The sequence below is a fragment of the Camelus dromedarius genome, chromosome 27 (assembly GCF_036321535.1).
Source record: "Camelus dromedarius isolate mCamDro1 chromosome 27, mCamDro1.pat, whole genome shotgun sequence".
Taxonomy (NCBI): domain Eukaryota; kingdom Metazoa; phylum Chordata; class Mammalia; order Artiodactyla; family Camelidae; genus Camelus; species Camelus dromedarius.
This window is the reverse complement of record NC_087462.1, coordinates 23,185,344-23,428,228: the sequence shown is the minus strand read 5'-3', so window position 1 is coordinate 23,428,228 and position 242,885 is coordinate 23,185,344. Positions and strand designations below refer to the sequence as shown.

The 242,885-nt window shown below is 47.7% G+C and overlaps 5 protein-coding genes across 12 annotated transcripts; 2 read left to right on the top strand and 3 right to left on the bottom strand.

The window, feature by feature from the left end:
- Positions 1-5,701: 5,701 nt before the first annotated feature.
- FGFR4 (fibroblast growth factor receptor 4) lies at positions 5,702-16,263 on the bottom strand. The gene is made up of 18 exons (XM_031437858.2): positions 16,130-16,263; positions 13,453-13,596; positions 12,553-12,816; positions 12,384-12,464; positions 12,097-12,263; positions 11,440-11,563; positions 10,733-10,923; positions 10,464-10,602; positions 9,921-10,114; positions 9,670-9,815; positions 9,462-9,583; positions 8,156-8,266; positions 7,879-8,069; positions 7,362-7,484; positions 7,201-7,271; positions 6,854-6,991; positions 6,469-6,574; positions 5,702-6,374 (listed from the first exon to the last, which is right to left on the bottom strand). The coding sequence occupies exons 2-18, from the start codon at positions 13,541-13,543 to the stop codon at positions 6,231-6,233; spliced, it is 2,403 nt and encodes an 800-aa protein (XP_031293718.1). The 5' UTR covers positions 13,544-13,596; positions 16,130-16,263; the 3' UTR covers positions 5,702-6,230.
- Positions 16,264-28,331: 12,068 nt separating this feature from the next.
- ZNF346 (zinc finger protein 346) lies at positions 28,332-51,553 on the bottom strand. Of its 2 annotated transcripts, none has more exons than XM_031437856.2 (7): positions 51,338-51,553; positions 44,013-44,116; positions 43,370-43,462; positions 41,475-41,619; positions 37,465-37,698; positions 34,569-34,662; positions 28,332-32,233 (listed from the first exon to the last, which is right to left on the bottom strand). In XM_031437856.2, the coding sequence occupies exons 1-7, from the start codon at positions 51,510-51,512 to the stop codon at positions 32,146-32,148; spliced, it is 933 nt and encodes a 310-aa protein (XP_031293716.1). In that variant the 5' UTR covers positions 51,513-51,553; the 3' UTR covers positions 28,332-32,145. The 2 variants fall into 2 exon arrangements, with proteins under 2 accessions (XP_031293716.1, XP_031293717.1); XM_031437857.2 differs by having other exon boundaries at positions 37,465-37,650.
- A 123-nt stretch (positions 51,554-51,676) lies between these two features.
- Positions 51,677-146,004, top strand: UIMC1 (ubiquitin interaction motif containing 1). Of its 4 annotated transcripts, none has more exons than XM_064480125.1 (15): positions 51,677-51,787; positions 77,611-77,764; positions 87,045-87,129; positions 98,879-99,003; positions 99,731-99,830; positions 100,136-100,878; positions 106,742-106,803; positions 108,871-108,947; positions 112,369-112,469; positions 116,434-116,596; positions 140,025-140,109; positions 142,215-142,386; positions 143,905-143,968; positions 144,959-145,001; positions 145,525-146,004. In XM_064480125.1, exons 2-15 carry the CDS (start codon positions 77,618-77,620, stop codon positions 145,733-145,735), a joined length of 2,178 nt encoding a protein of 725 aa, XP_064336195.1. In that variant the 5' UTR covers positions 51,677-51,787; positions 77,611-77,617; the 3' UTR covers positions 145,736-146,004. The 4 variants fall into 4 exon arrangements, with proteins under 4 accessions (XP_064336195.1, XP_064336194.1, XP_031293714.1 ...); XM_064480124.1 differs by lacking the exon at positions 51,677-51,787 and adding an exon at positions 73,841-73,994; XM_031437854.2 differs by lacking the exons at positions 51,677-51,787; positions 99,731-99,830; positions 100,136-100,878 and adding an exon at positions 73,841-73,994.
- Positions 146,005-151,166: 5,162 nt separating this feature from the next.
- Positions 151,167-168,554, top strand: HK3 (hexokinase 3). Of its 3 annotated transcripts, XM_064480122.1 has the most exons (20): positions 151,445-151,526; positions 154,319-154,678; positions 154,955-155,076; positions 158,791-158,953; positions 159,148-159,302; positions 159,388-159,507; positions 159,594-159,689; positions 160,492-160,591; positions 160,672-160,855; positions 161,332-161,487; positions 161,641-161,874; positions 162,196-162,491; positions 162,602-162,741; positions 162,824-162,943; positions 165,280-165,375; positions 165,548-165,647; positions 167,278-167,461; positions 167,578-167,733; positions 167,901-168,134; positions 168,221-168,554. In XM_064480122.1, exons 3-20 carry the CDS (start codon positions 154,981-154,983, stop codon positions 168,363-168,365), a joined length of 2,775 nt encoding a protein of 924 aa, XP_064336192.1. In that variant the 5' UTR covers positions 151,445-151,526; positions 154,319-154,678; positions 154,955-154,980; the 3' UTR covers positions 168,366-168,554. The 3 variants fall into 3 exon arrangements, with proteins under 3 accessions (XP_031293706.1, XP_064336193.1, XP_064336192.1); XM_031437846.2 differs by lacking the exon at positions 154,319-154,678 and having other exon boundaries at positions 151,167-151,526; XM_064480123.1 differs by lacking the exons at positions 154,319-154,678; positions 162,824-162,943 and having other exon boundaries at positions 151,374-151,526.
- Positions 168,555-168,561: 7 nt separating this feature from the next.
- On the bottom strand, positions 168,562-227,976 carry UNC5A (unc-5 netrin receptor A). Of its 2 annotated transcripts, XM_031437847.2 has the most exons (16): positions 227,738-227,976; positions 183,359-183,580; positions 178,676-178,819; positions 178,334-178,437; positions 177,995-178,175; positions 177,143-177,310; positions 176,415-176,579; positions 175,250-175,438; positions 174,841-175,143; positions 172,045-172,132; positions 171,628-171,796; positions 171,273-171,506; positions 171,015-171,164; positions 170,766-170,930; positions 169,927-170,105; positions 168,562-169,692 (listed from the first exon to the last, which is right to left on the bottom strand). In XM_031437847.2, the coding sequence occupies exons 1-16, from the start codon at positions 227,805-227,807 to the stop codon at positions 169,527-169,529; spliced, it is 2,697 nt and encodes an 898-aa protein (XP_031293707.1). In that variant the 5' UTR covers positions 227,808-227,976; the 3' UTR covers positions 168,562-169,526. The 2 variants fall into 2 exon arrangements, with proteins under 2 accessions (XP_031293707.1, XP_031293708.1); XM_031437848.2 differs by lacking the exon at positions 177,143-177,310.
- Positions 227,977-242,885: the final 14,909 nt, after the last annotated feature.

The window sequence follows — 242,885 nt, the reverse complement described above, 5'->3', positions numbered from 1 at the left end:
GGAAGCCTCTCTGAGATCAGCTGGCCAGCCTGGAATTTGAATTTTGAATCTGGGACATTGACTTAACATGTATTCAGTTCATGAACGCCTAGGGAGCACTTACCCCATAGTCCACATTCAGGTGCAGCTGTGAACAGGACGGTCCCTAGGCTTCTCGGAGCTTGCCTTCTAGTGAGGGGGTTAGCCAGTAAAGACTGAGCAAATAAGATAATTATAGAAGAAAACAAACAAGGGGCTAAAATATGGAATAACCGAGAGAGGACTTTAGCCAGGGTGGTCAGGAGAGGCCACTCTTAGGGGATGACCTTTGTTCTGACAGCCAGCCAGAAGAACCGGAGGACTAGCACTTCAGGCAGGGACCCACAGGTGCAAAGGCCCTGAGGCTCACATGAGCTTGGGATGGTGGAGAAACAGAAAGAAGGTCACCAAGGCTGGAGACTTCATGGGACAGGGGGTTTGCAAGGAATTTTGGGGAGTGGGCAGGGGTCAGTTCAGGCTTTGTCCGGTGGGCCTGAGGTTAGCCTGGGCTGGTGGGTGAAGTGGGCAGGAGGAGAGTGTGGCCGTGTAGGAGGGGCCTGGGCCCTTGGAGCTCTGAAATTGGCTGGAGGATTGTGCCAGGCAGCCTTAGAAGCTGGTGTGTCCTCAGGGGAATACTTTTCTTTTCTGGTGTTTCAATTTCAGTTTTTGTAAATAAATAATGCACGTATCAGGGACAAAAATCAAAAGAAACAAAGGTCCCCTCCTTCCTTGACCCCAGCCACTGAGTTCCCCTCCCCAGAAACAGCCATGGTGACCACCTGCCCACACTTCCCAAGTGATGGTGTCTGTGGTCCTCAGGTATGTGTTTCACAGGGATGCAGTCTCACTGCTTCACCTCAAATCTTCCCCTCAGCAGTGTAAGTGAAGCAAATTCCCCATCAGGACACTTAAAGCAGCCCCTTTGTGAAGGCTCTAGAGCTGTCCTATGCATACACAGCTCTTTAAGTTTATATTTAAAATAATTAAAATAAAATCATCCATCCCTCAGTTGCACGAGCCACGTTTCAAGTGCTCAGTTAGCCATGTGTGGCCAGTGGCTCCTGTATTCGATAGCACAGGGAATATTTCCATCATTGTGGACAGTTCTCCTGGATTCTCTGGAATTCTCTGGAGAATTCCATGCCATCCATCATTTTTCTCTAGCCTGCCTTCAGGGGTGGCTTGGAAGGGGCCACGCCCACAGGAGCAGAAGCCCAGCTGCATGGGTGAAGCTCTCCTCAGCATGTGCAATGGGTCCCCAGCAATAATAATAATCTCCGTCCCCCAGGACCCCAGAGCTGCCCTTTTTTTGCAAGGTTGTAGAGTTTTGCTGTCTGATATGGGTCTCGTGTCTCAGCCCTGCCAGTCAACCCTCCTCTCCTGGGACCTGATTTCCTAGAGGCCTCAGCTTTTAAATGAAAGGGTTTCCCTGACCAGGAGCTTAATCATCCTCCTTGCCAGGTCATTCAGTCATTTGACAAACCTTTGGGGGCCTGCCCTACACATGCCCTGATGTAGAGGTGGAGTCCTTGAAGCCCCTGACCTGAGTGAGTCAGAGAGAGCCATAAGTGAGTCATTTCAGGCGTGCGTAGAGGCAGAATGCCTAGGCTAGGCTGTGAGATCAGTATGGGCTTCCTGGAGGAGGTGATAGCTAAGCCAAACCCTGAAGGAAACAAGGGAGACCTGGAGGTTTGAGAGCTGTGAGGAGCCCACAGTCATAGGCCGCAGGGCCAGCGGGTGCTGTCAGTAGTGCCCGGTCAGGCTGGGCCGCCAGGTCCAACACAGAAACATGAGGCTGGCCCTGGGGGGCCCGGACGGGGCTGGCGCGGTGGAATGTGAGCAGCGACCGACCGGGGTGGAGAGGATGTGGGGAAAGGCTGGGTGAGTTCAGCTGTTGGCGATTTCACGCCATCTCCTTAGCCACTTCTTGGGGATGGGCCCTGGCCATGGGGCCCAGGTGCCGATGAAGGTCAGATTTCGGTAGCCAGAGAATAAAAGGAGATTTCCTCCGGGGGTGGGGGGGCTCTCTCTCCCAGAGAGAGCTGCAGCTGCCTCACACACATACTCTGGGATTAGGCTAAATCCTACAGCAGGTGGAGGGGTGGGAAGAAGGCTCCCAGTTAGGGTCCCAGAGTGTGGGAAGGGCAGGCAGTGGTGGCGCACACCTGAGTGTGTCTGGACCTGCGAATGAGTCTCCTCTGTCCCTTCATCCAACTCTTTACTGGCCTCAGTTCTGCCCTGGGTGGGAGTTGGCAGGGCAAGGACGGTAACCACTAAAGTGGATCAAGGGCCACAAAATAAGGGAGGTGGGGCAATGCAAGAAGACTCAGAAAATGGGGGCAGTTTCCCTGGGGAGCAGGGAGAGTGGGTACAACCTGAGACCTTTTGTGCCATCGAAGTCTTTGTTTCTGTCATTTCAATCACGAACACAAAATGCCTTTTTGAAACATGGTTTTCAATGTCTGGTCCTAGACCAGCGGCAGCTGCATTCCCCGGGGACTTGTTAGAAATGCAGATTTCCAAGCTTTACTTCAAGCCTACCAAATACAAAATTCTGGGGTGGGACCCAGTGATCCAGGCTGCCTGCCCCCACCAACCCCCAGGGACTCTGAAATATGTGAAAATTTTAGAACTACTGCTTGAAAAACTCAAAGCAGTGCTTGCTTCCCGGGAATCACAGGTTGGGGGCAGGAGACCCTGGACAGCATCCTTCTCCACAGCAAAGAGAGCCTCTGAATAGGGGGGGCTCAGTGTGAACGGGGGACCCCACCGAGGGGAGGCTGCCCTGAGAAGAGAGGTTTGAGTGAGAACTAAAGAGCGGGTGGGGCTTGGCTGGGTTAGGAGGGAAGAGGAGTGACCCCAGGAAGGAACAGCCTGTGTGAGGGACCTGCGGTGCAGGGATGGAGGCCATAGGGCTGGAGCTCAAAATGCTGGGCCCTGCACATCTGTGCTTGAGTGTCATGAATGTCTGTCCTTCCATGGGCGTGGACATTCCATTAACAGATGTCCCCTGCTTCATGGAAACCCAGAGCCTCTCCTGGTCCTGGAAATGGCTGGGCCCCCAGGGCTCTGGGGGGGGACAGGCACCTGGTCCTGAGCCCACCTGCCCTCTGTGTAACCTCGGGCCAGCCACTTCCTCTTTCTGAGCCTCAGTGTCCCCATCTGGGCAATGGGGACAAGAATGCCTTCCTGCGAAGGGCTGCCATGAGGAGGAAATGCGATCATGGCCAGCCGGCCCTGGGGGCCATTCCCCCCTAATCCCTGTGCAGCAACAGGCGATTTTGACTGAGCGTTGACAACCACTCCCGAGGCATGCTGTCATTCCTGTGTTTCTGGCTCACAGGGGTAACCGGTCACAGCCTCCCCTGTCCCCCCATATACAAACACACTGTGGCCAGCGTGCCCCTCCCTCCCAGGCGCTGATTCCCTCCCAGCAGCCTCCTGCCCCTTGGCTCTGGCTTCCCAGACCCGAGTGACTGTATATCTGTTGCTCCCAGCAGAGCCTTGACTGACACAAGTAGCCAGCAAGTGGCAGAGTCTGGAGGGGGCCCGGCGCTTTCCCTACAGGCTCCCGAGGCAGCCGATATCACAGAGGCTCGGAAGCTGCTCAGAACCCAGGCAGCCCAAGGGGGTTCTGGCTCCACGTGCTGCCACACTGCCCAGAGCAGGCTCGGGGGAGGGCAGATGGAGCAGCGAATGAGTCGCATCTGTCTCATTCTGACATGGGATGTCAGGAATGTAGAAGGGCCCCAGTGAGCGCGTGCCTGCCAGGGATGCTGGCAGGGAGGGGGCACAGGCTGGGCAGCTGAGCCCCTCTTGGTCTTCAGGACCTACCAGGCAGCAGCTGCCCTTGTCGCTCTGATGGGTCTCCCTTGTATGCAGGACCTGCCGGGAATCTGGGATCTGGGGCGGGGGTGGAGGTCAACTCAGCTTCTTCCTTAGAGCTGAGTTATCCTTGTGACCCTAGGCCCATCACACCCTCAGCTTCTCTACCATTAAATTGGGGAAACTAACTCTTATCTGGCAGTGGGCTTATGGTGGCCAAGTGGAAACTGTGGGCTTTTATCCGTCACCCTTGCTCCTTGTACACTGTTGTAGCCTCCGAGCCCTTTTGCTCCCCAGCTGGGCTCGGAGGGATCTGCCTCTCCTGTGATTGACTAGGCTGGTGAAGGACACAGTCACTGGCCAGTGACCCCAGTGGGAGACTGGGGCTCCGTCAGAAAGTTTGGGGGGGGTTCCAGGGACCCAGAGGGGGCTCTTGAGTGCAGGAGGAGCAGAAGCCAAGAGCTGCTTTTGGAAGCTGCCTGTGGAGCAGCCTACAAGGGAATGGGAGGGAAGGGGATGGAGAAGACCTTGGGTTGGGAGGGGGACACAAAGACCACACACCAGTCCTCAGGGAAACACTCAGCATCACCCATGTGAACTCCGCAGGAGGCCTTCCCCAAGCATGTGCCCATCCAAGACACATTTCATCCTAAACCCTAAGCCCTGGGAGGTAGGCAAGGCAGGAGCACTCCACTCGAATGGGCAGAGAAGGCGATGAGAGCACTGGTCCTGGGACACTGGCTTTGGACTTTCTGGCTCCAAGTCCAGTGTTCTATCCACCCATAGGGAATAGGGCTCCTGGGGGAAAGGAAGCAGTCAGGGATGACTCCCTGGGTTTTGGCCCCGTGCCTTCTCTAAGATGTGGGGTCCTGGAGGTGCAGTTTTGGGGGAAGATGAGCAGTTCAATTTGGGACATGGTGAATCAGAGAGGGCACATGGTGCGGGTGTGAGGAGACCCGGAGCAGGAAGAGAAGCATGGCCATGAGTGGCTGCTGTCTTGCAGGATGGCCCCCGTCCCAAATCCTCATATCCAGATCCTTCTGACCCTGTACATACTTTCAGCCACCCCCTCAGCAAGGGGACAATCTATGCAGCCTCCACAAAGGGTCTGTCCTGGATGGGGACTCCTATTCCAGGACAGGGCAGGAGACAGCGCCAGGTGCTGGGTCAGGTACCTCCTCCTTGTGGTTTGGGGCTGAAGAGCAGAGTAACCGCTGGGATGGAGTTGGAGAAGATTCCAGGCTCAGAGCCCTGGGAATCTGGTCCCTCCACCCACCCTCCAGAGGGTGCTTGAGAACAGGGCCATGACGGCCTCCCCAGGGGAGGCCCAGGCAGGCAGAGACAGCTGCAGCCCAGCCAGGCGGCAACCAGCTGCTGCCTGGGAGGCTGGCCAGGGTGGGGTGGGGTGGGGCGGGGCGGGCACAGTCCCCGCAAGCCCCCAGCCTGAGCGGCAGAGCGTGGGAGCGGGAGCGGGAGCGGGCAGCAGCCTAGAGGCTGAGTTTCAGGCTTTCACGCTGTGTTAACGGTCAGCTTGGTTAATGCTGAGCAGATGGGGGAGGGGTGCTGCCAGCTCCCTCAGGGATAGTCCCAGGGCAGGCACACACGTACGCATGTGCAGAGGGTGCGGGAGTCCCGCCCAGTGAATGGTGTTGCGTGGACACCTCTGTCCATTAGAGCTCCTTCACACCATCACGTATACAAGATGTGCTAGTGAGACAGACAGACCAAGACAGGGGTGCACGCAGGCTCCTGGGGCCACCCTCAGCAGCTGGAGGCAGACGGAAACCCTGGGAGCCCTCAGCCTGTGTCACCCATTCCCCCTCCATCCGCTGCAGGGAAGATACCAGGCACACAGAGGTTTATTTCAAAAAAATAATTTATAAAAGGCCATTTGCTTCTGTGTTTTGGGCAGGCTTCCAGCCTCACAGCTCGCACAGGGCAAGCGCTCCTCCCACCAAGATGCTGGCACAAGCAGCAGAGGGGAGGCAGGGAGGCCTGGAGAAACGGGTTCAGAGACCCAAGACCTCTCCTGGTGTAGGGAAGCAGGGAGGTTTAGGACAGCCCTGCAGCCGGGTCCAACCGAAGCCCTAGAACAAGGACCCAGCGCCAGGGCCCAGGAGGCCAAGCAGAAGCCATTAGAACCCTGGGGCCATGACTCTAAGGCAAGGGCAGGACCTTGAAACTGGGGCTGAACGCTGGTTTGAAAACCCAAGGCCAGAGCAGAAAGTTTCAACTGGGGACCCCAGGACCAAGGACGGACCTCCCCAAAGCAGAACCAGAGATCTGAGACAGGACCCTTAGGTCAGGGCCTGGGGATGCCAGGTTGTAGCTGAGCCAGGGGGCCCGAGGCTACCAGCTGGCCTGCCCGTACAGGCTTGTGTCCCTGCTCACGTCTGCACCCCAGGAAAGAAGGAGCTGGGCCCCAGTGGCAGGGGGTCGTGGCTGAAGACAGAGTCGTTGGAGGAGCAGGTGCTGCTGGCGTCCCCACCGGCGGGGGAGTAGGGTCCAAAGGTTAGGCGGAGGTCGAGGTACTATGGGGAACAGCGCTCGTCAGTCCTGGGAGCAGCAGGGATAAGGCCCAGAGGGGAGTCGGCAGGGGGTCATGGGACAATAGGGGAGAGGTACCTCCTCAGACACGGCCAGCAGGACCTTGTCCAGCGCCTCCACCAGCTGCTTGAAGGTGGGTCTCTGAGAGGGTGCCGCGTGCCAGCACTCCCGCATCAGCCCGTACCTGGGAGAGGTGGGAGAGGGTCAGAAGGAGCCCGAGGCCTGGGTGAGGGAAGGACCTCACAGCCCTGGGTCGGGGCAGTGATGAAGGGCTGGGGTTTGATTCAGGATAAATGAGGCCATTCAGTGGAACATGCAGAAGCCAGGCCAGGACCTCCCCAATGGGCTGAGGAGGTGGCGACAGGGAATTAGTGCCGACCACTCCCTGTGGCCAGACCCTGAGGCCACGGTCAAGGCAGAGGATGAGGACTGGAAAGTGGAGGAGAGTGGGGTGAGGCCTCACAGCTCTGGGGGGCAGTGTGGGGGCCGGTCCATCCGATGCCCCTCCCGTAGCAGCGAGAACAGCTCCTCCACGGGAATGCCAGGGTACGGGGAGCCCCCGAGGGTGAAGATCTCCCACAGCAGGATCCCAAATGACCACCTGCAGGCAGAGACCAGGCTCAGCAGTGCAGTTTCACTTTCTACCCCTGGGACTAGGCCGGGGGGGCCCCGCAGGCATGATCAACCACGGGGGGTGGGGATTAGGGCTTCTTTTAGAGTCTGGTCCCATTCAGGTCCCCGGGCCGTGTGACCCCAGGCAAGGACAACAATCACTGGCAGACACCCCAAGCCCCAGCTTCTGGAACTCACACATCACTCTGGTGTGTGTAGACTCTGTCAAACAAGGCCTCAGGGGCCATCCACTTGACAGGCAGGCGGCCCTGGAGGGGAGGAGAGGGCACACTGCTGCCGAGACCCACAGGTCCCGGGCCCCTGACCCCACCCAGCTCTGCGCTGCCTCCCTCCCTTACATTGCTGGTTTTCTTGTAGTAGTCAATGTGGTGAATGCCGCGGGCCAGCCCAAAGTCAGCGATCTTCATCACGTTGTCCTCTGTCACCAGCACATTACGGGCAGCCAAGTCCCGGTGGATGCACTGGAGGCAGGGCAGGGGACGAGCAGGGGACTTAGGATTATGAGGACATATAGCTGAGAGCCACCTCACAGTAACCCGGGTGATAGGGATCATCCACCCATTTTACAGATAAGGAAGTCAAGATTCAGAGAGGAGAAACCTAAGCCAGCTAACCTCAGGGCCCACACCCTCTCTTGCATCACCTCTTCCTGCCTAAGGGTTAGGGATTTTGTAAGGAAGGAATGGGGACAGGCAGTGTCAATTGCATATGGATGAGGGGTACAGGAGGGCTTAGGGGCACTTAGGGTTATGAGAAAGCGGAGAAAGGGAGAAGTTGGGGACATTTAAAGCAAGGGCATGAAAGTGTGGAGATGGAGCAGATGGAGCAGTCCAGAGTGCTGCCTGCTGCCCGTACTTTCCGCGACTCCAGGTATTGCATGCCTCGGGCCACCTGGTAGGCGCAGGAGACCAGGGCAGGGAAGGAGAGTGGCCCCTCACTGCTCCGAGGCCCGTCGGGGCTGAGGTCAGGGCCTTGGGGGCGGCGGGCCCGCAGGAATTCCCGCAGGTTTCCCTTGGCAGCACACTCCACAATTACGTACAGGGGCCCTACAGGGGGTGGGGGGACAGGGAAGCTGCTGGAGCTGTGGCTCCATGCCCCAACCGTCCTCACCCCTAGCCCTGCCCCGCCCCACCTTCCTGGGTGCAGACACCCAGCAGGTTGATAATGTTCTTGTGTCGGCCAATCAGCTTCATCACCTCCATCTCAGAGACCAGGTCTGCCAGGTCCTTGTCGGAGGCGTTGTCTGCAAGGATGACAGCCAGGGTGACTACGCAAGGGAGGCTTCACGTTGGGGACGGGACACGGAGCCCTGGCCCCGGAGTCAGGAAGGTCTGAGCCTGAATCTCCACTAGGCTATGTGGCCTTGAAAGTCTCTTAACCTCTCTGAACCTCAGGATCCTCGTGTATGAAATTGGACCATGGCTCATGCCCTAACTCTCCTAGCAGTTGCAAGGATGCAACAAGATTAAGGATCTAGAAGAAGTAGGCCTGGCAGTGAGTGGGACCAGGAAACACAAGAGAGGGGGAAGAGCTCTGAACAGGAAGGAAGCTCTGTCTGCAGGGCCTGGTGTTAGTCCCTGAATGGAGTGAGAGCTCCTGGGGGCGGGAAGCGGGCTGGCGCCCCGAGGTCTGTCTGACCAGGGCCTGGCGTCCATCTGGCCTGGGAATTCAGGGAGCTGTCAGTGGGGCACAGCTAGGGGAGGCCAGGAAGAAACTGCTTCAGCTTCTCTTGAGAAGACTAAGGACCAGGGGCTGCCTCCGGGCTGACCCGTGGCCCTGGGCCAATGACTGCCCTCCCCACCAGACCTCACAATGCACATTTCTCAATCCCTGCCTCCCAGAAAGTGCCAGGTGGCCCCAGCTGTGCAGAAAGGAGGGGCCTGGGGGGAGCATAACAGTAGTTTGGGCCGTTCTTCTAGACGGGGCTGGGGGACAGCAGTGAGAGGCCCCGACAGTGGGTCCCAGGTGTGTTCTGAGTACCTTGGGGCTGCTGCATGGGCTGTTCTCCGACAGTAGTGGACACAGGGGGACAGACCCGGGAAGGGCCCAGAGGGAGGCTGAGGCTGTGACTTGGGAGGGGAGTTATGGGGGAATGAGGTGAGGCCTTCGAGGCTGATATGGCTATTTGAGGCCAAGGCTGACAGGTGTATCAAACCCATCACCCCAAATCCCTGAACTCCCCCTCATCCCAAAGGTTAAGACTAGGCACTAGGCACTTTCCAGGAACCTTGGGCTGGGAGGTTGGGACTATTATTTACCCCATGTGACACGTGAGGAAACTGAAGCTCAGAAGTGACTTTCCAGGGTCAGTAGCAGAGTTAGTCCTCCCCTATGGGATTCTGCAGCCTCTCCTGGCCCTCAGTGCTCACCTGGCAGCACCATGAGCCCCTTCTGTTAGACCCAAGGCCACAGTGCCTCCCCCAGGCCGCCACACTCACCCTTAAGCATCTTGACGGCCACAGTGCTGGCTTGGTCAGGACGACTGGGGTCCATGCCGAAGGCCTCTGCACACACCACCTGCCCGAAGCAGCCCTCGCCCAGGGGCTTCCCGAGCACCAGCCTGAAGATGAGAGACGAGGCCTCAGCCATCCTCCGCCATCATTCCCGCCCAGAGTCTGAGCCCCACCCTCACTCTGCATCGCATACCTGTCCCGGGGAAACTCCCACAGTGGGTCGAGGGGTAGGTCTAGACTCACGAGGCCAGCGAGCAAGGGGGGACCGCTGGAGGAGAGACGGACACCCCGCACCAGCGACAGGCTTGATTTGGCCGAGGAGCCCGACTCCAGGGAGAACTGCAGAGTGACAGATTTGAGGCTGCTGAGGCCAAGCTGGGACGGGAATGCAGGCCCAGAGCCTCACTATGGGGACACGGAGGTGGGGGACAGCACGGTTGGTACCTGTCGGGCCAGAGGGAAGCGGGACAATTTCTGCACAGTGGCGGGCTGCCGGGGGTGCCGGCTGTGGAGCACCTGCCTGCGATACAGGCCGACCAGCAGCAGGAGCACAAGCAAAGCCAGAGAGCCCGACGTGTACAGGATGATGTCCGTGTACCTGGCCTCGGGCACGGTTGCTGTCCATGCGAGGTCCTCCTCTGCCCACAGACGGGTACACAGATGACTGACCAGTCAGTGGTCAGATGGCTGGCCCCACCCCCTCTAACTGAGGCCCTCAGAGCTCCCGACACACACAGGGACACATACCAAGAAAGCTTCAGTTAGACCCACCCCAGTCCTGCATACACACACCCCGGGGGAAGCACAGTCACATGTGGACGTGCATAGAGGGGCTGCTACACGCAGAATCAAACACACAAATCCACATGCCACATCCCAAACCCAGACTCCACGGGCAAGGAAGACTGTCTTTTACTCAGCAGAGCACAGTCCACTGCTGGACCACAGCAGAATCCTGCAGCCTCCCCTGACCCCTCAGGAGCTCACCTGGTAGCACCGTGAGCCAAGCCGACTGGTAAGAGAGGCCGATGGAGTTGCCGGCCAGGCAGGTGTACTCGCCAGCGTCCTCAGCTGACACGTTCCGAAGGTACAGGACCTCCACCTCTGAGCTATTAATGTCTGCTGTCTGGGGATGGGGGACACACTCATGGGTCACAGCTGGGCCTGGGGCCACACTGTGGCCGGGAAGGGAGCTGGGGGCCACCCCATAACCCCACAGGAGAATGGTAGGGCTCAGATGCTGGCGGGGACGGGACCTTGAGGACTTGCACATAGGGGAAGCCGTCGGCACCGAAGCTGCTGCCGTTGATGACGATGTGTTTCAGCCACTGGATGTGGGGCTGGGCGTCACTGTACACCTTGCATAGCAGCTCCACATCGCTGCCCACTACAGCTGTGGTGTTGGCTGGGAGCCCCGCCTGCAGGATGGGCCGGTGCGGGGACCGCTCTGGGGGCCGAGCCGGGCCGTCAACCCTGACCAGTGGCACCCACAGAAGCACCCTGGTCACCTTCCTCCAGCCTCCCCACAGCTCAAGGGAGGAACCTTCCTGATACTCAGCTCAGACCTTGTTCATCCCCTGCTTACCCCATTCAAACCTTCCATGGCTCCCCGCTGCCTTTGGGGACAACTTCTCAGCCTAGCATTCAAACACCCTCTGGGCCTGGCTCCCTGCTTAAACGCCACACCCCAGGCATATACCTCCACCACAAATGCATTGTATTCTTTATACATAGAGACTTCACTCAGCCTGTGCCTCTGCCTGGATGTCTTTCCCACTTTTCCTCTCAGCTGCCCCTGCTCCTCCAGGCCCACATTACTCCTGTGCTTCCCTCAGACCCACCTGGATACTTTGAGTAGCTTGACTGAGTCATCTAAGTCCATCTTGGCTGCCAGACTGGGTCCCAGCTGAAGGAAGAATCAAGGTTCCCACCCCCACACTGCCTCACCCGCCCATGCGCTCACCCAGCACGTCCAGCAGGTAACTGTAGCGGATGCTGCCCAAAGAGTTCTCCACGAGGCAGGTGTATGTGCCGCGGTCTGAGGGCACCACGCTTTCCATCACCAGGCTCCAGTGCTGGTGGCGGAGCTGGAGGCAGGGGATGTGTCCACAAGGGGCCACCAAAGCATACCCATCCAGGGGACCAGGGCATGAGGAGGCTAAATCCCACCCACAGGGAGGCCAGGGACCTTGGGACAATGGGGAAGGCTCCAAGAAGTATCTGAGCCTCGGGTTTGAGTCTCAGTTTTAGCTCTACTTCTTCCTTGCTGTGCCACCTTGAACTAGTCTTCGCCCTGAGTCTCAGCTTCCTCTGAGCCTACAGCCTGGAGCTGACCCTGCAGGGTCTCAACATGAGAATAAACTGCTAAAACAAATATTGATACCTGCCGGTCAGTGATCCTTCCCACTTAATAAATGGAGTTGCTCAGGTTGAGAGGTTAAGTCACTTGCCAGAGAGTGACAGAGTGGGCACTTGAACCAGAGCTGCTCAAGTCCAAGGTCTAGTGCTCCTTCGGGGCCCCGCAGCTGTCTTCCTCATTAGGGAAAGAACTGTGTGATTTGAGGGGATCGATGCAGGATGAAAATGGAGGAACACATGGTCTTGGAACCCAGACACTCACCCGAATGCCTCCAATGCGATGCTCCCCATGGAAGTCCTGTCCGTCCTTGAGCCAGTGGATGGTGGGTGTGGGGTTGCCTGCAGCTGGGCAGCGGAACTTGACGGTGTTCCCAGCAGGCACTGCGTGCAGTTTCTTCTCCATGCGCTGGGGGTGTGTCCAGTAAGGTGCTGGAGGGGAGGAGAAGGGATAACTCAGTGTCCCCAGGAGGGTCACCTGTTTCCACACGGGTGTTTTCTCCGTGACCAGCTGGGAAATAGGGAAATGAGTCCTTGAGGTCTCACACTGACCTTGCTGGGGGTAAATGTGCCCATTTGAGGGGTCCCTGTGGGTCTTGGGATCCTCATCACCATTGCTGGAGGTCATGGAGTCTATGTTAGGGACAGAGGGAGGTGTTTAAGGTCTGAGACAGAGAGTTTCTTTCCCCAGGCACCCTTAGCTCCTGCCAGACCCCCTTACCATCCACAACCAAGGTGACATTGTGTAGGACAAACATGGAGCTTCGTGCCAGGCAGAGGTATCGGCCAGCATCCTCGGGTAGGAAGCTGGCGATCTCCAAGCGGCCTCTCCAGCCTCGCACTCGGCCAGCAGGTGCCAGGCGACTGCCCTCCTTGTACCAGTGGCCACTACGCTCGGCCCGCCCACAGCATAACCGCACAGGCTGCCCAAGGGCCACGGTCAGCTCCTGCTCTTGCTGCTCCGGGCTGGGGGCCAGGCAGGGCTCTGTGGACCGAGGGCAGAGGTCAGTGAGCCCTGCAGCCCTGGCTAAGTCGGCCCCTTGCACACAGAGAACACGCTGCACAAACAGGGCACGAGCACCCCTTGACGCATGCTGGACACCCATACAACCACATGCTACAGACGCTACCGTGCAGGGCAAATGCCTCGCCTCTGGTGCGCATCATACACATGGTGCCTAGCACACATGCTGGGCAGGACATGCCACTGCCCAAGACACACACACACACACACGGCACATGCTATAGGTGCCACATATAGGGCACAGGCCACACCACTGGGGTGCATCACACTCATGGTGCATACACCACACGTGCTGCCTGGGCATCCCAAGCCATACACACATACACACGCACACACACACAGTCAGGGGGCTCACCACCAGCTCTGCAGCCCAGGTCAGGGCCCTGCACCCTGCAAGGCCAGTCCTCTCTTGTGGACACAGAGATAGGCGGACCCTTGCTGGGAGCCAGACACTGAGTCTCAAGGGTCGGGTCCTGCCCTGCTGCCACCTCCTCAGGGCTGGGGCCAGGATCCTCTCCAGCTTTGCTCCGCCAGCAGTCCCCTCCTGTTGCCCATTCTTCCCACCCCTGCCACCCTCTCCCTTCTCCGAGGCCATACCCGGCTCCATTTCCTCAGAGGCCTCAAAGGACAAAGCTGGAGCCCCGGGTGCCCCCAGGAGGACCCCCAACAGGGCCAACAGCAGCCGCATCTCCTTCCTGCTACTCACAGGGAGCCAGGCTGGGCTTCCCACCGACTGCCTTCCTGAAACAGAGAGTGAAGAACTCCTGCTAGTTGTGCACCTTGGCCGGCGAGATCCCCTCATCTTGCAGATGAGGAAACTGAGACAGGAAATGGTCGGCAGACTTGTCCAAGCCCCTGCCAGGCTGCAGCAGGGCAGAGACTAGAACCAGCTCTGCTGTTGTCAGAGCCCAAGGCCTCCCAACCGTAGGTTGTGTGGGGGGTGGGCTGGGCTTCCTGCTCTCCTTGGGTCCTGCTGAGACCCTGGCACAAGTTCACAGAAAGGGCAGTTTTCAGATTCTTTCCTTGGAGGGAAGCAGAGAACGGAGACATATCTTCTGCTGGCTCTCAGCACACATAATTTATTTTTTGCTGAATAAATGAATTTATTACTGAAGAGCCAGTAAAAAAAAAAATCTGAAATATAATACAAGACCAAACTCCAGCATCTGGATGTTATCTGATCTGCCCCCACTCCTGATGGCATTGCTGACATTTCCATGAGCAGCTTTGGCTACCTCCAGGGGCAGGGCGCTCACTACTAACACGGTAGCACATTCTATGGCAAGCAAAAGTTCTTCCTCATTCTAAACCAGAATTGCATTCTGGGGATACCTCTGTTTTTTGTGCTCCCACAGCTCCATCTGAGGCCACGCAAGCTCTTGTAAAGAATGTAGACTCCAGTGTCTGACAGAGCCAACTTCAAACCCTGACTCTTACCAACTTGTGAGTCCCTGTCCCTCTCTGGGCCCACTGTCCTCACGAACTGCTTTGAGGATAAAAGAGAATGTACGGGAGTTGGGGGGAGGGTATAGCTCAGTGGTAGAGTCTGTGCTTAGCATGAAGGATGTCCTGGGTTCAATCCCTAGTACTTGCATTTACAAAAATTAAAATAAATACATAAATAAACTTAATTACCTCCCCCTATCCCAAACAAACAAAAAAGTGAATTTACGAAGGGACTGGGCACACAGAATGTTGGAACGTTCTCCTCTCCCTCCCCTTCCCCATGACTGTCACCCTCGGTCTGCCCTCAGCCAGTCACCTCCGTTTCTGGTGCTGTTCCTGTCAGGTGTGATGTACGCATGCTCCCCATCTAGTTACCATCCTCCCAATGCCACCAGTCTCTATCCCCTAAAAGGAACATTCAAAACTGAGCCTCAGCTCGGGGAGGGGAAGGTGATCTCTGGAGTCCCAGGAGAACTAACTGGCTCTCACCTGGAGCTGGGTGACAGTCAGGTGGCACTGGTGTCTCTGGACCTACCTTGCCTGGGAATCCCTCTGCACCCTGTCCAGCTCTGGTTCCAAGGCAGGGGGCACTTAGCTTGTTCTGGCCAAAGCCATTATCTCTCCCTTCAAACTGCTCCTTCCCCGAGTTGCCCCCACAGCTGGGGCATCACCTTTCCAGCTCCTATCCTCACCTCTCTTCCACTTTCAACCCATACTTTAGTCCATTGCTTTAGTCCCTTTCCAGTCCGTCCTGCCTTCGCTGCCTGGTCATCTCTAGGTTGGACTTTTGCAAACATCTCCCTGGGCTCTCCAGCTGGGTATTAGAAATTACACATCTGCCATGTCGTACCCCACTCCAGCCCCTGCCCCAGCTTACAAGCCCTTAATGGCTGCCTGTGTGCAGCAGGATCCAGTCCACACTGTTCAGCCAGCATCCTAGGCCTCCATCCCTGCCCTTGTCAATCTCTTTGCCCTGACAGTCTGCTTCTTCAGCGCTGTGAAGCCTCTGGCTTTCAAGGCCAGACATGTCTTTTCTCTTGGCCGCACCTCTGTACCTCCACTTCTCTTCTCCACCCGGCTTGGATGCCACTGTCTCTGTGCCCACTCCCGGTTTGGCCCCTCCTCTGTGAAATCCCCTCACCCTGCTCTGCTCTGCATGGAGGGCAGCTCTCTGGGTTGGGAGGGGAGTGGGGAGGCCCAGGGATTTTATTTCCATCCCCTGGCAACCCTGATCTCAGAACCTCAGAACCTTAGTCGGGTCATACGTGGCCGCTGACGGACCGACCGCCCTGCACGTGGGGCCAAAGGGCTTGACTCTGGCATCGGGTAGCCCAGTGTTCTCCAGCCTTCCGCAGTGAAGCTCTGGGGGACCCTGGGCAAATGACCACACCCCTCGGAGCCTCATCGTCCTCGGGGCGCACAGACGGTCCAGCAGCCGAGGGACCAGCGCCCTCTTTCTCCTCCTCCCCTACCCGGCCACCCTGGGGGGAAGTGCCAGTCGGCGGGTCCCGAAGGGGAGCTGCAGAGACAGCCGGCCCGCCCCCGCCTCGGTGGGCAATGAGTAACCAGCTCCGCGGCCAGGGTGCTCTTTGGACGGAGCGGGACAAAAGGCCCTGTGTGCGCTGCGGGTTACTGATTTACCGTCCCCTTTACCCCCCTCCCTGCCCGCCGAGCGGACGCCCAGGTCCCCAGTGCTGGGAGGGGTGAGCTCCCGGAGCCCCGCCGCCGCTCGCCCCCTGGCGGCTGGGAGCGCAGCCTGGGCCCGCGCGGGGTCCCGGCTCACCTCGAACCTCCGCGGCCCCGCTCCCGGCTCAGGGTCCCGACTCACCTGGGTCCTCCACGGCCTGGCTCCTAGCTCCCGGCAGCCCGGACCCCCGCGCCCACGGTGACAGCCGACTCAGCCCGGGAGCTGCTCAGCCCCGGGCCGGAGAGCCAGGAATGCCCCCGCGACAGCGGCGTGGCCGCGGGCAGCCCAGCGCCCCGCCCACCTCGGGTTCGCCTATTTCAGGCCCCGCCCCTCCTGGACCAGCTCTATCCTGACAGCGGCTTGGCCGCGAGCAGCCCAGAGCCTCACCCACCCCGGGTCCCGCCCCGCCTGGGCTAGCTCTGGACAGCGGACAGCACAGCGTCCAGCCCACCTGGAAACCAGTTCTTGAACCCAACAGCACGGATCGGCCTGCGGGGCTAGCCCCATCCTGGGGCTCGGCCCCAGCGTAGTGCACACCCCTTCACACCCGTCTCTTTTGCCCCACCCAGGCCAGGCTTCCAAGTTCTAGTCCATTGCTCCATCCTCTGCTTGTCACCCCTCAGGGAACAAGACCCAGCAGTCCTGACCCGCCGCTTACGCAGACCTTGGCCTAGCCTGGCTCCTCTGTCTTCCGCACAGTCGTCATACAGTGGTTAGCAGACTCCATCTACCCACATCCTCATTATTTCTTTGCATAACCTTCAGAGTAATATTTAAAATACAGCTCGCTCTGTACCAAGCACAACCACCCCTTTAAAACTTTCCAGTAGCTTCCTATAGAGATTCTAGGCATGACCTGCACCACCCCCCACCCCCACCTCTAGCACACGTCTCCAGATGAAGCCTTCAATCACTTCTTTGCTCCCACCCTACCTCTGGGCCTTTGCACATGTGTTCTACTTCCTGGAATGATCTTTCCCCTCTAGGTCTGGTTAGTTCCTTCCCATTCTTAGTCTTAGCTCAGAGAAGCCCTCTGAACTTGCCAGGTTCCTCTTCGGTGTCTTCTTTCCCGTGAGTATGGAGAAAGAAGCAGGGAGTGAAGTGCACAGATCGCAGAACTCAGATCTCAGCACATCACACATGGCCTTGTCAAGTTACTCCATCCCTGTGTCTTCATTTTCTCATCAGTAAGACTGGTATAATGATAGTACCATCCTCCAGAAATGGTTGCAGAAAGTAGACACTTTCTCCTCATACACTGTTGGTGGGAATGTAAACTGGTGCAACCACTGCGGAAAATAGTATGGAGGTTTCTCAAAACACTAAAAATAGAACTACCATATAACCCAGCAATTCTACTTCTGGGTATATATCCAAAACCCCGGAAAATATTAATTCAAAAAGATACATGTATCCCAATGTTCATAGCAGCATGATTTACAATTGTCAAGATATGGAAGCAACCTAAGTGTTCATCAATATATGAATGGATAAAGAAGATGTGGTGTGGGGGGAGGGTATAGCTCAGTGGTAGAGTGCAGTGCTTAGCATGCACGAGGTCCTGGGTTCAAGCCCTGGTACCTCCATTAAAAAATAATAATAAATAAATAAACCTAATTACCCCCCCACAAAGGAGATGTGGTATATAAATACACACACACAGTGGAATACTATTCAACCATGAAAAAGAATAAAGTTGCCATTTACAAAAACATGGATGGACTTGGAGGGTATCATGCTAAGTGAAGTAAGTCAGACAGAGAAAGACAAATACCACATGGTATCACTTACATGTGGAATCAAGAAAATGAAATAAACTAGTGAATATAACAAAGTGAAACAGACTCAGAGATATAGGGAACAAACTAGTGGTTACCAGTGGGGAGAGAGGGGAGGGGCAAGATAAGGGTAGGGGGTTAAGAGGTACAAACTATTATGTGTAAAATAAATAAGGTACAAAGATATGTTGTACAGCACAGGAAACATAGCCAACATTCTATAATAATGATACATGGAGTATAATATTTAAAAATTGAGAATCATTATGTTGCACACCTGCAACTTATATAATATTGTATATATTACCAACTATACCTCAATAAAAAGAAAAAACAGTAGACATGTTGCTACCTGTAAGCCTTTATAAAGCTGCCTGACATACAGCACTTGCTTTGCAATGTTAACTGTGATTATTCAGGACCCGTTATTTCCTCATCACACATTCCAGAATTGTAACTAAACAGTTAATTCTGTAAATAGAAGGCAGGAACTGCCTGCAGACCACACCATTGTATCACAAGTGCCTGGCACCCAGTAGGTGCGCCCCAAATAGCTATACCGCCCCCCTCCTGACTCAGGTCTGCCTCACCTGCGAGCACTTCTCTCTTGGGGAAGACGACCGTGGCCACATAGGAGGTCAGCTTTGACTTCTGCCCAACCCTCACCTAAGTCCAAGCCCTGTGCTCCTCTGAAGGCTTCTGGAAGGAGAAAGGAGACCCTTCAACTGGGGTCTCAGGCTCACCTCCCGGTTAGCCCTTGGGCTGGCGGAGACCTGCCCTCAGGCATACAGCTTCCTTTCCCATTGTTATGTGGAGAAGTTGAGCTCTCTCCACCCTTGTTCCTCATAGATAGAGGCTTTTCCTTTGCATAACTAAAAGGCCCATTAAAGTGATTTTTTCCCTTTTCCTTCTCAAACAAAAGAATGGTCTCCTCCCAAAGATAAATCGGAAAATAATGGGTTATTTTGAAAAACCATTTGTCCTGATTCCCCTCCTCCAGGGTCCATTCTTGCTGGAGTACCCAGGAAAGTTGAGGCTCCTGGCACTGGGGGTGCCCAGCGAATGGGAGCTTCCTGCCCAGAGAGGCCCTCACCAGACCTCCTGGACTCCCAGGGAGATGCAGCTCTCTGCCTCTGGTCCTCTTCTGGCTCCTCAGCAAGTGTGGTTGTTGGGGGACGGGGTCAGTTGCCTGCAGGAGCTGGACCCCACACAGCTTTCATTCAACTTCCAGGCACTTCGCAGGTTTACCTGAGCCAAAGGCAAAATAAGGCTTTCATAGTCCAGGTTGTGCAATCTCCCCATCCCTGGAGATGCCCAAGTCCTTCAGACTGACAACCCTGCCCCCCCCTTTGCCTCTGCAACCCCTTGTCCGGCCCTCCTCCCACACTTACGACCTCTCACACTGACCCTCTGCGGAGTCTGACACTCTTTCACAGGGTCATCGCTCATTCATTCACTCATTCATTTGCCAAGCGTTTATTGACGGTTCCCTACGTGGCATGCACTGTTCTAAATCCTAGGGATAAAGCTGCTGACCTTGGAGTGGGAGAGATAGATAAGTAAACAGAGCACAGGAGGAGACATGCTGGGGGAGGCTGGGAGAGGCATCCAAGCCTGTCTCCCCTTCACGGTCTTGTTCTCTTGCTAACAATCTGTCACCAGTCACACTTGCAATCTCTCTCAAAGATTTTCAAACACACACACACACACACACACACACACACATGCACACCCCTAGCAGGGGCTCAGGAGGCAGCCATCCTACCATCTTGCCTTTAGCCTGCCTCTTCCTCAGTTTCTCCATCTAGAAAATGGGCACACTCCTGCTTCCTTTATCTCAGGGGTGTCAGAGGAAATGAATGAGTTCAGCGATGTGGCTGGGTGGGTTTCACCAGAACAGGAAGCAGGCAAGAAGTCTTCATCTTGGCTGAGCTCCCAGTGTGCCAGGCACCGTGCTAAGCTGGGTGTTATACATCCATTATATCCTTTGATCCTTCCCCCAAGCCAGAGGGGAGTAGGCAGCCTTGGCTCCCTTTTGCCAGTGAGGAAACAGAAGCTCTGGCGAATGGAATGACTGGTCTGAAGTCACATAGCAAGTGAAGAACAGAAGTGAGACTTGAGCCCTAATCTTTTGGGACAAAAAGGGGAGGGAGAGCTCAGGATGATTCTCCACAGAGCTGGGAGAGTTGGTGCTAACCCATCAGCTCGCTTCTGCCCCCATCCTTAACTGTGGCCCGGAAAGGGGGAGATTCACTTGAAGGGGTGTGTGTGTGTGTGTGTGTGTGTGTGTGTGTGTGTGTGTGTGAGCTGGGGCTGGGCATTGCTCTCCTGGCCAGTACTGATGGGGCACCTATGAAGCACTAGGCCCCAGGCAGGGGGTGGGGGTGGCAGGCTCTGGGATCCTGGAGTGCAAGGCTGGGCCGGGAGGGACTCCTGAGGCCAGGCCCCACCTCCCACCTGCCTGGGAGCAGAGTTGGAGGAAGGGGGCAGACATCGCCTGGTGCCAACCATGTTGTTCTTGGATGGCAGCCGGGCCCAGGGAACACTGGGGCTCTTGTGCAGAAGGGCTGCCCTGAGCCCCTGCCCAGGCCCCACTCCAGCACAGGCCTGGCCCCATCCTCTGACCCAGTCCTGTGTTTTCTGGTCTTCTTTCGTTCATTTCTTTCTTTTAAAACAATTTTTATTTTGAGGAAGTTTTATAGTATAGAAAGAGTATGCAGGGCCTTAGCATACGGTTGCTACTCAGAATCGACAGGCATTATTACACCGTTTTTTTTTTCCCAACACTTTTCTCTTCTGGTTTCTCCCACAGCCTCCCAGGAGGTCTGGCTTGGCTTGTCAAAATGGAGGTGAAAGTGACAGCAACAGCAACTGAGTGGTGAAAGGGTGTTAGAGCCAGGCAGGTGAGGGTCTGAATGCTGAAAACTTTGTGACCTTAGGTAGGTCACCTAACATTACACCTCAGTTTCATCTTCCATAAAATGGAAACAACGGCTCTCCTGTGAGGACTCAGTGAGACGCTGATGTGCCTGAAGTCTAATGCACACAGCCCACGCTCAGGACAGCGTAGCCCATACTAACACTAGCAACTATGGGCCTGGTAGCACCCAATCCAAGTTATGGGAAATACACTCCTATGACCAAGAAGGAGGGGCCGTGAGGGTCATCCCTCCGCCAGTCCTTGTATCTCCTCATTCCTCACCCATTGGGCACATCTGCATTCAATTTCTACTCTGGGGACAGCAAAGCCATGAATTGCAGGCAGCCCAGGGCACAGTGGTGGAGGCAGGGAGCCTGGCACTGATGTAGGCAGTCTGGGAGTGCTCTCCCCGGAGGACCCTAGGACCAAGCACGATGGAAGGGATAGACTAGGAGGGGTCTCAGACCACTCTCTAGGCTAGTTCTGGTACTTTTCAGAGCCTCAGCATCACCTCTGGTCCCCTTGGCCCTGGTCTCAGATGCCGTGGGCCTGTGTCCTGGCTTGTTAGGATGGGGGTGTCTGGGGCTTTCATGGTTTGCCAGACTCAGGTCTCTCTAGACTTGGGTGTACACCCACTGGGTCTTGGTATGAACATTTGTTTGGGGAAGGGAGGGGGCCTGGACAGCTGGAAAGTGGCAGAGGCTAGGCGGGAAGGGTTAGAGGGTTGGTGGTCTGAAGGGGATCAGGAAACTAGCCCCAGAGGGACCCTCACCATTTCCTACCTTACCTGATGCCCATCTGGACCATGTTTAGGTTTTGTTTAGGCATAAATAATAGAAAACTTAAATGATCAGGGCTTAAAGAAAATGAGGGTTTATTCAACCTTCACTGAGTCACAAGTCTGGAGGTGGGTGAGGGTGGGTCTGAAGTCATCAGTTACAGTCTCTTCAATTCTGTAGACTTTTCCCTCATGGTTGCAAGATAGTAGCTTCAGCTCCTGCCATCACATTTGTGTTCAGGCAGAAAGAAGGAAGAAACCACATAGAGTTATATCTGCACTCAGCAACTGATTTTCTCTCTTTGGCCAGACTGTGACACGTGGCCATGCCTTGCTACAAAGGAGGCTGGGAAGTAAAAATACTCATTCGGGTGGACACATCGTCTCCCCTAACAAAACTGGGATCAACTGAAAAGAAGGGGTGCCTGAGCACCCTGAGCGCTGGGCAAGCACCTACCAGCCTCTACATCATGAGTCTCCTCGTCAGCCCCGCAGTGACTTCTTTAAAACAATCACTGCTTGGCTTCGACTACTCTCTCCCCACCACCCATTGGCATCCCCAGCTCCTCAGCCTGGCGTTCACAGCCCTTCAAGATTGGCCTCTGCTGCTCTCTCCTGTCTCCTCTCCCTAGGGACGCTGGCTCTGTTTTCCAGCTGCACTGAGCTCCAGGCAGGGCCTCCTGAACAGGCCTGATCTGTCACACTTCGGTGCCTTTGCACTCGCTGTTCCAGTTGCTGGGAGTGTCCTTTCTGGGTCCTGCCCTCCCCTCCTCCTCTCCCTCCAGCCATCCCACCAGACGCTTGCCACCCAGCTTTCTGGACTCCTCTCAGGCATTCCTTCTTCTCTGAGACCCTTCCTGACCACCCTGAATGGAACATGTAAACCCCTTTCCTCTCTTTGGAATCAGCCCCTTAATTTTTTTTGAGGTCCTAGCCCTCTCCTACTCCAAATCCACAAAAAGTCTGCGAGAAGCCAAAACTTTTCCCTGGCTCCTGTGGTGGGCATGTGCCCCTAGACCTGGACAACGAGAATATTCCATCCCTAGCCTATCGTGACTGGGTGAGGGATGAGTATGTGACCCAAGCAGGGCCAGGGAGAGCCAGGCAGGGCCTTTTATTGAAACTAATGAGAAACTAACATTCTCAGGGGTTACTAAGGTATGACTTTGGAAGCCTAGAGCTGCTTGAGAAAATCTGCCTGTGAAGGAAGCATAGGAAACACAGGAAACAAGAGGGCTAAGAGATGGAGCCTGGATTGAGCCATACCTGAAGTCAATTACCTCTTTGAACATTTCATTTCTGTGAGCCAAATACTTTTTTTCTTAAGTTAATTTGACTTAAAAAAAAACTCTTTATAAATAAAAGGCTCCTAATAAATATCCTCCCCAGGAGAAATTGCTCCTCCTTCCTCGGTTTCCACCATCCTCTTGGGCCAGACTACTCATCTGTTAGCAAATTCAGCATGTCATTACTCTTATTTGTTTAAAATCTTTCAATAACTTCCCATTGTTTTTAGAATAAAGACCTGTACTGGTTATCTATTACTGCATAACAAATTACCCCAAATTTTAGTGGCTTAAAATAACAAACACTTGGCTGGCTGTTGGCAGGAGACCTCCACCTCTCTCCACCTGAGCCTTTCCACGGGGCTGTTTGAGTATCTTCAGGACATGTCAGGTGGTTTTCTTCAGAGCTGCTGATCCAAGAAAGACTGACTACATGTCTTTTATGATTTACTCTCAGAGTCACACTCCATCATTTCTACCTTACACTAGATTTTTTTTTTTTTTTTTTTGTGGGGGAAGTAATTAGGTTTATTTATTTATTTTTAGAGGGGGTACTGAGGATTGAACCCAGGACTTTGTTAATGCTAAGCATGCGCTTAGCAACTTGAGCTCTACCCTTTCCCCTTCTACCTTATTCTAATTGTCAGAAGTGAGTCACTAATTACAGCCCAGACAGGGTGGAGAGTACGGTAGGGGGAGAGAAAATTAAACTTGACTTTTAAAAAAAATATTTAATTTATTTCTTATTATGTTATTTAATTATTTTATTCTGGAGAGGAAGGGGAAGTAATTAGGTTTATTTATTTTTAGAGGAGGTACTGGGGATTGAACCCAGGACCTCATGCATGCTAAGCATGCGCTCTACCACTTGAGCTATACTCTCCCTCCTTGACTTCTTGAAGAAAGGACTATATAAAAAAAAATGCATAGATGTATTTTAGAACCACCGTAAGACCAGATCTTACACTGGTGTTTGCCATCTGAACCCTTTCCTAAGGTTTGCGAAACACCCCACTTTCTGTGGCAGAGTTCATTCACCTCTTATGATAGAAGCTGAAAAGCTGTTCCCTAGTTTTGTCTTCCAGCTGTGACCTAAGTTCTGCCATTTCATGCCATCCGCTCCAGAGACCCAGGAGGAATGCTCCCTGCTGGGGGCTGTGGTGACAAGACTGAGCTCCTGGGCACAAGGCAGTGAAATCTTGTCCAGTGTCCGGGCCGGCTGGGCTAGTGGCTCAGGCAGCAGTGTCCAGTGCTTAGTGTTGGTGGGGACAATGGTGTCCTTTCTGGGCCTGTTCTGCGATGTGATATGGGCAGGATGCTGGTTATGTAGTCCAAGCCCAGTTCTTTAGTGCTCTTGGCAGTTTTGTGAAATTAAACTAGCTAGAGTTTTTTCCTGTTCCTTTCAGCTGAAAATCTGGAGGGACCTGGCTCCTGCCAGTCTCCCTGCTTATCTGGGGTGACACACTCTCCCTCCTTCAAGGTGCCAAGCATCTTCTTGCCTCGGGGCCTGGCACGTGCTGCTCCCTCAGCCTGGAACATCACCTCCCCTTCCCTCTTCACCCGCAGCCTAATTCCTACTCAAGCGTCAAGTCTCAGCTTGGATGTCAATTCCTCAGGGAGACTTTCCTGCCCCACCCCCAGCCTAGCCTCAGTCCTCCTATTATATGTCCTGGCTGGCATCTTCCTTCCCAGTGCTGGATGACAATTGTAATGAGTCATTTGTCCCCATGAAGTCCTCTAGGACAGAGATGTGTCTCATTCCAAGGTCCTGGCACACTGTAGGCACTGAGGAAAAACAAATTCCCTTTCCCCCACGCTCCAGGGATCTCTCTCCTACTCTGTCATCCCTCTGCCAGGAACTGCTCAGCCTCTATCAAACTTCCTGGCCCTCAGGGAACATTCTCATTCAGGTGCAAGTAACAGATATCCCAACTCCAAATGGGCTTAAGCAAAATAGTGAATTGATGGGCTTTTGCATTTTAAAGACCAAGGGCGGATAGTCTTCAGGAAGAGCTGGGTCATGTCTCATTCCCTTTTCTGCTTTCTTCTCTAGGGCTCGATTCTCCAGCAAATGACCCCAAGAGGGGACAAAGAAAGCTAGCAATGGCTCTGGGCTCAAGACCCTCCCATTTAGCGATTCCTTCCCCAAATTTCTAGCTGAAGCCTGTAGGGTAGAGGTCCCTGACACATGTACTGAGGGTGGGGCTCCTCCAGGAAAATCCTATGGTAGGAAGAAAGGTAAATAGACACCAGGAGGCCAGAAGAGGGTATGGTTACTCAACTTGGTGATTCTGTGATTCTTTACTGCACAATGAACCATTCTCAAACTTAGTGATTTAAAGCATTAATATTCCTCGTGATTCTGTGGATCACCTGGGCTCAGCTTGGCAGTTCTTCTGCTGGTACTTGCTGAGATCACCCATGCGGTGGCTCCACCTAAACCGGAGGGTCTAAGATGGTCTCCTTCATATTTACGGAGCTGGCTGCTGGCTTCTCCCTCCATGTGGTCTCTCAGTTCCGTGCGATCTAGCCCAGATTTCTTTTCATGGGGGCAGGAGTGGAAGCTTCAGAGCTGAAGTCCTAGCCTTGAAAGTTGCGCAGTGTCACATTACTGCATTCTCTGATCGAAACAAATCTCGAGTCCAGCCCAGATTCAGGGGGTTGGGAAGTGGACGCCCCATCTGGATGCCTAGAGTGACCAAGTCACATTGCAAAAAGGCACAGACCCAGGGAGGCAAAGAATCAGGCGAGGCCATTGTTGAAACAATCTACTATACCCCTTAACCCGCAACCGACCTCTTCTATGTCCCTTTGCTCTCTCCCCACCCAGAACCTGGTTCCTTTGATCTTGGTAACCACTTGAGGCCCAGCTCCTTTAAGGAGCCTTTGTGTAAATTCCCAGCAATGGTCCCTACCAGCCCATACCCACTTTTATTCACTTATCTATCAATGCGCTCAATCACCAAGCAGTCATTAAGACAATCACAGTCCTACACTGAGCACCAGGGACTAGGGTGATGAAGAAGATCCAGTCCCTGCCCTCAAAGAGTTTCTAGTCTAAAGAGGAGACAGGGAATTCAACAGATCATTACACAGAATATAAAGAGTAATGCCAGAGGGGGCTCAGGGCACCTGGGAGCACAGGAGGGCGGCCAACTCAGCCTTGGGGTCAGCGACTTTCTCAGGATGAAGAGAGATCTCCAGGTTGATAAGGGAAGCTGGAGCTGTCCTTATGTGTGGGCAAAGACGGCTACTAACAGCTCCAGACTTATGATTCTGATTGCCCTTATCTGGGCCACAGGGTCACTCCTGGAACCAGGGAGCGGGGTCAGTCTCTCTGAGCCACAGGGTCTAAAAATGGAACAGAGATATTACCCAAGGGAAGAGAGTAAAAGAAAGGCTGATGAGCAGTCTGGACACCAGGTGTGCTCCCAGGCAGGTGACTAAATTTCAGCCTTCAGAGTTGTCCCCCAGAGGGATGCCTGGTGAGGTAAGCGAAGACTTGAGAGCATGGGGTCATATCTCTTTATGGCTATGTTTAGTTGTGTAAGCTTTGCAAGATTTTGCCTCTGAGTTTCTCCTGTGAAACTGAGCCTTTTCAAGTTCTTTTGAGGGCTAAATGAAATATGAAATACAGAGGCTTAGGAAAAGTCAGCCTATTCTCTTTGGCATTAAATCAAACAGGGGGTAGGGTATATCCCAGTGGTAGAGTGCATGCCTAGCATGCGTGAGGTCCTGGGTTCAATCCGCAGTACCTCCATTAAAAACAAATAAATAAACCTAATTACCTTCCCCCACCAAAACAAACAAGGAAATCAAACCGGAAGGGCCGGGGCCTGGCTGACTTTGCCCTGCAGAAAAGGAGCTTCCTCCACCTAGTGGCCAGTGGGGCCACTGCGCTATGGAGTTGACCCACTTACAGAACCGTCAGGTTTCTTACAGGTTTTGAGGCTCCGGGACAGCTGACACAGCATTTGTGGAGGGCAGCCAGCCCAGGAGAGCCGGCACGGGGCCGGCTCTGCCCTCTCTGTGGTGCGGGCTTGGCACAGGGCAGGGCAGGTGAGGTTGTTGGGTGGACAGATGGTGAGAGGGAGAAATTGTTTTTCCTTTTGTATTTGACACCGTGGACTGCCTGTCAGAGGCCTGGTTAGGGGCTGGAACGGCTCACCTGTGAGGGAAGGGCTTTCTTCTTTACCATTTTTGGGACGAGCCTCTAACTGCCCATCACTACCTTTTCAGGACTCTGGCTGGGGACTTTGACTTCTTCTAATTTCTACTTCACAGAAAACTTCAAGGCCTCGGGTCCATGAAGCTGGTGGCAGGGCTCAGGCCAATGCCCAGGGACCCAGGATCCTAGACCAATGGCCTCCACGACATGCCTCCTGGCAGCTATATGGGTACAGACAGAGTTTCCGGTCGGCACTGAGGGGCTGTCACATGTCAGCACTTGATTTGCATACAGCTCTGGGCTAAGAGCTTTACACGCACGAATCCATTTCATCCTCTCCTCGTGTCGTTGACTGCAAAGCCTGGGGAGCCTGGGGTGGGCCGAGGCTCTGTAGCAGTGGAAGGCGACTTCTTGTCTTGCTGGAGCCCAGGGAAGATCCACCTTCGGCCAACACGTTTCCTCCCCTCACCCCCACCCCAATCAGATTGAATTAGGTCTCTAGTATTTCATAAATCACTGAGTCTTTTTATTTTTTTTCTAAGTAGGTGGAAATATGGCTTTTATTTTATTTTGGGGGTGGGTGGGAAGTAATTAAGTTTTTTTTTTAAGAAGAGGTACTGATATTGAACCCAGGACCTCGTGCATGCTAAGCACGTGCTCTACCACTTGAGCTGTACCCTCCCCTCTAAATCACTGAGTCTTAACACAGGGGGCTGAGCCGGATGCCATCTGCCTGTAGACTCCCCTCCGTGGGGAGAACCAGAGCTTACTCCAGGCCAGTAATACAAGCAGTAGTCATTATTTACACAGCACCTCTCACGTGTCAGTCACTGTAATTGCTTCCTGTGTATCGATTCTTTTAATTCCCACAATAACCCTCTAAGGGAGGTACTAATGTTTCACCCTGAGGGACAGAGCAACTAACCAAGACCACATAGCCTGGCTGCCCGATTGCAGTGCTTGAGTTCTTTGCCTGCCTCTCCAGAGCTGACGCCTCTCCTGTGAGAACCTCCTTGGCCACAAAAGCCATGGGCTGTGATGTTTCTTTGCTGGATTGTGTGTTGTGGGTCCAGGGCACTGACACTGGAGACCATTCCAGGCTGGACAAAGTCAAACCTGATGTCAGAGGTGCTCCGAGTGAGAGGGGCCCTGATAGGAAGAGAAGATCCTTGGGTTCAACTTCCTGGGCGCCACCAGAATGGTCAAAATTAGAAAGGCCAACAATACCAGGTGCTGACAACGATATGGAGCAGCTGGAACGCTCCCATGTGGCAGGTGGGAATGTAAGCTGGTAGACCCCTTTGGAAAACCGCTTGGCAGTATGTAGTCAAGCTAAACATGCGTCTACCCTGCGGTGCAACAATTCCACTCCTGGGTGTATGCAGGCAAAAGTGCACCAGATGACACACAGGAAACTTTTTTATAATAGCTTTATTTATAATAGTTCAAAACCAGAAACAACCCAGTTGCCCATTAACAATAGAATGGCCAAATTGTGGTTTATTCACACACGGACTACTACACAGCATGAAAAAAAAGAACATTAAAAAAATGGTCTTCTGATACACACACTAACATGGATGAATCTCACAGACGTAATTTTGAGCAAAAGTGGATGTATGTGTGAGTCCCTTTTCATGAAATTCAAGAGCAAGCAAAACCAGTCTGTGAAGTCAAGATAGTGTTCGCTTCTGTGGGTTACTGACTAGGAGGGCAACAAGGGAACTTTTTGGGGAAACTGGCCATGTTTTGTATCTTGACCTGCAGAGTGATTGCCCAGAAGTATACATTATACTCATCAAACTGTATGCTAAAAATTGGCTCATATTACTAAATGTATGCTGTATCTCAAAAAGTTAAAAAAAAAGAAAAGAGATGGTCAAATAAAGGCAGTCTCTGGGTATGGCTGAGTTATTTTTGCCCACCCACATCCATTCTTCAACCAAACTATGAAAGGAGAGCCAAACTTTTTTCTTTTAGGGGTGCACGTCTCTCCCTTTTTCAGTCCATATATTTTAGGTGGAGTTCACTCCTTCCCAGGCCCCAAAGCAGAGCACCATCTCCCCTAGCCGCAGCAACTGGCTTAGGGGTGGGAACAGATCCAAGGGGCTAAGGAGTCAATCCCAGAATTTTTTGTTTGAACCAAGAAAAAGATGCAGTGGCCAGTCTATCAGGATATAAACCTGCAGCTGCCAGGGGCCGTCTTACTACCTTCTGGAGAAAGTCGGCCAGGGCAAGAGGCCACACAGGGGACAAGACAGCAGACTGAGATTAAACTCTTCCTGATGGCACTGCATCCTGAATCCAGCCATCCTCGTACAAGGATTTTTCATTAGGTGAATCAGTAAATTTTCTTTTTTAGATAACCACTTTAAGTTTATTATAGTTATAACTAGTCTAATATACCAGGAATCTTGGGTAATATTATGAGAGGTATGGGGGTGCTTGGAACAGACAATAACCATTGAGCTTTGTTCAGTCTGTTTTGTGGGTGCTGTTGCTGCCCCGGCCGAGTGGCTACCTGCTCTGTGAGACCATGGCCCTGCCAGAAGATGAGCGAGGCAAGACCAGAGGTCACATGGAATGGACTCCTGTCCCTCTGTATAAAGGGTTCTTGACTTGGAATCCAGAGAACCAGATTCTACTCTCTACTTTGCTGCTTTGTAGCAGCAAGACCTTGGGCAAATCACTATACCCCTTTAAGCCTTGTTCCTTCCCCATAAAATGGAGTACCATCACCCAGCTCAAAAGGTTGTTACGCAGATCAAACATTAGTTTCCCAGTTTTTCCAGTTTCTTCCTACCCCCGGGTAAGTTAGTGCCTACATCTTATGTGTTCCCACAGCACCCTGCATAACCCTCTGATCATGGCCATAATGATCTTTAACAGTGTGTGAGCTCCCCAGGGGCAAAACAGTGTTCATTTCTGCATCCCCACACCAACAGGGCTGGGCACACAGCTGGTAGGGACTTCTGAATCCAGACTAAGAGGTCCTGCAGGCCAAGGGCTCATAGTATGGCAGCCCACTCACCTCTCTGCCCTTCACTCCTTTGCCTGATAGGTGGGGCTGATTCTGACACCTTAGGTGGGGTAGAAGGACTCTGGGAAAATTGAGAGGCAGTCTAGGCTTTGAAAGCTGAGAGCTGTGTATGGCCTTTCCCAGGTGGCAAAGAGCAGGTGCCCAAGACAGTTTGCTGAGTGAAGAATGGGAGCTGAGGCTGCCTGGGCACCTTCCCCAGATCTCGCTGTCTGAAACAAAGGTTGGACGGAGGGCTCCTGATGCCATCACGTACACTCCTTTCCCAGCTCATTTCTGGGTCATGGAAAAGATTCTTCCAAAAATCACCAGGCCTATAATAAGCCCCAGGGAGCAAACCTACTGCTATGTAAGGGCTGAGCGGAAAGAGGCCATCTTTCCTTATGCATCCTCAATCATTCATTCAACAAACACTGCAGGACATACAATTCTGTACATTAGGGAAGTGGAGATGGACGAGGCCAGGCCCCTGCCCTGAGGGCGTTAGCCCGGAGAGGGCCATACTGCAGACAGCTTTCGTCCTGGCCTCGCTGGATGTCTCCTTTCCTGCTCCTCTGCGTTCCTTCTCCACAGAGTAGCCACATCATCCTCGCAAACAAAGTAGATTCCCAGCTTGAACTTTCTAAAGACTCCATGAGGCCCTCCATGACAGAGGGGCTGGGTGAGCAGAGGAGCTTGGACTGAATTCAGGGCACCTGGAAGACGCCTACAGAGTTGGCAGGCAATTTGGTGTCTGTCTCTGTCTCAAATCCCAAAGTCAGTACTTAGGGTGCTGGAAGTCTGAGCGGGGTGAGGGTGAGGGGTAAAGACACACACACTAGATCCAAATCCCAGGTCTGTTCAGTTGCAATCTGGCTCATGGGAGAAATTCTTTATTTAGGTGCTTCAGTGACCAAGAGAGAGCATGAGTGCACACACACATATCCACACACAATACGTAAAGGCATTCACAGGCCAAGGGATAGGGAGCGTGGGGAGGAGGCCACGAGAGCAGCTGGGGACTCCTTTGCCCCACTGAAGAGGAACCTCAGATGGTGAACCTCCCTGGAATTCCTGTTTGAAAGCTCCGAGGTAAAGTCCACTCCCAGGGACATCCCAGGCCGTACAACATAGCCGTGTTAGAGAAATCTAGGTGTGGGGCCAGGGAAACGTCTGTTTCCTCACTCACCGCAGAAACTTACACTAGCTCTCTTCTTCTCCTGGGGACCCATCCTGCTCCTTGGTACCCAGCATCTCCTGGTGGATGATGGGGGAGGACTAGCACCATAGCAACCTGGGCAGGTGGTCTGCTGCACAAGGGGAAGGAGAGGGCCAGTAGGGCCGAAGGGCAGCAATTAGCCTCTAAGCTGCTGGCAGGAGGCAGGTTGCCTTTGAGGGCGCAGAACCATCAAGGATATTTGCAGGCAGAGACTTCCCCATGTGACCCTGGGTCAGAGCACCTCTGATGGAGGAGGGGAAAGGCCCCTGCTGGAGCTTTCGATGATCCCACTGGGTACTGAGGCCTCCGTCAGCTCTAGCGTGTCCCCAGTTGCTGCAGATCCTTAGCACCATTCAGGAACTGTGGAGGACGAGGACGAGGGGGACAGCAATGCTCGGCCAGGACCGTGTGACTGCTCCAGGAAGAGACTTCACGGTGGGCAGAAATCTGTGTAACTGGCCAGCATCTGATCCCAGGCTCAGCAAAAGGAAACTTTTTTGGGGGAGGGGGAGTGTCACATTAACTCTAAGCTTCCGTGTGGCAGCCACTTCCATCTGCCCTCTCCTGCCCAGGCCAAGGTCTGGCGTGGAAGCTCCAGGTTTCACTGGAGACGCCTAGAGCCCAGGGAGAGCTCAGCTCTTTAGCTGCAGAGACTGGTCCAAAACTGACTTGCAGAGGAAAAGATAGGCCTGGGGCCTCATGACATATGGCCCAGAAGGGCTGGGGACGGGGAAAGGCCAAACTCCAAACTACAACCCACGTCCTGTCAAGATCTCTTCTTCCCTTATCCTGACCTACAGGGCCCATTCCAAAGGGGAGGGGCAGGGGCGGATTTGCCTGGACCAGTCAGAGGCTGTCTGTGGTCCACTCCTGCCTCAGGCCTACATATTCTCCAGGTGTAAGAAAGGAGGAAGAAGGAGCCAAGGGCTGACCATAGTTACAGGAAGCTGGCTCATGGCTGGCTCAACCTGGGGTGTTGTACAGAAACACCTCTAGCCTTCCAAGGTGGCTGAGTCTTTCTGAATGGGCTGCCTTTGCACGGGAATCTGGCCCAGAGGTGATGCCATTGTTTTTGGTGACCTGTAATTTGAGAAGGAATAAAGGCACAGGGTTAGCTGGTGGCGGTAGTGATGCTCCTCCCCGTAGCTTATTCTGATGGTAGTACAGCTCTTCCAGGCCCTCGGAGCAGTAAGCAGGGCAGCTCTCCTTCACCGAGGGCCGCCGCGTGCGGGGCACAGGGCTGGGTGTTTGCTTCCAGTATTCCATCTCATCCTCATGTCAGTTCTGCAAGGGTGGGGCTAGCACCCCCATTTTACATATGAGGAAACTAAAGTTCAGAAAGTATAAGTGACCTGCCCACAGTAGGACTGCAGTCCGTATCTTTCCTCTATACCAAACCATCTACTCTGCCTGCAGGGCCCTGCATGACCTGGATGACAGAGAATGACCATTCTCGCCCTCACATGGAATGTTAAGTGGCTCTCCCCTCCCTGTCTCACCCGGCACCACCTGATATTGTCCTATTTGTTTATGGATTTGTTTAGGCTCTGCTTCTACCACCAGAGGGGGATCCAGAGGATCAGGGAACAGCACTGGTCTTGGTTCCTATGGTAGCCCCACGTTCAAAGCAGGGCTTGGGTCATAAAAGGTACTCAGTATACATTTGCTGAATGAATGAAAGCTTATCTCTAACAGCTCCCTTTATCAGTACTACAACCCCACGTACATTACCTCTAACTATCACATTGTCCCATTAAGGAGCACCACTTGGAAGCGGCAGAGCAAAACGAACGGGCTTTGCAGTCAAAGAGGTTTGAATCCCAGGTTTAACTCCCAGCAACCACGTAATCTGGGGCAGGTCACTCAATCTACTTGACATTAGATTTCCTTGGGTTGTAAAGGGGAAGAGGTCCTAATTCAGAGCCACTGTTGCAAATTCCATGAGACTGAATTAGGTGTTCAACAAATTGTACTATAATCTTACAGAAAGGAACTGGAAGCTCAACGAGCTTTACTGACTCACCTAAGGTCACACAGCTGGAAAGTGTAGAAAGAAAACAGTAAACACCACCAGCATTTTCAAGTCAGAGAGCACCAGGGCAGGGCTCTGGCTGGCCCCAAGGTGGCTGCCAAGTTGCCACCAGTCATGCTACAAGGGAGGTCTGCTGGAGCAGGAGCGGGACCAGGCTGGGCCGCCAGGGCTTGTCTCAAGTCCACATCTAAGAGGAGCCTCCAGAGTTCTCCCAATTAAACACATGTCAACCAATAAAGTGGAAGATCTGCCGCAGGGTGGGAGGAGATGTCAGGCAGAGCAGAGAGGACCAAGGAAGTTCTGACCTCAACACTCTGTATTTCTACCACCTTTCATTCATTCGGCTCTGTAAGCAACGCAGAACCAATCACCAAAGTCAAAGCAATCATTTCAGCAGACTTGCTGACCTGAAACTGTTTCCTCACCTGTAAAATGGGGATAATCAATCTCAGAAGGTTATGCTGTGGCACACTGTCCACACCACACAGTTCCCTTCAGAGAGGAAGGGACAGAACCGCAAGCGCCCTCACCTGTTCATATCACATGGTGCCACAACCTCATCAGCAGGACGCCCTGGAGGAGCACGCTGAGTCAGACGAGCCTCAGTGTGAACTATGGCTCTGCCTCATAATACCACTTTGTTTTTTATTTTATTTTATTTCTCACAATACCACTTTGAATGGTGGTTGCCTATATATTTAATATTAGAATAACAATCCCTTATTCCCAGGATTGTTATGAGGATCACCTGAGAGAATCTGCTTAGTATACGGCCTGCAACAGACCAGGAGTTCAAAGAATGTCAGTCATTTTCAAGATTATCATGAACAGATGACTCTGTTCATCTCTTCCTTTCAAAGCACTTATCACAATTTGTAATTACTGGTTGTTTACGTACTTATTGTTTGTCTCCTCCCATCAGAATGTAACATTATGAGAGTAGGGACTGGGTCTGTCTTGGCCAGAGGGTGTTCAGTAAGTATTTGATCAATGAAACAATCTGGTCATATTCGGTAATAACCTGTAGAGGGAGCTCTTGCCACAGAATTGCTGGCAGTGAAGACTAGGGTACTCAGTCCACTGGGGGTAAAGTTTCTCTAGTTAAGACTGCTAACAGCCAGAAAATCTAAGTACTCTTAGGAGACCACCAAGGAAATCGTTTATGTTCCTCTACTAAAACCTTCAGCCTAGCAGGTCTAAAGGCTGGGGAGACGGTGATGGGAGAAGAACTTAGAGGAGACACTGCTTTCTGCTAAGTGATTGAGCTGTTGACGGAGAAGACTGCCAGGATTCCATTTCAGCCAGGGAGTATGGGGCTTTGTTCTAAACCAGAAGCCCTGGCTCCTGCTGCAGACCCTTGAATTTCGAAGTACGATTACTCACTGGTTCTTGTGTTTGAAGCCGCTGACGTGCGCCTGGTACTGCTCTATGGAGTTCAGCACTATCTTACACGTCTTGCAGGGATAGCCCTTCCCGCCTGCAACACACATCAAAGGCAAGATGCTTAGTCTTCCAGTAAGAAGGGGGCTGGGGGCTGCTGCTTTTGACAGCATGCGCAAATGCCCTTCTAAGGATGGATGGGTGGGATGCGGTCAGGTGAGTGGCCCTGGCAAGAACCCCTGAAGCCTCAATGCTCAGGGGGCACATGGGTGCCTGTGTGTTCCTTGGGGCTGGGAACCTCCTCGTTCCCCTCTGAACCCTCATTCCCAGCACTGAACCTGGCCCAGAATAGCTGTCTGTTCAGTATATAAAACACTGACAGAACAAAGAGGTGACATCTAATGTAACTGTCTTTCCCGCTTGACTGTGCTAAGTGGCCTCATAAAGGATGCCCTTTGCTGAGATCTCTGGGAAGGTGGCACACTCCTCGGGCTTGCAATAACAGTAATTAATGAGAAGGCCTGCTATGAAACTTAATCTAAACCATGAGGTTCACAGAGACCCTGTCTCACTACCAGGGATGCTCCAGTGACAAAGTGGCCTCTCTTCCCACGGTCTGGCAGAGAGCATGGGGCAGGAGTCAAGATATGGGGCTGGACTCCTGACTCTGCCTTCATGTGACCCTGGCTAAATCCCTTTCCTTTTCTGATCCTCAGCTTTTCCCATCTATGAACCGATTATACCACAACCATAATACCTACAATAAAAAGTAGCTATTTACCAAGTGCCTGGTATAGGCTGTGAACTACATAAAATTTTGACTGGCCCTCATAATGATCCTGTGGAAGCCAGTATCATTATTCTCTTATAGATGAGGAAAATCAGGCATGGCCACACGCCCAAGAACGCAGAGGAAGTGGCAATCTCAGGCTGCCCTGCCTCCGAAGGCTGCAGTTGCTCAGCAGGCCGGCTGCTAGCTGTGCAAGACGCACTGCACCAGGACTTTAGGAGTCCCTTTGACACCTTTTGAATTATCTGTCATCCTAAAGTCTCACAGCTCTGGAGTGAGTTCATCGAGGTTCAAATCCCAGCTCTATCATTTCTTACCTGTAGGACCACAGGCCAGTTATTTAAGCTCTCTGGGATCTGGTGTCCTCATTTATAAAGGTGGGGCTTCTCTAAGACTAAGGTTCCTTACCTATAAAGTGAGGTTACTATTAGTATTAACCTCAAAGGTTATTGTAATGATTCAAATAAAAGCCAACTGGCACGTAGTAAGTGTTCAACAAATGCGAGCTTTTATATTATTATTTCACTCCTATGGGTTCCATGAGCCAAGCTGGCAAAGAGATGGAGAGTGTCTTCTAACCAGTCTTTCACAGCAGCTGCAGCTACTGGGAACACCCACAAGCTCCCCTAGTCCAGTAAGCTGTCCAGTGTTCCCTGCTACGTTTGCTTCTCTTGTATCTTCAGGTACTTCCTGGAAGACACATCCCTTTAAAGCATTTAAGGGCAAAATTACTGCAATCAGAGTTCAGGCCTTTTTGACACACTGAAGGCCAGAATTCATGGTTCAACACGAACAGGGAAAACACGCACAATGGACTAGCCGAACCACTCTCCCCGCAAGGATGTGGAGTGGGACCTGGGGCTGGTGTGCGGGTGACAACCACCAATGGTGAAGAGTCACTGATGCCCAGATTACAACAGCCCACTCTTGTTACCTATTAAGCACCAGCCACCATGACAAAATTTTGGCTATTTATGCCCTTTGATTCTTACAACAGTGCTGCAAGATAGGTCATTATCTCTATTTTTCAGAGCAGGAAACAGGCTCAGGGAGGTTAAGTGGTTGAGCTTGGATTTGCGCTCTGGTCTGTGAGGTCCCTGTTCTTCCCTGGGCACCACAGGTCTCTGGACTCTCGCACGCGAGGTACATCTCAGCACACGAAGTGCTAACCCGGAAGCTAGATTCAAATGGTCATCTGGGGCAAGTGAGGAATTCACTGGTGCTTCGAAAAAAGCACGTTTGTCCAGTACCCACACTCATACACTTTCATCTGCTTTTCATTTTATATGTCTGATGTTCTAGTTTACCCCTGTGATTTTATGAAGTGTAAATTACTAGAGCTGATTTTTAAACATCTGGTTTATTTAGAAAAGCACCTGTAGCTCCCCCCTTTTACTGCCAAGACTTCTGAAAGACCTGTCTACAATTGCTTCTCCATTTCCTTGTCTCTCAATTACTTTGCAACCTATCCCGCTATACAACACACACACACACTCTCTCCCACTCTTTCTCTCTCTCCAAGGCCAATGCTGGCTTCCCGGTATCTAAATGTAATGGACAAAACGGACGCTTATGAGACCTCACTATACGTGACCTCTCAACAGCATCTGGCAGAACTGGTGACCCCTCCCTTCTTCTCAGTCTCTGCGCCCTTAGCTTTCCGCATGCCCGCGGTCTTGCTTTTTCTCCTCTGGGGGCTCCTTCTCAGTTTCTTCTGCTGTCTCTAATCTGACCTCACCATTTAGTACTGACATTCCAAGGGCTAAATCTTGATGAGTGGTCCCCTTCACCACGCTATCCCGGGGGTACATCCCAGGGAGCCTCAGCTGCTGGGAGAGGAAGGATCCTGAGGACAGTATAAAATCTGGCAGAGGCTGCTGAGGCCTTCAGACAAGAAATGTGCATGACAGGGAATTTAAATCAGATGTTGCAAACTGGTGGCCTTTGTCCCAAATCTGGCTTGCCGATAGGTTTGACTCACAGAGGGTTTAAATGTTTAAATATTTAGTTGCACAATCAGAATTCTTATTCAAATCTGGAGGAGGAGCAGCGTGACCGTGGCGGCCAGGGGAGCGGGGTGGGAGTGGGGTGGGAGCGGGGCCCCCTTACCCGATGAGTCGGCGACAGCGGGGTCTGCCAGCCGCCCGTAGTGCGCCATAAGTTTGAGCTTGGTCTCCTGTTTCCTGTGTTTCTTGCCCACATAATGTTGTTGAGCCATGACGGGGTCATTGAAAGTCGCGTGGCACAGGCTGCAGAACTTGTCTGGATCTATCGCCTCTCTATTCTGGTGCAAGGCTAAGGTGGAGGCCACAAGGAAAGGGTTTGTAAGGCGTTTCGACAGAGCTGCGGTGAGAGAGTTCAAACAGACATGATGAAAAAACCCAGAAGGTGCCAGGCTTTCGAGTACGCTGAACGCAAAGAAAGGCTGGGTCACTAGCTAGCCACACTTGCAGGCGTGGCGCTGCCTGTGTGAATCACAGCCGTCTCTAATTGGGAAAACTGAGAGGATGTGGGGGAGCCCGAAGACCAGCTACTCTGTGTGGCAGCTTTAACTACTTTAGGCTCGTGGGTCCTGATCTTCTCCTGTTCTGAGGAGGCTCTGCTCTTCTGCCATCAAGTTGCCAAATGACAACAGATTAGAGATGCACATGCTTGCAGTCTTCCCATCCCTCAGAATCCCCCAGAACTTCACAGCAAATAGGACAAGAAGTTTGGGTGTCTATTCCCATCCTCAACGTATCCCCGTTCCAGATCTGGAAGCCAATGCACAGATACAGAACCTGAGGGCCTGGAGGGTCATCTAGGAAAGGCACCATACTAAGGGGGGCCTTTTAGGCTACACTGCCTTTTAGGCCAAGTTGGGGAGAGGAGCATGACACTGACATTTAGTTATGAGCTTTGTATATATATTTTCTCTTTTGGTCCTCAGAACTCTGCCATGAGGTAGGTAGGTATCGTTTTGCCACAATACAGATAAAAACTGAGGCTCTGATGGGTGAAATGACTTACTCAAGATCACCTGGCTAATGAGTGAATCCAGGTCTGTGTGATCCTAAATACCAAGCCCTCTTTGCTATGCCAGGCTGCCAGGGTGTGGCAGGGAGACCTGAAGGATACAGCTCATGCTTCAGAAAGCATCCCTGGCTCTGGCCCGTGAATTCAGTTAATCAGAGCCGGGTATGGGCACATGTGTAAGCCTCCTGTGGGCCAGCAAACGTCCTGATGCTGACCGCAGGCTGCGCTGTGGCCTTGTAAAGTGGACGCCATGACTCACTAATGAGTCCACACAGCTGGAATGTTTGTCAACCTAGAAACCACTACTTTAGACATGCGGCCTAAACCCCCCATCGGTGGAGGAGGGGCAGGGCTCGGCAGCTCTCACAGACAGATGCCCTTTCGCCCCTTTGCCACTTCAGCGGAGGAAGTTTTGAGGGTTTTCAGCAAGCCAGAAGAAACCTGCCGGCTTTTCCCACAGTGGCTTTCCAGTTTAGGGAATCTCAATTTCCCTGGCCACGGATTTCTCCCTGGGCATTGTTTCAGAAAGTAATAAATTGAAAAGTAATGTACATGTTGTAGAATATTTAATAATATGAGAAAATATTCAGTATTTGGTACTGAGTGAAAAAAAACAAACGGGTGATGTACAGAAAAAAGGCCAAAACTATTGACTAGAAGGGTGCTTTTGTATTTTCCAAATTTTCTACAATGAATGTAGATTTCTGATATTAGAAAAGAGATAATAATGGTCATTAAAACATAAAGGTCATTCTTTAAAAGAAAAGAAGCATCAGAGATGAATGGTTAAGTAAAATTGGAGGAACCACTTAATGGACATTTAATAAAAAGGAGAGCCATGGAGTCTTCTCTCAGGAAACAATCTGAAACATGGAAAGAGTATTCTACAGGGATGTTTGCTGTAGTGTTACTTATAAATATAAATAAGGGGAGGGGGGAAAATGTAAATGTTCACCATTCAGAGGAACTGTTAAATAAATGTGGTGTGATGGGATATTACAGTCATTAAAAATGCTTATGAAAAAGTTTTTAATAATGTGAAGAAATATAAATGTTATATTAAATGAAAGGAGTATAAAAAATTATATGACCATATCATTATTAAAAGATACATGTGCAATCTATATGTGTACTTGTATTTCTAAAAAATTGTACTGGTATTTTGAAATGTTACCAACATAGTAATAGTGTTTCTCTCTTGGTGGTAGGATTTGGGTGATATTTCACTTTCCTCTGTACTTTTTGCATTGTTTGAATGGATCAAACAATAATGAGCATGCACTGTTTTTATAAAAACAATAAGGTTAAAGTATTCTATGCTCATATACGTAATCTAGGTATACATAAAACAAACATACACACAGATATACACACGTACATATAACAAAAGATTACAGGAGGAAGAGTACTCCAAATGCTAACAGTGGTTATCTTTGAATGATAAAATTATGGGTAATTTTCTTTCCATTTATCTATATTTTCCATATTTTCTACAACATGCTTGTATTACTTTTACATTAGAAAAATGTTTAATCTCAGAAATACAGTTATAAACTTATATAATAACATGGAAATGTGCCTAAACTACTAACTTAAAAGTAAAAGCAGGATATGAATATTACATGCACTATAATTATAACTATCAAAAAACATACCCTTTATGTGGCAAGGGGTGAAAGTAAAGATGAAAAATAAACTTTTGAATGTGGAATCATCGGTCCAGGCATATTCCAGGGGATTTTCCCATTTATGGAAAGATAAGTGACTTTGTAAAGTTCTGTTCTTAAGCTAGTTTCCCTTGGCCTAGCGTTTAATCTTTTGAGTACTATAAATGGTACGAACAGTGACTTTAAACAAAAACAATTAGAGCTAGTATAACTTAGTGATGAACAAGCCATAAGCAAGGCCAGTGACGTGCTCCAGGCGGTGGATGCCTGATCAGCCACTGCGCTTCATGTGGGGTTCCATCCCTGGCTGTCGTGACGACGGTGACACTACTAACAACAGGAACTGTCATTTACTGAGCGTCTGTTATGTCCTAGGCTCTTTATACGCATTATTTTATCCTCACAACCTATGAAGTAGGCAGTATTAGCGACATTTTACAGGTGAGAAAACTCAGTCATGAAGAAGTTAAGTCATACAGATGGTAAATAGCAGGGCCAGAATTTAAACTTTGGCATCTGTGGCTTCAAAGTCCGTATTCTGTTGTTTTATAACAGGAATGCTAGATTTGGGTGTGTTAAGAGGGTGTAATTTTGAGTGGCTTTTTACCCTATTTTCAAAGCTTTCCAAAACATCCTTGTCTTGTTTTTATAACACAACAATACAAAAAAGGACAAGTACTATGGATAGTATAGTCTTTTTGGTTCAAAATAGAGAAGCAAAAATTACCACGAAGAAAATGAAATAAAGATCAAAGAACTTTTAGTCTTGGCTAACTGTAGTTAGCAGAGGTCAAAAATCCAGAGAGTCAGGAGTTAATGAGACGAAAGTGAAGGCTGAGCCCAGTGGTGACAAGATAAAGGGGGCTATTTCAGAAGTCACTGCACTGGGAGTGAATTGGTGACAGCTGCAGACACAGCTCGCTGGGCAGCAGTGGCAGCACCGAAGCCCTCAGCTTTGAAAGGCAAGTCCCTGTCTTGAGAACAGGCAGCTCTGAGGATTAAAGGGAGCAGGGCATAACCTAAAGCACACGAAAAAGACAAGGACTTAGCTTTTAACTTGGAATACTGATATGGGCAGGTGGATGCCGGGAGGGAAAAACTAAGTGAGAGAGGTAGCAGGTAGCAAGCTCTCACGGTGTGAGTCCTGGAGGACTTTGGCGCTCCTGACTCATAATTATTTGTCAGGACAAAAGTCCAGGGCTAAGACGCTTTTATAGAGAAAAACTGATGTAACCAAAGAAAGGGCGGCTAAATGACTACCACTCTGAGGCTGCATTTTCGTGAAACTGGGTTTACTTTTGATATTTTTAAGGGCTCTCAAAAGCAGTTCAACCTCTCCAAGTCTGTGGCCTCAGTGAGCATTTCTGGGAGCACCTGGCATTGGTGCCTTGAGGCCGGGAGGGGTCCCGATATAGCACCACTCAGGAAAACCAGTACCTTCCACCTTAGTGGATTGCTGCTTCAGCTTTAAGTTCTTTGCGTGGGTCTTCCCCAGGTAGTGCGACTGGGCCACGACAGGGGAGGAAAAGGTCATGTTACAGATGGGGCAGCACTGGTTCTTGTCTTTGCTTCTGCTGCTCTTCTGGTTAGGAGAAAGAACACAGGTCTGATCACGCCACTGCCCGGCCGGAAAATCTTCAATGGTTCCCCACGGCCCAAAGGAGAATGGGCACTAAAGGCCCCCTTCACACGCTAACCCCAACCTACCTTTCCGGATTCTTCTCCAGCTACTTCAGCCAACACTCTACTCACCATTCCCCATTTTGTTCTCTGTTGCTTCCTTGTTTTACGTGGGCCGTTCCTGCTGCCTAGAACGATTTCCTTTCCTTCCTGCCTGGCGTATGTCTGCTTAGCCTTCAAGGCTCATTTTAAATATCTCTTCTGAGAGAACTCTATCCAAGAAAACTACTCAGTGAACAATCATCAAGCCGCTTTGTGTGATTATTCCAGGAAGATTCAATCTTGCTCCTCCTCTGTATTCCTGGAGTGCATTAAATAGACCTCTGTCTTACCCCTTGTCACCCTAAACTGACAGTGGCATTGAACTCAAGTGCAATGCTTGGGTGCGGACTGCTGGACTCACCTGTTTCCTATCCTTAGCGCCCTGCTGGTGTCGGGCACACAGCAGGTGCTCAGTGTGTGCTGAACAAGCAGGTCACTGGGTTTTATTTGATGATTATGATTAGGCTAGAAAACAATGTATTTCAAGCCTGTATTAAGGGCTCCCAGCCTCTCTCTCAGGTCTGATCTCTGAATAACGTATTCATTCTAAGATAGCATTTTTCAGCCTTGGCACTATTGACATTTCGGGCTGGGTACTTCTTTGTTGGAGGGGGAAGGGCCCATGCTCTCATCTGAACTACTGGGCTACCCCAAGAGTTAAGGAACAGAGATATAGTGGGGAAGTGACTTGCCCAGGGTCACAGAGTTGACCCTGTCTCTCTGAATTCCACATCATAAGAAAAGCAACTAGGGGATGAGCCTAGTGAATGTCAAAAAGGGATGAGCAAGGGCCTTCCAGACCTGGTGTCACTGTAATAGGGAGGCACAGTTTGTAGAGGCAACTTTTACTCACTGAGCATCCACTAAAAATTGGCATTTTACCTCACAATACCCTTAAGACGTAGGAACTACTATGTCCATTTTAGTGAAGTACAGAGAGGTTAAGTGACTTGTCCAAAGGCACCAAGCCAGTAAGTTGCACAGCTAGCACTGTGACCCAGTCTGCTGGCTTTTCATCCCATGTCTGCACAGCCTGCCGTGGAACAAAAATAATGGTACACTTGAGGGACTGGGGTTGTTTTGGCCTAATTCTCACAGCACTTCTAAAGCAAAAAGCAAATGCATTTACATCTTGATCAGAGCAGATATTTGGAAAAAAGTTCCTTCCACTTGTTTATTTCAACGTCAAGTGCTTCAGCTCTTTCGCCTGGGTCTCAAGAAAGCAAGCAGCCTGACTTTTCCTCCACTTTCTCTTCTGGAGTAGGGAATGGACAGCTGTCCCACTCTATCAAACCACTGGGTGTAACACAGAACAACGGCTCCATTCACTGAGCCCCTCCTATGTGCCAGGTCCTGTGTTGAGTGCTTTTTATAAACATTCCCTAATTTCAGTTTGGAAAAATCCTAAAAGGTAGTTGATACTAGCATCCTCATTTTATAGAGGAAGAAATCAAGGCTCGGAGAAGTCAGAAGACTTGCCCAAGTCACACGATGCGGCTGGGATTTGAAGCCACGTCAGTCTGACTCAAAGCCCACGCTCTTTCCACCACACCAACCTGCCTGCTGGCTTCATCAGGAAGTGAGCGGTCTCAACATGGCAGCTGGATTACCTGATCTGAGTCTAGCTTCTTCGTTTCCCCCTTTAATGTCTCCATTCCATGGATTGCTAGGTATCTCTTCACTTTGTTGGCATGTTTTTTGCTCTGTAAGAACCCAGGAAAAAGATCAAAGATAGCCAAATGCCATTTCACAGTTCAGGCACTCAAAAACACTAGATTTTCATCTGATTCATCCTCACGAAAACATCAGAGGAGGACAGGGTCAGGGGAGAAACCTAGTTTACTTTGTTCCTACTCTGTACAAGGCACTTACATCTAATTTCACAACAATTTATGAAAAAAATTATCATCATCTCTATCTTATAGAAAAGGAAACTGAGGCTGAATACAGTGAGGTTTCCTGCCCAAGATGAGTAGCAGAGTTGTGATTCGAACACAGGTCTATTTAAAGCCAAAGCATATACTTTCTGTTACACCAAACAGCAAGGGAACGTGTAAGTATCATGATCCTGATTTGGGTGGGAGAGATGAGACTCTGAAAAATTAAGTCAATCTTCAAGTCACAGCCAACATGCATGGAGGCAACATCTGGATGGCTAGGAAGTAATTTCATTTCACCATGCAAGCCAGGGAGAAGTGTGGGCTTGGCACTGGGTCTGGAAAATGAAGCCATTCTAAAGGTAGGAGGGCATACCTGGTAGTGGGCCAGCTTCTGGGACTCAGAAATGAGCAAGGCGCAGCAAACCTTACACTGGGTGTTGGTGAAGAGACACTGGTTCTTCTGGATCATGTGTTCCACTACAGAGAGGAAAACAAAAAATCTCTGAGTTAGAAACCTTCCTCAGCAGCACTGTCTTTGAACCCTGCCTCAAATGCAGGCACCGAGTAAGGGAATGCCATGCTGTTCGATCAGTGAACCTCAGTCACCCCTCCCCTGATGCTTTTCATGACTCGTGCTAGAGTCCAATGCCACCTAACCTATTACTTACTTTATAATTTTATGTAAGCCAACTTTCTTTACTAAGTGAATTCTTTTAAAAAGGAATCTTTAAATTATAAAAAGTAAATGCCAATAAAAATAAATACAATTAAAATGAAACAACTGTAGCCTGATACTGGTGTGAGAAGCTTGCAGCTCTCCCTAAAAAGAACAAGAGAGTGGCTGCTTAGCATGCGTGAGGTCCTGGGTTCAATCCCCAGTACCTCCTCTAAAAATAAGTAAACAAGTAAACCTAACTACCCACCCCCCCAAAAAATTAAAAACAAACAAACAAACAAAAAACCGAGAGGGGCAACTGTGAGGAGAGGTGTTAAGACATGGCAGCAGCCAACCGATGTCTCCCCAGACAGAATCAGAAGGATTGAAAGCACCGAAAAGGGAGTAATTTTCTCACTGCTCTTGATCTGATTTCAAAACATCTAAAATTATCTAACATGCCACAGAAGCTCCACACTGCAGGAAACCATGGCATTGTCCTGGGCTTAATCGTTGGGCCTAGAAAACAAAGCCTTGTTTTTTGAGGAGGGAGTGAAATCTCGCTCAAGGCGTGAGTTCTATCACGACATCGGTCATCTACGCAGGGGCAGAGCCCAGAGGACCGGAAGCGGACAGCAGGCTCGTGTTTTTTATCTTCTACTCTGGACCAAAAAGTGGTCAAGACTCCCTGGAGGAAGGTTCTCGGTGGGAACTTTTAAGGTGCCTCTCCCTACACCACAAGATCTAAAGCTCGTTCATGCCAGCCCTTTTGGGAAGAAGGGCTGTTGTCTGGCTGTACTTCTGCCCTTTAGGGTCTCTTGTTTATTTTCCCATTTTTCTCCTACAGTGTTTGGTAAATTTTTGTGACAGACTTTGGCTGCCCCAGCTGTGCTCAGAGAAACCAAGGGAAGTGAGTCTGTGAACACATGTGGGCCAGAGCTTTTTAAAGGGAAGGTAAGAGGCCCCTCAGAATGCAAAGCCCACGAGGGGAAAGTGTTACCCAGGAGTCAGATTCCAGCCTTCCTCTCTTTGCCTAGAGATGCTAGAATTTTGTTTTACTGGGTTCCCTTTGAAGGATATTCAGAATCTGACTCCCAAAGTCTAAACAGGGCAAGGATCATGTCATTTTTGACCTTGTGTCTCCAGCATCTAATAAAATGCCTGACCCACAGGAGGGGCTTGGTAAATACCTGCTGAATGAATGAAATGTACTTCTTTGGCCTCAAAAAATACACTCACACAGTTCACAAACATGGATTCAGAATGCCTTCTAGGTGCCACTCTGGGCTTAGTGCTGGGGCCATGTCAACAAATAAGACAGAGTACAAAGTAAATAAATGAGCAAGATAGTGACAGAGGGTGAGGAAAGCTATGAAAACTAAGCAAGTGGAGACAGCAATGGGGGCAGGATAGACAGTGAAGACCATGCTAGGGAGGTGTCAGCCACCAGGTCTGGGAGAAACACTGCTCCAGTGCTGACAGCGTCTCCAGCCTGAGATGGCGTCAAGTCTCTGAGGCAGGGACGAGTTTGGCATAAGCAAGGAATGAGGGGGAGGACAGCTGGGAACAGAGTATGATGAAGAGAGAAGAGTGGCAGAAAATAAAGTTGGAGAGACAGCTTGAGGCCTACCAGATCGTGCTGAACGACTGTAAGGTCTCCTAAGCCATGGCATGAACTGTGTATTTTCTTCTCAGCACAATGAGAGGTGGCCAGATATGGCTTATATGATTTGAAAAAATTAGCCTGGTGGTTGTGTCAGCAGACTATGGGAACAGGAATGGAAGCAGAGAGAGCAGGGAGGAGGTGGCTGCAGTCCTCCAGGCAACAGATGATGGAAATCTGGATTAGGCAGGTTGGCAATGGAGATGAGAAAAGTGGATGACAGGACAGATAGTCATGGAGCCTGGCTTGTTAATATTCATGGGAATGATGGGGCCTGAAGTAGCAAGGCCAGGTGGCTCCACTTAGCTGTCAGATGCAATTATCACAGGGTTGGCAAGGTCAAAGGGGCAGTCAAGGGGCTTCAACTGCAGGAAGTTGTGGAGAGAGTCGATAGACCATAGCATCCCAAGGTGTCCCTAAGAAATGTCTATAAAACTACTAACCTCCTCAGGACCATCTGCAAACATAGCTTCTGAAAGTCACGTGCACCTTGCCAGACTCTAGGTCTACAGGTTCTGATCATTGCCAACATGGCCTAAGATAACTCTTCACCTGAATTTTCCTTTAAATGGAGTCCAAATTATTCCTTGATAATAGTTTTCAGTCTAATTTCAGCCTTCAAATGTGAGTCAGAGATGTTCTTATGAACAATCACAAGATCCCACACTGTGCCTTACAATAGGAAGTATTTTCTGTAGGAGATGCCAGGGAGATGCAGTCTTCAAGAGTTGTCAGAGAAGCTTGAGAAAGAAAATTGTTTAAAACCTGAAAAAGTTTATATGAGGTAAACTTTTTGTGCGTGTGTGTGACATCATGTATAATCTCTTCTGGGGAGCACATAGACATTTCTGATAAAATATGTTTACAACATTTTGATAGTGATTGGTAAGATTAAGAGCCCTTCATGGGAAGGCAGACTTAATCACTCAGCTGATCACCAGAATTATGATAAGTAAAATCATTTTTAATCAGACAGTTCTGTTTTATATGTACTCTAAAGGTATTATTTTCCTAATTTGCCTTCTTTATTAAGAGATATCTAATAGGAAAAAAAATCTGAACTTCTTTGAATACCTCTCTCTTGCTGGCAGTTTTGAAACTAAATTTCCACATGTGATCACAGTTTAGCAGAGAAATAACTTTAACAAAAGGAGATATCAGAAGCTCAAATTATCATTGGGACTAACTTCATGAATCATTCAGAATTTCCATTGGTTTTGAGGCTATTAAAATGAATAAATATGCCCTATTTTTCTGCCCCCCCCCCAAGTGGATGGATTAGGAATTATGTTCTGGAAGTTGATATGATATCCAATTTCTTCAATTGGTTGTAGTGGGTGAAGGAGAGGAGTCAAGGACAACGCCTAGGTTTTGAACTTGAGCACTGAACAGATGAGAACTGGAAGTCAGCCTTGGAGGAGAAATGAAAGACTTTTCCTTTGGCCATATTAAACATGAGTGGTCTGTCACACATATGGACAGAGATATCAAGCAGTCAGTTGGAGATTCAGGCCTGGAGCTTGAGGGAAAGGTCAGAGCTGGAGATACAAATTGAGAATCATCAGTGTATCAATCATATTTAAAGCTGTGGACTGGAAGAGAATGCCTAATGTAGATGCAAAAGGAAAGAGTTCCTGGGACTGAGTCTTGGACCTTCCAAATTTAGAAGTCAGGCAGAGAAAGTGAAGTTGAATATAAAATGAACATAGGGTGGGACCTCCAGCTATAGCAGAGTGAGGAGACCCTCTTTCCCCACAGCAACTGTAAGACTGGAATAAACTGGCAAAAAAGACCACTTGAGTACTCTGGAAATTGACCAAAGGCACTTAAAAAGCTGGGAAGCATTTATGCTTGTAGACCTGCAGAAATTTGGCTAAGAACAGCAGGAATCTGGGACTGCTCTCGTCCCTTCCCACACTCAGTTAGCACAGAGGTTCTACCAGGAAGAGATAGGATATGAGACCCAACAGCTTCCCCGTGGAAGTGGTGGGCAACACTCCGATCTAGTTACAATGTTGGTGGAAGTGATGGTCTCAGAGGCAGGTGAGCAGGACAGGCCAGAGGATCTATTATAGCCCGAGGCTGTGGTCATGTTTGCAGCTGAAACCGTGTGGCCATGGGGACCTAAGAGGCCCCAAGTTAGCCACATGCTCCTGGCTAACTCTGAGGCTGCACACATGCACAGAGGAGATGCAAAAAGCGCCTGACAGTAAAAGCCAGGGATGATTTTTTAAAAGGCCTGAACTTTGAATGTGTTTTCCTACCGAACCACAGATCCAACAGCAGAGGACTGAACCTCACTGGCTCCAGGTATTTACTGACTCACTGGCTAACCACTAAGCAACATAGAGCCACACAGGAGACAGAAATTATAAACGTCCACCAAATTGGGAATATTTGCTCTTAAAGTCTGCAGTCACCATGTAAGCAGTTTTCTCCCAAGCTGCGAGGAAGTTCTAATTATTCCATGCATGAAATCACATGGAGAGACCCTGAGACCACATGGAAAAAGAGATGCCTGGCCAGCCTCCAGAAGTCCCATCTCACTGCTATTCCAGCTCCAGCCACCATCTGATTGCAAGTGCATAAGAAACCTCGAGTCAGAACTGTCCAGCCAACCCTTTCCTAAATTCTGGACTCACAAAATCTGAGAGGTTCACGAGGCTGGAGGAAGCGAAGGTCCACAGAGGGAAAAAGAACTTCCATGAATTATCAGAATTCCGAGAAGGTAGCCTGAATGTGCATTCCTGTTGCCCAGATATCTACATACAACTCTAATCCAACTACCAATTACCTGAGGGGACAGGTTTGATTGGGGAAATTAGGCACTTAGAAAATTATTGGAAAGGCTGAAGGTACCAGGTTGGGCCTTCCAGAAATGTCTCTAGGAAAAATGTATAACTGTTCCAATAGGTGAGCTCCAGTCTCTGAGGCCTCCATCACAGCCTTGCTGAAATAAGAAGCTTCCATTGTCCCTGAAACTGCCTCTTAACCTATGAAGCTGGAGGATGGACGCTGCAGCACTGATGTAGGAAGATCTCATAGTTCCATGACTTTTCTTGATAGCAACAATAGCCAATAGCCATAGGAATATGGTCCTCACTGCATTTCTGCCTTTCAAATCTTATAAAGCATCTGACTGGCAGGATTCAGTCCGTACCCATATTGTAGACCATCAGAAGATATCTGGGGTAGAAGCTGAGAGATCTAGAGCATGAACGACAAGGCTGATTTTCACAGGGTGAGAGAAGTAGTGACAGTAAATCTAGACGTAGATAACTAAATTAAATGTGAATAGTCTAAACAGCCCACTCAAGAGGCAAAGATTATCAGAGGATAAAAAAGCAAGAGCCATACAATGGAATTCTTTTCAGCAATAAAAAGGAATGAAGGATTAATACATGCCACAATTTGGCTGAACCTCAAAAACATGCAGAGGAAAGCCAAATGAAAAGACTACATATGATATGACTTCATTTATACAAAAGGTCCAGAAGAGGCAAATTTATAGAGACAGAACACAGATTAGCGGTTGCCTAGCGCAGGAGGTGAGAGTGGGGATTTCATGTAAAGGAGCACAAAGGAACTCACTGGAGTGATGGAGATGTTCTAAATCGCAATAGGGTTATGCGACTTCATACTTTTATTAAAAATCATTAAATTGTACAGTTACGTTGGGTGAATTTTACGGTTTGTACATTATAACTCAATAAAAGTGCTAAGAAAAAACAAAAAACCAAGGTGAGCAGAACTTCATGTTACAGGTGTCTACCCAGACCTCATATAAATTTTTGGACAGAGTGAGGAGAGTAGGGAAATAAACCGGGCTCTAAGTGACAGTGTGCATTCATAGACACATAGACAGTTAGCTTTTCAAAGCACAGGTGCTGTGTTCTCTGCTTCAGTGTCCAGGACATGCTTTCCCTGCTCCCTGAGGACAAAGGTCACTTCCTCTTTGTGCACCCCCCAATTCTTAGACATTCCTCTTTATTGCACCCACTACATTATACTGCAATTTCTTTGGTGTCCGCTTCCTGGACTAGACTACAAGCCCCTCCAGCGAAAGGACTGTTTTTTCCTTATTTCTGTAGCTCTGACGCCCAGCCAGTCCTGGGAACAGAACAGTTGTCAGTTAATGTCAGATTAATGAAAGGAAAACTGCCAGGGGTGGGAGGTGGACAAGAGGCAACTTTGTGCCAAACAAGTTTGAAAGTAAAAGGATGAAAGGGACAGGAGCCCCATATTAACTTAGGAGTCAGACTAGACGAGTTTTCAAGCTGGAGAAGTATATACCAGAGTACAGGTCCATGTACCACCCCAAATTTAAACAAATTTAATCTTCCTTGGGTGCGGTCAAAAATTCCATTTTATCCAAGGGCAATCAGTTCACAAGCAACATATTAATTTTCCAAGATTAGTCTGCTCAGCAAGCAATCAAACCTTTAGAGAAATCTGATTTCCCAGCAGACTGCAGGACAGGATTAGCACAGAAGCCCAGTGTGTAGACCTCAGTTAGACGTAAGCAGCTAGCACTGCTAAGGATTGTGAAGGGGGTCACACAGCGGGGTCAGGGCAGCTCTTCCCATCCTCCTCTTTCTATCTCCACCTTACCCAGCGCCATGTCAAGTGCAGAGCAAGCTGGGAAGCTTCAGCCCAGAAGTGCCCCGTGTATCCTGTCCTCCACAACTTTGGGTCAGGCGTAGGATACAAGAAAACTGGAGCCAAAGTATGCCCTGGCCAGGTTTTCAGGCTCCTGGTCCCCATCTTAGAAAAGGGACCCAGCTGGTGGAGACAAGAGACACCAAGAAACAGGGGTAAGCCAGGGCTCAGTTACCAAATCCAGGAGGAGCCCTGGGGTAAGCAGAAAGCCTTCTAGAGCCCTCGGAAGTGTGGGGCATGAGAGAAGGGAGACAAGAGACACTAGGGGTCGGGGAACCTGGACACTAGGACGAGGGAGAGTCAGGGAGAAACGAAGGGGCTACGAGTCAGGCGGGAAAGGTTCTATGGCTCTCCGAGACGTCTTGAATGACATGCCTCGAGGACTCCAGTCCCCGAGTTTACGAAGAGCTCTGGTGGATAAGGAAGGCGAGGGAAAGGACCCCGAGGCCCGGGCGTGAGAAAGCCCTTGACCATCTGCGCGCGATTCCTGGAGTGCTGTGGCCTCAGTTTTCAGGGGCGCTGGCCAACGGAGCCCGCCCTCGGCGGGGTGCACGAGACTGGGAGTCCCGGGGCGCGTCACGCAAGGGGGCGGGCCGAGCGCCAGGGGGTGTGACCGTGGACCCGGGGGCTGGTCCGCGTTCCCGCGCCGCGCGTTCGCCACTTCCCGCGAACCGAGCAGGCAGGAGAGGGGCTTCCCGCCTCGGAAGACCCCCGGACTCACCTTCCTCCCTCCCCACCGGCTGGGCCCCGGACACTGCTTCCCAGAGGCGGCGCGCCCTCTCGCGGTCGAAGCGCGGCCCGTCCGGTTCCCGGCCGTCCCGCTCCTCCAGGCTGCTGTAGGGCCGGGCCCCGCCGCTGTCCGCGGCCTGCACCGTGCCCAGCGCGGGATGCTCCATCTTCCCTGCAAGCCCTAGCCGGCCGATAGCCGCTCATGCACCCCGGTCTCGCGAGATGTGGGTGGGAGGGTGACTTTGCCTGGCCAGCAAATCTCGCGAGGTTTGGGCACCGCAGACTGCGTTGCGGTGTCGGCCTTGGAGCTTCTTTTTGGTCACTGCTGGGACCTCGGAGCGTGTGCCTTGGTTTCGAAAGTCGGTCGCCGGCTTGACGGCAGCCTCCTCCCTCTGGGACAGGCTCGTGCAGTCCTTGGGTCAGGGTTCTCACCTTGCTTACGGTCAGCCTTTGACGCTTCTTACTCGTTTTCGTGAAGGCCCTGTTAATGTGGGAGTATTTTCCTCATTTTACTAGTAGGGAAACTGAGGCTCAGACCCTAGAAATGATTGACTCGAGTTCGCTGCTAGTAAGTGATAGAGGTGTGACTCCATCTCCAGGATTCGATTGCTGTTAATATTAGATACCATTTGAGTTCCAGATGCAACCCCCTAGCCCAAACCTCCCCCTAAGCAACAGTCAAAGGCGAAATTTAATCTCCCAACTCTACACCTGCTCCTCCCCCAGTCTTTCTGAAACACTGTTTCTTGTTACAGTTATTGTAGCGCTCTTACTGGTCCTTTCTCTTTTCAGGTATTCCCAAAGAAGTAGCCCCAGCGATCCTCTAATAACGACATATCATGACACCCCGGTGCTTAAATTCTCCGAAATCTTACCATCTTGCTCTTGTAAAAGCCAAAGCCCTTGGTTTAGCCAACAGGACCTATGCATTCTGGCTTCTCTTAACCTCCCTGATCTCATCTTCTATTGTGTTAGCTTCCAGCCTCTTCATTCCTGTCCCGGTTTCCCTGGCCTCGTGAAATGCATTTCCCCTATATATCCTCATGGCTCAGTCTGTCAGTTTCTCTGGCTACCTTATCTAAAATTGTGCCCCTCCACACACACTTCATATCCTCCTTTGCTGCTTTATTTATTTATTTTCCCTAACATTTATCATTATCAGATATAGTATGTATTTTACTTTCTATCTTGTTTATTGTTTCCCCCCTAGAACGCAAGCCCCAAGAAAGCAGGGATTTTTGTCTATTTTGTTCTCAGCCAAATCCCCCCAGCACCTTGAAATAGAGCCTGAATCCTCATAGGTGCATACAAAATATTTGTTGAATGAATGAAACTTTTGATATAAAAGTTCAACCTCATTTATTCAAATGCTTATCAAGAGTTTACTATGAGGTGGATGTTGTTTTGGATATTAGAATAGGGGTGAACAAGACGGACAGGGAAGCTCTGGTGGAGTGTTTTTTATTCTAGTGAAGGAGAGGGCAATAAACAAATCAGCAGATAGTAATAAGTGCTAAGGAGAAAATAAAATGGGAATACATACTGGGTGAATGATATCGGAGGAATATTAGACAGGGTGGTCAGATAAAGCCTTTGAAGAAATGACATTTGACCTAAGGCCTGACTGATAAGAAGGGGATGGCCATGCAAAGACCTGGGGAAAAGTGTTCCAGGCAGAGGAAACAGCAGGTGCAAAGGCCCTGAGAGTGAGAGAGAGAGAGAGAGAGGGAGATTTTTCTTGCCTGAGACCACACAGGTCGTCAGTGGTATTTACTCATTTATACTACAAATACTGAGCACCAGCTCTGTGTCAGGCCTCATGCCAGAATCTGGAGCTTCCAGTATGATAGATGACTGATGTTTGCACAGTGCTTTACAGTTTATGTAGCACCTTTAACATACATCACAACATTTAATCCTCGGGGTGGTTCTCTTATGATAGAGCATTGCCAAGAGCCTTTATTGTGGTTTCTGCAGGAAGGAATGGGTGAAATTAGGTAAGAGGTTGGGTTGGCTAATTTGAATAATCTCAGTAGGACTCTGGGCTATAGGGGTGGTCCCTAGTTTTCTGGTACCTGACCCTGGGATGATTTAGGACGGTGGGAATATTGGCTTGGTGTATGAGAGTAGATGAAGGAGGTAGTGAGGGATGTTGGTTTGGGTTGGTTGGTTGAAGGCAAGTTGTTTGCTATCTCTAGGAATTAGCTAACCCTGAGAGGAGCAGCTCCATCCTGGTCTGCAAGGCTCCCCGATACCAAAGCATCATAAAATACAGGGGGAAAAATGAGTAATACAGCAACCAAGGCTAGTGTGGATGGGATGGGACAATGAAGCCACAGTTATGGGGATCACGATGGTTTCTGGGTTACCCCATATTGTTGCGGAAAAATGTGTTACAGCTCAGTTGTGACAGCACCCTGGATCCTGGGTAAGAGACCAAGCAGCACTCTGAGAGTTGGAGAACTCATGTTTATTACGCTAGCAGGCCCAGAAGAGTTAACACTCCAAGCTCTGGACCCCATCTATAGGTTTACACTGGCTTTTATAGGCTGCCAGTGTACACTTTGCAATATCACATGCAAATGAGGTATAACGAATGTTGACTAATTAGGAACAAGCTTTGTAGAAATAGACCAATCAGGAGGGAGAGGAATAACCAACCAGGAGTGAGCTCAGGGAACCAATAGAATTTTAGGGGTAACTAAGTGTTTCAGAGGCAAAAAGTGAGATAGAGCCTCTGGGCCAGGGAACCAGATGGGTCTGGCAGGAGAGTAGTGGCCCTGCCTGGGGGTCCTGCCTGTCTTTTTATGGGGCTTCCCGACTCAATATGAGGCTTTCTACTTTGCAGTTCTGTAAACACATCTCCATATATTAGAATTGGCTGTAGATTAGGTTTTACTAACAGGGTAAGAACAAGTGTTATTTGACTCAGAAGCTGAGATTGATAAAAAAAAAAAACAACAAAACAGCATGGATGCTCCTGAGGGAAACTCTGGAAAAGCCACACTTTGGCAGGCATTTCTTTGCCGCAATCCTAGTCTACTTCTCAGCCTGGATCATTTTATTACAGTATCTTCAGAGCTGCATGCAGGGAAGCAGTATCCTCAGGGGATGCCAAGTTTTAATTTGGCGACTTTCCAAGGACACATTAAGGCTATAGTGGAATTTGCTGATCAAAGACTGGGCTTTCCAGAGGATTTTTGAGAAGGAAGAGGATTAGACTAGATTCAAGTAGAGCTTCCCAACTTTTTCCATGTCACAGCCCGCCTAGAAAATGAGCATATCTGTCTGGCAAGTTAGAGTAAATAGGTAAGACTGCTTCTTCTCATCAACCCAGTGGAGGTCCAGGGACTCTGACCATTCTAGGCCCTGCCAAGCCATCCTTGGGGCAGGAAGGGTGGATTTTCAGAGCCATTTGAGGTACAAGGGATGGCCATAGTGTTCTGGACCCAGATGAGGCAAGCAGGATGGGTATTAACCCCGGTGATCTCTGAGAAAAAAATAGGTGGTCAGATCGAACTGTGAGGTCCTCAGCTTAACATCACCTGCTCCATCCTGCATCCATGACCTATGCCACATTTGGTAAATTATTTAACATTTGTGAGTCTGCTTCTTCATCTGTAAGCGAGAAAATGATACCCATCTCAAATGGTGGTTGTGAAGATTAACCAAAAATAATCTCGATACTTAGCACATTGCCTGGCACATAATAATTGATAGCTGTTACCAGTTTATTCTGAAAGCTACATTTTTTTCTGGTAATTTAACAAATTGATACTAGGTTCTAGTCTCTATCTTGGTGAAAACCTAAATCCTCAATCCCGCTTTTCTAGAACCGGTTTTAGATGCTGTAATTCCTAGAACCAGCTTCAGTGAATAGTCTGTGCATTTGATTATGGATCAAGGTGACTTAGTCTAGTTTGATGTGTCCAACGAAGTCCAGAGTGGCCTGAAATGATCAATGAAACTCTGTCATTGCTACTGAAGGATTGCGAAGAAATCCGTGTAGATTTTGAACTGGTATAGTAGTTTGAGTCACAGCAAATCAATAGCCTTTATTTAGGGCCTGCTATATTATGTGCCAGTGTCTTAGTCCATCTGGGCTGCTGTAACAAAATACCATAGATTGAGTGGCTTAAATTACAAACATTTATTTCTTGTAGTTCTGGAGGCTGGAAAGTCCAAGATCAGAGTGCTGGCAGATCTGGCGTCCGGTGGGGGCTTTCTTCCTGGTCCACAGGCAGCCATCCTCTCCCTCGTCCTCACACGGCAGAGAGGGTGAGGGAGCCCTCTAGGGTCTCTTTTATAAGGGCACTAATCCCATTAATGGGGATAACCACCCTCATTACCCATTCACCTCCAATTCAATTTCACTTCTAGTGATTGGTCTGTTCAAATCTCTTTCTTTTTGATTCAGTTTTGGTGGGCTGTATGTTACTAGAAATTTGTGTGTTTCTTCTAGATGGTCCAATTTTTTGGCATATAGTTGTTCATGGTATTCTCTTATGGTTTTTGGTATTTTTAACTCTTTACTTTTAATTACAAAGTTTTAAGTAAGAACTTCTTTAAACATCTACTTTGAATGGGCACAAATGAGTTTTTTCTGGTTTTTAAAAATGTTATGAAATAATTGATTCTTTTCATTGCTTCAGGGTGTTCTAATCTTTAATTAACTGAATCCTTGAGGTAATTCTTGCCCCTTCTCTTCTGAAACAATCTGATGTGTGTAGAAAAGTTGTAAGTATGGTACAGAGAACTTTGTTGAACCATTGAGAGGAGTTGCTGACCTGATGTCCCATTGTCCTCAAAACCTTGGTAGGTATTTCATACAAACAAGGATATTCTCCCAAACAGTTAAAATACAACCATCAGAATCAGGAAATTAACTGTCTGAATTTTGCCAAATGTCCTCATACCTCCTTTGTAGCAAAAGGATCCAGTTTAGATTCATGTGTTGCTTTTGGTTGTCAAATGCTTTAGTTTCCTTCCCTCTGAAACAGTTCCTTAGACTCTCCTTATCTTTTATGACCCCAACATTTTTGAAGATTACAGGGCAGTTATTTTGTAGGATGTCCTTCTGTTTGAGTTTGGTATTTCTTCAGATTATGCATCTTTGGTAGAAATAATTAGAGAAGTGATGCTGTGTTCTCACTGAATACTTTCAGATAGTATACAACCTTGATATGTCTTCTTACTGATGATGCAAAATTACTCTTATAATTTATAATAAAGAAGTATATTGCTTATAATCAATAAGTATATTGTGGGAAATGACTTTGAAGCCTTGTAAATATCCTGTTCTTCATCAAACTTTCCATTTATTCATTTATATACAGATGGGCTCATGGTTTCCTATTTTATTCAGTGAGTTGTAATCAGTTACTATTATTTATTTTCATGTTCAGATTATCCCAGATTTGGACAGCTGGAGTCCCTTTGGGCTGACTCCTTTGTCCTTTGATAGGTTCCTCATCATTCTTTGCACACTTCATTACTTGCTGGCATAACTAGATGCTCCAGGCTCATCTCATATTTTACCTGCCACAGCCATGGAATGGAATGGAATCAGCCATTTCTCCAAAGAATCCCAGATCATTTTAGTGGATAAAGGTATTTGCCGTTGGGATGTTGATGCTCCTTGACCTTCTCAGTAAACAGAGCTAGGGCAACAGTACACCCCAAAGTGTTGTATCGCTTTTTCTTACCCTGCTCAGACTCTCACTCCAGTCAGGCTCTGACTTCTCAAGCTGGGCTGGCTCCCTGTGTGGACAAACTCCTTACTCTGGTCAGGCTCTGATACTCTGTACTAGGCTGCTGCTCTGCCGGGATGTTCTTTTTACCATGTTTGGGTTCTACTCTTCATACTTGGCAGCTCTCCCACATGGATGCTCTCCTTACCCCTTCAGGTTCCATCATTACATTCTTGGCCGCTGTAGCTCTTCCCATCCCAGGTACAAGTGCCTGCCTTGTTTTGCACACTTTTGTGTCACTCCCCTTTCCCATTCCCAGCTCTAGACCATTACTCATCTATTTTGTGTCTCTGTTGATTTGCATTTTGTCTTTTTTACTTAGCAGTATATCCTGGGAGATCCCTATATATATCTGTTTTAAAAAAATATAAACCTGTTTTACTTATTTAAGTAAAATTTTATCAAAGTATGACACATATATAGAAAAGTACACAAATCTTAAGTGGCTTGATTAATTTTCACAGAGTGAACACTGTCATGTAACCAGAACCCAGATCAAGAAACAGAACACTGCTAGCGTGAAAGTAGCCCTTCTTGTGTCACCTTCTCATTAGGTCCCCCACCACCCTAGGGTGATGACCATCGTGATTTCTTAACACCATAGATTAATTTTGCCTGTTTTGAATTTTATATATATGGAATCATACAGTAGGTGTATGTGGGTGTCTGCTTTTTCTTTCCCAGTATTATATCTGTGAGAATAATCAATATTATTGCATCCAGTTGTAGTTTTTTCATTCTCATTACCCTATGGGATTTTTTGTTTGTTTGTTTTTTGGAGGGGGGAGGTAAGTAGGTTTATTTATTTACTGGAGGTACTGGGGATTGAACCCAGGACCTTGTGCATGCTAAGCATGTGCTCTACCACTTGAACTACATCCTCCGCTCCTTGTAGGTATCCTTTTGATGAACTTTTGTGCTCATTCCCCTAGGAGTGGAATCCCTGGATCATATTGTATGCATAAGCTCAACTTCAGGATAGAAACTGCTAAACGGTTTCCCAAAGTAGTTCTTCCAGTTTGTACTCTTAACCAGCAATTGGCCTACATCCCTATTAACACTTGATGTTTTCTGTCTCTTTCATTTTAGTCATGATGTTGAGTATGTAATGAAATTACCAGTGGTAGACTATTTGCATACATAGTGACTAATGCAGCTGACTACCCTTTCATAGGTTTATTTGCCATTTAGTATCCTCTTTTGTGAATTACATGCTTAACATTTAATTCTTTTGTTCATTTTTCCATTGGATTATCTGCCTTTTTCTTCCTCCTGAGGAAAAGGACACTGGATACAAATACTTTGTGGCTGAATATATATGTATATTTTTTTCCCACACTAAAATATCTTTTCCCACTCTGCTGCTTTATTTTTCACTGTTCCATTATGTATTTTGATGAACAGAAGATTTTTGTTCTTCCAGTTTTATTGAGATATAATTGACATACAGCACTGTAAGTTTAAGGTATGCAGCATAATGATTTGAGTTAGGTACATCAACATAATTAGCATGGTAAATTTAGTGAACATCTATTATCTCATATAGATATAAAATCAAAGAAATAGAAAAAAATGTTTTTTTCCTTGTGATGAAAACTCTTAGGATTTACTCTCTTAACAACTTTCATATATAACATATAGCAGTGTTAGTTATATTTATCATTTTGTACATTATATCCTAGTATTTATTTATCTTGTAACTGGAAGTTTGTACCTTTTGACTACCTTCATCCGATTCCCTCCTCCCCCAGCCCCTGCCTCTGGTAAGCACAAATCTGATCTCTTATTCTATGCGTTTGTTTGTGAGGTATAACTGACCTACAGAACAGAAGTTCTTAATTTTAGTATACCCCACTTTCTGTTTTTTTTTTTATGATTAATGCTTTGTGTCCTATTTAAAAAATGTTTTCCTACCCTGAAGTTTTGAAGATATGCTCCTGTGTTTTCTTGCATTGTTTTACCTTTCCCAGATTCAAAGCCATTTGGAATTGATTTTTGGTCATGTAGGAGGTGGGGTGATGATTCACTTTTTTATCCCACGTGGACATTAATCTGATCCTGTACCATTTATCGAAAAGGCTATCCTTTCCCCACTGCATATATCAGATGTCCATAAATGTGTGGGTTCGTTTCTGGATTCTCTGTTCTGTACCAATATTCTGCTTGTCTATCATTGTGCCAAAACCACGCTGTCTTAATTATTATAGCTTTATAATACATCTTAAGGTCAGTAGTGTATTTCCTGAAGCTTTGTTTTTCTTCTTCAAGATTGCCTTGGCAATTACATTCCATATAAAGTTGGAATCAGCTTGACAGTAAAGGCCTTGTGTATTATTCATATTTTATTCTTACCACTTGACATAGTGCCCGACAGGGTATGCTCAATAGATATTTGTTAAGTAAATGAATGGAGGAACTAGAATGTAATCACTGGAATATAAGCTGTTAGGAAGATACGGGAATTTTGATTCTTGTTCCGTGATATAGCCAAAGCACCTAAGGAAATAGCTGGCCCACAGCAGACACTCAATATAATTAGTTGGGTAAATGAGAATGAGTAAACACTGATCTTTGGCTCCAGGCTCCTACTTGTCTTTCAGCTTCAAGCTTGAATATATCTTCTTGGGGAAACCTTCCCTAATAGCTTCTGACAAAGTTCTCTGGTTATATTCCATAGTTTCCCATAATCTGCCTTTATAAAATTCATCACACTTGTAATTGTTTGTATATTATTTTTTATTCCCTGCTAGACTGTTAGGGCCTGGGTCTGTCTTGTTTACTGTATCCTTAGTACCTTGTATTAGGGCACATAGTTGGCTTTCAATTATTGTTGACAGATTAATGCAAGAAGCAACCAAATGTCTTAGAATGGAGATTGTTTTATAAGAGGAGGAGATGTTGGTTCTGAGCTTTGGAGGATGATTAAGAATTCTTTATACGGAGAAGGAGAGAAAGTTAATTTTAGATAATGGGAAAACTGTGTAGCAGATGGTAAGGCATCAGTGTATGTGACACTAGGGAATGGCAGCTCCCCTAGTGTGGGGAGTGGTAGGAGCTAAACCTGGAAAGTTATGCTGAACACGCTGTGAGAGAGCTGTGCTTATTCTGTCGGCAGTGATGAGTTATTAAAGGTTCTTATGTAGAAAAGTGGTAGGATCAGTGTATAAAAGATAATGCTGGTGCTAACACATAAGCTATTGCAATAATCCAGGTGTGACATGAGAGGGGCCTGAACCAAGGCAGAGGCAAAGGAGGGAGTGGATCCAAGTGTCCTTCTGAAGTCAGGATTCCATGATCCATGGAATGTGCCCTGGGTGGTGCAGGAGACTCACAGCTTGAGGGAGTGGGTGGATAGTACATAATGCCCTTAACAGAGAGAAGGAACATAACAGGTATGCAGGTATAGAGGAGAATACAGTGAATTTGTGAATTTTTCCAACTTTTTTTTCATTGCAGTAGAATATACATAACATGAAATTTACTATCTTAACCATTTTTATTTTTCCTTTTAAAATGTTATTTTTATTATTTTTTAATCTGAACCATTTTAAGTGTCCAGTTCAGTGGTATTGAGTACATTCATACTGTGTAACCATTACCACCATTACTTCTAGATTCTTTTTCATCTTGTAAAATTGAAATGCTATATCCTTTAAAAAATAGCCCCCTATTTTCCCCTTCCCCTAGCCCCTGGCAGTCACCATTATACTTTCTGTCTCTGTGATTTTAACTACTTTAAGTACCTCATATAAGTGGAATCTGATAGAGATGGTGTTGAATTTGTAGATCAATTTGGGAGTATTGCCATATTAAGTGTGAAGTCTTCTGATCATGAACATGGGATATTTTTCTAATTATTTAGATCTGTAAGTTCTGATTTCTGTAAGGTTAATAGTAATGTCCCTCTTTCATTTCTGATTCTGGTTATTTATGTCATCTCTGTTTTTATCTTGGTTAATATTGCTAAGTGTTTTTCAATTGTATAGATCTTTTCAAAGAACCAGCATTTGGTTTCAGTGCTTTTCAATGTGTTTATATCCTCTGTTTTATTAATTTCTGCCCTTTTCTTTGTTATTTCCTTCCTTCTGCTTGCTTTAGGCTTAGCGTACTCTTCTTTTTCCAGTGTGTTGAGGTGGAAGGTTAGGTTATTGACTTGTGATCTCCTTTCATCATAGCAGCATTGCAGCTATAAATTTCCCTCTAAGCACTGCTTTATTTGCATTAAGTTTTGGTTGTCATATGATATCACTCATATGTGGTATCTGAAAAAAAAAGGACACTATGAACTCATCCACAAAACAGAAACAGACTCGAAGACATAGTAAACAATCTTACAGTTACCAGGCAAAGGGAGTGGGAAGGGATAAATTTGGGAATTTGAGATTTGCAAATGTTAGTCACTATATATAAAAATAGATTAAAAAGCAAGTTTCTTCTGTATAGCACAGGGAACTGTATTCAATATCTTGTAATAACCTTTAATGAAAAAGAATATGAAAACGACAACAGCAACACAAGAAAATATATGCCATTTTAGGGGTAGGCAGAGATTTTTCAGAGGGACGCACAAGGCACTGGCCATAACACATAGATACATTCTTCAAAATTAAATTTTTTCAATCAAATTGTACTTTAAGAAATGAAAAAGTAAGCCACAGAACAGAAGAGTAGAAGAAAATGTTTGATTATAAATTATATATACAATTGGCCCTTGAACAACACACAACTGAAAATCTATAACTTTTGACTCCCTAAAACTTAACTACTAATAGCCCAAGGTTGACTGCAGGCCTTACCAATAACATAAATAGTTTATTAATATATATTTTGTGTTATATGTATTGTATACTATATTCTCACAATAAAGTAAACTAGAGAAAAGAAATGTTATTAAGAAAATCATGAGGAAGACAAAACAATAAGTTTTGGTTGTATCTTGATTTTCATTCATCTCAAATTACATGTGCAGTTTTACTCTTTGTTGTCTATGTGTGTTGTATATTTTTTGTTCCTTTATTCTTCCTTTGCTGCTTTTTTTTTTTTTGCTTATAAGTGAGTCTTTCTTTATGTAGCATTTTAATTTCTTTACTGGCTTTCCATTTTATTAAATTTTTTCAGTGATTGCATCATATACATCTCACCAGAATCAGCTTTAGATTCTGGTGCTAGCTTATTCTAATTGGTGTACAGAAGCGTTATTCCTATATAGCTCTATTCCCTTTCCCTCCTTTCTGTGGTGTTATTGTTATACGTATTGCACGATCAGTATTGTAGACCCAACAACATGTTGTTACTTTACCATCTCTAGTCACTTCCTTAGCCTAGTACAGCTTCCTTCCCACTCATTTTTCATGCCCTTATTAGCAAATGTATAGCGTATATATTACATTTCTGTATGTTATAATATATTATACAGTGTTTTTATATCACTTAAGAAGAGAAAGGAGAAAAATTATACATTTACAGGCTTACCTTGGAGACACTGCAGGTTTGGTTCCAGACCACCACAATAAAGTGAATATTGCAATAAAGCGAGTCATATGAATTTTTTGATTCCCCAGTGCTTACAGAAGTTACGTTTACACTATACTGTAGTCTATTAAGTGTGCAAATAGCATTATGTCTAAAAAAAACAATGTATATACCTTAATTAAATACTTTATTGCTAAAAAATGCTAACCTTCATTTGAGCCTTAAGCAAGCCATAATCTTTTTGCTTGTGGAGGGTCTTGCCTCTGTGTTGACGGCTGCTGACTGATCAGGGTGATGGTTGCTGAAGGTTGAGGTGGCTGTGGCAATTTCTTAAAATGTAACATTAATGAAATTTGCTGCATCAGTTGACTCTTCCTTTCACTTGAACGCTGAGAGGCCATTGTAGGGTTATTAACTGGCCTAATTTCCGTATGGTTGTGTCTCAGGGACTGGGGAGGAGAGGGAGAGAGGAGGGGGTGGCCAGTAGGTGGAGCAGTCAGAACATACACATCATTTATTGATTAAGTTTGCTGTCTTATATGGGTGTGGTTTGTGGCGCCCCAAAACAATTACAATATTTGGAAAAAAAAAACCCAAAACAAAACAAAACAAACAATTACAGTAGTAACATCAGAGATCACTGATCACAGACCACTATAAAAATATAATAATGAAAAGTCTGAAATATTGTAAAAATGACCAAATGTGAAACACGAGGCAAGCAAATGCTTTTGGGGAAATGGCACCAAAAGACTTGCTTGACGTAGTGTTGCCACAGACTTACAATTTGTAAAAAATGCAGTATCTGTGTAGTGCAGTAGAGCAAAGCCCAGTAAAATGAGGTATGCCTGTATACTGTCAAATAATTATAATTGCCTTTACCGGTTCTTTTTTCATGTAGTCTCATATTGCCATCTGGAGTCATTTACTTTCAGCCTGAATAGCTTCCTTTAATATTTCCTGTAAGGTGGGTCTATTAGCAACCGTTCTCTGTATGTATGTATGTATATATGTATGTATTTTTAAATTGAAGTATAATCGATTTACAATGTTGTGTTAGTTTCTGGTGTACAGCATAGTGATTCAGTTATACATATATATGTTCCTTTTCATATTCTTTTTCATTATAGGTTATTACAAGATATTGAATATAGTTCCCTGTGCTATATAGTATGACCTTGTTGTTTATCTATTTTTTAAAATTAATTTTAATTTTATTTATTTATTTTATTTTGTTGGGGGGAAGGTAATTAAGCTTATTTATTTATTTTTTAATGGAAGTACTGGGGATTGAACCCAGGACCTCGTGCATGCTAAGTGTGTGGTCTACCACTGAACTATTACCCTCCCCCTGTGACGGAAAAACCGGGCTGGTCTAACAAGATAACTCACAAGTCTAGGAATGTGAAGGAGAGGCTGGGCTGGGCTAACAAGATAACTCACAAATCTAAGTATTGGAATACTGGTCTGAGTTCTGCTAGACTAACTTGTAAATCTAGGTTAATTAGTGTTGGTTTGCTGTTCATGTTTTTTGCTAGCCAGCTGGGTTTTCAAAGATACATATGTGGGTTTTGAATGTTGGTTTGCTGCCTCCCCGCCTCCACTTTTGTGACGATAATGCTGCTAAAGCTGTTCCATGCCTTTTGGCCTAATACCCCAAGCTTGTACTTTACCCTGTAAAACCTCATGCGCACGTCTTGGAGGTGCTCAGAGCTTCGGAGCAGAAGCCCCTCTGAGCACGCCGGCGTAATACATCTGAGTACTCCAACCCTCCGAGTGGTGCTTGTTTCTTGACTGGCCTGTCGTTTCCGTAACACCCCCTCTAGTTTATATATAGTAGTTGATAGTTTTTTTCTTTTTAATCTGGGCTGTTCGTTATTTTACCTTCTTTTTTGAAAGATAGCTTTGCTGGATATAAGATTTTTGGTTAACAGTTTTTTTTCTTTGTGTGCTTTGAGTATGTTATCCTGATGCCTTCTGGCCTCTGTTGTTTCTGCTGAGAAGATATTTGTTAATATTACTAAAGGTCCCTTGTGTGTAAAGCCCCATTTTCTCTAGCTGTTTTCAAGACTGTCTCCTTGTCTATGACTTTCAGCATTTTTGCTATGAACTGTTTGTGGATCTCTTTGTGTTTATCCTACTTAGAGTTTGTTATACTTCCTGGATGTATAGATTATTGTTTTTAAAAATAAATTTGAGATATTTTCAGGCATTAATTTCTTCAAATACTTGTTCCTTTCTTTCCCCTCTCTCCTCCCTTCTGGAACTCTAATTATATGTTTGTTATATATCGTGTGCTTAATGGTGTCCCACATTTCTCTCATGTTCTGTTTATTTTTCTTCATTCTTTTCTGTTTTCCAGTTTGCAGAATTTCTATTGATCTGTCTTCAAGTTTGCTCATTCTTTCTTCTCATGATTCATAACTATTCTTGTGTCCCTCTAGTGAATTTTTTTGTTACTGTATTTTTCAAATCCAGAATTTCCAGTTGGTTTTTATTTTATAATTTCTATCTTTTTAGTGATGTTCTCTGTTTGGTGGGACATTGGCATAATACCTTCCTGATTTTACTCTTTAATCAATATTTCCTTTAATTCTGAGGGTATGTACGTAATGGCTACTTTAAAGTGTTTTTTCTCTCTTTTTTTTTTGATATATATCTGACATCTGGTTGCTCTCATAGTTTCTGTTGCCAATTTTTACCAGTTGTATAAATCATACTTTCCTATTTCTTTGCATGCTTTGTAAACTTTTGTTGGCAACTGGATATTTTAGATAATTTATTATAACAATTGTTATGGTTAATTTTATGTGTCAACTTGACTGGGCCATGGAATGTCCAGATATTTGGTCAAACATTATTCTGGGTGTTTCTGTGAGGGTGTTTTTATTTGATACTAATATTTATATTGGTAGACTGAGTAAAGCAGATTGCTGTCCCCAAGGTAGTTTGACCTCATACAGTCAGTTGAAGACCTGAGTAGAACAAAAAGGCTGACCCTCCCTGAGTAAGAGAGAATTCTTCCTATATGACTGCCATCAAACTGGGACATTGGCTTTTTTCCTGCCTTCAAACTCAAACCAAAACATTGGCTCTTCCTGGATCTCAAGCCTGCTGGTCTTTGGTTGAGAACTATGTCATTGATTCTCCTGGTTCTCAGGTCTTTGGGCTTGAATTGGAACTAAGCCATCAACTCTCCTAGTTCTCCAGGTTGCTGACTCACCCTTAAGATCTTAGGACTTCTCTGCCTTCATAATTGTGTGAGCCACTTCCTTAAAATAAATGTCTGTCTATCTATCTATCTATCTATCTATCTATCTATCTATCTATCTATCTATCTACCTATCTATCATCTATTATCTATATATCCATCTATTATCTATTTATCTATTTATCTGTCTGTCTATTATCTATCTTTGTCTATATCCTATTGGTTCTGTTTCTCTGGAGAACCTTGACTAATACAACAGCTCTGAGTACTGGTCCTCCCAACCCTCCAGGACTTACTATTATTTGCTTGTTTATTTGTCTAGTGATAGACTGGATTATTTTAGTGAAAGTCTACTTCCCACTCCCACCCATTTCAGTGTTAAGCCTCTGCTGTTCCTCCTTAGGGAGTTGTAGCTTTGTATATGTCCATCTTCACCCTGGGATGATAGTGATTTTGGTAGGATTTGCTCCCCCCCACCCCAGTCTTTAAGCTTCTCTGATTGCTGTGTTGTTCTCAACAATGCCCTGGGGCATAAATTGCTATGCAGACTAATCCAATTAAATTCTGGCTCCTTTGAAAGAATAGTTTCTGAGGTCAATGTGTGATATTCTTCTTTTCCCAGCTGTGTTGTTCTCTGGCTTTCCCCCTACACTAGCTGGCCTATAACTTACCCTACATCTAGATTCTTTTCCCAGTTGACTTTAACCAACCAGCAGTGTTCTTGTGAGCACCCTTAGGCTTGAATTTCAGTTACTTTGAGAAGAGCTCTCTCCTTTTCCCTTCTATCTCCCCACCTGCTTTGCTCCCCAGGCAAAATCTCTAAGCCAGGGGTCTGGAGCTGAAGGTAGAAACAATAGCAAGCTTCCCTCTGAGGGACACCCCGACCCCAGGGTCTAGGACTTGATATTGGGTGAGAACAGCAGCCCGAGGGCCTTTTGGGTTGTCTATCCTGCCGTGTAATTACGTGCCTGATCACGGTGGTACAGGTATCAGGGTCTTCGTATTCTCAGTGTGACGTACCCAAGTCAGAGCCTCCGTTCCAAGAGCAGGGGCTGGGTGGGAGAAGTTGGCTGCTCCAGCTTCTCGGCTTTATTTGCCTGGAACTTAGCCTCAGCAAAAAGGGCAGAAAGAGAAAACACGGATGTCCTTCTCCTCGCGGGAGGAAAGCTCTTCGAATGGGAGATGTGTTCTTGGCTGTAGCAGATTGGAGGGGGGTCTACCTCACTGAGCTGGGAGGGTGAAGAGAGGGAGCAGTTGCCGTTCATATACCATAGACTCTCACTTTTCTTACCTAATTTTTATAGGGTTTTTTTTTTTTTTTGAGTAGATATTTCTCCCTTTATTCTTTGCCCTTAGGACTCTTCCCTGAGGCTTGGAATGGTTGCTTTTTAAATAATTTTCACCAGTTTTGGTGGCTGTGCAGGTCGGTGGAGCTCTTTACACTGTCATACTGTAAGTTGAATTGAAGCTGTTAATTACATCTCAACGAAGTTGTTTTAAAAAAGGAAAGAGAGAACCTAACACATCGTTCTGTCAGGATCGAGGGGTTGTAGGCACTGGCTTCTAGCCGTGATCACTCCTCCCGCTTCTCTCGTACATGGATTTCATTATATAATAAAAGTCATATTTAAAAAAAAAGATTCCAACTTCAAATCATCTACTAATTATAAACTCTGTTTCTGTGATACCCACACACAAATTTCCCATTAGTTGTCAGCGCTGTGTGTTGGTTCCTTCAGATTCTGCTGCTTTTAGCCTAACTTCCTTACTTGTTAGGGTTTTGGCCACATTTCTACGAGCTCCTGCTGTTGCTGTTCCCGGTGGTAATGTCATAATCTGTCATTGTGTTGCTCTACCATGGCCGGTTTCTAGTTAGCCTTTGTCCCACAGGTGAGCATTTGTATAGCTTCTAGTTTTTAGCTATAACACACTGATTGGGTATAATCATCTTTGTTCAAATCTCTTCTCTCTTTTGAATTGTCTCCCTGAGATATATTTCCCAATGAGGTATTATTCAGGTTGAGAGTATGACCATTTTTATGATTCTTGACAGCAATTGCCAAATTTCTCTCTGGAAAGATTACACTTGTTTATGGTGCATTCCCAATGCAGAAATATACTTATTTTCTCACAATCTTGTTAGCATTGAGTTTTGTCTGTTTTATTTGTTTTTGCTAATTTAGCAGATGTGCTGTGGGACTTTTATTTTGTATTTCTTTAATTATTAGTAATGCTGTACATTTTTCCTAGTGCTTGTTTATTGCTAACATTTTCTTATGGTTAACTCTGTGTGTCTGATGGTCCCAACATTGTTTATAACTGTGTGCTTTGGCCAGTTACTAGTCACCTTTCCTCCTTGTGATTCAGTTTCTCAAACAGTAAATTGGAAAAGTTTTTAGATCAGCATTTACTTTGCTTAGTAGTAGAACTATTTTCCAAACATGAGCTCTATAGATTTGTAATGTTTGAAAGGGCTGAAGTGGCAATGTATTAGTATACACTTATTTTATAAGTTCAAGATGAGAGCAATTATGTATGAAATCAGTAAGAACAATGAAGTAGTCTAGATCAAGACAGAATTTTGAAGTTGGGTATTACAGGTGGCAAATGAAGTATTCTTATCAGAATAATTATGCAGTTTACTCTTATTCTTTAAATTATTTATTTTGGCATAATTTCAGACTCATAGAAAAGTTGACCGAATGGTACAAAGAACTCCTGTATATTCTTCATCCGGATTTCCCGAATTTTAGCAGTTTACTGCTTTAGTTCTGTCCTTCTCTCTACATTTGCTTTGTAGATATTATTTTTTTGAACTATTTGAGATCAAATTGCAGACATGATGCCATTTTACTCTAAATACTTCAGTGTAAAAACAAGGACGTTTTCATACTGAATCACAGTGCAGTTATCAAGATTTAAACAATTACTTTGATATAATGGTATTATCTAATCTTATTAGACCTTACTAACCTTATTAGACCTTATTAAGATGTCACTAAAAAAAAAGGTGTCACTAATAGTCCCAATGATTTCTTTTATAGTGAAAGAAAATTCCAGATCATAAGTTCCATTCAGTTATCATGTCTCTTTGATTGCCTTTAGTCTGGAAGAATTCCTCAGCTTTTGTCTTTCATGCCATTGATATATTGAAAGAATACAGACCAGTTATTTTGTAGAATGTCCCTCAGTTTGGGTTTGTCTCTGTTTATCCATGGTTAGCTTCAAGTTTATGCATTTCTGGCAGTGAGTGATGCCAGAGGCATCATATCAAGTTGTACAGGATGTTGATATGTGTTACTACGAGTGATAATATCTCTGATCACTTGGTTAAGGTGGTACCCACTAGTTTTCTCCACTGTGAAGTTACTGTTTTTCCCTTTGCAATTAAGAAATAACTTGTGAGGAAATTCTTTGAGATTATATAGATATCCTGCTAGTCATCAACCTTACATTCCCTAGTTTTAGCATTTATTGATGACACTTGCCTTAATTATTACTCTGGTGGTTGCCAATTGGTGGTTTTTTAAAATTTCATCATTCCTTCTACGTTTTTATTAGTTAACATTCTACCTAATGGAAGAGCTGTTCCTTCTTATTTATTTATTTATATCAATGTAGACTCAATAATTATTATTTTATTTAATGTGTTATAATCCACGCCTGTCATTTTTTATTTTGATGTTTATCTTGTCCCAAATTTGACCCTTCAAGTTGGCTCCTCTGTATGTTTGACATGTCCTCATCCTTCTTTGAACATTTCTTTACTTTCCTGCATAATCAGATGCCCCAGGCTCATCTTGTACTTTCCCAGGAGTCAGCCGGTTCTCTGAGGACCCCTAGTTCTATGTAGTAGGAAATACTTTTTAAAAACCAAGATCTGGGGCTAAGTGCTCTCATTGCTGTTGAGGTGTCATTGCGTCTTGGCTCTCTCAGTGCACAGACCTAGGACACATACATTTGTGTGCGTGTGTATATGTATGTATGCATGCATTCAGTTTTATCCCTTCTTGAAGTGTGCATTGTGTCCCTGCTCCTTCAGTGTGGTTATGTTATTCATTTGGGGTACAGTTTGGTTTACTTGTTTTAGATTATATTTCCTTTAGTTTTCTCCCCATTCTTGTTGATTTTATTTTTTAGTGTGTGAAACATTAACATGGTTCCAAAACTAGAACTGTACAAAAAGGTATTAACATAGACTATCTTCCCCCAACATTTCTATCCCATTCCAACGGTTACTTCCCCTATCATTCTTTCCCCTTTGAGTCTACCCACTCCCAGTAGATGACTGGTTTCTAGTTTGTAAGTTATCCTTTGTTGCATGTGTGTGTGTGTGTGTGTGTGTGTGTGTGTGGTTTTTGTTTGTTTTGCTACTGCATATTACTCCCTTAATTGGATGTTTCATTCTCCTATGAATGGACAGTTCTTTCCAGTATTTTTTAATACTGAATAATTTAATGAATAAACATATGTATATGTATTTTATATTACTGAAGGCATATGTCTCTTTTATTTTGGCTTACAATATCTAAAAAAATTCAGATTCACATAGATGAGTATTAGTTAATTATAACAGCTTTAAAATAGCTTGCTTGCAATCTCAAGCTGTTCTTCAGTTAAACTGAGATGGGAGATTTAAAAAAGCGAAGGAAATTTTTGTTTCAAAATGGAATCAAGAACACTATCTAATGGCATGTATTCTTTATAAATATAAATTTAAAAGCACCCAAAATGTACACTAAATGCTAAGACCAAAAAAAGGAAAAAAAAAAGAAAAGAAAAGAAAAAGAAAAAGAAACGATTATAACGTGGCTAACCAAGTGCTGTGCACATGTACCTGAAACTCTCCTAGCATTTTCTTGGATCCTATGCACGTGTACTTCAGTAGTGTTCTCTTTTGTTACAGTTTTACATGAGTAGATAATTATATAGCCTTATATATATTTTTAAAAATAAAGAACTACCAGTTCCCTTATTATTATTATGGTTTGAGGAGGTTAATAAATAACATTCCTGTCCCCTGCCCAAGATTGGAACCAATTGAAAGATTAGTGTGTTAACCAAGTAACCTTGCTTATATTATACATCAATTTTGAATTGGATGGACTTGCTCTGTTATAGCTACACCTAAACAGTTTTGCTTTCCTTGATGGATATAGGAGAGGTGAGGGATGATGTGATGTGTCAAAAAAGTTAGAGCAGAGAATGTGAGCTTCATACAGGCAGGCAGATCTGAGAGGGAGTGAGGAAAGGGCTGGGCAAAGCATGTGCAGTTCCTTCTCTGAAACCTACCAGTCATATAAGTCAGTCCTACTCTGGGAGGAGTGAGTGAGGAGGTAGAGAGGGGCCAGGCTTATTACACTAACTGTAGTGCTCCCACATGGAACATGAAGAGTTATAAATAAATGATTTTCCCAGTAGTAACAAATAACCCACTTTAAAAATGACAGGAAGTTCTGTGCAGGAATGGCAAGAGAAGCTTTAGAAAAAAAGAGATCAGCACAGAAACGTGGTCTCCAGTGATTAACTTGTTTGCTTTATAATACGTAGTTTATCCATTTTTAATTACACAGTAATTCTAACAATAAAATGAGGACATTACAGATATATTAAGATCCCTTTTTCCCAATTTTGGACCTCTAGCTCCCTTTCCAGAAGTATTCTCTATTTTCTGCTTATTATGTATCCATGTATCCTCCCAGGCCTATGAAAATACTTTTACACATATCTATTACCTTAAAAAACCTATAATATTATTTGTGTAAGAGTGTGTGTTCATATAAATGGAATCATTCTAAGCATATCATTCATTCTTCTCAACTATGTGCTAGGACTGTTCTAAGTACTGGTGATACAATAATGCACAAAATAAATTCCCTGTTCTCATGGAGCTTGCATCATCCTGCAACTTGCTTTTTAAAGTTAATATCATCTTTTGAGATATATCCGTGATGACATATGAGATCTAGTTTATTTCTTTTAATTGTTCTGTGTTATTCTATTATGTGAATATACTGTACTATATATCATTCAGACTTCTATCAGCCAGGATGTTGTCTGCTGCAAGTAACAGAAAACATGACTCATAGTGACATAAATATTAATGAAACTTATTACCTGATATTTCAAAGCCCAGAAGTGGAATGTCTCCACGTATATATGCCCAGGGCCCTCAGTCTACTATTTTGTTTTTCCCTCTTCTAAGATGTGTATTAGTTATCTGTTGTTATGTAACAAATTACCCCAAAACTTAGTGGCTTAAAACATAAACATAGTTTCTGTGGGTTGAGTATTAAAGTATGGTTTAGCCCAGTGGTGTCTTTGACTTAACCTCTCTTATGAGGTTGTGGTCGAACTGTCAGCTTGAGGGTCAGGTAGGAATCCTCTCTCACAAGTGGGTCTCTCCACATGATTGCCTCATGACATGGCATTTGGATTCCCCCAAAGTGAGCAAATCAAGAGGGTGAGAATGCCCAGGAAGGAAGCCACAGTCTTTTTATAACTTAGTCTTGGAAATGACATCCTATCTGCCATATTATATATTTTTGAAGGTGAGTCATTAAGTGTAGCCCACACTCAAGGTGAAGGAGGAGATTACACAAGAATGTGAATGCCAGGAGGCAGGATGACTGGGGGCCGTCTTAGAGGCTGCCTGCCATAGGCTGACTCTCCTCAGGGTTTCAAGATTGCCGCTAACAACAATTGCATCAACATTCTTCTCTGAAGTAAGATGCTTCAAAAGGACATTTCTGGCTGTACATTGAAACATTTTCTTATCTCCCCCATCCAATTCAATTCAATCAACATGGATGTTTATTTTTAGCCAGGCTCTTTACTACTTGCTAGGGTTATATGGACCATGTCTTCAGAAAGTCCACAGGTCTTACAGAAGCTATGGGTGCATATATCAAATAATTACAGTATTCCCTGGGTGATCGAATGCAAGGGGGAGAAATGAAGTGGGGTTAGAGGAGGCAGAGGAAGAAATGGTTGAGCTGGTGTTTGGAGGATCAGTTGGAGGTAGGTGACTTGAGGGGATAAGAAAAGGGCATTCCAGAATTAAATGTTACCAAAAAAAAGTACTAAGAATAATGTACCTATAGTTACACTATCCAGCTGTTAACAGTATGTTTAGGCTTCTTTTTTTTTTTTTTTAAAAGAAACATTACAGGTCTGTCAGAAGTCCTATTATTTCTCCTTCCCATTCATCCTGGCTTCCACCCCTCTCCCATTTCCTGCCCTCATATTATCACAGTGAGTATCCATATATTCATCTAGTTCATTATCTATACTTTACACACATATATTTTCTATAATCAGTATATGCTGTCATTTTATGTATTTTTAAATTTACAGAAATCATTTCACGTGTACATCTTTGTTGGCATGTTGCTATTTCAGCAACTCCTATGAGCTGTCAAATGTTGATAAGTATAGGACTCATTTATTAGTTTTATTTGTTGTAATATTTTATTGTAGGAACGTATCACGTTTTGTTCCTCCATGTCTTACTGTACGTTTCCGCTGTTTACATTTTTTCGCAAGGAATCGGGCTTGAATATGAACATTGCTTCTGCACACCTGTAGACATGAAATCGCTGGGCCAAGAAATGCATATTTTTAATTTCACCAATAATGTCTGTTCTAATTTTACACTTCCACCTGGCAGCTCTAGGAGTTTCCATTTCCCAGATTCCCTTCTTCCCTCGAAATGATCAGACTTTAACAACTACCTTGGGAGATAATTTTCAAGTGGTCATATAAACAGATAATTTCAGTATAGCTTTAGATACATGCGAAGAAAGGGCCAGAGGAGGCTTAATGTGGCCGAGAAGGCTTTGAAGGTTTCATTGTAGGGTTTTGGGACCCTGTTGCTACTCTTTGGTTTCCCTCAAAGTGTTAGTAAATGATAAAGCAAACGAACGCACTGCTAGAGCGCGGGGAGGCGCCCTGCCTGTGTTTGGAGACCCCGCCTGGGCTGACAGCGCCCCCGCCTCGCACAGTTGGTACGTCCTGGCAGCGGCCTCCCCCGCGCGCGTTGTGGTTGCGTCCCCGGACGCCCGCGCATGCGCCTTCCCCTCCCGCCCGAGCGCGTCTGCTCGCTGTGGTGCCTCAGCTTCGCGCTCCCGCCGGCCTCCGGTTCCTGACGTGCGGAGGACGCTCGCGAGCCGCAGCACCCGGGAGGAGGGGCTCAGCGGCGCGGCGCGGGCCGGTCGGTGAGTACCTGCCGCCTCCGCGCACCTCCAGGCAGCCTTCTTCCCGCCTCCTTCTCTCCGTTGCGGGGGCCGCGGCCCACTCCTCAGCTGGGGGGGGCGCCTCGAACGCGGGGATAGGCCGTCTCGACGCTGAGGCAGGTCTCTCCGGACGCCGAGGTGGGCGCCTCCCGACGCCGGGGCGGCTCCTCAGGACTCTGGGTGGGCCCTTCGGGACGCCCGGGATGGCCCCTCAAGATGCTGGATGAGCGCCTCCCGACGCCGGGGCGGCCCCTCGGGACTCCGGTTGGGCGTCCGCCCTCGGGTGCCGGGCCGGGCCCCCTCACGCTGGGGGGTGCGGCCTTCACCCTCCCCTGGGGCGCCCTCGGCACGTGTGGCTCGCCCGCCGAGGACTCTAGTCCCCGCCCGCCCCTCGAAGGCGTCTTCCTCACACAGCACCCCAGGAGGGGCTCGGCCCTTGCCGCCGTCTCCTGCGGGGCCCCACAGCCGGGACCTTTCCCGGAGTCAAGGCGACTGGGCCCCGCCGCCCATTTCTCCTCTCGCCCCCTCCCTTCTCCAGGCTACCGTTGGTGAGTGAGGTAGTTTTTTGCCCAGAAATATCTTCCCTGGAAGTAGTTATCACCATTTACCACTTTCCATCGCTGCTGGTCTGTTTCCGCCCTGCCCGTGACGGTGTTTCAGGCCTTTTACGTATGCGCATTTATTGGATTTTCATTTATGAGATGGGTACTCTTATCCTCCTCAATTTACAGGTTAGATAATTGAGGGTCGAAGACACATCTCCTAAGTGGTTGAGCTGGTTTTGAATCCAGCCAGTCTGACTCCAGTGTTCTTGTATTTAGTCACTGTCATATTGAGTATAAATAACACCCAGGAAAAAGCGGAAGTTTATATTTGTCTCTTTACCTTTTCCTGACAGAGGCAGTGCCTTTTAGTTGAATCAGAAAATGTGTCTTTTTGGAATCAAGACACATCGAGCTTCGGTTCTCAACATAGCCATTTACCAACTTAGCAAATTACCAAATATTTGATTTTAAATGTTTCCTAACGTGTAAAATCGTGATAAAAATAATGTAAATGTATGGTAGTGATGCCTACCATACAGAGCTGTTGTGAGTAATAATCTCTATAATGCATATGAGGTACCTAAAATAGTCCAAGGACTCCGTAAATAACTATAATAATTACTCAGAGTATGTTTGAATTCTGTTTGTACACATTTGTCCTCACCTGAGGCTGCGTATAACTGGGAAATAGAGCATCAGGTGTGTATGTCTATAGGTGTGTTTACTTTTTTTAAATTGGAGAAACAGTCCAGCTCATGTGATCAGTTGATAAAGAGCTTGGTACCAGATTTCTTGAATTGTGGCTATTTAGGGGTAAGAGTCAATCATTCATAGAGGACTGTTGTTAAGGATCCTGTGCCCCCAAGCTTTCAAAGCAGTTTTGACAGATTTGGTTAGTAGAACGTCAAGATTTTAAATTATCTTGTCAGTGATTGTTCTTCAGATAGATCAGGATGATGGATGTGCTGAACAAAAAAAGACAATATCTCCCAAATTGGAGATTTTCAAGGACACTATCAAAAACACTACCCATGAGGTAACAAGTCTCATTATTGGGTCACCTTTCCTGCTTGTACATTCTTTTAGAGACATTCTATTTCTGATGTGATTAAGAAGAGACTATTGGCATCTAGACGCTACCCTTTTTTTCTCACACTTAGTGGTAATGCATTCTGTAGCCTCTGTTTAAGTAATTGAAGATAAGCCATTATTTTATTACTGGTCTTTTTTTTTTTAATTTGAAAGGGTAGCAAACTAAGTAGTAGTTGAACTATATGCTAGATTGCTTGTTTAAATTGGCTGAGCAGTGACTTTTGTTTACTCTTAGAATTTCTGTGGAAATAGTGTGGCTAAATGTCATGACACACTGAAATTTTGGAATCTGTATCTGTGGGGTGCCTGTACTTAATGCTTCTTCTTGATCTTGATTCTGCTATGATTCTTCGAAAACCCACTTCAATCCTGTAGGTGATTCTGTGCTAGGGAGAAGAGTTTTTATTTATTTGCATATCTTTGAAAATTACATGTATTTGGTGGTATAGCTACCATTGCTGTCAAATTTGAACATATTGGTTTAAATAACTAAATGTACAGGAAGCATTTCATGAGATGAAAACTTCCATACAAGATGTTTTCCTAGGGCACTATGAACCCTCCAGTCTTATCCCATGCTTAACCCTTTCCATGTTCTATTCATGATATTCAAGGATGAATACATCAAGGATCACCTTAAGTCATATTATTCTTCATATAGCTTTCTTCAACCTATAGTAATTTTATCCTTCTGTGCCTTTATATAGTGTTTAATAATTTAAATATATACTTTATGCTATTCATTAATTCATCTAGTATTTATGTGTGCTTACCATACATCAAGCAGCAGTTCTAGTTGGAAGAAGTGTAAGTATATTGAGTCATGGAGTATTGGTTTTGGAATCGAGAAGCAGAAGTGCAAGTGCCTCCTTTGTGACTTTGGGAAGTTATTTTTCTGAACCTATGTTTACATACAAGATCATGTCATCTACAGATGGCAATAGTTTTATGTCTTCTTTTCCTACTTGGATGTCTTTTATTTCTTCTTCCTCTTTCATAATTGACCTGTCTAGAACCTCCAGTGTAATGTTCAGTAGAAGTGATGAAAGCAGACATTCTCGTGTTGTTCCTGTCTTAAGAAGAAAGCATTCAGTCTTTCACCTTTAAGTATGATGTTAGCATTGGGTTTTTTAAAGATGTCCTTTATCAGGTTGAAGCATTAGTATTTAAAAAAAAATCTTTTAGATAAATAATAAAATATAGTCAAGAGAACCAATTATTTAAGTTAATATTTAAGTTAATGTTGTATTATTCCTATTGAAATTTCACTAAAGAGATGAGATTTATAAATTTATATATATTTTCCTCTATAAAAAAGTACAGATTTTAAAGAGTAGTGGAAAAGTGTAGAAATCCAGCTTTACTTCTGTTAGATGGATATTTTTCTTTTATTTGACTAAATTATAAATAGCATCTAGAAAATATATACTTTATTTTTTATTTATTTAAAAGAATTAAAAAAATTTTAATTGACGTATAGTCAGTTTACAATGTCAATTTCTGGTATACAGCATAATGTTTCAGGCATGCACATACATACATGTATTTGTTTTCATATTCTTTTTCATTATAGGTTACTACAAGATATTGAATATAATTCTCTGTGCTATACAGTATAAACTTGTTTATCTATTTTATGTCTAGTAGTTGGTATCTGTAAATCTTGAGCTTCCAATTTATCCCTTCCCATCTCCTTCCCCACTGGTAACCATACGTTTGTTTCCTATGTCTGTGAGTCTGTTTCTGTTTTGAAAAGAAGTTCATTTGTGTCTTTTTTTTAGATTCCACATATAAGTGGTATCATATGGTATTTTTCTTTCTCTTTCTGGCTTCACTTAGAACGATAATCTCCAGGTCCATCCATGTTGCTGCAAATGGCATTATTTTATCCTTTTTTATGGCTGAGTAGTAGTCCATAGAAAACTTACACTTTAAATAAATTATTTTTCCTTGTACTTCAGACAAAGAATGCCACGGAGAAAAAAAAAGGTTAAAGAAGCCTCTGAAGTTCAGAACCTGGAGAAGAAAGATGCAGAAACTTCCAATTCTGTCAATGTGAAGAAGAAGCGTAGACTTGAGGATGCATTCATTGTGATATCTGATAGTGATGGAGAGGTCAGTATTCTGAGGAGTGGAGCTCTAGGTTTCAAACTAGTCCTCCTTATTTATGACTGGTTTGTTTTGTGAGGCTGTACCTTAATGCCAGACCATGCCAGACCATGCCTCTTTTACTTGGCTTCACTGTGATTTATAAATGGAGTTAAGAATCACTTAAAAGAACGTAATCGTACTGGTTGAGGATGGATCATAGTTCCTCAGTCTTGTAATATATTAACCCAAGGGGATATTTTAAAACTTCTTTGAATAAATCGTATGTGAATCTTAATTTTTGCATGTCTGGAAAGTGAGAGAAAGAGAATGGAAATGCTTTTTTTTTTTCAAGGATAAATTCTCATCTTTTATTTCTACTTTTATTGGGGGGAGAGGGAGATAATTAGGTTTATCTATTTATTTATTTATTTTTATTCATTTTTTTAAATAGACTTTATTCTTTTAGAGCAGTTTCAGGTTTACAACAGAATTGGGCAGAAAATACAGAGAGTTCGCACGTAGCCCTCCCCACCTACACATGTATACTCCCCTACCCGCAACATCTTATTTATTTATTTTTAATGGAGGTACTGGAGATTGAATCCAGGACCTCATGCATGCTAAGCAGATTCTTTACCACTGAGCTATACCTTCTCCCTGGAAATAACTGCTTTTTAAGTCCCTAGATACACTCTGTCCAAGGTGATAGAGACTAGCCACCTGTAGCTATTTAAATTTAAATTAATTAAAATTAAGTAGAAGGAAAAATCAGTTCCTCTTTTGCACTAGTCAAAGCTAGTGTCTACTGTATTAGACAGCACAGGTATAGAACATTTTCTTCATTGTAGAAAGCTTTATAGTGCTGTTCTAGCTCTTAACATTTTTCCTTTGTTCCCTATTTCCATTTGTTGGAGATTTCCACCTGTCTGTAGGTCACATCCAGTAAGGCAATGAACTAAAATAAGTCTTTGTTTTTTTCATCCAAGTTTACCTGCCACTTATCTTTATCTTTTATCTTATTTCATGATAGAACCACACATTTGCCTCAAGTTATAAAGCTCAGAATTATCTTTAACTCTTTCCTCTATTTCATGTTTTACACCTAATCATTCACCACATCCTTTAGTTTTTACCTCTTACACTCAGATCTGTTCTTCCTCTTCCATTTCTTTTCTTGATCACTTGGGTTTTGTTTTAAATACGTTTTTTCATTCTTTTTTTTTTTAAATGGAGGTACTAGGGATTAAATCCCTGGACCTCATGCATACTAAGCATGCCTCTACCACTGAGCTGTTCCCCTTACCCGCTGATCATTTGTTATTTGAGTTTTTGTAGCAGACTCTAAACTTGCTTCTCTGCCTTCAGTTTTTTCCTCCCCACATTTCACTTATCTTACTCTAACTTTCTTTTAAGAACCAAAATTTTATTTTTTTAATGGAGGTACTGGGAATTGAACCCAGGACCATGTGCGTGCTAGGCATGAACTCTATCACTGAGCTATACCCACCTCCAAGAATTAAAATTTTAGGTCTTTGTACTTGCTTGCTTAAAAATCTTTGACTCCAAAATCCCCACAAGGTCAGTTTAGAATTTTAAAATGGTATACTCTATCAGAACCTTGGCATTCTAAACAGTCTTATTTATATTACCGTCAGTGAGTTAGTTTCCTTGTCTCTTGCGAAGACTTACCACTTTTTTTATTTTCCCCAACTTGATAATCAGAAGTATGTTTTTAGTAATCAGCAAGATTGAACATTTTTTCATATTTCTGTTGGATATTTATTTTTTTGAATTTCCTTGCAGTCTAGTTTTTAATTAGGATTTTGTCTAAAGAGTTCTTTTTTAAAGTGTTAAAGTATAAAGAAGAAAACAAAACAATACATTGATTCTACCACTTGGATAACTCATCTTAATATTAAAATAGTTATACATACAAATACATTACAAAGTTGTGTATGCATACATGTATATACAAAAAATCAGAAACAGAATAAAAACAAGTTTAAAACTGTTTGAAAATAAAACAGTAAAGAAAGATATAAAATGAGGATGTACACCTTTGTCAGTGTACATTTAATGAAAGGTAATTTCTTCTGTATTCTTCCAGAAAAAAAAATCTTCATACATATACCATCAATAAAAACTTTTACAGGAAAGGAATCATGCTACACATAATGTTTTGCTTTTTCACTTAATATTATGTGGAGATTTTTCTATAACAGCACATGCAGATCTATCTTATTAAATTTAAAGAAACTGTCAGATATGTTCTATGCACAGGAGTGCATAAAATATTAATGCATAGTTAAAAAAATCTGAACACTTGTATTTACCAACTTTGAAGCTCTCTTGACTTAATGTGCCCTTCCCCAGATGCATCGCTTTCCACCCATCTGAAGATAACCACTGTATTTATTTTTATCTTTTCCATGCTCTTCTTTGTGGTTCTACCATATTTATGTGTATCTCTAAGCAATGTATGTATATATTAAAAACCTGAGTCTCAGTGGTTAGGCACTTCTAACAGTGTTTTTCTTTTTTTTTCTTTCTTTTTTTTCTGGTGGGGGAGGTAATTAGGTTTGAACCAGCACCTCATGCATGCTAAGCATGTGCTCTCCCACTTAAGCTATACACTCCCCACAACAGTCTTTTTCAATAATCTATCCTTTCTCCAAAGATTTGAAATTTCACCTTTGTTGTAAACTAAAATCTTACCTAGGGTAGTTTTTGGATTTTCTGTTTTGTTGCATTGATGTATTGTATACTTTTGAAATATTCAGTTGATTATTTTTGGGTTTTTTTAGGTAGGGATATCTGCTAATATTGATCATTTTCTGTCTTCCTTATTAAATTTTGAGGTGGGGTGGGGTTTGGGTTTTTTTGGTTCTTTTTTGTTTCTATAGAATTCTTCACTTGCCCAGTTTTTCTTTTCCTTTACCTCCCAGTGGCCACAGGGTCTCTTTTCTTTTCATCTACCTCTTTCCTCCTCCTCCTCTGTGAATGATGCCGCTTTGATGTAAGCTTAGTGACTATCCCCTATTCGTGCTGCATATGTTAGGTCTTAGGATGGGACTTTCTCTTTCTGGGAGTAATTTTGTCTGTTCAAAATTGGTGTTTATTTCTTCACTACAAGTAATATGAAATTCAAAGGTATGCTGAGCCAGGGAGGGTATAGCTCAAGTGGTAGAGCACATGCTTAACATGTGTGAGGTCCTGGATTCAATCCCCAGTACCTCCTCTAAAAATAAATAAACCTAATTACCTCCCCCCACCAAAATAAAATAATTAAATGATACAATTAAAAAGCCATACAAAACAAAGGTATGCTGAGAATGAGGTTTATATGCAATTTTAATTGCTTTCTTTATTTTTCTGAAATTTTTTTTGTAGGTTGTGTAGAGAGGATGGAACCATACTGTCTTACTATTTTGCATCCTGATTTGCTTTAATCACATATATTGGAAATTTTTTTATGAATGTTTGTAAATGAAACTTATTCTTTTAGAAGGAAGCATGGTATTCTGAAAGGACCATAATTTATTTTACATGTCGTTTTTCATCATTATTTAAGTTCATTCTTTTCACATAGTCAGTATGCAAGACCAGCTTTTTAAAAAAATTTCCCATCTGTCACAGACTGATATTTAAAAAAATACAATAAAAATGGGTTACTAGAAAAATGAAATTAAAAAAACAATATGAACCTATATCTTTCATTGTTAGATACAACAGATAAAAGGTTTCACTTCAGTAAATATGATCAGAACCAACATAACATAGGTAAAATAGAAAAAAGTGGTACATGGCTCTTGGAATTGTGTTTAACAGCAATTTAACATACAGAATGGCTATTATACTCAGAACTTTTCTTTCCACAAAGTTGTATGTGTAATAGTGAACCCCGTTTTAAACATCTATCTCAGTGAACACTTTCAGTGGACACTTAGGTTTATCAGTGAAGTTCTTATTTTGACAAATGAGCTTTCTTCTTGTTAACTTATTCTAGTTTGGGTTGATAATGCTAATATCACAGGAGATACTGTGTATCTAAAATCAATGTTTAAAAGAAAATTCAAAGTAGAGGAATCATTCTGACAGTAAGGAATGGGAAGAATTTTTAAAGCAGTTTCAATAAGATGTATTTAAAGTTTTTATTCAAAATGAGCTAGAAAATGCTGTATTTCAAAATTCATTTTTGATCATTGGTAGCAAGTTCTAGCAAATTTCCTATAAAGTTATAATTACATTGCAGTTATCTTTTGATGAAAGAAATGTAGTTCAGATCCATGAATTTCCTCTGGGTTAATCTTTTTTGAAATAACATAAAATTCAAAAGGTTCTATCAAATTTGTATGGTCTTGGATGCTAACTTTTTGCAGATAATATGAAGATTACCACCTATTTCATTGATGTTTGTTGTAAAATTATAGGACACATCACAATCTGTAGAATCTTTATTCTTCCAGTAATCCTTCCTTTCTGTCCTTTGGTGTTACCAGCTGGTAAAATTCCTTCCTTGTATGGAAGCATTAAGTTCATTGAAAATACTGAGGGTAATTAGACAAGTGAGTCTTGGTTTTCACTCTACATCTTAAAAAGTTGCAGAAACACTAAGCACTCATTTTGTAGTTTAGAAATCTCCATAGAACTTTTCCCTTTTATCAGTCTTGTGTCAGTAATTAATAACATTTGTTTATAACCCATTTATATATAATCACATGATAAAGAGAATTTTCTTGAATGCATTAATCTTAGTCTATGTAATTTACAGTTTCTGCTATGCACAGTGTTTAGTTTGATTTTTTTTTTTCAGTAATGGAAACAATGTATTGATTCTGTCACATTCTGGCACAAACTGCTTAGTCTAGGATGTTTTCCCATTGTTACTATTGACTACATAAAATTTAAAAGTTGAATGCTGTATGGTTTTATATAGTTCAAGATATTTGTTAACAATGAAGCTGATTTTTTGTACCATTGAGTTCATTATACATTTCTTAGAAGGACTGCTGTGTTGCAATTATCTGTGCATTTATGAAGTTGCAATGAAAAGTGTGTTGCTTGTTTTGTTAATTAGTTTTCCATATCATGGTCTACTTCCTGAATATGTTGAACTATGCTGTCATTGGAATATGGTAGTTGAGCTACCTTCTTTGTTTGATTCATCCAGCATTTCCAAGCACACAGTTTTACAGTCTTTTGCTAATTTTTTGACAGTTTTGTATAGTTTTTTAGTCTTTAGCACATCTAGTATTTATAAGAAATATATAAACTGCTAATATTTATATATGAAATATTAAGCATCTGTATCAGCTTGTTATTTCAGTGCTCTTTCAAAGAATTCTTTTGATTTTGAACTTACTCTTTATGTTTATATATGAGTTTTTTTATTGAAGTATATAGTTGATTTATAATGTGTTAATTTCTGGTGTACAGCATGGTGATTCAGTTATACATATGTATTCTTTTTCATAATAGGTTATTGCATAAATGTTGTTTGTTTTCATAGTTTCATTACTCAGTAAATATTTAGAAATAATACACTCCTATTGTTATACTTCACCATCAGTTGTAGGTACAAAACCAAAACTTAGTATGTGTGAATACTACTCAGCAATAAAAAAGAATAAAATAATGCCATTTGCAGCAACATAAATGGTCCTGGAGATCATCTATTCTAAGTGAAATAAGCCAGAAAGAGAAAGAAAAATACCGTATGATATCACTCATATGTGGAGTCTAAAAAAAAAAAAGAAAAAAGAGGGCACTAATGCTAATGAACTCATCTGCAAAACAAAGACTCAACATAGTAAACAATCTTATGGTTACTGGGGGAAAGGGGACAGGAATGGATACATTTGGGAGTTTGAGATTTGCAAACGTTAACCACTGTATTTAAAAATAGATAAAAACCAAATTTCTTCTTTATAGCACAGGGAACTATATTTCAATATCTTGTAATAACCTTTAATGAAAAAGAGTATGAAAATGAATATATATATATGTATATGCATGACAGATATTGTTCTGTACACCTGAAATTGACACATTGTAACTGACTGTACTTGAATTAAAAAAAAACCCTTAGTGTATGAAGGATCATACTTCTGAATAAAACTAGAATAAAACTTCTGCCCTTCATTTCTTTACAAACATTTGGATCATCATTTGTTTTACTACTACTGCTTCATTCAGAAAGATTTGTCTTTTGAGACGGAAGTTCATTGAAGCTTGTTTTGAAATCTATAAGTAAGGATTAAAGTCAATAATAGGAGCTTTACTTCTTTTGTTTAGCTAATAGTATTAAAGTATAATTTAACAAATAGACTTGATTAAAAATTAAAATGGTAATTGAAACAATGGGTTATAAAATAAATAGATGCCTACATTTTCTCAGAAATTTATATATTTTGGATTTTAATGAGTAATTAAAATAGAAAGATCACATATAGTAATTTGGTCTTTCTGCAAATGACTGGTCTGTAGCTTTCTCCATGGATGTCCACTTATGTGCATTGATGTGGTAGCAGTGTCAAATTGCTGTGAAAGTTTTTGAAAGCTTATTTTCAGTTTCTGTGCTTATTTTGTTACAGATCAGTAACAAGCAGTATGCTGATTATCACCCATCTATAGATCATACTTTGAGTAACATTGATTGAGGTTGTTTTTACAGTCTTTTATAATGACAAAACATTCTATTCTGAACATTATTGTGTATATGTCTTTGTGCTTATGTGTGCATATATTTGTAGAATGAATTCCTAGAGGTATGTTACTGGACAAAGAGTGTATATGATTTTAGAAGTTATTGCCAATTTGCCCTCTAAACATACTGCATCCATTTTATCCCATCATTGATATGAGAGTACCTGTTCCCCCACAATAAGTATTTTCTTTTAACTGAAGTAAGGTGATTTACAATATTGTGTTAGTTTCAGGTGTACAGCAAAGAGATTTAGTTTATATATTCTTTTTCAGATTCTTTTCTGTAATAGGTTTATTATAGGATATTGCATATAGTTCCCTGTGCTATACAGTAGGTCCTTGTTGTTTATCTATTTTATATATAGTAATGTGTATCTGTTAATCCCAAACTCCTAATTTATCCCCCCCCCCCTTCTGTCTTTGGTAACCATGTTTGTTTTCTATGTCTGTAAGTCTATTTCTGTTTTGTAAATAAGTTCATTTGTGTCATTGTTTTTTAGATTCCATATATAAGTGATATGCTATTTGTCTTTCTCTGTCTTAGTATGATCATCTCTGGGTCCATCCCTGTTGCTGCAAATGGCATTATTTATTATTGATTATTATTTTTATGGCTGAGTAATATTCCTCTCTGTGTGTGTGTGTGTGTGTGTGTGTGTGTGTGTGTGTGTGTGTGTGTGTGTATGTGTGTACACCACGTCTTCTTTATCCATTCATCTATTGATGGGCATTTAGGTTACTTTCATATCTTGGCTATTGTAAATAGTGCTTCTGTATTTGGGGTGCAGGTATGTTTTCGAATTAGCATTTTCTCCAGATACATGCCCAGGAGTGGGATTGCTGGATAATATGGTAGCTCTCCTTTTAGTTTTTTAAGGAACCTCCGTACTGTTTTCCATGGTGGCTGCACAAACTTGCATTCGCACCAACAGTGTAATAGGGGGTTCCCTTTTCTTCACACTCTCTCCAGCATTTATTATTTGTAGACCTTTTGATGATGGCCGTTCTGACTGGAGTGAGGTGATACCTCATTGTGGTTTTGATTTGTATTTCTCTGATAGTTAGCGATGTTGAGCATCTTTTCATGTGCTTGTTGATCATCTGTATGTCGTATTTGGAGAAATATCTACTTAGGTTTGCTGCCCATTTTTTTAATTTCAGTTTTTTATTTTTATATTGCACTGTGTGAGCTGTTTGTGTATTTTAGAAATTAAGCTCTGTCGGTCACATTGCAGATATTTTCTCCTATTCCGTAGTTTGTCTTTTTGTTTTGTTTATGGTTTCTTTTGCTGTGCAGAAGCTTTTAAGTTTAATTAGGTCCCATTTGTTTGTTTTTATTTTTCTTTCCATTACTCTGGGAGACGGAGCCAAAAAATATTGCTACAATTTATGTCAAAGAGTGTTCTGTGTATGTTTTCCTCTAGGAGTTTTATAATGTCTGGTCTTACATTTAGGTCTTTAATCCATTTTGAGTTTATTTTTATTTATGGTATTAGAGAATGTTCTAATTTCATTCTCTTATATGTAGCTGTCCACTTTTCCCAGCAGCACTTACTGAAGAGACTGTCTTTTCTCCATTGTATATTCTTGCCTCCTTTGTTGTAGGTTAATTGACCATATTTATTTATATTGATATGGGCTTATTTCTGGGCTTTCTATCCTGTTCCGTTGATCTATATGTCTGTTTTTGTGAACGTTTACAACAACTACTGATTATTCAGGGGCTCAGTGGCATCTGTTAGCTGTATAGCAGACGGAGTACTACTTTTGTTTTTTTTGCGCATTCTTTTTTAATTGATGTATAGGCAGTTTATAATGTGTCAATTTCTGGTGTACAACATAATGTTTCAGTCATACATATACATACGTATATTTATTTTCATTTTTTTCATTATAGTTTATTAGAAGGTATTGAATATAGTTTCCTGTGCTATACAGTATAAAGTTGTTGTTTATCTATTTTATATTAAGTAGTTAGTACCTGCAGATTTCAAACTCCCGATTTATCCCTTTCTACCCCCTTTCTCCCTGGTAACCATAAGTTTGTTTTCTATGTTTCTGAGTCTGTTTCTGTTTTATAAATAAGTTCTTTTGTGTCTTTTTTTTTTAGATTCCACATATAAGTGAAATCATATGGTATTTTCCTTTCTCTTTCTGGTTTACTTCACTTAGAATGAATGACATCTCCAGTTCCATCCATGTTTCTTCAAATGGCATTATTCTTTTTTTATGGCTGAATAGTATTTCATTGTATATATATTTCTTTTTTTTTCCTTTTTTAAAAAAATTGAAGTATAGTCTGTTAGTGCGTCAACTTCTGGTGTACAGCACAATGTCCCAGTCATGCATATATACACATATATTCATTTTCATATTTTTTCATTAAAGATTATTATAAGATGTTGAATATAGTTCCCTGTGCTATACAGCCATTGTGTGTGTATGTGTGTGTGTATGTGTGTGTGTGTGTGTGTATGTGTGTGTGTATACCACAGTTTCTTTATTCAGTCATTTGTCAATGGACATCTAAGGTTGTTTCCATGTAAGAGTACTACTTTTAATGGCAGCCACCCTGATCATGTTTCTTGTTTTGTAACAGGAACCGAAGGAGGAGAATGGATTGCAGAAAACGAAGACAAAAGTGTCGAATAGAGCAAAGTGTTTGGCTAAAAGAAAAATTGCACGTATGTTTTTATTTTTGTGTTGAGAATGGTTTGGAAATTACAGCAGTCATAGAATTGATACTTGTTTTTTTATTAGGAAGAGATTTCTCTGAGTAAGGGTGTGTGTACTTCTTGTTAATTCTAGAGTCTGTTAAAATTTATAGGGATCATGTTACCTATAGCTTATACAACTGAGTTATGAAAGGCATAGTGTTGAAATTAAAAACGTGACCTTCAGAGTTAGATACACTTGCATTTGAATCTTTGTTTCAGCTTACTGTAAATACCTTAGGAAGCCACTACTTTGAGCCTGCTTCTGTTTCTTCATCAATAAAATTCAGATAATAACACTTAAAAAGTCACTTAATGGCTCCAGTAATGGGGCCTATTACTATTTTGGCCATTAAAATTGTATGCGAAAAACTCTTGTCTGTCTCCTCTACTCTCAACACTTCATTCTGGTCATCAAATGTGTGGGGTTTTTTCCCTGCCACACCAAGCAATTCTCCAGCTCTCTGGCAGACACTGAGTGTCCTACAGTTTAAGGAAAGCCGACACTCAGTGTCAGATCCCAAAAGTTAAGGGCTTGGTTCCGCAGGACTCTCTCTCCTTTTAGATGCCAGTTGCAAAGTCTAGATAGGTTGTTACCTGTGCCTCTGACCGTCTGGCTATAAATCAGATGCTCCCATGACCCCTTCCTTGGGTTCAATTAAATTACTAGAATGGCTCACAGAACTCAGGGAAACAGTTTGCTTACCAGTTGACTGGTTTATTATAAAGGATATAACTCAGGAACAGCCAGATGGAAGAGATGCATAGGCCAAGATATGGAGGAAGGGGTGTGAATCTCCATGCCCTCTCCAGGTTTGTCACTCTCCTAGTACCCAACATACTCTCCAGTCTGGAAGCTTACTATACCTTGTAGTTCAGGTATTTTTATGGAGGCTTCACTATGCAGGCATGATTGATTAAATCATTTGTCATTGGTGATTGGGTCGGCCTCCAGCTAGCTTCTCTCCTTTTCTTGAAGGTTGTGGGGTGAGAATGAAAGTTCCAATCCTCTTGTACCTTGATTGATTCCCCTGGCACTCAGCCCTCATCCTTAGGGTCTTTCCAGAAGTATGTTCATTAACATAATCTCTAGTGTGCCTGAAAGGAGATTGTTAGACACCTTTATTACTCTTTTCACTTAGGAAATTACAAGTGTTTTAGGAGCTATGTGCCAGGGGCAAAGACCAAGTATATATTTATTACTATAAATCACAATGTCGCAAAAATCATTTGTTGGAATTTTTTTCTCTTCTGCCTTAGTTACTCAATTGTGAAGTTATTTAATGATAATAATATTTTTGCATTGTAATGTCATGTGAGATGTTTAAGTATTTTGGTGAACTTTTCAAAAACTATGATAACCAATTGAAATTATTATAACAGTTGATTGAAGATAAAGAAGGAGTTTTTTCAGTGTTAATTTGAATTTCAGTGATTTAAGGTATAATTCTCAGCCTTATAAAATTAACCATAGCTGTTTGTTGCTAAATCATTGTATTATATCTAGAGGTGGCTGTCACTGTTTAGATCTGTTGAAGGTACTCAGGTTACTTTCAGTCTTGAGAATTACTGATAATAGTTACTTTTTGAGATGCAATAATCTTTATCAGTTGATAGGTTTTTGTCACCATTAGTAGACTGTTGATAGTTGTCTGCTTGGTTATTCTTTATCTTTATAGTCAAACTGTGTTTTACTTTTCATTTAATTGTCATTCTTTTTTATCCAGTCTAACAGTCTTTTTATTTTTTTATTCAGTGTGACAATTTCAGTCTTTTAAATTGTCTTACACTTACATTTAATGTAATTATTGATATGATTGGATCAAAATCTATCATTTTGAAAGCTGTGTATTTTAATTGTTTTCTTCTCTTTCTGTCCATTTTTGTGTTTGTTGAGTATTTTGATTCCATTTAATTTCTACTGTTGACTTATATATCTCTTTTTAAAAATATTTAGTGGTTGCTCTGCAGCTTACAATATACATATTTAATTAATCACAGTCACCTTTAAATAATGTCATACTGTTTCACATAGACTCCCTGTTCCTTTCTACTTTCCTTTGTGTTATTTTTGTCATGCATTTACTTTTGCATAGATTATATCACAGAATACATGATATTATTTTGCTTTAGATAGTTTATTGACTTTTAGAGCAATGGAAATAAGAAATAAAGAATTCTGTGTTTTCCTTTATTTGTGCCGTCTCAAGGGCTGTTAATTTTTTTGTGTAGCTCCCAATTTGTCCAGCATCATATTTTTTTCTGTTGAAGGAACTTCCTTTATCAGTTCTTTTAATGTAGACCTGTTGCCAATTAATTGTCTGTTTTTGTTTGTCTGAAAAAGTATTTCTCTATTTTTATGGTAAATGCTTTATTGAGATATAACTCACATACTATACAATTCATTCATTGTGTAGTACTTTCATCATTTAAAGTGTACAGCAAATAGGTTTTAGTATATTAACTGTGTTGTGCAACCTTCACCACAGTTTAATTCTAGAACTTTTCATCACTGTGAAAAGAAACCCTATACACTTACTAGTAATCCAAAGCCCTCATCTCACTCAGCCCTAAGCAACTTTTAGTTTACTTTCTGTCTCTAGATTTGCCTATTCTGGACATTCCATATAAATGGAATTATGTAATACGCAGTCTTTTGTGAATGGCTTTTTTCACTCTGCGTAATGCTTTCAGGTTCATCTGTGTTCTGGCATTAGTACTTCATTCCTTTGTTACCAGATATTATTCCCCTGTATTGTACCAATTGTGTTTATCTGTTCATCATTTAATGGACATTGGGGTTGTATCTCCTCTTTGGCTATTGTGAATAAATTTGCTATGAACATTAAAGGACAAGTTTTTGTGTGGACATACATTTTTATTTCTCTTGAGTAACATACCTAGGAGTGGATTATTGGGTAATATGCTAACTCAATATTTAATTGTTTGAGAAACTGCCAGACTGTTTTGTTATATTGTTTCTAGATTTGGTATCCTAACATTATGTTGAGAAGTTTTGCATTTACAAGAGATACTGATCTGTAGCTTTCTTGTGATGTCTTTGTCTGGATTTGGTACCAGGCTAATACTCCCTCATAGAATGAGTTGAACATTTTCCCTTCCTGTTTTGTTTTTGGTAGAGATTGTGAAGACTTAGTATTAATTTTTCTTCAATTGTTGGACAGAATTCACCAATGAGAGCATCTGGGCCTAGGCTTTTCTTGGTGGATAGTTTTTGATTACTAATTCAGTGTCTTATTGTAGTTCTATTTAGGTTTTTTATTTCTTGTTGAGTCACCTGTGATAGTTTGTGTCTTACTTTTGTAAGTTTGGTAGTAATGTCTCCGCTGCCATTCTGTTCTTGGTTATTTGAGGTTTCTCTTTTTTTCCTCTGCTAATTGTCAGTTTTGTTAGTTTTGTTAGTTCTGTCATTTGTCAGTTTTGTTAGTTTTCAAAAGACCAACTTTTTCATCTTGTTGATTTTCTTGTTTTTCTGTTTTCTAATAGTTTCTCCTATATTCTTTATTACTTTCTTTCTTCTGCTTTCTTTAGATTTAGTTTGCTCTTTTTTCTGTGTCTTAAGGTAGAAGTTTAGGTTATTGATTAGAGATCTTTCTCTTAATACAGGCGTTAGATAGATGTAAATTTCCATTTTAAGTACTGCTTTAGCTTAATCCTTTATGTTTTCAAGATATATTTTCCTTTTCATTCATCTCAAGGTATTTTTATTTTCTCTTGTGATTTTTCTTTGACACTTTGGTTATTTAGGAGTGTTTTGTTTAATTTCCATGTATTTGTCAATTCTCCAAATTTCTTCTTTCTGTTATTTCTAATTTCACTCATTATGATTGGAAAACATACTTTGTATATTAAAAAAATCTTTTTATGTATATTGAAGCTTGTTTTATTGCCATCATATGATATCCTGGAGAATATTTTATGTGCACTTGAGGAAAATGTGTATTCTGCTCTTGTGGGATAGAGTGTTTTCTAGATGTATTTGGTCTTGTTGGATTATAGTGTTGTTTGTCTTCTGTTTACTTGTTGATATTCTGCCTAGTTCTCCCATTTACTGAAAATGGTATATTGAATCTTCTTCATTTTTGAAAAATATTTCCCTTGGTTATAGAATTCTGATTTGATGGTTTTTTCTTTCAGCATTTTCAAGATGTCACTGTATCATTTTCTGGGTACTGAGTTTTTGATGAGAAGTTGGTTTTAATCCTTATCTTTGTTCTTTTGAATGTTACATATCTTTCTCTGCTATCCTTCAATATAGTCTATATCTTTTTTTAACAGTTTGAATATGGTGTTTAGATATTTTTTTTTATGAGGCCATGGAATATATTTTTCTTGATACTGCTTTTGAATCTGTGATTTGAGGTCTGATTTGAGATCTTTCATTAACTTTGGAAAATTCTCAGCTTGTGTGTGTGTGTGTATGTGTGTGTGTGTAACTTTCTTTTATTAAGACTTTATATTTTTAGAGTAGTTTAAGGTTCACAGCAAAATTGAGGACAGGATACAGAGATTTCTCATATACCCCCTGACCTCACACATACCTAGCCTCCTCCAAATTGAAAGTGATAGATTTGTTACAATTGATGTGTCTGCATTGACCTAATCACCCTAAGTCCATAGTTTTCATTAGGGTTCATTCTTGGTGTTGTACATTTGACGGGATTTGACAAATAAGTAATGACATGTATCCATCATTATGGTATCAAACAGTATTTTCACTGCCCTAAAAATTTTCTGTACTCCACCTGTTCATCACTGCCCTACTTCCCCTGCCATTCTCTAACAACCACTGGTCTTTTTACTATCTTCATCATTTTGCCTTTTCCAGAATGTCACATAGTTGGAGTCATACAGTATGTAGCTTTTTCAGATTGGCTTCTTTCATTTAGTAATACGTATTTGAGGTTCCTCTGTGTCCTTTCATGTTTTGATTTGTTTTTTAGCACTGAGTAATATTCCATTTTATGGATGTAACATAGTTTATTTATCCATTCACCTACTGAAGAACATTTGGTTGCTTCCAAGTTTTGGCAATTAAGAGTAAAGCTGGAATAAACATCTGTGTGCTGGTTTTTGTATGGACATGAGTTTTCAACTCCTTTGGGTAAATATCAAGGAGCGTGATTGCTGAGTATGCTAAGAGTATATTTAGTTTTGTAAGAAACCGCCAAACTCTCTTACAAAGTGGGTGTAACATTTTGCGTTCCCACCAGCAATAAATATAGTTCCTTTGCTCCATACCCTCACCAGCATTTGGTGTTGTCAGTGTTCCAGAATTTGGCCATCTTAATAGGTGTGCAGTGGTATCTCCTTGTTTTAATTTGCATTTCTCTGATGATATATGATGTAGAATATTTTTTCATATGCTTATTTGCTGTCTCTATGATCTTGGTGTGGTGCCTGTTAAAAGTCTTTGGCCCACTCTTTAGCTGGGTTGTTTGTTTTCTTACAGTTGAGTTTTAAAAATTCTTCGTATACTTTGGGTAACAGTCCTTTATTAGATATGTCTTTTGAAAATGTTTTCTCCCATTTTGTGGCTTGTCTTCTCATTTTCACAACATTGTCTGCTGCAGAGCAGGATTAAATTCTAATGACATCTAGCTTATCATTTACTTCTTTTATAGATCATACCTTTGATGTTATATCTAAAAAGTCATTGCTATACCTAATGCTGTCTATGTTTTTCTTATATTATCTTCTAGATATTTCACATATAAGTTTATGATCCATTGAGTTAATTTTGGGAATGGTGATAGGTCTGTGTCTAGATTCATTTTTTTGGATATGAATATCCATTTGTTCTAGCAACATTTGTTGAAAATAATCCCTTTGCTTCATTGTATTGCCTTTGCTACTTGGTCAAAAATCAGGTGACTGTATTTATGCGTGTCTATTTCTGGGCTCTCTTTTCTGTTCCATTGATCTATTTGTCTGTTCTTTCACCAATACCATAGTTTTGCTTACTGGCTTTATGAGTAGTTTTTAAAGTCAGGTAGCATCAGCCCTCCAGCTTTGTTCTTTTTCTTCAATACTGTATTGACTATTCTGGATCTATTGCCCTCTCCATTTAAACTTTAGAATGAGTTTGTTCATATCCACAAAATTACTTGCTGGGATTTTGATTTTGATTCCACTGACAGATCAAGTTGGGAAAAACTGATATCTCTGCAATATTTAGTCTTTCTGTCCGTGGAATATCCCTTCATTTAGTTTAGTTAGTTCTTTGATTTTGTTCAGAGTTTTGTAGTTTTCCTTATATAGATCTTATACATTATTTCATTTTTGGAGTGCTAATGTAAATGGTATTTTGTTTGAAATTTCAAATTACACTTGTTCATTGCTGGTAAACGGACTGTGATTGACTATTTTATTAGTTTCAGGAGTTGTTTTGTCGATTATTTTGGACTTTATATGTAGATGAATGTAGTATAATTTGTGAACAAAAAGAGTTTTATTTCTTCCTTCCTAGTCTGTATACCATGTATTTCCTTTTCTTGTCTTACTGCATTAGCTGGTATGTCCAGTACAGTGTCAAAAATGGAGCAGTGAGAGGGGACATCCTAGCCCTTTTCCTTTTCTTAGTGGGAGAGCTTTGAGTTTTCACCAGGTAGTATGATATTAGCTATAGGTTTTTTGTAGATATTCTTTATCAAGTTGAAAAAGTTCTCCTTTGTTCCTAGTTCATTGAGTTTTTACCATGAATGTTTGATTTGTCCAGTACTTTTCCTGAGTCTGTTGAATGTGATCCTATGGTTTTTCTTTTTCATTTTGATATGTTGCATTATATTAATTTTTGAATGTTGAACTAGCATTGCATATCTGGGATAAATCCCACTTGGTCATGGTATATTATTCTTTTTAAACATTGTTGGATTCGATTTGCTATTTTGTTGGAGATTTTTGCATCTGTGTTTATGAGAGATATTCGTCTGTAGTTTTCTTACAATGTTTTTGTCTAGTTTTGGTGTTAGGTTTTAATGGTTGTCACATAGAATGAGTTAGGAAGTATTCCCTCTGCTTCTTTCCTGAAAGAGATTGTAGAGAATTTGTAGAATTTCTTCCTTAAATGTTTGGTAGAATTCATTAGTGAATCCATCTGGGCCTGATGCTTTTTGTTGTGAAAGATTAATTACGGATTCTATTTCTTTAATAGATTTTGGCATATTCAGATGATCTATTTCTTATGTGAGTGTTGGCAGATTGTGCCTTTCAAAGGATTGCTCTTTTTCATCTAGATTATCAGATTTCTGGGCATAGAATTGTTCATAGTATTCTTTTATTATTCTTTTAATGTACATGAGGTCTCTAGTGATGTTTCTGCTTTCATTTCTGATCCTAGTAATTTGTGTCCTCTCTCTTTTTAGTCAGCCTACCTAGTGGCTTTTTTTTTTTTTTTTTTTGCAAATCATATATATATTCTTTGTCTTCTGGTTTTTATTTGATTTTGGTAATGAAAAATCATTAGGAAATTAGGAAAATCATGCTGAATAAAAACTTAAAAGTGTCTCCTGAAAAGGTCTAGCCCTACTGGGATTATTATTATTATTATTATTTTATTGAAGTATAGTCAATTTACAATGTTGTATCAATTTTTGGTGTACAGGATGATGTTTCAGTCATGCATAACATACATATATTCCTTTTCATATTCTTTTTCATTATAGGTTACTATAAGATATTGAATATAGTTCCCTGTGCTACACAGAAGAAACTTGTTTATCTATTTTATGTACAGTAGTTAGTATCTACAAATCTCTAACTCCCAATTTATCCCTTCCCACCTCCCTCCCCCACCTGGTAATCATAGTTTGTTTTCTATGTCTGTGAGTGTGTTTCTGCTTTGTAAATAAGTTCCTTTGTGTCCTTTTTTGTTTTTGTTTTTAGGTTCTGCATATGAGTGATATCATATGGTATTTTTCTTTCCCTTTCTGGCTTATTTCACTTAGAATGACAATCTCCAGTTCCATCCATGTTGCTGCAAATGGCATTGTTTTGTTTTTTATGACTGAGTAGTGTTCCATTGTATAAATATACCACAACTTCTTTATCCAGTCATCTGTCGATGGACATTTAGGTTGTTTCAATGTCTTGGCTATTGTAAATAGTGCTGCTATGAGCATTGGGGTGCTTGTATCTCTTTGAATTAAGGTTCCCTCTGGATATATGTCCAGGAGTGGGTTTGCTGAATCATATGGTAAGTCTAATTTTAGTTTTTTGAGGAATCTCCATACTGTTTTCCCTAATGGTTGCACCAAACTACATTCCCACCAGCAAATTTATATGGAATCACAAAAGACCCAGAATTACCAAAGCAATATTGAAGAAAAAGAATGAAGCTGGAGGAGTAACCCTCCCAGACTTAAGACAATATTACAGAGCTACAGTAATCAAAACAGCATGGTATTGGCATAAAAACAGTCATATGGATCAATGGAACAGAATAGAGAACCCAGAAATAAATCCACAGACCTATGGTCAGTTAATCTTCAACAAAGGAGGCAAGCATATACAATGGAGAAAAGACAGTCTCTTCAGCAAGTGATGTTGGGAAAGCTGGATAGCAGCATGTAAATCAATGAAGTTAAAACACTCCTTCACTCCATACACAAAAATAAACTCAAAATGGCTTAAAGACTTAAATATAAGGCAAGACATGATAAATCTCCTAGAAGAAAACATAGGCAAAACATTCTCTTGACACATAATCTTAGCAATATTCTCGTAGGGCTGACTGACAAAAGGTTAACTTCCAGAATATATAAACAATTCATACAACTTAATAAGAAAAAAACAAACAACCCAATCCAAAAATAAGCAGAAGACCCAAACAAGCAATTCTCCAATGAAGACATACAAATGGCCAATAGGCATATGAAAAAATGCTCAGTATCACTAATTATCAGAGAAATGTGAATCAAAACTATGTGGTATCATTTATCCTTCTTGTGTCACTGTTTGCAAAAATTAACAGGTATATGTATACTTTGTTTTGTTTTTTTTTTTTAATTGAAGTATAATTGGTTTACAATGTTGTGTTAGTTTCTGGTGTACAGGATAGTGATTTGGTTTTATATATGTATTTTTCATATTCTGTTTCATTATAGGTTATTATAATCTACTAAATATAATTCCCTGTGCTATATAGTAGGACCTTGTTGTTTATCTATTTTTATATATAGTAGTTTATATATGCTAATCCCAAACTCCTAATTTATCCTCCCCCCCCCTTTCCCTTTTGGTAACCATAAGTTTGTTTTCCATGTCTGTGAGTCTGTTTCTGTTTTATAAATAAGTTCATTTGTGTCATTTTTTAAGATTCTACATATATGTGATATCATGATGTGTGTCTTTTCTTTCTCTGACTTACTTCACTTAGTATGATAATCTCTAGGTCCATCCAAGTTGCTGCAACTTTTTTATGGCTGAGTAGTATTCCATTGTGTATGTTTGTATGTGTGTATATACTTGTTTATCCAGTCATTTGTTGATGGATGTTTAGGTTGCTTCCACATCCTGGCTATTGTAAATAGTGCTGCTATGAACATTGGGGTACAGGTATCTTTTCGAATTAGACTTTTCTCTGGATATATGCCCAGGAGTGGGATTGCTGGGTCATGTGGTAAATCTATTTTTAGTTTTTTGAGGAATATCCATACTATTTTCCATAGCAGCAGCATCAAATTACATTCCCACCAACAATATAAGAGGGTTCCCTTTTCTCCACACCCTCTCCAGCATTTATCATTTGTGGGCTTTTTAATGATGGCCATTCTCACCAGTGTGAGGTGATACCTCATTATAGTTTTTTGATTTGCATTTCTCTGATAATTAGCGATATTGAGCATCTTTTCCTGTGCCTATCGTCCATCTCTTCATTGGAGAAATGTCTGTTTAGATCTTCTGCCCATTTTTGGATTGGTTTTTTTTTTTCTTGTTATTGAGTTGTATAAGCTGTTTGTATATTCTGGAAGTTAAACCCTTATCAGTCACATCACTTGTAGATATTTTTTCTCAGTTCTTAGGTTGTCTTCTTGTTTTGTGTATGGTTTCCTTTGCTATACAAAAGCTTTTATGTTTAATTAGATCCCATTTGTTTATTTTTGCCCTTATTTCTATTGCCTTGGTAGACTAACCTAGGAAAACATTGCTATGATTTATGTCAAAGAATGTTTTGCCTATATTCTTTTCTAGGAAGTGTATGGTGTTCTGTCTTATGTTTCAAGTCTTTAAGCCATTTTGAGTTTATTTTTGTGTATGGTGTGAAGGAGTGTTCTAACTTCATTGGTTTACGTACAATGTCCAGCTTTTTCAAAACCACTTGCTAAAGAAGCTGTCTTTTCCTCATTGTATACGCTTGCCTCCTTTGTCAAATATGTGTATTTTCTTATTTCTCCTTTCTTAGACAAAAAGTAGCATATTATATTTATACTTTTTTGTAAGTGTTTTCCTTTTTTTTTTTTTTAACTTAGTATTATACCGTTGAAATCCTTCAATTTCATAGATACTTTCCTTATTCTTCTTTAGAGTTGCATGTATGTATAGCAGAGTTTATTCAAGCAATGTCCTCTGGTGGTCATTATGTCGATTCCAGTGTTTTGCAAACTCAGACAATGCCACAATGAAAAATGTAGTGCATATTTACTTTTTTAAAATTGGAAATACATCTTTAGAGTAAATTGCTAGAATTGAGATTACTGGGTCATATACGTAGTTTGTTAGACATTGCTAAAATCCTTTCCATAGTCATTATACAAAATGACAATATTCTAGTTCTATCATTTCTTTTACATTTATTATTCTTTAAAGAGAAACTTCTCTTCATCTATTTGGTTAACCAGTAGTATATTGGAAGAGTAGGACAGAAGCTTAATTCTCTGTCCTTTTATTTACCAGTTTTCAAAATAATTTATTCACTAATAGTCTTCAACAATGACCAGTTGTGTTATTAAAGTGCTATTATAAACTCGTAGATTTAAACATATTTAATGTGTTTTAATTCATTGTGCTCATTATCCTTATTGATGTTCTAGTTGTCCCACTTTGGGCCAGTGAGAATCTTTTTAAGTTGGCTCCTAAGTTCTTTTGATATGACTCTGGTAATGTCTGATAGATTCCTTGGTCACAGATATGTCAGATATTCTAGCTCATTTTCTACATTTCATGCTCCAGACTTGGAATCGGCCATTTCTCCAAGGTGCTCCAGTTACTTTTAATGGGAAATGGTGTTTGGAGGTGACGTTCTGGGTCATTAGGGATGTTCTTTCTACTGGGTAAATCAGAGGATTCTGAAGAGCAAAATAATTTGGGGTAATGTTGAACATATAAAGCAGTGTGAAATGTAGCAAAAAGCCCTGGAGTGGGAGTCAGCTCTTATTTATTCACTCACCTTATATTTATTGAGTATCTACCAGGTGCCAGGCACTCTCTTCTGTTCTAGGAATACAACAGTGAATAAAATAGAAAGAACTCTGCCTTCACAGGGGTTCACATCTAGTTAACCAAGGATTCTTGTAACTGTTGCTGCTGATCCTTGCCAGCATCTTACCTTTTGGGGCTTTTCTCATTTATAAAATTATAAAATTGTGCTAGATGGTCTGTGGTGTCTTCACTTGAAAAATGTAATAATTCTGTTTCTTGTCTACATGCTTATTCAATGTTTGTGATGTCCCCCTCTCTTTTTCCCCTTATCTTCTTACAGAAATGACAGAAGAAGAACAGTTTGCTCTGGCTCTCAAAATGAGCGAGCAGGAAGCTAGGGAGGTGAACAGCCAGGAGGAGGAAGAAGAGGAGCTCTTGAGGAAAGCCATTGCAGAAAGCCTGAATGTAAATATGCTGTGTTGAAAAAGTGTTTGAGGATTGATCGCCAGTATTTATTTCTGCAGTATTATGGCTGCATTAGAAACTAGCTGTGGTAGTTCATAGGGATTTCAACTAACAGATATTTCCCATAATAATTTTTGAAGTTTGTGTTGAGTTGTTGGTGAACCCAGTTTGAAGTATTGTGCTAATTTTGCGTGAAAGAATTTTCTTCCACACCACAAACTTTCAGTGCGTGGCTTAAGAGAACCATAGTAGTTGGCAGCTTCTGAAAACAGTGACTGAGTACCAAGGAACCAGAAAGGAGCAAGATAAGGTGTTTACTGCCCCTGTTTTGTGGGGAAAGCAAAGGGAGCAAGAATCAGGTGGGTTATGAGGAGAAAGAATGGGCAGTTTTAAAAGTTTTCAAGTAATAATTAAATTGTGATTTGAATTTGTGTAGTTGAAATTATTTTACATGTGAAGGATATTTGCCAATGGCAGGTCCTGAGCCATCCTTTATGCCACTTACCTCTCTATATTAGAAAAGGGTTTAGTACAGTGATCTGGTACAGCACTTTGCACATAGTAGACATGCAGTACACGTTGTGGAATTCATTTGAATTGAGCACCTGCGTTTTGGAGAGGAGAATCTCTTAGGGACAGTGGCCTCCCTTTTTTGTCCCTCCTGTGACCCTTCATGTATACCTGTCTTAATAATAAACCTGGTCTGGTATGGGATCACTTGTTTCAGAGTTGCCGGCCTTCTGATGCTTCTGCTACCAGATCTCGACCTCTGGCCACTGGACCATCTTCACAGTCCCATCAGGAGAAAACCACAGACTCTGGGATCACTGAAGGCATGTCTCCCTGTTCTGGCTTCTGCTCATCAAGTGTAACCATGTCACAGGGACATCATGCTGAGAGTAGTTGTACAGAAATGCCCAAATCCCTTTGGTGGTAGTAAAGAGGTTCAATCAGAAAAGTAGTTGAAATCTCACTAATATCCAGCATACTTTTATCGCCCAGGAAAAGCCAACATTTGGTTAAACCCAAAGAAGAGCCTTTTTTACCTACATTATGTAATCTTGGTAAGTGATAACTTACCAAGCCCTCTTAATTAAAAAGTTTGTCCTTAGCCCTACTTTTTCTCAAATACCTACAGGCATATGGCAGCTGGTACCTCCACCACTGTTTAAAGGCTCACATATCAGTCAGGGAAACGAGTCTGAGGAAAGAAAGGAGCCTTGGGACCACACTGAAAACACTGAAGAGGAGCCGGTCTCTGGCAGCTCAGGAAGCTGGGACCAGTCAAGCCAGCCAGTGTTTGAGAATGAGAACGTTAAATGTTTTGACAGATGTACTGGCCGCTTGGCTGAGCACACACAGTGTGGGAAGCCACAGGAAAGTACTGGGAGGGGTTGTGCCTTTCACAAAGCTGCCCAGGGTAGGGGGGACACATCTAGGCACTGTCTGCCTACCCCAGCAGATGCCAGAGGTCTCCAGGACATTGGGGGCACTGTGCACTACTTCTGGGGTATTCCATTTTGCCCTGCTGGTGTAGACCCTAACCAATATACCAAGGTCATTCTCTGCCAGTTGGAGGTTTATCAAAAGAGCCTGAAAATGGCTCAGAGGCAGCTCTTAAAAAAGAAAGTGTTTGGGGAACCAGTGTTACCTAGACCTCCTTCTCTGATCCAGAATGAATGTGGCCAAGGAGATCAGGCTAGTGAAAAAAATGAAGGCACCTCAGAAGAAATGGGAGATGAAGACAAAGAGGAGAGGCAGGAATCTAGGGCATCTGTCTGGCACTCAAAAACCAAGGATTTCCAAGAAAGCCCAGTTAAAAGCTTGAAAGAGAAACTTTTGTTGGAGGAAGAACCAACAACCAGTCATGGTCAGGTAAGGGTCAGTGATGCTGTGATTAAGGATGATTTATTCACAGATTAAACAAGGATTATTTTAGCTATCTGTTCTTTTTGTGTTTTTATCCCCCCTGATTTTTAGAGTAACATATACTCACTGTGGAAAATTAGGGAAGTACAGAAGAATATAAAGAAAAAAAATTGCCCATAATCTCAGCACCAAGAGGCAATCATCATTATTTCTATGCATATAAAAATGCTTTTCTTTTTAATTTTTCAACAAAATGAAGACTCCTTTATATAAACTTTGTTCATTTCTCCTACTTAATAGCTTCTCTTAGATTTTTTTCCTATTTATTAAGTATACTTGAAAGCATTACTGTATCATAATGGATGTTTCATAGTTAATTTTTTGCTTTAAAATATGTATTTATGAAAAGTTAAGTTTTTGAATAGGTAATAGTGTTTACATGACTCAAAATTCAAAGCCCTCACCTTCTTTTGCACAGATGATAGCATACTCCACATTATTCTGCACCTTGCTTTTTTCATTTAATACTATGGGATTATGCCATAACAGTACATGAAAAATTACTTCTTTTTTTTTTTTTTTTTGGTGTGTAATACACCATATATGGATGAGTTTATTTTATCTAGTGCCCTTATTGGTGGATATTTAGGTTGTTTCCAAAATACTATTACAGATACTACTGCAGTGATTATTATTCTTGAACAGAAGATGTTTCATTTACATGGGAAATACTTATAGGATAACTTCTTGCTGATGTAATTGGTGGATCAGAGTATGTATGTATTTATAGTTTTGTTAGCTATTCCTAAGTTGCCTTCATAGAAGTTGTATGAGTACCATCTTTCCAGTACATATACCAGTACGGTATTATCAGGACTTCCTGATCTTTTGCAAATCTGAGAGATGAAACACAGTATCTCATTGCAGTTTGCATTTTTCTTACTGTGTAGTTGAGACTTATGTGTACATCCTTTTCTATTTAGATCTTATGGGCATTTTTCTTTTTCAACAATCTTTTTGTTAGTTGTTTGTAGGCACCCTTTATGTATTAGGGGAAGTGGTACTTTGTGATAGGAAGTGCAGTTACTTTTTTGCCCCCACATAATGGTGTATTTCTGATTTTGCTTGTGACTTAATTTGTGATTTTAACTTACTGGAAACAGTCTCCTGTTTTGGGATATTTAGATAGCCTTTTAAGTCTTTTTCTCAGATATTTAGATTATATTATATAGATATATACATTGTACATAGAATAAGCTTGTATTCTATTTTTCTCTGATATTATAAAAGCAATCATATAATTACAAATTCTTTATAAATTGTAATTTTCAAGGATATTGTTTTATTAAAAACGAATATTATTTTATTACCATACTGTTTTTTGTTGCTATTTCTGTTATTCGACTCAGTTTTTGGTTTTGTTTGCTGTTACTCTGTTCTGTCTCTTTTATGATAAGGGTTCAAGACATGGTAGCTGTGAGAAATTTCATAGCATAGTGTAGAGGGCATGGATTTGGAGTTTGAATTTTGACTTCAGTGTTCTGGTAACCATGCCTTTGAGCAAGTCATTTAACCTCTGAATCTTAGTTTAAAGACATCTGTGAACATCTGTAAAATGGGAGTAGCAATTCATATCTTTCAATAATTTTAATAATAAAAGCAAATTATGTAAAATGTCTAATATAATGCTTAGGAGATTATAGCTACTCAATAAATGGTAATTTTCTCTAAGGAACGAGAAGGTTAATCATTGAGAGTATGTATGGGACTTATTCTTCCCTAGCAGCCTTCTTCATTTGCATTCTAGAAAGACTGCTGTGTGGGAAGAGAAAGCATTTTTCTTCACTGTTCTGCAAGGAAGGTTAGGTTATGCTTATGAGAACGTGTTTTATTTGTTCATTCCTATTCTGAGGTGCTTCCTTTTAAAAGAGTAAGTTAACTCCACGGTTACTGCAGAACACTTAATGATTTACTGTAATTCAAGTTGTTAGCTTGAAAGATCCCAGGGGCCAGAGTTCTGGAGCATAGACTTGTGTCAAGTTCTGAGGTTTGAAAGCAGTACCTTTGGAATAGGCTGGAAGTGGTTAGAACCTATTGGCTGGCTGTAGTAGGTTGAGGTTCTCTAACTTCATCAACAGGCCACCAAATGTTACACATAGTACTATTAATTGGTAGTATTTGGCTATAGCAAACCAAATCAAGCTAGCTTAATTAAAAAGATGGCTTTATCATAAGGAACTAGGGTGCCTCATAAATTCCAAAATAGGTTGGTAAACCAAGCCTGGATCATGTACTAAGCCTAGAAAATCATCTGTAATTTTTCTGTGTCTCACCCCACTATGTTGTATCTGCTTCATTCTTCTCCCTGCAAACTTGCTTCCTTTGCTTCTCTGTTTCACATGGTGGGTGGAAGACACTGATCCTACAGTTCCCAAAGGTAAAAACAATTTACAGGAGATTTATTTGTCTCCCAATATCAACATTAAACTTCTAGGAAATAACTTATGGCCCGTTTGGGGTTCGTAGCCCTCACCAGCCCAGTTGGCTGTGGCCTGAAGGGGGTGTGTTCCAAATTGTACAAATGGCTATGGACCCACTGCTGTACTGCAGTGAGAGGGGTGAGGAACAGCCCCTAGTAAAAGGATACCAGGCAGACAACCTAGTAATTCAGTTTAGTCATTAACATTAATTTTAGGAATCACTTAGAACTATTGAAAAATACCAAAAAATATAAAGAACAAAATCGAAAAAGTATCCACAGTCCTACCATCCAGTGATGTATTCCTTCATCTTTTTTTCTATACCTGTTTTTGGTATGGTTAGATTATATTACTATATTTTTATATATATATATATATTTTTTGTGGGGGGAAGTCATTAGTATGTTTTTATATTTTTAAGTTAATATTATATAAACATTTTCTTATGATGTTAAAATTATTTATAGATTTCACTTTTAATGATTATATAATATTTTGGCCTTATGCGTTTACCATAATATATAAACTGTTTTCCTATTGCCAGATATTTCAGTTGTGATAAACGTTTTTCTAAATAAAACTTTTATTTATTTATTTAAAATCAGTGTCTTTAGGGATAAGGGGCCAGAAATATACTGGATTAAAGGGTTATGAACATTAAAAAAAAAAAAGACTTGATATTTATTGCTAAATTGCTTTTTAGAAAGGTTGTTCAAATTTGAACTGTTTCCTTCCAGCAATGTATGAGAATGCCTGGTTCACTGCAGCCTTGCCAACTAGAATGGTGTCTTTAAAAAAGGAAACAAAGAGAAATCAACTTACTAATTTTATGGCAAATAAATGAAAGGCTTGTGATTGTATTTTCACATCTTATGTTGATCTTTTGCTTTCAGGAACCCTGGGTAGAAAGCGTTTATATGTTAAAATGTTTTCTGTTGATTATGTCTTTGCTGGAACTGCCCACATTTGAGACTCCTTGGTTGGTAGAGATAGTAAGAGAGTCCCATAAATAGGGGCTCAGAAAAACATTCACTGTGGGGCAGATTGCTTAGTCTTTACCTAGGTTGTAAAGCCTTTAGGATTAGATGATAACTGGTTTCTGGCATCACTGCAATTATAGGGAATTATGGGACAGTCATCTTGATGGCTGTCCAGCAGGGAGGTGAGGGGTAGTATATTGATGTGGTCACTACTTTTCAGGGTCTGATCCTTAATTTTCAGTTTCAGTAACTGAGATTTCTTACCCAGAAATGACCAGATTATGTGGAGCTTTGAGAACTGACTTTGAGTAACCAAATTTCAAGCTGATATGTACACCAAATGTCAGTTTGTTAATTTATTATGAAAGAGAGACATTTTCAGTGACCAGAATACTCAGGTCTACCATCTCCTATACCTTTTTCTAGGATGAAGGAATCTGGAAGGCTGAAATAACAATTAGAAAATAGAAATTTTAAGGGATGATTCAACTAGTCTGTGGAAAGACCTGATAAACTACTGGTACCTGAGAATGGAGGACGTTTCTGTGATGACCAGATGATTTATCTATTCACTTGCATTTCTAGGCCGTGGATTGAGCTGTTGCAAACTGTCCCTTTTCCATTAACATATTATTTGTTCAGGCAGACTGCAATGTCTTCATTAGGCCATAGCTTCCTTAGTGAAAGTTACATTCCTGTCATGCTTCTCTGTTTACCTTGATTAGATTTGGATATTCTAATCACATTTTGTTTACTTGGTTTGCTCTGTTATTTTCATATTCTGAAAGAACCTTACTTTACCCCTGTGTTTAGATTATTGCCATGGAGGTGTACGTTTAGAAATTAGAAAATGATTTGGGGAAATGAAGACATTCTCGGGAATTCTGTGTTGAAATGGTTAGGAAGATCATTTCTGTAAACAATGTAACTAGTGGTTAGAACATGGATTTTGGAGTCAGAAAGGTCCAGGCTCCACTTTGAACAACTCTGTGATTTTGGGTGGATTATTTAACCTGTCAAAGTCTCACTTTCCTCATTTCTAAAATAATACCTTATGCTTCAGAAGATTCTTGTGAGGATTAAAGGAGATAACACATGTGAAGTGATTAGCATAGGCTTGGCGCGTTATAGGTGTGTAATAATTTAAAAAAAATTACATTGGGAAATGTGGAGATATGTTTAGCATTGGGTAGAGATGGAGGTATCTTATAGCTTATTGGTACCTTGATTGCTTCTGAAGCCAGTGGCTTAGTTGACCGTCATTCCAACAAGGTAAAATTCTGTTAAATGGACACCAGGTGTCAGTATTTACCTTTTTTTTTTTTTTTTTGAGACATCAGGAATAAAACAGTGTTTTGTCACCACTGAGTTCAAACCAATAGTCAGGTGAAGTATTTATTGCTGTTGTATTTTAGTCCTTTTGACAGTCTTTTTCAACTCTCATTTTTCATAATGACTACATTCCCAGTCATTGTACAGCTTTATCTTCCCTTTGACTGAAGGCTCATCTAGGCTGTTCCTGTATTTTAGTATATTTCATCATTTACCTGAGTGGTGGAGAGGTGCCTAACTTGCTTATTAGGTTATTTATATCCTGCTAGGAGACCCTGAAAACTTCAGCCAGTAGCTTTACATCTATTGGAAGAAGCCTCACAGTCAAGGCACTTCCTCAGAAGTACCCCTAAGGCAGCAGTAGCTGATTTTTCCACACTGTCCTGTGCATCTACATTTAATGAGTTAACATTTGTACCAACTCTACTATTAATCAAAGAAAATAATCTTTTTCTTATCCAGTCTCTATCTGTTATGTTTTTTAAAAGATATCTCTGTAGCCAGATATTAAACTCATAGTGCAGATTTGTAACAAAAGGAATCTTTATAATCATTTCTTTTGAATATCCTGTTATGGCTTGGTTATGCCATGAGAACTTCTTTCATGTTGCAGTTTTTCCCAACTCAGTATTTTCATTGAGAACTGGACTTTCCTCTATATTTCCTCCTTCTACAACAAAAGCTTCATAATTGCTTTTCTGAAGTCATAATTTGTTTGACTTACCAATTAATATTTGTATGTCATATTTTACACAGTACATCATATATATTATCTTAATTCTCAACAGTAACACTCTGTGAAGCAATTGTTAGTACCATTTTAAGATGAGCAAACATTCAAATATGACTTTCCCAGGATTACAAAATTAATAGGTAATTTACCTGTGATTTAAATCCCAGTGTTCTGACTCAACAGGATATACTCTTTTTACTTAAACTTAGTGACTTATGTAAAATGATTTATTCTTATTTCTAATTGTTGAGTGATAATGTTGAAAAATTAAATTGTTTTTAGAAAGGAAGAGAAACTAGTTCATCTGTGCCTATATATTTAGGATATTACATATTTCTTTGCAGTCTTCCCAAGGGCTATTTGTCGAAACTTCTGAAGAAGGAAACCCTGTACCTGCCTCACAAAGGTAAGATTATATGTTGTTATAGGTCTGAATTCTCCTCTGATAGTACCAGAATAAAAGAGATGAGCCACATGAGTGAGACTGTACAGGAACAGCTTGCCAGGAATCTTTCAGCTCTTTTATATGCACAGACTGGGAGAAATCATCATCTCCTAGTTCTCAAATATGCATCTCATAGAAGCCTAGAATATTAAGGTGGAGAATATCTTAGAGTTTACTTGTCTAGTCCCGCCATCTAGGCACAAATCCCATCTACACTATTCCTGAAAAGTGGTTATATCCTGCTACTCTCCTAACCAACTACACTAGCTCCCTATGCCAATTTGAAGACTCTAGACTGATTTCTTTATGGTCCTTCTGGTCCTTTCTCTGCTTTCTCTTTTTGTTCCCTCTGCTTATACTTATTTTATCTGCATATCCAAACTGTATGAATCTTTTAAGCCTGCTCTTAAGATTTACATCCTCTCTGAAGCCTTTATATTATTGAGGCCACATGGAACCTGTTATCACCCTGACTCCGTGTCCTTTGCCACTTTTAATCTGGTTGTATCTCATCTTTTCCTTAAATGATTGTATTTGTATTATCTCCTCAGTTATTCTTGTTGATTGGTGGTGTTACTTTAGTTTTCTGACTTTAATAGAGGTTGATTGGTTACAAACCGTACTATTAACTGGATCAGGCCTCCAATTACTTTTCCCTTTTACGGGCAGTTTACCACTGGGGATTACTCAAGAGCCTAATTTTGTGTTAACTGGCCTTCATCTCCCAAACGGAAGTTGAGGCCCAATTGCTATTTGCTGTAATTTAGTTGGTGGTTTTTGGTTAAGTTGTTAGTACTAGGTAGTTCTTCCTGAGCTAAAGAACATGGCTTTGGTTTGATTCTCCTGCTGTTAAGACAGTTTTGAAAGTGGTTTTAACTGGAGTAGGCCTTCTGCTTCCTATAGGCCTCTCTGCTTTGTTGTGGTGAGCCTTGTGCAGAGCAGATGTAGGTTTTAATAAATGATTATATGCTTTGTCACCAGGAGAGAGTTGGAATTGCAGGCAATGTGGTTTGACTTCAAATTGATTAGCCCATTTTATAAATGTCAGCAAATTGTTTTGTGATAGACTCTTTGAATAGAGCCCTAATGTTACATGCAGAGTAAACTGTATCTGGCTTGGGTTATAACAAATGCTATGAGGTGTTTTATTTAGAGGGAGAAATCACTTGTGGTTTCTTAGCAGGATTTAGTTATTTATCATGAATCAGTGGTGGTTATTCTCTCTTCTTTGTTGTTCTTGGTTGATGTGAGGATTTGTGTTTTTAAGCGTCCTCTTGCATACTTGATCAAACTAATTGTAAAGCTCTGTGAAGCATGAGGAAGCTAGCTCAGATGCTCAGCTCTCTTAGCCATGTGTTTCTGTGTCAGGAAGAGATTGTACGCTATGAACAGGCAGGGTAAACCAGAAGGTTGGATGAGGGGAGCCATTCATAATTATGTTTTTCTCAGAAGAGATACTCAGCTGGGTTGGGCAGATTTTTGCTGTAGGCAGTTTGGATTTGTATCTTATTTTTGTTGCTGGGAGAGCAACATCTTGAAATAAAGAGGAAATTTAACTGCAAGGTGAGGGGAGAGCTATTGTGTTGTCAGGAGAGTCTCCATGTCTTCTCTTATGAGTTTACAAACGTCTAGCTTTCAGAAGGCTGAGATGGAGGCTATAAAACACTTTTGACATCCTTATATTGGAGTGGATTTTTTGTCTTCTGTTGTGTTCATAGATAGTCCTTACCCTTCAACCTTCCTTTCTGAAAACTCCAGAAGGGGGTTCTTTTCATTCAGTGATTTCACTGGGACTAAAGTTGTAAGCATGTTTATTTTCCCTATTTCTGGCCTGAAGTTTTCACTGCTGATTCCTTGCTTCCCTGTTGTGCTTTTGTGTATTGGACAGCAGGTATTAGATTACCTGTGGCTTTGTGAATGACTCACCATTGCTTTTGGCCCTGTGTTCTGATTTATTTTACTGGGAATTCACTTGGGTTTTTTTGTTTTTTTTTTGTTTCTTGGTTTTGTTTGTTTGTTTGTTTTTAGCATTCCTACTTTGACCTGTAAAAGAAGCTCGGTCCTTAGGCCAGAGAGTTCTGCAGAGGAAATCATTGTGTGTCCTGGTAAGTAGCCCATTGAGATTTTACTGAGTTTGTAATCCCTAGCTGTCTACCTTTTTGTGCCTATTAATTTTGCTGACTTTGTCAACCACTCTCAGGAGGTTTATGTGTGACTGATGTGTATGTATGTGTTCACACACATACGTATATACATACACACACTTTTTAAATGGACATTGGCTCTGCTTCTCACATTTTCTCTTCTTGGAGATATTTTAGTTTGAAATTAACATGGCCTTTTGTCTGCTTGTTTGCTTACCAGCCTCATCAGAGATGGCAGCAAAACATTATGAATAGCAGAGGACTTTATGTTTTGGTTTATGGGTTTTCAAAGTTGAATTGTCCTCAAATCTACCTGTTATTAAGCAGTTTTTTCCCTGAGGCTTTTACTAGTTAGTTTTACATTACCATTCATGGGGTCTATTGCATAGAGAGTCCAGAAATTAATTGAATTTTGTGCATAAATTTCTGTCATTGACTTATTTTTAATCTCAGAAAATATACTTAACCTGGTTAAGTACCTTACTTCATTTTTTGTTAATAATAGAGATGAAAAGACATGGGTGCTTTGCTTAAGGTATGAGAGAACTTCACATGAAAGTTGCACATGAATAGGTTTGCTACACAAAATAATTCAAAATGAGCTAAGTACCCACTAAGGGAACTCTTGAATTGAATCATTGTATAATATGAAGAATTATTTTATGATATTAATCACTGCTTTCTAAGGAATCTATTTTAGCTTAAATTTTCCTATTTTGGCTTTTCTTAAAAGTGGGGCCTATTATCAGTAACCTCATTCATGTGAAATTGAGGGACTTCCTCTTAATGTTTGAATGTTTGGACAGCAGGTGTGGGACAAATGTTACCATAAGTCACATCTCATTTTCCCTTAGGTGGCATATAACCTGTCAGGATCAGAGAGACTCGTAGTTTTCTTATTTTGGTTTCTTTCATGTTTTGCCAGAGATACATACTTAATTACAGGGTTTTCCTAGACTAATTTGTAAACTATTTTTAAACATTTGGCAGCATACTGTAAAGGTCTTTCTTTACTTACTTTTAAAGTTTAACTATGTTTTTTTTTAATTGAAAGTGGTTTCTTAATTCATCTGAAATTTATTTGGATTACTGCCTAATGATACCCACTAAGAGACCTCACTGCCAAGTGCTCTGATTTTGGCAGGAGCACTCAGGAATGCTGTGTGTTATCTTTGTGAAAATATAGCGTTACTCCCTCTCCATATGAGACAACTGACATGCTATCCTGCTGGGAAGTCACTCAGTAAGTTTAGAATGATGACATGTGATGTCACCCTGGGATCTTGCAGGAGGAACCTGCAAATACATAATATTGAAATCTCGAATGTGAGGAAAGTTAACGAAAGAGGAAAAATCAAGCCTTTCATGACTGAGGTTAGATAACTTTTATGATCATGACTTACTGTCATTAGTCTGCTAATTAAGTCCAACTGTGTGCGGATATAAACCACTTCTAAATGAGATTGTAAAAGGTTTTCCTAACATTACTGTTCCTTTTGCTAAGAAAGTATAACTACTTCTCCATGGAGCCAGACTCCTGAGTGTCTTTTTAACTATATAATTTAGAAGCTATGTATAAAAATTTGTCCTAAATGGTGAAACACAGATTAAGTATAGTAGTCCATCTTACGTATTTTGTTTTGTCTCATATTTCTGACAGTTCCAGGGGTCTGATAGTCAAACTTAGAATATCATCTTAGTGAAGAAGCAGGATTACAGCCTTATGCCCACATTGTGCATAGTACTAGCATTATTTATTTCTGCAGAGCTAATACCCTCTTAATTTGTCTCTATAGTTGAACATTTCAGCCATTCACAAAAAGCTTAATTAAAGACTTTATTGTTACAGTATTACAAGCAGTGAGCAACTCTTACTTTCTAATAGACTGAATGTCTTTTTTGGTAATATCTCTCAGGGGACTTTGATAAAGAAGATTTTGAAGTTATGCACTGTAAGCCTTTTTCCAACAAGGGTGGTATAAAATCTGTGTGTTTGTGTATCCAGTTTTCAAAGAATTGTGATGTATTAAAATATGGTTAACACTAGAAATGGATTTCATCATTCTTGGATGACTGAGAAGATACCTCAGTATCTTTCAGCTACATTATTTGCTGAGCATTGGCCACTCATTGTATTTGGGAAGCTCAGAAATACCAGTTAGATATATAGTGCATATAGTGTAGATAACAGGTAACTTACTGGATTGTGTTCACAGATAAATTTCTTTTCCAGATTTATTGTCCTTCTTTGAAATATAGTTACTATTCTTATATTAAGTGAAAGGTTTCTAGACCAGAGGTTGGCAGACTTTTTCTGTAAAAGACGAGATGGTAAGTATCTTAGGCTTTGTGGACCATACAGTCTGTGGAAACTACTCAGCTCTGCTATTTTAACTCAAAAGCAACCACAGACTGTATAAAGAATGAATGTGGTTCTGTTCCAATGAAACTGTATTTTCAAAAACAGGCAACTAGCTGGATTTGGCCCATGAACTATAGTTTGCTGATACCTGAACTAGACTGTGAGGGATCCCATCTTACATCTCCATATTGCTAGTAGCCTGTACAGTGTCTGGAACTTCTTCCATAAATATTTGCTGCATTAATTTTGAATGAGTAGATGGTGCTTAAAGAATAATTAAAGAAAGGCCTATTTTTGTTGAGCATGTATTTTTATTAATGCTTTCAATTTTTGTCTTCTCTAATCATCACTTTAACCTCAGAATTAGCACTGACAGTGTTTTGTTTTCTATCAGAATAAATATACTTTAAAACTAGAACCATGCTGGAAAGAAGCCAAGTGGATTAACTGATGAATGAATAAACAAATTGTGATATATCTTAACAGTGGAATACTACTCAGCAGTAAAAAGGAATGAACTACTGATATATCTAATAACATGGATGCTTCTCAAACACATTATACTAAGTGAAAGAAATCAGACACAAAGATGACACAGTGTACTATTTCATTTTCATTTATATGACATTCTAGGAAAGGCAAAACTTTGGGAACATAAAGTAGATTGGTCATTGCAGGGAGCCAAGTGGGAGGGAGAATTAATTGTGGGGGGTATATGAGAACTTTTGGGGATGCAAGAAATGTTTTTTATTTTGACTGTGGTGATTGTTACGTGGTATAATTGATACCATGTATAGATTGTACACATTTGTCAAAACTCACCATACTGTAAATTGAAAATTGGTGAACTCTGTTGCATAAAAATTATGCTTCAGTAAAGCTTTAAGAAGAAAGAAGCTAGATCTATATTCCCACTGCAGTATTCTCATACCGTAAGTTTTAGGGGAGATAGGTGTTTGTTTTTTAAATTATGAAAATACAAAAGGAAACTTAATGAAGTTTTAATTTTTTAAATTACAGAAACACAGCTAAGTTCCCCTGAAACTTTTGACCTTGAAAAAGAAGACTTTCCAGGCAGCAGAGAGACCCCAGGTGAAGTAAGAATAATGGCAGATAAGGAGGTGAATATTATTTATAACCTTCCTCAGTGTTTTCTTTCTACTGGTAGTCCTCTCTCTGATGCAATATTGACCTTGGATGAAAAGATGTAGGTGACAGAGGCTTAGGCTTCTTTTTGATGCTGCTGTTCGCTGATATTTGTGGATGCTCTAAATAGTCTTAGAAATTTCCATTAAAAGAAGTTAGAGATACTGTTGTTTTTAAGTTGTTGAGCAATCACTTGTTGTAAGTCACCTATTAGAAAGATAGAATCTGGGCATTTTATGTGCACAGTGATAGTATCATAATGGGTTTGGACTTTTGCCCTTGGAATTTGTGTATAGGGTCATTTGTTCTAAAATTTGTTTATTGGAAGTCGGAAGGTTGTGCAAGGAGCTTGAGCATTGGAATTAGAAGACATGGCTTTGAAATCCCAACCCCACCAATTAACTTTGTGATCTTGGGCAAATTAATTAATTGTTTTATACATTTATTTGGCAAATATTATAATTTGTATACTGTGTGCTGGTCATTGTTTTAGAGTCTTAAGATATAAGGTAAATAAGAAAAAAACCAATCCCTGCCCTCAAAGGGAAACATAAACAGGTAGTTATAATGTGATCTGACAGATGTAATGTTAAAGAGATGCCTGGAGCATTGAGGGAGCATAGGAAAGGAATTTCAGTTTTCTGAATTTCAGTTCTTTATATCTAAAATAGAGACAAAAATAGCTTGTTTTGCTGGGTTTCTCTGAAGATTAAATTAGAGAATATAAAACACATAGGAGGGATTTGGCACAAGTAGAAGAATGCACGTGGAATTGCTTTGTAATATGTTGTGGCTGTTCAGTGATGTTAACTTACTAATGACAGAGAGTTGCTTGACAGTGTTTGAGGAATTGGGAATACCCTTGCCAGAATTGTAGTTTTTCTTGATTTGATTTCCTGCCATGGTCAGGTTCCTTTGGAAATAATGTTTTTGGAATATCTTGCCTAAGAGTTTCTCTTAGTTGGAGTCTCAGATATTCTGTACTCAGAAGAGTTAATAGCCCTTATTCGGAATGAAATACAGTTGACCCTTGAACAACAGGAGGGTTAGGGGTTCTGACTCTGTGCAGTTGAAAATCCTCATATAACTTATAGCAAGCCCTGTGGTTCCTCTCTATCTGCGGTTCCACGTCCTCGGATTCAGCCAGCCGCAGATCATTTAGTACTGTAGTCATTACTATTGAAAAACATTTATGTGTAAGTGGACCTGCACAGTTGTAGTCAGTTTTATCAGTTGATTTTTAAGTAACTGTGTTGAGAGTTGTACGATAAGAGGGGAACAAGCTAAATGCTTTTCTAAACTGCACATAAACCAGGTTGCAGACTGGTGGCAGAGTTGGTGATTGTAGGACATACTTTTATTTTCATTAGATCCATTTCTTGAGATGAAGTTTCTTTTCAGGCCAGAAGGTAAAGGCCAGCTTTTAAGGGATCATGATTTGGTGTCCAGGTATCTCTTTTGAGAAATACTTGTATAGTATTTTAAAAGAAGTAGAAGTAACTCTGCAGAGACCCAATCCCTAACTGCATAGTCCTCATAAAAGCTTCTTTGCTTGTATTTTTTCCTTTGTAGTTAATATTTAAATAGACCTTTTTTTATGGTGCTGGGAAAAAAAACTTAGTTAATATAGAAATGTTCAGAAACCTGGGTTGCCTATGAATGTGATTGGAAGTGGTCTTGTATTCACAATAAAACAATAATAGACAGACTGCTCCCTCTTGAATACTACGTTATTAGTTGAAGGTATCTTCTTTGCATTTTATAGAGTAACTCAAGACTACTTGCAAATTACAGGATATATTGATTTTTTTCCCCCTCTGCTCAAATGGCTTTACATTCACAAGACAACTTTTCCTTGTAAAATTTATGAACAGAGGAACCTGGGTTTGTGAGAAGGTCAGTGACAAAGCTTGGATTAAAAAATACCTAGAACTCCCAGACCCACTTGATTTTCCCCACATTCTGGAGAAGATTAATAGAAGCTGAGAGTCTCCGAATATCTGAAGAGTCAGCCTCCAGAAGCAAAGTGGAGTATTGCCACCACATGGTGGAATACTGAGAATTTTGATGCCACATAGGCCTGGGTTTCAGGCTAGACTGTCCATTTACTCACTTTGTGATCAGCAGGTTACTTTGCCTTTCCAAGCCTCAATTTCCTTTTCTGTAACGCTGGAGCTAGTGTTACCTCTGCCAGTTGGGTCCTTGTGAGGGATGTATATAGAAAATGCTTGGCCAAGCCTGGCATAGTATAGGAACTCAGCCATTCTTAGTTCCTTTCTCATCTTTCTTTTTTTTTCCATTTCTTTTTAAGTAAAAGGCGGGCATGTGTTGAAAACAACATTTTCGGCAGTTGAAGAAATTGTTTTACTTGGTATTTATTTAGATGGCCTGTTTCCCTCTCTGCTGGATTACATTCACAGGCAGTAAATTTTAGGGATGGCCTAAACTTAGAAACCAAAAGAAAAACAAACAAACAAAAGAAACACCCCAGTTGGCTCTGAGTTCATATTATCTACCAACTGCAGTTTTGGTCCTATTCTGTTCTTGTGCCAGAGGAGGGTTTATTTTTTCCTGTAGTAAGGCATAATGACAGCCAGGTGCTCCTTGCTCTTAAATGGAAGTGGTGGCTATGCAGGACAGCTTCGCATTGATTGGGTAGGACATGCTGTCCTTTGAAGCAAGTGTTAGGCGGTAGTGCTGCAGTGCTCATGCATGCTGTTGAATTAATCACTGCAGAATTCTCGGCTTCAACCTGTAGAGGTAAAATAAAACTGCCTCTGAGAGGCACTGGCAAGTGTAGGAAAAATGATGACTACAAAACACTGAGAAAGGGAGTGAGAGAGAGAGAGTCTAAGAATGGCTTTGTCAGAATTGTCTTAATGGTTTTCTTTAGGCCTTCTTAAATATTTGAGTCTTATTTGTGTTTCCTCTTTCAACACAAAAATGACAAATAAAACACAAGAGGTGGTTTGTCTCAGTGGTGTAAGTTGAGGACTTTGTTACTGAGTTCTAGTTGTGTTGCTTTTGTTTAGGGGTCTTTTTTGCCCCCCTAACTCCTGAGGTCTGAAATCACTTACAGTGACCACAGTTCTTTTTGTATGTGTCGTGGAATTCGTTTTTTCTTCCAGTTGTATTGTGATATAATTGACACCAGCAATGTATAAGTTTAAGATGTGCAGCATAATGATTTGACTTACATATATCATGAAATGATTATCACAGTAAGTTTAGTGAACATCTGTAATCTCATATGATACAAAATTAAAGAAAAAGAAAAAAATTTTTCCTTGTGATGAGAACTCCTAGAATTTACTCTTAATGACTTTCTAATATATAACATACAGCAGTGTTAATTATATTTATCATTTGTACATTATACCTCTAGTACTTATTTATCTTACAACTGGGAGCTTGTACCTTTTGAATGCCTTCACAGTTCTTTTGTGAGATTGAAAAAATGTCCTTAAGATGCTGTTAATGTACAGACTGAAACACAGCAGACACAGCATACGGACCCAACGAAGATAGTGCCTTGCAACGTGATAGAGACGAATGCTGTCAGGTTTTGGAGCCAGATAATTCTTGGTTTGAATTTCAGCTTTGCCACTTATCCTGTAACTTTGGGCAAGTTGCTTTGCTGTTTTGGACAATGCTTTTCTCATGTAAAAAGAATGTGTTAATTAATACCTTTGTAAGATTACCATGAGGTTTAAATGAGTATTACAGACAGAGTGCTTATTAGCACATAGTAAGCAGGCTCTGAATAGGTATTAACTTTATTAGTGTATATCCAAATCTGCTGTCCTGAATTTGGCAAACTGATTGGTATCATCTCTGAAAGTAAGTGAAATAATGGGATGGAGTCTTTTCCAGTGTTTTGGAGGGAAAAGATATCTTATAAACTAAAGCTGTTACATTGCTGTTTGTCATGATCTTCAGGGTCTTCAGGTTGATTACAAGGAAGATGCTGAGAAGGAGATACCTACTTCTGCCTTCTCATCCAGTACCCGCATATCCTGCCCACTTTGTGACCAAGGCTTCCCACCCACAAAGATTGAGCGACATGCCATGTACTGCAACGGGCTGATGGGTCAAGATACAGGTAAAGCCAGACTTTGACTGCCTGATGGTTTTGTAATCCTATTCAGTACAGTGCAACAGACAGCTCTTCTTCAAAGTTAAAGTTGTTGGGTTTTTTAGTCTACCTGATTCTCTAGTGCTTTTCATGGTCTTTATTACTTTTGGTGGGTATGCTGTTTTGTTGTACATAACCTCAGGAGAAGGGGAAGGGAAAAATCTTTCATCTTTTTGTGTTTCAAACTTACTCTTTGCTTTAGGCAGGCCAGAGATCAATGTGATGCCAAGGACCTTGCGTCTCAACTTACATATTCAGATATGGAAACTCCTATGGAACTTGAGGAACTAAGTTCTAGAGTTGCCCATTTTTCATTCAAAATAAGTCTGTTATTTGTGTGTGTGTGAAAATTCTACCTAAAGACGGTTAACAGGTGAAAAATATCCCTAATTTCCATTCATATCCTACATGTCTCTGCTGTATCACCCTGGAGCTATTGGTTATCTCTCAGAGAGTGCACCAAAGGCTTTGGTTTTGGTGGAGTGTGAGATACTGGCCAAGAGAATCTGCTTGTTTATCACAGCCCTTGAAATACCATCCCTGATCTTGCCTTTCTGTCTATGACTTTAAACTCTAAATATAAAATAACCAGCACAACTCACTGTGGTCTTACATGCTGGACGTGATCATACGTTAGATGTTTGGAAGTGTGACAGCCTTTTTCTCAGTGCTACTTGGTTCCCATAATTTAGAGATATTTAATCCGAAATTGTATAATTGTGAGGAAGGTTTCCAAGAAAGAAAGACACGTGTTATTTAATTTTTCTGAAGTAACATTCTTCTTACTAATTAAATAAGTACCTAAACTTATAATTTAAGTACATTTGTTGATTTTTCTGATTCTAAAGTATTACATGTTCCTTATAGTAAGAATAATAATAATGGCTTACATTTACTGAATACTTAAAATGAGTCAGGCACTATTTACATAAATCTGACCATGCCACATATGTATAATTTTTCAAGTCACCTTTTTTTATTCAGTAGTAAGTTTAGATCTTTCTATTTGTAGATATATTTTTTTACATACTTGAGATCTGACTGTATGTAAAATTCTGTTTTGCTTTTTCTACTTAGAGCATGAAAATTTCCCTCATATCACTAAAAGTTATGTGTAAAAATATTTTAATGCCTATATCATTCTGTAATCGAAATTGCCTTCATTTACTTAATGGTTGTGTGTTTATTTTAGAATGCTTCAAGTTGCCATGTTATACTTAGATGACACTGAGCTTTTTATGCCTAAAATGGTTGCTGTATTTTAGGGTTATTTTCTGAGGATATATTTAGTTTGGGTGGTAGTTTAAAAACATAGGCCTGGAGTCCATTCAGTCTGAGATTGAGGTCTGCCTCTGCCACCTGTGTTAGTTTCCAGTCTTCCCTTTATGCATCTGTCACACAGTAGTACCTTATTTGGTTTTTGCAAGGTTAAATGAGATATTTTAAGTAAAGTGCTTAGTGCAGTGCCTAGCACGTAGTAAGTACTTAACATTCAGCTGCTGTTATCATTCCCAGTAGTGGAATTACTAGGTCAAAGATTTTTGTCATCATTTTTAAGGGTTTTTATGAACAGCATTGTAGTCTTTCAAATATAATGCAAGTTGAAGACCTAAATCTGGTCAACTCCTTTAACAGAAGAGCACTGTAGGACTAGGATTCTAAATACAGTTTTACTTTGACATAGCTCTTCAGTTTGATTTTTAGTGAAGAATTCCAGTAACTGAAAAAATTCTGGGGCTGGGCATTAGGTAACCAATGAAAGGAGAGACTATTCTGTCTATCTCACCAAACGTGCATACCCAGCTGATAGTAGTTACTTAGCACTGAGGTCCAAAAATAAGTGAGTTTGAGAAGCTGAATCCCCTTGACTTCCTGGACCTCCTTCCAGTAAGAATTAAAAGAGAAGGAGAAGTATAGAGTAGCCCCTGTTGAATCTCCTAGGCTGAACTCTGTGCCTCAACTGGAAGCTTTGGTATTCACTTCTGTCAGACGTCTTCTAGCTGTATGATGTTTGCTCTTAAGTTTGTTCTTCCTTACTGGGGTGTGATGGGGCAACTCACAGCCCCACATAACTTGATTCAGGCTTGTTTCTGAGTTTTCTCAAACCACATGCAGACTTATATCATCAGAACTGGGTTGTTCTTATTCTTGTTGAGAAGCTGACACCATCAAGTGGGCAAAGTAAACTGAAACTTGCACTGCTGTCCATTCAGGAAGAGCCTTTCAAGTTCTCTTAATTCATTGGGCCAAGGGTCAGTGATCCTGTCTAATGCTGCTCAGTTGGATTTACACTCTGGGTCTTGAGGATTCCTTCAGACATTATAGACGTGTGTTTTCTGGTATTTTGGAAGCCCTTATTTTTTGGCACTGTCTTGTAGCTCTGATCCAAGTGTCTCAGACCTGCATCCAAAGATGTCTGCTGAATCTGGAATGACAGTCACACTTTCTTTTATAAGGAAATTTGTTTTTTAAATTAGTTTGGAAGTATGAGAAAGATAAGTCTAGAATACTGCAAACTTCTTTTCAACACCAACTTGTCTACCTAGAAACAAATTTGATTCCTTTCTGCCACCTATTGCCTACCCACTTAACTTTAATTCATCCAAATACTAATGGGACACTTTTTTTTAATGGTGCTGGACCTTGTGTGGGTTACTAAAGAAGTTTAAGACAAGGTTTCTGCCATTAAGAAGCTTGCAGTCTCATTGGGGAGATAAGCATTAACCTAAGAAATTAATTGCAGGATGACACAAAGTGAATGGTTGTGTACCCAAATGAATGTCCCTGACCACTTAAGTGTAATAGGAAAAAGGAGAGCTGCAGTGGGCAGGGATAATGTCCCCAGAGAGGGCACACTTAGCCTAGGCTGGATAGGTTTGGATAAACCCAAGGAAAGTAGGGGGCCCTTTATCCTTCTATGGATTGGATAAGATAGGAAGCAAGGGAAACAGCCGCTAAACAACAGCCTCCTCTGTTTTTGTGGGGGAGGGCAGGTAATTGGGTTTATTTATTTTATTAATAGAGGTCCTGGGGATTGAACCCAGGACCTCATGCATGCTAGGCAGCACTCTACCACCGAGCTGTGCCCTCCCCCCTTAATCTTCTTAGTAGTGTTAGCTTGCTAATCTAAATGGCCCTTTCTGGTGACATTTTAGCCCTGTGAGAGAATTTGGAAGAGGGAGTCCTCTCTGGAGCTGTCCCACTCCCTGCTTACTCCTCTGCTTTCCTGGGAAAAGAGCTTGGAGCTCTAGGTGGAGTGCGGAAGTAGTCAGAGGAATTCTGTGAAGCACCTACTAGTGTGGCTGGCATATAGCAGGTCTTCAGTAAATCTGCAGTATTTGGTTTCTTCACCAGCTTCTCTGCCCCATCTTCCTTACCAGAGACAGCAGTGATTGTTCTGGTTCCTCTCAGCTTTATGACTGAAGACAGAAGGCAGTCCTCAGCCTAATTTTTTAATCTTTGGTGAAAGGAAGCCTCTCCTACAATGGAGGGGAAAGAGTTACTTATATAACCCAGGCTGGGAGACCATTAGCCCAATGCCTAAGGGGATGGAATTCTGAGAGAAGTCTTCCCTCCTAAAGCTACGTGTCTAGCTTTCCCCTCCTTCCTGTTTTTCCCTGAATCTGATCCTAGACATGCTTGGTTTGGCTGTGTAAAAGAAAGACTAATTAGAGTCATTTACATGAAGTGTCTACCATTTATGCCTAGTTACTGTGCAGCACAATAACAATTATGCATATCATTAAATATGTGTCTTATTAACTTTGCCATAAGTTTTATTTGATTATAATACTACACTCTGGTTAAGTTGGCTCAGTCTGTTCAGTTTGTTGCTCAGTGACATGATTATCTATTCACAGGTATGGAAAAATTAGAGGGAGTATACTTTAAAGGCATTGTTTGAAGGGAGAGGTTTACTAAATCTAGACTGTGACAAAAGCAGGTTGCCTTTGCATTTGCTTTCCGGAACATGTCTTTGAGACCATTTTTATTTAAACACCTAGGAAGAATGAAGATCTTCATTTACTCATCCAGTAAGTATTTATTAAATGCCTACTCTATTGCCAGGTACAGTGAACAGAATATACAAAGTCCATGTTCTCAGGAAGCTTATATTCCAGTAGTGGGATAGTACAATAAACAACTAAACATATAATATGTCAAATGTTGATAAGTATTTTAGAAAACAAAAAGAAATCAGAGGAAGCAGGGAATAGGGAGTACTGAGGTCAGGAGGTGGCAATTTAAAATACGTGGTATGAAAGGTCTCATTGAGAAGGTGACATGTGAGCAGAGACCTAAAGGAAGTGAGGGAATAAGCTGAGAGAACTTCAAGTGGAGAAGAAAGAGTGTTAATAGGCAGAGGAACAGTCAATGCAAAGACCCTGAGGTGTGAACAGGCTTGGTGTGTATGGGGAATGACAAGGAAGCCATTGTGGCTGGTGTAGAGTAAGTGAAGGAGAGATTAACAATGAGACCAGAGAAGTAACAGGGGAGGGGGACAGGTGGACTGATTACCTGGGGCTGGCTCTTAGGCCATAGTGAGACTTTAGCTTTTAAAGGAGGAAACATTGGAGGGATTTGAGCATAAAGAATGAATTAATATTTGGGTAAAGGATCACTGTGGCTGCTGTGTGAATTGATTGTTGGGTTGGGAGACAAGGGTGGAAGCTGGGAAATGCCTTCAGCTTTCGTACCTCTGCTGTCATCTACTTCTCACTAACTTTTTCTTAGCACTTTGACTCTCATGCCTTTTCGTGCCTTCCATCTTTCCCTTAGCTCTACCTGGCTGGCGGCTCATCCTTCATGTATTAGCACACAGAAATACAGACCTCAGAAATACTACACACGCAAGAATATTCAACAATAACCACAGCTGCCATTTACTGAAAATCTAAAACAATCTAGACACAGTGCTAGGCACTTTATAAATTCTCATGATAATCCTAATTATGTCAGTCAACACTTTATTTTTGGTAATATGATAGAGTGGGAGAAACATGGGCTTTGGAACTAAGTAGATCTGAACTTAACTTTCAGCCTAATGCTTGTCAGCTGTAATATTTGACAGTAATATTTGACAAATTATCTTACTCTCTGAGGATCAGGTGCCTCATTTGCAAAATTAGTCTGACATAATTAGGATTATCATGAGAATTTATAAAGTGCCTAGCACTGTGTCTAGATTGTTTTAGATTTTCAGTAAATGGCAGCTGTGGTTATTGTTGAATATTCTTGCGTGTGTAGTCTTTCTGAGGTCTGTATTTCTGTGTGCTAATACATGAAGGATGAGCCACCAGCCAGGTAGAGCTAAGGGAAAGATGGAAGGCACGAAAAGGCATGAGAGTCAAAGTGCTAAGAAAAAGTTAGTGAGAAGTAGATCATAGCAGAGGTACGAAAGCTGAAGGCATTAACTGTATACACTTTGGGCCTAGATACAGGGGTGTGGATTCTGCCAGGAGTGGATTTTCTCTCCATGGATGTTTCCTGAAAAAATAATGGTGGGTAAGTGGGTGGGTGGAGGTAAGAGTTCTTGATAGAGATTTGCCTGAGAGCTGTCAGAGAAGGACTGAGACCTAGAAAAATAGGCTTGACTTGGGTGAGTCAGCCAAAAATCCCAAGACCTGAACATCTCTAAGTGAAACGTTTCTTAAATTAGACAGAGTTGACTTTTTTCCTGTTTCATGTATCTGTTTTTGCCTACCTGAATATAATTTATACCCCATTCAGTCTTCTCACTTGTATTAATGTGGCTTTTGTGTGGTACCCAGGAGGATTAGATTGAGTATATCACTACTGACACCTAACTACTGAGGTGTTAACAATTGGCAAAGTAGCATAGGCTTAGTAGAAATAACATGGATTATGGCCACAGACTGACCTGTGGGGAGATACACAAATCCAAACAAAGTGAGATTACAGTGCAGTTGGGTAGATAAGACATACACGTGAATAACTGTAATACAAGTCAGAACTACTAAGGGGCATAAAGAAAATCCTGTGGTGTTTCAGAGGAAATGTGATTAGAGATTTAGAGGGAATGGCACTAATGTAAAAGAACAGTCGGCAAAAATCACATAAATAGAAAAACATGAGGGGTATACAAGAAACAGCATGAGATTCAGTGTGGTTATAGTATGGGCGTTAATGAAAGTAAATAGTAGGCAGTTGGAGAATGACAAACATAATGAGTTATATGGGTTAATATAGGGCAAAGTTTTTTTCAGCCTGTGAAAGAATTGCTTATGTGTTTACCCCAGTGTAGTATATAGGACTGTTTGGAGTGCAAGTGTCAAAATATAATTCAAGTACTCTTAAGCAAAAAAGAGAAGTTAGTTGGCACAAAAATTGGGAAGCCTGGGATACGCTTCAGGCAGAGCCAGATCTTGGAGCTCAGATGATGTCTCTCTCCATCTTTTGAGTCTACTTGTCTCTATTCAACAGATGTGCTTTTTTTAAGGGGCAAGCAAAATGTCTGCCAGTAGCCATAGATTTTTAGCCTTTAATGGAAAGAAGGAATTCTTTCTCCTGAGACCATAAGTTAGTCTAGTGAAAGATTCTGATTGGTTTTATTCGTGTCCACCCCTGCTTTAGCCAAGCGGGTGGATACATATCATTTATTAATACAGAACAAGTAATGGAAAACCCTATTTAGTATCTGTAAGAAAATTCTGTCAATCACAATAAAAGAGAACACCGTTAATAATGGGTTTAACATGTAGGGTTCTTTTTCTCACGTAACAAAAGCTTTTCTCTTTTGGCTCTACAGTTCTTGACTTGTAGCTTCTTTACTTATGGTTTCAAGATGGCTGTTATATCTCTAGACCTCAAATCTGTGTTCCAGGCAGGCAGGAGAAAGGCTTAAAGGGGATGACTGCAGATTGTGACTACTGTAATCTAATAACTCATTCCTGTAATCTCATGGAATTGAATTTATTCCAAATTGTGGTAGAATTAGGTCAGTTATAAATTTAGCATTTGTTCATGTCCTTTATGTGTGTTTATATGTCATTATGTGTATAAGGTTATATTGTCTCTGAAGTCATTGATTAATTTGCTTTGTACAATAATTCAACTTAAAAATTTTCATGTCCTGCTACTAGTGAAGTATTGTGTTAGGTTCTAGGGGTACTCACAAGGTGATAAGGCAGTGATACAGAGCTGAATGGGACCTCACATTTATATTAAGGGAATTTACAGTCCAGCAAGGCAAACAGACTTGGGCATGACTAAGGATGATTCGGATCAGTTTGAAGTGCTAAAATAGAGAGGCAGTAAGCACTCACAGAGGTAGAAGGGATTTTTTTCCTTGTTGTTTATGTTTTTATTTGTTTTAGATATTTTACTCTTAATTTGATTGAGTACAGGATTATTTCTGATTGGTGAGAAAAAGGACAGATCCTTAAGTGTTCCTCTAGTATCAGGTATGGGTTTTTTACCCTTTTCCCCCCTCTGTTGAAGACATGCATCTAAAATAGCAACAAGACTTGTATAAATTGTCTGAATCTCTCATTTTTCCTTTAAACTGGATTACAAAAAGTGGTATTGCTGGATTATATGTATACAGTTTTAAGATTGCTTTCTGAAAAAGTTATACTCATTTAAAATTTCACTAGTAGCATATGAAAGTGTTCCTTTCATCATACCATTACAAATACTGACGAATATATATTTTTAAATCATGGCATATTTGATAGATAATCGGTAACTTTTCATTATATTTTATATTTCTTTGATTAGTAAAGTTGAATTTTTTTCTTTTTTTTTAAAAAAAATCCAGTTTGTATTTCTTCTTTGAAGAATTGCTTCATTTCTGAACTTGCCCAAGTATCTCTTGGGTTCTTTGTTTTTTTCGTATCAGTTCGTATAAATTCTTTATAAATGATTTGCCCTTTGCTTCAAAGGTGCTTTCCAGTTTTTTTCTACCCATCCATGAGTTCTCACCAAGTTTCCAAATGTATGTAGCCTGGCATGGCAACCTCCTTGTTGTGTTTAAACACTGTCAAAGCTTTTATTTCTTAAAGCAGAAGCAGTGCTGATCCTGCAGAAGGATCTAATCAGTGTGAAAAGAAGTGGCGCTGATATGGGGAAATGAGTACTGGAATCCACGCAGAATTGGAGAGGGGAGGAGGAAGGGTGGGCAGCACGGAGAAAGGGTAAAGAATTCATTGCTGTTGATAATGGGAGGAGGAAGCTAAGAGGTAGGAGGAGGTGGTTGCCTGACACAGTAGTCAGCAGGAGCTAGATGCCCAAAGTGAAATATCTAAAGTAGGTTCTTCTTTAATAGGCTTGACCCCAAAACTGTTTGGTGTTTCTGTAGAGGCCACCATCGTATTTTGAGTGCCTACTGACAAAGAAGTACATCATAACTCTTAGCCGCTGTGGATGAACTTAGACCAAGTACCTCCACTCCAGACTTGTTATGTCCTACTGCATGTAACTCTCTCTCCTTGTATTAATAATGTGGCAGAATTATATGGTCCTCTCCCCTCCCCTCTACCTCCCATCATCTCAGTTGTCTTCTGATAATTTTTGTTCAACCTTTCTGTGGAACATTTAATTATATCAACTCCACTATGATGCATTAGTAAGGCCACTGTATGATGTGGCATGTGAAATGGCAGTCTGACTGCAATCCATGTCTTCTTAAGTTCTCAGTGTCTTCACTCTTCTTATTTTGTTCCTCTTGACCTTGACTTTGTCTTTGTTTCAGTTACCCCTACTCATTGTGCCTTGCCGCTAAAGGGCCAGGCCTCGGGATTTCTTATAGCGGTTTTTTCCCTACTATATGTGCTTATTCCTTCCTTGAAAAATAAAATAGCTCTTATTAACACCTGAGTTAATACCCATAGCATTATGTGTTGAAGGAATATTAACAGCTAAAAACCACTTTAGAGAAGTTCTCTCACCTCATGATCTAGTCACACGTTTTAATTCAGGCATCTAGAGCATTTTAAGAAAGAAGAAAGTTCAACGAATTAATGTTAGATCAGTCATTTTCATTATAACTATTACAGAGCCACAGCCAGGACTATAATTATCTTAGAGGATAAGTGTTATTGTTATCTCCATTTTACCCATGAGGAATCTGGTATCTGAGACGTTTAGTACTTGTCCAACATCAGATAGTTAATAAGCAGCAGAGCCAGGGCCCAAGCCCAAGTCTGCCTGACTCCAGAGCTAGCATTTTTCATTGCTGTATTTTATCTCCTTTCCCATGTGTAGAGGTGGGGACGAACACAAGGGAAAGTATGAGGAGACCATAGAAGCCTCAGTCAGTTTTAGGAAGGCAGAGTATTAGAATCTTTCACCCCTGAATGTGTACATGAAGTCTGATCTCATCAGAATTGATCTTGTCAGATTTTCAATTACCTAAGAGAAACAGTTTGATCGATCCAGACTGTTTCCTGGTGAACAGAGTTGATGTGACATAAGTCATCTGTGTGAAAACATGTGTGAAGTCAAAATATCAGATGAACTATCAGAATTACTTCTGGTGGTAGCTGTGGAGATCTTTAACATGTTCTGTTCTGGACTATAATTTCTGGAAACTTCTAGTTTTATTTGAGGCTTGATTAGATTCAGCTTAGATTTTTTTTTTTTACAAGAATACTTCATGGGTGGTATTATATGCTTCATATTACATCAGACTGTGAGACACATACTGTCTGGTTATCTTTCTTTTGTGATGTTAAGATTGATAAGTGGGATCAGCCTAATCCATCCATTTAGAGAGCCCAACTTTCAGCTAATGGTCATTGATGATGATTGCTCAGATCTGTTATTTCATTGAGGGTGTCTCTTGATATTTAAACAATTTTTAAATTATAAAAGTGGTATATACTCATTGAAACAAAATTGTTAACAGAAAAATAATAATCCCCAAATAATCACCCCCAGATCCAGTTTCCCCCCAGAATGACGGTTAATATTTTAGTTTATTTCCTTTCAGTCTTAATTTTGAATCCCTGCATAGTATTTCATCCTGTATTTGAACACTGGGTTGTTTAACTTTTTTCGTTGTTAAAATAATGCTTTGATAAAATATCTTTGTCTTATAATCGTGTCTAAATTCAGGTGATTTCCTCAGAGTAGATTCCCAAAATTTAATTCATGGGTCAGAAAATATTAATTATTTAAAAATTCTAGACATAAAATTTCAAACTGCTTAAATAAAAATTCTAGCTTTTAAAGAAAAAGATTGTGCTATAAATATTATACACAAGAACTAGTAAGAACTAGACAAGTGACTGTTTCCTTAAGACCTCTAAATTATTCATTACTTCATAGATTGAGGAGTTTTGTACATAAAAATATAATGGTTGTAGGCCCTTTATTTCTGTATCCTAAGTAAGGATTGTTAATTTAAAGATTTTTCTCAGTATTGATTCTTTGCTTTAAGTCTCAAGGTGGTGGAGGCACTGCCAAGAATATTTTTATATGAGTACTTTTGTCTTTGTCTGGAAAAGTGTTGAGGAAGCCATGCTGTCACTTCAGATGCAGGGGTTAACTACAGCAGCACTGAATACTAAGGTCAGGAGCTCAACATGCAAGTGTACCTTCTTGAGAAAGCAAACTTACCTCTGTAAACTTGAAAGGAAATTACTACAACTTGAGTAGGGTAGGGACAGGGGGCTTCTGTGGCTTCTCTACGACAAAGAGGGCAGTTTGGTATTATGGTGCTGGCTTTGGAGTCTGACAGATTTGGAATCATATCTTATTCCAGGTATTTACAGGATTGAGGACTCTGAGCCTTTATTTGTTCATCTGTAAATTGGACCCAGTGATGCCTGCCTTTTTAGGGTTGTTTATACTTAGGAAGTATCAGCATAATCTATTAGGATTTTTTAGTTAGAAGCTATCACTAGTAGAATAACATTATCAAGTCTTGTACCTGAGAGAACAAGAATTTATTTATTGAATAGAATGAGGCAGAGAGGATCTTTTTATTTCAAGAGTTATTTCAAATCAAGCTCTAGAGACATTTTCATCATAAAAATATTCTTTTTTGTTGTTCTTAAAGCCAAGAAAACACTCCACCAAACTTGTGAATAAGAAATTACCTTGCCAAATTGATTCATTAAATATATATATTTTTAAACTTTTATTAAGTAATAGTCATTTTACAATGTTATGTCAAATTCTAGTGTAGAGCACAATTTTTCAGTTATATATGAACATATATATATTCAGTCACATTTTCTTTTTTCACTATGAGCTACCACAAGATCTTGTTTATATTTCCCTGTGCTATACAGTATAATCTTGTTTATCTATTCTGCATTTTAAAATCCCAGTCTGTCCCTTCCCACCCACCGCCCCCGTGGCAACCACAAGTTTGTATTCTATGTCTGTGAGTCTGTTTCTGTTTTGTATTTATGTTTTGTTTTGTTTTTGGATTCCTCATATGAGTGATCTCATATGGTATTTTTCTTTCTCTTTCTGGCTTACTTCACTTAGAATGACATTCTCCAGGAACATCCATGTTGCTGCTAATGGCGGTATATTGTCAGTTTTTAGGGCTGAGTAGTATTCCATTGTATAAATATACCATGTCTTCTTTACTCAGTCATCTGTTGATGGACATTTAAGCTGTTTCCATGTCTTGGCTATTGTAAATAGTGCTGCTATGAACATTGGGGTGCAGGTGTCATTTTGAAGTAGGGTCCCTTCTGGATATATGCCCAGGAGCGGGATTCCTGGGTCATATGGTAAGTCTATTCCTAGTCTTTTGAGGAGTCTCCATACTGTTTTCCACAATGGCTTTCCTTGCTTCCCTCTCCCACTCTTAATGATTTAGATGTCTTCTTTTACAATTTTGTGTTTATTCTTTTTGTAATTCATGGCAGTTATCTCCTTTCCAGTTATGAGTTTCTCATTTTTGTAGCATCCTTCTTTTCTATTTATAGTAGACCTGTCAATATTTCTTTTAGCATGGGTTTAGCGTTGCTAAACTCTTTTAGTTTTTGCTTGCCTGTGAAGTTCTTTATCTCTCCTTCTATTCTAAAGGATAGCCTTGCTGGATAGAGTATCCTAGGCTGCATCTTTTTTTCATTCAGGACTTTGAATATATCTTGCCACTCCCTTCTGGCCTGTAGTGTTTGTGTAGAGAAATCAGTTGAGAGCCTTATGGGGGTTCCCTTGTAACTCACTCTTTGTTTTTCTCTTGCTGCCTTTAGGATCATTTCTTTATCCTTGGCTCTGGCCATCTTGATTATAATATGTCTTGGTGTGGGTCTGTTTGGGTTCTTCCTGTTTGGGACCCTCTGAGCCTCCTGTACTTGGATATCTGATTTCTTTAGGTTTGGGAAGTTTTCAGTCATGATTTCTTCAAAGACCTTTTCAGTTCCCTTTGTTCTTTCTTCCCCTTCTGGAACCCCTATTATGTGTAGATTGGCACGCTTTATATTATCTCATAGGTCCCATATTGTTTTCATTGTTTTTTATTTGTTTTTTTTTTTTTTTTTTTCATCTGTTCTGGTTGGGTGCTTTCTGTTGTCCTGTCTTCTAGGTCACTTACTTGTTCCTCTGCATTATCTAGCCTGCTTTGTACAGCCTTTAGATCAGATCTCATGTCAGCAAATGAGTTTACTAATTCTACTTGGTTCTTCTTTATAGCTTCTATTTCATTTTTGACATTTTATATCTCTAAACCCTATTTCTTTTAGTTCCTTCAGTACTTTGCTCACTCCTTTTTTGAAATCTTGATCTAGTAGGCCATCAATGTCTATTTCTTTGATCGTGCTTTCAGGGGATTTCTCTTGATCTTTTAATTGGGAGTGGTTCCTCTGCTTCTTCATAGTGCTCGTATCTCTCTGGCACTGGGGCTTAAGGAGTATCAGTTATCTAGTTCTGGAGACGCTGTGCTCTTAATGATTTTATTGAGAGGTCTTTGTGTCTTCGCCCTGTTTTGCAAACTCAGCTTGCTGTTTCCAGAGGCCCTCTGTTGGCGCCCTCTTCTGTGCTGCTCCTAGTGGCTGTCGGCTAGCAGATCGCGCCCCCTCCCAACACTGGGTCAGGTGCTGCGTTCCTGCCAGGAAAGCGGGTTGCCGCCCGCCCTTTCCCAGCGCCGGTTGCTCCGCTGCTCTGTGCAGCTGCCCACTCCACCCGAAGGTGGGTTCAGGGAAGACCACTGAACGGCCCTGCCTCTGCTCCGTGCCAAATCTCAGCTCCTTGTTTATCTTGGCTGTGCAAGTTCTCTGAGGGGCCAGGGCAGGAAGATCTTATCTGCCTCCAGCTGTAAACAAGTCTCAGTCATGTCTAGGAGGTTGCGGAGCCCCTGGGTGCCGATTCAGGTCTTGGCCCCACCCCCGCTTGGGCGCTGTGCACAGGAGGAGATGGCGGCTGTGGCTGAGTCCCTCATCTCTTCTTGCGAGAAGTGCTAGTAATGGTGGCGCAGGTCTGAGGAGACAAAGGCTATGGCGCCCCTCCCCCCAGGGCACACCAGCCATGTTGCTTTGCTTTTTTTTTTTGCAATTTATGGGGGACCGAGGTGGTTCTGCTCCGTATCCCCTCCCAGCCACGGCACACAGCACCCTGCAGTCCCCCCGGGGCTGCCTTAGTGCAGCCGCCCCAGTCCTCTGCCCGGCTCGGGCTGCCTGCCCCAGCCCCAGCTGCCGGCTCGCGTCTCAGGCTGGGTGTTGCGGGGACCCTTTGTGCCCATTTAACTCAGTTCTGTCGGTCAAGGGGTGCTCGGGGCAGATTTGAGCCTCGGAGTTTCCCCTTCCGTCCCACTGGCCTCTCCGTTGGAGAGGGGAGACCCAGAGAATGAGCGCTTGTCCTCTTTAGCCACTCCCTCCCCGTGGGATCAGTCGTGCACTGTTTTGCTTTTTCTTCTTTCTTTTTTCCTTTTTTCCTACCAGATTTTTGGCATCTTTGTCTTTCGAAGAGGGCAATGTTCTGTCGGAGTTCCGCAGGTGCTCTGGTTGTCTTAGTGGGTCCGTAGATGTGAGTTTTGGTGTATTTGTGGGAGACGGTGAGCTACAAGCGTCCTTCTACTACGGCATCTTGCTTCTCTCCACCCATTAAATATACATGTATATTGAGCGTCAATTTTATGCCAGGAATGTAGAATACTGATGTGATTAAGAGGTAGTCTGCTGGGGGAAGTAAATAGGTAAAGCAATGATTAGAATGTTGTGTGAGAAATGCTGTGATAGATATGAACATAGGGTCCTGTTCACGTGTAGAGATTGTTGCCTTCTTGGGTCAGAGAAGGCTTCCTAGGTACTGCCAACTGGTAATGCTGGGCCTGAGTTATTCTTGGAGCAGTATGGAAAATTGACTAGAGAGATTGAAATTAGAAACAACAAGACAACTAATGAAGCAGTGTCATGAGAGTGGACAGATTTTAGAATCTTTTCTTGAGAGAATCAGTCAAACTTTGTGACTGAGGGTCAAGATGATCCAAGACATCTCTCACTTAGGTTTCTGACTAAGCCTACTGTAGGATGCTCAACTTTAGAGAGTCCCTGAGTAATTCAGAAGACTGTGTTGTTTATCATGTTGTTATTTAGGCTCCTTTACTGATGGCCCCCAGTCGATACTTATTTAGCACCTACTGTGACCCAGATACTGTTATGCAAGGTAAGGATACAGCACTGAACAAAAGAAATCCGTGGTCTCACGAAGCTTACATTCTCATGGGGGAAACAGATGATAAATAAAATTTAAGAAACATAAAATGAGAAAAGAGGAAAGAGAATGACCAGGGCATGGAGGGGCAGGGCTCTTAAATAAAAAGATCAAGGAAGGCTTCTTAAGGTGTTATTTGAATAGAGTCATTCTACATAAAGGGATTAAGTATATAAGACTCTAAAGCAAGAGTGTGTTTGGCATGTTTGTTAGAGCAGTAAGGAAGTCACAGTGACTGAAGTGTGGGATGAGCCACAGGGGAAAGAGGAGAGAGAAGCCATGGGGTTTTTGCACTTTTTTCTGAATATGATGAAAAGCCATAGAAGGATTGAGAGCAAGGGAGTGATGTAATCTAACTCTGGCTACTATGTGGAAAACAGTCCGTAAGAGGGACAGGAACGAAAGTAGAAGCAAAACAGACCAAACAGGAGGCTATTGCAGTGTTCCAGGCAAGGTCTAATGTTTACTTGGATCACAGTGATATATGCAAGGTGAAGAAGTTGTCAAATTTGGGGTGTATTTTGAAGGTTGAACCTACAGGATTTGTTGGAGTATGAGAGAAAGTGTAAACTCAGAGGTGACACCAAGGTTTTGCTCCAAGCAACTAGGTTGATTGTGACTCCATTTTTTGAGGTTGGGAAATACAGGGGATCCAAAATAGCCAAAATAGCCTTAAAAAAGAACATAGTTGAGGGTTCACAGTTTTGGATTTTACAACTTACAAATCAAGACTGGCCTAAGAATAGATAAGTCAATCTATTTATCTATCTGTCTCTGGAATAGAATTGAGAGTCCAGAATTAAAACCATACATTTATGGGCTGTCCATTTTTGACAAGGCCATAGGACAATTCAGTGGGGAGGAAAAATATCTTTTCAAGAAATGGTGCTGGGACAAATTAATATCCACATGCAAAAGAAGTTGAACCCCTACCTCACACCATATTTAAAAAAATGGATTGAAGACCTAAATGTAAGTGTTGAAACTATAAAAATCTCTTAGGAGTAAGTGTTTATGACCTTAAATTTGGCAATGGATTCTTAGATATGACACCAAAAGCACAAACAACAAAAGAAAAAAATAGATAATTGGACTTAATCAAAATTTAAACTATTGTGCATCAAAGAACACTATCCAGAAAGTGAAAAGAAAACCTACAGAGTGGGATAAAATAATTATAAATTACATATCTGATAAGGGTCTAGATTACAGAATCTATAAAGAACTCTTACCACTCAACAACAAAAAAGAACCCAATTAAACCACCATATATAAAAATAGATTAAAAAAAGTTTCTTCTATGTAGCACTGGGAACTATATTCAATAGCTTGTAATAACCTATAATGAGGAAAAATATGAAAATGAATATGTGTGTGTGTATGCATGGCTGGGGCATTGTGCTGTACACCAGAAATTGACACATTGTAACTAACTGTACAATTTAAAAAATTTTTTTTAAAAAGAACCCAATTAAAACAAGGTTTACATAGACATTTTCCCAAAGAATATATACAAATGGCCAGCAAGCACATACAAAGATGATCAACATAATTAGTCATTATGGAAATGCAAGTCAAAACCACAAGATACCACTTCATACCTACTAGAATGGCTATTGAAAAAAAAAGTGAAAATAACAAGTGTTGGTAAAAATGTGGAGAAGTTGGAACCCTAGTACATTGTTGGTGGGAATGTAAAATGGTGCAGCTGTTCTGGGAAAAAAAGGAAATGAAGTTCTGTTACATGCTACAGTATGGATGAACCTTGAAAATACAGGTTAAATGAAAGAAGTCAGTCACAAAAGCCTATGTATTATGTGATTCCATTTATAAGACATGCCCAGAATAAGCAAATTCATAGAAAAGGAAAGATTAGTGGTTGCCTAGGTCTGGGAGTTTGGAGGGAAAAGGAGAATGACTGTTAATGGGAACTGGTTTCTTTTTTAGTTAATGGAAATTAATGTTATGAAATTGACACTGGTGATAGTTGCACAACTCTGAATATACTAAGAACCATGAACTATATACTTTAGTGAATTTTATAATATGTAACTTTATCTCAATAAAGTTACTATATTGGAACAAAAAAGAATGGTGACAGCAGAGGCAGGATGGATATTGAAAGTCTGAGGAAAGCAGAGATGTGAAGTAGTCTCAGCAGAATAAACTGACTGTGGAAACATTAGGACTGCTAGGCAATCACTGTCAGCCTAGCAAGGGGGCACTTGAGGCTTGTGGTCTTAAATATTAACGTGAGCACAGTCAGCACCATTGTGTTGCACAGGTAGGGGAACATAATAGGTGGAGAACTGGATTTAACCAAAATTGGGTTTTGCCGGGAGTACAACAGAAATTAGAATAAATTGAGAGGATATTCAAGGGAATTGTTAGTATGATAACCGAGAAATCCAAGTTAGGTAAGAAGGAAAATGAGGACGTGATAGGGTGACGAACAACGAAACGGTGATAGACTGGAATTTGGCGTCCTAGTGGGGCTGGAGGATTATTAGAGTGAGGGAATTAGAGGGAGTGAGTTGGAAAAGAGAGGTGGTGATCTTGGAAGTGGCATGATTATTATTGACAGGCTCAATCAGGGTTCGTCACTGGAACCACAGAGCACAGAAACGGAATCAACTGTTTTCCTTACTTGTCCCCAGGATGGTACATAACCGGTACTGTTCTAGATGCAGAGGACAGAGGTTAATGTATTATATACGATGGTATTAGGCTGACTTCTCTCTCAGAACCCTGCTTGAGAAAGGCTGAGATGGTATGATCCATGGGAGTTGATAGCCAAAATGTCAAGGAAGTGAGAGGACAGATACTGAGTGAGTCATACCTTAGGTTGAGCTACAAAAACTGCAGCTTCATATTCTTCAGACTAATACATAAATATTAAAATCACCAAGACTGATGGCAGAAGTGGTGAAAAGGAAGACAGTAAATGACATGTTAAAATTTTCAGTGAATGGCTAGGAAGGTGGGTGGGGTGGGTGACCAGGAGGATCGTAGATGACTACTTTAGGATAGAGTAGCAGGGGTAGCAGAATGGTTCGTGCTTCATACTAGGTTTTTCCAGTAGTCTGGAAGCAGCAATTTGGTGTGAGAGGATATTTATCCCACTTCCTGGTCAGTGGTACTGTGTTTGTAAGGAAGACGAAACAGCCAGTACTTGAGAAGGTACAAAGAGAAGAAGTACCCTCAGAGGACAGCCATCTTTCAGTTATGGTAAGAAGATGAAGGGGACACTCATACAGAGGAGGCTGAGAATATTGGGGATTTTTTTTGATCACTGACCCAAATTCCAGAGGGCAGAGTCATTTTGAGAGCAGGAGTGGGAGACTGAATCATATTAGAAAAGTCTCCCCAGAAGAGAGATTAGAGTCATGTGGGGATGAGAATCTAGGTAATGAGAGATGCTATGGGAAGCTTGACTTTCTTGGGGTATCCAAGGTAAACAGATTTAAGGCAAAACAGGATTACTCCTGGTTATCTCTTAAAGGAGCAGTGCTAGTCAGTGGAACTGTCTGAAATGACAGAAATGTTCTGTATCGGTAGGATCAAACATGGTAGCCACTAATCACATGTGGCTGTTGAGCACTTGAAATGTGGCTCATGGGACTGAGGAGCTGAATTTTAAATTATATTTAATTCTCATTAAGATTTAAATTTAAATAACTACATGTCTTAAAATGGTAGATAATGGTTAGTTCTACTGATAGCCTTTTTGTTGGGACTAGTCTGTAGGGGAAGGCTGCAGCATTGAGGCAGGCAACATGCAAGTGGAGCAGGCCTTCCCTTTTTCCTCTTAGGTCCCAGTGAGAAAATGGTAGGCTGGAGTGTGGGCAGCCTTAGCAGGAACATAAACAACTCAGTTATTTCCTGCTGAGGTGGTTTTGAAGTTGAGGAAGACAAACAGACTATCCACTGTCATTTTGCCAAATCTCTCTTTTTTGTACATATAAGTTTCACTTTCCTCAAGGAGCCATTGTCTTTACTATTTACAGTTCAAGGCTATATGTTTTAGTTTTTGATTGCTTATTCATTTTAGGTTTAAACAAATGTGCTGATGTTTACATAGTATTGGAAATTGTTCTGTAATGTTTTAGTTGTTTGTCCATTCTGTTTGTACAAATCAGAATGGCAACCATTTAAGACTAAGACCTCACCCAAATTATAGACAGACTGGTAAGTATTGGTTCTAAGGATGGGCTTAAATCTTTGGATAAGTCTAAGAAATAAATATGGAACACTAATAATGAGAATTATGCAATAATAAACAACTAACGTTTTCTGAGTTCTTTCTGTGGGCTGAACACTCATACAACTTATTTGAATTACAAGATGTGATCCTTACCAAAACCCATGAGGGTAGATGTTATCATCTCATTTTGTGAGTAAGTCAGCTGATACTCAGAGAACTTAAGTAATTTGCCAAAGGCAACACAGCTAGTAGAGTCCCAGCTTGGAGACCATTTCTTCTGACTCTAAAGTTGGTGCACTTTATTCTGCTGTGTGCCACTGCTTCTTTGTATCTTAACAGTGTCAAGCCAAGTCCCAAGCACGGTTCCAGAGGGTATTTTCCATCCAGTGGTATCTAAAGGCCTAAGTTAATGGTCATAGGTTTATAGGTGGCTCTCTCAGCTTTCAGTGATGTCCCTCCTCTCTGTTTTGCTTACATTGCCCTGGTAGTTGTCCTCAGACTCCATTATTTCCTTTTGAAATCTTTGGCTGTTGTCACCAGCAGCTAAGTTTTTGGACTCAAGTTTCATACTGAATTCTCTGCCTGCAGCTAGTTGAAATGGTTCTCTCAGTACTCGTAAACCAGAGTAGGAGGTTCCTTTAGAGCAACTTACACCTTTCTGCTCCTTTGGAGGGGCAGTAGTTTTCAAAGGGAAAATGCAGCTGCAAGACCCAGTCCAGTGTGCTCTGATCATAATGTTTAATAATAGAATTAGCATATAGTTCTTAGTCATCTACCAAGTCTTTTTTCCACCTGCCCACTTAACCACTTTTTCTCTTCCCATCCTTTAACCCTCCTATTTCCCAGGAGAGGTAGCTTGCTCTTGTAGAAGAATATATGCTTCTTTAAAGTCAAGCTCATGTTGCATTCCTGGTGCCATATTTCTTTGTTGTTGTTTTAGCTTTGTGATCTTGATCAGTTTATTGCATCATCTATAAAATACCGATAGTGATACATGCCTTGCAGGATTGTTGTAAGAAGTAGAAATTATGTTTATTAAGTCCCTGGCACAGAGAAGGTCTTCATAAAACAAGAGCCCCCTTTTCCCTTGAATCCATTGCTATGATTTAATTGGCAAATATTTATTAGTGTCTATTGTGTTGCTAGACTCTGCTAGGGATGGTGAAGAGATCAAAACAAAACCCGGAATCTCTGGATTCTGAGAGTGGTATGATGTAGAAAGGAGACTGACATATAAACAAATACCCGAAATGTGCTAGGTGCAGTAGAGATATATATATATAAAGTGCTAGAAGTGATTAATTCTTTTTCCAGCCCTGTCTTCAGAGTGGTTTCCAAGTATTTCTTTTGGAAAAATACTTGGTACTCAAGATGGGGGTGCAAATAGAAAGAGAAGAAGGGGGAAACAACCCTTAAAGTTTTCTGTAATCTGAGATGCCAACCTTTTAAGAATTGATTTCTGCAAGGCACTTGATAAAATCTCTCATGAAGTCCTTGTATATAAGATGGAGAAAAAAATGTGGGCTGGCTGATAGAATAGGAGGTGGATTTTGAAGGTGATTATACTTCTGTGTCCAGGGTTTTTTTCTCCTGCAGTACTTTATTTTTACTTATAAAATCTCTGGGTTGGAAGAAACCTTAGAAATAGATCATCTTCTCTAAGCTGCTGTGCGCCTAAGACCTCGCTATAACCTAGTCTCTTCTTCTCCCTTTGAATTTTTTTTTTCGTACCTGTGACTCATTTATTTTGTAATTAGAAGTTTGTACTTCTTAATCTCCCTCACCTATTTCTCTCCTCCCTCCACCCTCCTCTCTCCCACAACCACCTGTATCTGTGCCTCTGTTTCGATTTTGTTACATTTGTTCATTTATTTTCTAGATTCCACATATAAGTGAAATCATATAGTATTTGTCTTTCTCTGTCTGACTTATTTCACATAGCATAATACCCTCTAGGTCTATTCCATGTTGTCATAGATGACAAGGTTTCTTTCTTTTTTTTTTAATAGCTGAGTAATATTCTGTGTGTCTGTGTACCTCACATCTTTATCCGTTCATCTATTCATAGGCACTTATGTTACTTCCATATCTTAGCTATTGTAAACAATCCTGTAGTGAACATAGGGGTACGTATTTTAGAATTAGTGTTTTCATTTTCTTTGGGTAAATACTTAGCCCTTTTAATTTTTAATTCAACAGTACAGAAAACTATATAGTGAAAAATATGCCTCCCTCCTATTTCAGTCCTCAGGTGTTCCTTTCATCCTTCTCAGAGACAGAAATACTGTTCATAGTTGCTTCTGTGTGTGATCATGTTTTTTTACACATATCTCTTTACACCTTGTATTATAGTTAATTGAGTTTATGTGCTGTCTTTCATAGTAAGTTGTAAACTCCTTAAGAGCAAAGGCCATGCCTTATAATTTCCTATATCTCCCCAAATTACTTGCACATTGAAGATTCTCAATAAATATTTGCTTAAGTATTTAAAGGAAATTTAAGACAGGTTTCCCTGGTAACAGGCCAGAGTTTTCTATGTCCTTGGCCATATCATTTACAGCTATTTTCCCCCAGTGACTTGGATGAAGATGTAGAAAGCATGCTTGTCATATATGCAGACGACACAAAGCTGGGAGAGGTGATAACATCAGATGACAGAATCAAGTCTGTAGGTGATTTCAACAGACAGGAATAAATACAAAGTTCTGTTAAAGAGGGGACAGCTTAGATACCCAAGTATAGAATTAGGAGACCTTTCTTGATAACAGTTTTAAAGATGATTTGGGAGGGTAGGGTATAGGTCTTAATTGTCTTTAAGCTCAGTTTAAACCAGTAATGTACCAGGATTGTCAATAAAATAAACACAGCCTTGGCTGAATTAGTAGAACATGAGTCCAGATGGGGTAGCTTGTGGTTCTTGTGTTCTTTTTACTGGTCAGACTGTTGGAATATTGAGTCCGTTTTGGGGTGTCACACATATAAGGAGAGACTGACAAATTGGGGTATATGTAGAAGAGGTTAACTATGAAGGTAAAACATGGGTAAAGGAATCAAACGGATTTATAGTCTATCCTAGGTTCTTCTCACCAGTTGTGATAGCTTGGCAAAGTCAGTTCCTTTGAGTTTGTTTTCATACTTTTAATATAGGGCAGAATAATAACACCAGTCTCTAGAGGATCATTAAAAGGATTAGAGCTAGGCCTTCAAAAAGTTCTGCATTCCAAATCTTATTAGTACTTATTTTGAAGGTGGTTACATTTTAACAGGTCAGGCAGTTAAGTAAAACCAAAATTATAATTCAGATTGTTAAGTATTCATAGAGTTTACTTGTGGGAAAAGGGGTAAACTTATATTCATACAGCCCCCAGTAAATGCAGATTGAGCCAGATTGTTGTGTAATAGTAGAATGGATTTTCCTGGGAGGAAGTGAATTCTCCTCAGTGAATGGATATAGTCAAGTTGAGATTGTAAAATCCCTTGTCAGGAATGCTTATAGAAGGGATTTTTATGAATAGGAGGTTGGAATAGAAGGGTAGGTAAACTCTGGCCAGCCAGGGCCAAATTTAACCAGACACCTGTTTTTGTAAATAAAGTTTTACTGTAACATACCACACTCAGTTATTTATATGTTATCTGTGGCTGCCTTCCTGCTACAATGCACAGTTGAGAAGTTGTAACAGAGACCATATGGCCTGCCATGCCTAAAATATTTACTTTCTGGTCTTTTACAGAAAAATTTTGCTGATCCCTGACCTAGATAAATGTTTCATAACCTAAATTATTTTGTGAACTGATAACCTTCCTAAATTCTCTGTCATGGGGATTTCAAGTGTCAGGAGAGAAGAAGGCAAGATTTGACGTGAGATGGTCACAGTTTTCCTTGTTAATGGCAAGGAATGAAGACTGGAAAACAGTTGGTTAATTAATATTCCAAGATTCTTTAAGAGAGTATGATTTTATTAACAGACACCTTTTGGTGTGAGACAAAGTATTTGTATGCCACTTGGGCTAAAGCTGTCCATACCTTCTGGAATAAAGAGATGGTCCTGCTGTGTGGTGGAAAAGACTGGTTGTGTTAACTGTTTTGAGCTCTGGCTTCCTCACTTGTAGATGGAACGCTTCCAGTGTTTTGTGAGATTGGAGCTGATGTGGGCACTCAGATGGAGCTATCATTGCTATATCCCATAAAGCACCTGTTGGAGTGTTTTCATTGAGAAAGTATAAATCCTTCCCCTGAGTGCTGCAAGTTGGAGTAGTACACAAAAACTTTTCTTGGGGTGGACTAATCTTTAGATCTCATGGAAAAGAGGGGAAAAAAATAGATCTCATTACCAAATATGGGAATATCTTGTGGCTGGCAGTTTCAGTCCATGTTATACAAGTAATATTCTCTAAACTAGAAAGGCAGAGGTTTCTGGACAGTGCACTTCTCCCAGTGGAATAGGATTTTAAACTGTTCTTCTTCCTATACATTCTGTCTTTTATATTCAGAGTTTACTGCCCACTAACAGTTTTTCTTTTTTTGTTTTGTTTCTTCTCTTCTTTTTTTGTTGAAAGTGTTGACTCGGAGACAAAAAGAGGCCAAGAGCAAGAGCAAGAGCAGCAGTGGGACAGCTGCCCAGACTTCCCTAGACATTGACAAGTAAGTAGGTATGCTGTGTTTATGGAGCTCTTGCTTAACATACCATTGCTTAGACTGAATAAGAGACCAGTTCCTCGCTTATCCTGGCTTTCTTTGGCCTGGCAATCACTTTGTTGCTTTAATGCCCGAATTTCTTTTTTGTGTTCCAGTGTAGATGCTCTCTGTATCCCTCTTTTGTTACCCTGAAAAGATCCTGCCACCTATTCCACTTCCACATTGCTCTTAGCTTTCTGTTTTCTTTGAATTTGCATATTGGTGTTTGGTGCTTTAGGGAAGCAATGAACTATTTTGCAATGTAATGGTTGAGTTGCAAAAAGTTAGGCAATATTGACGACTTCCTTGGGTTGTGGGTTGCAGCTTGACAAAGGAAGTGCATTCTAAAGTGGGGACCGTTGGGAAGGTCAAGTATAAATGCTGCTTCCTGAAAGTAAGGACATCACCGCAGTACATTAGAGCAGTTAGTCACTGCTCTAATCAGACAGAAATGTTTGTCTTTGAAACATAGGTCTTATCTTTGACTCTAAATTTTAGTGCTGCCTTCCCTAATCCAGTTGAGCAGAGGCTGATCCACTTAATTCCTTTTGAAATTCTCCTGTCATGCACTCATTCTTCTAGGACTGTATTCATCACACTATTGCAGTAATATTTTTTCTTTCATTTTTTGACATTTCTGTCTCCCTGGCTAGGCTGTGAGCTATTTGAAGGCAGATACTTACCTTCATTTTATATCCTCAGTATCTGATAAAATGTGTGTGAACAGCAATACCGGTAATAGCTATTTGTTGAGCACCTAATATTATGTTCCAGCCACCGTGCTGGGTGCTTTATTTACTTTGTAACTGTCACAATAGTTGGTAAGGTAATTACTCTTTCTTTTTTAAAAATAGATATAGAAACTGAAGAGAAATTCTAAGTAACTGGTTAAGATCATGTGGCCAGAACTGGCAAAGCCTACCTGACTTTGAAACTCATGCTTCTTTTACAGTGCTTCTGTCTCTAATGTAGTAGGGGGTTAATAAATGCTTTTTACATTAATTGATAAACCTTGAAAGGTACACTAATCTAGCTTTTCTCATAAAGCAGAGTTTTACTTGTATTCTCTCCAGTGATTATTTACTTGAGAGACGGACTTCTCCTATTTTAAAAACCTCCTAAGAAACTTCTCGTTAGAGACAATGTAAATCTTCCTTGCTGTAGTAGCTGAATAGCAATGGCCAGAAGAAGTCTACGATAGCAAGCTTTGGAAAGTTTTCTTTAACTTCTTAAAACTAAAATGATCTTATGAGTCAGGCAGACCTGTCTTCTGACAATTATTAGCTATAAAACGTTGGGGAGAATAATACCTTCCTAATAGGCCAAAATTAATTGAGAAATTGTGTTTAAAGGGCCTTACACCAGTTCTCACCACAGAGAAAATACCTAGTAAATGTTCATTTTCTTCCTTTGTCTCCAATGATTCCATTTTTAACGATGTCCAGTAAACCTTACCTCAAGGACACAATTCCCTCTCTTTCCACAAACTCTGCTGTTATAAAAATATAAAAATAACTATGTATATTAAGTTATGCAGAAGCCTCTGGTAGAACCACATGGTTTTGGTAACTTCTAGTTGATGTTGAAGATTGTAGAATTAAGGAAATCAGCATATAGACAGACTTGATTTTACTAATCAGACAAGTTCATTCACCCTGGTGAAAATGTCATTTTGATTTGATGGTCTTGGTGTTCCCTTTTCTGTCTGAGTTTTTAACTTCCCTTTGAAAAAACGATTACACTTAATTTGAGGAGTTTGACAGAATATTTTATGTCTGAAGAGCAATCAGCATTGTTTGAAATAGTTAGAAGAGCTGTTTCATTATTACCCCACTGCTGCAACAGCAGGGTACAGAGAAACAGCCAGGGGAAACCACTAATCACTCAGTCCTTTTGATTGGCATTGGGTTAGTTTTACTGGTGTTCCTGCTGAGCGAATCTACTTTCGTTGACATGTCTTCTCCACAGAATAACTTTGAAGACATAAAAACACAATTTGAGACGTATCTAGGAGCCCAGAGGCAAAAGCAAATCTTAAAACTGCTTTTTCTCCCTTTCTTCTGATTGGCTAGGAATGAGAAGTGTTATCTCTGTAAATCCCTAGTCCCGTTCAGAGAGTACCAGTGTCATGTAGAGTCCTGTCTCCAGCTTGCAAGACGTGATCAAGAAGATGAGCCTGAAGAGAGTAGGAGAGTATGCTCAGCTGTGCGAAGGAAGCGTCCACAGTGGCTGCGGAACCCAAAGGTATGTGTGGAGTGTTTTAGGAAAGGCTACCTAACTCTGCACAGTTCTGTTCTGGGCTTTTTTTCTCTCTATCCTCTCTCCTTCCTTTATTCTTTTATTTTTATTTTAAAACAATTTTTTTTGGGGGGAGGTAATATTTATTTATTTTATTTATTATCATTATTATTTTTTAATTTAATGGAGGTACTGGCGATCGAACCTAGGACCTGGTGCATGCTAAGCATGCGCTTTACCACTAAGCTATACCCTCCCCTCCTTCCTTTTATTCTGTTTATCTTGAAATAAGATTTGCACTTTGTAAAATTATTTTTTCTTTTAATTAAAAAGTAATATATGCTCATCGTAGAAAATACGAGAAGTTCAAAAGAAGTATGAAGAATTGGGGGAAATTATCACCCATAATTTAGCTACTCAAGATAACATCTTTTAGTATTTTGGCCTATTTTTCTCCAATCTTTTTTTCTATGCATTGTTAATGTAGTTGACACCATACTATATATATGTACATATATGTGTGTGTATATATACACATATGTGTGTATATTGTATACATTTAACATTGTAACATAAGTACCTTCTTGAATTTATTTTTAAATTGTTTTTTAAAATACTCTTAATGTTTCTATCACACAGAGGCAATTAACTATTCTTATATTATTGGACATTCAGATTCTTTCCACTTCTGCTGTATTATAAGGCTGTGTTTAAAACATTAATCAGTCTTTGTACCACTGATTATTTCTTTAGAATAGATTTCCTGAAGTGGAACTCTTAGGGAAATGGATTTAAATATTTTAAAAATCTCTTGTAACATGCTGCCAAATTACTTTCCAGAAAAGATATCCAGTCATACCCCATTGTTAGGAACATACTCACTATCAACTCTGTTGAACACCTTGTGTGCTCAGTCTTAGGGTCTGTCCCTGGTCACTGGGAAGATGGATGTGCTTTCTGGGCTTTGTGATTAGAGATCAAGCAGAGCAAGTCTTGGCTTAGAAATCAGAGATCAAGCAGCAACCCCATGTTCCAGGCTTCCTGACACAGCAGTCACTGCACATGAGATGGAGAAGCCATTATCTGTCATGACAGAAGAAGAGGGGCCCCTGTGGGAATGGGGTGATTTTGAGATGATAATTTGGAATTGGAGCTTACAGGTTTGTGCTTATACCATAGAGCCAGTTTATCCTCTGGCATCACTGCCTCTAGAAGCTACCTTGAAATTTGTTTTCCATTTTAAATCTCTCACAGGTCAAAGGCTACTGTTCTCTAATACGATCTTGGTGGAATAATTTGTCTTGACTCTGGTATCCATTCTTGGATATATTCTTGGCATAAAGATGTACTCTATTTATCACAGTTTGCTTTTTTACTATTTACCCTTATTTATTAGAAAGCAGAAGACTTTCCTACAGCTGTGCCCCCACACCTCTTCTCTCCTGGAGACAGGTGTGATCTGGGCTAAGGAAGCTGTATTTTAGACTCTTTGGTGTAACGCTTTCATCTGTTTTCCTGTCACAGGAAAAAGGTCACAGTGAAGGCCGACTCCTCAGTCTCTTGGAACAGTCTGAGTACAAGGCTGCAGGTGAGGATCCCAGCACCAGTTTTCTGGGCATCTGCCTAAGGCCTTCCAGTAAGAATAACCACTACCAACTCCCCTAACTTCTTGCTGGAGTTATTTGGGTGCACATTTGACCCAGTTAGCCAGCCTTTGAGACTTGGTCTAGGTCATCTCTCCCTAAGGAAGATGGGAAAATACCCTGTTCATCATGTGTTTTGTTTTGGGCTTTATAAACATTGAAATTTGGACTGGCTATTGATCTAGGGAGAAAACATTTCCAAATCACAGGGGAATGGCACAAGCCCCAAGTTATCTTCTAAAGGAATAGGCATTGAAAACCAGGCAGTACTACCGTCTCTGAATGTTTTGTGCTTCATTCATGTTACCTTTAGCTTAGTGTTTCAACCTATGCTCCTGAGGGAGTGTAGGAAGTAGCTCTTGTCTCTGTGCCTAATATTTAAGGGGAAGAGTGGACTGTTTAAGAACATTGCATAGTTAGTAACACCAGCCTCCTAAGTAGGCTTTCAGTACATGTTAGCTGCTACTGTTACTGTTGTTGTTGTTAATAGTTGCTGTTGTTAAAATTTACTAGGTGTACAAGGGAAAGGAACTTTTGCTTATCATCTAGTTCTAGTAGTTCATTCCCATCAAGCAAATCTGTTGTGCCTTCTGATGACTAAAAGGCAGCATCTCTGAGCTGCATAGCCTGCTGCCTCTAGATCAGCAGGCTGTGAATCTCTGCAGGTAGCAGATTTCCCGTGGCAAGTCCTTGTTCCTCGAGTCCAGATTGGGAGTAGGTTTATTCAGTGGTTATTCATTCACAAGGGTTCACCTCAGTACTTCAGCAGCTGAGCCTGTTGGAGGCTAATGCTCCCATTCCGTTGGTCTGGGGACTGGGGATGTGAGCTACCTGGGTCAGCCTGAGGAAGAGCAGTGCCTAAAAGTATATTACCGGTGAGAAGTGTTATGATTACAGCACTACTAACAACATTATTACTTTTTCTCTCATCACAGATGCAGAGATAAAGACCAAGTTTTCAGAAACAGGAGCCTTCGGGTAAATTGGAGTGTGCACTTAAGTGTGACTGTCAGCCATTCTAGAAAAGCAGAGGCCCAGTCCTCTGTTCTGTGTACAGTTTGGTATTTAAACTATTAAAGTAGAAAACTGTGCAACCGTGTGACCTCTCTCTATATAACTCTGTGACCCCCGTAAACCTGGGCGAAGAATTGGACAGCTCCCTCACTTCACTCTCGTGTTGAAACAAGCAGAGGAAAAGCTGTCTTACTCCTCCCTGCCTTTCTGTCCCTACCCCGCCCTGGTATTCAGACTGAGAATTCAAACAGCTTGGAAATTTGAGTCTGAATCCTCATTTTCTCACTGCCTGTGTGGCTTTGGGTATATGGTTTCCCCAATGTCCTCATCTGTGAAAGGGGAATGATAGTACTTACCTGGCTGGATTATTCCAAAGATTACGTGAACTGATAGTATATGTAAAAGCCGCTGGTACAACGCGTGACACATACTCAGTGCTTATTAGCAGGTGTGTATTGCGTTCTGATTTTTTTCTCCTTCTCTCTAGGGCGCCTTCACCAGGGGTAGAAGAGGCAGGCTGCAGCAAAGAAATGCAGAGTTCCCTTGCACATCTTGACTTAAATGAGTCTCCCATCAAGTCTTTTGTTTCTATTTCAGAAGCCACAGATTGCTTAGTGGACTTCAAGAAGCAACTTACTGTCCGGCCAGGTAGTCGGACACGGACCAAAGCCGGCAGAGGAAAAAGGAGGAAATCCTAAATTTCTAGGGTCTGAAGGTTGACAAAACCATTAGCCATAGGGGTGGGCCAAGTTCATTAAGCCTTAGTGGCCTCCAGTTCATTGTCGAGCAAGTTCTGACCCTGCAGTTTTTACCACCAGCACACACTCAGCATTCTGGTTTTTATGTTTTCTATGAGCTATACAGACAACTGTGTATAGTATTCTGTTTTATTATAACAGTCTGTTTGAATTAACTTATAGTTAAAAGAAAATTTAAATATATTTATCTATGTTTGTATGAAATCTTATTTCAGTAAGATGGAGATGCTGCTTTTTGTCTCTGTGTTGTGGGGCTTGAGGGAGGGATATTTTAATTTTGGAGCTAGTTCTCAGACTCATAAATTACATGTTTCGGAATGAATTCCATTACTGGTCTTTGACACACTACCTGTATTCACTGAAAGTATAGTGCACAATTCTGAACACTGTGTGGTTACTCCCTTGACTTTTTCTGACATCATTCTGGAAGATGACAGGGCATTGAGTTCTACTTCTGTTCTGTTATCCCTACCACTCAGTGACCTGTCATTTCATCTTGCTGCCTCACCCAGTTAAGAATTCTCAGGCAGAGCATAGGACCTTTAAGGGATATGTCCTACCATTCTTGTCAGGAATTGGTAAGTGAACACTCAGTTGTTAGTTCCTATAGAATTATTTTTTCTTCCTGGATTAACCAATGAGCATGCCTTGCATATTCATCTGCTAAAACCGAGATTGGTTCTCTTGTCAGAGGGCATAGCAGCAACAGGAAATAGCTTCTAGTTCAGTACATTAGTAGAAGGGTGCTCATTCTTGACCACATCGCCCAGGAGCTTCCAGTGCAGTACAGAGATGTAGTCTTTCCTCAGCGCACAGGCATACTCCAAAGATGAGAGCATATTGAATGGCAGAAGCAACTACCTGAGGGGAGATGACCAAACAAAGATGTTAAGGAAGCTAGCTTTGGCCCAAGCTGATTTGAAGATGTCGTGGAAGGTGGTATGAGGTGGCTGCCGACCAGGAAAGGATCCTGGGACAAAGTAAACAGAACACCTTTCAGACTCTCCTAACTTCTGGTTTACCAAGTCCAAAGTTTTCTTTTCCTTTGTTGTAAAACAAACGTGAGGTGTGTGTAGAGTAGGGAGTTCAGAGAGAGCTAGATGTAAGGCACAGCACAGGCCTTTAACATGCTGTTTCCTGCCTAATGTCTTTGCACACAAGCTCTTTGAGTTAGAAGAAGGCAGGATGGCAGGCTCGTGCTGCTCCTTCATGTCTTGGTGCTGGATCATGCTGACATTGTGACCAGCATCGCATGAACAATTGCTGTTTTTTTTGTTTTTTTTTTTTGAGCAATTGTTATGATTCAGGCAATGTGTGTACTTCATTTAATCCTTACAGCAACCCTATGAGGTAGGAGTTATCCTCCCTAATTTTCAGATGAGGAAGCAAAGGCTCAGAGTAACAAATAAAACCACTTTTTGTCCATGGCAGTGAGACTACAGTGCCCTGCTTCTTCGGTCCTAAAGAAAATGCTGTATTTTGACTCAAGTATTGATTATTTTCCTGTTTTCCTTCTAATGAAAAGTAGTTTATCAGTTATGTTCCATCAGCTTAACTCTCACAAGTTTTCTCTCTCATTAAATGGCAGTTTATTGGAGGTTAAGCTCTGTAAACAGAGGATAGAATGTTTATCTCTCTGCCTGAAGATAAGAAAAGGGAAAGGGCTGATTCTAGAAAGTGAATTATTTAACTTAAAATTGAGCAGTCTCCTTAGAACATTGGTCAGTGGCAAATTGTTGGAGGAGGGTGTGGATCAGCAGGACCAGGACTGATAGGCTTATTTGTTAGCTGATGTGGAGTTGGGGGAGACAGCCGTCTCCCCAGGCCCTCCCCACTTTGTCTTTGGCAAAGGCTGCTTATTTGCCTTATTCTCTCCATGCCAGTTGGCCTTTGGGAGGGGCCTTAGTGAGACAGTAAAGAGACAAAGTCAATGGAAAGAGTATGCCGTTAACCTGAGTCTGAACCCCTACTTCTGATAGAAGTTAACCTTTCTGAGACCTGGTTTCCTTGTGTATAAAATGTGAAAAATCTTACAGGGTTCTAAGGAGTAAGATAATGTGTAAAAGCACAGTGTCTATCTCATGTGAATGGCAGCAGTTGTTACTCAATGTGATGCTAGTTTTGTATGCCATAAATAGTGTTACAGTGGCAGGTGGAAAAGCCAGAGAGAGGTGAAGTGCAGGTGTGAGAAGAGGCAATTCGACTACCTTAGTTCTACCAGGCCCCAGCCTTCCACAGCAAGCTGGGGTATTTAGAGCTCTCCTAGGGCCCTTGGGTTTTTGTGGGGTTTTTTTGTTTTTGTTTTGCTGCTTTTGAAAGATGAGAAGCAGCTGTTCCACTGCTATTGCCAACTCATGAAGAGGTGGGAAGCGCCATGAACTCCACAAGCTATTGTGATAAATTGGGAAGGGGAAGGTGATTTCTGCGTTAGGCACTGTGGTGGTGTTATTTCATCTCACTCTTGCAACAGCCCTCTAGTGGAGGCTGTGCCTTGCCCATTTTCCCTGGACACTTCACTGTTCCATCATACAGGGTATGAAATAGAGCCTGTGACCCTCCTTAGCACTTCTCTAGGCTTCTGTGTGGCAAAGACTGGGAGTGCAGGGGAATGAGGTCCCCTGGGGCAGCCCTCAGCCAGTGAAATGCAGGAGTTGGAGGATAAATTCCCAACTTTCTCACCTCAGATGGGTGCATTCCGCCTGCCTCCCAGAGTTCCTCTGGGGGAGTGAGCCTCAGTAGCTCCCTGCAGCAACTTACTTATGTATGCTCTGCTAGCTTCCTTCCCTTCCTGTCTTGCTTCCAACTCTTGATAGTGCTTCCTGGATTAGGGCTGGGGCCCTCATTCTTGCGTTTCATGTAAGGGCAGGGTTGGCACTTGTGTGAACTGAAGAGAGATTCTCTACATTTTGTAGCTCAGCTCCTCATGTGTGTCACCCTAATCCTAGCCCTGCCTGGATTGCTCCCCAGTTAAACTATTTGCACTCAAATTAGGTCTGCTTCTGGGGGAACCCAGATGAGAACTGGGGTGGGGGAAGGCAGGTAGTAAGTGGGTGGTAGTACCGGTGAGAAGATGGAAGAGTGTGTAAACCCCAGGTGGAATGGCTGCTGCTGATGCCGTATGTACAAGGAAGTCAGGAATATGTACTCTTCAGTTTCAAAAGCCCTGCACGATTGAGGTTGTGGGAGGGCTCTTCAACTTAATGAAAATTAACTGATACCTATTTCATGTTAGATCTAGAACTAGGCCCTGGGGCTCCAAAGATGAATATGGGCTTCTTGGGGGGCCATAGTATAGTGGGGGAAAACAAATACACAAGCAGATAAAGCCTTTAATAGACTTGTAGTCAATGCTATGATACAAGGAAATCAAGGCACTATGGGATCAATAGTTTTGCTACTGCTGGGCTGGTATCAGGGCCAGGAGGAGCTTGTCAGGGAAGGCTCCCAGCATTGATGGCTGAGGTATAATTTAAAGGATGAGGAAAAGTTAGGTGAAAAGACTGGAGAGGACAAAGGGGGAGCCATACCAGACAAATCAGCACAAACGAAAACCTAACAGTAAGAAGCAGTGTGATGGGTGTAGAAGGAGCTACAAGGCTCATCGGAGTAGAAGGGCATAAAGGGAATGATGGGACGCTTCCTGGGGCCTGAGGGCCTGTATGCCTGGCTGTGGGGCACTGTGAGCTGTGAGAAGCAAACTTGTGAGCAGCTCCAAGCAGGGAGGGCCTGACTCCCAACCTAGCCACAGTACCAGGCTACAGCACACTTTTTCTCCAGCTGAGCACCTCTCCCCGTCCCGTAGTTCCTGCTGGACAGCTGGAGATAGGCACTGAGGGCCAAGGGGGAGCATGGTCAGGACTCGTCCTTCCCCTTGTTAGTCAGTGGCCATCAGGTGTCTGAGGAGAACTGCTGACCCCTGCTGTGCCTCTGCTGCAGTTAGGGCTGTCATAGCGGTTCACAGACCTCTTCCCTCAGCGGGCCCTGATCCAGACCTTCCCTGACATGGCCAAGGATGCCGGGACCCATTCTCCTGGGGAACTGGACACAGGAGTTCAGAAACATGGATGAAGAGACCTAGCATTGCTTGTCAGGAGGGTATCCTCACCCTTGTTCAGGAGGCTGCAAACTGTCAGCATGAATCACAGCGGGGCCTTTCAGTTCCATAATATCTCCCAGCTGAACAGTTGAGAGAGAGGAGCCCCAGGCCAGGCAGGACACTATGCTGTAGATGATGGCTACTCTGTCCTGCCCACCCCACTCCCAACTTCCCTGCCTTTCAGAGCCTATATGCCTGATTGGTAACCAGTGAACTGTGCAGCAGGGCTGATGCCTGGCATATTTCCAGACCCAGTCATGCCAAAACTGAAAGTAGCCATCGTCCCTGGTCTCAATCCTGGTGTCATGTGGAGGCCAAGTACTGTTTATGGTTAATGGTAGGGTTACTGCTGATGAGGTAGCCTCAAGTTTTAGAGTGCTCACCAATTTCCCTGAAATGGAAATTGGTGAAGTATGTCTAGTCTCCTACCATGGTGGGTATCAGACCATTTGGGCTGCTATTTAAAAAAAAATGCCACAGACTGAGTGGCTTATAAACAACAGAAGCGTGTTTCTCACTGTTCTGGAGGCTGGATGGTCGGGGTGCCAGCATGGTCAGATGAAGTCTCTCTTCTAGGCTGCAGCCTGCCAACTTGTGTTCCCATGTGGCAGAAGAGGCAAGGGAACTCTGGAGCCGTTCATTAGGGCTCTGCTCTTGTGACCTGATCACTGCTGAAGGACCCCACTTCTCAACACTGTCACCTTGGGCATTAGGTTTTCAACATAAGGATTAGATGGGGAAGGACAACACAAATATTTAGACCACAGCAGTGGGCAGTGATACCCCAAGGTTCTGTGCATCTAAGAAGACTAGTTCAGGGAAAACCAGCTTGGTGGCCAACAGTTCCACTGCAGCCTGAGACTCCTCTTCCCCTTCCGGTAGAGAAGCCCCATGTTGTGAACCTACCCCCGAACCTTGGCCTGCAGACTAAAGGCCAGGCTCCGCAGTCTGGCTGCTGCCCCTCCCGCCATATAGTCTCCCCTACACGTATCCTCTGGAGGCCCCTTGGGGTCGCCACCCATTCCATGAAGGTGCCTTGTGCTCCATGATTCTCTACATGCTCTTTTCTTTGTCAAGGACCGCTCTGCCGGCATACCGTCACCCTTCCTTCAGGGCTCAGCTTCCTCAGCTTTCCCTGCCCACTTGAGGGCAGAGTGAATCCTTTCCTCTTGTGCTCCCATGCTACCTCTTGTTCATTTAGTAAGTCCTTCTGCATTTTGGGAAATTGTCCATTGGACTGCATATTTCTCAGGCTAGGCTCTTCCCTTCTTTCTAAGGGTGAGCCATCATCTCAAAACTCAAGACTGAGTGTTTGTAAAATGGACAATGCTCCCAGCATTGCAGAGGAGATATCCCAGGGTCCTTGACCCAGTTCAGAACTCCCAACTTCCTGCAGTCATCTTGCTTAAGTTTGCATCACGGCCCTGCCTAACCCGGCCTCCTCTTAGGGCAGACTCAGAGGGAAGTGCATCTTCCTGAATTAGCTGATGCCCAGTAAGAGGGTGGGGCTTGGGGACAGTATAACTCAGATCACTTGTGAGTTTCAGTTTTGAGTGCAAACCAGGTCAGTGGGATGCCTTATATTTAGAGAAGAGCCCAGGTCTGAAGAGAGTGACCAGCTGCTGCTTCTCCCAGGTAAGAACCTCATCTAATCCCTGCCTCAGGTCCAGCCCCTCGCCCTCATCTCTCCTGTTTAGTCCAACGTAGATGAGTTGAGCCTGGAAAGACTAAGCTGGCTGGACCTCAAAGGTGGTTCCCATCGTCAGCAGAGGCCCCTGGGATACCTTCCAGAAGGAAGGCTCGTTCTGTGTAGCTGGTTCAGCTGAATTAAGCCAAGAGGCCCACAGTTATTCAAACATGTATAGATCCTGGGCCGCATTCTGGGGATTTAGTGATATGGGAGACAGGTCCCCCTCTACAGGGATTCTCAGCTGGAAGAGACAGACATAAATACTGGAGCTACCTGGGGAAGTTTCACGGTCTCTGGCATGTTGGAAGTGCTGAATAAATGTCAGAACAGAAGAGGGAATGAGTAAGAGAGTGAGTGAGTGAATGAGCCAGCAGGGCCTCGAAAGGAGAGTGAAATCTCACCACATAAGCAGCCCTTGGCCCTTTTCAAAGGTAACTGCCTTGGTTACCCCATTTTATCCTCAAAGCAGACCTGTAACACATGGAACATATGTTTGACAGATTTGGAAACTGAGTGTAGGTATTATGTGACATTGGGGAGATTTATCGGAAACTGATTCCTTGGTTCTCTGAATAAGAAAAAACTCTCCATAACCCCTACATACGCCAAGCCCTGTGCTGGGCATTGAAGAAGCAGTGATGACTCAGACATGACAGTTCCGGGGAAGGCTGTGAGCAAAGGCTGGCCAGCAGGGCGAAGCTCATAGTCAGTGTGGCTGGAGTATGAAGGAGGGTAGCAAGAGGGGAAGCGTGTGTTGAGGACAGTGTGAGGGGCCTGCAATGCCACAATAAAGAATTTTGGACTTTTTTTTTTCTGCAGTAGGAGCTATCACAATGTGAAGGTTTACTTCCTTTCTTAGTGGAGATGGAGCTGGGGAATGACATGATAAAATCTATTTTTGCACAGTCACTCTGGTAACGTGTTGGGCATTGGTGGGATGGGAAGGTGGACAGAAGGGAGCAAGAGTATTAATTAGGAAGGGATTGAACCCAGGACCTCTCACATGCTGAGCACTTAGTCTACCACTGAGCTATACCCTCCCCCCAGTCATAGTCTTTTAAAAAGTTTCAGAATCTCATCTTTCAACCAAAGGCATGAAAGAGAGTAACTTCCAGTGCAGACCGGCTTCTCAAGATCACTTTGTGATCAATGGATTCTGACAATGGGATGGGGGGTGTTGGCTCTGAACTCCACAGATGCATGTCCTTTGTCTTTTGTCTTTTTGCCTTTGGGCGAAAAGGCAGCCGGAGAAGTGGGGAAGTGATACCCGGAGCTTGTGTCAGGAAGGTGGCGTATAAACTCTGATGTTTCCTACCAAACATAAACATCTCTTGTGGGATATGTATTGTTTGATTGAAGTATTACTCACGAAACCAACAAACAACAGAGTATCAAGTAAGAGACTGTTGGAACGATCAGATGAGTGGAAGGCCCAGGGCAGGGGCTGTGGGAACCGGGAGGAGGGACACACCGGAGGGCTCGTCCCGCTCTCTGCTCTTTCAGCCTGAGAGCAGATTGCACAGAGGCGTTGAGGGTCATGGATGTGCACAAGCAGCATGAATGTCTCCAGGAAAAGAGTTTCATGGGGAAAAGTGAAGGAGGAAAATGAACGTGGCTTTGACCATTGAGTCTGAGGAGCCCTTTCCAGCATCCAGAGATGCTAACAGACCATAGGACTTTGGGATTTGGCTCAGGACGGGTAGATTTGGGAGCCTTCGCACAGGTTTTAATCAAACTTTGGGGATGAGTGAGATTAAGAGGGAGTTTGGAGAAGGTAACTATTTTCTGAAACTTGGGGGCCCCACTGTTTAAGAGGAGAGGAGAGGAGTTATTGATGAAGACTGTGAGAGACTCAGGAAGGAGGCCCAGGAGAGACTGACTCTCAAAGCCAAGGGACGAGAATTTTGCAGTGTAGAGAATACGCATGGCTTTGCATGCCTGAGAGAGGGCAGTAAGGGTGGGGACTGAGGAAAAGGCTAGTATTGGGCAGCTAGGAGATCACAGATGACCACGGGGAGGGCAAATTCATGGGCATGGTGGGAGTAGGAGGTGGGGAGAGGTTGCATAAGCGGGAAGGTAACTTTCTCAAAGTTTTGCTGCAGTAGGAGGAGAGGGGGTATAATTCAGTAGCCAGTTGCCTTCCACCCATCTTGGGCCTGTGACTGCATTTCCCTTTTCTTCCACCCCTGAAGGGCACCTGAATCATCTAAGGCTCTCCTGGGAATTTCCTGGAGCAGCAATACCACCTCTAGCTTGAGTGAGCAAAATCCCTGACATTTCTACAGTCCTTTACAGTGTGCGGAGGACTTTCAGAACCATTAACTTCCTTAATTTGCACAACTGAACTTTTGTCCTGTTACAGAAGAGGAAATTGAGGCTCCTAGAATTTCAGTTCAGAACCAGCTACATAAATCTGAAGGCGCATTCTGAGCGAGGGTCTTTGCTCTCATTATCTCATTTGCTCCACACAGCCCTTTGACATATGTGTGTCCCCATCTTGCAAATGAAAAAACGTAAGCCTGAGATTGAGAGGCCTGGTATGGTTCCTTCGTGGGGAGCTGGGTCCTCAACGCTGAGCACAGGGTTCTTTCAGCCCAGCATCACCTCACTTTCCAAAACCCACCCAGATGTTTGTGTTGCACATTACAGTTCCCAAGGCATTTTCCTTGGTGTGGCTCCATTTAATTCTCATGACAACCTTGTGAAAGTAGGCATTATTTTCTCCTGCTTTTTGCAGATGAAGAAACTGAAATGCAAAGAAGTCATAAATGATTTGCCCAAAGTCATGGCACCACTGAAACCTTTTCTGAAGCACAGATCCACTCCTGTCCACATCTCTCTTCAGCATGAAATTCACACACCTTAACTTGGCATAAGTGTGCCAAGCCAGCCTGCCTGCTTCTCCAGGAGGTCTTTGGTTCCTCCTTACCTCACACCCTTTGCTCCAAACCTCTAGCACATTCCCGAACCCGCAAGTGCAGCAGCAAGTCCATCTCTTATCACTGCCTGTGTCAACCATACTATGATCACTGGTAAAGCTGTGAGGTGTCTGAGGTGGGGCCCAGTCTGCTTCGTCTGTACCCCAGCATCTGGCACGGTAGGGATCAGGGACTGGTAAATGGGAGTGAGCAACAGGATGAATGAATGGCATTGGGATTAGAGATCAGTCTTCCCCGTGCTCTCTTGTCCATGCTCTGGAAAATGAGGGCCTTCTGGTTGTTTACTAAAGGGTCTTTGATGTCAGAGATCCTGAGCTCTGCCCACATCTTCCTGGTCCCCTTCAGAAGCGAGAAAGCTAAGGGTCTGCATCACGGCCTCCAGGAGCCTGCCTGCAGAGTATCGGTTCACCCAGGCTATCCCTTTCCTCCCATAGGTGGCCACCCCACACCGTGGAACCACATGGACTCCGTGGGGCCTCTAGGGTTGCAGCAAGGGGATGGAGCTCCCGGCTGCCCCCAGGAAGCCTTGCCCTGCCCCTCAAACAGCCCTGAGCTGGTAAGTTCAGCACTGGGTTCCCGTTCTCATGCCTATTCAAGGCTGTCAAGAGCAGGAGCTGCTGAAGGTGCCGTAGGGCCATGGGCTCCCACCCAGGCAGCCCTTTCCAGCTTACTGAGTCTTTCACATTTGACCTAGTAGCTTTATCTTCCAGGCTCCGCACCACTGCAAGGTGGGGGTTATCTCCTCATTTTACAGCTGAGGAAGAGGGGGCTTAGGCAGGAGTCATGCCTTGAGTTTAAGGCATGGCAGGAGCTTGAGCCGAGGTGTTTCAGGTCCAAATGTTTTTTGCTGCCTTGCCACACAGGCACCGGTCCTGCCCAGGATGGGTTGTCTCAGTCTAGAAAGGACCCTCCTGGGGTTTTCTGGCAGAAAGCTGGGTTAAGGCCCTTCCCGTCCCCACTTCTCTAGTCACTCCCGCACGTCTCCCTCGCCACAACACGGCCACTGTGGTCAGGCACGCAGAGAGGATTTTAGTGCAGAACTCAACTTGGAGGTTATTGTGCAGTAGGTCCATGTGCCTCAGGGTGAGTTTCTCTTTTTTTCTGTTATCTTGACCAAGATTTAGATGCCCTTGCCTACCACACCCTTTAGCAGGAAACACTTGGGTAAGTCATTTCGTATCTCTGTTTCCTCATCAGTGAAATGGCGGAAAATAAAGTCTAATCCTTCCACCCCCAGCAGGGTTAAGGGAGCTAATGGGGACCCTGCGCAAAGGAGGCATCCATGGAAGGGTCCTCAGATTGTTCCCTGCAGTTTCTTTACTTTCCAGTCCATTCTGACATCTGCTGGACTTGGCTTGTTGCCCAAACCGGGGGGGGGGGGCATCGCCCCCGCTGCATGTCGTGCTTCCACTTTACACTTGTGTAACCCCTGCGCCAGACCCTGCTGGAAACGCGTCCTCTGTGCACGGCCTCCAGCCGGGCCACGGAAGGGAGCAACGGCTGGGCCGTGGGGCTGGCCCTGCCAGGGCTTGCTCTGGGGCCTGCCACCATCTCCTCTCTCACTTTGCTTCCTCCCTCCTGAGACTCCCATGAGGGTCCCACACCCACCCTGTTAGCTCCATTGAACACCCCTGCCATTTAAAGACAATTCCCTTTGGCTTTGGGGGAACTTCACGGGAACATCAGATTTCCTGTGCCCTCAGCACTGTTGGCCTCACCCTTAGCTCCCTTTCCCACGATGATCTGAGGAGAAGGTTAGTTAACCACGAGTGGTCAGAGCCCAGACCTGTCTGAGTCCCGGCCCGATCCTTTCCCGCAGGACTGTTTTTGTCACCAGGGTGGGGCATGGAATCCGGCTCTCTAGGCTGCTAGTGCACTTGTGCGCTGAGGAAAGGGGACCCACGTTCCCCTGAGCAAGCCCACACTGAGCATGGCCACTGAGCATGGCCAGCCACAGTCCCACCCCTTCACATCTGCTGTCTTCTCGGTCCTTACAACAGTTCTGAGAAGTGGGTGCTGATTTTGTTCTGGTGGACAGAGGACAAACCCTGTTCAGAGAGGTGAGGGGATGGGCCCAGACCAACCCACACAGCAGGGTCGTCCTCCTGTCTTTCCTGAGGCTTCTGCCACCTTCTAGTCACTCCTCATGCACCTCTCACTGCACCCAGGATGAAAAGGAGGAACATTGATCTGCTCTAGCCATTGACTTCTCCATACCTCTGTGGTTGTCATTGAGCAATAATAAAGTATCCCTCACATCTGAACAGCACTCTACCCTTTCACATACATTATCTCCTTTAATTCTTGAGCCACAGCAGCCACTCAATCAGCATATCCTTCCTGCGTGCTTGCCGCAAGCCAGCCACTCCCTGAGATACAAGACTTGGCCCCTGCGGCCTTTTGAGTATTATTATCTCTTGGTGTTGCATAGGGGGTGATATTATCATGTCAAAAAGAAGTTTAACTTGCCCAGGGCCACATAGCCAAGAAGTGGCAAGGCAGTATCTCAGATGTAAATGTTCTCATCCCAAGTCCTGTGGGGTTTCTTTGCTGCAGCCCTCATCAGAGCTTTGGGTTCCTTTCAGGTGAAATTGCTAATTTTTGTAAGGCTTCACGTTTATGTGGAAACAACTTTGCAGTCGGACAGATCTGGTTCCAGGTCCCACCCTGCCCTTAATAGCTGCTTGGATTAGGCAGATGACTGTCCCTCTCTGAGCCTCGGTTTCCTCATTTGTGACATAGGAATAACCCCTCCTAGCGTGCATGGCTACTGGGAGCCACCTGCTGTAACGGGGATATGGAATGGAACATCTGGCACTCCACTTAGGATCATTTGCCTCCTTAGGGGTCTGTTTCCCATCCTCTTCCTAAAGCAGGGGTGGGACTGAGTCACCCCCATCTCCCCCAGTTGGCAGCCCCTCCTCCCTGGCTCTCCTTGCCTTGTTATCTCGGTGCCTGAGTGATTACAAATATGGGCCCAGTGTAGGACAGTGGGTTATAGGAATGGAATTCCTTTGAGACAGGCAGTGGGGGCCTGGGAAAGGCTAAGTCTGGGAGAATGGGGTCCGGGGTGGGACCTTCCAACGAACCCAGGGAGGCTGCTGGGGCCTCTTTGAAGGATAGGCCAGAGGGTTGAACAGGGGAGATTTCCCCATAGACATGAGATCTTGGAGCTTTTCTTAAGCTTCCCAACAATAGGCTTCTGGTGGAGAAGAACCTGGGGTGTCCCATCTGCTGCTTTCCGTGCCTGCCCCCTTCTCCCTTCACTCTGAGCCAACCCTGGCCCAGCCTTTCCCCAAATCCATCCGCTCTGAAGAAAATCCCTTTGTGCTTTTCCCCCAGATCTTCAAATGGCTCGTTCTCGTCCTTCATTTAGGTTACCTCTGCAGGGAGACCTTCCCCAACCAACATCCCAAAATACTTCTCCCTCCCCGGTCATCCCCGAACTTCTATTTCTGCTTTTCCTCCCTTCCGTTACTCCCAGAGCCATATTACATATTTCTGTGCTTATTTCCTGCCTCCCCCTCCACCCCAGCTGGAATCTCAGCTCCACAGGAGCAGACTTGGCTGGTTGTGCAGGTATGGTGCTTAGAGTAGTGCTGGGTGCATATTAGGGGCTCACTCAATGCCTATGGCAAGGATGGCTGACTGGTGGGAGGACTGTCCTCCATGGTGTGGCTCCCCCAAGCTCTCCTGGGCTGGGCTTGCTCAGGCTCCATAGTTGACTGGACTGAGAGAGGGACACACCTGAACTTGAAGTTCATCCATGCATTTGTCCGTTCATTTGCTCATCCAACAATAATTCACTGAGCAGCTCGGCCCTGGGTTCTGGGAAGCCAGAGCAAATCAGTCATGGGGTGACAAGGGAGAGGCCTTGCCAATCCTGAATTCAAAGTAGTGGAAGGGACAGGGGACCTACGGAGCTGAGAAGCCATGAGGGAATGGAGCAGGAGGAAGGGGGTGGGTCTTCCCTCCAGAACAAAGCCTTCTGAGGATGTAGGAGCTGGTGCAAGCTGTGAGCAGCAAGAGAGCCAGGATGTGTGAAGAGGCGAGGAATGGGGATGAGCAGGTGCGGGGGAGATCAGCAAGGCTCACAGAGGGCTCAAGCAGGGCTCAGGCCAGCCCCTAGGGAAGCTGCGGGAGAGGTGCTTGTTTGGACTGGGGAAGGGAGGTCTGAGCCGGGCCAGGCTGGCCTCTGTCCTGGTTGGAGTTGGGGGACTTGGCTAGGCCAGCAGGGCTCCCACTCAGCTGTTGGCTTATTTCTCCTCAGGTGCAGGAGTGCCTGCGGCAGTTCAAGGTGACAGGGGCACAGCTGCGGCAGATCCAAGCCAGCCTCCTGGGCTCCATGGAGCAGGCGCTGAGCGGGCAGGCCAACCCTGCCCCTACTGTCCGGATGCTGCCCACATATGTGGGGTCTGTCCCGCATGGCACTGGTGGGTGGCATAGACGGAGACGAGTGGCCAGGCCTGCAGAGAGGGCTCTGATCTGGGGGAGGGGGAAGCTCCTCATCCCTGTCCCCATCTCTGTGGTCCCTTGACGAGATTTTATGGGCCTTGGGAATATTTCTGGGAGGCAGAGAGCTTGGTCTCATCAGCTTCATGCCTTTCTGTTACCTGCCTGCCCCCAGAGCAAGGAGACTTCGTGGTGCTGGAGCTGGGGGCCATAGGAGCCTCACTGCGTGTTCTATGGGTGACCCTGATGGGCACTAAAGGGCACAGGATGGAGCCCCAGAGCCGGGAGTTTGTGATCCCCCAAGAGGTGATGGTGGGTCCTGGTCAGCAGGTGAGCGCTCACTACCCAGACTTTGGGCTTTGCTGGGCAGCCTGAGCTCCAGTGGGCAGAGCTAAGCCCCTCACTGGTCCCACAGCTTTTTGACTTTGCCGCCCGCTGCCTGTCTGAGTTCCTGGATGCGTTCCCTGTGGGCAATCAGGGTCTGCAGCTTGGGTTCAGCTTCTCCTTCCCTTGTCACCAGACAGGCCTGGACAAGGTGAGGTGGAGTGGTTGCAGGGACAGTGGGTGGGCTGCAGCCCCATGAAGGCCGTTGGAGGATTGACCTGACTTTTCTGCCCCCAGAGCACACTCATTTCCTGGACCAAAGGTTTTAGGTGCAGTGGTGTGGAAGGTCAGGATGTGGTCCAGCTGCTGCGAGATGCTATCCAGAGGCAGGGGGTGAGTGGAGGCAGGGGCGTTGGGAGGGCTGCCCATGTGGCCTGGACCTGGACCCAGCACATGTAGACTGTGCTGTGCTTCTGGGGGGCCTGCTTTCCTTTCCTGTTTGTATCCTTTATCCAGTTTAACCCTCGGGTAAATGCTGCTACCATTCTCATTTTATAGGTAAGGAGACTGAGGCTAAGAAAGGTCAAATAAATGTTCAGGACCATGGAGGGAAACAAAGACGAAAAGACTTGATCCTGTCCTCAAGGAACTCACAGTCTAGTGGGGAAAGCATTCCAATAAAATGTTGTCCCTGTTGAGAAGGTGGTTCTGATGACTCTGGGAGAACAGGGAAGGGTTCACCACGACTTGAGAGGAGACTTGAAGGAAGAGGTTGCCAGGTGCATGAGCTGAGGCTGGGAAGGAAGGTCTAATTTCATAGAAGGGAACATGCAAAAGTCTGGATGCCTGAGAAAGGCCGATCTGGATCTGCTGTGTGAGTGGCTGGAAGTCAGCGCTGAGAGGAGCAGGCTTGGGGAGCCAGGCAAGGACCAGGGAAAGCGAGCAAGTTGCCTACAACACAGCCTATAATCCTGTGGGGAGTACTGGTGTTCTGGAAGTCATGGCTGAGGCTGGGAACCCTGAGACCTCCAGGGCCTGAGTTAGGGGCCGAGGAGCCAAGAGGCAGGGGCGGGATGGGTGGGAGGGCTTAGAGCATATGTGACACGGATGTGTGGGCCATGAGAACACGCATTTCATGGGCTCTGGGCGTGTCGCTCAAAACCAGGCCCCAGCCGCTGCCCTCTCCATTGTCTAGGCCTACAGCATTGACGTGGTTGCCGTGGTGAATGACGCAGTGGGCACCATGATGGGCTGTGAGCCGGGGGCTGGGCCCTGTGAAGTCGGGCTGGTTGTAGGTGAGCCACGGGCATTTGTGATGGTGAGTGGGGCACCTGGCTGCCGGGTCTGCAGGCCCTGATGGTGTTGTCCCTTATAGACACTGGCACCAATGCGTGTTACATGGAGGAGGCCCGGCATGTGGCTGTGCTGGATGAGGACCGGGGCCGCGTCTGCATCAGCGTTGAGTGGGGCTCCTTCAGTGATGACGGGGCCCTGGGGCCAGTGCTGACCACTTTTGACCACGCCCTGGACCACGAGTCCCTGAATCCGGGTGCCCAGAGGTGGCCTGTCACTGCTTTGTTCCTTCCCTCTCCACTGTCCCTGTACTCCAGCCCTTAGGCCCCACCCTCTTGCTTGCCTCTGGGGTCTCTGGGTTGCATCCTGGGGGCCCCAGCCAGACTCAAAGAAGGAATGGCTCAAGGTTCTAGAATGCAGAGTTTTCAACCCTTGGCCCTCCCTTATTCCTGACTCTGCCAGCTCCGACAGGGGTTAGGGGTTGGGAGTAGCCAAGCAAAATGTCTCCTGCCCTAATTTCGGTCCTGCCACCCTCCAGGAACCCCCTTGAACCTAACCTAAGCCAGAGAGGACAGCGGAGTCTGGGTAAACAGCCACCTGTCTCCTAGGAGGCCATTTGCTTCTGGAACTTTCAGTCAGGGGCCCCAAAGAAAATCACCCCTCTTTGAGAGTTCCTGGAAGTGGGGCCAGGTGGGCTGAGGGCTTAGGAAAGTCTCTGTCCAGCCACACTTCTTGCCTGTAGGTTTGAGAAGATGATTGGGGGACTGTACCTGGGTGAGCTGGTGCGGCTGGTGCTGGCTCACCTGGCCCAGCGCGGGGTCCTCTTCGGTGGCTGCACTTCCCCTGCTCTGCTAAGCAGAGGTGGCATCCTCCCGGAACATGTGGCTGAGATGGAGGAGTAAGTGCGGGAGGCAAGGGGCTGCGACAAAGGGAGTCTCAGCTTGGGGTGGGGGGCGGAATCCTCTCTCCCCGAAGTAGCCGTAGAGCTCTGGTGGGGGGCAGGGAGCTTTTGGGCTACTTGAGCCCCAAAGCAGCACCCTGTCCCCCCTAGTCCCTCTGCTGGGGCAGCCCGTGTGCACACTATCCTGCAGGACTTAGGCCTGCGTCCAAGGGCCTCAGATACTGAGCTCGTGCGGCATGTGTGTGCGGCTGTGTGCACGCGGGCTGCCCAGCTCTGTGCAGCTGCTCTGGCCGCCGTCCTCTCCCGCCTCCAGCGCAGCCGCGAGCAGGAGACACTTCAGATTGCTGTGGCCACTGGAGGCCGAGTGTTTGAGCGACACCCCAGGTATTGGGAATACAAATGACCTTGTGTGAGCAGATAGCAGGAACGTGTGTGTGTCTGTGATACACACCTGGAAGGCACTCTGGTACCATGGGTGCAAGGCAGTGGGTACAAATGGCACCCAAGCAGAGTGAGGACAGATGGGGGTCAGGGGAGGCCAGAAGAGGTCAGAGGAGGGGGTCACTGGGGGCACTGTATGTATGGTTGGTGCACAGATGGATTTAGAATTGAATTGGCTTGAAGTGAGGGAGCCCAGGGCTTCAACAAGCCGTGGGGGTCGGTCCAGGTACCAAGCCAGGGTGAACTTGCCATGTGTCTGTGCAGGTTCCTCAGCATTCTGCAGGAGACAGTGATGCTCCTGGCCCCTAGATGTGATGTCTCCTTCATCCCCTCTGTGGATGGGGGCGGCCGGGGCGTGGCAATGGTGACTGCTGTGGCTGCCCGCCTGGCTGCCCACCGGCGCCTGCTGGAGGAGACCCTGGCCCCATTCCGGTTGACCCGTGAGCAGCTGGCAGCGGTGCAGGCACAGATGCGAGAGGCCATGGCCAGGGGGCTCCGTGGAGAGGCCTCCTCCCTCCGCATGCTGCCCACTTACGTCCGGGCCACACCTGATGGCAGCGGTAGGGACCTGGCCTGACTGTGGGGCTGGGTCACGGGCTCCTGCGGTCACAGCATATGCTAGGGTAGGGCCACCAGCTCTGTCTTGGCACTGAGGGCCTCTGCTCCATAGAACGTGGGGACTTCCTGGCCCTGGACCTGGGGGGCACCAACTTCCGGGTCCTCCTGGTGCGTGTGGCCACGGGAGGTGTGCAGATCTCCAGCCAGATCTACTCTATCCCGGAGTGTGTGGCCCAGGGCTCTGGACAGCAGGTACTCACTCACAGCCTGGGGTTGATGTCTGGGTAGGGGGAAGGGCCAGGTGTCCTGTTCCCTGACTCGCCCCACCCCTCAGCTCTTTGACCACATTGTGGACTGCATCGTGGACTTCCAGCAGAAGCAGGGCCTAAGTGGGCAGAGTCTCCCCCTGGGTTTCACCTTCTCCTTCCCATGCAGGCAGCTCGGCCTGGACCAGGTGAGAGACGGAAGGCTGGGGGAAGCCATCCTCCAGGGCTTTCCACCAAACACACTCTTCGTGGAGTGGGCAGGAGGCCCGGAGAGGGCTTCCAGGGCTGGTGAGAGGGGTGGGCGAAGGCACTGCTGGGCTGGGCCTGCACCCAGTCTCGGTTTCCCCAGACTGGGTACAGGCCCTGTGGTGTGCCCAGGTGGCCAGGGTGTGGTGAAGTGGCCCGGCATCCAGGGCCGTGAAAAGGTGTGGGATGGAGACAGACATGAATAAGCCTGGGGGCTGCCACTGGGCAGGAGGGTGGAGCCAGGGTTAGGTCTGCGCACTTGGGAGCAGCACGGGCTGAGATCGGGGCTGACCAGAGGACAGACTGCCTGTCTCCTTGAAGCACCTGTGGCCTGGCTGAGGGAACCTGCGGGGAGCAGCATTTGCTCTCTTTCTCGAAAAGGCTTGTGACTGCTTGGTTTCTTTGCCCTCCCCCTCCCGGCCTGGCTGGTGCCCCTCCTGGCTCGGGTTGGAGCAGCAGGCACAGGTCTAGGCACGGTACCCACTCTGCACTCACCTCCGCGTGCTTCAACAGGGATGCCAGACTCTCCACACACACCCCTAAGGCCTGTCGTGGAGACGGCTCCTCCCAGGCCTCGTCTAAGCTCCCAGGAGTCTCCTCCCCAATGCCCCCCAACTTGTGCCGAAAAGCTGCTGTGATGAGGCGCTCGCGGGCCCTGAAGGCGCCCACCAGGTCTTTCTACACCTGTGCTCCCTGAAGAGCCCTGCCTCCTCCACTCCCGCCAGCCTTGCTGTGGTTTTCATCCGCGCTCTGCTCCCACTCTGCCCTCTCGGACACGGGCCTTTGTGCTCTGCTTTCCTTCGCATCGTGCATCTGGCGGTGTCTCTCTGCTGGTCTCCTCCCTCCAGGCTGAGCATTCTGGCACCTTTTGACTATTCCTTGTAAGGTGGGAGAAGCAGGTGGGACTCTGTGTGCAAAATCAGGCATGCAGGAAACATGATCCTATTAGTTTTCTGTGACTGGACTCAGTTTCTATGTTGAGCCCACATTCTTTTCAGGGGTGAAAACTTAATCAATTCAGGGAGCCTCTTCATTAGGTAGGGGCCCCTCCTTCGCTGTATAGAATGTGCATGCAAGTTGCGACATTGGGGAATTGTCCAGGCCCAGCTGTCTGGACTCTGTCTCTTCCTCTCTGTGTCTCAACACCTCCCTTGACACCTTAGCTTCTCCACAGAGGGGAAGGATGGCAGAGGCCACCACTGTTCTCAGATTACCCAAACCCCTTCGGTTTCCTCCCCTCCCCAACAGGGGCATGTCCAGGGTGGAGGGCCTAGGACACCCTTCTTGGGAAGCCATCTGGAGCCTGGTTCTGACTTCCCCCAGCCTCACCTGTCTCTTGTCTGGGAGTGGGGAAGCTTTGCTGTTGCTCGTGATCCGGTGCCCCCCTAACCGGCTCCCTCTCACTTGCTCTCACTCTATCTGGTTTCTGTTTTTGAGACAAAGAGCACAGAATACTCCAGCTGTGGTTACATGGAAAAAGGGATAAAAGGAAATATTCGTGGAGGAAATGTCAGTTAATATTTCTAAAGCCTCCTGCCCCAGAGATCCCCAGTCCTCCTCTCTATGTTTCTGGTTTGGGCAGAGCAGTTATTTTCTCCCAAGAGCAGTGGAATAGTTCCCCCTGCCCCCTCCCTTAGAGGAAACACAGTAAGAAAAGAGCAGTCCAGCCAGTCCCTTGTCACTAAGTTCACAATTTAAGGTCCGCTTCTCACAGTAAACTGCCTTGTCCCCTCCTGTCCTGCCCAGGTGCCTGGATTCTGGTTTTTCCGTTCGTTCTTCACTTGTATCTGGAACACGCGAGTGAACCTCCCATTGACACAGCTCTGTCCCAACTCCAAGAATTCCTTCCTCTCACGTAACTCTTGCTCATTTTTTCTGGAAGAGCAGACTCTGCTGTCATTTGGACCACTGAGACTGCTCTGTCCTTTCCTTTCTCACACACAGCACTCATCTCACCAGCTCTGTTCATTTCTAATCCAATTATGAAGGGCCAGTCCTTCTGGGCAGATGTCTTAAAATGGCCAGACCCTCAGACCATCTGAGCATTTTGACACTAAAAATAGAAGATGTAGGCTGAAAGGTTATTAATAGGTTTCTTTACTCTGGAAGCCTCTGGGGACTTGGGAGGGGACAGAGGGAAAGGCCTTATCCAGGTGGCACAGGATCCTCCTTGTGGAGGGAATCACATACTGCCTTCCAATGGGATGCAGGCTTTGGGGAGGCACAGTGAGATTCCAAGGGCCCTCTAGCTTCCTGCCTCCCCTTGGTCCCATCCCAGGGCATCCTCCTGACCTGGACAAAGGGTTTCAATGCATCTGACTGTGAGGGTCAAGACGTCGTGTGCCTGCTGCGGGAAGCCATCAGACGCAGACAGGTGAGGAGTCTGCTTCCAGGGATGTTTTGGGGCTGCAACAGGTCTTGAGGGGAGCAAAGGGTCTCCCGCTTCCTGACAGGGGGCGCGCTCTTTAGCAGAGACCTCTGGGTCCAGCCCCGGTTGCTGTGACGACCACGTTGCCCAGCAACTGGCAGCATCCTTTTGTGCACAGGCAACGGAGCTGAATGTGGTTGCCATTGTCAATGACACGGTGGGGACCATGATGTCCTGTGGCTATGAGGACCCGCGCTGCGAAGTCGGCCTCATCGTTGGTGAGAAGGGCGCTGCTAGTTTGTGCTAATTCACTGCCTCCTATTGATTCCCCAAGTTGGACCATTCCCCTGTCCTTGGGGATTGGCCTCATTCCTACCTGACCCAGCAGGGCCCTGGAACACTCTGTTGGACCGGGAATCTGCAACTTGGGTGTCTAGCCCAGCTAGCTGCTGACTCATGGTCATTTAAGCTCTCTGAACCTCAATCTGTTAGACGGACGTGAGCTTTGGAGTCACACAGATTTGGGTGGGAACATGCGCTCTGCCCGTTCCCACCTGTATGACCTTGGACGAATCACCAGAGCCTCGGCTTATGTCCAAGATGGAGATAATAATGATGCCTGTCTTAAGGGGTTTTGTGGGTGAAACGAGATGGGACAAAGTGTAGCACAACCCCTGACTCATGGTGCACACTCAGTGCTTGGAACCGGGTGGGACCCCAGCGAGGGTGGCAGGAGGGATGTGCCGAGAGTGAGCTGAGACAGTCCTTTGAGTAGTCTTTATTAAGCACCTATCCTGTGGCCGATTCGGGGCTGGATGAGGGGTCAGGAAGACACATAAGGGAGGGGGAAATACCTGCCTTCTTGGGACTGACTGCTTGGTGGGGACTGGGCCCAGAAAAGCAGTGGTCATCAGAGAGAGTTGAATCTGACTAAACGCCAGGGTGAAAAGGCTGATTCAGAAAGAAAGGGGCCCCCACATGAGTGAGACTTGAAAAGGAAGTCTTGAAAGAAGGGATTTGGCTAGGCGGGGGGGCGGCGGGGGGCAGGGCTCCCATAGCTCCTTAGACATCAGTCTCTTAGAGCAGGAGGTACGCGGCAGCCTCGCATGAGACTGGGAGCTTCTTGAACGGAGAGACCTCAGCACTGGAGGTGCTCAGGGGGAGGTGGGCCCAGATTGCTGTGTGAATAAAAGCTGGATGGAGGAATTCTAGGTGGAGCAGATGAGGAGCCCGCCTGCTTAGAGCCGAGTGTGTTGGGGAGAGGAAGGGAATGCCTATACCCAGGGCATGCCCTCTGCCTGGAAGTTTCTTGGCTTCAAGGTCAAATCAAAACAGCACTTCCTCTCTGCAGCTTTTCCTGGCCTTCTAGGCAGGAAGACTCCCCTGGGCTTGGAGATCTCATGGTGCTCTTCTTTGTGCTTCTCTCTGGGCACACAAAGGCAGTATTGGAGTTGCTGCACACTGCCCGAGCTCTGGCTACCGTGGGGCTCCTTATGTCTCATTTCTGTTCTTGGTTCCTGGCCCAGCACCTGCTATTTGACTAAAGACCTGGGAAGCCAGTCCAGGAAGGCTTGGGCCTGTCACCTGTGTGACAGTTGGGGCTGTCACACATCTCCCAGGGGGATGACATGACTGATGGGCACTTTGGGAGCACCCTGGGGTAGCAGGGGAAGTGCACTGATGGTGGTGCTGAGAAGGGAGGTAGTGGAGGCCCGGGGGCTTGATGGTGGCAGGGCCTGAAGAAGGGATATAAGAAAGGAAGGAGGACCAGGTCCTGGGACAGGTCATGAGCATGGAGAGATGGAGAGGTAGGAAATGAGCCCAGATTTTGCCGTCTCAGTGGGAAGGGCTCAGACAGATCGTGTCTGCACCAGCAAATGGCTCCCACGCCATCTGGCCTCTCTGCAGGAACCGGCACCAATGCCTGCTACATGGAGGAGCTCCGGAATGTGGCGAGTGTGGCCGGGGACTCAGGCCACATGTGCATCAACATGGAGTGGGGTGCCTTTGGGGATGATGGTTCTCTCGGCATGCTCAGCACCAACTTTGATGCAAGTGTGGACCAGGCATCCATCAATCCTGGCAAGCAGAGGTGTGGGTTGGGCCAGGAGGGGTGCCTGCTGATGGCTGGCACTGGTGATGTGGCTGGTGGCTGGTGGCAGCACAGGGCTGGGATCGCCTGCCCTGTGCACACACACTTTCGTGCAGGTTTGAGAAGATGATCAGCGGCATGTACCTGGGGGAGATCGTCCGCCACGTCCTCTTGCATTTGACCAGCCTTGGAGTTCTCTTCCGGGGCCAGCCGACCCAGCGCCTTCAGACCAGGGACATCTTCAAGACCAAGTTTCTCTCTGAGATTGAAAGGTGCTGAGCCCTGCACTACCTCCCTCCACCTCCAAAAGGACCTCATCTATCCACGTGGGCGGAACGCTGGCTGGAGGGAGGTCCACCCTAGAGGGCGGAGAAGGCATGAGGCTGGGGAGCTAATGCAGGATCCTGCCTCTCTGTGCTCTGTTCCTTCCTGTCCCCAGTGACAGCCTGGCCCTGAGGCAGGTCCGAGCCATCCTGGAGGCTCTGGGGCTGCCCTTGACCTCAGATGATGCCCTGATGGTCCTGGAGGTGTGTCAGGCCGTGTCCCAGCGGGCCGCCCAGCTTTGTGGGGCAGGTGTGGCTGCCGTGGTGGAGAAGATCCGTGAGAACCGGGGCCTGGAAGAGCTGACCGTGTCCGTAGGGGTGGATGGGACCCTCTACAAGATGCACCCCCAGTGAGTCTGGGTGCCAGACTGGGCAGGGAGGCATGGCCACAGGGGGCCTGTCTGACCTGGGCTCACCTCATCTCTCTCCCTCACAGCTTCTCCAGTCTGGTGGCAGCCACGGTGCAAGAGCTGGCTCCTCGCTGTGCAGTCACTTTCCTGCAGTCGGAGGATGGGTCTGGCAAAGGTGCTGCCCTGGTCACTGCTGTTGCCTGTCGCCTGGCCCAGATGACCCATGTCTGAAGAAGTCTCTAGCAACCAGCTTTGCTGGACCAGGGCTGGGACCCCACCTGTTCCCCAGCCAGGCTGACACCCAGGACTTCCAGGACAGCCATGTGTGACCCTTTATGGCCATTAGCCTCGACGCCTAGCTTTCCCCGAGAGAAGTAGCACTTGGGTTAGGAATATATATATATAATTTATTTACATTCACGTCCGCTAAAATCCCTACGCGCCCCGGCGGCCGGGCAAGGCTGTGTACATAAGGCCAAGTGTAAGTGCACGAATGCACTTAAGACAGAGTCAGGGCACGAGCTTCACAAGACAGGCCCCTCACGGGGGCGCCGGCCAGCCCCAGGAGCGGGCACGCCACAGCACGCACACTTGCCATTGTCCAGCCCGGGACTCCCATTGCATATTCACACGCCCCGTTGGGCAGGGCTCCTCTCGGCTGGGGGGCAGGGGGAGGATCAGGGAGGAGCCGTCGGGTGTCCCTGGGTGGGTGGGAGAAGGGCAGCATGTGAGAGGCAGGTGTGGACTGACACCGGGCGTGAGAGACGTGAGCGGCCTCCAGGTGTACAGCATGAGATGTGTGTGTCGGGGGATGTGTGTGACAGAGCACACGGGACATGCGTGGGCACATGCCCCTGTGGTGGTTGTGTGCCTGAATCCAGGGGCTGCCCCCTGTTCAGCTGTGGCCCTCAGTCCTGCAGGCTTGGAGCCGGGCCCCTCGGATGTGCCCCTACCCAGCAGGCACAGAAGTGTTTGCATAAGGTCCAGCTCAGGCAGGAGCTCTGGGGCCACGTCCCGAGCCCATCGTGTGCATGCGTGCCCGTGTGTGCGCGGCCCCCTGGCTGGGGCAGGAGGAGAGGTAGCATCACACACACACACACACACACACAGATGGGCTGGGCCCAGCCCGGGCTCCAGGCAACGTCCACCCTGGGCCCCGGGGGCCAGGGCAGAGTCGGAGCAGGTGGCAGTGCCAGCCTGGCCAGGCAGGCCATGGAGGGGAGGGAGTGCGGGCAGGGTCTGAAGGGCCAGTGTCAGGGGACAGCCTCCGCCAGGAGGGGGCCTGTCCACGCAGCTCACCCCGCTGTGGGGGGAGGGCCCTGTCTGGCTGCTGCCTGTCCCTGGCGGGTACCAAAGCTGGTGAGAGTGTAGGCGTTGTGGGCCTGGCCGGCCTCAGCACTCGGCCTCTGACACTGTGAAGAGGCCTGCGTCCGGCTGGCCCAGTCCGGCCACTGCTGCAGCCAGCTGGCTGAGGTTGCCGTTGGGGAAGTGCCGTGCCTCCCACAGGTTGAGGATCATGGCTGTGGGGCTGGGCTTGGAGGCAAAGAAGCTGAGATGGCTGTGGAAGGGAGGGGAGACCGTCAGGGGCCTGGCTTCACCCAGCTGCCGCCTCCTCCCTCCCAGACCACCCAAGGGCAGGGCCTCCCCTCAGCCAAGTGCACTGGATGCCCCAGCTGCTGGTGGCTGGGGCACAGGCTCCACGGTGCACCCTGTCCACACGCCCCGCCACATCCTACCTCCCCAGGCTGGACTGCAGGTAGATTTAGCCCCTCCCTGCCCATCACCCACCCACCTGTCCAGGTGGAGTTTCTGGGCCAGAGTCCGCCAGTCAGCACCCCGGCTACAGGGTGGGTCCAGGCTGGTAATGATCTTCTGCCGAATGAGGAAGGGGATCTTGAAGGCACTGGGGCCCACTAGGGCTGGGACCCCCCCTTCACTCTCCAGGGCCAGCAGCTCAGCAAATCTTGTGTCCTGGGGGCAGGGAACGGTGGAGGTACCTGTTAGAACTTTCCCAGCCCAGGCCCACTGCCACCTCCTGTGGGGGAGTACTCAAAAACCACCCCAGGGCATGGGGACAGCATGGGCACTGGTGCTTCCTGGGCAGCCCCAGTGCCAGGGCCCTGCCCGCCGGAGCGCAGGAGTGCAGCCACCTGCCTCACAGACACACAGCCCACGAGCAGAGGAGCCTTCTGACGACATTCTCCTTCTCCTCCCATCACTCCTCCCTAGGTCACCTCTGCCCGCCTCTGCTGACTGGCAGAACTCTGCTGACTACTGAGAACTCACTGCTCTCTTCCCCCTGCCTCTGTCCTCCACACTCAGTTCCCTTATTGCCGCCTGCCTAATTCTTGCTTATCCTTCCAGGCCCAGTACAAGTCCCTCCTCAGGGATGCCGTCTAGGGCCCCCAGGCCAGCTCCATCTCCTCTCCCCTTCCTGCTGCTCCCACACCCTCCACAAGCCCCTCCCCAAGTCCCACAGCATCTCTCTGCATCTGCCTACACGTGCATCTGCGCCTCCCTCCCCAGGAGACGAAGGAAGCTGCCAAGAGGCTTTGAGGAGGTGGGTTTGGAGGCAGGATAGGCCCCGCGGGGAAGCACGTCATAGCGGTGCTGACACGCCCTCCTGCCCACCTTGGTGATGTTGAAGTTGACGTTGAAGCTCTGCCCGTCGCCCTCCACCTGCCATACCCACACCTTGCAGGCCAGGTCGCTGGTGCTGGGGCTGATGCGCTCCAAGGTGAAGGTGCAGTGCAGGTACTGCTGCGTGCCGTTCCAGATGTGGTAAAAGGGGACCTCCTGGGGAGGGAGGGGTGCAGAGATGCGGCGTTAGGCAGGCCCGTGTCAGCTGTGCCCGGCTCCAGGCACCCTGAGTGCCCTCACCTGGTAGCTGACGAGGAGCTTGCTCTTCCACAGGGAGCTGGGCACGTCGTGGATGGACAGGCGCAGGTTGTGGTAACTGTCCTTGAAGTGCAGGATGCGAGGCTCCTGGATCAGCTGTCCGCCCAGCTGCTTCTCCAGCTGCACCACCTCCTGCAGGGCCCCAGCGTCAGCCAAGCCTGGGGGCCAGGAGGGTCCCGCCCTCCCGCCCCCCTCCCGGGGCCAGGGCGGTCGTCGCTCGCGGGCGGCCTCCCCGGGTACCTTGAGTGCGTCATGGGTGTCGTGCAGGCAGTAGACCCGGATGTTGTACTCGAGGGAGGTGCAGGCCACGGGGGCAAACAGAAGCAGCTTGAGGCGCTTGGCCGCGGCCACACTGAGGGCCTCTCCCACCAGGGCGAAGCGGCCCAGCTGCTCGGTGAAGACGTAGCAGGCGCCGGCCTCCAGCTGGCAGTAGTAGAGGTGGGAGGGCGCCTCCTCGCCCAGGTGCAGCACGTCCTGCGGGCAGGGCCTAATGGGTCAGCTTGCAGCCAGTCGTGGGGGGCGTGGCTCAAGGGCCAGGCAGGAAGCCAGACTCCTCTCCGAGCCCCTGGCTGGGGTGGGGAGGCTTGGGGCTCACCTCCCAGCTGCCCTCGCAGGACTGCTTTTTGAGGCGTAGGCTCCAGCTCTCGGGACTGGGCTCCCCGCAGTGGTCCATGGCGAGGATGACAGGCCGGGTGAGCAGGACTCCAGGGGGCCCGCAGCTAACGATGGGACTCAGCAGGGTCTGACAGCCGGCTAGGGGCAACCTCAAGTGGGGAAATATGGGTGGGGAGGGAAAGGCGTCAGTGGGCCATCCTGGGAACCGGCTCCGGGCAGGGCAGCAGACCCTGGGGTTGGGGGCTGCAGAGCTGGGTGCAGCTTAGGAGCGGCTCTTCCCCCGCCCTCCCTTGGGCCAGGCCAGACCAGGCCTGACAGTGGGTGGGCAGGGGCGTCATGGTGACAGCAGGCAGGAGCAGAACCCGCCCAGTCCCAGCAGCAGGGCCCACGCCCACACCTCACGTCCTCTGGCTTGTGCAGCGTGAGGTAGACCTCGTAGATCTTCCCTCGGGGTATGGCGTCTGGGGGGATGAGGAGGCTGATGCCTGCGACAGAGCAGGAGCGGGGCTGGGGCTTACCACAGCTGCAAAGACACCCAGCACCCCACCCCACCAGCCCCTTCCTGAGCCTCCCTCTGAGGACTGACTGATGCCAGCCTGGCCTGGGAGCAGAGGTGCCACCGGGAGTGCCAGGCTGGCCAACCACCCACATGGGCATGAAGCTGACTCAGGGTGACCCCAGGAGTGACTGAAGGAGCTCAGGTGAGAGATGCATGTCTAGTTAGCCTGGGCACAGAAAACTCTGGAACCTCCCGGTATGCGGTATGCTGTACTTACCTCCTCTGTCACCCACTTAAAACCTTCCCTGCCTCCAGGATAAAGTACGGCCCCTTGGCCTGACATTTAAGGCCCCTGGCCTCTGGGTCTAACCTGTGAGGCAGACTTGCTGTTCTGAGTGCCCCACCCTCCTGGCCTGCTCGAGCTCCCCTCCTCAGCTTGGCCACCTCTGGGTGGGCCCCTCCCTTCTGGTGACTTTGCTCCCGGCTGGGCAGTGGCCCTCTGCAGGTGGGGCTGGGGCCGTTAACGACCTTGCCCACTTTAAGGCGACCTTGCCCTCTCTGGTCTGGGTGCCCCTGCACACACGACCTCCTGTCTGATTGATTCACCTTTTGCCCCAGTGTCTTTCAGGCGCAGAATCAGAAAGTGTCTGCTGAGGGAGGGGTGGCTGCCGGGAAGAGGCGGAGGTGGGACACAGTGAGGCCGGGGGCTGGGGAGTTACTCTGGGGATGGCAAGAAGAGGCCCTGCCCTACCTCCTGTGCTTTTAGGGCAGGGAGCCCCTACAACAGGAGGGGGCTCCGAGGCTCGCGATGGGGAGAGGCAAAGACATTCTATGGCTATCCCAGCAAGTCTGAAAACATACTCATGCTCTCCAGAGTGGGCAACTCTGAGGTGGGGTGCAGTTCCTGGCGACTGCAGCCCGGGAGAGAGAGGGAAGCCGGTGGTGGTGTGTTTGCAGCTGCTGCTCCCTTCGCTAGCCTGCGCTGCCTCCTGGTACTGGCTGTCAGTGCTGGTGACAGTCCCGGAGATGCACGCATGAGTGCTCTCTGGCAGAGGTGCACTCACTCGAATACTCATTCAGGCAATGCTAATGCTGAATACTCAGGTGAGGGAAAACCACGAGCCCTGCTCTCACGAAGCACTCAGCCCCACGGGGAGGCAGACAAGTGGACGGCAGCAAAGGATGCTGGGCGCCGGGGGAGAGCTGGGAGGAGCGGCAGCCCACCGGCCACCCGCCCTGCCGAGGCAGTGAAGGGCAACTGGCCACCGAGGACCCACTGTGCACCTGCCCTTTCTAAGAGCTTGCCACGCACCATCTCACCTCATCTTCCTAGCAGCTCCGCCAAGGGGATGTGAGGCACAGAGAGGGAGAGCTGCCAGACCCGACGGAGAAGCAGCAGCTAAGGTGGACGGGGGCAGAGAGACCGTGTGTGCAAAGGGCAGCACAGTGTATCTGGGGTGACAGGAGCCCACTGTGGTTGCCACATGCAGGAGAAGTGTGCATGGGAGGGGAGGCCACTATAGCTGGCCAGCAGGGGAGGAGTCTTTGTGACTCTGCCACGTGGGCTTTGAAGGGGGAAGCAGAAGCCCCAGAAAGGGACATGATCAAGTCTGGCTTCAGTGAGTGAATTCTTGGGGCCACGAACCAGAGGAGAGGTAGGTGTGGTGGCCTGGGCCGGGAGAGGTGGTGGGAAAGGCAAGAAGCAGGAGGATGCAGGAACATTTGAGGAGAAAGAATGATGGGATTGGTGTCTAAATGAAGCTGGCGTGGAGGTGAGGGGGCTAAGTGAAGAAGAGCAGGAGGTCAAGGTGACCCCCAGTTTCTGATCTGAGCAACTCAACTCTGCTGTCCCTAAGTTAGGGCGAGCTGGGAAGCGGGAGGTTCTGGGGGAGGGTGGGAGACAGTGTTGTTTTAGGCACGAGGGATCTGAGGTGCTGTGAGACATCCCAGGAGGCAGCTGGGTGTATAATTCTGTCATCCAGGAGAACTGCAGCTGGGGATGGAGGTGTGGGAGTGATCCGCACAGACATGGCGATTAAAGCCACAGAGTGGGCGAGATCGCCTGGGGAGAGGGCGCTGGGAGGGAGCTCTGAGGGATCCCTACATTTAGGGAGCAGGCACCAAGGGCAGCTGGAAAAGGACAAGAAAGTCAGGGCCATGTGGGGTCATCTAAGTAAAGGGAATCGAGGATTTCAAGGCAGGAATAGGCAGCCACAGGAGTTTGTGGCTGTTTCTCAAAAGACGACCGTGGAAAGATCTATGGATTCTCTGTGAAGGTATCTCTGAGATCCTGTCCCAGGGGTTTCTGGAAGTGTTAGGTAGAAGAACCCCTGTTTAGGCATTTTTTCCCTCTGCTATTTCTCCTCTAGCTCCCCAGCTCCTTGGGGCCCAGGGCCCTGCACAGAGCCCGGCACACACAGGCTGACTGGCTGTGTAAGTGAATGGACAGTAGTTCTGTGCCTTTGGGCAGCAGAAAGAAGACAGCTCCAGCCATGGCCTCAGTGCCGCCCCATTGCCAGCCACAACTGAATTCTCCCCAGAACTCTATCCCTTTTCCCTGCTGGGCTGGTTTTCGCCTTTGGAGTGAGGCTCAGAGGCACAGAAGGAACATCGGTCTGTCCTGTCCTCCTCCAGGAGGGACACAGGCGGGTCTTGCCTCTTAGAGCACCCCAAGCATGCTGGGGTCCTTCCCACCTGTATTAGGGATCATCAGCCGGCCCCCGAGGAAGTTGAAGGTCCCATAGGCCATGTTGCTGGTGCCACGGGGCAGGGAACGGAAGTAGTTCTGGGTGGAGAGGCGGGAGACGAAGTCCTCGGCCTCGGAGGTGGGGGAGCTGTGGTGCAGCGTGTGGCGGCCACCACCCAGAGGGCTGAGCAGGTGCCCGTTGGTAAGCTGGAACTTGGGGCTGGGCCCGTCCTGCCGGGGACACAGACTGCCCTGGTAGGTGGTGGTGGTGGTGCTGAGGTCTGGCTGGATGGTGAGCAGATGAGGATTATCTGCAAGGATCGAGACATACTCAGAGAGTGACACTGGGGTCAGCCCTGTCTGGGCAGCCCTTGGGTTGGGGGCCCGGCCTGAGTACTGGCGACAGGAGCATCCTACCTGCTTTGCTGGGCTTGATGCTGACGGGCTGGAAGCCTGAGGTGAGGATGGATGAGTCAGCCACGTCCGAGTCCAGTCCCTCCTTCTTGCGGCAGTACACCAGGATGAGGACGAGCAGCAGCAGCAGGAGGCACACGGCCACGGCTATGAGGCCCACGTAGAGGGCCACGTCCTCTGGGCCAGAAGCAGCTGCAGGAGAGAGCGCGGCCTTGGGAGGGGCAGGGGGCTGGGAAGGAGAGGTCAGCGGTCTACACCCCAGGAGGATGAGGCCTCTACTCTTTGGGCGTCAGCACCAGCTGGGCAGGGGATGCTGGCAGGAGGGAGCATGGAGTCGGCATGTGTGTATCCCAGCCTTGCAATCTGCCACCACCTTGCTGTGTCACTGAGCAGACTGCATCCCTTAGGGGCTCAGTTCAGGTTGAAGTTGCTGCTGACGAAGAGTGGAGGAGAGGAAGAGCGCCTCCTCGGGTGCCCTGGTGCCGGGCTGCTAGGCTAAGGCTGCTCTTCTGGGGCAGCTGGGGCTGAGGGTGAGCTCCTAGGCTCCCCAGAGTGGAGGACCTGCTTCCTGGGAGAGTGGTCTGCCAGTCTGGTTCCTGGCGAGTCCCTGGGCCAGGAGCAGGGGTCTTAGGGCTCTTCCCCTTGTCTGCCTCCCCCAGGCCTGGGGCAGAGCTGGGGAGAGAGTGATTGACTGCCTGGAGGAAGCTATATTGATTTTAGAAGGGCTTTGCATAATGGAAGAAATGTCCATCAGAAAGGAATTGACACAGATAATTAGGTTTTTAATTGAAAGAATGGGGGAGGGTGTGTTCTAGAGAAAAAAGTCCAACAGAGATCTTTAATTGTTAGTTATGGCCTTATAATTAACAGGCCTCACAAGCCCGGTGTCCCCACAGGACTCGTGTGTGCACTTGGGGGACAGGGCAAAGGTAAAACTGCAGGAGAGGACGGGGAGGGGTTTGCGAGCTGATCCCGGGGTGGCTAGGCGTGCACAGTAAACCTCCAAATGAATGTATGTCTCAGGGCAGGTGGGCACATGTTGGGTATGTTAGGGATGGGGGGCCCCTGAGGGTCCTGAGCGTTGAAGAGGGGGTTGCACCCCCTTCCTGGGGCAGGGCAGGGCCAATCCTGGCAAACTCGAGAGGACTCCAGGCTGGAGAGGACTCACTGTGCACGCAGAGGTCGTTGGTACAGTTGCGGGTGTCCAGGTCGGCACCATGGCACTCCTCGCCTCCATTGCGGGGCGCAGGGTCAGAGCACTCGCGGCTCCGCCAGTGGGTGCAGTCGAGCCCGCAGGCCGACCACTTGCTCCACGGGCTCCAGCTGCCGTCCACTAGACGCAGGGCAGACACGGACAGAGAAGACACGGCGTGGTCAGCCCGGGGAGCCAGCCCAGGCCATTCTGCCGCTGCAGCCCTGCCGGGCATCCGGACCTGGTGCAATGCCAGGGCCAGGGCCAGGCCTGCCAGTCTGCAAGCCCTCTGCTGTCCAGCTGGCCTGGATGACGCATGCTAATGACAGGAGGCACGATGACGCTGGGCCTGCTTGGCTCTACCCACACAGGGGGCCGTCCAGGCCCTGGGGCAGTGAGGGCACTTGGTCGCACGATGACCCTCTGATCCCAGGCACAGGTGGTTCTGCAGCCTTAGGCCGGGCCTGACCCACATTGACTGCACCCGTCCTGACTGCACCTCAGACCCTGTGACTCAGCCCCTCGGCCAAGGCCGAGCCTGGACACAGACCGAGCCCTGCCTCCGATCACACTGAACCCCTTCCTGGCCTCCGACTGAGCCTGGCCCTGCACGTGGGCGGGTGGGATGGAGCCATGGGGAGCAGGCTGGTGGGCACGGAGATGGCGTGGTGAAGAGCGATGCGGGAGGCGGCGGCCGCTGGTACCTGGGCACAGGGTGGCGCAGGCTGTTTTCTGGACATTCTGCCCCTCACAGAAGGCGCCCCCGTTGAGAGGTGCCGGGTTGGTGCAGCTCCGGCTCCTTTTCTGCCAGCCGCGCCCACAGCTGGCGCTGCAGACGGACCACTCGGTCCACGTCGACCACCCACCGTTCACTGGCCGGACAGAGAAGGACTGGGGTCAGGGAGCGGGGGCTTCCTCGGACACACTGGCCCAGGAGCTGGGCAGGAGGGCAGAGGGGCTGTGAGCTGGAAACAGGCAGGCTGCAGCTGTGCTAAGAAAGTAGCCCTGGAGGGGAGGCCCTGCTTGTGCCCACGGCCCCCAGGACTTGGCTGCACCCGCTCCACAGCCCCGTCTCCCCGTGGGTGCTGCAGGTGCTCAGGGCAGCCAGCCCGAGCTGCAGCACCCACGCTCCTCCAGCCCAGACCCAGCCTTTCATGGGGTTGCTCCCGTACCCCCTCCCTCTCTGCTCCTGGGCGTGCCCGGGACACGCTACTTCCCACCCCACAGGGGACACAGGGGCATGGGCCGTCTGGTGCTTTCCTAGTCTCCCATCCTATCCATTCATCTCCTTCTGCACAATGCCCCCTGCCCACAAGTAAGCCAAGGGATGGTCCAGCCACAGATATCACCAGCCTGCCCCCCTCTTCCGCCCAGACATGCCCCTCGGCTCCCCGACAGCCACCGCAGCCCCCTCCCTGTCCTTCGTAGCCAGGCCACGGTCTGGTCTGCCTGGTCCTGGCTCCACAGGGAGCCAGCCACACGTGGCTCCCCTGAAGGCACCCCCAGTGCCTCGGCCGTGCCCGGAGCCCCCCCGCCCCGCCAGCGCTGGGGCCCACCGTAGACGATGACGGCCGCCGAGGCACTGCGGCGACGCGCTACAATGTTCTTGGCCACGCAGGTGTAGTTGGCCGTGTCGGCCAGGCGGGCCTGTCGCACCACCAGGCTGTGCTCCCTCGTGATGTACACGTTGGGGTCCAGGGATGGGTCCACCAGGTCCTCGTTCCTGAGCCACTCCACCTGGGGGAGGGAGCCATGCCACTGCACTGCCTGCCCGCACTGGCCCTGCCCGGAGCAAAAGTAGCCCCTGGAGGGGGTCGGCCTAGAGGGCTGGGCCGGCAGGACCGGGGACCTGGGAGCACTGCCCACCTGTGGAGTGGCACTGGAGCCCCTCTCACCTCGGCTGGGGGGATGCCCTCTGGTGGGCGGCAGGGGAGCACGATGCCCTGTTCCAGGGACACCTCCTTGGCCAGCGGCTCCTGCTCAAAATTCTTGCGTAAATCTGGGGGAAGAACAAGAGTGCTTGCCAGCCGGAGTACCTCATGTTAGGTCAGTCTGGCTGACCTTGTCCCCTGGTCCCCTGGGGCCCATGGTACATGGCAGGAGGAAGCACCAAGTGCCCAGAGGGGCATCGGGGTGGCTGGGCAGCGTCCATAGGCACTCCCTCTACCCATCAAGGCAGGACCTGAGGATTTCTGATGGGACCTCCTCCCCGGGTGACAGCCCAGCCCTGGACTCACAGGCAATGCGGATGTAGGCCTTCTGACTCTTGGTGGTGCCTGAGGAGCTCCACGCCACACACTGGCACCAGTACTCCTCCAGCCCAAACACCTTCTCCACCTGCTGCCTTGAGACATTGATGCGGACCTCCATGGCGGGCAGTCCTGAGGGCAGAGGGGTGGATAGCCAGGGCTGGGGTCATGCTTAGCACACAGAACCTCGCTGTCCAGTGCCCTTCGGGTTCCTGCACCACCCACAGCCACTCCCTCTGCTCAGCAGGGGAGCAGTCAGGCGCTAGGGGCAACCCTCCAGCCTGGAGGGAACCCGGAGGGGTTCCCATTGTATCTCCTGAAGGTCAGGAGTGGGTCCTTAGCACTTCCATTCATTATGCTTTGTTACCCAAGGCCTGCCTCCCTGGAGTCACCTACAGAAATGTCGATAAAGGGGCTTCCAGCTCTTTCAGAGACCAGGGCACAGAGGAGCTTCAAGCAAAAGGGCTGGCCTCTAAGGACCCCCATGCGGAAGGAGTGGGGCAGACAGGCCAGCCCTGGGGCCTCTGGGGGTAAAAAAGAGTGAGGCGGGATCTGGCTCACCTCCTGGGGTTAGTAGGTAGGTCCTGACAAGTGATAATATAATAACAGCTATTAACCAGGTAATTACAGCGATTATGTAGCACGATAATAGACCCCCGGGGCTTAGCGAGGGCTTCCCATGTGCGGCTTGTCTTCTCCAGTCTACTTGCTGGGTTGGTACCGCTCCCACTCCACGGATGAGGAAACCGAGACCCAGAGAGGCAGGGACTTGCGCAGGGCTGTCTGAGTCCAGAGTGCGTTCAGGGCGCTCAGAATCCAAAGTGTGCTCAGGGTTCACGGGGTGGGGGTTGCCGTGGGTGCCCACCCCCACTGGGAGAAACTTTGGCAAGGGTGAGGGGACAGCCCCTAGAGGGGAAGCTGGCCTGTGACGAGTCTCCGGAAACTCTCTCTACCTGAATGGACTGTGTTTGGGGGGAATCCCTCTCAAGGATGGACTCAGCGCCCCCCGCACCGCCTTCTCCCAAACCTAGGTTAGGGGCATTTGGGGAGGGCTTAGACCTCTGAGGACCCAGAATGGGGCGGGGGATACCAGCCCTCCTCCAGCACCCTGGCCTTCGGCCAAAACCAGGGTCCCCAGGAGTGAGAAAAGACTGTTTGTTTCCAATTTCTCCTCCTCCTGACCCCAATTTCCCTCGGGTCATTGGCTTATCAGAAAGAGGGAGAGAGGCTGGTGTTTCCATTGTTAACAGAGAAATTCAATTAGGCCTGCAATGCAGGCGGAGCAGCGGGCCGGCTGAGCAGGCCGGCCAGGATGCTGTTTTCTGTCTTAATTTCTCTAAATTGTCTTTCCCTGACCCCCACCCAGACCCCTCGCCACGAGTCTCTCCGGCTCCCACACTTCTGCCTTTGTGGCTACCCCCTCCCCCTAGTAAGTTGTTGCAGGAGACAGTGGGGTGTCACCTCTGGCTGAGGTCACTAACAGTGGGCTAGATCACTTCATTCTGGGCACTGCCTGGCCCTACTCTCCAAGGTGCTGGAAGGGCACGTTCTCGGGGCGGGGTGGGGGGATCGGGGCTGAGAAGCGAGGAGGTCCCTCACAGGCTTTGTGTATAGGAGAGCGGCCGCCAGCTCCAGCCACCTGTCAAACACATCGAGTCTTGGGGCATCTGAGAAGGAGCCGTGCATACACCAGGGGATGGAGAGCAAGTCTTCCCTCAGCCTCTGGGCTGAGCAGTGGGAGACTTGCAGGACATTCTAAACTGGGTACTTTTTCTCTCTTAGGTGGACAGGTCTATGGGTGGACTGCTCCATCCCCATGGTGGTGGTGGGGGGCTCACACACCACCCAGGCAGCTTAGCTGGGGGCGAACAGTACTAAATTTAAGTGCTCCTAATTCTCTCTCCCTGTCTCCTCCCCACTTCTGTCCTGCCACCTCCTCATCTTCCTGCTGCCAGGAATGAGGGCCAAGTTGGTCCATGAGGTCTAGATTCAGGGAGTGCCCTTGACCCCTACAAGCTCTAAGTAGGCGGTGGACCGAGGAGGAGACCCAGACCCTGCCCTGTAGTTCCTTGAAGTGAGGGGCTGTGCCCTACCCACCGCAGGTCACTGAGCAGCCTGGCTCTGGGCACGGCTGTGTCTGCACCTGCCTGGTAAATGTGAGCAGATGCCAGCCTTGGGGAGGGATGGGAGGAAGGAGGGGGTCCCTGCCGGCCCAGGACTGTGTCGGATGTGTGCGGGCGTGTGAATGCCGTGGGGAGGTCCAAGTGTGTGTGTGTGCTGAGTATTTCTGGGACGTGGAGGGTGAGGGGTGGGGGGTTCTGAGGACAAGAAGGGGTTTAGGGTCTTACCTACTCAACAATCTGCTTCTAATAACCAGTTTGTTTAACACACAATAAATTACACTCCCAGACTAGACTCCAACAATTGGTTTTGCAAATTTCCAGCTTTTACAGTATCAGCAGGTTTGGGGTCAAGAGTTTTCACGCTTTGGTCCCTTCCCCCTGGCCTTCTGGATGGGGAATGGGGGCAAGTCACAAGGAGACCGCGTACTTCTTCCTGGGGGGTCCACCCAGCCACCCGCAACCCCACACAGGAATGGGAGGGAGATCTCACAGCTTCTGCCACCAACCCGAAAGGGGGCCCTCCTCATCCCCATTTTACAGATAAGGAAACTGAGGCCCAGGGAGGGGAGAGGACTTGCCACAGAGAGCACCAACCCCAACCATTCCTCTCCTGAGGGTGGGAGGCAGAGGTGGATCACCTGCCCAAGAGCCTCGGGGGCTAAATTCCTAGCACCTCACCCAGGCCTGGCACAGAGCAGGTGCTCGGTTAACACCAGAGGCCAGCAGGGACAATGCTGCCGTCGGCTGGCACGTGTGAGGCCAGGACATGTAGGGCTCAAGGACTTGGGCAGGAATCACCACCTGGGGGCGGACGCTTAGTGGGGAGAAGACCAGCCCCTGGGAGGGGAGGGTCGGGCGTGACTTCTGTAGGCCAGAACACCTGGTTGGCGCCCCTCTGGAGCCCTGGATGAATGAGAGCCACTTGTAACACGACAGGCGGGTGCCCAGACTAGATCTCACGCTGCCCAAACTCAGCCCTGGTGTGCGCACATCTGGGTTACTGTGGGCCTCCTTCTCTGGGCTCTCTCTCTGCCCGGCACCACTCCCCACAGTGCAAGTGTGGCTGCAGCCTCCTCCTCCTGTTGACCACAGGCTCCACCCCCACTTCTGCCGCCCGAAGCTTAGCTGCTGGCCGGCCTGCCTTTCCCTGTATTTGTCCTTTGGCTTGAAAAATGGTTGTTTCAGGTGCTTCTAAGACTGAGGTCACCCACCCTCAGGGAATCCCTCCTGGGCTGCCCACTCCCTCCTTCATGGAGCATGGGCCACCCCTCTGGGCCTGTGGTCCCCTGCCCGACCTTGGTGTCAGTGTGAGTTGTCCTGGTCACCACCTGCCTGTTCCTGTGACTTGGGCCTCATGCCAGTGGCCGTAACCCACACAGAATCTGTGTGCTGTGTGTCTCAGGCTGGCTTAACCTCCATGGGAAGGGGCTCAGGACTTAACCTGAGGGCTTATCACGTCTGGGGGCTCCACAAAGCATCAAGGCAAAGGGAGAGGTAATGAGCTTAACTGGGGTCCAGTTAGTGAGGAGGAGAGGCTGCTGTGAGCTCTGCTGGGCCTGCACTCGGGAAGCAGGGAACCCGGACAACAGCTCTCTGCCCCTGCAGCCTAAGGCTGGGGGTGGGGAGTGAGGTGTCCCACAGAAGGGGCACTTCTTGGGTCTGCCCTCCTGTCAGTCCCCCACACTGGCCCTGAGTGTCACCCATAGCTCTGGCCATGTCACTTGGCAGCTCGAAATCCCACAGGACAGTGCCCTGACTCCAGAGCCCAATGGGTGGGGCTCCTGGATGGCACCATTGCACACCCGCACACTCACAGCCTCCTTGCAGACCCCTGACCTGCAAGCCAGCCTATCTGCCTCCAGGCCTTTGCACATGCTGTGTCCCTTCCCTGGAGTGCCTGGGACACCCTTCCCCTGTTCTCTCCTGGACTAGCCCCCTTGGTTTACGTGTTGCCTTCTCTGAGGGGCCTCCCTGGGCAGCCACAGCCCCCAGGACTCACTGAGAGGTCACCATGCTGCCCCCATCTCTGCAGGGTTCCCCAGCTCGGGAGTGGGGTGCTCAGGGAACGTGCGAATGAATGAATGAACAAACGGATGCATAAAGAAAAATCACAGAATGTGACATCCATGAGCCCTTCCATCATCTGGGACCCACTCCCTCCAAACCCCCTTTCTCTCCAGCACCACTCACCAGGCTGCCTGTGGGCCTGCCTGGGCTCAGACGCAGCAGCAGGGACCTGCGCCTCCATCCACAGCTCCCGGGGGCATTTTGGGGGGGCTTTCCTCTTACTCCCCTACCAAGTGGTGAGGTCTAGGGGGGCAGGCCTCCCAGGGAAGGCCTTGGTGTATACACGGGGGTGCTAGGTGTGGGAGTCCTGCCTCTCCTGGGGACCTGGGCTGGTGAGCACGGGGCTGGCTACTTACACCCTGGCCTCCCGCTCACAGGCATGCAGCCGGGGCAGTGGCCCCTCTCTGGGCCTCCACTGCCTCCAAGGCAGAGACCGCTTCCCCTTCAAGGGGCCCCACCCGGTGCCCCAGCCCGGCCTCACCACTGCTCCCGTCCGTGCTGCGCTCGATCGCGTGGTCCACCTGGCGCACCCACTCCCCGTTGCACTTGAAGAAGATCTGTGTGGCAGGCGTGGCCTTGCACACCAGCAGCACCGGCTTGTTCTTGACGATGTACACGTCCTCGGGCTCCACCAGGAAGTGGGGAAGCAGGTCTGGGTTGGAGCCGGGCACCGGGTTGGCCACCGTGGCACCTTGCTGGGCACCTGCAGCGGGGGCAAAAGGGGCAGGTGAGCCAAGACCAGACTTTTGGGGCCCTCCCAGGGCTCCCTGCCTGTTCAGGGGCCAAGGCCAGGCCACGGGGAGGCCGCCAGTGGGCTGATGGGAGGAGAGTGAGGCCAGGGTCTGCCACTTCCAGCCCGGCAACCTGGGCTGCTGAATGCCCCCTACGCCTCAGTGCCCCCCTCTGTAAAATCGGGGAAGAAGCAGGCCATCCACTTGTGAAGACTGTGGAGACGGAGTGAGACAGAAGTGGAAGTCCCAGCACACGGCAGCGGTCAGGGCTCACTGCTACCCTGGTAGAAGCGCAGGGGTCTGGTGAGGCAGCCCACCGCCCTGGGAGGCCCGGGGGAGAGCTGGAGGGAGGCAGGGGATCCTGAGAGGGCAGGAGTCCCTTCCTCTGGTGCCCTGGCTGCCTCGGGGGTTGCTTCCGGGTTGCTCCCCATTTCTGGCCCCTGCATGTAGTGGGTGCTGGGAAAATACCAAGTGAATGAAGGAGGGGAGGAAGCTGTGGCGGGTTCAGATGAGACGGGTGCCGGAGGCAGTGCCATAGGAGAGGCCCCTGGGAGAGGTGGGTTGGGGTGAGCCTGGGCTGCTGGGTGGGCAGGGTGGGAGCCAGGGGAGTGTGCCTGGGAGCCCAAGGGACCTGAGCCACGTCCCACCTTTCAAGGAGACCTGAATATGGGTTTCCTTCTAATTTTAACTGAAATCCACAACCATCCCACAAGTCATTTGTTGCTAATTACACAGGTAATTGGCTCTGAGGCTTTGGTGGAGGTAAACCCTCACAGCAGTCTGACCGTCTGCTCAACCAACGGGACCCGGAGGGGGTGGAAGGGAGGGGAGGGGAGGGAGGCACTCTCAGCCTCCACACCCCGCTGTCCACCAGACAGGCTCCCCACAGCCTGGCCTCTGCCAGGGCTGCGGTGATTTCCCCCAACCCACACTGACAGCCAACAGGGGCCTCTGGGGATAACGAGAGAAAAGCTTGGGCTTCGGAGATCCATCTGCTCCCTGCTACTGGTGACCTTGGGCGCGTTACCTGCTTCGTCATCTGTGACACCTGTGGAGGCCTCGTCTGCCCCGTGGGGGAGTCTCGGGATGCCTCACGCAGTTGGCCTCCTGGCTCCAGGGCCCTCCCCGTGGGCAGCCCAAAACCACGGAGGGCTGGCTCCTTGGGCACAGGGGGCATCCACGCTGCCCCTTCTCTCCTGATTGCACAGGGACCCTCTCTTTCCAAGGTGGGAGCCTGCCCCTTCCACCTGAAGACCGTGATTCTGGGGAGACCTGTGCCTGGTCCTGCAGGTGAACAGGGAATGTCCGCAGAGGCCAAGAAACCTGGTGTGACTTCAGGTAACCACTCCCCCTACCCCATTCCCACAGCCAGCTCCTGGCCTGTTTCCTTGCCTACAAAATGGGGTACCCAAGTCTTAGGGCTGACGTGAGAATGAAATGCAAAAAGGCACAGTGCTCAGTAAATGCTGGCTGCTACCCGTACGCCGTGGTTTTGCACCGACAATGACAAACGGCTCCGTCTCTCTCAGTAACCTCCCCCCGGCCATCTCCTCAGGGGTGAGGGCTGATGGGGAAACAGGCACAGAGCCAGTAGGTGCCCTGCCCTCGGGCTGGGGGAGTCGTGCTCTCGTGTGGCAGGGACGCGGGGCGGTCTCTAGCTGTGGGCTCACCCACCCCTCCCCCGGCCTCTCCCCAGCCTGTCTCTGCCTTTTGTGACCTCCTTTTGACAGCCGTCCCCATCTCCTGCACTTCCTGCTGCTCTGTGATGAAGGCTAAGCCCCCGGGAACCACACCCACAGCTGGGAAGATGCAACTCACCTTGTTCCGCCACCTGTTTTAGGTTAGGAAGGTGGGGATGCAGGCAGAGGGGAGGAGCCACCTGGATGCCTTACAGATGGGGAATCCAAGGCCTGAGGGAGAAGTCCCTTACCCAGGCCCCCAGCTCCAGCCCTGGACTCCTGGGGGCCGCCTCCTGGCCCTTTGTTGTGACATTTGCTTCTTCACTGTCACTGGTAGCCACTTGCCAGTCCCTGACCCAGGCGGCAGGCTCAGCCAGAGCAGGGCTGAGTGGGGCTCAGGCCTCCCAAGGTCGGGAGAGTGAGTGGGAGGGCAGGCTCCTTAGTGTGGGTCCGGAGTTGGGAGCTTGAAAGTCCAGGGGCCTCTCTGGACACTTACTGGGGACATCATGGCAACAGTGCAGACCCCAGGGCCGCCCAGAGGGAGACGAAGCCTGACCCCTGAGCAGGGCCCACAGCGGGCTGGGGAAGGTGTCACAGGCTCCAGAAGGGCACGGGAGACCCCTGGGGCAGCTTCCCGGCCTGCCCACGCCTCACCTGGCTGAGTCTCAATGTGACGGCTGGGGGCTGGGTGGGCAGGGGTCCCGGCTTGGGGTGTGGGCCTGGGAGTGGGCACGTGGCCCCCAGCTTCCCTATCGATCACTGCGCCAAGCACTGCTCGCGTCAGCCGCCCGCTGAACCCAGCCCAATCCCTCATGTCTGCGTTTAACTGCTAATGAAAAATAAATGTACTGTGACCAATAAGGGACATAGCTCACTTCTCCCAGGCCTCCGCCACGCCATGCTGGGGAGGTCTCCCCTCCTCCACCCCTGGGGTGGGGGATTTATCCGGTGGCCCAAGGGGCCGCCTCCAGGCTGCAGTGATGCCCTCCAGCAAGGTCACTCTAAGGCCATGGGTGGGGGTAGGTTCAGCCCCTCTTAGGGCTGCTGGAAGCTTCCTGGGTGGCCAGAGCTGGCTTCCGCTCCCTCTCGCCCCGAGTCCACTATGTGACCTCCACCCTCCACCTTGCAATTGCGATCTGCCCACCCCTCTCCCCGTCCCAGTTAGGCCTCTCACCTGGACTAAAGCACAGTAACAGCCTTGGGTCTCCCCTGCTCCACACCGCAGGCCACTGGAGTAAGTGGTCTTGCCCTTGGATATGAATCATGTTCTTGTCTATCAAAGATAACACCAAGCAGTGCATGCTCGGTGCCAAGAGACATATGAGCCTTTCAAAAGGGCATGGACTCTAGTTCACTGCAGTCCCCACCACTCCCTATTGCCTCACCCCGGGCCTGCTTCTTCTGTTACCATTGCCTGCCTGGCTCCTGTGGGTGTTTCAGGATGGAACCAAGTGCCTTTGACTGGTAGCCTTGAGTCTTCCATTCTGGCCTAGTCCCTCCTCCCAGAAACACTCACTGATCCCTCCTAGGCGCTGCCTCCCACCTCCAGGTCTCTGTCCAAGCTCTGCTCTCTGGCCGAGCCACCCTTCCCTCTCTGCTGTCACTTCTGGACAGAGGGCTGCCCCACCTCACTCTCCCAGGAAACCACACACAGCATTTTACCCCCTCTGCATCTAGGACCCGTCCTCACTCGTGCTGTAGCTCATATGACAGGAGAAGCAAGTGTGTGGCCGAGGCCTCTGTCCCCACCACCAGTCTACCCTTCCTGGCTGCCAAGCTCCAGGCGGCCTAGGGCCAGTGTTGGCGAGTGGGGACTCAGACTGGGGTGCCTATTGCTCCCCCCTTCTGGCTGCGAGGTGATAAATACAGAAGGAAGGCTTGGCCAAAGCAGATGCACTGGGGCTGGGAGAGCAGGCACTGCCACATCCTGGACTCCGCCCCCTAGCTCCCCAGAAGCTCTGTCTGCCACACCCTGGCCAAGTCTCTCCGACCTGCCCAGCCACCCTCTTGGAATTCAGTTGGAAGACTTCTTTCACTGACTAGAGAATCCCTGATGGGCTCTTGGTCACTGAGAACTGCAGATGGGGCTGTACAAATGCTCAGGCCCTAAAGTGGGAACCCCACTTCCAGCGAGTCCTGGGGCAAGCCAGCCGGCCCCCACCTGTCTCAGGAGGGCACTGGCTGCTCAGTCAGCCGCAGCTGGCACCCATGCTCGAGTCCGTGCCACACTCAGGACTGGAGTGAATTTGTTTGCATGCTGCCTCCTCCACTAGAGCATGAATTCACTTGGGGCAGGAGGCCAGGTCTGGCCTCGATACTGATGGAATGTTTGTTGAGTGACTAACTGACCACCTCTTGTTTTCCCTTGAACTTCTTAAGATTTGCCCAAGGATGGCCCCCTTCACTCATGTCCTGCAGGGAGACCCAGAGAGAGCCCAGGGTGGCCCACAGGCAGAGCTGCGGGCAGGGAGAGGGCTCTGCGCTGCGGGCCGCCCCCCGCCACACATGCTGCTGCTCTGAGGTTGAGCTCCCCTTTCTCACTTGCAGTATGGGTTGATAAGACCTCCTCGTGTAACTCTGAGGCCCAGGGTGGGTGTGAAAGTGCTTTCAAATGTTTTATTTTTAAAAGCACCACGAAAATACGAGGTGTGATTAATCCAGCTATTAATGAACTCGTATTTACCGAGTGAGGCCTTGGTCCCTGGGAGCAGGGTAGGAGGGGTGGGGGCAGGGTGTCACCAGGCCTCACCCACCCGGGAGATGTGAGGACTGCTTCCCAAGAGCAGCCCTGCCCAGCCCTGCCTGCAACTTGCTCCTTTCACCCTCCCAACAGCCCCGGCGTAGGTGTCCAGGGACTTGGCGGGGTGTGTGTGTGTGTGTGTGTGTGTGTGTGTGTGTGTGTGTGTGGCAGCGAGCCCTTGCTTCTGCCACTTCCCTGAGAAATGTTCTGGATTTGCGGTGGCGGGGGGCGGTGGGGGCCTGGCAGCCTCCGTCTCTTTTCCTGGCTGTACCCCCGGCACTACACCCCGTCACCCCTGGGCACCTTTGCTCCCAGCCTTTCTGGCCTGGAGGTGTGCATTTGGTAGGTCTGTTTGGGGCCAGGGCGTCCTGCTCCACCGGCCCAGGCAGGAGAGGAGAGTCCACAGGACGCCCTTCACCTGGCGTTCCAGGCTCTGCTGGCCCAGGGCCTGAGCTGCCACCTGGCCTCACCTCCAGGCCCTCCCTTCACAGGCGCCCTGTGGGGCTGCATCTTGACTATCTGCAGTTCTGCAAAGGCTTGTGCACATTCCATCCTGGGCCCTGTGTCCCTCCCCTATTTGGCTAACAGAGCCCGATATTCTGCAGAGGATCTCTCACCCTCGCTCCACTCAGTCCATATGGTCATTCGGTCCAGGTGGGCCGACCCCATCTCTGGCCTCAGAGACACTGACTGGTTCCCAGACAAGCAGGTCACCCCATCTCAGTACACGGGATTTCGGGATTTGGGTTCGGCTGCCAGGAAGAGACACCTCTCTTTTTTGCTGGGCCAGTCCTGCAGGCCTTGCAGGCCACAGAAGGCCAAGCGAAAGGGGAGGCCGTCCGCGGGTCTGAAGCAGGGGCTCGGAGAATGACGACAACCAGGGAAGAGATTTGAGGCCTGGGGTCCCAAGAAGCCGGAAGGCAGAGCCACCCCTGGATTCTTTTCTTTGCTTCAAGCCAGTTGGAGGGAGGATCTTTTCATCGCATTGACCCATCCATCCTCTGCTCCCTGCCTGAGTGACTTCTACTTGTCCTTCGAGGACTGCTCAAACACCCTCTCCTCCAGGTGACACGCCACCTCTGAGCTCTCACATCCCTTGGCTGAACTTGTCTCAGTGCCTCACACGTCATACAGTCACCAGAAAAATGTCAGTGCCTTGACGGCAGGAACGGAATGGTGACATCCCCCGACCCCTCGAGCACCCCCAGAGCCTGGCCAGGCTCTGGCACATGGTGCATAGTGAATGCCCAGCAAGTGTTTGTTGAGTGAATGTTGAACATCATTCCCTTGACCAGGACCAGAGCCCAGAAAGGAGGTTTGAAATTGGACACACAGATGGGCTGGGAGCCAGCTCACCTTCCAATCCACCAGTCAGTCAACTGATTCTTAGAAACACCCATGCTGGCCCTTGAGGGGGCAGAGGCTGGTGTGCAGGGCCAGGGGAGACAGAGGGGGTGGGGAGACGTGACCACAGTGGTGGGGGCTGGGCCTACAGAGGAAGGGGGATTTGTGCTCTCCTGACCAGCTACACCCCTGTGGCCTGAGACAGCTTTGTGAGTTACGATTTTTTAAATGTGGGTAATTTTATGATGAGGGCGCTTCACTAGGAGACTCTGATAAGCAGGGTTGGAATCCACACTTGCTGTCGGGGACAGAAGCGGGGTGGAGGGAGTGGAGGAATGGTGGGCGGGAGGCCCTGAGACGACAGGTCTGAGGGCCACACGAAGAACCCTGAGGTTCCAGGTGGCAAATTAGAGGTGTGGCCCTACCTGGCGGGGATGACGGGGTGCCACGGGGCCAGAGCAGGCTTTGGGGGGCGCCCCAGAATTCTTCCAAATCCAATGTGTGAAAAACCTCTGTGCTGCCCACCAGCTGCTTCTGGGCACACTGACTGCTACAAATCCCCAGGCCGACCCCTGTTTCCTGAGCCTCAGTTTTCTTGTTTGGGGCAAACAGCAGTGACCCAGCACCAGGACGAGGTGGGTCAGGGGTGCCACCCCGCCCAGGGGCTCCACCAATACTTCTCTTCTTTCCCTTTCCTCCTTTCCTGGTCCCTTGGTCCATCCCTCAATCAGCTGTCTCCCTGGCTGTCCCTCCACATGGCACAGGACTTCCCAGAGGGCAGGGCCGGGTCAGAGCCCAGGCTCCTCACCCTAGTCGTCAGGGAGCAGGCAGGGGATGGAAGGGGCAGGTGGGGTGACAGCTCCTCGTAGTGACCCTCGGAAGGGAGGGCTGCTCCCCAAACCCATGCTCACACACATACACACGAGTGTGCGGCGCTCCGGTTTCCATGGTAACGCTTGTGTGAAAGTGTCACAGAAGCACCAGCTACCTCAACAAGATTGGAAGAAAGTCACCCTCTTCCCCACTGGGCTCTAGGGACCTGGTCACCAGGACAGACAAAGGCGCCGGGAGGAGGACGTGCAGACAGGCTCAACTGCAGAGAACAAAGTGGTCAGGGACAGTGCCACTTCAGCAGCTCAGAGGATGGTCACACCATGTGGGGCGCGTGGCTGGACCAGCCTGCCCACCAGCTGCTGCAGACCAGGCTTGTCCTCTGGCAGCTGCACTCAGGTGCCCTCTAGCCGCCCCTTGTCCTTGTCACAGACAAGGAGCATGAAGCTCAGGGCTTCCCTAAGGTCACACGGCTACAGAGGGCAGGTGGGCTTCCGGGCAGTTTCTGGACCAGGACCTGGCCCCTGCTCACTCTGCTTACCCTCGACTTCTCTGCCTCTCAAACCTTCCAAGCTCATCCCACCCCAGGACCTTTGCACTTGCTGCCTCCTTTGCCTGCAACACGCTGCCCCCTGTTCTTCCACAGCTGACTCCCTTGGATCCCTCAGATCTCAGCTCTACCTTCCTCCGAGAGGCCCTCCCTGACTGCCATGTCTGAAGTAGGCCCTTCTAACCACCCCCTTCCCGGTTTGTTTTCCCCGTAGGGCTCACCCCTACCTGAAGTCATCTTGTTTGTGTGTTTGTTGTCTGGTTACTGTCTATGCCCCTTTCCCCTTAAATGTGTCACGATGGCGGGGATCACACCTTCTTGTTCACTGCTATAGTCCCAGGCCTGGCACCCAGTAGGTGTTTGATAAACGTGCTGAATGCACGAATGAACAAACTCAGGTCTTCTAACTCCATGCCCGGAGCCCACACTGGGCATCACACTCCTGCCATTGCTAAGAGCCCCCAAAGTCACCAGTGAAGGGGACCTAGAACCTACCAGGATGCCCAGGGAGAGTGTGCTTGATGGGAGGCAGGCCTCCAGGGAACCCTTCCCACGGCCCCTTCTGGCCACAGGGCCTCGCTTCAGGCCAGAGAAATAGTTAATAAAGCTGAGGCCTAAATAAGCATTTGATTAACAAACGATAAAATAGCTATTGTGTCCCCGAATTAAGCTGTAATTGTGGCTGATAATTGGCTGGTTAGAATTTAATAAGCTGCAATTAAATAGAATGGAATCCAGGGTAATTATGTGGTCGCACAGCCCAGAGAGAATCGGGGAAGGAAGGCTTTCTCCTGCTTTGGAATCTTCTGCTGGTGCAGTGCGTGTTGCCGTGGGCGTGTTTCTGGTTCTGATGGTGGTGGTGTGTGTGTGTGTTTGCACGGCAGGCCCCCCTCCACCTTCACCGGGCAGAGGCGGGCAGGTGGGCGCTGGCCCCTCCGCGTCACCACTGCTTAGCAGGAGGTCGGCGCGCAGGCTCTGAGCCCTGCCAGGGCCTGTGGCAGCTCTGGCTGAAGGAGACATAAAAGGATCCCCGGCATAGTTCCCTGCAGGGTGGGAGGCCGCGGGAGGGTGGCCAGGAGGTCAAAGGGAACACGAGGGAGGCAGGCAGGCAGGGAGGGGTCCGCCAGTCTTCCTGATGATGAAACTGGGGCTCAGAGAGGGGAAGAACCTGCTCAAGGTCACACAGTGATGAGCGGCTGGCCGGGCTGGGCCAGATTCTCAGGTTGCTTGTGGATTAACGGTAATTCCTACTGGTCAGGAGGCTGGAGAACACTCCCCTCTCGCCCCCACCCCTGCCAGCTCCCGAGGCACCCCTCCCCATTTCCATCTGCGTCCTTCACCAGGGAAACATACAGGCTAAGTAAGGATGGTGTGACTATTCCACACGTGCACCCGTAAGACAAGGTGCCCCCCGCCACCCCCGAGTCCATGCTCCCATCTCCCTCCCCCATGGCACGCCCACCCCTGCCCTCAGCCCAGGTGTGCCCCCTGCAAGTCCGAGGGGATGATGAACGGCATCGCTGAGGTGCCGTTTATGACCCCATCAGCATTTTTACAATGTTGCCGGCAATTAATTTAATTAAAGACCCTGTCCTGGATATGGTGGCATTTCATATCTCACTGGTTTAATGTGAGTCTGGCCCGAGCGGGGGCCGGGGGTGGGGCAGACGCACTGCTCCCCAGCCAGGCTCGGCTCAGCGTGCACGGGGCAGGGCAGTCGAGGCCCCTGGACGGAGCCCAGAGACAAGAGAGGCCGCCCAGTGCTGTGCCCTGGGCTAGAGGGAGACTCTGCTCACAATCACAGCCAGCACGAGCACACCCACAGGCTCTCGTGCACACGTGGCTGCGTGCACACACGCTCACTCACACGCACACGGTCATACCATCACAATAATAACATGCATGTTCTTACTTAACCCTCCTGACAATTCTAAGAGCCAAAGAACCATTTTATATCTCCAACTTCCAGGCGAGGACACTGATGCAGGGACAGGAGAAGTAAGGAGTGAGGGATGGATTCCTGCCAGGCAGTCTGCAGTGTCCCAAGACCTTAACCAGGTCGCATGGGTTCAGCAAACGTGCACGAGCCACACTGTAGCACAGCCCCAGCCGGACTCATATCCTTGCCCCACGGGGCGCCGTGGCCACAGCCCTCCCGCTGGAAGTGCTGGGCACAGAGCATCCCAGAATCACACTCACCATGCCAGTGCTCTGGCATCTGTGGGCACACTCACCAAGCCCTGGGCACACACGTGTGCGCACCAGCACTGTCCACTGTCCTCCAGGTTAAATCTAGCCAGGGCGGCCGATGCCCTCACTAGGATGGTGACCCCTTAGCCACAGATCACCAGCCACCCTCTGACCCCCTCTCTCAGCAGCTGAGCCCACCTGGACCCCTCCTCCTCCTACCAGGACCTACAGGAAAAGCAGTCACAGCCCCAGCTCCTCCTCTGTGCCTCAGCGGTGCGGCTGCCTGGCTGTGCTCTGCCCTCTGCTGGGGCCCCTGTTTGCATAACTCCCCTTCCCCCACAGCCTCCTGCCCTCCAACTCCCCTTCACAGCCGAGCCCTACCCCTTTCCCTGCCTCTCGATGCCCATGCCCCGATGCCCCCGAGAACCTCACATCGGCATGTCCCAAGTTGGGCTCGGTGGCTCCCCCAAACCTCCTGCTCCCAGAGTTCGCTCTCATCAGCAGGGCCGCGCCCCCACCCCCAGAAGCCTCGGCAGGCGTCTCAGAGCTGCTGGGCTTCCTGCACCCTCACTGTCCACTGTTCCAGCCACCCTGCCTCTCTCCCACCCACCCCTCCTCTCCTCTGGCCAAAGTACCAGAAATACCATCACCCATGCCGCCACAGGGCTACTTCCAGAAAGGAGATCTGACCCCACCCTTCAGAGCCCTGCAACGGTTCCTTTTACCGCAGGGTAAATGTCGGTCCCCCACGTGCCCCCACGTTCCCCTGCACACCCCAAGTACCAGCCTCATCCCTTGGCACCAACCCACACCCTGCAGCCAGCTCAGCGCATCCGCTCATCTCCCTCCCTGCATGCCCAGAGCCCGCCCCTCATCTCAACTTTCCCCTGCATCTGCAGGGCACCCCACCCGCTCCCAATGCCCCCCAGCCCTGGTAATTCGTAATTCAAGGTGTCGCCTCCTCCGATCCCCTTCCCAGCTCCTCTCTGCACAGGGGATGCACGGTCCCCTCCCCCGACTCCCTGGCTAAGAGAGCATTACCCACTGACTTAGGCTGTTGTGCGGAGGCTGCCGCCTCCATCAGACTGTGCACCCTCAAGTGTGTGCAACGGGCCTGAGCCACCTCTCCTCAGCAGCGTCCAACTCAGGGACTGGCAAGTTCGGGGTTAGGGACTGGTTGAGTTGAAGGCTCCCCCCTCACTTGCAAACTCTGGGGCTGTGCACCGGGGTGTGCCCACCAGTGACAGGTCCAGGGCATGGACTCACTGAGGGCAGGAGCGGAGCCTTCAGGTGGGCATCAGGAGACTGGGTCTCCAGTCCCCACCTTCCTCCACCTGGCTGTGTGGCCTTGGGCAGGTTACTGCCCTCTCTGGGCCTCAGAAGAGGTGGGACTGGGTCAGGGGTGGCAAACTCAGGTGCCTTCAAGGGCTGGTGGGGCCCAGGAGACGTAGAGGGTGAAGATGCCTGTCTGAGGGGCCAGCACAGCTAGGCTGACTGCTGCCACATGACAGAGCGGCCAAGAGATGCCGGAGTTTTTTTCTTTCAAGAGCAGCTAGAAATCATTTTTATGTGAAATTTCCTGTTTTAAAATGTTGACAACTGATTCAAACATTTAAACACCATGCGGGCCAAATAAGTTGGCAGGCCAAAGCCAGAACAGGACAAGGTCCAAGGTTTCCTCCGACCGTACAGATCTAAGGATGGGGGTCACAGCAGGGTGGGCAGGAGCCTGCCTCCGTCACTGCTCCGCCCTCCTGGTTTCCTCCCCCTCCCTTACTCTTCCCAGCCTCCCTCGCCAGCATCCCATCATCCTGTCTTCTCCTTGGGACCCCTCTTTTTTTTTTTTTTGAAATGGGGGTAGGCAGTTAGGCTTATTTATTTATTTATTTAATGGAGGTACTGGGGATTGAATCCAGGACCTCGTTCATGCTAAGTGTGCTCTGCCACTTGAGCTGTGCCCTCCCCTGGGACCCCTCTTCATCATGGCCTCCTGAAGGAGGTCCCCTGGGGCCTGGCAGAGGCTGGAGGGGCCATCTGTCCATCACCCCAAGTGGCTGGGATTTAACGATCAGCTCAAGTGTCCACCCTCAGCTGAGCCTGAGGGCATGGCCCCTTTCCCAGAGGCTGAGGGTCTGAGCACCAGCAGTGAGCCGCTCCCTGCTCCGGACAGTGGTGGGGGCAGACGACAGGCTGGGGGTTGCCCTTCTTGCCGGCCTTTGCTCTGGGTCTCAGATCCTGAGCTGGGGGAGCAGGGAGAAGGCTGCTGGCAATGGGGACACAGGCATGTCGGGGGTGGGCACTCCACAGAGGAAACCCCCAGCTACAGTCCTCCCAAATCTGGGCGGGCCGGAGCTCAGGCCCGGTTGTGGCTGCGATCGCTGGGAAGAGGGTGTCTGACCACGCCCATCGAATTCCAACAAGACAGTAATGAGCCCTCACCCCATTTTAATTACTTGCTGTCCAAATAATTACCAGCTTGTTTATTTCACTTAATGGCAGCCGTACTTTTTTCTCCTGATATTGATTTCATGTTTTCCTGGTTTGTTCATTATCTTTCTTGCCCCTTTAATGGGCTCAGAGGTCTTGCGGGTGGAGGAGAGGGGACTGGAGGAAGCAGGGGTGTGAGAGAACATGGAGGAAGGAGAGGTGGCCTGGGCCTTGCTGTGCAGCCTGGGGTAAGCCACTGCCCTCTCTGGGCCTTGAGTCCTGGAATCCCAGATCTCAGCACAACCTCTGTCATTAACATATCAGGGTGGAACGTTTTAAAATGAGGAGGGAGAGGGCAGCAGGGAGAGAGAAGCTGGTGTACTCCCTCCCAAGTGCCCTTAATGGGGTGGGCAGAGACTCAGACGAATGTGAGGGTATGAGGGATAGGAGGGATACGGGAAAGGGGAGGGGTGGGTGGAGGGATGCAAATGCAAGAAGGAGGTGGGGAGGGGGTGCTCCTGGAGGCCAGCCTGGAGGAGACTGCAGTGTGGAGGCCACTGGCCAGTAAGGAATGGTGGGGACAGAGGGTGGCTTCCATGTCCTGTGTCCCCCAGGTCTGACGGGGGAGGGAGCAGCAGCTGCCACCCTCAAGAAACCCAGCCCCTCCCTGGGCCTGACCTCCATCCTTGGCCTCCGCCTCACCTGCCTGCCATCACCATGGAAATGTGAGCGATGCCATGATGTCATCCAGGCTGTGAACGAGCAGCTCATTTCTCTGATTTTGGGGGGGCAGTAAGGAGAGAGGGGGCCGAGGGGAAGGCCAGGGCTTCTTTGGGTGAAGATTTAGAGCCTCTTCAAGGGGTCATTAGCTCTTAATAAATCACTCATAATTGCATGAATATTTAAATCTTAATAAAAAAATACAGTAGGCCCAGTGCGGCTCCCTGTGTGGGTATTTATTGCTATCAGGTTGGAATATATAAAAGTTGGTATCGGTCTGATTGAACTGCTGTTATCACCACAGCTAAATGGGTAATTGGGAGTGAGAGACGCTATCAGCGGATATAAATTACATACAGTAAACCGAGGGCATTAACTGAGGGTTTATTATCAATTATCTCTGCGCTTGTTCCCCTTAAAACGAACTTTAAGTACATTAATGAGAAAACCTACAGGTCTTAATGAATTGAGGGAAGGGAGAGGCTGCCGAGGGCCCTCCATGTCGGTCCCTGCACAGTGTTCTTTCAGGGACACTCGGGGGCCTGCTCCTAGGAGGGGACCCCACCCAAGGCAGGGAGGGCTCACGGGTCAGCAAACCGGCCACAGCTGCCTGGACCAGCATGGACAGCTGGTCAGTCCCTGAGGCCCTGCCTCTCTCCAAACCCCCATCCCAGAGAGGGGCGCTGGGTGGGAATGGGGCGGGTTCATCCAGGCAGCATTTCATCTAAGAAAGACCCCGCCAGGGCCCGGGTCTGGCTGTTGGGTGCAGAGAATCAGCTGGGGCCTGATTTCAGCTGGACGGGGACGAGGCAGACCTTCAGAATGTGGGCACTGCCATTAGAGCAACACAAATGGAGTGTGAGGGGGCGGGAAGCCAAGAAGGGATGCGAGTCTGGGTGGGGCTGGGGGTGCCCTTGCGGAAGTTCCGGCGGGCAGAGCGTTGGTGTAGCATCGGTGTCCACCCTGTTCCGGAGCACGTCCGCCTCCTGCTGAAATGCTCCCCAGCTGCTTGCTTGCTCAATCGGAGCAGCCCACAGGCGCGCTCACTGCAAGGTCGGCACGACCTCCTTCTGGGCCAGTTCACCACCCAGCCGCCTCCCTGCCAGGACTGTGCCTGTCCTCCCTAGCGTCCTCGGCCTCTCCTGCCAGTCCTTAGGTAACGACCTGGATCTACCACAAAGGGCAGAACCCAGGCCCCTCTCTCAGGGGCTTCCCCACTCATGGAAGACACACATTGGCAGGTGTCAGGGCAGTAGGTCCAAGGTTACAACCTGTAGTCAGAGTTCCATCAGAGACACACTGGTGGCGTGAGAGCACATAACTGGGGGGCCTGATCTGAGGTCTCCAAGAGGGCTTCCTGGAGGCGGTGTCACTGAGCTATATAAAATGCCTTGATGACCCAAGGGTGTCCATCTTCTCCATCAAGGACAGGAAAACCATTTCTTTAACTCCTTTTCCCCTTTCCAGCCTCGGTCCCTACTCTCTTTTCCCCTCTAGTTCTGCCCTCCTTTGTCCTGGTCCTGACACAGGCCCCTCAGTCGGACTTTCACTGCCACATCACCACTGAAACCCCTTCTCCCTTCTGCCAGGGAACCCATCTGTCTGACTCAAAAGCTCCTCCTGGCCTCCACCCTTGAGGGCTCTGCCCAGGCTCCTCCCCCCATCCTGTTCCCCCCATCTGCCTTCTCCTTTCTCCTGGAGAACCGCAGGCTTCAGCGAGGACATCAGAGCAGAGGACTCCGAAATCCCCCCTGCAGGACCGCCAGGCCCAGATTCGCACAGCGTTTCCTCTCAGCCATCCTGCGTGGCCCCTGCAAACGGTTAGCTCCCCAGGCAAACAGCCCTGTCACTGCCCTGCCCAGGAACCTGCTGGCTCTGCCTCTTCCGTCTCTTTTTCTCCTGTCCCTTCAGATGTCATGGGCCAAAACCCTCTCAACTCACCATCTAACACCCGGCCTTTCATCTGTTCTTCTGCAGCTCTGAGCTCTGCCTTGCCTCAGAGCCATCGTACCCGCTGTTCCCTCTGCCCCAGGCACTGTCATTCACTCTTCATTGTCCAGCTCTTGGCTCGTGCACCTCCTCCGAGAGGCTCCATCCAAAGTAGCATCGTTGTCATTCTCTAGTGCCCACCCCCTCTGATTTGACTTGTTCCTTTATTGTCTGTTTGCTTGGAACCAGAGGCCCTGTCACTAGACATTTCTGAGTGAAGGATGGGTTATGTTTCTGGAGAAGCTGCTCCTGTGCCAGGCCCCAAGCTCCAGGCTGCACAGGGCCTTTGGGGGCGCACACCAACTGGTCAGGGCAGGCACAGATGCAGTGTGTCTGCCCTGCTGCAGGGCCGGGGCTGGAGGGGAAGAGAGGGGATGTTTTCAGCTTTGGGGAGAAGGCAGGGGCCAGGAGGGGCAGTAGAGAAAGGCATTCTAGGCTGGGGGAACAGCAGGACTGAGGAATTTGAGGCAGAACAAATCTGGTGGCAGCATGAACTGAGTTAGAAAGGGTCGGACTCTGTGCCAGGACACTGAGCATGGGAAAGCAGGGAAGGTTCGGGAGCAGGGCCGATGGGATGAGAGAGTGGTAGAGAGCTCTGCTTGGGGAGGGGATACTCCCCATCACCACAGCACAGGAGGGAGCTACCGGCCCTGGAACAGGCTGCTGGAGAGGAGAAACGGACATGAAAAGCACCTCCCGGGGCAGGGTAGGGAGAGTCATCGTCCTGGCTGGGAGAGAGGCAGGCAGGGAGCAGAAGATGACTCTGTCATTTCCTGCCCGGCTAAGTGGGTAGATGGCGACGCAGCCAGGCGTAAATAACTGGAAAAACCTTGGCCCACTGCTCGCGCTTAGGGGAGGGCAAGATCGGTGACTTCTGGAAAGGTGGGGCTCCTCCGGCAAGCTGAGAGGGCCACACACCCGCCCTACCGCAGACCCACGTGTTTGACGACTGCTGTCTGTTGCGGGGCACGGGGCGGGGGTCCATGGCCCAATTGAGCTCCGGTTGCTGTGGCTCAGTGCAAGCAGGGCCGGTTGAGGGCTGAGCTGCAGAGCCTCAGTCCTGCTTGGGCCTCTGTCTTCCAGCTGGAACAACAGGAGGCCAGGCTGGCTCTCAGAGGCTGCAAACTGCTGGTCCACGGACCCCTTGGTGTCTCGTAGGTTTCAAACCACCTTTTGCAGACTAGTAAATTTCACACCGACATTGGTATACACCCCCATTGAAGAATCAAAAGCTGGGGCCACACCAGCCATAACTGGTGACATTCTTCAGGCATGGCACAGTCCACCTATGTCCCCTCTGGGCACTTCCCTCCATGGCCTCCTGGAACCAGTGGGCACCCACCTTCGGCTCAGGTCATCCCCAGTAGCCCTTCCAGCTCAGTCTGGACCCCGCTCCCACCTCACACACACCTGTCCCAGAGAAGTCTGGTGGCCTGTGGGATCCCAGGCCATATCAAGGACATGACAAGGCCTGGGGCCTTTGATCTGCCTGCTGAGACACTCCCATCACTTGGACCTGCGTTCAGTTACAGCTTTTATTAAAAAAGTGCTTTTACTCCCTTCCAAACACAGGCCTGTTTGCTTCACTCTCTCCAGCCCTCCACCCTGTTTCCACGCCTCTGGGCCCCTCTCCCTCCCTGCTGCCTCCTGCCTCTGTAAATAATCGTCTCCTCTGTGCCTATAATTAGCCCAAAGTAGAATAATTCATAACAAACTTTATTTCTTGTGGCATCTTTCTTGCTAACATGTCGCTGAGCACCTCGCAGGATCAGCAGGAGGGAAATCAGACTCGAGAAACAGCTGAGCACCCTCCCTCCATGCTCCCGCCCCGCTGTCTGCGCCCACAGGAGCTGGTGGGGCAGGGACGACCCAGCATGTCCTCCTCTGCCAACCAGAGCAGGAGGGTGGGCGCTGGGGCACAGCAGGGTGGATCCAGGGTGTGGACAACCAATCCAGACACTCTTCCCCAGGTAATAATTGTAACAGTAATAATAATAATACCAGCTAATAGTTACAAACTGTTTACTATGAACCCCTGGCTCTGCTTTTTAAAAATTGAGGTTGCCTTCTTTTTTTTTTTTTTTTTTTTTTTTGACATATAAAGTAAAATTCAGCCTCTTTAAATCTACAGTCTGGGGAGTTCTGACAAATGTATCCACCACCACAATCAAGACAGAGAGCAGTTTCATCCCCTCCAAAATGTTCCCTGAGCCCCTTTGTTATCAATCCCTCTGCCAACCCCAGCAACCACTGATCTGCTTTCTGTCACTACAGTTTTGCTTTTTCTAGAATCTCATAGAAATGGAATTATACAGTACGCAGTCTTTTGTGCCCAGCTTCTTTCACTGAACACAATGCCCGTGAGGTTCATCCATGTTGTCGCCTAAATTGGCAGTTGGTTCCTTTTGATGGCCGAGCAGTATTCCATTGTATGAATGGACTGTGGCTTGTTTATCCATTCACTGGTGCTGCTTCTAGATTTTGATGATCACACAACAGCCTTGGTGGGCACGTCCTCATTTCTCATGGGAATAAGATTGCGAAGGCAAACAGGAAGCATGTGTTTAACTTGAAAAGAAATTCTTTGTTTCATATACTATACATATTTATGTAGAACATCTCAGTTAATTCTCTCAACTTTATGAGTTAGGTACTATCATTATCCCCATTTTACAGGTGACAAACTGAGGCTCAGAGAGGCAACGTAACTTGCCCAAGGTCACATTGCTAGACATGGCAGAGCCAGATATCTGGCTCCAAAGCCTTTGCCCTAAGGTCCTGGCTATACTGCCACTCACAGGTTTCCTGGGCTCAGCCCTAGGCAAGGCCTGGGGTGGTGGGCAGAGCTCTGACCTGGGAGCTGAAGGCCTGAGTCTGAGTCCCAGTCCGCCTGGCTAGCAGTGTGCCCACATGAGTCCCTCTGACTCTGGTGCATAACTGGCTGCAAAGGGCACCCACAACTGCCTGCGTCACCAAGAACTCTGTGGTTAGAAGGAAATAAATTGAAGCAGACATTTGGTGCCCCCTATAACTTCAGCTCTGTGATCACTACCATGCTGTCCTGACCCCAAGTTTAGCAGAAGAGACAAGAAGGGTTCCTGACACTCCCACTGCCTGCCATGGCTTTCAACACATGACCAAGTCACACTGCATCCATTCAATGCCTGGTCGTTCACCCCCCTCTGCTATAGACGGAAAGTTTGTGTCCTTCCCAAATCTTTATGTTGAAATCCTAACCCCAATGTGGTGGTATTAGTAGGTAGGCCTTTGGGATGTGATGATGTCACGTGGGTGAAGCCCTCATGAATGGGATTAGTGCCCTTGTAAAAGAGACCCCACAGAGCTCCCTCGACCTTACCACCACGTAAGGACACAGAAAGAAGATGATGTCTACGAACCAGGAAGCAGGCCCTCACCAGACACCAAATCTGCCAGTGCCTTGAGCTTGGACAGATCTCACAGCCTCCAGGACTAAAAGAAATAAATTTCTGTTTACAAGACACCCAGTCTGAAGTATTGTTGTTTCAGCCACCCAAATGGACTGCGACGCCCTCTGGTGGATGGAGTTTTCCAGTGAGGAAATGAATGCCCAGACACACAGAGTAAGGGAATCAGAGAGAAACACCTCTCCCCTCCACGGCCCTCAAGGCCAGTGGGGGAGCCCAGGAAGAGGACAAAAGTGGGGGGGGGCAGGAAGCTCTCCCCAGCCCACCCCCACCTGCCTTGCACAGCTGCCCATGTGGGATGACCTGGGCAGGTCTCTGTCATCAAGTCCTGTTTGTCCCACTGAAGAATGAGATTTCTCTGAAGTTGACCTGGATGTGATAAATCCCTTTGGTTAGTGATTTAGAAGATGATTGGCAGGGAGGCCTGGGACAAGAAGCCTCCCTCTTGTCCTGCCCACGAGCTGCATCTAGGAAGTGCTCACAGGGCTCACGGGGGACAGAGAATCCCCACTAGTCACTCATATGAGCCCTTGGCCACCCTGAGCTCTGCTCCGGGCCTGCAGCAGGGTGAGGGTCCCCGTGAAATGGAGAAAGAGATCAGGACGGAGATGTGGCCACCCCCTTGCTGAGCCCAACTTGTAATTAAAACAAGAGCATGGAAGGGAAAAGTGCTGATGGGAATGTTACCTCATTGAGGGAAGCTGTAAGGCTCCGTGGTGGGGATGAATAATGGCTCTGGCCCCTCCTCAGACTCACAGCCCAGCCCCTGTCACTGCACCCCCTCGCAATTGCACCCCAACCCCTCAACCCTGTGCCTCTGAGTTTCTTCCCTCCTCCCTCTGATACTCAGCTCCAGTCTCCCTTCTCTTAAATCAGCAGGCTCCTTACAAGTCCTTCTCTCCCCACCATCTCCCCCACCCCTGGCCAATGCCAGAGTTACCCAAAGAAGGTTAACACTGAGTAGAAGGAGGAGGTAGTGAAGCCACAGTGGAGATGCAGGGTGCTGTCTGCTTCCCAGCATGTCTCCTGGGACTCCCACTGACAGTCCCCCAAGTGCCTCTACTCTCAGGCTGAGCCACCTTTGGCACATCCTCTGCCTTCCTGTCACATTTGGACTGGCTCTGCCAGGGAAGCTTTAGGGGCTAAGACACTCTACCCACAGACCGGGCAAGACCAAGCTTTCACTGGGGGTGACGGCAGGGGACAGCCCAGGCTGTGTAGACCTGGGCATCAGGGACAGTCCTGGGCCTGCCCAGCCAGCCGGCCCTCCCAGCCTGCCTGCGGCTCAGCGATGCTGTTATCTCACCCCACCGAGCCGGTGTGACAGCAGCCATCCATCACCCAGCTCCAGCACACGTGCCCTGGGATGCATGTCCACTCCCCTCACTGCCAGCAGATCAGGGAATGGTGAGCAGACAGACTGGAGAAGTAAGCACAGTGCTAGGAGGGATCAGAGGAGGCAGACATGACTCCTTAAAGGGAGTGATGGGAGCGGTGTTGGGAAGGCAGTAGCACTTGAGAAGGGCCTTGAAGGTGGCTCAGGGTATCAGTAGGTGGGATAACAGGAGACCAGCAGGTGCAAAATCACAGAAGCAGAAAAGAAAATAGCACATTCAATGACTGGACACCTGTTGGCTGCCTTTCCAGCCTCCATCTCCCCCATTCTCTCAAAAGCAGCTTCATTTCTTTGGGGATCCCCTTCTGTTCCATATTCAGCCATGTGGTTTGGCTAGAAATGACCCCCTCCCCAGCTCCAGGAGGCAGCCCTGATTGGCTTAAATCAGTTGTCTCTCTGCTCTGGCTGTGGTGATTGCTTTGGGAGAGGAATGGGAGACAGTCAGTGAGGTCCTTGGAGACATTGGCTCCCCTGAATGGTGTGGGGTGAGGATGTGAGGACTGGGCTGCTGCAGATATTTTGTTACCAAGACAGGGAGGGGGTGGAGCTGCTGGAGGCTGCCCTGAGGAGGCCAGGATGTAGTCGACAGACACCAGAGAAGGCAGAGCAGAGAAATGGAGAGAGCAGTTCCAGACAATGTTTGAGCCAGTGGATCAAACCTCGCCCAAAGTCAGCCATAACTTTGGGCTTTCCAGTTACAAAAGCCAATAACATTCACTTACTGCTTAGGTCTGTTTGAGTTGAGTTTTCTGTCATATTGCAACCAAAAGATTCTTAACTAAGCATCCAGCTTGGCTGGAGTGTAGGAAGCATGAAAAGAGAGTAAGAAGATAGGACTGGCAAGATGGATGAGGAAAGTTTTACCAAGAGGTTTGAATGACAGGTTGGGGGACTCCTATTTATTTCCACAGGGACCAGGAACCAATGGGGTATGACTAGATCACACTGGGTTCCTAGAATCCTAAACCACTCTCTGAATTGGTCTCACCAATCCCTATTTCCTACCTCTCCAGCTCCCTTCCACCAGAGTGAAGCCGCAGAATCAGGTTTGCAAGAAGGCATAATCTGTTCACCCTCCATGGCCTGCTGGGCCACCCTGGCTGGAACAAGCTCTGGGAACATCAGTGGAAACCCATGGGGCAGGAGTCTGCACCCCGGAGAATGGAGGCTTGGGGGGGCAAGTATTTGCTTCGTTCAGTAATGTGCTGCCAGCATGTAAAATAGTTACTGGCACATAATAAGTAGATGGTCAATAAATCTTGGCGAATGGATAAATGAATTCTCCGGGGGTGGTGGAGGAAATAGGTAGCAGAGGTTGGAGAGGCTCAGGCCCAAGAGCTGGAGGAGGCACCGCGTGGGGGTTGTCCATGGTCCTGAAAGCACTGCCGCACCGAGGACCGCTATCCGTGGTGCTGAAACAGAGCCCACAGCTTGCTTCACGGCCCATCCGTGGTGACTTGGAAAGAGCTCAAAGCATCTTAGGAATCAAGGGGAAAGCAGACTCCATAACCTTGCCTCCTCTGCTAATGCCAGCCCCCCAAGACCTTCTGCATGAGACAGATAACCTGGCACAGATCCAAGCAGGCCTGTTTCCTGATAGTGACCCTGTCCTCAGGGTGGATATCAGTCTGTCCTGTGCCTAAGCTCTCCAGGGTTGTGGGCCCCTGAAGGGTTCAAACGTCAGCATCTATTCAACCAGCCTCTGCTGGGGACCCTGGGAGAGGCATCCAGGCAGAGACGGGTTCTGGGCAGGCAGCCGGAGAGAGAAGCTGCATGCCAACAGCATTACCCAGAGGGCCTGGCAGGAGATTCCAGTCCTCACTGGCTCAAGGGCACTGCCAGGCAAGGTGCCTGTGCTAGAAGGCAGTACATGAGGAGTGGTGGTGGCTGCTCTGTGATGACAGGTGAGATGGCAGGGGCAAGCTGGAGACACAGGTCAGCAGTGAGAGTGGAAATCTGGGAGTGGGACTAGGGAACTCATGGAATGGAATTTAACAGGAGTGTGGGAGCAGCAATAGGGGTGATTGACTAGGGAGGAAGTAAAGGGAATTTTAGAACAGAGATGGACTAGTGAGAGGGGCACCACCCTCACCAGATAGGAACAATCTAGTCCTAAACACAGACTCCTACACACATCCAGAGACAGGACTACATGTTGTTAGGTCTGGTCCAGGCATTTGGCTCTGCTGGGGACTTCCTCTCTGACATCATCCTCACAGGGTGGAGGCCTCCTGACATTCTAATTTTGCCTAAGAACCACTCTGATTCTGCCATCCATGAACTTATCTAAACCTTTCTGGAAGCAATTTATATTTCCAGCCCGTATCACCTCTAGGGGAAATGATTTTCAAAGTTTATTCCCTGCTGAGTGCAGCAGGATTTCCTGTTATTGGTTTTAAACTTACCTCTCCTGAGTTTTGGTGGGGGCCAGGAGTGGGGAGGGGTTCATTCTGTCAGGCTGGGATTTAGTAAAGAAGTCATGTTCCCTTCTCTGTGCCCTTTCTGATTTTATAGATTTCTACCATATTCCCCCTTTGCCTCTCTCTGTACACTGAAGTTGTCCCAGGTGGGCTAGAATGACTTTATATGACAGTTCCCCTCTCATCACAACTCTCTTGATTACAACCACTTGCAGCTGTACTGAACTTTACAGTTACCTACACATCGTCATCTGAGTGAGACCGCAGATTCTCCCACCCTGTGAAGCAGGCCGCCAGGGAGCACAACCTCCATTTCACAAACTGAGGGTCAAGGAAGGGAATGAATTACCCAGATCATGTGAGTCTGTAATAAAACCCAGGCTCCCCCCACCAATTTGGGGCTGGTGGTCTCCTAAGGAGACATGACCTCCAGCACCCCAGACTGTTGGATGCAGGTACATCTCACTCATGTACTGGGAGAAGAGAACGTTTACGGCTTCTTTCAAATTCCCTTTCCAACCATGTCCAGCTTTCTACTGCCCTTCTGAGTCCTTCCTTGGGAAAGAAACTCCAAATAACCTCCCCCAGACACCATCCACATCATTTCCTCCAAACTCAAACTTGCTGGCCATTCTCTGCCCAGCCAACTGCCTGTTAAGATAAGAGTTGCCTAAAGCTTATCCCTCATGAGCCTGGCATTTGACTATCACCCAGGAGAGTTTAGATTCAACTGCTAACTTGGTGATTTCACTGTACACATCCTCTTCCAGATCTTTTATTTAAATGTTAAAAAAAAAAAGATTAGCTTCAATTCTTGGCGGAGCTCACATCTTACACTTCTCTACCCAGAAGACTGTTTATTCATTCAGACCTTTTGTTTCCTTTCTTTGTCAGCTCCTTAACTTCCAGATGAATCCATTTTTTAAGACATACGTATATGTGAGACCCACAGCCCAGAATACTTAGGATGCACACAGTTGGAGGACACCCCCCCCCTTATCAAGGCACCCATTTATACTGATGCTGGTGCCTCCACACTCATGCTCAGGCACACAAGTGTTTTCCCCACAGCACATTTCTCTCCACACTCGCTCACACACCTGTCCATTGAGGAGGAACTTGGCTCTGTTCTTTGAGGAACCCAGTTCTTTCATATGTTTGACAGGATGGAAGGGGACAGAGCCAGGCAGGGAAATGCCAGCACATGAGAGAAATGGATCAGAGGCTCTGGAGCATCTGGAACTGTTGGGAGGGGATCAGGGAATTTCCTGAAATTTGGACCGGGGTGGTTAGAGAATCCTGGATGAGGACCTCTCTCAGCCATGGGCAGGGCTGGCTGCCCAGCTGTCTCCACCCGGGAGCATTCCTGTGAGTCCCATACACTGAGCACACACCAGACCAGGCAGGCAGCCTCTGTTCACACTTAGAAGAGCAGGTAGCCCTGAACCCCCAGGAGCTAGCCTTGTGGGGCAGGCATCCCGGCTTCCCAAGCAGGCAGTGAGGTCACCTTCACCCATGGGCACACCCTTCCTCCATCACACCAGTGCTGTTGTCTGCCTCCATGTGTACAAGGCAGCCCCTGGCCAGAGGCCCCATTCCCAGGCTCATACGATGCGTGAGAACATCTGTCACCCCACCAAGCCACCCTGAGACCACCTCTCTCCCTGGCCATGCTGCCTGTAGAGGGCAGGGGTTGCCCACAGAATCAGGTGGGGATCTGGAATTCCTCAGTGTTTTCATGAGAAGCAGCTGCCGCCTGAAATCCCAAAGGGGTGATGACTCCTTGCCTAGAGAGTCATACAAGCACCAACCAGGACCCAGAGCACCGCCATCCACCTCTCACACTCCATGCTGCCTTGGGGCTGCCACACTGGCCCGCCGGCCCTAGTCACCTGGCACAGGGTGGGCCCCGCTGGCCAGCCACTCTGGCCCAGCTACAGGGATGGAACACACCGAGGCTGGTCCCTGCCAGAGCCCTCACTCAGAGAACTGGGAGGGACGAAGGAGGGACACTGCCAAATTAAACTATAATTAGGGAACCATCTCCCAGCACCTAGGGATAGCTTCTCCCTGGGAGGGCACGGTGGGGAGCTCAGACTCCTCCAGGGGTGCAGGCAGTGGGTGACAGGGAGGGTGGGAGGCACTTATGCTGCTGGATAGATCTGTCTGTGAGCTAGCAGGGCCCTGCTCCCTTCTGCATCTGACCTGCTACTTGGGAGTTCAGAAGTCAGATCCCTCTTGCTCTCTTTTTTGTCCTCTCCTGGCATTTTTCTTCCCCTCACAGTCCTCAGAGGAGAAGGCTCCATAGAAAGATCTTTAAATGAATGGCCCCTCCCGGGCCCTGGGGAATATATTAGAGTTCTAAAGTGATGGCCAAAATGGGGGAAGTAATCCAGGGAAGACAGGGAAACATATTGGGCAGACTGGGCCGCTAATGCCAACCATGCATCTCGGCAGGGCTGGGGAGCTGTGGGCCACTTCTCACAGGCAGACAGGACAGGGACAGAGGGGAGGGGAATGGAGGGGGGACCTCGTCTCAGCTCCTTCTTCATTCTCCTCTGCACTCCCGACAATGTGCAATTATTTCATTTCTTCATTTGTTCCCTGGCTTGTTGCCCATCTCCTCCACTAGAATGCTAGCTATGGGAGGGTGTGCAGCCAGCTATATCATACTTTCCAGCATCTCCAGGGTCCAGCTCAGACCCTCCCCCCACCCCACATCCCTTGTAGAGATGGTGCTTAACAGTCATTCGTTGAAGACCTGAATTGAGAAGAACAAATGTGTGGGTGAGTGAATGAATGAATGAGCAAACCCACCCAGGGCAGACTCACAGCTGGCACCCAAGCCCATCTGGAGATGAAGCCAGGCCCCTGAGGTTGCTCAGAGAAGCCCCACTCAAGTCCCTCAGCAACAGTCTGAAGATTCTCTCAAGTTGGGCTCCACTCCACGCAGATGTGGCCCCAGCCCCAATATTCCTGCTGCTCCCGGGGCCTTAGCCAATTACCCGTGTCCTGGGGGCAGGAGTGCCCATCCCTCGTGCCAGCCCCATGCTTGGCACTGGGCATGAAAGAGGAGATCTAAAAAGGTCTGAGTCCCTGCAGAGGCCAGCCCTGTGCAGACTCTGGATGCTCCCCTCATTACTCTGCTATCCAAGCAGTGACAAGCCCTGCTCCCCAGCTGGACCTGGCCCTGCCACGTGGGGATGCAGCCTTGTCAGCCCTCATCTGGATCATTCTGGTGCTGAGCTTTGCTCCCTCACCTATCGATCCGCCACTGGGCCACTATGATCCTTCTAAAACCCAGATCTGATCACATGGCTTTCCAGATTTAAAATTGTCAGCAGCTTCCTGCTATCTCCAGACTGGCTCAGAACCCCTTGATGTGGCATTAAGGGCCTTACGTAATGTGGACTCGACTTATCTTCACAGCCTCAGCCTCTACCACCATTACCCTGGTAACCACAAAGACAGCAGCTAATGGGTCCCAAGCTCTCGCCACCACACCCTGCCCTGAGCCTCGCACTATGACGTGGGCCTATTTGAGCCTCACATCCTATAGCATAGGCAGTCGCTGTCCCCATTGTACAGATGAGGAAAGTTATGTGTAACTAAAGCAGCGAAGTGATTTGCTCCAGGTTGAACAGAAATAACAAGAATTATTATTAGAGCTAAAATGTTTGGGGCGTGCACTCTATTCCTGGCACTGTTCCAAACACTTCACAACTGTTACTCCAGCTTTGTCTTCAGAGCCGCCCTCTGAAATCAGACTGCCAGCCAAACGCCTGACTTCTCCGTGCCTCGGTTTCCACGTCTGTAAAACGGGGAGCATCACGACAGCACCTGCTCAAAGCTCTGTTGTGAAGCTTCAGTGAGACAATGTGAGAAATCACGGGCTGGCTCCCGAGCAGGGGCATGCCATGAAGGGCTTCAGAAAGATGCAGGTACAGTAGCGGGGCCGGGTTGGCTGAGGGCAGGACAGGTGAGGACCTCTGTCAGGAGGTGGCAGTCAGGCTCTGGGAGGTAGAGGCGGCAGAGGGGGAGGAGACAGGTGTGAGGTTATAGGGCTTTTGGGAGGACCAGCTCTGGGCAGTGCAGGAGCCCAAGATGGTACCCAGAGCGCAGAGCCTGTCTGGCTGGAGGATGCGGGGGCCACAGCAGAGCAGGGTGGTGGGGAGAAGGCTTATTTAGGGAGAAGACCCACGTGCCAGCCCTAGCCCAGCACTGGCGTGTCTTGTATGGAGTAGAAAGAGAGGCTGATCCAAGGTTCAGCCTGTGGGGGACGCAGCTGCCAGGACACTGCTGTGTCTGTGCTGTCTCAAGCATCCCAGGGCTCAGAACGCAAGAACCCCTGCTGTGTCGGGAGAAAGTGACAGACCGCGCCTCTGGCGTTGGAGACCTGGCCCCAGTGGGGAGGGGGCCCTGGGGGCTCCATACCAGCTGACTGGAGTTGCCAGCTGCAGTCCCATAAATCGCACCCTGGCCCAGGCTGGCAGTCCATTAACATGAAAGATTTTATCGCACTTTACAACCTCCCTGTCTTGTACGGCGACAGCAGGTAATTAAAACAATAATTGTTTTCTGATGTTGCTTCTGCTGAACGATAAAAGCTTCCAGTTATTTTCCTTTTGCTGGGGTCGGTGGGGGAGGAGTCTGATCTGGGGGTGCGGGGGTGGGGGGCAGAGCCATAGAAGCCTGGGAGGTGCAGAAGGGTGAGGCAGGGGTTCCGGTGTGGCCCCCGCAGAGCGAGGCCTGCAGGGGCCTGATTTCCACTTGGCAAAGCTCTGAGCATGTCCTGTCTCTCTCTCTCTCTCTCTCTCTCACACACACACACACACACACATGCCAGAGCACACTGTATATGTGTCCCTTGCAGGCCTGTCCTTCATGCTCAGACCTTAGCTGCTCCGTGAACTGCTCCGGAGAGGGCTACCTTGCCTGGGAGCCCCAGGGAGGGGAGGAAAGGGTCTCTGGCTAGGAAGGCTGGCAGCAGGTGGGTCCTGGAGGAGCTGGTCTGTCCAATGCACTAGGGAGCCCTCAGTGGCTCCCATCCACTAGGAGAGGGAGGCACAAACAGGCTGTAAAGAGTGGGAGTGATGAGGAAGAGTGGAGGGGATGGAGGCTTGTGAGCAGCAGCCCTAGTGCTAATGAACTTGTACTTCCCAGGTGCCTGGAAGCCAGCCCAGCAGAGGTGGCTTGCGTGAGAGGGCTGGGGTCCCTCAAGTTCCAGAGACAGTGAGACTCAAGGATAAGAGGATGCATGGTACAGTGAGGGGTTTCCTGTGCCCCCTGAACAATTATCTATCCTCTCTCCCTCCCATCTATCCATCCATCTGCACACCCACCTACCCCTCCACCTACCCATTTACCCACAGTCGTCCATCCACCCCTTTCCACCCTTCCGCCCATCTGTCCATCCATCCAACAAATACTGAGCTTCTACTTCGTGCCAGGCACTGTTCTAGGCACAAGGGACAAAGCAGTGAGCAGGCCATGGCCCCTCAAGAAACTTACACCCTAATGCGGCGGAAGTAGAACATACGTGAATGTGTCAATACAGAAGGCCCTCTCCGCCGCTGGTGAGCCCCACAAAGAGGCAAAGACGGAACGACGGCTGCTGCTTGAGGTTAGGGGACCAGTCTCCACCCTCTACCCTGCGACTTGCCCTCTTTGCCTCACGCCGTGGAAGCCCACGCTGGGTGGGCACAGGTGGGCGTGGAATGGTAACTGGTGTGATCTCTGCTCGCGCTGGTGCCTACGAATGACATCACACCTGGGGGCTCCCCCGCCCCGCCCCCGCCACCCCCCAGGCCTGCAGTAAATCACCCTGATGCTTTAAAACAAATACTTCTTAATCACTAAAAATTGAAATGATTTCATGTGAAAATGTTAATGTATTCGGAATCACAGCCACGCACTGCGTCTGACAAATTAGTACCCAGCCCGCCGCATTGTTTGTAGCTACATTTATCCTGGTGATGAGACACACACACAAAATGGAGCAGAGGGGCGGTGAGGGCAGCTCCCCGGCTGGGGGCATGTGCAGAGAGAGAGGGGAGGGGTGGAGGGAAACAGGGTCCCCCAGGGCAAAGAGAGGCCCAGCTCTTCCCTGACAGCCAGCCGGACCCACTGCTTGCTGCAGGGCTGCGGGCCCCCAGCTGCCCCAGTCCCCGGGACCTGCCCTTTAATGCCCATCCTGGGCCATGTAAGCCACACCTGGCAGGGCTGGCTGGCCCGGCAGCAGCCCCCACATGAACTCAGGCACTAGAAAAGCTGGAGCACCAAGAGAGGGGAAAAACAGCTTTGCAAGAATTTAATATTTCAAAGATAAGCATGAGGATATGGAAAAACTGGAACCCTCATGCATTGCTGGTGGGAACATAAAATGGTGCAGTTGCTGAGGGAAAAAGTTTGGTGGTTCCTCTAGACATTAAACTGAGAATTACCGTATGACCCAGCAACTCCACTCTTAGGTATGCACCCAAGAGAACCAAAAACAGGCCTTTAAACCAATCCTTGCACACAGTTCTTCAGACCAGCATCATTCACAATATCTCCAAGGTGGAAACAGCCCAATGTCCATCAAATGATGACAATGGATAAACCAAATGTGGGCCATCCGTACAATGGAATATTACTTGGTCATAAAAAGGGTTGAAACACTGTTACATGATACAACATAGATGGAACTCGGAAACGTGCTATGTCAGAGAAGCCAGACACTAAAGGCCACACACTGTATGATTTCATTTACATGAAATAGCCAGAATGGACAAGTCTACAGCGACAGAAGGCAGGTTGGTGTTTGCCAGGGACTGGGGAGAGTGGGGAATGGGGAGTGACAGCTAATGGGGTCTCCTTGGGGGCTGGTGAAAAGTGTTTTGGAGCTAGATACAGTTGATGGTTGCACAACATTGTGAATGTACTAAATGCCACTAAACTGTGTACTTTAAAATGGTTAAATTTGGGGGGTTGGGGGAATAGCTCAGTGGTAGAGTGTGTGCTTAGCATGCATGGGTTCAATCCCCAGTATCTCCATTAAAAAAAAAAAGGGCAAATGATTGTGTTCTAAAATGGTTAAATTTTATGTTATATGGAGTTCACCTCAATTATATATTCAATAATCCATATACTTTTAAATATATATGTGGATCAAAGTGGTCTAGGAGTGGTGGATCTCAACTTCATTGGACTTCCCGCCTTAGCTCATTTTACGGGGTAGGATCTGGAACTGGAAGGCAGTGGGGGCGGCAGGATGGTACTGAAGGGTCCTGTCTTGCCTTCTCCCCACACCCTCCCTTCTCCCCACACCCTCCCTTTCCCCGCCCTCTCCACTGCCCCTGCTCCCCATCCTAAGGCCTCAGGACCAGAGCCAGGACAGCCCAAGCCCGGTCATCCTCTCCATTTCCCAAATGAGGCAGAGGACTGCGTCTGGCCCCAGGGCCACCCTCTGAATGCAGGTCTCCTGACCCCGGGCCCAGGGCGCTGTGCAACCACTCCAGGCCTGGGCTCTCTGGTGCAGCACCCACACCTCCAAGTCACCGTCCTCAGCCATGCTGCCTTCTGAGGGCCTTGTAATCACTCAGTTCCTCTGACTATGCCTTTCAGGAAGTTGAGGGGGCAAACAGCATAAATGAACAGAGACAAGTCACCCTTTCTCTCCACCCAAGTCCACACTTCCCTGGCCCCAGACCACACTGGACCTCCACTCCCTGTGCTCATGCCCACCTCTAGGCCGCTGCTCCCGTGGCTGGCTCCTTTCTGTCATTTGGGTCTCAGCTTACATGTCACCTCCTCAGAGAGGCCTGACTAACATCGAGCTGGCCCGTGGTCCGGGGTTCCGTGGCCCTCCCTGCTTCCCTTCCAAGTCCTGACAGGCATTCGTCATTACCTGAGTCTATCTGCTTGTTGACAGTGATCTCCCCCCACCAGAAATGTGGGTTCCTTGAGGGTGGGGACGGCGTCCGCCTTGCTCACTGTGTCTCTGTAGTGTCTAACTTGGGGCCTGGCACACAGTAGGTCCTCATCAACACGTACTGAATGACTGATGTGTCCCCATCCTCACCTGGCCCTGCCCCCCGCCCATCCTCTTGGCTTCCTTCAAAAGCTCACTGGGGCCCTGGGCCTTCTGCCCCACTCCTCCCGCAGACAGGCTGAGGCTGGGACCTGGATGGCAGGGCCACCGTGTGACTCGGGCAGTGACTTCACCTCTGAGGCTGCCTGCAGCCTGTGTGCAAGGGCTTTGCCAGGGCTGAGCAATCACACTCGTTGTGCACCTGCTCCCTTCCCTCGGGTTCCTGCTCTGACGTCCCAAGGACCCTGAGCCTTTCTGGCTCTAATGTCCCTCCCTCGCAGCTCTTCACATCCTGAGTGGCCACCGCGTGCCACCCACCCACCCCGTCCCTGGTCTCGCAGGCTGGTTCCATGCTCCCGAGCACAGACTCTCAGGAGGCAATTCCTGGCCTCAACCCGGCGCGTGTCCTCCAGGCCTCGTCTGCGTGCAGCCTTTCTCGCAGCTGCCTCCATGTCCCTCTCAAAACTTTAAACTCCTCCCGGGCTCCTATGCTCTCTCTCTAGCCTCCTTCTGGCTTCCTCAGAATCACTCCCCAAACCCTCCTTTTCCATCTCAGCCACAGCCACTCCCCAGTCACCCCTTAGAATGGGACTGGAGCCCATGACCAGCTCCTTCTGAACGGGACTCTCATGTCCACTTCCCACCCTCACTGCCTCTCAAAGTGCCAGCCCCAGGTTCCCAATAATCTTTCAGACATTTCCACCCGACTAGCCACTGCCACCTCAACTGAACCGGTGAAATCTAAGGCCCCAAATGCAGACTCGCAGAGCTGGAAGGGAGGAGAGGAGAGGAAAGCATACAGCCTGGGCACTGTGCTAGGAGTGGGGTGTGGGGTGGGGAGAACGCAGCCTCAGCAGGGGTGCCCAGGGTGGTGGGGTGCACACCTGCCAAGGTGGCAGTCAAGTCTCAGCCCCTGCCTGGCCAGGAAAATGGGCTCTCAGTGCCCAGATCTAATTTTTCTAGAGAAACCTGAAATCTGGACTTTCATGTGAACTCTCTATTTTCTAGAATGTTCTATCTGCCTCTTGGGGATTGCATGCCCTGCACACTGCCACCTCTGGGTGGTTGCTTTGCCCACATGGTCATATCTTCCTCCTGAGATCCTGTGCCAGGCCCCCTTCAGGTGTAGGGCACCAAAAGCCAATGAAACTGGAAAAAAACCTAAAGAGGGAAGTTCTTGGCTCAACAGTGGGGAAGGCTGGGGGGCAGCTCACAGGATTGAGAGAAAAGCTGCAGGGACCTTTGTCTCTGGGGCCTCGGGGCCACCAACTGTCTCCCTCTTCTGCTTATCTCTGCACGTTGGCCTCATTAGCCAGGCTCTATCTATGAAGGGGAAATGGCTGCCACTGGCCCAACATCTCTGACTGCATCTTCATAGCCGCCAACCTCAGAGGCAGATCCCCCTCCTCCAGGTGAGAAAAGCCATGAGGAGGATCCTGATTGGCTCATCCCAGGTCACATGGCCACCCTGGGCCAATCACTGCACCTAGGATCTCTGCCAGCTTGGTCAGGAGCTTTCTGTTGGAAGGATGGGGACCCATGATTGACAGTCCCATCAGGACCACATTGTACTGGGAGAAGGTCACCTCAGGAAGAGTGCTGTGCCATTGAGAACGTATGTTGAGTAGTAAAAACAACGAGCACCAGAGAAACGACAAATTCCCATGAGACGGGCTCATCCCTCCTGAAAGGCCAGTTCCCAAACTTCTCAAGGCCAAGGCCAACCAGCACGGGTCGGGCTGGGAGTGGAGCCCAAGTCAGGGCTGAAGCCCCACCCATTCCCTGTTACCATGGAGCATCACCAAGGCCACCTGCCACCTGTCCGTGGTCTCCCTGACAGGTCCGGACAGGGTCTGGTTCAACAGCCCTGCCGACAGGGAGCTCCCCGCCTGCCAGGGCCACTGGTGTCACTTCTTGTTGGGAAGATCTTTCTCAGCCTCCGAGTCTCTTACCTGCTGGTCCTGACCCTGCCCTCTAAGGCTACACGGAACAAAGCAACTCCACTTTCCCCTCCTGCATTCAGGGCCTTGAATTATGTAGGACAGCCCCATTGTCACCGTGACATTTTGAGGACTTCTCTCCTAGGACATGATTTTAAGTCTCTCCCTTGGTTACATTGCATCTGCCAGTCCTGAGCACCCTGTTACCTTCCCTGTGCTTCTCTGGGCCAGAGCCAGTTTCTGTTGCTTGTGGTCAAAGTGCCTGACTGACGTCCGCGCCCGCGGTAGAGCCTGACGGGGCAGAGCTCCCTGGGTGGAGTGCACGGCATCGCAGAACCCTCTTGCTTTCTCAGCTTCTCTCTCATCGAGGCTCCCTGTCCATTTTCTGTTTCTGACATCACTTCCCCAGGCTTGAAAGCTCTGAATCATGTTTGCCTCTTTCCCATCCCGCGTCCCCCACGTGCAACATCCAGAGGCTCCTCCCTCCAAATGTCTCTCACATCCATCTCTCTTACTTCACCCCCGCTGCCTGCTCCCTGGGAAGGCAGGCCTCGTCATTTCTTGCCTGGATGACCGCTGCAGCCTCCTGGCTGGTCTCCTTGCCTCCAGCCTCTCCCTGCTCTCATCCATCCTCCATGTGCTGCCAGATTAATCTTCCTTAAACACCGCTCACTGCCTGTCACTCCCCAGCACAACGATGTAGCCAACCCTGTCGCTCACTGGTCCCCCACAGGCACCGTCTGCTTCAGCCGGGCTGCGCCTCCTGGCTCCCCTGTACACACGCTGTCACCAGGGAATGCCTGTTCTCTATTCTCCCTCCATTCACTGTCTGGCCCAATGCCACCCCATGCCAAGGTCCCAGCTGAGTACCTCTCCTCCTCTGGCCTTGGGACACCCACAGGTTGGGAGCAGAGGAAAGTGGGGGTGGCCAGGGACCAACCCTGAAGCCATAGCCCAGTTTGCAGATCAGCAGAGGGGTTGTCCTTGCCTGGCCTGTCTGGGATTTTGAATGTTGCTGTGGCCCCTGCCACCTCTCTGTCCATGGGAACCTACCCCAGCTTCCAGGCTGTCAGGAGACACACCTGGTCAAGTCTTCTGGGTGCGTCATCCTTCACTACGTCAGCCTTCCTTCTCAGGCCCTCTTATGAATGCTCATCACCCCAGAATGAGCACCTTCCCAAGATTCTAGACCCTCAGGGTTCTGCCCTGATGCTCTCTGCCAATGCGGTCAACCAAGGACCCCCTCCCCCTGCCCCTTCAGGAGGTGTCACGGAGGGAGGCCAAGAGTGAGCATCCCCACTGCTGTCCACAGAGCGTCCCCAAATAGCTCAAACTGATGGAGTGTTTGCCCTGGGCCTGGCACAGGGCAAGTGTTCTGCACAGAATAACTCATTTAATCCTCATAACCCTACAGGATAGGAGCCTTTCATTATTCAGATTTTCTGGATGAGGAAACTGAGGCACAGAGAGCTGAAATCACCTAAGGACATCCAGTTTAGGATTCCAACCCACACTATCAGCTCCAGAGCCCGACTCTTAGCCACAACCCTCTAGTGCCTGACTCCCCACCCCTTGACCCACCAAAGAGCTGGGGAGGTCACTGAGTGCGAAAGGGCGAGGTCTAAGGAGTCCCTGTCACCCCCTTCCTGTGACCACTTCTTCAGAGGGCTGGGGTGGGACCAGGGAACAGTGATGTGCTCAAGTTAGCTCATCCTGTCTTAGGACAGCCTGTTGTTAAAATTTCTGGAATTTTGCAAGCTGGTCAACATCACATTGGTAGCTTGAAATAGGCCACCGTGGGAGTATTTACACCATGGAAATTGGCAAATCTATCCCCCAGCTCTCCCAGAGAGCCAACTGTCAAACATTTACCAGCACATCACTGCTGGGGAAGGAATGCTGACCACCCTGAGAAGGGCATCCTAGCCTATGTGGGGCCAGGCTTCAGGCATCTCACACCAAAGACAAGTTTCCCCCACAGTGGACCCCATTCTTAAAAGAATAGGGTCTTGAGAGGATCAGGTGGGTCTCAAAGATGGACCTCTGGCTGTGTGATCCCAAAAGATTTGGAAGAAGAAGGACTCTCAAAAAGTGTCAGGGCAGCCGCAAGACATCTAGGTAGGCTCAGATTCTGACCAGACATGCCCAACATGGAAAGATGGCCCCAAACCAAGGACAAAGCCACCAATGAGAGGCGTGGACTGGAGAAACAAGCAGGGAAGGTGAAGCTCAGGTCCAGCTGAGGCTTGTGGGAAATGCCAAAGTAAGACAGGGCAGAAGGGGCTTGGAGGAAGAGGATCAGGAAAGGGTGGGCCTTCTGATCGGTTGAGGGGGATGCTGCAAAGCGGGCCTCCACCTCCTACCATTCTGCACATGACACCAAAGTAAAGAGACAGGACCGATGCTAGTAAGAAAGCACTGAAGGCCAAAAGGTGGTATGAAGGCAGGCTGAGTGGTTGTCAAGAATCAGTTCAGGTCTTTTGGTCCTGATAGATCACACCCCAGGCCCCGGCCTGAGAACCTGCTAAACTCTGCTGCTGACCTCTGAGAGAGTGCGAGTGGGAGAGCTCATGGGGCAGGAGATGCGTGAGCTGTGGCCTAGTTTTCAAAAATGGAAGAAAGTTGGATTTGGTGAATGCACTGTTAGGTTATTTGAGTGCAAGCAACAGAAATCGATTCTCATAAATTTAAGCAAAAAGGGGGAAATACTGGCAAGAAACTGGGTTGTTGAGAGAAGGGAAAAGAGGCTTAAAAAGCAGGCTCTGAAGCAGGAAAGGAACCAGGATGGGGAAATTACTCACCTGTCTCGTTTGGGCTCTGCTGCCGAGATGAAGGGGCCTGACAAACGCCAACTAAGGCTGTACCGGGGAGGGGTCAGGGGGTCCTGGTAGGACTGGGAATGGAAGCTGGACAGATACAAAGCCCAACAAATGTCCACGGGAATAGCCACAGCCTGGTATACCCCACGCAAACTCCAGGCGTGATTCTGTTAGCACCTCTTGGTCAGCTACAGGTGACCAAGGGAAGCAGGGACACTAAGAGACCCACCGGGACCCCCAAGGAGCCATCACACCAGATCAGCTTCCCTTATCATAGGGTTACCATTCTCACAGGTCCGGGCTGGACAGGAAACTGTGTCTGGATTTCAGCCAGGCACCTGATAAAACATCTCAAGATCCACAAATGGAGATATATGAACTAGGTGGCAGAACATTTAAGGGCATGCAAAACCTTCTGAATGGCCAACATTGTTTTCTAACACAGCCAATTAAATAGCTAATGTTGATCCAGACTTGGTTCTTTACCTTTGAGCCCCAGGCTGTGTCCTTGGTGCTATTCAGCATTTTGATTAAACACTTTGGTAAAACGGACTGATGACACACTGGTTAGATCTGAGGACCATGTGCCCAGCCCTTCTCGGTGGACAAGAAGCTGCGAGTGGTGGCAAACAGCCTGGATCAGGACAGTGACACGGGTGGCTCAGGTTCAAGCTAACCTGCATAACCATAAGCCCTGGCTCTGGGGACTGGCTCACTCCAGCAGCACTTGAGTTGGGCCAATGAGGAAAGGTCAGGATGTCTGCATGTTGGCTGCGGGAAGAGATGCTCTCTCTTGCCCTCTAGCCTGGGCCTGCAAGGATGTAGCCTTGGTAACTCCTGGCAGCTACCTTGGGACTGTGAAGTGAAGGGTTGTTGAAGAGTGGCACCCCACCCCTCCCCCCAACCAGGGCAGAGTTGGGGGATGAGTCCTGGTCACACTGTTATCCCTGGATCCAACCATGTCTGAAGCCAGAGCTACCCCTGGCCTTTCAGTAATGTGCCAATACTTTGGTTTTTTTCCTTAACCCAGTTTGTGTTGGGTTTTCCAAAATTTGCAATAGACACAGTATCCTATGCTAGTCCATGCCGGGGCATTGTGTCACAGTGGGATGCGCTCCTAGGACTGACATCCAGAGGCAGGTAATAAAGATGCTGGGGACACAGAAGGGGGCTTGGAACCATGGGGAACAGCTGGGAGGACAGGAGGTGCCTGGCCTGGGAAAGGGCAGATGGAGCCCTGTCTTAGGGCCAGAAGGAGAAGCCAGGAACCATCCAGGGGAGCTTACTGGGAAGGATTCCACCTCACTATAAGACAGTTGCAGCCCCAGCCACCTGAAAATGTGTGGCCGTGGACAAGTTGGAAAGCTAACCCCCAGGGGTTTTTTATGATCAAAGTCCTGTGGCCTGGACAATCCAATCCAGGTTTAGAAAGTGCCTGCACCCCGGTGGGGTGTGGCGTCCGGAGGCAGGATGTAGGGGGGAAACGGGCTCTGGGAGGTAAGGGGATTAGCCTGAGATCACAGAGGAGCAAGGTGGTCCCCAGTAGTCTTTCAAGTCCATGGGACACCAGAAAAGGCTCTGACAGTAAATGGACACGTGGGACAGGGTTCTGGTCTCCGCTGATGTGGGTGGAGGGCGGTGAGGCTGAGCAGTAACACTTCTCTGAGCCTCAGTGTCCTCATCTAATAAATAGGACTAACCTCACCCACCTCCTGGGCTGTCCTGAGGTTCTGATCAGTTGACACAGGTAGAGCCCAGCCCCGGCCACAGTTCCCATTATCATCAAGTTAATTAAGAATAAAAGATACAATACTTTACAGCTACCGAAGCCTCCTCCTCTTCCCGCCCCAGGCCTCAATCCTAGCAGAAGGAGAATGAGTCTGGATGTCAAAGACTTGGGTTGGAACCCCAGGCCTGCCTAACCCATTCGGCACTCCCGAAGTGGGCCCTCCCTCATCTGTAAAATGGGACAGACCACAGCGGTGCATCTGAAGTCGCTGGCCTACAGGAGGTGCTCAGGCAATCTCCTTTCCGCTGCGAGGTCAGCCCGGGAGCTCTGGAAGCACGCAACACACCAGACCGCCAGAGGGGCCCACCGCTCAGCCACGTCTCCGGGCCCCGGGGGAGGCGGCGCGGGTGGGGGCCGCGGTCCAGCGTGCGCGGGAAGCCAGGAGCGGCGGCCGCCGCGGAGCCGCCGTGTCCGGAGGCTGGATGCCCGCTCCCCGGGCGGCAACCGAGCGCTCAGCCAGGAACTTGTTAACAGGCCCCGAACAAAGAGCCGCTAATCCGGCGGGCGGCCGCGGGCGGGCTGGCGGGCGGAGGGATCCCGCCCCTTCCCCGCGCGGCTGCCGAGTTTACTGCTCACTCAATACCCGGCGCGGGGCGGGGGAGGGGGGCCACAGGGCTGGACGCTCAGCGCCTCCTCCTCCGGGACGCCCCCGGGGGTTCGCCCCTCCCCAGGGCCCCGGCGGGCGGGCGCAGAGGGTAATTGCTAATCCCCTGGGCTCTGGCTCCCATTGGCTCGGGCACCTGCCGCCCCACGGCGGCTCACGTGCTCCGCGGCTCGCCTGGCCTGGGGCCTGCTTCCAGCCCTGGACCCCCGCCCGCTAAGCTACCTGGACAGCGGGGTGGGGGTTGTTCTGGGGAGAGGGGGAGGCTCCGGTCGCGCTGGGAAGATCAGGAATCACTCCTACCTGCCAGTGCCTGGTACCCCTTTTCCTTTGGGGGTGGGGTTAGGAGAAGGGCTAGAAAGATGCAGATGTGGAAAAACCCAGCAGCACCTCAAGTCCACATAGTACTCTCTTGTCTCTCTTCCAATAAGGAGGGGATAGGGTCTAATTCGGGGTATACCCCCCCGCAGGCTCTGGGCTGGACACGCTGCGGGCGAGGGGTGGGGGAACGGGGAGCCCCACCTGCCACCCTGGCTGGGGAGGTATAGGGCAGAGGTGGGATACAGGGCCCCTAGCTCCTTCTCCAAGGATCCATCTAGACTGACTCCCCCTCCCCAAACCGCAGCTGTGTATTTGCCTGGAGCTCAAGGTGACCCTGAGCCTTCCAGAGGGACACGGCTCTGACATCCAGGTGTGGGGAGAGGCCTGAGTCTGGGGGACTCATCCATCAGGGCACTGGCCCTTGGTGCTCTCACCATGGTGCACTCATAGGCAGGAAGTTCAGGGTCCCCTCCCCCATCTAGTGGGACCTAAAACCTGCCCTTTGGGGCCTGCTCTGGGGAGTAACTGCCACTCAGGCCTCTCCTGATGGCTATGAGCCTCCCTGTCTCCTCCATCCCAAACAGGGCTGAGATGGCCCAGCCAACATCACACCCGAAGAGTGGGAGGGGCAGGGGACTTCTGTATGGCTTGTCCCTGGCTGTCAAAGGGGGCAGAGGAAAGACGCCAGGCCTGTCCCCATCCCCCAATGGAGGCCTCCCCTTGGGCCTCTGCCCTCTTACCTGGACCCCACAAAGAGGACACCAAGGACTCCCCCACTCCCCATCGGAGAGAGTGGAACAGTGCCCTCTGCTGTATCCATCTCCATCAATTGTTAACATTTATTAAGCACCTATTGTGTGCGGACTGACATGCATTGTCTGCCTAATCCACACAATAACCCTGTTAAGTCCTTTTGTGACTATTTTAGAGACAAGGAAACTACACAGAGGAGCTGGATCCACAGCCAGGACTAGGGGGAGGTATTGGGGTGCCAAGGGCACAAAATGTAAGGAGGCCTTCATTCTCAGGGGCCGACCCTGTACTTTCATGATTTAAATTTTGCACCCTAGGCACCTCCCTTGTCTCATGCTTCGTCCCAGCCCTGGTCCAAACCCAGAGCCCAGAGCATGCCACCTCAACCATCCCACCACCTCCTCCATGTGCCTGGGGTTCTGGCTCCCATGGGGCCAAAGGCTGCCTGCAGCATCTGACATCAGTGCCTGGGGAGAGGGTGGCACTCTGACCTTCGGGGGGCCCTGAGAAGGCCTGTTTTTGCCATTGAGGGTGTTCACCAGCTAAAGCAGGGCCCTGCGTCCTTGCTTGGGTGCTAAGACTCTACAATTCCCACCTCTGCCACACAGTCACCTTTGGCCCTGCTGCAGCACCCACCTGGTTCCAAGGCAACGCAGGCAGCTGCTGCCAGGGTGGTTGGTGGCTTTGGCAGGTGCTGGGCAGGTGTGAGTGGTTCCTGGGGGAGCCTGGTGCTGAGTGCACAGTCCACCCCAGACTCACAAGGCAGCCTCCCTGGGCATCAGCCTGTGCCCCTAATAGTCATCAAGTCTAATCCTTTGGTATACAAAGAGGAAAACAGCCCAGAGAGGTTAAGTGATTTGTCCAAGATCGCACAGTAATCAAATGACAGAGCCGGGACTATAATTGAGGTCCATCCAGGGCCCCTACTCCCATATTGCTGCCATGTTATGTGTGTCAGAGCGGATCATCAGCACACAGTTCCAGGCCAGGCTGAGCCCAAATCATCATCTTCCTAGAACCCCCAAACAAACAAAGCTCTTTGCACATCAGAGGAGCTGGTATCTGAATCAGGCCCAAGTCCCTGCAGGGGGTGGTGTGTGTACAGATTGGGGGGTTGTGGGGGGGCTTCTTCCAACTAGAAGCAATGACTTCTCCCAGGGGCTCCTGCCTGGGGCTGGAGCAGCAAGAGGTGAAGCAGCTTATACGGAGACCATCTTCTTTCCTACGTGTGGGCTTGGGTCCCGATGCAGCTTAAGACCGCCCCTCTGTCCACCCTGGGTGCTCTGTGTTGCCCATCAAGCTGTTACTGTATCCCCAGGAAGCAGACGTGACCTCATTCTACAAAGTTGGAAACAGGCTGGGAGAGTAAAAGTTATTCATTCAAGGTCAGGTGGCTTCGACTGAAACCGGCCTGTCTGCCTCCAAAGCACTGTCCTTTGTAGTCCACCTGACAGGAAGAGGGGGGCAAGGCTCCCCAGAAGGCAGGGGGACCCTTCGATGCCACTCCCATGGGGGAGACAAGAGGAAGGAAGGGGTGGGCCAGCAGAATTGACTGCAGGAAGCTGGGTGCCCAACTGGGTGGTGGGGATGGTTGGGGCGCAGGGGCTGGGCTCTGCTGGGGCTCAACTTCAGGAACCAGGAGCCCTGTGGAGGTGCTGCACAGAGCACCCCATCTTGGTGTCAACTCCAGCCCTGCAGGTGTGGGTGGGGCTCGAGGAAGCTGCCACCCACACAGATTGTTGGGGTCAGGATGGACAACCGCTCGGTATCCCTCAGCCTTACCTTCCAGGGGCTTGACTCTGCAGGTCTGGGGGCCACAATGACATTATTCACACAAGAAGACACTCCTCTGGGAACATCTTTGCCTGGGAGGGGTGGGGGTGGGCAGGGAGGTTCCAACTCCACATACGTGGGCATACGTCCCCCGCCCCGGCCCTGGACAGCAGCCATCTCCAGCCTCCCTGGAGCAGGGCAGTCTGTGTTCAGGCACAAGGATGAGGAGGGCTGCCCAGGTGGACAGAGCAAACTTCTTTCCCCCTCCCCAGACGCAGCAGCCTCCCTGCCTAGCCAGAGAACCCAAACTCCAGCGGAGGAAATAAAGAAAAAAAAATAAGCACTTGACTGTTGAGGGCTGAGAACAGGGTCACAGGGTCACAGCGCCATAGACAAAGGCAATACTTGTGGGAAGCACTGGCGTGAATGAGGAGGTGGCTCGGGCCAGATGCCTCTGGCAAGATGCCCCAGGCCCCACGTGCCTCTCCAGGGCTGAAGAATCAGTACCTCTGTCCTGGAGCCCACTCAAAGATCCTCCGTGTGCTGTGCTGTGGCCCCTGCATGGGCCCTGGGGGGAGTGAGGGAGGCCCCTGGGGGGGGGGCTGTGTTGACGCTGGGGGCTGAGATGAGAAGAGTGGGGATTGGCAGAGCAGGGGAGCTTGGCCAAGATCTGGAAAGAGCTGAGGATGTTGGGGTGTAGGATGGGGAGGGTGGCTGGCAGGGCCAGGGATACCCAGTTCTGCAAGGCAAGGGAGGTACAGTGTGTGGAAGCCAGAGCTTGTCTGGGGGTTTGATGCCCAGCCCAGCAGTAGTCAGAGCCAGGGAGGAGCACCCCACCTGCCAACAGATCCACCCAGTGATGTGTGGAGATGCAGGTGTTTCCTAAGGGCCCCTGGGCTTGGGGTTCAGACTTTACCTGCTGGCACAGGGGAGCTGCAGAAGGCTTTTGAGCGGGTTCCATCCTGGGCACCAGGGGCATTAGTCTAAGTGAAGGAGGCATAGCAGGGGGCTGAGTGGGGGTGGGTCCTGCACTGGTCCAGGTGAAAAGGTGAGAGAGAAAGGGTTGGTGGTGGGAGGGGACAAAGGAGGAGAGGGACACGAGCAAAGTCACAAGTAGGGCTGAGCTGGAGGACTCGGTGACAGATTAGACATGAAGCGTGAAGGAGAAGGTTAGAGCCGAGGGAGGCTTTAAGGTTTCCAGCTCCGGGCTGAGGAATAGTGGGAGGGGGAATGACAGGGCCCCTGGGAGGAGGGGGCTACAGGAGAGGGGTGGCCTGGGAGGAGCAGGCCCGGCACGCGTGGGTGTGGATACCTGTTTCTGTAGCTGTAGCCAAGCCCAGCTTTGGGGCCTTCACCTGGAGAGGTCCCCCCTCCCCCCACCCCAGCTGAGGGCAGTTCCTGCCTTGAGACTGCATGGCTTGAGTTGGCAGGTCTGGGGCCCAGAGCAGCACTAGGCAGGAGGGAGGGATGTGACACAGTGGGGTCCTGGCCCCTGGCTGAGGCCACAGCTGGCTGCTCCTATGAACCAGGCCAGTGCCTCTTGGCTGGGAGTTTGGTCCCTGGATCAGTGCCAATCCCCAGGCTCCTAAGGGCCTCCCAACACAGGCAGGTCAGTCAGAGGACCAGCCCTCTCCTGGGAGTGCCTGCGGGGGGCCCCAAAGCCCAGACCCCCATCCCAAGGCAGGGTGAGTGATAGCAGGATATCTCAGCCTTGAAGAGTTGACATCCTCCTTGCAACCAACTGCTCCAGCCTGAGGGCGAGGGATGGAAAGAGGGGCCCAGGACCAGCCCTGAGGATGGGAGGAGGGGCCTGAGGCAGCAGCCACCGAGTCAGGATGGGCAAAGCCATGGCTTAGTGCCCCTCAGCCCCACCTTGTAGGAGCTCCAGCTCCCCGTGGGCCCCTCCCCCTCAGGAGTGCAGAGATCTGAGACCAGGAGGCAGACAGGTGTTGTGGCCCATGGGGCAGGGGGGGAGGGGGGCAGGTGCCAGCTGGGTAACTGGGTATGAGTGAGAAAGCCTGGATGCGCGGGCACTGAGAGGGCCCACCCCGGTGAGTGTGCCTGAGGGACAGGCTTTTGTGTGATATCAAGAGACAGAGGGTGGGCACTTGGCCTGGGGAGCGGGAGGCTTTGGTTGTGCTGGCCCCCGGCGCCCCCTGCCGCCTGGCTGGCCGTCCCTCCCTCAGCCACTCACAGACACATTTTTCACTGGCTGCTGTTGCCAAGGAGCTGAATGGGCGGTGCGGGAGGAGCTGGGGTCAGCGCAGGGCCAGCCTGCTGGGTACATGTGCCCAGAGCCTGTGGGGGACGGCAGTAAGGGACCCTAGATGAAAAGAAGGGCCTCCCGCCCTTCGGCAGCCCCTCACATAGACCTGAGACTTAATGCCCAGAGGCAGGTTCTGCTCCAGGGCAGCCCTGCGGCACTGGTGCCCATCTGCCAGCTCCCTGGGCAACGTTATAGGAGGCCCCAACAGGTGCCCCACGACTCAGGGATGCGGTCCCCTGACTCTATGGCCTCCTGAGGAGTCCATGCGGCACCCCCTGGGCTGCGGCACCCTGAATCCCCATCACAGGGCACCCTCTCATCAACACAAGCTCACCTGTGCAACCGCTCACAACCGGCACACACGTGCAGCAGGCCAGCCGTCACACACGCTCATCTGGCCACACACATACCCAGGCTGCACAGACCGCCAGCCTCCCTCCCCTCAGCATCGCCAGGGCACACATGCCCACCCACAGCCCTCACACGTGCTCACGTGGGCAATGTGCAGATATGACCACACAGCCCTCTGGCACACATCCGACTCAGTAAACATCTCCTGGGTACCTTCTGGGTATCTAGCGACACCTCTCCTGGGTGAGGAGCATGAACACCCCCAGCTCACCATGGTCAGTGGTGCAACCTGCACCCCCTGAGTGATGCACACACACACTCCTAGCTCGCACGTGTGTGCAAGATGGACACGTACCCAGTGGCAGTGCAGCCTCCCAGCTCAGTCAAGATGAGGAGGGGAGGTCATGGGGCAGAAAGGTTTGTTAAAGTGAGGACTTGTGGGGGTGGGGCAGTGATGGGATGATGGAGAAGGGAGAGAGACTGGATGGGATGGGGTGGAGGGAGGATTGAGGGGGCAGGATGGGAACGGCGGCCAGGCAGTGGTGGGTGCAGGATGTGCTACGCAGAGACCCTTGAAGGAAACAGCCATCAGCCTCAATCATCTGGTTGGTTTCTGAGCTTTCATTCATTCATCTCCAGTCTGTCTGGCTTTGCATCTCAGGAACCCCAGCGTTCCCTTCTGATACCTCTGGGATTAACAATGGCCTGGCCAGGCTCACCCTCCAGGGTCTCAGGGCAGCAAGAATCAAGATTACTAGGCCAAGCTCCATGCCCCGCTTCACCACACAGATAACCCCCTCCCATGCACACAGAAGCTCAGTTCTGCTAAGTGCATGGAGGGCAGTCAGAGATCAGGAGGCCCAGCATCTCAGTCAGCCTAGGTGGAAGCTCAGGGAGAACAGACAAAGGATGCACAGGGGAACTACCCCCCACCCCCACCCCAGGAGATGGGCTGAGGGCTGAGTTATGGGGCAGGTGAGGGTGGCCAAAGGGACACGAAGGGAGGGAGAAGGGCTGTGTAGCGAGAAAGAAGAGGGGAAGCGGTAATGGATCTACCGCACACAACTCTGGCCCCCCAAGCACCAGGGAGGCCAGGAGCCCCAGCTAGGGCCGGGGGGCCGCGGAGCTGACTGTACGGGCTGCAAGGGCTGGGGGCTGGTGTAAGCGTCGCCACGCCTGAGTGTGTGCGTGTGCGAGCCTGTGTGGTGGGGACAGAGGAGGACACTGTGTTCCCGACGTGGGCAGAGGCCAGGTGCCAAGCTGGGAATTGTGAGTAGCTGTTTGGGGCAGATGCTGCTGGGAAGAGGTATCTTAAACCCCCTCCTCAATTTCCTAAGCACTGGGATGTGGTCCAAATCCACTATTCTGCTAACCGTCCAAGTCAGACTCCCTGGGGCTTTGATCTAAACCCCACGACCCTGCTCTGGGGCAGGGCAACCAGCGAACTTCCCCCGCCTGGAGACGTGGGGCGTCTACACTCGCCAGCCCCACGCGCTGACAGCTGCTCCTGGACTTGGCAGAACCCAGGCTTCCGGGGAAGTGCGCGGGGAAGCTGCGCAGCAGCGAGAGGCGGCCCCCGCGTCCCGCCTCGCAAAGTTTGGCCTCCGGGGGCTCCCAGCCGGGTCAGGCAGCGCGGGTCAGGGACCCCCAGAGCAGAGAGCGTTCGTGCCCACGGTCACCCTCAAGCCTCCCCAAAGCGCGCGCGTGACTCACCCGAGCTGTGGAGCCAGGCGGCAAGGACTATACCCAGGAGCGCTGGCCACAGGCCGGGCCGGACGGCCATGGCCGCGGGCTGGCGGGCGGGCCGGGCGCGGGGCCCCGCGGACCAGAGGGCGGCTTTCAGCTCCTCAGCCCAGAGCCCCAGCCCCGGGGTCCCAGGGGGCCCATGCCAGCGGACTGCGCTGCCTCCGGGCGGCCGGCTGCGGGGCGCACGCGGCGCGTGGCTCCGCTGGGCACCGGGAGCGCAGCAATGCAGCCGGGGCGGAGCGCAGCGCCAGCCGCGCCGCGCACCAAGCCAGCCGCCGCGCGGAGCCCGCAGCCGGGGAGCGGGCCGGCGGGCGCGGCAAAACCCGGACTGGAGCAGCGGAGCGGGACGGCGGCAGGGCGGGGCGGGGGAAGGAAGGAGGGGCCCGGCCGCTCCGCGCGGCGCGCTCGGGCCACCCCCAGCTCCGGGGATCCCTCCTGGCGATGCCCGAGGCTCCCCCAGGGAGGGGCTGGGGTGGTAGGCGGGGAGGCCTCCCACCGCCCCGCGCGATCTCCAGGGACTGGGCCAGGAATCTGAAACCCGGAGTGGATCGGTTCTCCGGATCCGGGCTCTCCTGGGCCCTCCAGCTTGCGCACAGGTGGCCCGGGAGGGGCCCAGGGCTGCGGCGACCCCGGCGCGGCGCCAGGCTGCAGAGAGCCGCCCGGGACAGGGGTGCCCGGGGCAGGTTCTGCTGCAGTCCTCTACCCACACCCCACCCCACTCCCCGCCTCCGGCAGCGCTCGGAAGCTGTCAGTGTGCCTCGGTATGCCACCCTGCTCGTGGCTTGGATAGGGGACTGCAGGAGAGTGCCCGGGCCCTGGCTTGTGCGCAGAGGTACCCGGGTAGACCAGATTAAAGGCCACCCGCAATACCAGGCACGTAGCCTGACGGCCCTCTCAGTGACCCAAGGTTTCTTTAACCTCGGGGCCCTGCTCGCCTTAGGAGAACAACCCTAGGACGCAGCGCAACCCACAGGGCGCGCGGTATTTGGGCCCCGAGCGCGCACCGCGCCTGAGACGTGGGCGTGAGGGAACAAGCCGGGATTTTGGAGCTAGAGAGATCTGGGGTAGGGTCTAGACGCCTCTGCCTTCTAGCTCTTTGACCTTGGGCAAGTCACTTCGTCTCCCGGAGCCGCCAGCAACGACCGCTGCTGGAGTCTTCTGTTCCCCACCCCCATTCCCTAATCGGGTTAAAATAAACAGAGGGTTGCCTTGAAGGAGAAAGGAAATGACAAACGTGCACAATATGCACGGGAGAGTGGTTAGAAAAAGAGAGGGTCCTACTCTGGGTCGGGAGGAGGGTGAGAAGGGAGAAGGTAGGGTGGCAACCTAAAACGCCTACAGGGGCCAGTCGATAATATAAATTGATGCTGCGCACTGCACGCTGGGCGATATAAGAATGGTCTTCGCTTCCACAAAGAGATATGAGCTCTCCTATGTTTCTTGAAACACGAGGCCCTCTCTCGGTCTGTCTTTTGTTTCCCACTTTTGATAGAGAAGGGTTGTGAGAAATGTTTTGCTTTCCTCTTAACTCTGCTGTGAAAAACATCAGCCAATGTCCAAATACCTATCTACAGAAGCTGGGCTTCAGCGCCAAAGAGACAATGGCAGCTCTGGGGACTGGGCACAGGGTTCCATCCACAGGGGCAGCTGGTTCTTCTCTTTCAGGTACCAGTTTGGGGGGGTGGGTATTTTTTGGGGGGAGGCGATTAGGTTTATTTTTATTTATTTGTTTAGCGGTACAGGGTATGGACCCAGGACCTCGTGCATGCTAAGCACACACTCTACCACTGAGCTATCCTCTCCCTACTCCAAATTTTCAATAGAAGCCACTGTATGTGAAAATTTCTGATTTAAAATTTTTACCTAAAATTAAAAAAAAAATTTTTTTAACTTCATGTGAGCCCAGATGAAAATGTCCACAAATATCCACTAGCGCTGAGGATTACTTGTGTGTACTTTGTGCTTTGGGTGTTGCTTGTGTGTACACTGTATCAGAGGGCCCTGATCTACCCAACTGGACTGTGTGTGTGTGTGTGTGTGTGTGTGTGTGTGTTGTGTGTGTGTGTGTGTTGAGGGGGAGCAGTGTGTGCCTAGGCAGCTTCCTCTGACTCTCTGCCCCATTCCACTCCCAGGAGAGAGGTGGGTGAGAGAGGCGAAACAGTAGCAGCACCTGTATTTGAGGGCCCCAGTATGAGGGCAATGATTAGGAACTGGGATTTGGGCACTGGAGGGAAGTAGATGAAAATGAAAGACTGGGATTGGGGGCTGGGGTATAAGATGATATAGTGGTGTGTGCTGGACTCTGCTACGTCTGCCAAAGTTTATAATTTGGTTTGATCCTCACATGCAGTCCTGTTAAACATTATTACCCCCATTATACAGATGAGGTAACTGAGGCTTGGGGAAGGAAAATGCCTTATGCCCAGGGCCAGCCTTTTTCAGTGATTGCAGGGCTAGCTGAGATGACTGTGCAAGCTTTCCTGTCAATGTCCATGTGCCTTATCTTTCCTCCTGCAGGTTTGACTCTGGGATTAGATCTTAGAAATGAGGTTTGGAGTCCAGGAAAGGAAAGGGTCTCTTTCTCTGTTCAGTTTGGTTGCTCTTTTCACTTCCCTGGCTCTCTCTCTTCAGCTGGAATAAGACGATTTGTGTAGCAGGCGGGATAGATGAAGTTATGTTGTGGTAACAGTCCCCAGATCTCTGTGGCTTAAATCAACAAAGGTTTATTTCTCATTTTATCCATCATGAATCTACTGCTCCAACTTATCCTCACTCGAGGACCCAGGCTGACAAAGCGGCCACTCTCAGGAATGCTGTTGGCCAGTGAGAGAGAGGAAACAAGAGCTCTGGAAGTATACCCACCAGCCATCGATGGCTCAGCCCAGAAATGACACATGTTATTTCCACTCACAATTCACTGGCCCAAACTGGCCCCATGGCCCCACCCAAGAGGGCCAGAAAGTGCATTCCTAACACATGCCTGGAAGGCAGCAGCTGAAATATGTGGAAAGCAGCATTACTGCTAACCGCAGCCTCCAGGCCCAGAATGAGCTGCCCCCTGCCTAACTGCACCTCCTCCTAGGCCCTGGCCGTGTTGGCATTCCTTCTGTTTCTCTGGCATCCTGGCTCATCCCCACCTCCAGGCTTTCCTGTTTGTTTTTGTGTCCCCAGATCTGTTCACGTGGGTGGTTCCTTTTAGTCACTCAGGTCAGCTGTCCCCTTCCAAGTGGTACTCAGGGCCATGTCAGGAAAAGGAGCAGCAGTGCCCTTGTGGAGACAGGGGAGCAGGTGTCTCAGCTGAATTCCAGTTAATATTGCAGGTTGGAGGGCTGCCAGGAAGGGCTTGTCTCAGACCTAAAGGTAGATGGCCAGAGAGGAGGGCTCCTGACATCCCCAATCTCTTTTGCTCTTGAGGCCCAGACTCGAAGGCAAGGAGGAGCCAGACCCTGACTGGGGAGGGGGGACCCTCCTGCAAGTGTCCGTAGCCCCCTTGCGATATTCCAGTGTCAGGGCACGGGTTTTACCTCTGATTGCTCTGCTGGCCAGAAATGTCTCCTTTCAAGGGAGCAGGAATTCTGCCCCTCACTGGGTTCACCATCTGGTCCACACCAAGCATGTGTGCCCCCTCTCTTCTTCCGTTGTTTCCAAAGACTTTTTTTAAACTTCAGAACACAAAGTCTTGGGGGTGGGTAATAGCTCAGGGGTAGAATGCATGCTTAGCATGCACGAGGTCCAGGGTTTGAGCCCCACTACCACCATTAAAAAATTATGCAAAAAAAAAAAAAAAAAAGATTGGAACAGAACGCAAAGTCTGGGTCTACCCTGGATTTTCTCCCTCCAGGTCAAACAGTTCTGCTATTGTCAGCACTCTCAACACACTAGTTCCCTGCTGCAGGTGCTCTCCAGCGGGACTGCTCCTTTGAAGGCGCCTCATTAAGGGAGGAAGTTGCCACATCTCCTGCCTACGTGGCCTTGTGAACTGCACAAGCAAGGATCCGGTCAGCTGTTGGTCAGTCACATCGTGTTGCTAATGCCCTCCCAACTGGGGGGCCTCAGAGCTCGTGGTGAGGCCACAGCTGACATGGAGATATGCCAGAAGCCCCTGTGATAATGATTAAAATGCAAACTCCAGGCCCTGACTTATCCTGATTCTGATTCACTATGTCTGGGGAGGTGTCTAGGAACCTGTGCTTTCACTAAGCCCTCCCCACAAATCCCCTACAGCCATTTTTACTGATGCCAGTGGCTTGAAGACTTCACTTTGAGGAATGCTGGCCTAGGTCTTTGCCATGGGTGCTGCCAACAACTGGATGTTATTCATCTACCCTGGTCACTGGCTTTCTGAATTTAAACGCAGAGACTTCAATTCACCCTAATTTTATTCCGTTGTATTACACTTAACCCTCTTTCCCTACATGGAGCCCTCTCAGGATGTGGAGGCTGTTAGGCAGGGGACTCGCTGTTTTCTTCAGCTTCCTGTCATTCCCAGATAAATACTTACATACTTTCAGTCAAGTCTTTACTAAACAGGTGGCTGGGATCAGTACCAAGGACAGATCCCACTGGCGTGTTCACTCTACATTACCTTGCAAGTTCCATGGGGAAATAAGACAGCTTCTCTTTCATTCACTTGGGAAGCCTCCAATCACATCACTCTACCCTTCAGCTCACACACCACTGCTGTACCCACAAAATAAATGGAAATTCCCTGTAGAGCCCCAGACACATGAGTCTCCTGCTTTGCCCTGATCTACCAGGCCAATAATCCAATCAAGCAGGAAATTAGTTTGGCAGGAAGGCCTTGTTCTTGGTGACCCAAAATTGTCTCTTGATGGCCCCTGCCCTGATCCCAGCATTCTTATATGTCCACTGCTCAGCCTCCAGTTCCTGTCTTCTGGAAGCAACATCTTTCCATCTTTCCTTTTGAGGGATCACCTCTTCCCATCATCAGTGCATGAGATTCTTGTGGGGCTACCCCACCCCAGTTCCAGAGGATGGCACATGCTTTGGGACACACAGCATCCACTATTCCCTGAATCACGATTCTTTCAAGAATGCACATATGACCAAAGCCAAGCCGCTGAGGCTCACTTCTAGGACTTTTGTTGGAACTAAGGAGAGAAAGAATTTCTTTTTTTTGCTGGGCTTGGAGGAGGAAAAGGGTGCTCCTAGGGCTGCCATTATGGGAGGAGCACATTCTTGTGATCGAAGCTGGGCAGAGAAGAGCAGAGCCTGGAGAAGAGAGAGGGGCTATGTCCTGGTTCTTCATTTAAGCCCCTTGGATCCAGCTGTTCCTGAAGCTACCAGACACACCCCTGGTTTTTCAGTTATATGAGCCTTTTTTGTTGCTGTTTTAAGCCTATTTTGGGTTTCTGTCATTTTCACTTGAAAGAATGGTATAGAACCATCCTTTATAAAAATTTGTTATAGAGCCTTGCCTAAGATAAAGCAAGTGCTTATTAATGCTTAGTGTTTGCAAGGCTCAGTGCTACCCACTGGGGGAAGCTGCAGCCTGTGGGAGAAGACATAGATGTCCTCCTAGTTGTAAGTTGGGGTGGAAGGAGAGCTGCATTATAAGACAAGTGAAGAATGTGTAGGGTTTAAGAGGGGAGAGAACTAAAAACACACCCCTTCACAGGACCCCCAGCAATATCTGGACCAGTCCCTCCACACGCAGAGCCCTAACAGTTACCTATGCCCCGAATCCAACACTCACACACACACACACACACACACACACACACACACACACACACACAGAGAATGCCAGCACCCACTCAGTGTCTGCTCCTAGCACAAATGCACTTCCCACTCCCAACTCACACAGATGCACACAATCAATAATATAATCAGTCAGTACTGAATCAATATTGGACCCAGTCAATGAAAACACGTAAGTTCTATGTATGTGTGTACGTATACGTAAAAACACTTCCAGATACCCCCACTCCTTTCTTGCACAGACTGTTTTCATGCCCATTCTCCATGCAGCCCCAAGCTACTGAGAATTTTGTGCCCAGCCCTATCCTGTGGCCGCAACGCAGGAAGTGAGATCCCATCTTGAACTCTCCAGGACCAAGGGCAGCTCCTAGCATTTGTTGAAACTCATGCCCAGCACAGGACTAAGCTCCTTACCTGGTCTCTTTCAATTCTCACAACCCCTTAAGAAGTAGACACCATTATTGCCCCCATTATGTAGATACAAAAACTGAGGCACAGAGAGGGGATGTAACTTGCCTAAAGCCACTCAGCTTGTAAGGGATGGGACAAGGATTTAAACCCAGATGCTGCTCCAGACATGTTTGCTGAGTGATTGAAAGAACATTCAGTCTAACAAATGGTTTTATTAGAGACATGTGGTCCTTTGATATATGTGCTACCCACCCTTCCACATGCACACACTCAGAAACACACACCCAGAGAAACACAGACACCCAGAAACAACCATTCAAGCTCCATGAGCTCCATGGCATATCAGACTCGGAGGTTTCCCTGGCTACACAGCTCCGATTTCTAGTGTCCCCACTGGGCACTTTCAGGCAGGTTTGGAGGTGAGGTGTTCCCTGCTGAGGGGCCTGTGTGAAAAGGAGGGGGTGGGGAATTATCAGCAAGGGGCAGGAGGAGCTGAGCAGGAGGAGGAGGATGGGATTGGACCGAGTGGAAACCTGGCACCATGCCCTCTACAGATGACCTGATGAGCATTTTGCAGAGTTAATTTCATTAGCATCTCTGGGAGATGAACAATTAGCAAGATGCTCTGATGCCTTTAAAAGCTTAAGAGAGGGAGAAGGATGCCTTTCTGGCTCCCCCACCAGACCACAGTGTCCATCCCTTCCTGCTTTTTCTCTATGCCCCCTCCATCTCCATCTCCCATCCACTCTTATCCCATTTTTCCCTCCCCTGCCATCATGCCCTCATAGAATTACTTATACCCCCCACCCCACTCCACCCATCCCGCTCCTCAGCCACCACGATGGCCCCACCCTCCCTCTTCCAGGCTTCCATCTGCCCCTCGGCAGCCCCAGGCTGGACCACTGCCCACAGAGCATCAATTGGTCCCCTGCGTTCTGATCGCTCAGACACTCAGGGCTAGGGCTTGGCACTGGTCCAGTCCTGCAAAGAGGCAGAGCTTTCCTTTGGCACCCACAAAGGGCAGGGCCAGGTAGGGGATCTGTATTTTTCATTGATTTTGCTACCAGGTCTTTGGCAACTCCCAGACAGGATTCCAGCCCCTGACAAGTTGGAGCTCCCATTCCAGTCCCCAGGCTGGTCTGGTGGGCAGGGCGGAGGAAGCTTCTACTGCCTCTCCCGGTGCCCAACACACTGAGTCCCTGGACCTGTGGGGAGGCTGGGGCTTCCTGTGGGGAGGCTGGGGCTTCCTGAAGGGAGGCCCAGGTCAGTGTGGCTCTACTGAACAGATGCAAAATGGCTCTCAAGACACGGGTCAGTGTTTGTCTCAGTCTCCAGCTACATAGCCCTGGTGTTGGGGACATTCTCTTCACTGTGCCTTCCCCAAGTCCTGGTCAGTGGGAGGGGTTCTGGTCCAGCAACTAGACTTCCCCCAGCCTCTTTGGAGAGCCCTGGGGCAGCTCTGATATAGCAAGGCTGTAAGGGTCAGGGCCCCAGCCTTTGTGGGTTGAGATTCCAAGTTCTCTAGGACTAAGTGGGGGCTCCAGTCAGACTCTCTCCCCTCTGTCCAGGTGTTCCCTGATGGTTCTAAGCTCCCTTCCACCCCAGACCTCTCCCTCAGTCAGGGCATCAGAGTATCTGGGAGCTTGCTAAAATCCAGATTTCTCAGACTCCTTCCCAGACCTACTATGGGATCTCTGGGCAGGGCCCAGGGATCTGTATTTAAGAGGTTTCCAGCTGGGCCTTCTAGACTGGGAACCATGGCACACAATTTTGGGGGGGGGTCACAGGCCCCCGGAGATAAAAACTCTTGCTTTATGTTATGAATTCTCAATAGGAGCTGTGTTGTCCCAAGGGGGTGGGAATTGGTTCTTTGAGGGTGGAAGTAGGTGAAAAAATCTGACTCTTTCTCTGCATAAAGCACAGATCTACATACAGTGCATAAACAGGTAGACAGCATATCGGTGGCTTGACAATTTCAAAGAGGGGCTGTTAGGGAAAAAAATGTCTGCTAGGCTCCTTGTGGGGGCAATAGTGAAAAACAGGCTGAAAATCACGCTCACTACTGAGAGGTCCTGAGAAGCATGAGAGCCTAACACAGATCCGACACACCACACCTGGGCAGGCACACACACACACACACACACCAGCGCACACTACACACCACAACGCATCGAGAAGCTTCTCCTCACGCATGTGCAGATACACACGCTCCCATCTTCACCCTCCCACACAGACATTGGGGGCTCCAATAACACTGCCTTAGTAAGGAGGAGACTAGGTTACGATTTTAATAAGCTTCTAAATAAATAAATATATAAACCCCCCTTTACCAGGGCCTCTGTGCTTCTTATTAATGTGACATCTCTGGCCTTACGCTTCTTGAGAACACAGTCGTCGTGTGTAGGCGGGTTTCTGAGATGGTATGTGTTCTGTTCGTGGCTGTGAAGGAGCAGGTGTGTGAACCGTGTGTCGGGTGCAAGTGTGTGTGAGGTGTGTGCTGGTGCAGTGTGTCATGGATGACAGGTCAGGAAAGAGCATGTGTGTGTGTATGTGTGTGTGTGTGTGTGCACGTGTGTGCTTTAGTGCATGCACACTTAGGGGGTGACTCTGGGGCTCTTGGCCAGATGCTGACCAATTTCTGGAGAAGTTGGTCTCCAAATTGTCCCGGTTCATCATTTCTTACTTTGGTCGACATCTGGTCCATGCTCCTTAAACATGTGCTGCATGAATAAGTGGGTGAATAAATGAATGTAATTGACAAGGCATCTTGACCTTCGTTCTCTGAATTAAGCCTCATAAGTGGTCCCATGTCCTAGGTCTCACTGTGCTCATTTTACAGATGAGAAAACTGAGGCCCAGGGAATTTAAGGCAGCATCTGCATCATTACCATTCAGTAAGTGGTAGCTGAACACAAGTCATATGGTTCCCAGGCTTTACCCAGGGCCCATCGTTACCCTGCAGGCACTAGGGCAACCCAAGTGAGGTGGCTCAGACTGAATTCTGTAATCACCTCGCGCAGGGTCACTTCCAGAAGGGCTGCGGAAGAGGTGGCCCTGTTAGAATCCAGCAACCACAGCAACATCCTCCTGAGAGGTTCCTGACAGCCCCTGCCCACTTTTTCCTCTGCTCCTCCCTGGTACCACCAGACCCCTGGCCCTCATAGCCTGCTGTCCTGGTCCCTTGAGGGCCAGCTGAGCAGATTGGCGATGTTCCCCCAGTGCTGCAATTCTGACTCAGTCCCTCGGGGGTGGGTACATACTGTGTGCCAAGGTTAATTAAACTGGTAATTAGAAGGAGAGATGCTTAATCTATCTGGTTAATAAAATAACCCCCTTGCATGAGCACGTGGATGCTGTCACTTGGCTGGGTGGAAGCGGAGAGGCTGCAGCCCTGGCATTACGGGATTAGCAGAGCAGAATGCTCCCTGCTCCCTTAGGCACTGGCTCCCTGCCCTCTCTGCTCCCCAGGCCCTGGAACCGATTCCTGGGTTTGCCCCAGCCTCAGGTGGGATTTTGGAGGGAGTCTCGAGGAGGACCAGGTATTTGGAGGCAACCTGTCCCGGGGATGCTCGAAGGTGAAAGGTGACCCTCACAGGGTCTGCCTGCAGCTGGCCCAGCTTGCCATGGGTTGGGGGGCTCCTATGCCAGCAGGGGCCCTCTCATGTCCTTCCGTGACTGTTCATGCCACTTCCTTCAAGGGCTAAGTCTGACCATCACCTTCTAAATTACATCCTTGGTGAATAGCTTTAAAAATTAATTTTTAATTTCACCTATAAAACATGAATACCTCATTTTTCTAAAAAATAAAATAAAACACTACAAGTACCACCCTTATGCCACTTAATATCAGGTTTTTCCAGGAAAGTGACAGCTGGTGAAATTCTGGTGTGTCGCCCTTGGGGTCTTCCTCCGCATGTATACAGGTATATATGTTGATATAACTTGATGTAATTTTGCTTGACTTTAGATTTTTTTACAGTATGATATCTTACTGTCTGCTTTGTTCTGCAGTGTGTGTGTGTGTTTCCCTCACTCAACAATGATGTGAAGATTTGACGTGTTCTTCAGTCAGATTTCACTGAGATGGAATTTTCCTGGTAGAGAGAGGAGCCTTCCTCGCCCTCGGGACCTCTTGCTAAGAATGGCCTGGGACCTGCGTCAGAACCTCCCCTGAATGTGGACTCTCAGCCCAGTGGATCCACGCCGCACCCCCAAGGCCTGTTGCCCACTGCCCCATCTGCTCGAACGCTCCCCTGGACCCCGCTCCTCCTCAGCGGTTGGAGTGAGCCAAGGTCGCGACAGTGCCCTTTCCCTCCTCCAGCCTCTGTCGCTGAGACACCAGGGCAGCTCACACAAAGCTGTCTCACACAAAGTGGCCCCGCTGCAGCGGCCACTCCCTGCCAACCTCACAGACTCCCAGTTCAGGTGAGGAGTCCTTAAAGAGACAAGCTGCCTCCCACTTTCTATCTCTAAGAGCAGCCCTGGAGGGGCAGGGACTGAGTGACATGCTCCCTGGGGGCTTCTGTGAGGACAAAGCTGCTTAGCTCACCTGCATGGCTTGCCAGGGAAAAGGGGCCGCCAAGCTCTCTCCCAGCTCCTGGCAACAGTGACAGGCAGGCCTAGCTGATGGGCAGCGGGCAGCAGGCAGCAGGCAAGAAAGATGTGTGCCCATGCAAGGGAAAGGGTTTTATTAACCTCCTAGTGATCAGTTTAATGGGTTTTGAAGTCAGGTGAATTCAGCAACTAGAGTGGGCGGCACTGAGGCTGCAGTGCCTGAGCTGGTGTGAAGCAGGGAGTCCGGAGGGGTTTTAGCGACCACAGGTCCGGATCTGTTCCTAGGGTAAAGAGGGTAACTGGACACACTTCTTTTAAAGGGCCGGAAACAGATAAGAGAGTGAAGGCAGGGTGAGCAAGGCATGGGCTCAGCCTACCCATCCATCCACCATCTATCCATCCACCCATCCATCCATCCATCCACTCATCTACTCATCCAGCCCTCCACTCACCCATCTACCCGTCTACCCACCTGCACATCTATCTACCCATCCACCCATCCACTCACCCATCCACCCATCTATCCAGCCATCTACTTACCCATATCCCCACTGACTCATCCACCCATTTACCTACCTACCCATCTATCCACCCACCCACTCACCCATCCTCCCATCCGCCCAGTCGTCATCCACTGACCATCTGTCCAACCATACACTCAATCATTTAATAAGTATTTATTGACCACCTACTATATGCCAGGCCCTGTGCTATGTGTAGGTCCTGTTTTCTTGGATCTGATTATTCCAGTGAGGGTGTCAGACAGGAGAAAGACTGGCAATAAAATAAGTAAACAAATAAACCAATGAGATATTTCAGACAGTGAAGACTATAGAATGGGTAAAGTGAGAGAGAGTGGAGGAGAGTAGGTGTGGGGGGCATCAGTACAAAATTGTCCGAGAAAGTGATGTTTCAGCTGAGACCTGAGTGATGAGAAAGTGGCAGCCACTTAAAATTCTGGGGGAAAAGTGTTTCTGGCAGAGGGAACAGCAAGTGCAAAGCATCTGAGAAGGAAAGGAGCTCAGTGTGTTTGTGCAACCACAGGAAAGGCAGTGTGTCTGGGGCACAAGGAGATGGCAGGATGGGATGCTGGAGATGGGGGCTGAGAAGTGGGCAGGGGCCCGATCCCAAGGGCTCTTGAAGCGGAAAAGGGGAAATAGACTATTTCAAGAGCAAAGGGGAGCCAGTGGAGGGTTTAGACAGGAGTGACGTGATGTGATCTGCATCTTAAACTCATTCTTCTTGTGTCTTATAGTGATGACTATAAAAAAAAAGGGGGGGATGGAGTGGCAGCCAGTGATTTCTAAGCCCCTTTTGGTTCCAAAATCCTATAATTTCCTGCCCCTCTCTCTCCAATTCTTAAACAACTTAAAGGATAATCTTTTAACATTTGAAGCGTGTTTTCACCGTTTACAAATCACATTCACGAAATGATTCTGTTTTACTCTCATAGCAGCTCTGTTCAATACTCTCCCAAGGGAGTGGTCTCCCCCCGCAGAGCAGCCCCAGGGTGGGGCCTCCTAACCCGGAGCCCTAAGGACCGCTGCTCTACAGTGCCAGCTGGAAGGGTGAGGATGCCACCGTTGGTCTTGCCGTGAACGTCTGTTATTTGCCAGCTGGGCTCCCAGACCCCTCTTCTGGTAGCAGCACTCCCTTTTTCCTTTGGAGAACCTCCATCACCACCACTCACAGTCTTCATGGTTTAAATGGAGTCAGTCCCACTCCCTGGCTCCAGGGGTGGCCAAAGATCCCAGTATCCTGGCTTCCCAGTATCCTGGTGGTTGGTTCAGGCTGGGCCTCCAGTTTGTACCAGTGAAAATCAATCCTGGGACTTACGCTGGGACTTAAGGCTACAGAGGAGGTGCTCTTTCAAAAGGGTGGGGTTGGTCGTCTGTCAGCATGGCGGCCCGGCATGAGTGGACGATGGCCGTTCATTGACAAGATCCTGTGGAAGGAGGGACCCCCCACAGAGGAGAGCTAACAAAGAGACAAGGAGAGAGTGTCATTCTGTTAGAGCACCCTGATCCAGCTATGCCTGAAGCCAACCTCCCCCACCTTTCTAACTTTTCAGTTACAAGAACCTACGAATTTCCTTTTGAGTTTGAGCCAGTTTGAGATGGATTCCTTACCCTTGAAGCCAAACAGGTCCTCAATAATGCAGACTGGTAGAGCCCTTGAAGGTTTGTGAAAGCACTCTCACACAGGGCTAGGGTCATTCTTACAGCAACTGTGGGAGGTAGGCATTGTTATCTTCATTCCACACAGGAGGACAGCTAGGTCAGAAGTTGAGGTGTGTCCCAGGTGCAGGCTAGGACTCGGATTCAAGCCTTTAGTTACTCTCATCCTGGAGGGCGAGTGCAGCCTGCTTGGACAGGTCTCCTCCAGGAACCTCTTTTTTGGTCATAAATCAGACCCCTGCTCACCCTTCCTTTGCCCACCAAGGAGCAGGACCAACTTTCTTCGCTTCTCTTTCCTGGCCCCTGCTCCTGTCAGCCTGGGGTCTTGTAAGCCTGCTGCCCGTGGCTCCCCTCAGCTGACATTTCAAGCAGGCGGAGCCCTTTTAGGAATGTGACTGTGAGTGACTTCAGGGAGACAGAGGTCCCTAAGCCCCTAAGCCCTTTCTCTAACCTGCGGGCAGGTCACATGCCGCAGAGGGGAAGTGTGACGTGGAGTCCCAGCCCTACCCTTGTTTATGAGCAGTGTGACTTTGGACACATGATTTAAGCTCTCAAGCCTCAACTGCCTCATCTATAAGTGGGGCTAGTAATGCACCAGCTTCAGGTGAGGAACATTAAGCGAGGTAAACTGAGTAAAACCCGTGGTAAAATGAAGATGCGCATCATACACCCTATTGGCTTCACGGGGTCTGCGGTCTCGGCCCCTCGAGGTCGTGCCTGCGCTCAGTCGCAGTCCCCTCTGCCCTGGGGGCTTTCTTGGCTGTGTGCTCCCCGCTCTGAGGACACCCAGTCTCTTCCTCTGGGATTCACTCCTTCTCTGAGGGATTAGTTACTAAATGTCTATTGTGTTTCAGGCTCTGCTCCAGACAGTGAGAAATAGCCGTGAGCAAGACAAGAGCTGGCATTCTACTGGGCAGGGTCAGACTAAAACCACGCAAGAGAAATAATTCCACATATGTGCTATGCAGGAAACAAAGGAGCAGAACCCAGGGAGATGAGACAGTGCTCGGAAGAAGGAAGGGGGCAGTAACTGGCGTGGGGAAAGTCTTGTCCACTGAGACCTAAATGATGAGAAGAAGGCAATGAAGGCTCTGGGAGGTCTCTGGGGAGCAGTAAGTTGGGGGATCCCTGGTGGTTTGAGCATCCCAGGCAGAGAGCACAGCAAGTGCAAAGGCCCTGAGGTGGGACCGGGATGGAAGAACAATAGGCTGGTGTGGATGGAGAGCTGAGTGAGGAAGAAGTAGGACATGAAGCTGGAGAGGTGGGTAGGGCAGACCCAAGGGCCCTTGTGACCCACGGGTAGAATGAGCTTTATTCCATGTACGATGGGAAACCATGGAATGGGGAGAGGGAGTTAGGCAGGGGAGGGACCGATTCTGCAGTCATCCTAGGAAGAGCAGTCTGGCAGCTGTGGGAGGATGCCTGGCAGGGGCAAAGAGGAAGCAGGGCTGCCAGCCTGAGCCCTGCCTCCTCCATGCCCTTCCGGACCTAGTGCCCCCAGCTCAGCCCACCCCTGTATGATGTTGGGAGCCCCCAGAGCTCTATGCTCATCTGCAGGTCCCCTTGACCAGCTCTGGGCACCCGGGGAAAGACACACTTTGATAAACCTGAGCAGACATGGTTTCTCCACCAACCTTCTCAGCTTCTCTTTGATGATGACTCATCCCCAGGGATTAGCTCCCTACCCCTGCCACAGCCCGCCCCCACACTGGAAACGCCCTGAAGTTTCCTATTCCTATCGCGGACAAAGGCACACCTCCTCAGACCCCAAGTAATTTGCTCCAATGGAAGGTTCCGTCCCTCTCATGCCAGAGACGATTTCCCTCTCATCAGCATCTCAGGATTTAGAGGGTCCAACCCTCCCCACCCCTCTTCCATGGCTGTGGGAGGCAGCCTTGTGAGCACCAGGGTGTGCCTGGGTGGACGCTGCACCCGCGTGCCCTCGGGCCATGTGTGTGGTTGCTGATGAGTGAGGGCAGAAGGCAGGAAAGGGTCCTGATGGAGCAGAGAGAAGCCCCAGGCACTGGGAACCCAGCCACCGCCGCCTGTCTGTTCCCATCAGGAGAGCGATCGGCCTCGCTGGCTATTTCATCTGTGTTTATTTGTCTGTCTGCCTGTGTCTTGCTCTGTCTTCTGATGTGTCTGTCTCTCAGCCTTCAGATGCCCCCTCAGCTGGAGCCAGTGTTTCTGCAGACAGACACAGCCCGCATCTCTCTCCCGGGGGCCAGACATGCACGCGTTCTGGCCACGGG

Excerpts from the sequence above, each read along its gene's own strand:
- FGFR4 (XM_031437858.2), bottom strand. The coding sequence starts at position 13,543 with ATGCGGCTGCTGTTGGCCCTGTTGGGGGTCCTCCTGGGGGCACCCGGG. Across the intron at positions 7,272-7,361 it reads ACTACAAGAAAACCAGCAAT|GGCCGCCTGCCTGTCAAGTG; the intron begins GTAAGGGAGGGA and ends CCTCCCCTCCAG. Across the intron at positions 6,992-7,200 it reads TACACACACCAGAGTGATGT|GTGGTCATTTGGGATCCTGC; the intron begins GTGAGTTCCAGA and ends CTCTGCCTGCAG.
- ZNF346 (XM_031437856.2), bottom strand. The coding sequence starts at position 51,512 with ATGGAGCATCCCGCGCTGGGCACGGTGCAGGCCGCGGACAGCGGCGGG. Across the intron at positions 44,117-51,337 it reads GCCGGTGGGGAGGGAGGAAG|TGGAACACATGATCCAGAAG; the intron begins GTGAGTCCGGGG and ends TCCTCTCTGTAG. Across the intron at positions 37,699-41,474 it reads GCAATCCACTAAGGTGGAAG|CTCTGTCGAAACGCCTTACA; the intron begins GTACTGGTTTTC and ends CTCTCACCGCAG.
- UIMC1 (XM_064480125.1), top strand. The coding sequence starts at position 77,618 with ATGCCACGGAGAAAAAAAAAGGTTAAAGAAGCCTCTGAAGTTCAGAAC. Across the intron at positions 77,765-87,044 it reads TATCTGATAGTGATGGAGAG|GAACCGAAGGAGGAGAATGG; the intron begins GTCAGTATTCTG and ends GTTTTGTAACAG. Across the intron at positions 142,387-143,904 it reads AGTGGCTGCGGAACCCAAAG|GAAAAAGGTCACAGTGAAGG; the intron begins GTATGTGTGGAG and ends TTCCTGTCACAG.
- HK3 (XM_031437846.2), top strand. The coding sequence starts at position 154,981 with ATGGACTCCGTGGGGCCTCTAGGGTTGCAGCAAGGGGATGGAGCTCCC. Across the intron at positions 160,856-161,331 it reads CTGAATCCGGGTGCCCAGAG|GTTTGAGAAGATGATTGGGG; the intron begins GTGGCCTGTCAC and ends TCTTGCCTGTAG. Across the intron at positions 162,742-162,823 it reads CCCAGGGCTCTGGACAGCAG|CTCTTTGACCACATTGTGGA; the intron begins GTACTCACTCAC and ends CCCACCCCTCAG.
- UNC5A (XM_031437847.2), bottom strand. The coding sequence starts at position 227,807 with ATGGCCGTCCGGCCCGGCCTGTGGCCAGCGCTCCTGGGTATAGTCCTT. Across the intron at positions 178,820-183,358 it reads CAGCACGGACGGGAGCAGTG|GACTGCCCGCCATGGAGGTC; the intron begins GTGAGGCCGGGC and ends CTCTGCCCTCAG. Across the intron at positions 176,580-177,142 it reads CTGCGCCACCCTGTGCCCAG|TGGACGGCAGCTGGAGCCCG; the intron begins GTACCAGCGGCC and ends CCCTGCGTCTAG.